At 43.4% G+C, this 212510-nt stretch overlaps 8 protein-coding genes and 1 long non-coding RNA gene across 15 annotated transcripts in view; 4 read left to right on the top strand and 5 right to left on the bottom strand.

Moving 5' to 3' along the window:
* LOC105453252 (fumarylacetoacetate hydrolase domain-containing protein 2) overlaps window positions 1–437 on the bottom strand; it is a 6609-nt gene extending 6172 nt beyond the window's left edge. The window contains exon 1 of the mRNA XM_011695043.1: window positions 137–437. Within this exon, the coding sequence (XP_011693345.1) occupies window positions 137–280 (144 nt within the window). The 5' untranslated portion in view covers window positions 281–437. The remainder of the gene's footprint in view (window positions 1–136) is intronic.
* A 729-nt stretch (window positions 438–1166) lies between these two features.
* Window positions 1167–2792, bottom strand: LOC105453217 (39S ribosomal protein L35, mitochondrial). The gene is made up of 4 exons (XM_011694978.1): window positions 2727–2792; window positions 1817–1973; window positions 1576–1716; window positions 1167–1468 (listed from the first exon to the last, which is right to left on the bottom strand). The coding sequence occupies exons 1-4, from the start codon at window positions 2755–2757 to the stop codon at window positions 1237–1239; spliced, it is 561 nt and encodes a 186-aa protein (XP_011693280.1). The 5' UTR covers window positions 2758–2792; the 3' UTR covers window positions 1167–1236.
* Window positions 2793–2836: 44 nt separating this feature from the next.
* LOC105453218 (MICOS complex subunit Mic60) lies at window positions 2837–38034 on the top strand. The gene is made up of 15 exons (XM_011694979.1): window positions 2837–2918; window positions 3369–3454; window positions 3835–3903; window positions 4176–4391; window positions 4468–4541; window positions 4712–4819; window positions 4903–5113; window positions 5195–5606; window positions 5767–5901; window positions 13185–13413; window positions 27888–28046; window positions 30740–30843; window positions 31249–31436; window positions 36113–36308; window positions 36862–38034. Exons 1-15 carry the CDS (start codon window positions 2874–2876, stop codon window positions 36865–36867), a joined length of 2238 nt encoding a protein of 745 aa, XP_011693281.1. The 5' UTR covers window positions 2837–2873; the 3' UTR covers window positions 36868–38034.
* An 11058-nt stretch (window positions 38035–49092) lies between these two features.
* On the bottom strand, window positions 49093–116828 carry LOC105453216 (lymphocyte antigen 6D). Its single transcript, XM_011694977.1, has 4 exons — window positions 116120–116828; window positions 80470–80597; window positions 54843–54900; window positions 49093–53607 (listed from the first exon to the last, which is right to left on the bottom strand). Exons 1-4 carry the CDS (start codon window positions 116178–116180, stop codon window positions 53468–53470), a joined length of 387 nt encoding a protein of 128 aa, XP_011693279.1. The 5' UTR covers window positions 116181–116828; the 3' UTR covers window positions 49093–53467.
* A 4829-nt stretch (window positions 116829–121657) lies between these two features.
* LOC105453215 (sorting nexin-27) lies at window positions 121658–133291 on the top strand. The gene is made up of 7 exons (XM_011694976.1): window positions 121658–122015; window positions 127603–127740; window positions 128000–128224; window positions 128443–128753; window positions 128848–129086; window positions 129183–129464; window positions 129559–133291. The coding sequence occupies exons 1-7, from the start codon at window positions 121666–121668 to the stop codon at window positions 129625–129627; spliced, it is 1614 nt and encodes a 537-aa protein (XP_011693278.1). The 5' UTR covers window positions 121658–121665; the 3' UTR covers window positions 129628–133291.
* A 698-nt stretch (window positions 133292–133989) lies between these two features.
* LOC105453214 (uncharacterized family 31 glucosidase KIAA1161) lies at window positions 133990–147868 on the top strand. 5 transcript variants are annotated; one of them, XM_011694970.1, is made up of 10 exons: window positions 133990–134274; window positions 136500–136777; window positions 137143–137676; window positions 137992–138080; window positions 140059–140264; window positions 142510–142646; window positions 144065–144283; window positions 144426–144536; window positions 144993–145988; window positions 146136–147868. In XM_011694970.1, the coding sequence occupies exons 1-10, from the start codon at window positions 134230–134232 to the stop codon at window positions 147040–147042; spliced, it is 3522 nt and encodes a 1173-aa protein (XP_011693272.1). In that variant the 5' UTR covers window positions 133990–134229; the 3' UTR covers window positions 147043–147868. The 5 variants fall into 5 exon arrangements, with proteins under 5 accessions (XP_011693272.1, XP_011693274.1, XP_011693277.1 ...); XM_011694972.1 differs by lacking the exons at window positions 133990–134274; window positions 136500–136777; window positions 137143–137676 and having other exon boundaries at window positions 138001–138076; window positions 146136–147813; XM_011694975.1 differs by lacking the exons at window positions 133990–134274; window positions 136500–136777; window positions 137143–137676; window positions 137992–138080; window positions 140059–140264 and adding an exon at window positions 140275–140955 and having other exon boundaries at window positions 146136–147813.
* LOC105453213 (nucleoside diphosphate kinase homolog 5-like) lies at window positions 137925–143309 on the bottom strand. Of its 2 annotated transcripts, XM_011694969.1 has the most exons (6): window positions 143113–143309; window positions 139274–139829; window positions 138791–139177; window positions 138559–138697; window positions 138382–138470; window positions 137925–138265 (listed from the first exon to the last, which is right to left on the bottom strand). In XM_011694969.1, exons 2-6 carry the CDS (start codon window positions 139538–139540, stop codon window positions 138155–138157), a joined length of 993 nt encoding a protein of 330 aa, XP_011693271.1. In that variant the 5' UTR covers window positions 139541–139829; window positions 143113–143309; the 3' UTR covers window positions 137925–138154. The 2 variants fall into 2 exon arrangements, with proteins under 2 accessions (XP_011693271.1, XP_011693270.1); XM_011694968.1 differs by lacking the exon at window positions 143113–143309 and having other exon boundaries at window positions 139274–140064.
* A 1379-nt stretch (window positions 147869–149247) lies between the features above and the next one.
* On the bottom strand, window positions 149248–192802 carry LOC105453212 (microtubule-associated protein futsch). Of its 2 annotated transcripts, none has more exons than XM_011694966.1 (7): window positions 192523–192802; window positions 168755–168853; window positions 168475–168647; window positions 168200–168357; window positions 167613–168027; window positions 154593–167493; window positions 149248–154120 (listed from the first exon to the last, which is right to left on the bottom strand). In XM_011694966.1, the coding sequence occupies exons 1-7, from the start codon at window positions 192800–192802 to the stop codon at window positions 153951–153953; spliced, it is 14196 nt and encodes a 4731-aa protein (XP_011693268.1). In that variant the 3' UTR covers window positions 149248–153950. The 2 variants fall into 2 exon arrangements, with proteins under 2 accessions (XP_011693268.1, XP_011693269.1); XM_011694967.1 differs by lacking the exon at window positions 192523–192802 and adding an exon at window positions 177686–177936.
* On the top strand, window positions 168623–170234 carry LOC105453211. Its single transcript, XR_974838.1, has 5 exons — window positions 168623–168704; window positions 168816–169007; window positions 169102–169208; window positions 169371–169517; window positions 169992–170234. It is a non-coding gene; the product is annotated as an uncharacterized LOC105453211 (long non-coding RNA).
* Window positions 192803–212510: the final 19708 nt, after the last annotated feature.

The raw sequence follows: 212510 nt of genomic DNA, 5'->3' as shown, positions 1-212510 counted from the left end.
ATCATGAGATCGAAACAATTTCTGGGGCGCCGGAATCGCGACGGAATTACACGACGTTCGAAGGCTCTCGTCGATCAGCCGAAACGCAAGAGATGCCCGCCGTGTGCTACAGCCCTGGGTTATAGGTATATGCTCACCTCATATCGAGCGTGTGGCTCACAGAGAAGTTTCTGCTGCCGGCAATGCTGGCGACGGCGAAACACGGATTGCCCTCGGTCTTTCCGTTACTGAACGCGAGGCACACTCTGCCGAGCAGTCGTAATTTACCGCGATACGGCATATTTATTTTTATACGTTATCGCCGGCAGGGAGAGAGGGAGATACGCGAGCAGGGAGCGAGACAGAGAGAATGATGAGAAGTCGATGTCGATGGGGAGACACGAACGCCGTGAAAGACGAGACGCAACTGAGGCCACGCTCTCTCGAGCCGCTCGGCACGTAGGGTATCCGACCACGTGATCGCTTGACAGATAAAAAAGCGAAGAGGCCGATCAAATTGCAATTTTGGAGAAATCGATGGAAAAGGGAGAAAAGGATAAAACGAGCGAAATCGCTGAATGCAATGAGATGTTCGCAAAACGTGATTTTGCACAATGTTATCTTATCGTTTTGAAGCAATATCGATCGTGCCAATAAATAACGCTGACATCTGCGACAAGAAACACGAATCGCATAACTATTACTGTAATAAGTAGAGATTTGCAAAGAGATTTTTTTGTTCCAGTAATAATCAATATTTGTTTATATATGTATATATAATGTTACACAATACTATCAATAGCGATAAATGCTATTTAATAGTTGACTGTTTACTAGAACCTCGATAAAGATATGAAGATATTCATCTTCATATCTTTATCATATAAATATATGAATATAAATATCATATAAATCTAAATTTCGAAAGCATGTATCTGTATGGACACTTAATAAGATTGTATGAACACAGAATATGTTGACACACCATGAAAGATAGACAGTATCATTATAAAACGTTCGATTACGTCGAAAAAAGATAATAAGAGTATAAGATAAGCATTGCGCAATATCGCGTTTCTTGAGCATTTCGTTGCAATCGGCGATTTCTCGCGCTTTTCCTTTTCTCCCTCTTCCATCGATTTCTTCAAAATAAATATAATTTAATACTTAGATAAAAGACAATGAGGTCCACTCGATAGCATCCTTTAATATTCCTTCAATCGAAAGCTCACAAATGTCTAGCAATTAACAATTAGATTAAGGTAACGGTTTCTTCCGGGTGATTAGAAACTCTTCGCGGTCGTGATACGGTTCGTACGGATCGTCGACGTAGTAGTGCCGTCTCTTCCAGTACTTGGACACCATCTTGTCCAGCAGCGTCGACTGCGTGGCATTGCAGAACACGTGTCGCCGCAATCTCTTCTTCCTACTTGACGATTTTGTCCACAGCTTGTTGTGCCGACCTGACCTCGTTCTGATCCAGACACCCCTGTAACACGTTGTTATTGTTCGAAGTTCAATTTCTATTACAGGAGTATTTCAATGCGATCTATAACTTTCGAGATTGCTTTATGATAAATCCTTGAAATATTTTACCAGTCGAGTCGGTAGAAACGTGTCAGGACTGTCTTCACGGTTTTCCGCTTTCCTTTTGACATAGAGAACTTGATTAGCGTTCTCACTGGCACATTAACAGGTTCTGCTGGCAGAGCTAGACGATTTTCCGTCGCCGCATGGCTGAAAGCATAACATTACTTTTACGTAGCGACTTGATGTCTTATTATTTACATAATATATTATGTTCCACAAAACATCACTTCTGCACATTCTACATTACTTTAATATCTTATGTTGCACAGGTCCTGTGGCTGCCCATTTCTGGACGGCGATTGACAGTGCTCCAAAACCTCTGTGTTGAATGCAGCTCAAGACGGGATTGCATCTTGAAGCAACACAATTTGTCACAGTCGTACTCGTCGCTTTCGCTGCGACCCCTGCAAGAATACGTAAGTTCAGTATGTGTGTTTGCGAGATAAAAAAATTACAAACTCGGGGAAGAATGTTTTATGTCTTGAATATATGTATGCAATCAGATAATCACGTATGAGTATCTCGAATATGTACATATAAATACATACATATTTATATATTAATAAGTAAATTAATAATAATTATTCTTTAATTTATATTAAATATGTACATATATATATATGTATATATGTATATATATATATATATATATATATATATATTTATATGTACATACAATCGCGCAAGCGGAATGTCGAACTTTCTTTATGGACCGCTCTCACGCTCGATTTTTTTCGAGTTGAAACGAGCATTCGGGAAACTATTGCTCATTGATCTACGTAGAATTTAATTAGGCAAATCATTAATTAAACGTGATTAATTAAACGTGATTAATTAAACGCTCCTGTGGATTGGAAATCCACAATCGAGAAGACCGTGAATCTCGACGTCCGTTCGAGGACGAGAAGTCTTCCAAGTGCACGTTGAAACGTGCGCGCCCGCGTTCCGATTCCGCGACGTTCCCCGCGCCAGTCCACGCGTCACGGCGAGGCGAACCTAACCTCCCTCGTCGTCGCCGTCGCGCATTCCGTCGTCCGCGACGCGACGATACGCGAGCTCGCCGGTGTATCATGGTGCGACGCACGGTCGACGCGTGACAGTACCTCGCGACCACCGATCGCCCCACGGTTCGGCTGTGGAACACGCGCAACACCCACCTCGCAGCGCCGCGCTCACGGCACGCAGCATTCTTCTTTTCGCGCAGTTCCGTCCAGTTCCGCGCCCGACCAGCTGTTTTCCAATTTCCCCGTGCCGTCGTTCCCCCTTTCCCGGCGCTGGCTGTCCTGACCGGCCCCGCTCGAAAGATGTTCCGAATTGGATTAAAATTTCCGTGCAACGGTCTGAATCGGGTACGTAGCCCCGCGCGCGCGAGAGGGCCGCGGCCGGGCGGCGCGCGATCGTCCGGGCGGGATCGTCCGCGTGCGGAATGTCCGCGGGGGGTGATCGTCTCGCGAGCGGAGCGACCGCATGACGACAGCGATCGCGCACCGTGACGTCCGTGTGTCCTCGCGACAGTGCCGCGCGACGATCCCGACGTCGACCGACTCCACCGCCGTCGTCGGCTTGTTGCACGTCGCCGACGACACGAGCCCCGTGGAGTCGCGATGAGTCGCGACGACGACGATCCCCTCCCCCCGTTCCCCTAAGGGGGGAAGACATCCCCCGGACGAGTGCCCGACCGCGGGACGATGTTTCCCGGCCCGCGCGCGCTTCACGCGCGTGACAAAGATGGCATGTTTTCCGCGAGGGCTTACATAACTCCGGAATCTCTCTGATCCCGTCGTCGTTTGTCCTTTCAGGTCAAAAAACACGGCTGCTCCAGATTACATCTGACTGCCAGATACTACGAGACACGGGCGCGCGTCAAGTACGAGCCGGATGGAAGGTGAGTCCGTCGACCGAAGTCCGGGTCTCGACAAGCCTCGCCGCCTGTCGAACGTGGTTCGTTGTCCGCCGGAGATCGTCCTCGCGGCTTGTCAGTCCCAAGACCCGGGTGACACTATGTTTTACGCTGTTTACGAGCGATTTTGTGCGGCACGCGGTGAGGTTATGTTCGTGCATGTGTTCTCCTAAAATAAGGATGAGCAATTTTATGAATGGCACCTGCCACGTTCGTGATTTTACCAACGCTGTACTTCACGGGTTTGTCACGAGTAGTCATTGATAGCGAGAGTTGTCATGTTTTGATGAGCGATATAATTTAATTTTTTTTTGGTATGTGCATCTTATATATCTATATGTGAAAATATAATGTATTTTTTTTAGACAATGCAGGGACGTCAGACTTATATCCAGGATTACTGGGCCCAAGTATTCGACCGCACCGCCAAAAAGGTACATGAAACTTGAGAATCTTTAGCGCGTTATTTGTGAAATTAATGCGTTTTACCAGCGCTGTATTTCATGGGTTTGTCGAGTAGTATATTGATAGCGAGTGTTGTCAACTTTTGATGAGCGATAGAATTTAATTTATCATTTTTCTGATGATTTACATGATATGACTATTCGTGTCGGTTTGGCTGTGTACCCATGCCACGAGAAAAAGAAAAAGAAAGCCACTTTGTTTTAAATAGATTTATTTTAATTGCTTGCTTTTCTCATAACAGTGACAACAGTGGGGGATCGGGAACGCTGATAACTCTAGGCGCTGTCACGATAGGTGGTACCTTAGGAATACTAACGTACGTGAAGCATGACCCAGAGCTTCGGGCTACCCTCGAAGGATGGATTCCCGGCACGGACAAAGCTATCCGAGTTATCTTCCAAGAAGACTCCAACTACCTCGACTTTGTACTTACGCTCTTGGAAACATTGAAGCAGACGTAAGATAATAAAAATTATTTATAATGTTAATCACGACAATTATTTATTTCACTGAAACATGAATTTTCTTTACAGAATATTGGGCATGTTCAACAAGGAAACACCAGGTCAGGCAAGAATACAGTACACAAAAGTTTTAGAATACATACGTGAGTCCCAATCCATGCCTAATTCCTTACCTCCTGTCCGTGCCTTTTTTTTTCGTACTTTTTTTTTATATATAGTTCCTTTTCTCGATCTTTTTTAGGATTAGATATATTGCATATTTAATAAATAATACCCCCCACTAACTTTTAACAATCGCATGTGTGTACTGTAGCGCCCAAGTCAGCTTTTAAACCGCTGGTCGAGCAGAAAGAAGCGCCTATTAACAAGAATTACACCGAAATTCGTGTTAGTAAAGAGAAGGGCGAGAAAGTAGATGTTGGTACGTTTGCATCCTTTCTTGTAATCGTTTTGCACGAAGCTTTTGGTGGAAGGTAATTGAATAATTTATATTTCTCTTTATAGTGGTTGAGAAGCCAGCGCCGCCTGCTAAAACTGTGCACGATGAATTGATACCGCAAAATCTCGTCGAGTTAGAAACGTACTGTGGCGAAGCTGCCGCTAAAGCTATCGCGGCCTACCACAAGGCATCGTCCGCGCTTCAGGCATACAATCAGGATGTAATCAAGGTGGTTGAAAATGTCGGCGTTACGACAAACGGAGTCGTCTGGCAAAGGTAACCGTCGTTATGCTTGCGTAATCGTTTTACACTTCGCTTACGTATCTGATTATGTAATCAGATTTGTCACGTTCACAGGTTAAAGGATGCGACGGAAAAGAGGAAACAGGCCGTACAGCAGGCAGACGAACATGCGAAAGATGCGTTAGACTCGCTCAAACGCATGTACAATTTAATCGATGAACCTATGCTTGAAGCGGCCGCTCACATGAAAACAGCTGCGAGACGAAATATTAGAAAAATTATGGACGACGTGGACGAAGCCAAGAAAAAATACGCCGACGAATTACAGAACAGCAACGTCGCGGAGCGCTACTGGAAGCAGGTTCAAACGGCACGAGAGAATTTCAACGAAGAATTGCAAATTCTGTTTCCCCATATAAATATTCATGACAAGAAGCTGTCCGTCAACGAAGAAGCCTTCGATTTATTCGTCCTGCATATGTATCACAAAGTCAACAATTTGCAAAAGGAGCTGGAGAAATTAAGAGTGAGTTTGTTAGCATTATTTATTTGACTAATCTCGATAGCCTTTGCTAGATTTATATTTCCGAAACGCTTTCGTGCTATAACAAGACCCGATTTTTCGTACAAGATTGATAATGTGTCGATAATATCAGTGTCTTCAGAGAAAAATTATTTAATTACAGACAGTCAGCGAAGCTAAAGTGAAATCGGCATTGAGGACGGCGGGTGAGGACGCAACTCAAGAAAAGCTGGACGCGCTGCTCTCCCTCGCGGTTAACCAGGAGAAGATCGAGCTTGAAGATAAACACGCGAAACAGGTACGAAATTTTTTAAATATATTTTCAACTCGAAAACATGAATCGCGAGCACAGACCCTTATCTACAGAAAATTAATTTTCTCGGAATTTCTCAGAATTTCGTGCAGAATTATAAATTTGTTAATCGTAATTTACAAGCGTAACGCGACGTGTTATCCCGTTGTACATTATCATATCTCTCCGTTCGTGCATTCTGCTGCAGAGAAATGCTAATTCTATAATGCGCGTATACATGTCTCGTTATGAGAGAAGATATATATCCAAGCACGATTCAGATGGCCTCAAAGCGCCTTGTTTGGCATGCAAATCGTGCACCGGCCGATGTTGCATGCTTTTATGCGCTCCATCCCCGTTCTCTTAGTATACAAATACAAATATACGCGAGCTTTAGCGCCATTATTAATGTTGCCCCAGCGTTTAGATGGCTCCGCAGGGCCACGCGTTCGCGCGTGAAATCCAGCTCCTGTCCTTGCGGTGCGGATATATTCGCGCGAATTAAAGAGAGATCGGCGTAAAATAAGTTTCTTTCATTAAATCGTTCCGCGATGATAATCGTGCGAAGCGCAAAAAAAATTTCTGAGATTTCCGAGAAAATGTATTTCTCAGATGAAAGGGAAAAAATGACGGGGAGAACGAGGGGGGAGGGGACAGTTAAAAACCGAGCGGTGGAAATGGTGGTGCTCAGGTTGTAAAGCGGACGAATAGAGAGATCACGGTGATAAAGCGGGCCTTCATTAAAGAACGTCGGAAAATAACGGAAGAAGAAAGTGACAACGGGTCACTTTTAGTCATAGCCGCTTACATCACGCTTTACTGCATTTCAAGATCTCTCAGGCTCGAATGGCTCGTATAAAATAATATCCTCCGACCGTCGCTTTGCAAAGTTACATTTCACAAGATTCTATTCTGTGACGCGCTTTTTTTCTTTAGCTTTAATAATCCTCGATCGAATATCCTTTCTCTTTACGTTTAGTAAGAACGCGTCAACTTTGTGAGTCAGATCAAGACGGAATCTCTTTCCACGCGGTAAACCCGAGTTGTATTCAGATCGGGGCACAGGTGCATCGGCGTTTCGTTCGTATATGACGAATTTAAATTGGTGTGGCACCGTGTGTATAACGTCACATACGTCCGAGTGTGCCGCGTGAGAGGATGGCCCCGGCGGTGGCAGCGCCACAGTCCCCCCTTGGTCCTTTTATTTTTATTTCCATTTGGCCGGACGCCAATATTTCGACAGCAACGGGCGATATTATTCCCTTGGAGTACGCGGCGTTTGTATGCCGTAGCCGTAGGTGCGCCGTGAGGTATCCGCTGAGAAACCATTGTGCGACTCACTGTCCTCATAGTTGTTCGACAGCTCTTTTCCGGGAGTGCAGAGGGGTGGGGGTGCTTTCTTTATACTCTCCATTTCTCGATCTCTATTTCCCGAAGCCGCACCGTCGAATATAAATCTTGTCGAATCGATCCGCGCGGCCGGCTCGCACGACCTTTTGTTCTCGTTTCGCGGACGGGAACAGCGGTGTCCTCTAATTGCTATTTGTCTACGAGCTTCCGGTACCGCTCGTTAACGTCCGGTCGAATATTTTACCGTTAATGCATCGCGGACGGGCGGGCGTATCGCCGAACGATATCCCTGCGTCATCTATTAAATTATACACATACACACATATATATGTATATATATATGTATATATATGTATGAGAAAGAGATAGCGGAATTAATTAAATGGTAATCATTGTATAATTTGTTCATAAGTTGCCGTTAACAAACGATCGTTCGTTCCGCGACAGTCAATGCGAGCTGTCGGAGCAAATGCAACGAAAGTATGTCATCGTCGTCGCAAACTTTACATTGCGTTTGCGCCATTCCACCCTCGTCGCGCAAAGAGGAATCCTCTTTCGCGTCATTTAATTAACGTAGTTTTGCCGCGGAAAAACAACTCGCCGTCGTTTTCGTCAACGTGACTCCAAATGTTTTCGTCCTAACGCGAAGGCAGGGGCAAAGTCACGCTGCAAATCATCGCCGGCGAAATGAAACGATTATCGGAAAGAGTGATGTAGGTCAAAATTTTTTTTAAAATGAATCAGAGGAGTTAATTAGTTTTATATATTTCATGTACATATATTACATATATTCGGAATCGTATGAATATGTCGATCATTACGTTACCGTTGGAAGAACATTCTAAACGGAAATGGTATTACAACCAGAAAATGATCGATTCTTTTAGATAGAAAATATATTTTTACCAAAATATCCATTTGCACGCATCATCAAGCATCATAGACAATTTAAATAAAATATCTTTTGAATTTTATCTTCTAGAAATACATACATATCATATTCTATAATATATATATAATGACCGCGCTGTTCATCAAATATTCTATTGTTTCGTACACTCGCAACGGGTAAACAAAATTTTCCGTAAAGCCAAATAGGGATGCATCTAAGATCGTAGGGAGCTTGAAAAATTCATAGTTCCTTATCTGCCTCCGCCGTTTGGGATTTCAGTCCGTGGCCCGGTCACGGGATATCTTTATGGCGGTACACCTGAAAGTTATTTACCGCGACGGACGTGAATTATCGATGAAACTTTTTGTCGCGATTTGTTTTATCCCGCCCGTGCGCAACGGCGAAGCTTACTTTACCATCGCCTAGAAACAAAATGTGAAACTCGTCCGAACCATTTTCTAGTATAGCTTTCTAGTATAACACTCGCCAAAGTATCGTCGATAATTTTATAATAGCATCCCTGCACGAGCAAATAACCATCGCCATCGTGCGAGCGTGTGTGAAGTTTAGCACCCCAACATTAAAATTCCATATAGTTCTGATTAGAGTTCTACTTAACGACAATTTTTTAATTCATGAATTTTGATAAGAAGTTAGCACCTCATTTTTTCAATTTAAATTCAAAATTGTTTAGAACCTTTGTTATAAACTATAGGGATAGTTATAAACTCTTCGTCTCTTCAAAATGAAGCGAGAACTTCAATCAGAACTATGGAATTTTAATGTTGGGATGCTAACTTCACACAGCACCCCAGCATTAAAATTCCATAGTTCTGATTAAAGTTCTCGCTTTATTTTGAAGAGATGAAGAGTTCTCTATAATTGATAAATGAAGAGTTCTACTTGATGACAATTTTTAATTTATGAATTTTGATAAGAAGTTAGTACCTTATTTTTTCAATTTAAAAATTGTTTAGAACTCTTGTTATAAACTATAGAGAACTCTTCGTCTTTTCAAAATGAAGCGGGAACTCTAACCAGAACTATGGAATTTTATTGTTGGGGTGCTAACTTCATACACGCATCGTGCGAAGATTTTTACAGCAGTTTATAAATTCCAATAAAATAAACGAAAATCTGCGAAAATCTCATACTTTTCTTCGCATAGAACTTATATTTTAAATTCTAGAAAAACATATTGATTATCGAGCTACAAAAGTCGTTGGTTTACGTTAATTAGTTTAATTTTAATTCGAATATTCTCTCTCTCTCTCTCTTTTTCTCTGTCTTTAATGTACACGTTTATATCCTCGGGAGCTGTCTAGCCGCACTCCTCGGGCGCGAAGTGATGCACTCGTTCTCTAAAAACGATCTTTGGCGCACGTGCGCGACGTGGTGCCGATCGTATATCCGCTTTTACGACGGAAGCGCCCGCCTGTAGGAAAAATATTACTCGACGTGTATAGGACGACTAACCAGCCGCGCGCGAAAGCGAGCGTTTAAGCGTTCTTTCACGTGGGCGTCTTGTAAATCGAGAAATTCCCACGTTAACGCCAATGTGGTCGGTACGTGTTGCAGTACGATCGCGCGGTACCTTTCCCCGAATGTTTTTCCCTCTCGACTCAAAGATTGATTTCCTTTTCCGCTCGCGCCTCTTCGCATGAATCGCAGATAGCTCTCGTCTCTCTCTCTCTCTCTCTTCATTTTGCACCAAGATTCTGGAATAATTTAAAGACGACGTCATCGGTGTTCTGAATTTTCATTGAGTCTTTAATTGAATAATATAGAGTGTCCAGAGACGTTCTTTACTTCAACGACGAGTTCCTCGAGAGTTTTTAACTTTTTAAGGAAGATGTTGCGGTGAGATTTCATCTATTGGAAATTTTCAATTCAGCGTTAAAATCATGGTAATCAAATTACGAATTGAAATTCTGGTAAGAAGAAGTAAAGTTCGATTGAATATGGACAATGAGATTCTTTCACGTTTAATTGCATTTCACAAAAGTTTAACGAAAAGCCTTTCATTTCTGATAAGAAACTATCGATTGGAGAAACTACTACTTTCAAAATTATCGTTTGACATTTGACATTTTATTTGAAAACAAGTCGAGTGGAGAGATCTAACTCACGTTTCAAAACAGGAAGAATATTTTCATTGTGGAGCGTCGGAAACGTTGGCACAGAATCACTCTCGTAAAGTCTAATCTATTTCGTAACTCGGGAATATGCGCGAGCTAATAAATAAATTTCGCGCGAGCCTTTTCTCGTATGTATCACTTATCGTCAACGTGGAAAAAAAAAACGAAGATATGGAAGAATGAGGATGAACTGTTCCCCGGTCTAGATAGATTTTTATAGATCTTAAGGAGGGACTCGAATAAAATTCTTTCGCTTTGCCAAAGTTACATTGAGATTTACGATACGCGTAACTCCCGTAACTAAAGTTCTTTATTACCGGCAGTTTTACTTTTAAGTACGAAGAAGAGAAAAATCAATCTCGATTTCGTTAAGTATGTAAGAATAAAAAATAAGGAGCATTGCTGGTTTTTCCGCCGATCGTCAAGTGGGATGCCATTGCAGACGCGCGGACGCGAGTTGCACGGATTTCTGTCCACGATATCTCCAGAAAGGAGCTTCGAGGTTTCCCATCGGCAAACTTTCGATCGGTCGACGAAGTCGGCGAGGCGCGACTCGCGCGAGTTAATAGCCCCAAATCCGTTTTCCTTTCTTTCGGGCGGAGGATTTCGCCGCCGCATCCGTCGCCCGATCCCCAGGTAGATTGCTGTACAAATCGTCGTCATTAAATTAGTTACGCGCCGGGAAAAACCGCCGCGATTTCGTTCGTTCGAATCCGTCTTCGCGAAAGATAAAACGCGGGAACCGAGCGGAATTCGTTATCGTCAGCATTCGCGAGCGAAGGGGGGAAAAAGAGAGAGATAAATTATACACAGTGGGACACGATAAATAACTGCATTGTCTAACTGTAATGGAAGGATCCAATTTGCGATTTAAATCACTGGAGAAATATGCGAATATCATTATCATTTTCTTTTGGCGGGCGCTCGATTAAAGTAGTGCAGGTATTATAATAACGATCCCGTAACGTACCCGACTCTTTGATCCAAACAGAGAAGAATATAATTAGAGGAATAATTAGTAGTACAATAATTGCGACAAAATAAATACTGCAATCCCATAATCGACGAAACGGAGCAGAAACATCTGTATGCAGTATTTGCTGCAAGCGAAACAATTTTCGCGTGACTTCGCGTGAATATAAACGGCTCGCGTTTTTCCTCTACCGTATTTAATTAATCCGGCTTGGCGCAATTGCGGCATGCGACCGGTGTTAGTGAAGTGTTTTGGATTTGCCGAAACGGATTATAGAACGTTGCGCTGGAGCTCAGCTTAGCTCGACCGGATGGAAAAGCCTTGTCTCCCGTTATTTTTATTGTTATTTTTTTATCACGTATATAAAACGTCAATTTTATGTCGATTAATTTCTGGTCATTTACGTGGAAATGTAGGTTTACAGCTAAATGACATTTTATAATAAAATAGTAATCAGGAAAAATTATATAATTTCCACACTTTTTTAAATAAAAATTAAGGTTTATTGTCAAGCATCTTTTAACGTTCAGACTGTCACGGCAACGATAACGACGTGAAAAATGACCAGAGCTTTAAGAGCTTGCGGCTCATTTCCATTCGTCCTCGATTTGTTCCGTTGCACTTTGCGTCGCGTGAAGACAACCGTGTTACCTCGTACATTATCGGCATTGCCGACGTTGACTCTCTCAAGAACTTCGCTCCGATCTACCTGCAATCTTCGTAGAGAAACTTAAGGTGTGCTACGATGAGCGAAAAGGTCCGCGTTCCCGGTGGTATTGATAGAGATCCCTCCCGCACCCTTGACTCAAACGGGGTCGGCGAAGTTGTCGGGTCAGCCGGGCGTTAATTATTGACACGGGCTCTCGGTACACAGTGTTCCCAGGCGATGGCGAACCCCGGGTGCATGTCCGCGGACCGTCCCAGAAACACGGATCCGTAGACGTTGCCCGTGCGAAACACGACGTTGGTCAGGGAGTAAGAGAGGGTGAGCCCCAAGTGGGGCCGACGTCGTCGGCGGACAGGAGATAGAGGATGTACCAGACTTTCGAGGCTTGGGTCGCTGCCCAATGAGGGCGGTCCCGGTTGATGCCTTAAGTGCGGATAATTCATCAAAGTCTCATTAGGCTAATGCCTCGGGGCCTGTATCTTGAACGGCATTATCCCACCGAGGGTGGTGAGACGCCGCGAGATTGCAGGCGACACGAGCCAGCTCTAGGAGATACTAATTTTTTTTTTTTCACACAAAAAGGACATTCTCAGCGGTCACGCGAAGGGAGGATGTCGAGCCAGTCTTCGCTAAATTCTAACTCTTTCGATTAGAAATTTCTTTCTTACCGTACTTTACGTATTTCTTTGTACATCTTCAAGCTATTTTCAAGTAAAGAACGTCAAGTGGCGCAGGATATCTCAAGGAAATCTATTTCTTTTTTTTTTTCATTTTTCGAGAATCGGGACACCGATGTTCTCGTCTTTCTGTACCTTGCAACAACGTCGCCGAGCTGTCGAGAGACACTGTTTGTTCGAGACTTTAAAGCACTGGCATGCAACGTCTTATCTAGTTTCCTGAAACTTCGGCTTATCTCTCGCGTGACGTTCATTTTCTCTTATCCCGTGGATAAGAGATTGGAAAGGGCTGAGGAACGCGGCGTTACAAATTCGCGACGCATTTATGTTTAATAGAATGTAAAAAGTTCACGTTAAGATATAAACCGACATTAACGTTAGGGAGGATGAGAAAAAAGAAAGATTGGAGGAGGAACGTGATGTTTCTGCGATTAAAAAAAGAAGAGGATATTTTATTTCAGAGATATAAAACCATACTTGTCTTAATTATTTATGTAGTACGAAAAGAATCATAAAACGAACGAACGAAGTATGTATACATGCTGTCCATATAGTGTATTCAAGTTTACGAGTGTCGGTCCTCGTGTTTCAGCTGCTGACGGAGCAGAAGAGGTACGACGACGAGATGCGGCGACAGCTGAAATTGCAGTCGGAGATACACGCCGATCATCTTCGAGAGGCACTTTCGGTCAAAGAGCAGCAAACGCAAAGGATGCTGCAGCGTGCGCTCGACGAACAAGCCGACACCGTTTCCATGAAGCACAAGGCACAGCTCGCGGAGGTAGTTGGAAGGTCACGTGCTGTCGCAGCGGCTCTCAAAGGTAAGTATGTATCGTCTTTCTATATATCTTCCTTCTTCGAACCGGGAAGACGTCGTTTCCTTTTCCGCAGGAAGATGCAGTCGCGCGATCGCGACTTATATTGCGTTAAAAAAAAAATCGGTACCGATTGAAGATGCGAAAACGATTTGTATGTACACTGCTTAATTTAGTGAGATCGATTCTAAATTTAGTTTAATTTAGTCGATCTCGTCAATAATTCTCCCCGTATAAACTACTAAACTACCCCGATAAATCTCGTAGAAATCACCGTAGCTTTCGATAGCAGCGTCCATCTAGTCTAGTAAATAAATGTTCAATATCCGTGCCGTTCAGTGGACAAATCATCTCTCGGGGAGATGCTTTCGCCTTTGTCGTCTGCGCCATTGTGCCGTGTTCTGGCGTTTAATTACGGGGGTAAAAAAAAAACACGGGCCTGGTCTCTGTAAAAGACCGCTCGCGCTCGCGTCGGGAAAGTGTCGACGACATTTTGAGACGCTTGATCTCCTCCACTGTTTGTCTTCTACCAATCTCTTTGTCCTTTCGACGGTAATGGACCACCTCGCGTGGTCCCGATTCGGACCGAGTCGGGGTCGAGTTTCACCGTCGAACAGTGTGTACAGCGCGCGATCAGTATTGTTTGCGACTTGCACCCTCCTGTCTTTCACCGAACCGGACATGTAACTTAGCCACGGATGTTTACAAAGATAGGAAAGATACGATCCTGTAATTGTTCGCGAAAGAGAGGTTAATACCTAACAGCGTGGTCTTGAAGCTGTCAAACTGATCTAAGGTTATCACGTCTGACAAAAAGAAAAGCAATAAGAATATGTAAAAATTTAACAAAAACAGTATCTATATTTCTTATGTTGAATATATATATGTACATTTATATGCACTTATAATCAGATAAAGATAATAGATCTAGTATACGTTTTTTGTAGTGCGTTTTAAAAATTCTTGCAAAGAATATTCGAAAAAGGTGATCTGCATCTTTCTTCTAAAAATACCGTCGAAAGTTTCTGAAAATTGCAAAGGCGCCGTTGGTATGCCGGCGATGTTTATCGAATGTTGAACAATTCCTGAGTGAAGTTCAGCGAGCAGAGTTTTATCGCGTGTATACGTAGCACTTATGCTTGTTCAGACTAAAGATTAAGATTGAGATTAGATTGGAATTTAACCTATTAGAAGAAAGAAAACCAATCTCAAGTTTAGTAAACCTTCCTTCGATTGGTCAAATTCCAGTCCAATTTCAATCTCAATCTTTAGTCTGATACGGGCATTAGACCGATTATTTTGCGGTAACTTTATAATCCGCGTACGAGGCGCGCACGACATTCCGAGACGCGCACCTGACCGAAGATATCGCGGGGCGTGTTTGCCCTTTCCAGTTTTACTGGTAGCAGAGGGAGCTACCGGAGTTTAATCCGGATTAACCCTGTTCGAGTTCAACACAGCGATGGCACCTCCAACGGTCCCCTTATCACCAGCTGCTCGTACTCTCCTATACATCCGACCGGTCGAGATTAATTCCCGATTAACAAATCTCGTACACGACATACACTCATTGCGCAACGCGCCGGCCGATAACTATCTTTAATTAGTTTCCGTTCGAGTAATTTTCCGGTCACCGAACGGATTACGAACGCGATACGTTATCGATACTTCGCGCTCGCGTCCTCGTCGCAGGCGTTGCGTTATTGAAAATCGTTGAAATTCGTTGTCCACTCGTGGAGATATATTTTTTTGCGTTAATGGTCCTCCCTCTCCCCGGGAGGACCCGCGTGTTTACTATCTGAGCATTATCGATTGTTGTCCTCGTTTAATATCTCTTATATTTCTCGCGAGTAAAGTGTTTGATGTTTATTTTATCCCGCGCGGTATATTAATTGTCGTGACACAAGGAGAGAGAGAGAGAACGAGAGTGGGACTTCGAAATGAGGAAGGATTTTTAAAATATAGGCTTTTCATCCTCGTATTCGACGAATACCGTATGGAACGGACGAATTTCGTTGGAATCTATTGCGACTTCCGACAAATTTACTTGAACGCGAAAATAATGCTAGCTTCCCCGCAAATTATTGTGATATTTCCATTGGACCGTTTCTCATCGAGTTTCCCCGATTAAAACGTCCTAATTTCCCGGTGGTCTACCGGCGCTTATAATTATTGTCCTAATTGCGGATTGTCTCTCGAAGTAGTGTCACCAAATTCAGCCGACCGGGGATATTTCTGGCTGACTGAGAGAGAGACACGGTTGTTCTCGCGCGGAGACGCTTTTCGCTCGTTAATTAACTTTGCCCAACAAGCGGACGGAAGTGTAGGGTGGGGGCTTCCGGGAGGAGAAGGGCGGAGAAAGAAATACGCGTGAAATACGGTGCTCACCGCTGCATAATATCCATTATCCGGCGAGGAGTTCTGCGTTTAATTTGGTGAATTACGTCGTTTTACCGCGCTCGCTACCGGAGACTTATACCGGAGGTGGACCGTACGAACAGGAGATACACCAGAAGTTAATAAAATGCAGGTCCCTCGAAGGGTCGTATTAGGTAAGAGATGAGAGTCTCTCGAGGGGAAAAGCGCCCGTGATTTATAAGTCTTATGTTGTGAAGATGCGATGAAAATAAAGGCATTATTGACCTTTTGTAAGCATCTCACGAGCAAAAAAAAACGTGACACGGACGTCGAGAGAGAAGGACGTACAGCCACTCTCTCTTTTTTCCATTCTCTCTCTCTCCCTCTCTCTCGCCAATTGCTCCTACGATGGCGGTGGCACAGGGATGTATTTCATGAATAGAAATTAGCAATAAAAAGATGGCATGAAAAGAGATGAGGATGGAGGCGTCGAGGTGTAAACTTTTAGATTTCAGCGTGGGCGATGCAATGTTGCAACGTGGCGCGGGCGGGTGGATAACGTTCGGTATCAAATCTCGGCGAGCCGCAAGAAAAGCGGAAGAAGAGATTTCGGAGCTTTGTAAAAGTGACGACTTTCGATTACCGCGTTTTGAAAAGATAGCAATTTCACTATAAGTAGAATGATAAAGATAAACTTTGCATGGATCTGGATTTTGTCCCGTATAATACATTTTCGGCTGCAGCGAATTCTGATCATTTAGTCTATGATTATTTATCCAAAATCATTTACTCTATGATTATTTATCCAAGTAAAAATCAAAAGTTTTTATGTACACATATACACAATGAGAGGTAGCGAGATTAAGCGCATATTTTTTCGAGCAGCGCTGTAACTTGTTTTCCGGATATATAAAATCCTAGGGCGGCATGATTATCGAGCAATCTGAATAATTGCGAAATAAAAGTGCGGATTTAATATAGCGATGCTTCTTTATACAATTTAAATACGGGGACAAAGGCAGTCACGCGGAGTAGCTGGAGGGGCAATAAAACGGGACGGATGAGGGTGAAAAGCGAGCGAGATCGTAGGTCGCGGTTTTATCAGCTCGACGAACCGACTAACATACGCGATGTGTTGCCCCAATTATAACTTCCGCCATACGTCTCTCGCGGGCGCTTTTAAGGGTCAGTACACGACTACGGGCGTCGAGTGCCGGATAAAGCAAAGGGGAAAAAGCGGCGGCCCCGGCGGCTGTGTTCGCATATATCGAAAAACACAGCTGCATCTCGTATTTCCATGGGCGTTTATTGCCTTCGTGCTTGCGACGGAACTCCCTCCCCCCCCCTCTCTCTTTTTCTCAACGATGAAGAAAACAATAAGGTCGTAATTTACGGTAACGAGCGCGTAGAGACGGGCGCGAATTGTATTCACTCGAAGGGAGAAACTGCGACGACGAAGTGCCTAATTCCGAAATTTCTCCTTATACAACGGTAACGGCAACACGCCGTGGATCTCGCGAATGTGAGAGAGCGACGTCTAATCTCGCTCTTGTCGCCGAGACAAAATCGACTCCTGATTCACCGGGGAAGTCCGTAACGAGCGAGTACCGCGATATGCGGTGCATATTCATGCGCTCGGCGGGACTTAACTAATGCCACGCCGAGCTACTCGACGCGCGCGAGATGCTCGCTCGCTCGCTCGCGCGTCGGACGCGAATCCTTCGGGGAGGTAGGGATATACCCGACGTCGATGCGGTTTACGGCTCTTCTGCCGCCTTGGCAAGTTTCCACAGCCGCGAGAAGTACGCGGATAAGATCATCGCCCATCGTCGAATATTTCCGCCGCAATTACGTCGCGTTAAATTCATCCGCGTCGTCGGCTACGCGAGAGAGCTCCGCGGGAGAGGGATGGCTGCATTTGACGGTTACTATTTCTATCCGTCTCTCTCATCCGTCCTGTGGGGACAACTTCTCGACGAAATCTCGCGAACGACGACGACGACGACGACGGATTCGCCCTTATTTACGACGCAATGCGCGAGAACATTTTCAAATTCAAGATACACTTAACACAGTTGCGCAAGCCGCATTACTACAAGATTTACGATTCACGCGGCGGAGTCTCTTCCGTCGAATCCTTTTCCTTTCACGATATCCTTCGCATAAGGTTGAACCGATGTTACGAGAATTGAAATACAATCTTGAAAGAGAGAGCATCGACACGCGTCGTATAGCAGCACGTATTTTTTTTTCTTTTATTGAATAAATTATTTTCGCTGAAAGGGAGATAGATAAGAGAACAAGAGATGCATCAGTTTTTTCTCATTCAGATCAATTGGTTTGATTAGAGCCGCGCGTGCGATCGTGTGGAAGCCGAAGAATTTAAATCGAGAATAAATCTCTTAATCGGCTACGAGAAGTCATATTCCGTCGGAATTTATGGTGCATGCTTTTATTGCTGAATACTCGCGATTGTTTTGCGCGGCGAATTAATTTTTCCCGTGTACACGGCATTTTTCGGATATGACTTTTCTTCGCTTGTAACAGATTTGTGTTACAAAAGCAAATGTGAATTTAAGGATATCGAACGTGAATGTTTTATATGTCCGGTGTACCGTGCGTGTTTCCAAGGAGAGAAACGTGGTTCCGCGAATCTGTAAAAAGGCATCCAATATCCGCGCGGGTAGTCGACTTTTTTACGCCAGCGGGGCTGCGGACGTAGAAATCGGACGTTTAATCGCAAGCGCACGAGCCTTTACGATTCAATATATATTTCCTCGGTCACGCGACGAACGGCCGTACGGGAGTCGCAATTCCCTCGTAAATCAGACAGTACGTGTTCCTCGGTGCCGAACGTCTCAAAATTAATAGCGTGACAGCTGGAAGCGGGACGCATAAACGTGGAAACGCGTAAAAGCTTTGGACGCGACGCAGGATGGAGATGAAGGTGGAATACTGATGGGGAACGTGTATACATATATGTACGTATGGAGAAGAAGGAAGAGAGGAAGAGAATGTGTGTGTGCCCCAAAAACCGCCGATACATATTTTAATGAGGCTCGGCGGCTGAGTGAAAATATAATGGTGAAAAATAATATATAAAGCTATTAATGACATCAAATATGTTGAACGATTATTCGTCAAAGTTAAACTAGTGAATAATGGATAAATTTGCCTCCTTGGTTATTTTTATATATTATATAGCATACATATAGTATATATATTTTTGCTATAAATATTGATTTTTTTTCATATAAAATTGATGCCCGTCGTAAATATGTATTTGATCGAGATGCATATTGATCGCGCCAGCGCGCGCGATTTTAATTAAATTCGCGTTTAAAATGCGTTCTTTTTTTTTTATACGGCGTCGCATGCTTTATCCCGCACGATTTTCGGCCCGACGGAAAGTGGTTCGGCGAAATCGGAAGTGGGAGGGGAGTGGAGGAAAAAAAGAAGAAAATAGGTCGCCGAGCTGGTGGGTTCCCACGTCGGCCCTTTCTTCTCGCCCTTCGCCTCGTGGCTGCAACGTCTACAACCCTCGCGCGGAGAAACACCCCGCGAGGAAGAAAGGCACTCGTTTACGCGAGGCTCGAAGAACTAATACGAGTAATATCGAAGAAAAATCGTTCGCGGTCGGGAGGAAATATTACCGCCGGGCATTGACAAAGGAATCGCCCGTCGAATCTCGAAGCAGCCATCATCGTTCCGAATTATCGGATTTACGAACACATGCTGCGACACATGTAATATAATCATCTGTGATTTTAGTTTTTCTCGCTTTTTCAAAATTAAATAATTCAGGAATCTTAATAACAGAAAAATGTTTTATACAAATTAAATTATATATTTTCCTACGAGGTCAACTTTAAATGCTTTCGACGAAAAAAAAATTTCTGTGCCGAATATATTTCGCTGTAAATTTCCATCCCGCGCTACGGTGAAAATTGCAAATACCAAAAAGGTAGATCTGAAAGGCGCGCTCGTTTTCTCGACCGCGCACAATGATCGCGGGATTCTCGCTTTTCCTGGCTTCCATCCCTATGCTTTTTCTGCGCATTACTGTCGAGATACCGTGCCGTCGGAATGCGGCTTAACCGTGTTCTTACGTCGCCGTTCGAAATGCAGCGGGCAACTTTCCCCCGAGAGAGACAGAGAGGCGCGCTCCTCCCCTATTTCTCCCTCACGCCGTGTGGTTTCAACGTCAGAAGACAGAGGCAAAAAGAAAAGCCAGCCGCGCTCTCTCCCAGCCGGTACTCGAGTACCAGGACTCGTATTTCAACGGGCCGCGGTGCTCCGCTGGTGCCGGCTCGTGCCAGGAAACTGCACGACAGTAGAAATAAAGTCCTGGCGGAGTTTCTCCGTATAACGGCCACAAATAATGTCGACTGGTGGCGCGCGTCACCGGACCGGTGTTCCTTTACCCGCGATGGAAAAACAACGCTGTTAATGAGAGAAGTCTCGAGGAACAGGTACCGATTAGGTGGGCGCTTGTATTGACTGTCGCGCTGTATCGAGTCGAGTCGCGAGAGTTGCTCGAACTTCGTGAATTTTGTAGAACGCCAATACGCGCGGAAAGGACGAACGCTTCTACTGCGCTGGCACTGTGGCAATTAAAAGTTTTCTCGATTGTCCTAATTGATATAGTTGCCCTTGCGGTAAAAAAGCTGGGAAGACGACAGCGCGTAAAATTTGCAGCGAAATTAAAAATAGAATTCTATCTCTCTTTAGTAAATTCGGATCAGAATATAGTCGGGAATAATTACGCGTTATTTCCGTCCGTTTATTGGAAATTAATTACGCGATACACGTGTCGTGAATAGTTCTTTTGTTAAGAATCTATCGTCGTTTGGTGTCTATTTAATCATGCCCTCTAGGTATTTAATAATACCCAATTATCAACTCTAATTGTAAGTATAATAGAGTATAATACGTTATACATCCTAGACAGGTATACGCGATAGTGTATGTCGATTCACAAATATTAATTACTCGCGACAAAGTTTAATACCGATTTAACATCGGGGTAAAGATAATTACTTACAATTATGCTTAAAATCGCAATTGAAACTGTGACTCGCGCGGTGAGAGCTGCAACTGCCCTTTTTCGTTCCGGCATTTTTACAGACGCTTTAAATATAATCTGGCCAGCCGCGGGAGTAACGGACCGTCTGTCGACGAAACAAAATCACAAACCATCCACTGCAGTGGTGCGGTGCCAAATTGATCGTCCTCTATCGGCAGAACTTGTTTCTTTCTTTCGACGAGCGCACGAGTGCTCGGAATGACGTTTAACGCGTATGAAAGTGTTTTTCGAAAGATCCGGTATCGCGAAGTGTTGTCCTTAGAATTTCACAAAAAGGACACCGAGATGAAAAACGCATCGAGAATTATTGACAATATCACGGAATTCTGATCGCTCATTTTTTTGCTTTCGAAACCGAGATTACACGGATAAGTTTTTTTTAGATTTTTTTTCGCGTGTCGTCAGTTCTCTCGATTTGTTTACTCGACGATAAATTGTAACAACGCTGCCTTCGTCGCAATTCGCATATTACGTTTTTTGTCAAGGTATAAACGGTACATGCCGGGTGTGGCGTTCGATTTCACGACGTTTGACGTAGCGCGCTGCAACAGCGCGAATTGTGTTTCATGCAATAAAAACACTTGTGCGCACATATCCGTTTCCAGTTAGAACGAAACGAGGGAATGTCTAGATTGAGATGCATCGACAGCCTGAGATAGTTAATTGCAATCTGAAAATCGTACAAAAAAAACTATCGTAAAAAAAAAGGGTAAGTTAATCTTTAATAAGAGAACTCTGTTAAACTTTCGACATTTTCGACTTTAGAATTTCATTCTTCGCAATCTTTTACTTCTAAATTTTATCATTTTGTTGGATATCTCCATATGATCAAGCTCGCAAATTCGAATTTTATTCCTCCATTTTAATGCGTCCCCGATAGAAAGGGGCTCGTCAGTCGATAGGACTCTCGTGTGATAGATTTATTAATATTGTTTTTTTTTTGTCGGCCGCTATATTCGCTCTCTAACAACGACTGCTTTACGAACGAGACAATAAACCGTGCCGCCGGATAGCATTTGCAGCGGCGATTAATTATCCTCGTCACCGATGCGCAAATTTTTTAACCTGCTAGAGCTCTCGTTTGCCCGATCCTCGAGTTATAGATTTTTTTTGTTCGTTTTTATAGAGCTTCGAACGGAGGAGCAATCAATTATCCCGAGCGCGAGACCGCCGACGACGGGATTTTCGCGTTTCCACGTCAACGTCTGCGCCGTTCCAATTTATTCCTCCCCCCCTCCCCCCTCGCAGCATCGCAATATTCTTCGAAGTATACGTTTTTTTTTTTCATACAACTTTTCTCATGTTTCCCAGGATGTCCCATTTTTGGATTTAATTTTAAATTAATGAGCTCTAGACACAGTAAAGTTGCTTTATGTGTAAACTTGTTAGATAACATGGAAATTAGGTTTACACGTTAAGAGATTAACCCTTGGTGTAAATACATACTGGGTCAAGCCCAGGTTTTAACCGGATAGCGTTGTAAACGTAAATTTCGTACGTCTCAATTGAACAAGTCGAATCTGCGTGCATAAAGGAGAAAAAAAATTAAGACAATTTGAAGATAGATAAGCGCAAGAACTATGCGAGAATTTTAATACACGACGAAAGTCGTCCTTAGAGTCTAACGGGCCGATTAAATAGGCCGTCCGCTTTTCTACATTGACCGCACCGTTGCGGCCGGGGAATTTAATTTCGGCCGGAGTTTGCGGATGCGCTTGTACCGATATGTTTTATCGCTTTTATCTCGATGGCCGAGTTAGCGCTCTGATAGCGTCCCGGGGGGGATAGCGGCTTGGGTACGTCTTCCAACCGAAAAATAACCGCTTAAAACAATTTGCTTAACTAGCGAAATTTCCGGAGGGGTCACGCGCGAAAAGATAAGCGAGAGCAGCCAGCGGCCGCACACATCGTAAATACTTTTAAGCCGATGTCACCGTGCGTATCACGCCCGGAACTAATCGGGCTGTCCTCGTTAGAAAGTTGCTGGCCGCGGACGATCTTATTTCGCGATTAAGCTCGCGCATATCTCCGCCGCTGGCTCCGGCGGCCGGCCGGTGGTATCTCCCCCCTCCCCACCCTCTTTCCCCCCGTGGGAGGAAAAGTTGGTCGCGCGCGTTTTACGCGATGTTTTCAATCAGTGCGGCCGACGTGTGCGGGGGCGCGGCACGTCGTGACGCAATGTGTGTCGGCGGACAAGGCAAAAGCGTTTGGCGTGTCGACACGGGGGATTGTGCAATCCACCCTTTTGTCGTGCGTCGACCGCATCGTTACGCTCGTCAATCCGAGAGAGCGTTCGGAAAACAGGGTCACAGAAAGGACGGAGAGCAACAGAGAGAGAGAGAAAGAGAGAGAGAGGTGTGGGACGTACGGCTCGCGCGGTGATGAAAGCAGGGCATGGAGCAGCCCTCGAAATTCACACAGCTTTTGGAGCGTAAAATATCACGTGGCCTGATGCCGCTTAATCCCTACGAACTGATTTAACCAGTTCCTCACTTTGTGAAAAGCGAGCAGATGGGTCGGAAACGATTGAGAGCGCGAGGATAGAAAAGACCGCTCGTTTCGGATTCATCCGAATGAACCGATAAGTACTGTCCGGCCACAAATTCTCAACAATAAAATGCCAGCATTTGAGTTTTCTCCTTATCGATTAGCTGGAGATTTAAACTCATGAGAAAGGGAGAGAGAAAAAGGGAAAAAGGGAAAGAGAGAGAGAGAGAGAGAGAGAGAGAGAGGGGAAAAAAGACATAAAAGAGAGGAACAGACGGCGGCAGTGTGTGACCTGGCGCGGTGCCACCAGATAACACACGGAATTTTTTGCGACAAACGGTGGCAGGTGTATAAATGATTATTGGATTGAAAAATATGTGAAACAAAGCGCGGGGACACAGTACTTGCGGAAGGCAAGTGGCGTGGTGGTACTATGGAGTATGTAATGGCTCGAAATACACGTCGTTGAATTATAATTAAATTTAATTTCATTTCGCGTTAATCAACATTCGTATAGTAATAACATCCGCTTTTACGCCGCTCTTATGAAGTGGCATGACAATCGCAGACAAAGCTGATAACGAAGTACGAAAATTGACACACGTATATACACAGTAAGTTACAAGATAAACAAACAGTTTACTGAAATCTTTCTACATACACGATAATCAATATTTGCCGGGATGAAATTTAGAACACCCCGATACAGTCGGATCGGGCCATCACTTGTTTGATTGTTGTAACAGCAATTTATAAAACGAAACGTTTGTTCGAAAGGACACATTTATAAGCGCTTTTGGCTCATTATTATTTTCTTTACTTTCTCGCGCGGATGCGCCGGTCGATAAGCTCGGAGAAAAATGTCCGCGGTCCGGTAATTACGATCTTCACGAGCCAACCAGTGGAGACAATTAATTCGGACAGACCGCAGAGAGCGGAACTTCGTTCATCCGAGTGACGATACGAGCCGCCGCCGCCGGCGACGGCGTACGCTCGGACAAACTAGTAATTATCCGGAATAATTGGACGCGTTCATTCGGGAGTGATAATTCCCACGGATACACGGCGGATTTAGAGAGGAGCTCGGGAACTTTTCGCGACGAAATCTCCGGTTCAGCCGTCTGTCGGGCGACTTTGCCCTTCGTAATAACGCGATTTCGTCGGGCAAGGAGGGAACTGGGACGGAGGATCGACACGCGAGATGGAGTGGATCCGGCTTGAAACAGTCCCGAGCCCTTCGACCTTCTCCGTTTTCCGCGTCGATGCTCGCCGACCAGCTCGAGCGTGAGAATCGTTCGCTGAAAGTCCATTGCGCGGCAATATAAGCACCGAGGAAAAACGGAAAGAGAGAGAGAGAGAGAGAAAGCGAAGGAAAGCAGATTCCGGGATATATATCGCATGTCGGGCAATCGGTCTGTCATTTTGTCTTTACGGTCGCTTTAAGTTGCCGCTGAAGTCGATGCATTCCGCCAATGCGACTTGGGATCCGATGTTGCGTGACGGGAAAGGAAAAGCCCTTGTAAGACATTAATTTATGATCGGTCGTTTATATGCGGCAAATGTAAATAGTGTGCTGTGCTAGAACGCGATGGTCTCTAAAATACCGTGTCTTTTCGATAATTTATCTCTTACCCATTTATGGCTCTCAAGTACTTTGCATTTTAGTAGCGATAAAGTTGACGAAAATCGATCGATTATGTATGGGATGTGGTGGGCGTTGCGATCAGTTAATCGGGATTTAAGTATTACAAAATCAAATATTGAAAATGCACAACTCGTTGTTTTATTATACATTTGCATATTTATCTACGTAGTTTGTATTCCGTAGTTCTGGAAGATTCGTAAGTTAAACTGGTTTTTCTTTTTTTATGTCAGATACATGTGTCCGTATTTTGACAGGGGGACCGTGAGGGAAGAGTAGGATGGATGGGCCAATGGATGGCATTATAGCGGATTCAGCGGTATTGCCAATAAAACCGAACGATGACTGGCACAGGCGGATATAAAACCGCGAAGTTAATAACTATCCGGATGTTACCGAATAATTAGTTTCCTGGGCACGTGACGGGTGCAGTGTATACCGTCCCGCGAACGGAATTTCGCCGTGGCCCGACAAGTCGCGATACGACGACACTTCTGTTCGATTTTTCGCAAGAATTACCTATCGTCCGCTCGACTCGCTCTCGTAAAAAGGAAATAGCGACAGACGGTCGCGCGGGCTGTGAGTAATGCACCGCCAATAAAGCGGCGGAGAGCCCCGGCCGGGCAATAAAGCCGAAATAGCACGACGGATTCGGTAATTCGCCGCGGATGCGGGCCGGGACTGGTTTGCGGTTGCGAATTTGCGAGGTCGCTTGCTTATACGGCGAAATTGATAATACAGTCTATTCCCCCGACGCCGTTCTCCGAGGCGCGTCGCGTGATAAAAATGCGCCCCGCGCGAAGGATTAGCGTAAAGAGCACCGGAAATTTTATTGCCGTAGCGAGAAATGATATTGCCGCGACCACGAATCGCATATTCGGTTATTTGAGCCCGAGTAATTTAAAATGGGAGATAAACCCAGGCGGTTTGCTGACTAAGCCTTCGCAAGGATTTCACCTTTTTTTCTCCCCGCTGAACGTATTATAGATATTTTATGAAAAAGCACGGTAATGATATTTGGGCGGCACACAAAATTGCGCCCCGTAACACGCCGCGACGATAAAATTGCTGGAAAGGGGTGGAGAACCCCGGCCTCTCTCTATCGCGGGAGATTAATCACGCGCGCGTCTGTGCCCTCGAAATGTTCGTGCTTTTAGAGCGATTGTCGTTATAAAGAATGATATTGCGCTTATTACAGACCGTAATTTGCTTTCGCACTTTTCTCTAAAGCACGAGCGTGAACCGACTTGTAATTACTTCGATAATTTCGGCCGGCGACGATACCGTTAAATTAGACAAACACGTTTGCAGTTTTGAAATGAAAATTATGTCACGTGACCAAGAATTAAAACTTATCAAATTTTGTCTAAAGTCTGAATCAACGTTAATTTAGACCTATGACGCGACGTTCGTCACACAGTAAACGCAAATGTGGACCGAACCTCGAGTCTGGGAAAACAAGCCGAAACGGTAGAGAGCCGCACGGAAAATCTCTAACCGAGCAGAGTAATTTTCTCTAGACAAGAGATCGCTCCGTAAACTCCATCCGGATTGATACGCGTAATAAATCACGGACTGGTAGCACCGAGAGAGATCCAGCTGAATCCCGTTCCTCTCGCCCGCCTTGGCGGCGTTAACGGCCGTGCCGAACATCTTTCTGGCCGATTTACAGTTCATCAATCGCCGTTCGACAGGTGGATGCTCGTCATGCCGTCGATTAAATGCCGATTATGCCGGCACGATGATTTAACGATGATTCAATTAGTCTCTCGGTGAAGTTAACAAATACAAAATCCCGCAAATATCGCGCGATTATATTACCATTTAATTGACCCACCGAGTATATTTCCAAACAATATTTTCACGCTCACGCGACGCGCGACTCATATGAAAATATTTACCACGATTGTAAACAATGTAAACGAATGTATTTTCGATTCGACCATATCGACGGAAGTCCGGGCGATTATTTATTTCTCCGTTGCCAGTTCCCCGCGAATCGGCTGCCGAGCAGCTGGAAAAGCGTATTATTATCCAGCGCGAGACACAAATAAATTGCTGAATTTGATTCGGGTGCGTATCACAACATTTTAATGTTTCAACAAATGACCGTGAATTACACTTCAGCTGACGTACGTATCAAGTTTTTATCTTTGTTTACGAACGGGATAATGCGCAACGCCGATCGCACGAGCACGTATGGGAAGAGCAGCACGGGGACTCTCGACGAGGGGTTTTGTAGTTTACGTATCGGGATTTTCCCAGGTGAACGCTGTTATCGAAAAATTTCGCCACGTCACGGCAGCGCGCGAAATGTTTGTCATTGTAACACGACGGCGATACTCCCGAGGATTTCCGAACGATCGGGCAACCGGATACGTGGGCACAAATTAAATTAGACAAGCGAATTTTACGAATCGGTCTCTCATGACGATTGCGGGTCTTTCTCTCTCTTTTTTTTTTATTTTTATTTTTTTACAATTTTGCGACAGATACCGTCAAGTCGCAATTCAGTGCTGAACTTAATAACGATATATGTAAGTTTTATCGCGTTTATTAACATGTACAACACATATGACACATATATCAAATAAATTGCTAAATTACACTTTCGTATGATATTTCTGCAATATTTAAATCTCTAGCGCGTAATACCGTTTGGATATAAATCCCACTAACTATCTTTTTCGGTAATTTACGACCGTAAAAATGCAAAATTATGTTAGTGAAGAGAAACGAGAGCGCGATTTTCAGGTTTCAGCACCATATAAACTTTGGTTCCGGGCTATTAACAGGACTATTTAAATTTTTAATAGTCGAGAACGTGGCGTAAGTTTCTCTCGAGCGCGAGAAATTTTTATCAAGACGTTGAAGTCAAGTTTAAATGAGATATTTTTTTTATTTCAGCTCGCATGGATGAAGAGAAGGGTACATCGAATGTACAGATCCTTTGGGCGGCCTGTCAAGCCTTGGCCAGGACAGTGAAAATCTCGTCGCCGGGTGCACCAAAGGATAGACCAGTTAAGCCGCTGGAACCCGAAATTAAGGCCATCTCCAACGCAGCATGTAAGTATCTTGATTAAATTTGATTTTAAGAATATACTAAAAATTAAATGATTAATAAACTAATTATTTAAAAAATCAAAGAATTTAAGAGATGCCACCGAAATTTTAATTTACAAAAATTAACATAAATATAAATTTATTATGCAAATATATATGCGCCCTTTCTCGCAGATGATAATTTATTCGAAATATTTTAACATACATATATGTTAACTTACGTGCACTTGCTTTTCAAACGAAGAAATAACGCGATGGGCTTTCAAAGTAATTTTGTATTACGGTGGGCTGCGGTTTGCGCCTGACGTACAAAATACGGCGAATAACTTCTAAAGTAGCGCGAGAAACTTGGAGTGTGGAAACGCGTGCAAGACTTTGCCAGTTGTATAGCTGGGAAGTCGCCCAGCTATACAATGTTTCGCTTGTACTGCAGTCGTTCATAATTATTATGACGTGCAGTTGCATACATTATTACTATTACCGCGTGCTTTTCGCAAATGAATTTTGTTGAATTTAACACCGGACTGAGTTAATTAACTCGGCAGCGTATCGCCGTAGAATCTCATGCGCGTTACTATTATTCTAAACATTATATATATGTACACGTGCATATTTGCAGAGTATGACTAATATTTGAATGAATAAAAACTAACGCATTCTTTCTCTATACATATATCTTTCTCTCTCTCTCTATCTATACATATATAGAGCATCTCGTTTTCAATGGATAAACAATTTATCTAAATTCCCGCTTAATGTTTATTTATATATTTCCATTATTATTCTGCGCTCTGATATTGAAAAATATTATTTTTATACGGGATGTGTTATTGTTTCATCCTTCGAATTTTTTCGGCGTGTCATAGCACCATTTTCAACGCGTTGAAACACGCTTTCAACAGCATTTTGCCACACAACAATAGCGTTCGAGCATATAAATACCGAGATTCGCATATTTCATCTGATACCTCTTTTCTATTCCCAATATTTTTTCCGTAATTGGTCACTCATATACATATGTACATATATATATGTACATATGTATTATAAATAAATGTAATATACATAAATATGTGTATATTTATTTTTTTATGTTTGTATATGTGCATATAGAAAGGGAGAGGAAGGAAGAAACAAACGAAATCTTCGTATCTTGTTCACAATCTTTCGATATTTGCAAACGTCAATGCGAAATACAAGCGCCAGCTGCAGGTTTCGTGATGTTAGCTATATGAAGTTGCCTCTCCCCCCCTCTCCCACTACTGAAAATCCACTAATGACCATTACCATTTGATTGGTTATTGTTTGGTAGCATTTGGTAGTCCATTTCCGATGAATACTAGTCAAATTTTGACCAAAACGTCAATAAACAACCACCAAACAAATGCTTATAGTTATGATTACTTACGCAGTCTGGAAAGCCATATTTTGCGAAAGGGGCTAACTTCACGCGCGAATATTTTTTTTTTTATTATTTATTTACAATTCTGACTACCATTCATCGGGAATGAACTACCAAATACTATCAAACAACCACCAATCGAATGATAATAGTTAGTGGATTTTCAGTAGTAAGGGGGCCAACTTTACACAGCTTGTGACGTTGACTTTTGTCGGCATTGATCTGTTCTCCGTCAGTCAAGCCGTAATCTAATTTAAATCTGCGAACGTGAAAAAAAAAAGAGTATTGTTCTGGCTTTTGGAGTATTGTAAGCAGCTTTTCTCTCCACTCGGGAACGAGCTCTGCACGCGCTTTTAATCGCTCGGTCGCCCGCCGCCGCGTCCCAGCAATTCGCGTCCCGTTCCGGGGACCGCTTTCGTTTTACACCGAGTATGAAAGGCTGGAACAATGGAGACGACGACGGGGTCTCTCTCTCTCTCTCTCTCTCTCGAATCGGGTATGTGTGTATGTGGACCATACGATCTAGCGGATAAGAACGGAGCAAGGCAAAGCGCGTCGCGGAAGAGAGCACCGTTGAAGATTTACTGCTTAATCGGAAACGAGCGGAACCTTCATAAAGGCTGTACGGTGGGCATTTCAAAAGAGCCCCGTATAGGTCTGATGGAGCGCCGCTGCGCACGTGTTCATTAATTATGTCCCTACCGCGAACATTCGCCCTTAATTGCGCCAAGTGTCTATAAATTTTTTTCCCCCCGAGCCCTTTCACCGTTTTAATCTACCGCCACCGCGAAGTCACCTTCGTAATTTCAATTTTCGCTGAAACTCACAGTGCCGACGATGGCGCGTTCTCGCGAGGTTCAATCGATGACTGGCTCGAACCACTGGCGTAAATGTGTGATTATCCAACACATAAAAACAGCTTTTACAGTATAATAAATTTATTACTGTACACGTATATTATTCGCGATAATGAATGCGGACCGCAACCTCAAACGCGTGTCCATAGCGTGTTGTAGATGCAGCGTAAGCAATACATTCAATGCGGGGAAAAACGTAGCCAGAATGCTGCGGGTACGGTGGGCCACAAAGCAAATTGGGCTATAGCGGAAATTCGGTTATTGCGAATAACATACGTACGCTGATTAATTTTGCTCGTCGGAATTCTCGAAATGTTGGCCGAATGAACGAACGTATGAAAAATAGACGTCAATTGGTGGACTTCAATTAATTAAACAGCCGAGCCTGCCGTTACGTTCACCGTCGATTCAGTCTCCCGTCTTTCTTTTGATTCCAGCGAAGGAGGATCCCCTGGTGCGCGCCGCTATCCAGAGCATTCCCGAGGAGGCGGTCAAGAGAGGCGTGTTCACGGAGGACACCCTCCGCGACAGGTTCCTCAAGGTAATTACCGTGTTTCCCATTCTTTAGAATCGTGCTCTCACGAGACCTACCTTCGCGAGACGATCTTCGAGATCACTGGTCGCTGTAGTACACTATTTGAATCGACAAACGGATAAACGTTGCAATTTTACAATAGCGTTATTTTATCATAGTATAATAAATTATACTTTGTACTACTTATTACACTATACGTTAGTTCGCGATTTTTTGTAAATATATGTCAAGTTCCGTTAAACTTATCACGATCGTAGTACGATGTAGTAAATTATTCACGACAGCATTATCATTTTCCTAAAGTCTCCCTTTTCATTTACAAATTTGTTACGGTATCAGCTCGCGAAATTCTTTTATGTAAATGATAATATCAATTTTTGAAAATGGTTCGCTCGTTGTACGTTACCCTAGGTGGAGAGAGTGGCAAGAAGATTAGCCATGGTGCCTGAAGGCGGTGCAGCCCTGCCTATATATTTTCTTAGCTATCTTCAAAGTTTCTTGATCATCAAAACGGCCAATTCAATTCCGAAAAAGGAGCTCGAAGACGAGCCAATCGACGTGGAGTCGCTGAATACGTACGACATACTCCAGCGTGCCAGGTAAGAATTCTCGTAAATTGTCAAAGATTCCCTCATATCTCTCTAAAGACGAAGAGATCGATTGAATTTATTGTGCGCGCGAAGGAACTGCGAGATCACGTCGGACGTTGTAAACGAGCGCGAGAATACCTTTCCCAATATCTGTTTCATCGCAAATTGATTACGTGCGTCTCTTCTTAAAAATTGTTTGTGATCCTCGCGAAAGTTACGTTTGCGATACGAAAACGGAGTACGGGTTGCGAAAGTAAACAAACGACGGCGGAAAATTGTCGATGCTAGACAGCGAAAGAATTTATCGTGTCGCGGATTAAATGCACTTTTATTGTAACTCGTAACTCGAGCGGCAATTTCCACGTCACGCAGGGCCCTCCATCTCCCTTTCTCTTGTTCGCTCGTTCCCGGGTTGACCCTATAAATTATCCTTACGAGACCCTAAGGACCGGGTAGAGCGCAATATATCCGGTCGGCCATCAACGGGGCGGGAAAGACGAAAACACCTGCCGTAATACCCGCCACGTACACTTTGACAAAGAACACCGCCATTTACTACTCGTCAGGTTATCCCCGGCGAAAATCCGCTGGCGAGCCGTTTTACCGACTTATCCCTTCGTTTTTCCTCGCGTCAGCAGGACCCTTTGATCACGAGGACCCTTTGGTTTCCCTTATGAAAGATGCTCTCGATTTATTCTGGGTAACACTAAATAAAGATAAGCATATGTGCCCCGCGGGGAGGTGTGTGTTGCAGCTCGCTTGAATTTATTTTTTCACAGTAAAATATGTAATCTCATAAAAGCATTACAAACGCGTTTTATTAACGCCCTGCAGTTTAAATATTTACGCGAGAAATGGAGAGTGTGCGAAAGCGCTCGCGACCATAGATTTGTGAGAGAATTCGTCGTTAAAATTTTATTCTGACGATAGAATCCCTTGTACAGATGTGCGAGAAAACGGTTTCCGGCACGACGGTGCCGGATCAGATATTTGAACGGTCTCACGTACAAAAATCTGCGAGAGCAGCGGCTTGCGTTTTCATCCGCACGAAAAATTCATCGCTCGATCGTGTCTTAACCGCAGCGGTTGAGAATCTCAAGTGCTTGTGGGGAAAAACGTTACGCGCGGACGAGAGGGATCTTTGAAACGGCGGCGATGCCACGGATGCAATGAAGGGGCAATCGGCCAGTGTCACGTGTCGTAAAGCGACAGTTTTACATGCTGAAAAGCACTCGACTCCGCGCTCGTTGTGGCTCGCGAAATGTCGAGTGTTGACCGCGAAGGAAAATGGACTCTATATACACTCCAACTTTCTTGCCAGTTTTTGTTTCCCTTTTTCTCTTGTTTCTCTTATCCGCACGCGTCGCTGCCCCTCCCATGCCTTCCACCACGGATTAAAGCTGCATTATTCAGGATATCTCCCGAATGAATTCCGAAAGAGAGGAGGGAAAATGTCAAAGTTCATTTATCGATGCGTAAAAATATAATTTTGCGAGGCGCGCGTGCGGCGAGGAGAAATCGCAGTTTCTCGAATAGATTTTGCGATCTGCGAAATTAAATATAATTTTTTTATTTAATAGTTGAGTAATTGTTTTTTTTTTTTTTATTCAATCGTCGCCATGACGCACGCAACATTTTAGCATCCGTAATTTCGTAATTTCGCAGAGGAGGAGCTTGCTGCAGCGATACGTACGTGCTCTTTTAATCAAAGCTCTCCCGGGATGCAATTCGAGTTGTATTCTTCCCTCGCCGCTCGTATAGAAGGCGTGAGCGGTGTCCTGATGAATACTTAATTATTCTATCAAGAACACTTTGTTTTCTTCGAATGCGCGGGATCTCGTGCAAAATAAGCCGATGCAGCCGCGCGCGGCAGACATTACGAATGGCACTCAGCGACGTGAATAAATAATATTTGCTGATGCGAGAGACCGGCACACTTTATCAGCGGACTGTGTCTCGGGTCGGGCCTCTGCGGGGGTAGGTCGAAATAAGTTACGCCAATACAAGTTGCGCCTTTAGAATTGCCGATATGTCCATACATAGGTCTACGTATATAGGTAGCCCCGCGCGACACGTTCGTTCACGTCGTCCACGAAACGAGCACGTGCGGGCTGAAGCGCGGACGTGAGCCTTCTGAATTTTTAATTTCGGGAGCGTACTGCGGTATGCACATGTTCTTTCAACGCTCGCGGGTAAGACTTCCGAGCTCCCGAGGGGGAGGGATGCACCCGCGACGGGTGTACGGTCGATATATCACGGGAATATACCTCCCGTAAAAGATTTCGCGAGTTTTGATAGGAGCATTGTCTCCGGTCTCGGCTTTTGCAAATGAATATTTGAGGGATGCATTCTAAAATTTAATCCTCCAACTTTCGTTCGATTAGTTGGAAACACGCGCAGCTGTCGTTCCATTATGCGTCCGTTATATTAATTATTTTATATGATAATCTATCATTTCATTTCGAGCAATCGAAAGTCGATATCTTTTCCTCAAATCGACGAATCGGGGCGAAAGTAGGGATTTCTAAATAAGCTGTGCTTGTCAAAAGGTTTAAAATTTAAATTGTTGATTACCTGCTAATTAAAATTAAAGTTGAAACTGAAAGGTTTCTCTTTTTACCTTAAAATGAATGAATAGGATTTCCTTAAATTAATAAAAGCTTTGAATTCTCGTAGGAGAGAGAGATTTCTTTATTAAACAGAAGAAAGCGTCAGTTAGACTGAAGAATTTGTAGACAGAAGGAAGTATAAGCGGTTTCTTCGTCTTATGTGATAGTTTAATTAAAATTATTACGTGAAGTCCATATCGCGCACCACCGCAATCGGGACGATCGGTCGGCGTAAAGAAAACCGAGCTTATCCACGATCTACAGCAAAGGAGCGCACAAAAACGAAGGATTTTCTTAATCTAGAATCCGAGAACCTCGCTCGCTCGTCTTTGTGAAGGCCAAGCCCAAGCGGGAAAGTTCCCCCGGAGCGATATTGCCGAATATGAAATTCGAAAGCAGCAAGAAACTTCAGTATCCGCGATCGTTGCGCGTCCGTGCCCCGAATTAGGCCACGTGGACTACATGCGAGAGTCGATCTCAAGATACCGAAGGGACGGATATAAACGTTTCGCGCTACGCCGCGCCGAATCGCCGTCCCATTTCACGTAGCCGTTCCATAGGATCTGTCGTAATGAGAAGATAGGCAGTGTAGCTTCCGACGTACGTCGGATTGTCCGCGACGTCACTTGATCCTCGGGTTTTCTTTGAAAGCTGCAATCCCGCCAGCAGACCGGTGTATGGACGAACAAGATCCGATAATGGACAGTTAATTTTTAAAATGACGCTTACCAGCATCCAGTAGTTGATTATCAATTTAATAATGTAATACATTTTTAGAATAAAAAAAACAGCGTTTCACGACTGTATAGTAATTGATGCGTGATTCAAAAGCATAAAGGTGGGATATAAAATTTACGAAATGTATTGTCGGGCATAAAATAATTTATTTTGTGTTGCACACATATCGAAAAATATTTACACATTAAATTAGCAAATTGAATATTGAAACGTATGTTTCAATTATTCAATTATTCAATTATTTGGAACCAAGAACATAACTAGATAATTTATTTCAATTTGAAGATTAGTTAATTATCATAATCTTTTTTGTTTTTTATAAAAAAAGTAGCTGCTCTTCTAATTGTTTTTCTATGAATAATAAACAGAATATATAGCTACATTGCGACTTAGGAATAGCGATATTCGGTGTAACGAAAGAAGGTGATTTTTCAATTGTACCATCTTGCATCCGTTCGTTTAGAAATCCTCTCGCGTCGTTTTGGAAACACTGGCATTTTTTCTCTTTCTTCCTAATCTACCGGGTAAGTCGGGATGCAGCATTAATCTCACTTTACCCGTATTGGAAGCGATCCAGTGTATTCTGTGTAAAGTTCTCAGCCGATGTTCTGGTCCAGCGTGCGGTTTCCTCTTGGAGGCTCAGCGTTTCTGCGCCGCGAGAAAAGCGACATCCGCTAGGTATCACCCACTTAATCCTAAGCCGATGAATAAACGTTTCGCTCCCACTCCTCCCCCCCCCCCTCTCCCGAACAAACGATTTGTGCGGAATGCCAGTTTGAACGTTCGGTCAGGGACGAAGATTTTAACGAACCGCAGATTCTCTTCCTCCAAATCGACGCTTCCTTTTGGAAGAACGTGGCCGATGACGCGGCTTCCCGCTACCGGATGTCGCCAACTACTCCGCCGCGAGCGAGTCCCTTTCGCCTGCTAAACTAACGCGCAATCTCTCCGGTATTTCTCTTTGGAAAACGAGGGAGGAGGAGAAGAAGAGAGCGCGGGTATACACGGTCCCGTCTGTCTCGAAACTCGGGAATGAAGTGGCCAGCAACCAGTAGTTGTACTCGTGAATAACCATAGAGAAATCGGCCAACAAATCTTCCACGCTGATTGCTTCCCACAAATTGCGGGGGCCGCGGCCGCTCGTTGCAGTTTGCGAATCATTCGATTATATCAAATTGACAAATCGATTGAATTTATCCAGAGATATTATTACAATTTATTAAGCCGCGTTGATCAGAATACAAATAAAAATACAGATGGAATTGTGCTGACGGAGAGCCAGCCGTCGTTTTGAATCGCGCGGCTTTGAACACATCGCCCTTAAACTGCTTGTTTCAGATACTGGTTGGACCGCGGCGACTTCAAAATGACCCTGAGGTACATGAATCTGCTCAAGGGTGCGCCGAGAAGCATCGCCCGCGACTGGATGAACGAGGCCAAGATTCTGCTGGAGACGCAGCAGGCGATCGACACTCTGCTGGCGTACGCAGGTGCGACCGGTCTCGTATATCTCGGCGCCGGTGATCCCGCAAAGGTCAGTGCGCTAAGTTACAACCCCTTAAACAAGCAGCGCGATTAGATATACGCCCTCACGATGGTCTAGCCGCGCTGGATAAACGCGTGTGTTTCCGGTAATTGATAGCTGGCCGCGGGATATTCTCTCGATACCGATCAACGATAGCTCGGCTTATCGATACGTTTCCATGTAATACAGATTTTGCATAGCTTTTCTGATAATAGCAGTCGCAGACAAGATTAATTGTATTTGTTTATTTGTTGCCAAGAAATTTATTGTATTTATGTATAGTAATTGCAATATCACGGTGTATCTTTTTTCAGCTAAATATTTATTCTTCAGAAAGCATTTTTTGTTACATATTGATTATATATTGATGTGTATTGATTATTTTACTTGATGTTATGGCTTCTCTTGATACGTTCGACACGCTTGATACGCTTCTTGAAAAGGCATCCCGATTATCGATGTAGTGCTCTTCGGTGTACAAAAGAGCGTTTAGAGTAATTGGAGGTGGATCCGTGAGCGTCCCTTCACTTTCCTTTCGGTGTTGTCCGAATTGTTTCAGCAGAAGTAGTGCGGGCGGAGTGTAGAAAACTGTCCCGAACCACGAGACGGGGACGTCCATAGAAGACGGGGCGGGGGTGACAGGGGAGGGGGAACAGGGAGAGACGGAGTCAACCGATGACAGTGAAGAGAAAAACGAAGAAATGAAGAACCCAGAGAGATATCGCTGCCAGCCTTGTATAGTCTACAATATCTTTTTTAGCAATTAAAAAATAGGAATATTTTGTGCCGGGAGAGGCGAATACAGTGAGACGCTTTTCTTTTCCATCCTCATGACGATCGTTGTACGTAAACACACACTTCCGCGCGCATTAAGGTACCGCCTTCTGGACACGATTTAAATTTCTCTGAGGGATATATGCAATACATGCGAAAGGAGTTTTAACTTTCTCAGGTAGATTTCGAGAGTGCTGTCAAATGGAACAGTGATACGAAATTGAAAAATATTTTATTCGATAATATTTTCTTTAAATAAACATTTTACCTCTGATAAATTCGCCTCCTCTTATCACGCCGAGTTTTCTGTCCGCGAAAGGAGTTTCCAGATTTGACAACATCCCGCCAAAGTAATCGTGCACGAACGTCGATGTGTATATCAAACATTTATTTTTACTCGCCCAACGGATCAAGTAACGAATCGCGACGGAGTATAGAAAGTATACCGGACGCAATGTAAATACCGGAGACGATCTTGCTTTAAGGACGGGCGGTTTAAAAAAAAAGTGTTCACGAGCGCGCGCCCCATACTTATCGCAACGCGTACGCACGGACGTTTAAATTATTATTTGCGATTTGACACGTGCGACACGCGATTAGCTACGCGTATTGCACGCGTCTTGCGTGCCGCACGCGTCGGGATCGCCGTTTTGTCGTGCTTGCATCTTCCACGATCGCTTGATGCGCGTGTATTCCGCGAACTCCTCGTCCTGATCCATTTATCCATCCATCAATCCATCTCCATACTGTGAGTTGAATACCTTTTACTTTATAACCGGATATTACTCTCTCCCGCGCGCCATACTCTCGTCGCTCGTATCGTATCGCATCGATCGTCGCGCGCGTGCCGTTACCTCGTCTTTCGCCTCTCACTCGAAACCTCTTCGCGATTTCGTACGGGACGGGGAAGCTAGGTATCATTGTAAAAATTGGAAATAAAGTTGTTTTTCGTGACATAATATATCATGTGTGTTGATTGATCTAACGAAGACTTAATATTTTCGGATTATGAATGACGTTTCATCGTTTTGACGATCCAGACGACTTCCAGACGACCAATTATTATGCATTTGTAGAAAAATATATACGAAGTATCTTTTGAACATTTTGAAAAACATTTTATTTATTTTAGAAACATTTGTTTTCGAGATAGAGTCTTTCAGTTTTTCTTCAGTGAACCAAAGCGAGAGACGAGCATGCCGAACGTTTGATTTATAGACAATGGAGAACTTGGCGGAAAGCTCATAAATGGCCTTGAAATAACGACGGCGCCGTTTGCCAGTGCGGCAACGTCGTTGGCCGCTATTAATTAGTCGTCTGGCATTCTAAATAGGTCATCATGTACTTACGACGGTCCATGGAAATATCTTCTTGGAAATGGATCCGAAGACAATGGACAATTTGCTCTCTACAATCATCCAGTCATACTATCGAATATATTGAAAATAAATAATAAAATTTATTTCCTTTACTTTTTCAGCCATGTTACAAATCACGCATTGATTTAAAATTCTTATTTATTTATTTGTAGTAAAATTAACATGCATATATAATTTTTTTTGATTGATTGCCATGATATGTCAAAGCGTAACGTGATAATTTATTTTAATTGTTAATTTGGATTATGTGTCAGCATTGTCAATGATGATTATTTACAGGTAGGTGTATGCTTAATTTTCTTCAGGAATATTTTTAACAATTAAGTATTAATTGCCGAGAAGATAAACGTTAATTAACATCGATAAAAATATTCCGACTTCTGCATTGCGCAAAACTTCTTGTCTTCTCGAATACTAAGGCTTTCATGAGCCACGAGCCACCGCGTGTTCTTATCGCGAAGTATTCTGCGCCTTTGCCGTGTGTTGTTTTGCGCGTTAAATAATTCTGGGGAGAGATCGGCGACCGAATGAGCACGGTTAATTGCGTTAACTAACGACGCTAATGGCACACACGGAAGAACCACTCGGGGGCTCAGGGGCTTCGTTACAATGTGGCGGGGTGAAACAAGGTGGAAACTGTGATACGGGGTCAGGTATGTGAGCTGAATACAGAGCGAGCGCAAAAAAACCGTGGTAATCAGTGGAGCTAATTTGTATTTAGTGCTTATTGAAAATTGCTTTTTAATCTAGATTCAAAAAAATTAGAACAGAAATTTTCATTAATAAAAATGTTACATATGTATGTATACATATATAGTAGAAAAAATACGTATGTGTTAATAAAATTTCATACGTGTCTTCTTTTGTGCATCATGTGCAATAAAAATTTTACGCGTCTCTTTCCCTGACCCTCGCGGATGCATAAAAATCTACGGGCTCACAAACGTGATTTGCTCGTCGCGTTGGAGTGTTATACGTGAATTTAGAAGGGGACCCGGCATGCCTTTGGGTCCTCTCGTGTCTATCCCTACGGAATAATGGAGCCAGCGACGTATTTTCGTGTAAAACATCGCTTTGCGTTGTTTTGTCGCGGCAAATAAAGATCCCGAGGGGTCGGTATAAAATACTGCGGCGCGCGCAAAGACGGGCCGAGGGGTCGTGCTAATTGGCGACGTTAATGACACTCGCGGCCGGTGGTGCTCCACTTTAATCTAATAACAGGAGTCCGCTCTGTAAAGAATAATCATCCCGCTTGTCCCTCGGGCAATGCCAATCTGTCGCGGCCGTGGAAAAAGTTTATGCCCGCAATTCCCGCAAAGCGGCGCGGACCGAATGCGGACATTTCACCGCACGACAAAGCGGCTCAATTAAAGACACTACGCTGACGCTTTTGTTGCAAGAAATTCATTCGGCATACAGAATCGTTATTTACGTAGATTCGTGCGCGCGCGCGCGCGTTCAGTGAAACACCTCCGGAAACAGAAATTCTACGATTCGAAATCAATGGATATGAATAAATTTACGGATTGACAGAAGCGAATATATATAGATTATTTATTATACGAGAAAGATTTGAATGATCGATGAGAATTATTTCCACATGGCTACGCGGAATCTTTTTTTCTCTTTTTCTTTCTCGTCTTGCACTCTAGAAATTGACTCGAGACATCACAGTCGCGATATTTCGGGCGATGCTGTCAACGAGCTTGATCTCCGAGATCAAGGTGAACATCGTGCCGTCGTTGACGTGTCAACATCGATTTAAAATCAATTTGCCAGCCGCGTGCTTACGGTAACGGCGACGCCCGTAATGCACGAGCTTCGACGCGAGTTTAATCCGCGTCGGATGCTCCCGTCGTCGCGCCAAACCACCTACCCGTTGACAACAATTGCATTGACATTCATAACTGGTCGACGTTGATCCAGTCCGAATTAGGGATTCGCCCGGTGACCCGTGATACCAGCTACAACGATTGTTTCGAACCGATAGCATGCTTCGTCACGGCCGGGAAATGCCAGAACGTGCACATCGCTATTTCGTGCGAAACTTTCGAAAATGTGTATACCTTCAGCATTCGCGATTGACCTGATTGATATAATGATCATTAATGACGCGGAATTTTGAATGTAAAAAAGTATAACCTATTGAAAAAAATATATCTTCTAATTTGAACTATATTTATTTTTAGATTTGTCTAGGGGGGCGGGGGGGATTATGTTTTTTTTCTATATAGAAAGTATAACAACGCGCGTATATTTTTCTCTCAAATATCATATTGCTTTTGATCGTAACATTGCAGCTCTCTCTAAAACTATTAAACCAAGAGACATTCTTCCGTGGCAGCCGATATTCCCCGTCGGACGTATGGAATGCAACTACGACAAATCGAAATAACAACGGCGCAATTTCACGGTGGGTCGGCCGTTGTCGAGACGCGCGTCATATATCGTCCGTGGAATAATTACTGTAGCGGAAGGACCGACGTCTCTCGCTGTCGAACGGACCGTCTGGAATTCCTGGATCGAACTCTCCGAGGCGAAGCGTCCATTCTGCGGATGCCAAGGTGAACGTACACCGACGGCAGTACACCGGGGTGAGTACATGAACGCGCGCGCGCGAGCTCCCTCGCATCCCTCTCGACGACCCCTTAGGGAGAGGTGCAGTTGCGGCGGGCCGGATGCACGCGGCACCAGTCTGTAAAGTAATAAAGGAGTCGCGATATGCTGCGGTACGCTGCAGGAAATGCACACGCGCCACTGGGGCACGATCCCGGCGTATAATAGCACCGCAACGCGACAGCAAAGGCGTGAAATACACGTGGGAGCGGGCGTGGACGGTGTGGCCCGAGAATCAGAGACCGATCGAATTATCTTCCTTGAAGCTTTCCGGTTGAGATAAAACTGGAAAGTGATCGATTTTATACATTTTTTTATACAATGATTAACATTATGATCTTTGATCTGAGATATTTGGATGGAACTCAGTTTTGAACATATCATGTTATTATACGTATTATATGCTATTTTGATGTCTTTAAACGAACTCGAAAGGTAATCGTTATCAACACGACTAGATACACCGTTAATGAAAATTTATTTAAATTACCGCGTGTAATGTCTTTTTATTGTCGCAACCATGTTGTTACGATCTGGAGCTTTTTACAGGCATTATTACAACTTTTATGCGTGAAACCTTAATGGTCATGATATCTTAATAGAATCTGAAATTAATAATTTATTTTTATAAGAGCGCGATTGAAAGATCGGGTTCTAAACGAGAATCCGATAATTTTATCGCGCGACGCATTCTCCCTCCGCATCGAGAATTTCAAACAAACGGAAGTGATCTCCTCGATAAAATCTGATTCTGGCTAAACGCGCGGATTTCAATAATTCGCGAAATCGTTTTCCGCCCCTCTTTCTCACGTGTACTAAATCGTTGAACCCGCGGATAATCGGCGTTCAACCGTAACCGACATTCATCATTTAGCCGGAAGCGACCGTCATTAATTAATTAGCCGTCGAGAGACGATGGCAGCGAAGCTGCGTCGCGGTGAACTAATTTGAATATCGGTGTCGCGTGGAATATGGATGCCATGAATTATTCGACGTTCTTCGCGATTATTAATCGGCGGCGAGTTTTTCGAACGCCGCGTGCCACGAGATTAATTAATCCCTTTTTGTTTCTGATAATGCGGGGGAGGCGCGTGCAAAAAGGCCTCTCTCTCTCGCTCCCTTTCCCCTCCTCCCTCCCCTCGTGTCAAGCTGCTCGCGGAGTGAAAAAAAATAACGCTTACGGTAGTGCTGGTAGGTCGCCCGTTGTACAAAGGCACGCCGTCACTTTTCACCTCGCCGTCAGCATTTTGACATTTACCGGTGATGCGCGCGGCGTGAAACATCGGCCCGCGATGTACGTGCACAAATTTTTATTTGTTTTACGCTGAAAAAGTCAAAGCTGATTCCCGCACTTTGTCCCGGAGCGTTTACGAGATTTTTCAAGTGTCTGTTTTTGCGCGAGCAGCTTCCGCCAACGTAGCCGAAAAGTTATTCGTCTCGAAGAGAGAGAGAGGGAGAGGGAGAGAGAGAGAGAGAGAGGCGACTCAGAAAACGACAAACGCGAGAGATAATTTCACCGACGCTGACTTGAAATAACATTGTTTTACAACGCGATGACGTACCCGCATTCCGGGAAGGCACGCTCCTCGCATCCCCCCTGTTTCCCCCTTCTCGCCCCAGTGTCTTCGCAATTCTCCTTTGTTACCCGTTACACTGCAGCTGTACACGGAACGGCAACGAGGTATATACGTGCGATACCGCAGATACGGTGCCACAGTTATTTTAGCTAACGACCTCCACTTTACGTCGCCGCGATTCATGCATGGCGAATGAGGCGCGGCGCAGGGACACGCAGCGAAAATGTCAGAGGTCCCAAATAAATTATTCCCAATAAGACGTGTATACGATATTAGACGTATGTACAAGCTGAATATTCGCGAGTTCTTTCGAGATTTACCGAGGATGATAAACGGCCGAGAGGAGTACACGAGCGCGCGCGAAATCTCGGACACTCTCTTCTGCCTCCCGTGCGACAGAATGACTGCAGGATCATCCTCCGTCGCAATAAATTTTCGCGGCTTAGGATCAACGATCGTTTTACTCGAATTGGGCAGGATGCCACGGAAAGACACGTAATTTCCGCCGGTAGAGCGAAAATATTAGCATATTTATTGAACGTCAGTCGTCATCCTTGGGATTTCGGCTTTTGACGGTAACGCGGTCCTCGTCGCCGCGACGATTTTCCTTCGACAGCATGAACGCGCTCCGTGAGGGACATAATTACTTTAGCGATACTGAAGAAAAATCTCCGATTCTCTCCGCGTTGAAAGGCGATCCGTCACTTTACACCGTCTGGCCCTAATCCGACTAACGTAATTATTTTTCGGAAACAGACGTCTCTTGATCCCGACCCGTTTTGGCTACTAATAAAAAAAAAATGATTATCTTCGCAACTGCCACTTATCATGATTTTTAACACTTACAATCTCGTTTAGTCGAAAGCTGCAGAGCGCAAAAATTAATTTCTTCATTTAATCACCTGCGATTTATTACTTTTTTTCTGTATCTTGCGGCATTTAGCTTCATATTGATGACATTTTATATAGAAAAAACATAAAAGGGAAATTGCTCCTACGCCTCATAAACGATTATTATTTCTATAGGAGGGACTGGGTTTATCTCGTGAAACCTCTTGCTCGATATTCGCGTATTTCCATCGCTATACCCTCGGCTATGAAGTACCTTTGATCTATAAGCGTGCAGCTTATGTGTGCTACATTTTTAATGTATCTTTTCATCGGTAGATTTTACTGAAATTTCACAATCTCGATGTACAAAGGGATCTTTATCAAATCGCTTTAGCGATCTTATCGCCCGGGAAAAAAGTACGCGAACTCTGCGACGTTGTGTTACATCATTAATATGAGCCGCTTATTTCGAAAGTGATAAAGTTTAGTTTTGAAACTGTAAACATCGAAGAGAGAGAGAGAGAGAGAGGGGGGAGAGACGCGCGCTAATATATACAATATAGTGCATTGGTTTTAGCGAGAATTCTGAAACTTTAAAATTGAGTTTCCAACAGACTGTATGCAGATTTTCAATTTTGTTGACTTTAGGTTTTAGCGTTGAAAAATCTTTGATGTTCCATCGTACTTGACTCGTTAACAGTGCATTACGAAATTGATATGAAAAGGATCGCCGATTTGCGGCGTACACGTTTAAACTATCGTCCGTAAACATTTCCAATTTAAATGTAATCTTTAGAACGCACTTGTTAGTATGCACGTGGACTGAAGGGAAGTGCTTACTTTAAGTACGTTTTTACGAGCGGCAGTGATAAAAAATTAAAAAGTGGGATGGGAGAGAAAGAGAATGACAAGTAATCGAAAATGACATTTTTTTTATCTCTCAGCAAAGTTTTTTAATTAACAAATTTGCATTTGATCTACGACGGAAGCACTTTTTAATGAGTGTACAGCGCGATTCGCTGAATCGGAGATTCAGCTCATCGTACTCTTTTAGTATAACAGAAGTAATTTTTAATGAGCTCCACGGCGCGCGGTGGAGCTCATTGCTTAGTGACGATAATGTTGTAGTGAGAAAGATAATGCTAGGATTAGCATATTTATGAAACCATAAATCCTAGGACAACACGTATGACTAAAAGAAGTCTGAAAGATGTCATAAAGATGTTTTTTCGTTGTCTGAATTATAATTAATTAATTAACTGTCCGAAGAGGAAACGGTGATAAATATCCGCGCCACGTAATTGCTGCAATATTTACGATCTTTATTTTCTTATCCACGGTAACCAGTCCAGGTCAAAAAGCTTTCGCGAGCACCCTTCGAGGAAATGATTAATTCGTTGCGGGAAGCCGAAGGGGGGAGGTCGAGATCGGTATAGTAATACGGCGAATGGTTTATCCCCGTAGTAATTCTTAGCGTCAGAGTTAAGTGTATTTGACTAGGACGTCGATTAATCTCGGTTAAGTTGCTACTGCGTAATGGAGAGATACGCGGCGAGTTAGCATAGATACCACTTAATGAGGGTGGCGATGACAAATCCGGTTCAAAGGAGAACACGGAAATTAGATGTATTTATCACGCAAATAGGATTGTAATGAAGAAGATGGAAGTTGATCCTCTCGAGTTATTAATAATAAATTTTGCATCCAACAGCTGAATTAGAAATTGCATTTGAAGACGTTTACCTTTAATTGGAATAATTAAGATTTTAGCAGTCAGATTTCGCGATTAAGGACTTACCGAGTCAAACGATGTATTTCGTTGTCAATTGTTAACGACACTTATTAAAGAATCGGTACGCTCTGTGAAATCGCTCATGACAACAGAGCGTACAAATTCTAAAATAAATAACGTAACATTGCTCTTGAGTGAGTAAAAGTTACCGTTGTTCTGCTGGTCTCCGCTGAAAAAAAAAACATTTTATAATCACAGTTCAGCTAGGAAAAGCCAGACGAGTTCTAGTAATAATAAATTTAAGAATTTAAAAAAAATCCCTACCTTGATTCTTTTACATATTCATGATGCCCATTGAGTGCAGCTAATTTTCTGTTCATGACTGACTGCTCCAGAGATCGGCTGGAAATTTGTGAAAGAAAAGAGGAAGCGAAAATTTACAGATCATACACGCAAGAGTGTGAGTTTGAGAATCACGTTTCGTCTTTCGCTGCGCGCGGAAAGCGTAACTTTTCTCGCTACCTGACTCCCGACGTGCGTAACTCTGACGCGCGCTAGGAAACCTGTAATTGTTCAGAGCCTTCCCCCGTTCACCTCTAAATAAATCGTGTCGGCCGGTTTCACAAGTGGACGATCAATCATGTCCGCGCGACGTCGTGCTTTCGTCGAGCACTTTGCCGCGCTTGAAAAATGTAACACGACGTCGATCGTAAATAATCGTCGTTCCCGACGGAATGGGGAAATATGCCGCGGCGATACGGCAATCCGTGTTAACCCGTGGTAACGCGGGTGTTGGTGTCGAGAAAGGGAAGTCAAATGGAAATTGCATTAAGGCATCGCCTCTTGATCGCGACGCGTGACGGGGATCGATCGGGGGTGGGAAGGTACACAGATATTCGAACGAGCGTCAAATTGATTATCCCCGACTATCGCAATATATAAATTTATGCACTGCTCGCATATTTGCTGTCGCCTCCAACAGTAGTGTCGTGTCATTATTCGAGGCTAATAAAAGAGCATCGGGACACGCGCATACTCGGAGTATAGTTTTTATTATTGCTGTGTGTGTCTAATATAAATGTACAACTCGTCATACATATGATTCTGCTTACGTAACTAAATAATATAATATATATATATATATAATGTAATGCAATATGTGTGACGTAGTTTTATATAATATATCATATAATATATAACATATGTATGTATATATATACACATATATATGTATGAATATACATATGTATATATATATATGTTTATATATAACTCTAATAATTATCGCGCAAATCACTCGGCTTAACAATTATCATTAATTGTAACTTTATATAATGTACGTGTGTATAACTTTATATAAGATGCGTGTTCCATTTTATGGTATTCTCCTTCTAATACCGTCGTGCAATCAAATTGACGTATGTACCGTTCCGTATACTAAATTATATAAGTAACGATTGCAGCAATACTTTTTTTTTTATCGAGTCGATATCGATTTAAACTAGAGGAAATGTTTGGCAATGTGAACGCAATTTACTGCAGAATGTGTTTATCTGTCGTGAAAAGGTCAAGGGTTGAAGGCCGAGTGATCTGATAGCGATATTTTCTCACGATCTTTTTACCGGCAGAAGCTGATAGAACTCGCAACGATTGAAGAGTTATTATCGAGCATTCCCTTCGCGATATAGTAAAACCTTAAGTGCTAAGAAATCACCTATGAATTGTTACGGTGTGAACGTCCGAGAGATTCAGCTGTGTGAAGTTGCCCCCCTCCCCTACTATTGAAAATTTACTAACGATCATTACCACTCGATTGGTGATCGTTTGGTAGTATTTGGTAGTCCATTCCCGATAATTGGTAGTCAAAGTTATAAATAATAAGAAAAAAAGACATACGCGCGTAAAGTTAGCCCCTCCTTTCGTATGACTTTCCAGACTGCGTAAGTAATTATAACTGTAAGCATTCATTTGGTGGTTGCTTATTGACGTTTGGTAGTCCATTTCCGATGATTGGTAGTCGAAGTGTAAATAATAATATGAAAAAATACATACGCGCATAAAGTTAGTCTCTACTTTCGCAAAATATGACTTTCCAGACTGCATAAGTAATCATAACTCTAAGCATTCGTTTGGTACGTATCAGTAAACTCTTCAGTTTAATTACGCTTAAAAATTGAAAATGGAAATTTATGTAGCATTAAAATATAAAATATAATGCTTTTTATTATCAAAAAGAGGGACTTAACATACGTATCTTTTTTGTGTTATTATTATTAAATTCTATCTATCTTCGGGAATTGACTACCAAACGTTAGTAAACAATCCAAAAGAATGCTTACAGTTTTGATTATTTACACAATCTGGAGAGCCATATTTTGCGAAAGGAGGGACTAACGCGTAAGTCTTTTTTTCATATTATTTACAACTCTGACTATCAATCATAAAAAATGGACTACCAAATACTAATAAACGACCACCAATCGAGTGGTAATAATCGTTAGTGGATTTTTAGTAGTAGAGGGGTCGACTTCACACAGCTGAGAGATTCTGCGTATCCTATCAGCGCGCGTCTGTGCAACTCTTCTTTTTTTTCAGTGACATGTTTCTCTACCTCTACAGAGTTTCGGAACGAGACGAGATGAAAGATGTTCGAAAATACGAGAGCTCATTTTAAAAAAGGAAGATGCTCTGCCAATTGCCAGCTCAATTTCGGATAACCCGTAATTACTGGCACTTGTCGAAATATCTTTCGCGTAAAACAGGCTCTCGCCTCCGGGACTCCGGTTTAATTTATAAACAGTAATTAAAGAATCACGTTTCTGTATACTGATTAAACTTGGCTGCAGCTACAATAGAATAATGTATCGCTCGCTTGCAAAGTAGTTTTCGAAATGAAGCCCGTGATGTGAAAAATTTAATTCGTAGCTCGAAAAATATTGCGGGAAGAATAAGTTGAGAGGAGGGTCCGCGCGGGTGATGGTGATCGATCTCGGTGCTATTCTTAGTTTATAAAAATATATAGACGAGGCTTAAGCAAGACGTATCGGCGTTAAATAGATTCTCGATCAGCGCGGCTAATGAGTGGAATTTGGACGACTTAAAGTCCTCCGGTAGTAATCCCAGCGACGCGTTTACCTGACGTAATCCTCCCCGCCGAGGCGCCTAATCGCGCGTGGTTCGCGCGATTTCGCGATCGGAGGATTAATCGCCACCGAGAAGGGCGATTATCGATCCCTACGCCTAATTAAGTCGATGCCGGGGCCGGGGCGCGCTCCGTCAACGATTAATCTCGAACCGCAGCCGCCGACGGCTACCTCGATGCACCACTTCCAACAATAACAATCGACGCTTAGATCGGCCGACGTCGCGACGTTCGAGACGGGAAATAGATTAGCTTTAACGGTTATCCTAGAGACTCTTGTGAATCTAACTTTAGATAAATTGTCTGCCCCCTAAATTGCAAGAACAGATAGTCCGTCCCCCGTTCGCAACGCGAACGTTCGGAAGACGTCTTGCGAGAGACCGAGAGAACCGCAGTCCTGTTATTCGAATAGCGAATCGGATTATTCATTATTCGTTATATATACGCGAATAAAAATATTTAATATTCGTTTGCGCGACGAACAATGACTATATATATTCAGCGTTACCCGCTACTCGCCTCGTTAACGCGAATTTGTATTTCGGATATTCCGCGGTCGTCTCTCCGCCTGTCTCTTAATCTTTAAAGTACGACGTCTCTCGGATGTTCGTGTTGCCGGGGGTGCGATCGCTAAACCCTTCCTCCTGCAAACAGACAACAGATTATCTCGCTACTCGTGATCGCCCTCGCTGCTTATCCGCTAAGATGAATCTCGCTATTTTTTTAGGAATTTTTCTTTTTAGTTTCTTGCCTACCTGCTCGTGATTCATTACGTTGACGTATGTACCGAGTGGCACAAGAGGAACAGAACGAGGTTTTTTCCTTCTCCGTTTTCGAAACGGGAAGAACCGATCCTCGTAAGTGACGTGTTTTTTGAATATCGTTAATTTCGATGGAAGGATGTTCGAATCGAGAAAAAACGGGAATTCAATGCTCGGTCGCAAGTTACAAGCGTGTGATTCTCTGACATTGGATTAATTAAATGTTAATTGAATAACGAATTTCCGCCAATATGAAAATTGGGATAATGCCGCGTCCCTTCGCGCCACCCGGTGATAGATGTAGATTATCCGCGCTTTAATTACAATTTATAAGGCTACTTGAAGCGGTTACATAATAATCGACAACTCCGCTTGCTCGCATTCGCCTAATCGATCGTAACTACTATATATATACTCGGTGTGATGCACAGTAGTTCATAATAGTAATGGTAATTAGTAGCAATAGTAGTAATAATAATAGTAGTAATAGTAGTAATAATAACATCATTATTGTTATCCTCACTGTTCCTCTGTTTAAACATTATCTGTATGTAGGTTATCCACGTTATCCGTTTGTCCGATCCTCTTCCTTCTTTTCTCGCTCTCTCTTTCTCTCTCTCTCTCTCTCTCTCTCTCTCTCTCTCTCTCTCAATCTCTCTTTGTGTGTATCTTACGGCTAGGAAGTGCTTGCCGAGCGACAGAAGCAACCATTTTTGTTTCGCTGTCGCTGGCTCCGTTGCTGCATCAGCTCCCTTAAGTGCTCGATCTTTAGTAACGTCGATGTCGTTGACAACGATTATGGTCCAATGTATCGATACCGATTCTTTTCGCGCGGAGAACATCTCGTTTCCTTTCCGCTCGAGCTGCCGAACCGCCGGTGCTCTCTTTCGTCGCGAATCGATATAAGCGGCTAAAAAACATCCGTCTCAAGTCGTCCCCAAAGAAGCAGGATATGTCAGGACATAACTGTGTCCTCTTTGTTGTAAATTGACTCGATCGGATTGAAACTTTGATTGGGATATCTCAATTGCGTATGCAACGATCCCCCGTAATCGATCCGGTCGTAAGGACAATGGACGAAACTGACTTGTGAACTGCTCTTGTGGAAAGATGCGTTTGATGTCCGCTATAGGTATATGCAAAAGGACCATCTAACTCTTTTGAAATATCACAAACCAGTCCAAGAATGTACATACAAGGAAACGGAATTAACTTCTGATATAGATGCTCGTTTTATTGAAAGAGCTTAATGCGTTTTCTCTGTAGGCAACACACATCCAATTTCTAATTTATCGGTACTATTAATTTATTTTTTGTGTCCCGAGAGACTAGAGTCTCTCTTCCTTGTAACTTCCGTTCCGGAAATATCTTTTATGTGCATGAAACGACAAAATAACTCTCTCGCTCTCTCTCTCTCTCTCTCTCTCTCTCTCTCTCTCTCTCTCTCTCTTCGCACAGACGATGCAGACGAGCTTGAATTTCTTATTGCGTGTGCTCTCTCTCTCTCTCTCTCTCTCTCTCTCTCTCTTTCTGATGTAATAAAGTTCATCATTCAAACGATGATCGGCTTTGCTGGAATAAAGGGCAAAAAACGAAATCGCGATAGGTCAAACTCTTTTTATCGTTGTATCGAATTTTTCTTCACAATAAGAGAAACGGGGCATCATATTGATACGATCGCAGTACAATCGATAATCACTGCCACAGCGTTAAAAAAGATCATGAGGGTTTAACTGTTTTAAAAAGATGCCCACGAAAAAGCAATGTTCCCGAACGATATTGGCATTCTGACACGTTTGGGCATCAATAACTCATTAAAGCGTACCCCGGCTCCTTTCGCTACGCCATTTTTAGCTTCATTCTTTAAATATTCAAGGCTTTTTTTTTTTAAATGTACTATAAATCAGGCAAGTTATAAAACTTCGTTTTTTAGAGATATTTCAATATAAATATAATTAATCTTTTTTTTTTTAAATAGAATTACTTTTCTTTAACAAAATTATTTTTTGTCTATTTGGAAGCGTTTTAGATATGTTAAATTTTTCAAAAAATTTTTTAAATCGACTATATTTTCATCGACGTATATTTCACGTAGAATCTCAGAGTTACGCTTTAAAGGATTAATAACAACTGCGAGACGGGGAGTATTCTCGCGCGGTGCGGCTTAGAAAAGTGTTCGGGTATAATGAAAAGCGCATGACACGCCGAAATATTCATGAAACTCGAACACACATCGCGCGACGTTCGTACGAAATATTGATATATTGGCTCCTGCACTCTTCGGCCGTCGTTTTTTCGGCCCGCCAATCCGTCGGTCGTCCTGATGTTATTAAATTCGCATGTACGAGACCGGCGCAACGGCGGGACGGACGGAAGATGTGACGGAAGAAGCGTCGATAAAACGCCTGACGAAAAATGGGACGCCGAAACTTTTTGAATAAATTCAATCCGCCGTTGGAGGTCGACAGAGTGCCGTCCCACGACAGGGAGCTGACCGGAGAGAGTTCGGAGGAGAAAAAAAATCACGATACGGAGAACGATGTTAGAATGCGTCGTATCTGCTCTTTCTTTTGTTTGAATTTTTTTTCATCAGAGGATAGACTTTTTTCACAAAGAAAATATTTTTAAAATGTTGCCTTTTTCTTGGTATACTTTTTAAATTAAAATCATAAGACTCTTAAAGATAAATCCAACGTGACATCATCATTCTCTTGTCTAAGAGTTCGTTTTTTCCAAGCAAAGTTCTATAGATGATAGACCGATTAATATATGTGGTAGCTACGGAAAAGCTACTAGCTCAGTTGTACAAAAAATACAGTCTGGTAAAGCAACGGGAAAAAAAGCTGATCACGCATCGCGCCGAGGGAAGTACGTCTGCAAAGTTGGCTCGCACGAAAGCTACCGTGAAAGCGGATAAGCGCGGTACGATGATGATGGTGATGGCGACTATTTTCGGACTCTTTGTCGTCCTCGTATCGCGTGTTGCCCGAGTGTTAAATATCACTGCTATGCCGATTATTTCATTGTCCGAGAAATCGCGTGCGGAGTACGTATTTCCGGAGCTTCCGGGCATCGGACCAGAAATATTTTTTGGAAAAATTCTTGTCTTCTTTTCTTGTTGACTATCTGAATAATAAAGAAATTCGAATAACCGCGAGTTCGTCGATTGATAATGATTGATTTTGTGCGAAATGTCGCCTCACCTGCCGTGAGAGATTTGGAGCGAGACTCACCAGACGAACCTTCAATCAAATCCGATCGGAGAGAACTTTACCGTGTCGAGGGCAGTCGATCCGTAAAAGTATGCGGAAGCGTGTGAGTTTAATAGAGCGAGCGAAGTTGGCGCGATAATGCATCGGATTTAACGAGCCGATTTCTCCGCGTCACTTAACTCGGTCCGAGTTTAGCAAGTGCATTCAGCGTTCGCTGAATTGAGTCGGCCGTTGATTGTACGACGTGGACACCGTTCGCGCGAAATGGCAGGCTAACGGTACGAGTCGCTTAGACGTGACATTTAATCGGAGAATAAATGCTTGGGAATAATCGTGACACAACATTCGTTATGTGTGCGTTACTAAATTTTTTTACATTTTTCCAAACAACCGTCCGTAGGATTTACTCGACAAATTGTATTCTTTAAAAACAAAATAATTATACCCTCGACACGTTGGATTTACCTTTCGATATTATAATTTTGAATGACAAGGAAAGGAAAATTGAAAAACGAAAGCGTAAAAATGTATAACGAGCATCTCAAGGAATGATTATTTGTATTACATGAATAATAGATGTATACCTTATGAGATAACTTTTTTAAAGAAACGTTGCCTCAGCGTTTTTTACTAAATATAAATCGTCGGTTAACAGAAGTAACAAATAACGCTCATGTCAATTTCCACAGCGAATGATTACTGTTGTGCAGCTGGTTAAAGTTAGAAACTTTTTTTTTTTAAAGGATACTATGCATTGCAGCGTTCGCTGATTACGCGCGAGTTTCAACTTTATTTCGATTAAACGCTTTCGGAGTAACCGATATCAGAAAGCAGAAAGCGCGCGTCAATCGTCGCGAGGAGGAGGATATGTTCCATTATAAATGATAAAGCGGTGAACTTTTTATTCGGCTTTCCGACGGAAGGATTGAAGGACCAAAGGACGACTATCGACGTCTCTCCGTGATATCCGCCGGCGATAGACAGCCCCAATCGTTCGGCGCAGACGTCTGAGATGCAAGGTGCAACGTTTCCCTTCCCACTTCCCTCCCCGTGCAAGTTTTTTTTTGTGATCCAAGTTTTGTGAAGGATGCCGTGTGAGACGCCCGCGGCGCGCGAGTCCTTCCTCCTGCAGGACGACACGTTATTAGCCACGGAGGCTTCGGCACACCACGAGGACCGCCAGCGAGATCGCTAGGACGAAATACGTGCTGCTCGACGCTGTCAACGACGGGCCGGAATTGCAGCCATCCTGCTGGCAACAGTACGTCCTCGTGCTCCAGGCCTCTGAAACAGCCGATTCGTCATTCAGGCAATCTGATTTGACTACCAAAGACAATGTCTCTGACATTCAAATCTTGTTGGAATATCTCATTTGAATATTTATTTCGTGTCGCACGTGACTACAATCACCGAGAGAAAGACGTCTTAACTCGAGGATAAAATTCTAGAGATAACGTTTTATAATATATTTTCATAACATATTACATAACATAACGATAAGTTCCAAGGGACAATAATAATCCTTAAGAGAATGGACTTCGAATTTTCTCAGCTGGGTTTAATATCGACAAGTAAAAAGGAGGGGAAAGAAAAACAGCGAAGCATGCCGTCGGACAAAGATTAATCGCGGTGCTTCCGTTTCGCGATATGACAAAAAAAGAGGAGAGAGGAGGAGATATAGAAAGAGAGATAGAGAGAGAGAGAGAGAGAGAGAGGAGGAGAGAGAGAGAGAGAGAGAGAGAGAGAGACGCTGTCGAAGGACGGAGTGGCAGAGAAAATACGACGAGCGAGGAAAGGAAAAGTATGAGGCTTCATTCGCGCAGCGGAACAATAAAACGACGTGGTGCCCGATAACACGGCCACTCGCCGTTCGTTCATGGGACCTTTAAGAGCGCGTGCACGATTCGTCCTCCATCCTCTTGGCGGATTCTCTCATTTATCCTCTCTCGAGCAGCGGGATAGAGCGGATTGAAAAAGAACGCGCGACACGATGCGGGCCGCGGGCCACACGCCACGACGAAATCCGAAATCGATGACGCAGCTCGGTTGATTCTCGCCCGAAAGAGAGGAAGAGTGTATGTGTGTGTGTGTGTGTGTGTGTGTGTGTGTGTGTGCGAGAGATGTTCTATGTAGCTCCTATCCGGCGCCACGTCCCGGATGTCACCATCCGACGCCGTCTTTCGGATAACAAACGTCGGCCCGAGGCAACCGATAACACGCGGTTTCACAAATTTTTTTTAAGACCCGCTTTATCCACTGTAAATTTCGTCGATGGGGCCGCGGGATGCAGGCTACGAAATACCGACCGGTCGGCCATCGGGGGTCGACCGAGCGGTGCCACCGGAATTTACGAGCGGACGCGTGGATTTAGTGTCGCTGATACCGGCGCGAAAAACATGCGAAACGGCTTCGCGAAAATAGATTGTAACGTTTAACTTTATTTTACGACTACGGCGCAGAATATGTCCCGCGCGCGGTGCGCGGTATAGCGGGCACGCGCGGGAACTCGTCGCACTCACCTTTCTCGACGCACTGGGGCACGCAGTCCCGCACGATCGATCCTTCGCTGACGTATTTCTGAAACAAACGAGAGGAATCGTTAGATATGACATGAAATCCCGTTGTTGCGCGCGCCAGTAATATACGGCGAAAAGCGACGATTCATAATGATAAATGTCGTCGATTGCAATTTGCGGCTCTTTTTCTCGCGCGCGACGCGCCAGCGGAGCGACGAATATTTTATCCGCGGCGAAATGATACACGCGTCGCTCGCGCACACGGCCAATAAATCTGCGCCAGTTATCGAGTGAGAATCAGGACGAACGTTTCATCCGTCAATATTGTTTTGCGCGACTCCCCCGTAGCCGCGCGCGCGCAAAAAAAAGAAGAGGGAAGGGGAAGGAAGGAAAAAGTACAATTCGAAATTTTTTTTTCGAACGAAATATGACGTGCTCACGTCCGCACCTGTAACGAGCGACGGGTAGTACGATTGCGTGTTACACCATAAATGCGCGAAATGCATCGGCAGTGCGCTCGTTCCACGAGCGATTTCGCGCAGCGACTGATCGTCAGACCAAATTTCGAAAATTCCTACGTGTATTCCGATGTGGAATACTCTGATTTCTGCACCGCTACGAGTGGTCGCATGCGAGGCGGAGTTGCAGGGACGATCAGGAACGACAAGTACGCAGCTATGATCCTTCAGTAGGCCCTGATTGGTCAAACGGGAAGTCCCTCGAAGCGGAGTACGTCATGTAGCGCGGGATGATCGATACTCGACGATTATAACGCCCCGAGGACGTCGTACATATTAAACCCTCCAACTCTGTTCCTCCTTCCCTCTCTTTCTCTTTCTCTCTTTCTCTTTCTCTCTCTCTCACACACACACACACATATTTGCTTGCACCTCCCTTCTATAGTTAAACTCCTTTTGCAGATCAAGAATTTCGCATTGACGATACTCTACTATTGAAGTTTTCTGACGCGACCGCCAAAATAGTACGAAAATAGCATGAAAACGTTGATTGTCCGATACGCTTCTTTCCAGAATTTGGACGCGGTATTCCTTAATTATTTCTCGTTCGTTTCTCTGAACTCGCATCCGCAAAATCGATCGGCATTTATTACGTCGTTTTATTACGTCAGACGTGCTGCGAGTACACGGACGAAGCGCGAGTACGAAATTACTCACCGATTATAGCTTTACCTTGTGGAGCGATCTTTACGACCTTCCGGGGAGCGAACGCGAATACTTGTCTGCGTAAAATACGAATTTCTTTGTTAGAAAAATCTGGCGCGAATTCTTATAAACTAGAACATTAAATCCTTAATGAAGTCGTTCACTGCGAGGAACACTGCGCAGGAATTTACGAAGTCGTGCAACGACTTCGAAATAACGATGAACTTCGTATCGCAATTATCGATATTGCGACGACTATACGGACATACTCGGGAGGGGATATTTTTCAACATAAAAAAAAAAGAAAGAAATTAATATCCAACTTTGCATAATCGCGGTGGAAATACGGCTGTTATATAGGCGACATCATGAATCATAATGGCAAAATAATGAACGGTGTCTACATGTGGGTCGAACGAAGTGAGGGGGAACAGAGGATTAACGAGAGCCGCGGTAATAAATGTTAAAATCACGAAACTGTTTAATCGCGAGTGTTTAATTGCGGGAATTTTCGAGCAGGAGAGTGGGCAGAAATCGTTTCGCACGTACGTCCCGCGCCGCGAGCGTCCCGACGTGCATGGGTGGAAACGCGATCGCGTCGATCGATTCTCGTCACGCGAATTTCACTCCCGCGAGACGCGGCGAAACTGCGCTTCGTCGAATAGACCTTCGTAGTCAGCGCGTATTAGAGTTAATTTAGCCCTTAACTAGCCTGATAAGCTAGTCTCCCATAAGAAATGCATACATTATTCCCGTAGGAGGTGGATTTATCTCCTAAGCGCCTCATCTGACGCCTTGCCCTCGGCGGGGATTATCGTCGCCGAGATGTATAATTAAACGCGACATATATAATTAACGCGAAGAGTCTTTATCACAGAAAAATTATATTAATACTCTTTTTGACACGTTTAAAAATCGCGACGAGATTCGAGCAATTTTGAATTTTGGCTGGCCAAATCGGTGATAAGATGGACAAGATAACGATAAGTTTTTTTATCTTTTCCTAACTTTCAGCCAATACGCTTCTTATTTAAACAGAATTTTCTTCAGATTATAACTTGTTCGGTAACACCTACATGGCTCACCAAGCGAAATTTACGGAATAAGTTCGTCTCTACGTCGGAAGAATCTCCATTTCTCCTCTCGTGAATATTTAATCTGGAGATGCAAGCAAAGTAGGAAAAAAAAAACCGAGAAAGAGAGAGAGAAGCGAAAAAAAATGCTAAACGACGGAAGCAGGCGGCGTTAAGTCGAGACGAAATGTCGGCCTTCAGAGAAAAAATTCGCGAAGTATTTCGCAAGAGTCGTTTTTGTCGTTTTCTTTTACGCGGTTGCATAGAAGTAGATACACTCGGTGGCGAAACACAACCGGATTGACTACACAATATCAGTTTACGGTGTTTTTCTATCTTTACGCGATAAGCTTTATCGACCCACGAGTTTACAGCACAGATTGCGACTTTCCGCGGTATTATTGCGACAACGAAAAACTGCCGCAATTTCCCAAAAATAAAAATCAATCGATTTCCTCTGTTCGTCAACAATATAATAGCATATCCTATATTTGAAAGATTAGAGAGAACAGTAATATATTAAATCCATAATCCTCTTTAAAATCACTCGCTTTAAAATGTCTTTGTAAAATGCGCTTTGTAAGTTATGGATTTAATTCATCTTTACTCCGGATCCATTCCGTAGAATTATTAAGCTTGAGAACAAGAGCGAGCGAGCGAGAGAGGGAAAGAGAATGAAATATTTGAGGGTTAGTTATTCACCGGTATTGTCAGCGTTATAATTAACAAGAAAACGACTGAGCATCAGGCAAGATACGATTGCGTTGTACAGCTGACACTCTTAACTGTCCACACTTTTGTACATCGGAAAGAAGCTGTCCTCGAGCCTCGAGTAAAGACGCCTCGAGTATCGATACCCGAGAGCCCTGGGACGTTGCCTATCACTATTTCTTATCGCTTCCTACCGGCTTCAAGTCGCAGCTTTAAGTGCTTCTCAGACACTTGAAAGGCGATCGCGCCCGCTTCGCCTTCGCGTCGACGGCCGCTACTTGGAACCGGAAATTGAGAATCGGCAATCGCATCGGCAGCGGCGGCGGCGGCGGCGGCGGCGGCGGCGGCGGTGGCGGTGGCGGCGGCAACGACGGCGGCCCGCCAGAGAAACGGGGAGGGTGTAGCTGGAAAAGTTCGTCGGAGCATCCGGCGTGTGCGAAGGGAACGAGAATTGTTTTCCTGCTTATCTCGCGCTCACCTCGCGAACGAGCGCCGACCGACGTAACGCCGACACGAAGCGTCGTTTGACGAAACGAAGAAATTCAATGAGAATGGGAATCGAATTTCTCGAAAGTACTTCGCATTACAGTTCACATTGAATTTCCATTTAAGAGAAAATTGCTAGATGAGAAAGGTAGAGTTATATAGTGAATCAAGATATATAACAAATTATTCGTATATCTTTCTTTAGCAGCTTTCTTGCGAATTTTAGATACAGATGTAGAAAAGGTAAGATTCAGGAACAAAAATTATGCATAAGTAATACACTTCAAAGAAACACTTTTTATGGAGACATTTTTGAGTTTTTACATTTTGGCATTTTTAATATAATAGGTATCTACAAAGCATCTATTTATCATTAAAACTGATTCAAGAAGTTATTATATTTAAAATTGAAGTAGAAGCTTCAAAGAAAGGGGCAGCATTATATCATTTTTCTCATAAAAAATAGATGGAAAAATGGAGAAATTAAGCTTTAACTAAACTATTAAACTAAAATTACAAAATAAATACAGAACTAAGGTAAAACGAGAGCTGTGAGTCATCGTGATTAATTTTAAACGATTCTGACTAGAACGTTACTGAATGTTAAACGCGCTATTCTTGAAAAATTCATTTTCGTCGGGTTTCTTCATACATGGCTTTTACAACGTCAAAGGCGCTCGCGCTTGCCATTCCCCGTCGGTCGGAGTGAATCGACGATGCGGATATCTCTGAGGTATCCACGTAACTCCGGCGAATTTCGCTTGTCCCGAAAGTGCGGAGTAACCGAATAATGGACGAGGCTAACGACACGCGACAAGAGTGCGAGGTTGCGAGCTACTTCGCACCGGGAGGCGGGGGGAGGGGGGGAAGTGTGAGTGCCGCCGTTGGAAATTTACTTACGGGATAAGGCGATAAGTAGCGGCGCATTTGTGTCTTGGGTAACGAGCTGAGTGCTCGCTCCGCTGGCGCGAATTTATCGGCTTCATCGATCCAAGCCATCATGCATCAGGGCGACTTTCTTACCGCTATCGTCGCTGTTTACCGAAATAAACGGTAAAACAATCCTTTTTTTTTGCGACGTAATTAAATTTACATTATTTACATCGGTGTTTACTTGATGCTTTAATTAACCTCTGCATTATCGAACTGGCTTTTTTATCTTAAACACGCCGTTCGATATTTTCGTTGGCGACATTATATCAATAAACGCGTAGTACAGGTTTAATTATTCATTATTTTCGAGCGGGTATACACAATGTCTGTGGAATAACAAATCAGATTTATACAGCAAAATATTTAATCTTTCCATCTATAAGCCTATATACATCTATAAATATATACATATACGTATGTATTATTTATTTATGTATTGTATATTTGCACGTTCATATACGTATAAGCTGTTATAAATTTCAAGTACAAAATGTCCCCCTTATTATACAAAATAGCAGGATTAATTTTATATTTCGAGGATTATTTTCACAAAACACGTATTATTCGCTTTAGGCGCGTTGGCAATTAATCCATCTTCCATAATCCTATATTAAATTCTCTTCCTTGATAATATTTGCGACGACATTGTGTTTCGATGCTCGCTAATCGGTATATTAAAGCAAACAGATCGCAGATCCGTAACGCGAGATTCGACCTACTTTCAGAACTATTCGTTAGAAAATTATCGTCTAATAACGTGGCCCGTAACGACGCAACATTGTTGTGTTATATTACCGTAGATATTGCGTTCTTTCACCCGTCCGCGGGCGGGGAGGAGTTAGCGTCGGCGATTACGTGGCAAAACTCCCAAATAATAAATTATATTCAGTTACGCGCGTTATGACACTTTCGGGAGAATGATGATGCTGCCAGCCACAAACGCAGCACTTCCTTTCGCGGGCATGCCAAAGCGATAAAGGTGGTTTATCATCGCCGTTGTTATTAGTATCGTCGCCGTCACGAGGACAGCGGCATAAACGGCGAGTTACGGCGGCTGTAGGGAGTCCGAAATTACCGTGTAAACGATAGGAATTCCGTGCGTGAACGCATGCGAGTGAACGTGTGCGTGGAACAATAAGAGAAAATTAATCGAATAAAATGATGGAGTTCCAATTTATTTTCAATTTCGCACTAATGAGATCTTGGAGTCGCGCTGCATGAGATATGCAATTCCATCCAGATCATCGCAAATCGATAGAAAAATATTTTCCTTTTAACGTGTAGACGTATAATTACACACTTATGTCGTCTGTTTGACAGTTCAATGCGCGATACGGTCTAACTCCAAAGGATAACTTGTCAGAAATGCCGATTCTCGAAATAGCGAGTAACGATCGGAGACTAATGGAACACCGTGTCCCGAGCCAGATAATACAATAATTGAGGGTTGAAGGAGCCGAAATCGAGAATAGAATTATATCCGGCGTGAAAGACGTAATAGGAGTTTAAGACAGCTTGGCAGACAGCTAGACGACGGGAGTTTGTGATGTTCAATGCTTAAGCAGTTTAGTTGTGCTGAAACCTTCATATGTTATACGGCATAATACGGCATATATTCAACAAATCCCATGTACTTGTCAGTTATATGGATCAGAATCGTTGACAACGCGGTTAGGATACGTTTCGCGTGAAATTATCGAGACGAATCGATTTGACATAATTCCGTTTGAATATCCGAATACGCTCAAAGACAGAAAGGAATTGTGTGATAATGCGAGATAGAAATATTTCTATTCTCGTTTTCGCGGAAAAAAAAAGTGAAACATATTTACATCTCAGTGGGCGTCACCCCTTAGCTCTCGAATCGAAGCACTCGTTGTTTTCGGTTTTCCTAAAGAGCGTCATGGCTACGGGAGTGGAAACGCGATCGTAAAGAACGTCGAATAAACTCAGAGAGAAAAACCCGTAAGCGAGTATTCCGATGGAAAAGAGCGCCGTAAGTAAGAGGAGAAACGCCGTTTTATCTGACATGCAAAGGAGTGTGGGAGAGAAGACTTGAGAGAGAGAGAGAGAGAGAGAGAGAGAGAGAGAGAGAGAGAGAGAAGGAGATGGATAAGAGTACATAGTTTGTCGCGGACTCTGATTTTCTCCGACACGACGCCGCGAGCAAGCACATAATGTGCTTCTAATAATCAAGATGTAAGCTTGCAGAGAGAGATGTGTACATAGTCGAATTCTGGGGTCTTTCCTCGGGGCTATTATTTTTTTAATAATTAAATGTATGCGCGAATTTATTAATTTCTATAAAATTTATATTATAAATCGATGAAAATGTGCTTTGTTCAATTAGGAACGCTTCAGGAAGCTATCAGTCTCTTATAAAATTTCAATGCGGCTACCTCTCGCCTTTCGATCGATTTTGAAGGGACGAAAAAAATCGAGATGCGTTGCACATCACGCTTTTATATCTCGTAAATCGTGAATGCGTGTATCGTATTCTATCCATATTCTCCATCAGCTGCACCGTCCATCAGCCATCAACGGAGGATATCGCCTGCGAATGGGCACGCGCAGCGTTAACGATGCGAATAACTAACTGGCGAAAAAAAAGGCGGGTAAATAAAATCAATCGGCGACCTGATGGCCAGCGAGACGGCAATCGAAACCCGTTCGGCCGGCGCGATGGAAACGCGTGCGGCGACGATATCAATCTGGCGCACAAGCCAGTCGATCCTTTTTTGCGCGCGCCGTCGTCCTTTCCTCTTTTTTTTTTCCTTTTTTATTTGTTTTTTTTCACCACAACGAACGATAATGCGACCGCGTCGGAAACGCATGCGGCTCGATGAGCGTCGCTGTACCTCCGGGGATCGTTTATCTCGTTTTCGCGTGTGACACGCCATAAAGCAAGGGAGAAGTGTGCTCGACGATAAATGCCCGGCTAAACGACGGCGTTCAGCGATTCGTCATCGCGCCTCGTTTTTGACTCTCCAGCGCGCGTTCTCTTTCCCATCCGCGCGCGCGGATATGCACGCCCGAATCTCGTACGCTAAATCACACGTACGTGTAACACGAAATCGGTTTTACGACTTGAATCGATCTCATTGGTGAATTCGAGTGTCATCCCGTCGCGCGCGAGAGAGACGTAACGCCGTACGACTCCCCCGGGGGCAATTATAGCAGCGCGGATTTGTAGTACCGGGAGCAATTGCCGCAGCGAAACGATGATGTCGCGCGTCACGAGTCATCGCGAGACGTCGCGATATCGGGAGCAGACCCCGAGAAACGACAATGTCGCTGCCAAGTCGAGGTTGTATTCCAGTGACATTAAGTGATACATTAACGCATCGTCCCCCCTCGCTGGAAGCGGCATGATAAAGCGTCGTAACGCCCGACGGTGCTTCAGTTAATAACAGCCAGGCACACTTGGAGGTTTGCTGTGTTTATACACAGATAATATCGTTGCTGTACCTAATAGCAGCAAGTCGTTAACCACCTTATCCTTCTTGCTTTTCCCCGTTACTCGCCGTGTTTTCTTTCACAGGCGACAAGACGCGAGCAATTTTCGTTAAAAGGTGCGCGACGAACCGTGAAATTGCGATTCTGACGCGAAGAAAAGCGGCTATAATTGACGCGCTAACCGGCCGGGTTTATCACGTCGATAATACGATCCGTAACAAGAACGGAGTCTTCTTGCCGTATATACATCTAATTTCAAGTAGCTTATTTACAGCTTCGTAAAAGTGTCATTTTTTCTGAATCTGCTTGATGCATTTGCAATATGGTCAAACCCAGATAGCACAGAGAGTTGAAAAATAACTCAGTTGTATATCGTTAGTTCCGAGTTCATTTTCAGATGCAAAAAGAATTCTGTTTCTAAAAATTCTGAAAAAGAATTCTTTTTGCACCCGAAAATGGACTCAGATCTGATGACATGTGACTGAATATACAAATGAATTCTTTTTGAACCTTGTGTGCTATTTGAGGATAAAATAGACCCGAAGAGTTTCCTGGCAGGTAAAATTATTCATTCGATCTCTCTGTGACTATCGATTGCTGCAAGTCAAACAATAACGCAATAGAACGATATTAACGAATTTACGATATTACGTTGAGATACGGCTATCACATCGAACCGTTGACGTCCGTAACTAGCGGCTGATTTAATCGCGGGCGTTTCTACTGTTCGCCGGCTGACCCGAACTGCCGTTAAACTACTGCGCTCCGCTTCGTCGCTTCACTCTGCTCGTCCGGATCGATTCTTTTAGTTCGATTATTTTTCATACATGAAAGTTAAAACAAAAATATTTTACTTTGTACAAAATGGAACAAGGATTCTTTGAAAATTCCGTATTAAAAGGAACATTATAATTATTCTAACTATAATCAAAATCACATTAAATTTGATTGTCTAATATAATTACAAATTTATTTAACAGCATAATATTTATATTATTTATCTTTTGGAAATTGAAAGACGAATAAAATCGCGACTCACGAATGTGCCACGACATTTGACATTTCATCTCGGTGTAAAATTTACATAAATTCACAATAGTAGAATATAATATAGTTATAATGTCTTTATATTCTTTTTCACATCGTTCAGAAATACGCACAGAAACCGGCCTATTCAGCAATTTTATAGTGACTTATAGAAGAACGTATTGTGATTGTATGTATCTCAATGTATGCAAAGTGCCATCGGAAAACTCAATACGGCAAAGGGGAGGTCGCGATACGCCTGGCGTCATATGATAAGCAATTTTAAAATGGCTCGCGGAGTATTATTTCGGGAATTTACGTTTGTAATATCGATGCGTACGCACGCATAAATGCGCAGAATCGCGCCACTTTAAATATATATCTTGCAACGATCTACGCGCGAGTGCAACAAAATCTTAATAATCTTAATAAATGCACGCCTTAAAAATGCAAACAACGATGCAGCGCAATTAGCTTAAAAATCGATAGAAATATAATTTTTCTTTAATCAAAAATCGAATCAAAAGGAATATCATGCGTATATTTCTGTCCCCGTTGAAGCGAGAATAAAACTCGCGGTTTTTTTTCCTCTTGCGTTGCGAAATAACTAAACAGCATTCTGTTCTTGACAAGAACGACGAAAGTTGTATCGCCGATTCGCGAAAATGCGAATTTTTGCGATGACATTTGTTTGCCACGGCTGAAACAGTTAAGTCTTCTCTAGTTTTTCGCAAGTTTTTGGCGGATTCGCATCTTCCCACATTTCCCGCGAAGTTAACGGTAGCACTTTGTCGCCGATTTCCTCCGGGAGTTCGAGTTTTATGGACGCAATGTAAATTCCCCGCCAACACGGGGGTGCTCTATTTGGAAATGTCATTCGTAAATTGTATCGCGCAAAAATCATTCGTGTTATTGCCTGCGTTTTTCAAGTCCGGTATGCGCAGCCTATAAAATCGGTCGAGAAGTTTTCTGAAGACTGCATCAAATTAAATTTTATCAGATTGCTTTACGGCGAACTTTTCATATAGATTGCTTTCGACATAAAATTAAACAGTTAATTATGATTATTTCTGCATGTGTATATAGATGTGATATTAAAATTTTCCGTAGAAAATCATTTTTTAATGCTACGATAAAATTGGACTAAAATATTTCGATAAAGTAAATTGCTTTACGTACCTAATTCCAAAGCTTATTATTATCAACGCGTGAATTTATGACAATTTTTTTAACAGTTTATATTGAGATATTATTACATAATTATGAAATTGCTGAAAATTTGAACGATGTGTTTGCTTCCACGAATTCAATGAATCCCGACAGAATATTCAATTTTATCATACAATTACGTTTTAAAATGGACACGATTATACTGACGGGCGTTTACGAAATTATTAATTCGATGTACAATTAATTAACGAGATGTAGACGTGATTCCCGTTAAACGGACCATCACCGTGAAACGCCGGTTAGCAAACGAATTTCATTTTTGTCTGTATCCCGCTTGAAATTGGACATCCATCGGGACAGTTGCTAATGGACGTATAATTTCGTCACCGCGCCGTAGGGACGGGAGGAAAGAAAAATTGCCACTGGCAGAAGACAAAGGCGTTTAAATATTCAGGAGTCATCTTGAATACCTAGACGAATGCCATTCTGTTCCGTGACAAACGGAATTTTTTTTTTTTGAGACAAAAAAATTGCTGTCGACGTAAATGACAAGTACAATTAACGTCTCGTTCGATAGTTGTGGGAAAAATAATTTATATAAATAATTAGAGAGAGAGAGTAGGTCCTGATTAAAAGATGAATATCTTTATGCTTGACACATATGATTTTTGTCAGCCATTATTAATTTTTACAGCATAAATAATATTTATTTTTATTGCTCACACAGTTGAGTTTAACCTTTAATTTTTTATACTGCATATCAACTAGCTGACAAATTAGTTATTAATAACAAATTTTAACTGTTATGCGCAAATAATTTTTCGTAAAGTTCTGTAATAAAAATTTAAATAGTTTGTTAATAATTTTATTTAAAAAAGAATTATTTTAAATTTAAATTTAAAAAGAGATATTAATTCTCGTTTAGATCAAAAAATGGTAATTAGGATTTTTATGTATTATTATCGTAAATGTAGAGAAAAGAGCTAGCAGTCAAATTACAGTTTTTAGAACCTCCAAGCCGACAACGATCGATCTTCCGAAAAATAACTTGTCGTTAGTATGCAAAAACTAGATGGGAAGGGGATTGTCATCAAAACCGGAATGAAACTGATAACCAGCCTTCCACATTATTCTCTGCTCCAACATAATGGACTGGCATTCTCGCTCTTATTCTTATGAAACAACCGCGCCGGGATGAGAACCGGGTTTTTGCGCGAAAACGATACCCTAGTAATACTGTCTGAAACAGCTATTAATATTGTCGTGACCCTGCTAATTTCCTTTGGCCGTATCCATTTCTCACTCTACATTAACCACATTCCCTTATGATGCTTAGCAACGTAGATCTCCCTTTTAAGAGAGGGGAAAACAAGTAAGAAGAAACACGAACACCAAAAGAAGTTTGTGCGCCTTTTCGCAATCTCATGATCCCCCAAATAATCTTCGAAACGATCAAAACGATATACTTTTCTCACGATCCTCCAAATAATCGTTGAAAAGATCAAAACTATCATACTTTTCTTGATAAACGATTAACAAGAAATGCCAACTTTAATGAAACAGATTCGGTTGTAAGTAAGTGCGTCTTAAATCTGTATCACTCTTTATATATCACCTTCCTTATGTTTCAGAATAAAAAGCATTCCCGACGTTTAGCATAATGGCACACTTAACTAGCGAGCTATTAATTCTCGCAAAACCGACTCGCGCAGAGGTCACGCGATAAAATATATAGCAGGTAAAGTTTCGCCGGGACACATCTTTGACCTACGATCCTCTCGACGGCTGCGGGGTTTTCCTTCGAGCACTCACCGCGCCATTTGACTTCTTCCCCTTTTCTTCGAAGTTTTCTTTCTAAAAAGACTTCCAACATCCACTCTGTATTCAGTGACCTTTCGCCCAGCATTCGTCAGCGCTGGAAACACGAGGTACTTCGTATTTTACTTAAATGTGCTTTAAACTCGTTAGGACAACAAGCCATTGATGAGGACTCCGTCATCAAAGAGCTACGAAAACGTAGATGTTTAATTCTCTCGTTTCTTCTTAATGAATAGTGCGCTGCTCCAGGGCCGATAATAAACATTACGAAGTACGAGAAATCTGATTTCCCTCTCCCCCCTCCCGCGCAATCTCGAGGTGTCGTATTTTATTTGACTGTGCTCCCGTTTCAAATTGTGTACAATTAAATTATACATTTCCGCAAATATTTTGCATGCAATATATTGATTTCGTTCCCTACTCTCGTAAATACTTCACTGTATACAGATGAAGTTTTTCGTCTTGATTAAAGGCCGTACGATTGATTTCGTAAATTGTGATTTAATTCGTATCTTACCGTAATTGTTAGACGGCGGACGATATTAATGACTCCGACTGAACTTCGACGGAGGGAGAGCGCGATATACGGCGCGGACACGGCAAAGGAATAAAGCGCCGCAGCAAAGATCTTTTGAAATATCATTGCGAGATACCGACTCACGTTCCTTGATATTTCATCCGGATCCGGTATCCAGTAATGCATCCGCGGATCTCCGAGTATGCTTTGATATTACGTCAACCATGATGCTCATGACGGTTTGCTATTAATTGCACAATAGAATTTTTCCGTCGAATAAGCAACCATTATTTGCATAATTTCCGTTGTTATCTCGTGTCTGCGTTTTAAACACTTGACGTGTAATGAATGACGTAAAAGACAGACGAGGTTATATGACCAGTATCAGTTTAACGCTTACAATAAGTACAAAAAATATATGCAGAAATCTACATATATATATTATATATATATATATGTATAGAATATATTATCGTCCACGCGCGCGAAAAATCGCGAGCATTTTTATTCAAAGTGCAACGTTCTGATGAAAGAATCCTCCGTCTCACTGATACCGCACGTAGACGTGTTACTTAATTAATAACAGAAATGCCAGACGCGTAATGAATCGACTTAGCCGAATAATTAAAGCCGGCAGAACGTTTCGCGGGAGCCGAGTTGTCTCGATCGTAAAGCCGGCATAAATATTCAAAACTTCTCACTGGCACTGGGTGCCGGGGCGAGGCGCCTAAGCTCGTAAGGCGAGATTGCGTTTCGATAACGCTTAATGCCGCAACAGCGGCAATTATGAACGATCAATTGTCGCGGGACGCGGGGGCACTCTGCTCCCCCGGGAATCTCCGTGAGAGAGAACGTTCGTTGTTTTACAACGCGGCCTCGCCCTCGTGCCCCGTGACGCGAAGTGTTAAATAGGGCACACACCGTTTTAATCAAATGTTTGATCGGCGGATTTACAATCAAACGGGGAGCGAGGAGCGTGAGTCGAATCGAGTACATTCATTCCGTTTGCCTATCCCATCGAAATACACCGCGACACCTCTATCGGACACGTCGGGGCTGCAGGGGAACGTTACCTCTGTCGGATTAATTTACGTTAAATCGAGACTGATGGTCCCGTGCTTGGTGCGTAACGTCAAAAGAAAACGGGTGATTTAAATTATCTTGTCGATCTCTATTTCAATTTACTCCCGTTATTTAGGGGGCACTAGCGTTATGAGTTCAGTTTACTGTCGCAGTTTATTTTGTAATTTGTGACACACGAGAAAAGCACGGTTGTTAATTTTAACTTCGTCACACGTTTGTCTCGTGACTTTTTCCGAGACGTTGAAACGTTCTCGCTCCTCAAGAAAGTAATCTTGGTTTAAACCTGAAGAAGGATCTCGAAATTTCAATTCGCAGACATTTCTATTCTCATGGATCTTGTTACAATTCCCATAGGACCTCGATGATAATTAATATCAACTTAATATTCAGTCAACAATAAAATTTAAACGAATTTAATGTATGTAAGAGTTCAGTTTCTATATTTGAAATATTTTTTGGATTTTATAGAGTATATTAATTTGCTAAATAGGGATAAATTTACTGTGCGCGATGCAATTTTCGAAAAATTACATAGCCGTTAGGTAAATATATTCAAGAACGTTAATAGCTTAAGTCGATCGTTTAAAGTAGATATAAGAGAGGCGCCGTGCCCTATAAATTCTTTTATAAACACGAGACAAGAATAATAATTGAATTTTAAAGTTGCACGCCTATTCTCGTCTAAGCCGGGAGCATTCGGATATGTCGATGTATTTCCGTGTATCAATATTTTACTTCACTCAAAAGTATCGGATGGCATAAGACATATGCTTTTCGAAGACAGAATCGACGCGTTTCCTTCTCGAGATATTCTGTGCCAGTAAAAGTGCCCCTCGTATCCAATACCTTGAATTCCTACTCACGAAATGAAGGAAGCATCTGGAGTCGCGTCCCGCATTCGAACAGCAGATTGAAATGTCTTCGTTTTCTTATATTTTCGGTAGCTCAGCAAAATTACGAGAAATGCAATCTTGCTTGCTCTATTTAATAACATCTTAAGCACGATACAACTGTTTGATGACACAACTCAATGACATTGAGCTACGTGTCGTCGTGATTGATGAATGGAATTTCGCCTCAGATTACACGTTTGGTTCTCGACGCGGTGACATTGACTGGAACAGCGAATAACTGGAACAACGGTCGCTTGTAAGTTCGAAAGTCGTTCTCTTTCTCTCCCTCTCTCTGTTCGGACTTACCGTCTGTTTTTGCAACTGACAGACAAACACATTACTCAGCGAGCTACACGGACGCGTCCGCGCGTGTATGCAGACGATGCAGACCTTCCGTTTTATGATGCGGAATCGGGCGTCTGATAAAGTGCGCACAGTGCATCACTTTAGATGCACCTGCCGCGCTTTTATTAACTCTTTCGATATAAAGTTTTTATCCCTTCTCGCACCGAGAGAACATCTAGAAGATATTGATTATTCCCTCGCCAATAATTTCGTTTTCTGTTTATATATCGACCATTCCACAATAACATGATTGGAAAATCGAATCATGATTTAAAAAGTACTATACCGTACCGAAATATAAATCTTGTCTTAAAATTTGTATATCTTTTAGGATAAGATCGATGATACATATTATCTTACGTGTAAATATCATTTTACATATTTCAGTTTGGAGATCCTCTTCGTTTCGCAAGACAATGTTTCGGCGTTTTACTTTATCGTTTATTAGGGAAATCATTAAATCAATTACGGCGAGTTAGCAAAGTCGAGAACAAGTGAAGGTGCCTGATAAAATAATTTGCTCGTTTTGAGACGTCACGTCACGGCGTTCCCCGAGCGAAATTGTTTTCGTCGAAGGGCAGAGGAAGCGAGCCGCATTAAAATGTCGAAGGTGTCTCGACGTCTTCGCGGTCTCGTCGTCGCCGTGTGACGGCAGCGTATCGTTTCCGTGGCGGTTAAAATGCATCGAAGCATATCGCCGATAAGCATAGCGAGCTGGCATACTTTCAGAATGTCCACCTCACGAGGTGTTACATGTAGATATTATGCGCGGATATTATTTTGAATTGCATATAGATACGCCCGAACGCGCGTGCGTCTTTATGCACACGCAAAAGTAGACGGCAGCGCGTCCGACGCGGGATAAAGGGGATGTTTTATGTATAAGATGTCACCGGGGGGTGAAAGGCGAAACATCGCGGAAGGAAGGAAGAATGCAACAGAGAAGCCGAGAAAGCGGCATCGCGTCCGAGGAAAACGAACTCGACGGAGCGCGAAGCCGCGAAAAAGCGGAACTGCAAGTCGGATGGGATTGTCGGCGAGCTGTGCAGAATAGACGTGGACGTAGCATTTCTTTTCTAAAAGGACAACGATGTAACTGTAGCGTAGAGTACTCTTCATCAATCATACAGCCAATCGCATATTTTTTTAAATAAACTGTTCTTAATCTTTAATATCTACCTATAATTAAATATTAAATTAAAAAATGGAATTTTATTAGATGATTGATTGAAAAGAAAGAGGGAAAAAAAGATTGATTGATTCATAATTAAAAGAAACAAAGAGATAGATAGGTAGATAGAAGATTTATTATTGTTCTATAACAATTTACAAAATAGAAAAGAAGAAATAAATGGAAATAATTTATACAAAATAAAAGATGAAAGAGAGAGAGAGAGAGAGAGAGAGAGCAAACTTAAAACTTTGAAAATTTATCCATTTTACAAAACATAGTGAGACCTTTACAGTGTAAAATATTTAAAAGGTACGCTATAAAAAAAACATACTTTCAAACTGAACAGAGAGAAAGAGAAAGAGAAATGCTCTTTGATATTACTTTCAGAATCTTGAGGTTAAAATAAGACTTTTATATTTTTCTGCTCAATGTATCCTATTTTTAGTTCAGGATCCCATCGTGTTGGCTTTCAAAGAGAACCAACCACCTCCCTGTTAAGTTATTGAAAGTAGAAAAACGAATATTCTCAAGAATGTTCTAATCTATCCGTTTGAACGCAAACGCGACTGAGGATATTTTCTTTATTTTGCAAGTAGAAATTCGAGTGCAAAGTATCGAGTGCGAAAGCACTTTTACCGCCAGGATATCTGAAGGGCGCATCGATTCTACCTTCAAGAAGTATACGCCAGCAGATACTCTTGAGTGAAGTTAAAATATTGATACTCGGAAACGTATCGATATTTTTGAATTTTATTATTTTGTAACAGATATACTTATATATAACTATAATATTCAGTTATTTTTTACCATTATAGAAATATTTATAAGACACGGAATCTAATATCTACTTTAAATAATCGACAATTAACGTTCTCGAATATGTTTATCTGAAGAAGAATTATAAAACTTTGAAAATGGCAGCGCACGGTATATGTGCATACACACACGCGCACGCGCGCGATACGCATAACCAGAAAATTTATCCCTTTCCTTGTAAAATTTTACAAATTTAAAATCAGTTTCGACTTCAACCTGCGGTTTTAGCCAAAGTGCGACGCGGATAATTTATGTTCCGCGTATCGTCCCTCATATTTCATGCCGCGAACGGAGGGGCGCAAAGGATTTTTCTCCCCCTCCCCCCTCTTTCCCCCTGCCGCTCCGCCACTTTTCCTAATACCAAGCGGGTTCGCCAAACCCGCGATATTTCACGGCTGTTATGCAGCCGCGCGTCATTTCAATTTCTGTCACGGTTGTTGCCCTCGCGCGTACGTTTCGGCCCGCGAACCGGCCGAACAAACGGGCGCGCGCGCGCGCGTGTGATTTACAGCTTAATATCTCGCGGGCATCTCGTACGCAGCGAGGACTGGCGTTCATTGTCAGCCGAGAGTAATCAGGTGGCGGGCATTAAGTCCGTACATTATTATATCCGACCGCATTACATTTTGCCGTTACGAGCCAACGCGCTTTTTCACATTCAGATTGCGTACATTTTCACACGCGCGAACGATATTTATCGTGGCCAGATGTAAAATTCTTCTACGTCACGTGCGAGTTTTTGTGAGCGGCAGCTCACAATTCTGCTCAACCGGCAGGGGTGCTGTGCAAATTTTATCTCTTCGCCACGTTTACGGTGTTTGTGCAACCGCGCGCTGTGCGTTTCCCGGCTTCTTTCTACCACTGCTATTTTATTTCCCAGCAATTCCTTAGGAAACTGAATAATGAGCGCGAGCAGGTATTCAATTTAGCGAGGAATACCACCGGCAACGATGTAAGGATCTCCCGCGGCTGCCTAGATTAATGGCGTTGGGCGCGCGTACGCGGACGGAAAGGTTGCCTCTCTGCCGAAGTTCAGTTTATTCCGAACGAAATTTTATTTGTTGCTGCCCGAAGTTACGGAGGAAAAAGTTGCGGGGGAGTCTGTAAACGCCGGGCTTTCGCGAACGTCGGTTAATTTTAGCTTCAGTTCCGAAAAAACGTATACTGGAGAATTGGTTAAACTATAAGGTTGAAGCTAACCGACGTAAAACTGGCTTCCCTGATGGAACCGAAAATAAATTCCTATGCGGTGCGCATGACATCTCATAATCCGCGCGATATATTTCACCGAACGTTAAAGAAACCGTACCGCGGAATTTTGCAGGCGGTTGATTTATGTGCAATCTGAAAAAGCCTCTATAAACAAACGACCGTGTCGTACGCACATGCACAGCTGTTGGCGCACCATGTAATGTTAAATTATGGCACTTACGCCAATATGATCGGGTAACAGCTGTGATTTGGACAATGGACGCGCCGGCGTGGCCCGCCGGCGGGCGAGAATTCGATCGTTTTCACCTTACGTGAGACACTATATATCTTGCACCGTTCACCCTATACCCTACACGGTGTCGTACACGGGCGCAGAGATGCCGGGCTATCTGTTCCCTCACGACGGTGATTTTTCCGAGAGCAAACGACAATTTCGGCCGATTCGAAAATCATAAATTCCGGCCACGCCGCGCGCCGCCGCCGCCGCCGATCAAGAGCGGCCGACGAGGGGACGATATATCACGAGTCGAGGAGGGATCGATGCCACGCCGGGGTGTCTCACGTTCTTCCTCCTTCACCGTCGATTCGGCGACGTATAGCGACGACGTAGAAGAAGCATCGCCCGCCCGTTTTCGCGGTGCGAACGAGCCGGGGGTGGGGACGAAAAAACCTCGGGAGCTGCAAACTCGTCGCGGGGAAAATCAAACAAAGTGCGCGCCGGTAATGTCGACGGAGGAAAAAGCAAAGTCGAAAGCGAGAACGGTTTTAGGGAGGGTGAAAATCGAAGGTTATACGCCGCTGCGAATAACAGCGCCGGGCGTCAAAAATATCGCGTGCAAACGAGTGTCTTTCGTGTTTGCGCACGGAGGAAAAGAAGAGGCGTCCGTTCGAGACTCGCGAACAAACGCCGGGAAGACTTCCGAATCAATTCCCTTTCAAGACGTAAAATGGACAAATTAGATTTATGACTTGTAATAATATTTTCGTTTGCACGCGCGGTCCATCCGCGATAGAGCGCGGCTATCATGCCGTAGGAATACAAAAGTGCACAGAAACGCGTTGCATAGAAATTTTATGCAAACAAGTTGCTTGCACTTTTGGAGTCCTGTTTTTCTTTTTCTTTTCTGCGGATGATTTATGGTCTCTCTCTCTCTCTTTCTCTCTTCTTTTCTCTTCAAGGCAACGTATCAGTCGGTATCATCGTAGCGAGCAAAAAATTAAAATCGATCCAGTCGGGCATGGATCGCAATTAAATCGGCAGTGGTTGAATTATAGATGCGCGTGTGCGTATGGATGCGTCCGTGTGGCAATTCCGCCTGTCATCTCGCCGCGCACGCAGTCACGTTCGATGCACAGTTTAAGCGCGCAAACTGTTACATACTTCCGCGCAACGATTTATTGGCTCGAAAACGGCAGGCCGAATTGTTTCCTTTTTTTTTCACTCTTTTTTTTCGCGATAAAAACGCCAGCGCAGAGGCGCGTTATGAAAATCCGATGCGGCAAGCGCTGCGGTGGTCATCGCTCAATTATCGCAGTAAAGTTTCAACCCTTTGCGTCAGAAACGTTGGCTAAATTGGACGCCGCCTCATTACGTTATTTGTTGTAATAACAAAATCGAGAATAGCTGGAACTGCAATTTTTCATTAAACGCAAGAGTATTTTAATATAATTTAATCGTGCATAATAATAATTAACACTTTCGATTATATTTTCTCTTTCAAGAGAGAGAGAGAGAGAGAGAGAGAGAGAGAGAGAGAGAGAGAGAGAGAAAGCGAAGAAGAGAGAGGTGTGAAGCTTTTAGTCATATTTGACGTAAAGCAGGATGTAATTACGCTTGTTTAATATGTTGTAATTATTCCCAATTTGCTTCTCAAAGCTTACTTCACGTGTCGATTATATTACTCAGGGACTCGCTGGTGCACAAAATTGTGGGCAGCGAGCCATAGTGTCGAGTGAATCGCGTTTAATGAAGCGAGCAAAAAAAAACGCGAATAGGGGTACGAGGCATAAAAGCGGCAATTTAGCATTAACAGTGCAGTACGAGTCACGTTTCCGTTTATTTCTCGTCGTGACGCCACGGCGAAAATGAATTCCGAGAAAGCAACTCGCGTTTGAAGAATATAATCCGCTAACAATAAGACTCGATCGTTATACACTGTCATCTCGTTACAACTTATTTATAATATCCGAACACATTTCGATTCTCTCTGAATCCAGAAATTCCAAAGTTCATTCGGGTAAAAGTCGGCCGCGGGAGATGTGCCGATATTAACGAAAATCAGCGGCGTCCGCGATCGAGTCGAGGCCGTCGAGAGACTCGTGAGGAACGACCGCGCGAGATGATGAATCGCGGGAAGAATGTGGGCGATGTGGGGAGGAAAAACGTGCTCCATTTTCCGGCGGGGCGATCGCAGCTCAGAAAAAACCGGCCCGTGACCCGATCTCGCTCCTGCATGGAACTCCTGACCGTGCACGTCAGCTGTGCGTGCCACGTCTCGAATGTTCGCCGATTTATCATTCTGACCTTTGTCGGGATCTTTATGTAGTAAAAAGAATAGCCGAATAAACGAAAAGTGATTCGGGAAGACATTTCCGCTTAGCTTCCCCGAGACGTGATTGAACGGCGACTCGAAAAGATTGGAATAATAACTTTGAGATTCTGTTTGTTTCTGAGTCGTTTAATTCAACGCTGTTGAAAATTTTTAGATTATTACAGCTGATTATTCTTCCTCACTTTGAAGTCGATTATAAAGCAGAATCAATGGCTAATTTTGTTAACGAGACTAATATGACTTCTGCAGCGACGTACAAAATGTTAAAGTAGAAAATCCAATGATTCATTATCAAAGCTGTGAGTCTCTGCTCAACGTTGATTAAAATCCCGCGGTTTTGCAGAGTTGTTGCGCACAAAGAAACACGAGTTTCACCCTTTTCTTTCTCTTTAATTCTCTTTAATGAGAAAGCCCGATACGCAAACCGCCCGGCGAAATCCATGCACAAATAAGAGCTAATCAGAAATCAACGGTAAAGCTTTGAATGTAACTCGCTTCGCGAGTATCCTCGAACGGGGTTGCTTACTCAAGAATAACGGGGTTCGATTCTCTCTTTGCGAGGAATCGAAATCATTTTCAAACGGAAATTGCGGAAAGCCCGGCGGTCGTTTAGATCCAAGATAACATTTCGGCAATAGCATTATTCGGTGAACTTAAATGAATACTATAAGGATACAAGATTGTGTGATTCGGCACGTATGGGTATCGCTAATAGAAGAACTTTCCGAAATTGTTTGCAAAGCGTGGAAGCAATTAAAATTATTCGCAAGCAATTAAAAAGAACTGATAGAATTCGTCATTCGTAAATTTCGAGTATATCTGTAAAAAAAATTCGCGTCCGTTAGAAACGCAACACCCGCATTTAACCTGACTCTCGTATATATCGCGCCGGTACGGAAATGCGGTAATTATGAAAACGGTCACGCTTCCCGTGATAAGGAAGATTCGCGAACGACCGTGACTCTTAAGTCGGCGAGAGATCAGCCGTAAATTCGCCTTGGCACCTTTCTGCGATCTTTCCCCGCCGCTAATAATCAAGGACAATAGAGATAATGCTTTATATATATTGTCGTCGGGGATGAAAAGGCGCGCAAGCTTTCCGTTAACTTCGTACCGCTCGTTTCATTCGATCCCGCACGATTTTCGCCGGTGGACGAATATTAAAGCCTTCGCGCCCACAAAACCGAAATATATACCGCCGCCATCCAATCTCTATGCAGATGCGAGACGAGCACGTCGCGTCGGATCGTGGGCGAGGGGAGAAAAAAAAGTGTGCCATCGAACGGCAGATAAAGAGAGCAGCCATTCGATTTCGGTGGCAAAGCCAACCTGGCTGAGTGAATCCCTGTATTCCTCCTCCGTCGTTTTCGGTACCGTCAAATTTATCTGCCGGTACTTTCGTCAGCGCTCTGGGGCGTGAGTGTTTTTGAAACAGAAAATCCGAAGAAAATAGAAATATTGTTGAAGACTTTTCGGCAGGCAGAAATAGTCGCGCGATCGCGAAGATATAACGTGGAAAAACTGCTGACTGTTTTAGATTGCTCCACCAACGAAACGAGTCGAATGCGGGACGCCTATATTTTTAATCGAGAAATAGATAGGGCGATTATGTTACCGAGCGAGCTTACGACGGTACAGAAATAATTGTTATCGAGATATATCCATTCTATCATATCATAGAAACTGGCCGCGATATAAAACTGATTACAGGAATCACGATCATAACACTCAGGTATTCCCGTCGAATCAAGGCTCTTCATATAATATAAATAGTCTCATAATAGTATGTACTTCTGAAACGTGAGAAGTGTATCCGGCGTTAATAAGTAACAATCGCAGCGCAAACGCGAATGTCTTTCGTTATTTAAAAGATTATTTTTACGACGAAAATGGCATCGGCGAGCTCAGGAGAGTTAACAGGAGTTAATAACTAACGCAGCTTCTTCATCGTAAGACTGAGCAAATAGAATTTTTTAAAAATCCTCGAACAATTTTTCCTCGGCGTAATAAGACAATTTTCATTAACAAGAACGTCACAGGCTAACAAGAAATATCAATCTCAACTATTAAAACTTTCGAACAAGAACTTAAAGACACCGGAGACTATGGCGAGCCATTAAAAATCGATTCCATAGAAAATAACTCTTGCTACGAATTGTTGAACATGAATAGCTGCATTTTATGAATAGCTACAAATGCGGTCTAGACATTCTTTGTTTTTGGACAAATGTGTTGTGCAAACGAAATTCACGTTGGGAAATTTCAGAATAGAGCCTTTGTTTAATTTATTAGACAATCAGCAGGAAAGCTGTTATTTAAATATGAAATCATTCTGATGCTTCGCTTTTGCAACACTTGAATTTCAAACTTTATTCCGTGTTACTCTGGTTTTAACGCGATTCGAGATAATTACACGTCCATTGCGCGTTAATGGTACATTGGGGCGATGGCGATCGGTTTTTACCGACGTGATGGATCAAATAATTGGATCGAATTCAAAAACATTAAACGTGCCAAAAGTTTTGCACACCAGCTAATTACTGATACTGTGGATTTTCGAGAAGGATAAAACTAATCGAGAGAGAGAGAGAGAGAGAGAGAGAGAGGGCTTCTAGGAGAAAGGCGTATAGATACAAGTCTGTCACAGTCGATAACAGCAGCTAAATGTTAATTAATACGACGTAACATATGCAACTGGCATATGTTGCACTAATTTGAAGGCCAAATCGGAATGCCCAGCGATGCACTAAGGGGGAGCGACGCGGGAGCGCCCGTAATAATGCAGTGCCTGCAGTGAATGCACCTCGACGGCCCGGAGGCATCGAACTCCGCTCGGCCGCCGGGGATTGTTGGCTACCTCGAAATCGAGGAGACCTCGGAGGCTGTCGGTCGCTATCGCGTGCACAGAGAGTATTTAATTTACTGATGTTCAGTTCTCCAGTCCTGCGGAACTCTCTTGAATTCCGTTTCGCCGAGAAATAACCGGCGAAACGGAATTCAAATTACCGCGAGATCGATGGTTGTTTGTCGATCGTGATCGAAACACGATGACACGGATCAAGTCTTTTTTACGCCCTCTTTTGCTTCGTTGCTTCTTCGGGAAGAATGAGGGTTTACACAACAACAAGATCGAAAGGGAAGGGAGACTGAGATTGATATGGTTGTGACGTTTCGCGATATAATTCGAGCTTTTGATTGTGGCATGTACACACAAAGGGAATTGGCGTGCCAAAGAAAATTATATAAATATTCATTTGCAAGATAATAAACAGAGAATCAAGGTAATTAATATTTTGTGAACGTGACGTCAAATCTCATCTGCCCTGTTAGCTGACTAATGACCCTTCCATTTTCATTCTATTGAAACGGGATCGTGAATGATAACTCGAGAATCGTTACTGGATTTCTTTGAACTGCGTGTCACTCCCGTCTGCGATTCAGTGTGCGAGCTTTCATGCCCGCAACACGGAAAACGAAATAAGAAGGGAATGAACCGGGAAAGCGAAGAAAGACGGAGACAAGCCGGGAAGGAGGGATTCGTCGCGGATGAGCGCAGATCTCACTTAGCTCGACAAAGGGTTCCCTGTCGTTATGCTGATTAGATCGTACCGTTTTATTAAGACGGCGGATGTAAACTTCGAGATTCATGGAGTCGCGAGGAAACGGCTTCCGTGCCGTTTCACTCTGCGGAGTTTCCAATCGTCTCCCATTGTCGCAGACGCGGACGGACCATCGTCGACCTCTATGCCACCTCGCTTCCCGATTTCCGTTCCGTGGAAGCGAAACGTTCGGGGCAAATTCCAGGAGATTTAAGGAGATTTTATTACGCGCAGAAATCTCATTTGCGTTCTAAATCTACGTACATAGGCCATTGATCCCCTTATTCGAATCGCGAAGTAATATCGGTTGCGTTCCTCGCTCGAATAAATTCCTCGACTTCACTCCCTCGTTTCTGGCTTAGCCGATTTTACATTTCGATGTGACGCAGACGTTTTCCCACTCCCCTTACATTTACATCGTATAAATTCTCCGTATAATAAAATATTCAAGATAATGAGGACGGATGAGCATTAATTAGGCAGCGAAGCTGCGGTTGTTCTGAACAAATTACAAGGCGAAATTATATGTATCGAGTAGAGGCTTCATTTCCATCTGGCGCCGACATTGTGTTCTCTGTTGTGCGATGAGCGGGAAGGATCGAAAGATTTAATAATGCGGTTTTACGTCGTCGGGGAGGGGAGGGAAGAACTCGGCCATGCATCACCAGGAGGCAGGTAAGTTCTCGGAAATATGGAGCTTGGTTATTTCATAAATTATTTCATTGCACGCGGAGAGAAAAGCGCAAACACTCGCAATATACAGTTGATGCAGAAAATGAGAAGCGGTACATGAATCATTTACGTACCTAATGTGTATCTCACCTAGATTCGCATTAACGAATTAAAACCGTACCGCTTTAAATTAGGTAGATATTTTTTAATATGAATTCACATCGCGGACTCCGTGCGTTCGAATAAAGTAGTGTATAACTAAATTCGGTAATTGAATATTAAAAATTTTCAGTGAAACATTAAAAATGTTTGAATGTTACTAATTGATGATTTTGTATCTCGAATTTCGTGTCGTCAGTTGTATATTAAGGCAGTACAATTCTTTAGATATTTATGACCCTATCGCAAGTACTTCCCCACGCCGCGGAGAACGCGTGTTACTTTCCTTTTAGAAATTCCTACGGCAGCGTGACGCGATATATATACCGAACTTCTTCGCGGTAGCCGAGGAGAAGCCGGGAGGTTTTCTGGCGAGCGGACGTGCAAGCTTGCAGAAGACTCTCGAGCCAATTTGCGCGGACTCATCTCATAAATCCGACATCGGCGAGTCGCGCCGAGAGGTAAATAACGTCGTTATAGGCGACTCTGGAAGAGTGTCAAGTGATCGTTGGCGCCGCATCGACGCCTATTTTCGCAAAAGAAATATTTATCTTTTCACGAAATACTCGAATTTCAGCGAGTGTTTCGACTACTCTCCACAATTTTGGACCGTGGTAGGGAACTGTATGAGCATGATTTTTATTTTCTTGACAGCATTTGGCAGCGTTCACGGATAAGATTGTGTCGGCGTACGCAATCATATTCTACGGAATGTTTGGCATCGCTTCATTTGGTGAATTGAATGGAAAAATAATGTGCAAGTTGTACTTACGATGCACCATTGGTCCGGGGATGGGCACTCCATCAGCATGTGTGAGGTGTAATTAATGCACGGTGTAATGCTGCCAACTCCCTCGTTGTACTGTCCGCATTTGTAACATCTAATACCGTGCGCGACACCTGCGACACATTATATAACATTTAATTGTCAAGTAAAATCGCATATGGGAAGCGCGCCCGCGCCGCCGCAAGAATAATCCGGAATAGAGAGCTGAGCGACGTGCAATCTGCGATACAAATCGCAATATACATCGCGCGAGGCACGAAAATCTATTTTCCCGACTATCTCCATTCGCGTGGCGTATCGGGGGCGAAAATAATTTGCGACGGCTAAAACGCGCGGCAGATTCGCGATTGGCCCCTCGACGCGACACTCGCGATCCGATTCTTAATTCCGCGCGCGCACGTTATATGTAGGATTCGAAAATTGATGGGATCCATAAAACGCTTAATCGCGCCTCGTAAATGCGAAAACTCGGGCGTTCTGCCCAGCGCATATTCCGCCTCCCCTCCCCCCCCCCTCTGCGCGAGTAATAGCGGCTCGGCTCGTTTCGCGAAGTTGGTCGAGTTTCATAATGCAAGCGACGCGCGCGCGCGCGAGGGAAAGTTTTACCGTGCTTTTTCGCGCTGGACCGATCGAACTCTTTTCGCCGGCGAGTATAATGCGCGTCCGTAAAATCGGGGATTTATGAGGCGGCGCTAAGCGCCGCCGTCGATTCCAGATGAGGCGCTGGCAGGAGGTCGCGGAAGATTCGCCGCTCGCTAGATTAAACTCACTTACCTCTCATGATGAGAGAGAGAGAGAGAGAGAGAGAGAGAGAGAGAGAGAAAGAGAAAGAAAATGAACCAACGAAACAACGCTAAATTTTAAGCACATCTTATATGCATTTTGCTGAACTCTCGGATGCTTCTTATAAATTTAAAATTTACTCAGTTTTCAAGCAACTTCGAAACATTTATATACACATACATTTATTTATTATTGAAAATGATTAACGCGTATAAAACTTTGATATTGTACGCTATTAATGAAAATTTTTCAATAGCCGATAAACTCACTCGGCGAACTCGGCGGACTTGGTCCAATTATTTTTACGTTCACGAAATAAAACTTGCGGCGGTTTTCGGATTGAGCGATTTTCGTAAAAGACGGAAAAGCAAGGAGGGCATAATTAATAGGGGTAATAAAGCCTCTTTAATTTTATCCGTCACAAATTCGCGGTGGGTCCTTCACCGAACTTTAATAGTTCCTAACGCAGTCTGTGAGAAGGAGAGGGGACGTCTCTCTCTCTCTCTTTCTCTCTCTCTCTCTCTCTGTCTTGGCATACGGTCCCCTTGAGAAGTGAACCACCGTGGAACCTCGTTAGAACTTTATGAACTTGCGAGTTCATCCAGGCCGATGTTTCGCAACACTCGCTCGCCGCGAGTGTTGACTCGGTCCTCGACAAAGTATTAAGATCGTCCGTTTGCACACATTTATTTATAACGTCATCATGCATTAAATTGAAACTGTAAGATAGACGGGAAAATGTCAGGCAGTCGGGGAAAGAGATATATGACTCGCGGATAAATCTTATCTGTTCTGTATCTTATCGCAGAGATAGCGTGTTGTACCTATATACGGAATAACAGGATTTTATGTCAAACGTCCTGACTTGTAAACAGGAAGCTCCGCACAAACGTAAAAAGAAAATTGCGTTCCTTATTCTCGCGACCTTATTTCTTTATTGCGGTCCACCACGACGTCTTGTGATGATGTAAAATATATACAATATACGGGGGGAGCGTGGGTTTCGAAATCACGATCGCGCGTAAAGTAGGCCGCAAAAAATGATCCGGTAACAAGAAGTAGAATCTATAGTTCGATCTTAGCGAGATGATGCTATTATATGCGAAATCGCTCTTCAGTTCGAAATGTGAGAGCGGATGGATCAGCATTCGTCTCGCATCAAGGGACCTTTTTGCCTCTGGCAGTGTTTTCCGATCTCCAATAAAATATTTTTGCTGTATCTTGACCGAGCTTCCGCCCCGGGATCGACTCAATAAAGAGGCAACTTTTCCAATTTTCTACGAATCGAACCGTTTTCGGAATTCGATACACCAATCTAGCAAATCCTTGACTCGATTATACGCCGGCCGCGCGCTCCCCCTAATCTCCCGGAAATCGCTTCACTAGTACGCCCGTTGCATATCAATAGACAATAGACATTCAAGACATAATTCAGCAATTAATAATGCCTACGTAACTCAATTCAACGATATAATAGAGTAGACAGAATGGAACATAACTTTATGCGAAAATATACACGCTTGATCCTCTCATCGCGGACCCAAATTGTGCGGTCAACGTTAAACAGAGCAGAGAAATTACAGTGGCGATATAAACTTGAATAAACCCCGTTCCGGTGGTGTTTCACTTCTGGGAGATTGGCGGATCTCTCCTTGCAGTGCAGCGGCGGGAATACGGATAGGATTCTGAAGCGGAATCTGCTTCGCGGGCGAGGAGATTCGGGAGCTTGTGTTTCGCTCAATATTGCGGACACACGCGGCGGCGTGTGTGGCACAGAGATATATCCGCGCCCTCGGCGCGGCGGTGGCGGCGGCGTTTCCTCCCGCCTCGCGCGGCTGCCGCGAGGCGCGTGTTCGGCGGCCGGAGACGCGACACGTAAATTCGACCTCGTTTTCGGGGCGGAGGAAGAAAAATATTGGTAGTAAATTTCACCGAGACGGACGTGCCACCCTGTATCTTCCCGCTCGCTCTCTCGCGCGCGCTAGCGCGCGCGTGCGACCGCGCGCGATTCGGATGATTTATCTCGCCGCTCATTTTTTCGGCGATGCATCGCGCGCGCGCGATAGAACCCGCATTCTCGCCGGATACGGCGCGCAGTATTGATAGCGTGGCCAACGTGCCGAGAGATGTATTTCCCCTGGTTGTCATTATTTCATGAGGGGTTGAGGAGGGGGCGGAAGGGCGAGAGGGTACGCGACCGATGCGATCGGCCCAGTTACCGAAACCGCGTTCGATACTCTGGAGATTGAAACAGTCCTATGCAATTTCACGGACCTCGAAAAATTAATTGTCTTTATATAACGATATTTAAGTTTTATTGTTTTTTTTTTAAATATATATTGTCTACATATTATACCAGAGAAGGAAAGAAGGAAAAAGAGAAAGAGAGAGAAAAAAAGAAATAGCTAAGAGCTAATTAAGTAGAAAAGATGGAAGTTAATTTTATCATTTTTTTGGGGACACGAGAGACACGCTGGCAGGATATAATATGTCAATTAGTTAATGTCAAAAGTTATAACGTTGTCGCAGCGTGTGATGTCATAGCATAATTTTCATGCAATGTGTCAACTATCACGGCGTCACTTTGTCATTAACCATGGTAGAACGTCAAGGTAGTTTACACAAATTTATTCGGCTTTATTATATGCGAACTAAAGGATAGTTGATGTGCAACGATGCGATAAGATAAACCGTCCATATTCCTGTGCTCTGCAACTTTGATATTCTCCCGCAAATATTTGCCTTCGATCAGGCATAATGGAGTCTGTACTGACATATGCAAGCTTCACTTCGCTGTGTGGAATGTGTACGCAATGAACAGTTTCTACGCAAATTCGCCTGATTTCCCAAGATCTGGCCATAAATTCCCTGGGGGGGAAACATTCGAAACATCAAGGACACACATCGAATGTATTTTAATATTTCTAATATTTTGCTTAAAAAATTCGGCCGTTATTAATTGTGTGATTTACATTGGTTAAGACGCGAATGACGGTGATCAAAAACTACAAGATAAATTGTCTTATGTAAGTGGTGCATCAAATATTCGCTCCGGCAATCGCCGACAATAGAATTCGCCGCTGTTTCGAAAACAATTTAAACTTCGTCGCCCCGAGTAAGCTCAAGCGGCCATCGAGGAAGAGCCCGAATCGACGGGAGCAAAGTCCCTGAGACGAAATCCGCGAGGATTTCGTTCGCTATCGACGAACGAGTTAACCGTTGTGTCTGCTGATACGAAATAAGCACATCACATAGCTCCAAAAATGGATAGAAATTAATAGTTTTCTTCCCAACATTATCGTAATTGCTGACGAAAATTTCCTAAATTTCTGCACGATTAATTTTTCGTATGATTAATTATATTGAGATGTTAGATGAGAGAAAACTCTTTTTCATTTAGAGTTAGAATGAAATGTCAAGTTTTAATATTGAATATTAAGAAAATAGGATTTGATAATTTTTATTTTATACGAAAAAGTGATTACAATTACTTGCGGCGTGACTTCGATAAAATAGATGAACTGAAATTATTTTGCATATCCTTTGCTAGTACAAATAAAAATGTAACATGCAATAAAAACGTGCTTTCGTGGATTACTCAGATGACAACTTCAAAGAAGATCGACGGACGGGATCCTTTGCGAGAAAGGAGACTGGCGATTGGCGAAGGATCGAAACTGGTAGAGAGTAACGTCATTACGCGAGCGGAAAGATTTCGTCGTCGTCGCAAAGGTATCCGAACGGAAATGCCGATCTCGATGCCGCAATCGGCTTTGTGGCAGGCAACTTGCATTCGAACGATGCCATCACGTAAAGTACATTTGAGAGAAAAGTTAGCCTTTCTCCGGACTAGTCCGAAAGTCGCCCGGGGTATCAACGTACGGAATGAAGCCGGATTATTGCCCCGATCGAAGAATGAAAGTAATTTCAGAAGTAAGTTTCGGGACGGAACGTCCTTCGCGGGAATATTCGCGTCCATTAGAATATAGAGGCCTGTCTCTGGAAATGCAGAGAGAGAGAGAGAGAGAGAGAGAGAGAGAGAGAGAGAGAGAGAGAGAGAGAGGCGAGATCTAGTAAGCGCCCGTCAACTTGGGAAATCCTCGAGATGTGATTTTACAAGTGACTCTTCAGACTAACTTGATTCTTTAATGAAAAGTCACTGTAAGTAGACACTTATATAATTAATGACATTTAAAAGTCGACGGTGCGAGGAAAGACAATTACACGAAAATTTTCATTCGAAAGTGAACGGGCGACGGTCCGTGGCTTTAATGAAGACGAACTGCCGTTGTTTCTTCATTACAAGTCCGTCGCGCTCGCGGTTTCATATCCCCTCCGTAAGAAAGTCCAAAGAATTCCGAAACTGTTGTACTCCGAGCGAGGCATCTAAGTACTCCCGACTCTTGGAATTTCCCTTATACCGAGAGCAAAAGCCCCGCGTCTCAGACGTCTCGGCGTGGTGTGACGCTTTAGGCATCCCGCTTGCATCTCGGCACGAGATGAATTTCCTCTTTCGATCGATCGGGGATTTGTAGCATCCAATTTTCGTTGTTGATCAACGTTCTCCCTATCATAATTTTGTACTTAAACGAATTCACAATGTTCATGTATATAAATCCAAAGTGCATTCTAAAATCGCATGAGATTAAATATGACAATTAAATCAGGCGACGGAACAGCTACATAAGTAGAATTTCGTAAAAAAAAATAGATACAAGTTTATACGCGTTCCTTTTTCTGTAAAAAAATCAGTATGATTTTAAAGATAGTTCGACAAAAGTACATTCCAGGGTTATCTCCCTGATATTATTTTGAAATTCAGCGGACTAATAGACAAGGCATGGTCGGCCGTGTGAGTTATGTGGCACTGTGATTCACGGATGCGGCTGTGGGTAGCAGCATACGATTTTGAAGCCGTCGTGAGGAGGCTCCACAAAGCGGGACGTAAATGATCTGCAAGCGGAGAAACGGCGTCATTTCACGAGCAGTTGAGCCAATCGGGCATTCAGAGGCGCCCCGATTCGACGTTAGTAGTAACGAGGAGAGATATCCGCAAGATACGCTCGTCGTTGGCAGATGTATTTCCATCGATAGAAATCGTTTTGGAGTCGCGGATGATTCACGGCGTGCGGCTATCGGAAATCTATCGGAAAGATCCAAATATCTATCCTCTGTGGGTTTACATTTTAATTACAATTACGTCAGTAGGATCGGGATTACATGTCTTGGTAAAGTTCGCGTTGACGATTTTACAAATTTTATAAGATTGCACAAGTAAAGCACGACGTGCAAATATAACCGTGCAAATTGCTAAAAATCATTCGTAACCGTGCTTTTTCTCTTCTTTTTCTTTTAATTAACGTGTAAATTACTATATTAATTATTTTAAGTACCAGCATCATAATTTTAAGTATAGCATTATAATTTCGATATTCATCAAAGTTAAATCTATTTCGATATCCAAAACTAACAACCTCGCAACAGTGGCGTCATCAGCAATAGCCTTGAAGGCAGTGACCTCTCGGTCAAAACCGCCGAGACGTCGGTCGGTTGGCCCTTATACTCAAACAAGTTGATGAAGTGGTCCTTGGTGGCCGGCCGAAGCTTTTACGTGGCGACGTCTAACCTGACTCGTGTCAGGCCAATCATGTCAAGAATCGTTTCTCTTCGTTGAATTCGTCCTCCGAGAACGAAATTTCTCGCCGCGATGCTCCGCTGATTTTCGAGATGTGCCAATGTCTGGATTTACTTCCTTCATCGAGTCGGAGGAAACAGATAATTTTACAAATCACCATGGATAATTAGCTGACTAAACACTCGCCAAGAGGAATCCTCGAAGTGTCGCCACGTCGCTGAAGAACGCAGTGACGACAAGGGTTAAAGAGGAACGATAAAAGGGGAGGACGTACCCGACCGAGATAGATCCGTGACTAATCTAAATCTCTAGAACTCACCCCCGGAGCCGCATGTGAATGCGCCCAGCAGCCACTTCAATATCCCGCGGGCTTGCCGAGACGACCTCTTCCTACCCTTCTCACCAAGTGCCCCTCTCGTCGTGTCTCTCCATTTTTCCCGCATCCTAGTCTTGCGCGCCTGAATAGCCGCGGTTATTAATAACCGACCGCGATACGCCATACTCTCGAAGTATTAATGTGTTATTTGTACACGAGGATATCGCGCGGAAGGGTCACCTGGGTTTAACGAGTCGAAAAAAAAAACAGTCGACCCCGAGTTGGAAAAATATGTCAGATGATAAGCAATATTTTTTTTAAAACTCTACACGAAATTTTAACAAACTATGAAGTTCTGAATATTTAGAAAGCTTTGCATAGAGAATAGAAAAATATCGCAAAATAAACCGCGAGGGAAAAAAGAGATCTTTTCTTATGATAATTTAATTTGTTTATCAGTTGTTGAGAATATGCGGCTTCGCAGAATATAATAACGTTGAAACTCATTTATCGGGAATCTTTGTGTAAGATACAGCTTTCTCTGATATTCCCGAGAACGTATAAAACCCGTCCGCGCGTTATCTCGACAAATGCAGCGAGTAAACGGTATGTTTAAATCTGTAAATGTTAAATGCGATGCACTCGAGCGGTATCAAGTTTGCATCCAAGCGATATAAGATTAGCTGCGTCCGAGGCGCCGTAAGCTTACCAGACGTTGGGAAAGCAAGAGCACCCATGCATAAAGCAACAAGGTTTCCGGATGACGTCGCGAGAAAACTGTCGAGCAGTGGACCTTCATCCTTGCGGAAAATCTTGGAATTGTGAACTGTGTCGTTCTCCACACACAACTAGCTCTTTTCGGTTATTGATACGCGTTCATTACATATATTAGACGTCGGCTGATCAGATTCGAACGTTAATCACTTCGACACATAATTCGGGAATATTCACTAGTTTAAAAAGCGAGAGAAAATAGGAAACCGACCGTATTCCGGCCTTGTATCACTTCGCGTGTGACGATATAATCGTAACGTTGAGATAAAGTTTTTCACGTAATAATATACTGTCGCCGGGTATCTCTAGATGTTAATCCACAGCAGCACGTATTGTATTTCGCACTCGTTTACGGTAACACATACGTTTATCCGACGCCGTGATACAAATCCGCGTGCAAAACGACTCTCGGGACACGTCTTTGTCCCGTTTGCGCTTGATCGGTACCGCTCGCATAACACCGTGATACCACAATGACCACTATGCAGGGGGTGCTATGCGACCCCCTCTCCGCGTCGCCGAGGATCGGGATGCACTCGCGTGCGCGTGCAATGCGACGATGCAAGCGAACACATTCTGTCCTCTTCTCACGTGGAATTCCACGCTGGTAGTATGTTTACAGTCCCCCAGGTTATCGCTGTTATTATACAATACTTCGTGACAACGTCGCTCGCGTGTGTTGCAGCCATTTATTAACGCTTCCTTGAATACAGCTAATAATCTACTCAATCTCTTTTCTCTCGCGACCGTGTCGCAAGATGGAGCGGAACGATTCTCGTTCGCGTGCATTACGAGTGCAAAAATTATTGAAAACTGAGTAAGAGCTCCGGAAAATTCCGTTCCAATTATCGGCGTGTGTCCTTTAGTGATGACATGTGTTTACTTCGAATTTATAACTATAACTAATATCTAACTAATTCCGTATTCATGGAGTGTTATATCAAATCGCGGGTCCGCAGGGAGGACGCCTGCCATATATGGAAATTGTCGTGAAACTCGGTTGATCGAAATGACGGATAATCGTGTAGGTACTTTATAGATACGTGACACGTTGTAAAATATTCATAAGGCAAACATGTGTAAAATAACATTTGCACGGTTAAGTATCACTTGTCACCTCGTCCTCTCGAAGAATCGCAGCCTCGTGGGCGTATCATCTCGCGTTCAAACTTTGCCCCGTTCATTCTCTCGCGTTGCTTTTTTCCGAATCGCGAAAATAGGAGAGATCGACCCAAATAACATTTATCCTCGTGATATTACATTGAAATTATTCAGCCTGAATTGGCACATCCAATATCAAACCTCATCGACAGCAATTATTTCGCTCGGGCGATTAACGGAACAAGAAGAAAAAAGGGAGAGGATCGAATCGAATCAGACACGATCACGCGAAGATTCGGATTTCGGACCGGAAATCCCCGCCAAATAAAAGCATCGTTAAGATAACTAACGGGACGCGACGAATTGCTGGGTGGGTCTCCTCGCTCTCAGTCGGGAGGGGAAACGGAGAGAGAGAGAGAGAGAGAGAGAGAGAGAGAGAGAGAGAGAGAGAGAGAGAGAGAGAGTTTGACGAAGCCGAGGTGGATTTCGGGGTGGGTCGAGGCCTCGGCTGGGTTGGGCAAACCGACCTAGATAAGTGAATAGTGAATGCACTCGGCGCACCAGGCGCGCTTCTAGACTCCGTGCCGCATGTGCCCTCCGTGCCAAAATGCCCTCTCTCGCCGCCTTCTGCCATCGGCTCGCGGCGGGATAATGTAGATTTTCGGAATACGAGTCGTTGGCACGATCGCGCTCGTGTGCGCATGTGACGACGGGACGTGAAAAATTATGCACAAAAATTGCGCGTTGAAGAACGACGGATGCGAGAGAAACTCTAAATCCCCGAAATATTGACGCGAGTAATTAAAAATTTTAATTATCGCGAAGAAGTTATTGCAATAACAGATTTGTAATTGTAACACGTATAATCGAATATGTAGACCCGCACGATTTGCATTCGCGACTTCAAGCTGAACGTTCGCAAATGAACATTGCAATTTGCTTAAGAATACTCCAGAGGGAATGAAATACGACAGTTGGAAGCTTCAACTGTCGGGCGGTCTTCCTTTGCGATGAATGGAAATGGATACGTTGAAAATCGCGGCGATCGCCGACGGCCAAGATAATCTTCCCGAGATTCAGTCAGCGACGGTAAATTAAGCACACGGCTGGAAAAGATAAATGGTGCTAGGTAACTCCCGAGAGATAAACTACCGAACGGCTCGAATGGAAAAGATTTATCATGCGGAATAGAAATACAATTGAAAGCGCGTGGCGCGCGGTGATAAAAAGATGTATACGTTCGATGGAGCGCGACGGGCTCTATAATACATCTCCGAAAAACGCGTCACGCATCGTTTTCAATTACGGCAAATGGCATTGCCTTCAATCAGATTCCGAATCACGTTTTTATCAGACGATTAAACAATTCTCTCTCACTCTCTCATATACACACACACACGCGCGAGCGCGCGCGCGTTTGAATTTTCCGATGCAACAAACTCAGCCCCGACTCTCACGGAAAGAACCGTTTAACTGTTTTATGGCGATGCAACCGCTCGCCCCTACCTAACGGAATACAATTTGTACGTTTGCTCAAATTACTGGCAGCTGAGCCCATAAAAAGCTTCGTACTTTCACGGGCTTGTACGAGAATCGTCCGCGTTCCTCCTCGCTTTAAAACATTTCACTCACAGCAATTTCGATTGTACGGGTTTGGCAAGATCTCTGCTGAAGCTGCTGTGGGAGAAGCGCCCAGGGGTTGCGCCACGGCGCGACCGGTGGCGAAATCCGTTTGATCTCCGATCCCGACGAGATCCCGCCTGGGCGCATTCACAAGTGGAATCGGGGGGATCGGCGAAGTCCCGAGAAAACGTGAGCCCCCGAAACTCCGGTCCGGGTTGGCATAATCAAATCTGGTTGGCTGCATCTCGCGAACATTCGCGTCCGAGCAAGTTTCCCGAGGCTCTTCCCTCCTCCCCTTCCTTTCTCTCTCTCTCTCTCTCTCTCTCTCTCTCTCTCTCTCTCTCTCTCTCCCTCTCTCTCCGTTTCTCCCTCCTGCTCCCGGTGTCCGAAATTCAAAGTGTCAGATGGTAGGATATCATGGATACGAGGGCGCAATAAAGTACGAGAGAGGCCGGGCGCAACTTCTCCGGGCGCGAGGACCGGCGAAGAAACAAATCGCGACTTGACGTTTATCTTCCGCGTCAGCTTGTCTCGCGCGCCGTATTACACGGTATCATCTTCCACGGTAGACAGAGTCTTTAGAGAAATATACTGAATCTCCCTTGGTGTAGCTTGACCCACCTTACAATCCGAGATATTCCAAGAGGATCTATGAAAAATTTAACCCGTCCGCTGTCGGCGTACACGTACTATTATAAAAGGGACCTGACCGCGAACGGGAAAATTACATTTCCTTACGCGATTTGTCACAAGCCAGCTTACGTAGGAGAAACTATCTTCTGGTCGTCCATTTCGTAAGGTAGCGCGGCGTGAATTTTAATTCCGGCATTTATTATCCGCGTGCGCAACGTTGTCACGAACGGTACCTATATTATTGTAGAAATTGAGACGTCAGGAACTCGTTCCGAGAGCGTTAATTAGCCGAGGAATAATATACAAAGATGTATCTTGCGTATCTTGCAAAAGAACCTTTGTTCGGACACCCACGGCTAGCCGCGATTCTGCTAACTAGGAACAATTAAGAACGAAGTCGATAATTAACCGAGTAACTTCCGTCCGGGGATCTTTCACGCACGGAGAGAAGCGATGCGGCTGGGAGCAATTCCAAATTACCGCCGCTCATTAGAGCCGCCCTTCGTTGGAAATCCTTTGAGAGTGGTTCGTCTCTTCCTCGATTAACTCCCGTTTAGTTAATTAATCGCGATTCAACCGCCGAATATTACCGCACCTTCATCGACGTTATTTTACTTATAATCGACTTTGCTCCGCGACGAGGCAATATCGTCACGTACATCAGTATAAGAATTATCTAACATCGTCTAAAGCAGTCTGCGAGAAAATCTCTCTTCTTTCTATAAAAATTTCTATAAAAATCTCTCTTCTTCCCATAAAAATTTAATGCCATTTCTAATTATATAGTTTATCTTATTTATATTATATAATGTTAATTACTTACATTAGTTTAATTTAAAAAAATATATAATTACACTAAGAGTATATAAGATTTTTCTTTGCGTCGATCGCGAAGTTAAATTAGCATAAATCTGAATTAAATTTAGCATAGACTTGATGAGTTTTCAAGCTCTCACAACCACGAAATGTGACGTCTTTTGCGATCGTCGGGAATGTCGAAACTGGAAGTCCGACAATAAGCACGTGCCGACAATAAGCCGTCACGACGAAGCGGCAGGGGGAAGAATAATCAGGTTGTAGGATTAACTCGTTTTTCAGCTGGAGTCATTTGTACCGTGCATTCCAAGTATGCGGCAGACTTTCTCGTTTCCCTCCGCGCTGCAGCGCTTCGTTGCATTCTCAACGGAATTTATTAATGGCATTAGAGGGACAGCTTTGCATCATCGCGACGCGAGACGCAGGTTGAGCTTGCGTTTACGTTATTAATGAAATGTCAGCGTCTTTGCGTGAGCGGCGGTCGAGAAACGGAATGGCAGAGTGCAGAGATGCAGAAGCAGTTTTCGAAATTCGTTTCGCGCGCTCGCACTTCGTAAAAACGTTGCGTCACATTCGGAAAAATTCTGTTTGTCAGGCAATCTCGGTCGGGAATTAAAAAAAAGCCTGGCAATTTATTGTTTATTCGATGAAAATTGCAAAACGAGACCATTTCGTTCGCCTATGTTCTCCAACGTACACGTTTTTAATGTACATTTGTTTTATCTGGAATTTCACTGGGAATTAAGTGAGAAATAATAGACCTGTTGTTGATCTAAATAACGTGTGGTGTAAGAAATATGTATACATAACCGTGAGTGTTTTCAAAAATGGACTTGAAGTACTATTCAGCAGAGATATGCTACGTAAAAATAGCTAATTAGAATTACGACTACGCACTTCTGAAATGCACGAGATGCCCGTTACTGCAATGTAAAAAGCTTGGTCGGTATATACATAATTCAATGAAGCGAGTGTTCTATATGCACTTAACTACTCATTCCGTTTAAAAAAAAAAAACGGAAAAAGGTAAAAAAAAACAGCTTCTCTTGAATTAAAAAGTCAGCATCACGCAACACGGAATTCTGAATGCAGAAATAAATTATGTATTGTCGTAAGAATTAAACAGTCTGCAGTGCATATAAATTTCTGAAATAACCGAATAAATGTTAATATTAAATTAATATTAAAATTATTGTTGATAACAGAAGTTCACAGTTAAATTTTTCTACAGCTTGAACACAAGATTGAGAACTCAAGCATTGGCGAAAATTTATTAATAAAATATTCGTTGTTCTCAGATATTTAAACGCAATCGCGATTTAATGCACGACGTGTACACAAGTGAATATCGGAAATCTCCATTGCCAAGAATCGGACACGATAAGTTAATCGGATTGAAAAATTTCAAGTTCTTTATACAATACTTCCTTAGAAACTGACGGAAATCCGGAGTTTTTCCGGAAGAAGATAGTATCTCGAGAAAAACCTTCCTCTGGCGAAACTGAGGATCGTCCCGAGGAAGACGAAATTTCGAAGAAAAGAATCTTTTAGTTGGCAACGCGATTGGCGACCAACGAGAAGACGCGGTGCTGTAGGAAGTTGCCTTTTGAGGATACCAAGAAGTATTTTAAGGAAAATCAAATTCTGGAGGAAGAAAGCAGCTTCCTGCTAGTCGACGGATGCCGAGATAAGGGCTTCTCGTCACGGAAGCGATTGAATGTTTAATGCCGAAATCTGAAATTTGCTTGGACTTCATAGAAGGTAGATTCCAGTGCTACGGTCGATCTTTATTTTCACAATTTTCACGACAAAGATCGTTTATATCGCCGATATATGGCATCTAGAGCGGACGACGATTGCGCGCGTCGTAGGCATTTCCATTTCCACTTTTCAGAAGTGCGCGAAAATGGAAAAAGCGAGCCGTAGAAGCCGAAGAAGGCAGCGAGAGAGAGAGAGAGAGAGAGAGAGAAGAGAAGAGAAGAGAAGAGAATAGACAGGGATAGACAGATTAGCTCTTTACTGCGGCACGATTTAATCTCTGCTCGCCGCAGGCCTCTCAAAACCGCCCTCCGAAATCCTCCTCTACTTCGGTCCTACCATTCTCACCCCTTGGTCTCCCCCGCGGGGGGCGCGCGCGCACCTCTCCTTCTCGACCCTTTGCACAATTCCTGCGGCGGAACTACGACGTGCAAACCTCCGTTTGAAAGTTCATCTCTCATCGGGTCGTTTCTCGGGAACATTTCAGAGACCGAGCCGTTTAATGCGAACGATTCTCTTCGCCTTCTCGGGGAATGATTGATATCGAGAAGTAGACACGTGCCTTTAGATTTCGAGTGCTGCGGCACAAAAAATCCTCGGGGCGACGTGCACGATTTGTTCGAGAACGCGTTTGTCTCTCGACTGGAGAATCGACGAAAGTGATTTTTAGTTCCGCAGTTGTTTAACGTCGATTATGTATTTTATTATTTACGAAAGGATGATGCGAATGGCGGTTTGCAATATTAACAAACTGCAAACGCGCGCGTGTGAATTTCCGATCCTTCTACATTTCTCTAAAAAATGCATTTCGCGGATAACATTGAAATGCTACGAAAATATTAAACTATCTTCTTGTCTCTTTTCTCTCTTCTACATAGAAAATAATACGACTGTCCCGATATATTTGTTGTGTCGTGACACAAAATGCCATCCAAACCTCGCGTGAGAACATCACTTTTCTCTTCTACTCCAAATGATTTTTGTAAAAACGATGACTTGCTGCTATTCTTATACCTCCGCGAGTTATTAAAGTGATTCATGGTCTCTGTGCCCTGTATCTTTTTTTTATTTTTTCCTTACTCAACATTTTTCTATATCTATTTTTAATGATAGTTAAAAATTTGAAATAATCCAACCGCATAAATATATTTATATCGACAATATATATAATGCCTATATATAATTTAATACAGAATGTGTGTGTGGCACAGTGCATACAATTATAAAAGAAGAGCTATAAATAATATCCCTCTGCCAAGAAGGGTAAGATGCGTGGAGACGAGAAAGAAAAGACTTCCCCCCAGCGTGTGACGCGCGCAAAAGATAGATTGGCTTGGTCTTTGAAGGCGAGGTCGCGAAGTTGCATCGTCTGTCGCCGTAGGAGGAGCAGCGAAGCGAGCGAGATCGAAGTTGACATTGTCTGCTCGCTCAGCGAGGAATCAGGCATCACGATTGCGCTCGCATACGTCGGAAGGCAGGGTCCCGGCTAATGAAAAATGAGTCGAACGAGTCGGGGAAACGGTGTCCATTCTTCTCGCGGCCCCGTCTACGCTGCGTTCCGTTGGGTCGGGTCGGGGATATACTTCCGCGAGTATCGCGAAAAGTATCACTGGTAAACGACTGAGCGAAGATCGATGATACGGTGGTTTTTCCGACGTGCCTGTAACGTCGCGAAATAACGTCCGCGTAATCAATTACGACGTCCCGAAGTCGCGACGTAATGAAAACAGTCGTTCCGCTTCGTTACTCAAGCGTTAGTCGCCTACAGTCGCGTTCCATTGCTCGAACCGTCGTGAATAGCGCAAAACGCGAGAAATAATAAGAATGAGAATTGACAATGCGAAACGATGCAGAACTGCGCTCGCGGAGAACGAGGGTGAAAGGGGGGCGCAAAAATGTCTTGATCGATCGATCGCTTCTGTGTAACGAGAAAAGAACCGTAATCGAGTTTTGTAAAAAGGAAGTAACTCGGTCTGAAGCTTTCTCGCGATGTTTTCGACTAATTAGCGAGCCAATACGATATGTTTGCCATACTCGAAATCGATAGACGGAATCGTAGCCGGTAATATCGGTGATTCTTCTGAAGGCGTCTTCGGCACCCGGGTCACGTTTTACGGAAGAGGGACGCCGCGAGGAATGCCAAGCCTTCTGATAGATCGGCTCGAAAAATACCGGAAAAGCCTATATACCCTCCTTCCATCGCTCGAATCACGGGGAATCTCCGTTGCCGGGAGCATGAACTTGTAATTAGTCTGTTCTAAACCAAATGTGATCGATCAAGCGGACTCTGCACTGACAGCGCGAACCAAGAAGGATTGTCCGCGAATATTGGTTGCGTTACGGGAGAAGGGAGGCGGATACGTGTTTCGGGCATCGCATCGGAAGAGAAATGGCCGCGAGGCACGTGAGGATGCCAGTAAGGAGGATGATAGTCTACTTCTGTTGCAGGTATAAATCATTAATTAAATTTCTGATCGATCGTTGGCAGCAGATTGCATCGTGCACCACCACGATCCTCTCCTCCGCCGCAAAATGGTATTTTACGAGTAACTCGCCGAGAGATATTGCCGTTATAGTTCTCACAAACTCATATCTTTTATTGTATCAAGTGTCATACATCATACAAAGTACATTCTTAAAAAAATTTTTAAGAATGCAATGTACTTCCTCTTTCTCTTATATTGTACAGAGTATTAAAAAAATGAGTTCAAAATTTTAAAGATAGATAAGTTTCATAAAAAAATACTTAAATCTTAAAAAAAATCGATTCTGTCAGAGGGATCTGTTTGCATGGAAATCTCTTTCTTTCATAAATTACTCGTCTTTTTAAGAGCATCGCCGAAAAGTCAATGCTTTACGAGATATACATTTTACATTTTCTATCAGAATATATTAAAATAAAATATTTTGATTGTTTAAAGTACTTATAAATGTACACATATTAAATTTTACAAACAATAGCGATTTCCGTAATTGAGGAACTTCGAGTTAATTTTCGCCTGTGCTCGCCGAATCCGAAAGTTGAAGTCGAAACCGTCGCGTCGGGGTGTTGCGATGTCACGGCACGTCGGAGGGAAGCGTCAACACAGTCGTCGTCGGTATTGTGCCTGGTAAGTCTGCCTGCACCCACGTACCTGCGTACGAAAGTTGCCTGGTACGGCCTGGTGGGTAGGTTGCCCCAAAGTATTCCCTCCCCCCGGCAAGCCGCCAGTGTCTCGCACGAGCATTGTCGGCGGCGCGGGTAACAATGCTGAATGCACGTCGGATTCTGACACTCGGTAACTCGTCAAATGTGCCCTGTGCGGCTAATGACGACTGGCTGGAACCAAGCCCGTATTATGTGACCGATAATTTTTCCGCGTATCGACGAGATCTTCAAGATAACAATGCGGTACTTTGAGAAGAACAGATCGCATTGCGCAATCAAGATAATCAATCACAGACCTAATAAGATTGATGCAGAATCGGGAAAGAGTCACTGCTCCCCTCTCCGACGTGGATCTCGTTAAAGATACACTCCATCGAACTTGCAACTTTTAACAGGAAAGGGAGCTAGCTTAATATATACATATAAATCTTTTTACGAGCTCGGTATATGTACCGAAATGAAATGATCGATCGTTGATACCGCGTTTGATACCGCGTCGCGATACATTCATTACCTTAAAAGCCAGGAAGGCATGCCGTTCGCTTGAATAAACAGGCGGGAGTAAATACGGGAGAGAGAGAGAGAGAGAGAGAGAATCTCTCGCGCGATATCTAATGTAAGTCTTGCGGTTGACAATCGGCGAAATATTATAACCGTTTCTACTTGGAGTGTCAAAGGTGTGTGCGCGGGTGGTGCGCACACACCTTTTCATCGCGGCGACAATCTCTCCTTTCATCCCCATTCGATGTAGCGTAAAATATACCACATATCCTCCACGTACCGTCGTCATTTTCCCGCCGGCTATTTACGCTCGGCCATTGTTTGAGGCTGCCGCGGATTAATTTCCCGGGCGCGCGGCGGCGGCGGCGGAAGGAACACCGGACGAGGGAGGCGGGTCGAAGGGCACAATGGATTAATTCGAGATTGTCTTATTCGCGGACGGCCGTAACGCGGCCCTCTCTCGCGTAATGTCCGGCCCGGCTCTTATCCGCGCCTTGAATTAATTGGATTTCTTCATTTACGGCGAAAAAAACAAATGTCCGTACCGTTGTCAGACGGCGTCCGCTATACATATATATATATATTTCCCGCGTACGTGAAGATAATATTCGATAAGCAGCGCCCTTTAACACTGCCTCGTTCCAGCAAAAGTGCGATGTCTGACTGTAACACGTCTAACGTTCCCGTCTTCGCCGGCGAAGAAAGGAATGCGATTATCGAAGGAATCGTGTACTCCACTGCGGTTGACACTCCCGAGTGCTTTCCGGCGTTTCCATCGCGCAGAGGGACACACATCCGCCCCCGCGTCGCGTCCCGAATTTAGAAGACGTCGTTTGTTCCCCGCGAAGCGTAGACGTAGAAGTATCGTCGGCGGAAGGAGCTTTTGGATGTCGCGTCTCTGAGATATGCAGAATGCCGACACGCAGCTATTCAGCGTCTCGCGGAATGTACAGAGGATGGCATCGGGACACCCTATATTTGGTAGCGAGGCAAGGTTCTCCCGGTGTATCGCGTCTTGTTGCGAATACTTCCGTAATGATGTACGAGCGAGATACCGCGGGGGAGCGCGCACACCGAGACAGGCACTTAGAAAGCTATTCGCCTAACACCCACGATATACTTCTCGCGCAGCGCATTGAGAATGTTCTTCTTCGCGATAGATCCTGGCGGAGATCCTCCATTCGAAAACTGTCGCTGCGAATATTCTCGGGGCGCTCCCCTCCGTAGTTTCCCCGTACGGTATATTCACTTAAACGAAATGTGAAATACGTATAGCAAGTGCAGTGTGTGCGTGTGTGTGTGTGTGTGTGCAGTAACGAATTGAAGCGAGAGAAAAAGCGCTGAAAATTTTGTAACAAAAAATTCCTAGTTTCCGTTACAAAGGCGCGAGAGAAACACGGGCGCGGCCAAGTGTTCGCGCGTTCGCGAATATCCTGCAAATGAATACGCGTATATAATACATGTACACTTGCGATACGTGCGGCTCGAACAGGCGAAAAGAAAAAGGGAAATTACCATCGTGAGGCAATAGCATCGCGCTCCGCTTTGAATTCTACCGTGTTAATAAGGGACCGCATTGTGTGTCCGCCGCTCTAATATCTCAACTGATGTCGCGGCCAATGTCTGGATTACTGAGAGGATCCGTCCGCGCGCCTTTTCCACTTCTCTCTCTCTCTCTCTCTCTCTCTCTCTCTCTCTCTCTCTCTCGCACCTCTCTTGCGCTTCTCTCGCTCAATTCTCTCGAGACGTCACTCCGAACGCGCATTTCCGTTATCGCTGCCGTCGTCGACGGCACTCGAGGCAATAAAAGTAAGGAGAACAACCGCGACTTTCCTCGGTGACTGCGCTGGAAACGTCGGAAAATTCGGAGACACGCGCTATCTTGCCGATACCGTCGTAAAGACGGAAGAAGGGTATTGCGTTTGCGACAAAGTGGAACGTCGACACGGTGTCGACTTACATGATTACGCTCCACGCGCAGTCAAACTTATGCCAACTTCCGTCGTGAGAGAACGAAATTTAAATTTTCGACAACATCTCGGGCATTTCCTCGTTACTACTCGTTTACGTCGTTTAAGTAATAACGTACAGAATATCCCGAATTCCTCTTTTTATTCGTGTATGTAAGACACCTTCTACGTGTGGATCCTCGCCAGACTTACATTCGCCTCGACTAAAGTGACTGATACTTTCTTGAGTTACGAGTATACGCCGCCAAACATACCGTGAAATTTCACGATAAATTTCTGTAGATTTTTCTTAAGAGTCGCCTCAGCAAATTTTTGAATACATACAGGACGATTTACAGAAGCGCCAATACGTATAAAAAATGCAGCATTCCGCGAATACGTACACGTCCGATTTGCCGTGTGGGTGAATTATTGCGAAACTTTCCTGACAATTAACAAATAGCCCGCAATAATGTCGGAGAGTTTCCAAAAGGAGGGGAAAGAGATATTTAAGCTCATATATATATATATGTGTGTGTGTGTGTGTGTGTGTGTGTGTGTGTGTGTGTGTGTGTGTGTGTGTGTGTGTGTGTGTGTGTGTGTGTGTGTGTGTGTGTGTGTGTGTGTATACGTGTATATATACGAAGGCAAAAGACCATTAAAATGTCTGAGCGTTGAGCCCCGTATAAAGTCGGGGCATTTATCATGTGGCTCAAACTTCACCCAATTCTCGCGCGAAATCCCGCACGCTATATTTCGCGGGGATCGTTAAGGATAGCCCCCGGGTGCACGGATCAACTTTTAAACGCGATCGCATAAAGCCTACTGATGCACCCCCGAGATTATTAACAAGCGCCCGCGCGCGCGAGGAGGCGCATAAATAGATTAATCGGAGCAAAACTTCGCGACTATCCTTCGTACCGCACATTTATAGCGGCGCTTTACAAGCCCGGCGGCATCCGGCCGCGTGCACAAGCACGGCCGTGAATCACGGTTGCACGACGGCGACGGCGTGTCGTACAAGAAAGCACTTCATCGCACCGACCTCGTCGTTGAATCCCGCTCCTCGTCGCTTCTAATTGCGCTATAATTGCCGACTACTACGAAATCACCGTCGCGTTCAACTCCTTCGTCGCGGCGCGTAAACGACAAGGCGCGATGTTTTTTCTCCTTCTCTCTCTCTCTCTTTCCCGTCGTCGAGCTTCGACCTCGCGCGGCGGCCAAACGAGCCGCTCTAAGAGGTCGATGAGATAATTGGTTTCCAGGGTTTACAACTAAATTGCAATCGTTTATACAGTGTATAATTTGCGTATACATTGCCTGTTCTAATTACGATAGTAAGAAACGTAAAATGTTTCTCATTTTTACGTTACAACATTAATTATTTTTCGAGAGTATAACACTAAACACTTAACTACCTTCCTAATTCCGAAGATTCTCCTGTCTCGAAGTTTTCGGGAAGATATCCGCGAAATTTTGACGAGGTTTCGTACTTAACGACTATGAGCATGAGCAGGCAGATAAGTTCATTCATCGAGTGGGCTAACTTCGCTAATTTTCGGCGGACAAAGGGGGAAACTTAGGGCGAGATAGATGGAATAGCCGGGAAGTGGACCGGATTGTCGACGTTGCTCACCGGAAATTTCAGGCCGGGTTTCGTGCCTGCAGATGTCATTGCACCTGACAGCCGTGTGTGTTCGAATATAATTATGCCAATTTGATAAACCGATCCGGCGAGGTAGGAATCGAGCCGACACGTCGCGACGTCGCTTGTCTCACCGCGCGAATTTCAGAGATATTTATTAACATACAGTAACGTTTGCCGAAAAAAATTCTGTAGATATCACGCAAGATTTAATCGTTATGGCAAAAATTATATCCGAGGAAAGGATGTATATCATAATTAATTACTGGAAAAAAATTCTTATAATCAAATATCATCTAAGAATTCGTTATCTAGTTTCGTATTTCGTTTACGCGCAGCGCGACGTCTCTTCTTGCACCGCACAAGTGATACTCTTGTGAAAAATAAATTATTTAAGATTAAGATTTAGTTTTTGCTTTTTTTTTATGGGGAACACGATACGGCAGGTCGATAATTCTTTTGGGGGAACTTCACAGGATGAATATCAGGTAACGCGGAAGCCGTCAAGGGTAAAGCGGAGGAAAAACGGGGCTAGAGTGGTTGCACGGATTTTCACGTTCTACACAGAGGGAAAAGGAGACAGAGAAGGGGGGTGGTTTCACTTTACAGATTTACGCGCTTTCCTCGGAACATTTCGAGTGCTGAGGCACTCGAGTGCCGGTAGTTAGCTTGACTACGACGCCTAACTACTTGTCAGGGCTTCCTTGGAAAAGCTAAAGAACGGACTGTCGAGTAGAGCTTTCATTATCTTGCGAGATTGCTGAAAGACTTGAGTCGAAAACAACAACACGAATATACACAAATGATTTCTAGAACAAAGAGAATTGTAATTAGTGCCTGGTGAAATTTAAAAAATTACTTTAATCTCGTGAACGTTATTTATTTATTTGAATAATAGTAACGTCTATTTATTTAAAAATGTTTCATTTAATTTATTTATTAATTTTTTTGGTTCTGAACAATCCGATTGAATTTTTATTACTAAGTGGAATAAGTAGAATCCTTGTTCTTGTCGGTGCAGTAAATATACTAATAAATCTTCGGCAACTATACAGTCAGAACGAATAATAATTTAAATTGCTTTTGATTAACTTCGTCCGGGATGTACGTGCACGTCCCGCATAAAGCTTGACACGTATTTGTCGCGGCACGTAAAATCTCCATCGCAAGAACTCGTTCGCCGCGACCATCTGGGTCAGCGGATATAATTGCTTTTGTCTCTTCGAGTATTCGAGCGGCTGACGTTAATCCAGGATCGTACCCCTCGCCGTGTGTCTGTCCACGACGTAATAAGACTCCAGGCTCGACCGTGCGTCGCTTTTTCATCAGCGAGGACGGCCGTAAAAAAATTCCCGTGACATCTTCCCGCCGACGTCTGGCGGCCGCCACAAGTTCCTCAGGCACGGGCCTTGAATCCGGAATCAACTGCGCGCGCCCGCGACCTCGTTGGATTTCGAATGCGTGAAAAAATTGTCGTACGCCCCGCCTCCCCTGCAGTTCTAAATCCATATTTGCAATATCTGTAACGTGTGATGTTCCAATTTATATGCAATATCATTAGAAAGTCTCTCATCCGTCAACGTTACACTTCATATCTCACTTGGAGCTTATTGTTGGATTCAAAAGGGCATTACACGTGACGGATGTCTTATATCTTCCGCGTTCTCTCTCGACAGTAGTGAGAGGAAAGGCGCACGGAGAAGTGGTTAATTAACGGGATGAGAGAAACGGGGGAAAACACAGAATCTTTCACTGAACTAACCGAGAAGAAGTGTTGGTCGCGATGAAAAACGATGGGAAGGACGTCGGTGGGATGCAGCGCGGCATCGCCTCGAGACATTCCGGTTGTATCGGGAAATGGAATACGTGATAACTGAGGCTTTCCCGTTGACAGAGTACGAAAACGTAGAAAATGTAGCTGCGCGTACACAGCGGACGACCGATTCGTCGACGCGAGATTCGCGCCGCATCGTCGCGGGAGAGGATAATAGCGCGACTGCGACGAAATCCAGAAATTCTTACGCCGGAACTTACGCTAATCGATTATAATCGTTAGGAAACTTGCACAGATATCGAAACAGTAATAATAGTTGGGACAACAAGATATCGTGCGCCATGTGCTGTGTCAATTGAGCGAGAGATGAAAAAAGTTCTCAAGCTGCTTGTATACGGCGAGTATTTTATTGTTTAACGACAGTTGCGACGTAATTTTTGCGCGAAAGATTCCATTCTTTTTTCGGATAATAATTTTTAATACGGATTACACGAATTATATACGTGGAGGCGTATAATTCGTACAATTAACAGCATTATCTCAACGGTTTTGTGAACACTATATTTGCTTCCTGATTCGTTTAACGTTAGGACGCACGCGACGGTCATGGAATTTCTTCGGGCGAGACTTCATTAATTCACGATTCATCTTTCTTTCTATACGGTTGTCCCGGAAACTTGGAATCTGACGGAAGAAAGGACGCTCTTTCATTCGCCGTACATAAAAGACGCGATTCGCGCGAAATTAAGTTGTAACCACAGTTATGAGAAAGTTCACCGTTTCATTTGATTCAGCTGCGCGATTACGATTCTTGACACAATTAATTCATTTAACATTTTTCCTTCGTGGATCACGAATCTCGTGGAGATTCCCGACGCGCGCGCCGTTTAAGTCTCCGTCGTGATCGGACATCAATTCGATCGAAATGGCGATCGCGCGGGGCCTCCCTTTCACTCGCCAATTCAAATAAAATTTCATTTTTCTTGGAATTATCGGTGGATGTAATAACCGATTAAAAAAAAAAAAGAAAAATATAGAAATCCATACGCGCGCTATCGATTCCGTCGTCCGTGTTTGATTGTCCGTTCTTTTCAATCGCGCATGAATAAAAACTTTCTCTCCGCCCGACGGCCGGGAGAATCGCGATCGCGGAATCGACGAGAGCTCCATCGCGACGAGATACCGTTGACAGAAGGAAGTCCGTACTGCTCGGGGGATTAAAGACCGGCACCGCCGTTTAATTTCCGCTCTATCAAAACATGCAGCAGCGTGGGCCGAGAGAGAGAGAGAGAGAGAGAGAGGAGGGAGCGCGGGCGAGAGGGGCGAAGAACAGTCGGAATCGTTAATGAGGACCCTCTCGTCCCCGAATGTAACGAAAGTGCGGCTTTTGAATTGCAGATTTCTTCGCCGACCGTAGATCGTGAACGAACTGCGACGATTCTCCTCCCCTGATGGTTAAGGCCGTCAGAGAAAAATGTCACAGACCGCCGCGCGAGATTACAGACGCGGAACGATTTGTCAAACTGTTTTATATCGTTTCTCACGGCGAGAACGTTACTCCGCCGAGAGATTTTGTCGCGATTGAATATCGCGCATCGAGCCCCAGTTTCTTCTACCCTTTTGAAAAAGAAACCTATTGTATTATTCAGTAATATACGTTGTCACATTTGCAAAATATATGTATTTAAATTTATAGCTACCCGACGTGATTAATCTGCGTGAATTCAGCTACCATTAATGTCGCGTGTTTGCGACGTTATCGTGGCATCTGACGCTCATGGAAAAACACCGCAATGCCATCGACAGTGCACGGGCGCTTCTTATCCCGATCTTGCCGAGCCATAAATAGTCGCGGTGGCATCGATTAATCGATTCCATGCACTCTCCAGCTTCTCTCTGCCTCTATCGATCTATCTCTTCACCGCGATGAAGCTCCCGAGTTTCGAATTGTCGGCCGGACGGCGCGACTTCGCGCACTTTTCGTCGTCGTCCAGTCGAGGTCGCGAAGATGTCAAGGTTCACCTTCGTCAAAGCGTTAATGTTACACGATGGCCGCGTCGCTTTCACGCGTGAGGCCTCGCGGGAGCTTCAGCGGGATCGTCGACGAGGGGAGACCACGAAAGAAAATGCTCGCGCGCGGTCACACAAAGGACATTACATTGACGGCGTGTTCGTAAGCTCTCGCTGGAAATTGCGACAGAGACGCGGGATACCGAGGAGACTTGTCCTCTCTCGTCCTTACGCGTAGGCACTTGGAAGCATCTGCATGAACAATATCGATGACCGATATCGATGAGCGCGCGGTTTCTCGAACGGTTTTCATCGCCGGAGAATAGTGTCGATGAGAATAGCGCAGCGAGAGTTGATGGAAAATGTTAGGAATTTAATTCAGCTTACATATACGAATATCCATTTTGTTCGGCAAATCTAAAAAAAAAAAAGAAGGAAAAAGAAAGAGGCGATACCGGACATGTGAAGCGCCCGGCACCTATCTCGTCTACACGTGCACCACACACGTATCGTATTTGTTTAACTTTAGTATTCATTGAAATTTCAACCGTTGGAACGCGCGGTTCTCACGGCGCGGCGCGCATCGTGGATTTATGAGCAAGCGGGTCAAACCCCAACACACAACGCTCCAGATGATGCTAGGGTGAGAAAAGGGCTGGAAGAAACCACCGGCCACAAAGATGTTATTAATACGGGCTCGCAAGCGCAGCCATGTGATCCAACTGGAAATTACTCTTGGAACCTCCTTTCCCGTCCTACTCTTCCCCCCCCCCCCCGGCTCATCCTATTCCGCATAGCACCTTCCGAATGAGTGTCCAAAATCCAATGTCTTACGACGAAATAAAAATAAACAGCAAAATTTATTATCTCGCATGTCAAACTATAATAATAATAATAATAATAATTAACGGTCCTACACTTTATATGTCGAACATTACGAAAAGCAAATAAAAAATTAAGAGTGCGTTAAAATTTAATGTCCTTATGAAATATACATCGATTTCGCGCTATCGGTAGAATGCAGGATGATGAGAATTCGAGCAAGGTACACGGTACGATGTTTACTATTTCAATTTATAATTTACTTCTGTTTCGGTTTGTGTATTCATTTATTTGCCTGATCAGCCAGCGATCTACGCTGAAAGATTAAACGAGCGAGCATCAAACGTATTGACATTCTAGCGAGGTTCACGAGCTGACATTTTAATTAATTACCGTAGAGCAATCGCGGTAGAGGAGGAGGGCTCTCGGAATCAAAGATCTCTCAGTGGTTCGCAAAGGCCACGAGCGAGGCGGCTCGATTGCCTGGTCGCGATTGCCTGCAGGCGCATTTTTATCTGGAGAATGACGGGGTAATCTGCGCTGACATTTCGTGAAAGCGCTTTATGAGAATTCTCAGCGCCGTTTCTGACAAGTCATTCCGCGGTGGCCACCTTTACCCGCCCCTCCCTCCCCCTCCCCCTCCCTCCCCCTCCCCCTCCCTCCCGCGCATTCGCGTCTCGCGCGCACGGAACAAAGTCATTCAGATAAAATACCGCCCGACGTCTAAGCGCCTTCAGCCACGTCAAATAAATCAGGCGAAATAATCTTTTGCATTTTATCTAATTCCCTTCCTGTTCGTGCGACAGGTATATCCGCGGGCGCGGCGCGCTCGTTCCCTCGAGGAGGAAATTTTCGTAGATTCCCCCCGTTAGGTTCGATTTACGGTAAAAATGTCGTAAGCGAGACTTCGAAGATTCGAGACACGATTTACGGAGAAGACGCGGCCGCTTCTATCAATATTTATCCTGAGGCTTCCTGCATGCATCGGCGGTTGCCCCAGATAAATCTGAAAGAAGTAAAGCGACCGCAGGAGCGCGGCGTGCAAGCAACCTTCCATTGAGGATCTCTTCCGCGAAATCGCGTCGCATCATCCGCATCTCGCGACCGCGTGAATTTAAGGGTTCGTTCGCATATCGTACGCGCCCGCAACGCTCACTCGTATTCCTCGCGCCAACCGGAGGGAAGCGCCCCTTTTTTTCTTCCCTCCGTCGCGACGCGGAGTTCGAACACGTGAGAAATCAAATGTAACCGACGTCCGGGACGACGATCGTTAACATTCACGAGCGAACGCGACCCGTAAATCATTTTGACAAATGTCCCGGGTTCGCCGGCGCGATAAATCGCGGGCGAATTTTTAATCCGCGAAACGAGCGGAAGAAGGGATTAGGCGAGGCGGACAGGAATGCACGGGCGGAAGGAAGGAGCGAAGAAAATGGAGTTCCCTCGAAGTGGGAATAGCCCCCGGCCGAAAATAAGTTCTCTCAGCGCAGCGTGATGCGCGAGGAGGATAGAATGAGTCATATGATTATATTTGCCGCATCGTATTTTTTCGCCGCCGTTCATATACCTCTCGCTTCCGTTTTTTGTTGAATAAAAGATTCAGAGAGAAAATAACCATTCATACGTGAAATATATATACCTTAATATTTTAATTATCTGTATTATGTATATATAAGTCGCACATTTTAATTTACGGATAAATCACAAATTGCGCATAAAATTACATGAAATATATATTATGCAAATTTCCTCCGCTAAATTATTCTCGTGCCGCGGCCCACGCGAATTCGATCCCGGGGACGGAAAAAAAAAGAAAGCTATACTCATCAGAATCCACTTATATACGTGCAGGAAACGCCGGAATGAATCAGGTGAAATTAATTCTGCGAATGAATCTCGGCGGGATTGATAAATAAATGTTAAACGTTCGCACAGAGCCGCGTGCAGCCGAGGGCTGCGAATGTAACCGAAGCTAACGAAGCCGCTTTGATCGAATAATTGCGTGAGTCGCGCAACGTGAGTCGCGCGCGTACGCTCCGCGCAAGACAGAAAACCAATATAAAATAAACGCGTCAAACGTAGACGGGGGTTGACGGTGGCGCGGGTAGAAATTAACTTACAGGAATTTGCGGCACGAAAGCGACGAGGAACGTCGTAACTTATCGCCCCCGCGGGCTCTAAATTAAGACCTTTACCTTCAACGAAGTGCACGTATATACGCTTTCGCGAAGCTTGTTCACCTATAACGCCAGTAAACATGCTGGCGCACGTTGTTCTCACTCAACACCGGCATCACGAAAATATCAAATTCTTCATGAAACATGACATGTGCTAACGCCCACGTAATTAAAGAGAAATCGTTGCACTAAGTAGTACGAGCGTCCCGATTACCGCCAGAAGCGGCGTTCTACGTGCGGAAAGAAGTTCGTGAAAGTATTTCTTTCGATTTTCACGAAGTTCCGTCAACAAGGTTCAATCGGAATTTAATGTAATAAGTGTACATCGGTGACTCTCGATCTTACATCTTAATACTTTTTGAAGAAAGTTTTTGCATTTTGACAATTCCTAAAAATGTACGTACTTGAGCTTCTCATTGAAAAAGTTGGATGTAATAGAAACTATCAATTAGCATCCGTTGTTTATATACAGTCTAGCGATAGGTATCCTGATTGTCAGGAATTAACAAACCGTAAAACGAGAAATCCCGGCCCCATTGAGAGGGACTCGGTGACTTTAATCTGATAATCTGTTGTGCGACATTGGAGGCCATTATTTTCCAATTTTATGCCGCTTCGACGTGCAAAACAGCGTCTTACGGTGTTGACAAGTAGGACGGCGCGTTGTTGCGGGGAAAAATGGCTGCCCCGGGAGAAGACGCGACAACAAAAAGATCGCGCCGTGTGGTACCGCGACGCGACGGCGAGGAGAGAAGTATCTGAAATTCTCGCCCGGAAGTTTTATCAAGTTTTCGACCTGCTGAAAGTGGGTTCTCTCGCGCGGGCGAGAGGGGGAGGAGGGGAGGGAGACGACGGGCGAGGGCGGCGATGTGATCGAGGTTGAGAAGGGTCGCCACGAGAATGCAGCTCTTTCATTGCGACCCACCCCTCGAACGCGCATCGTGGCTCCGCCATGCCTTCGTTACGTGCGCTGCGAGCGACGCGATGAATTATTGTCGTCCACCTTGCGCGCGACCCCGGATCTCCTATCGCTAAGGGGTCACGTCTCGGGATATCTCTGCAATAATTTCACGGGGGAGGGTCTCAAGATATTACGTGTCATTGTAAATAGCTTTTGCATTTGAGATAAAAGAGAGAGAGAGAGAGAGAGAGAGAGAGAGAGAGAGAGACGAATGAAAACCGAATGCCAAGAGATGTTAGATTTATCTTAAAATTTAAATCTCACGAGTCACGGTGATACACTTCGCTCATTAGTCATTACGCTCCTCGTAAATATCTAATCTTCCTGTCATTTAAGCCACGAAAGCAATGCTGAATTCTTAACATCTAATTTCCGTAATGTATCTCTCTTGGTTTATTACGCTTTGTATCTTAAATATCTAATCTCGCTTTGCTTTTGATAGTATTTTAATTACCATTATATTATCGCGGCCTATTCGTGCGATTGAAGGAACGGCGAGCTACGCTATAGTTATGGTTTTACAAAATCGATATCACGAAGCTGCTCTAACGTTCTCAATAAGCCTTGCCTATAATCAATCAAATCAGGTGTCTTCAACACTCTCGCAATCGCTACCTGTGAGACATTGGCAAAATACGGCTCATTATCCAAGCATTACTAGATTTAGCTGCGCGATATTAAAGACTCATTAAGCGGCATATGGCCACCAAGAGGACAGCTCGAGAGAGATTGGAAGAGAAAGAGAGAGAGAGAGAGAGGGGGGGGAGGAAGGGAGGAGGGGGATAAAGGGTGCGAAAATGGCAAACGCGGAGGTCGAAAGCTTTCGTACGCATACCGGAGAATCTCGGAGCTGGTGAGCTCCAAAATTAAACGGAAATTACTTTAAGCTAATAGGTCAGTATCGAGCTACCGTCGTGACGTAAAGCCGAAACTACGTGCCCGATTTTCCAGTTTCATCTATCCAGTCGTTCCGCTTGCGGGGAGACGTCTTTAAATCGTTCCCGAAAGTTGGGAGAAATTTAATCGCGCGCTCGTTCCGGCGTAGATCGCGCTCCTAATGTAAGTTATTTCATCAACAGCTGTGCTTGGTTTGGTTAAGAGGATTTTAAAGAACACCATTTCGAGAGAGGTAAATGCAAAACAAGTGAGAAAAGTTCGCCTCTCCGGATATTTCGTATATCCGTACGAGCGGGTGTACGCTCGATACGTTTGGCATTACTCTAAAAGATATACTTGAAAAATTCACAACCTGGAGTGGTCCGCATGTGAAGAGTGGTATTGTGAGGAACACTGTATGACAGCGGTCTACATTTGAACTAGGTCGCGGGCGTTCCAGGCGGAATTGAACTCTTCGTCTCGATGCATTACTTCCGGCTTGCCGTGAAGTTTTAAGCCGTGTATATACGATTTGTCGATACGTCAGCGGGGGCTATACTTTTTAACGCGCGGTTGATCTTTCATACACGAAATACTTGCGGCCGCAGCGCTTCGAGGATTAATAAGGTTAAAAGTTTCATGTAACAACTGTCGCGAGAGATGCATTTTTCTAAATTTAATATAGCAATTTTTAATTACCTATTAGATAATTAAACCACCTATTAGAGCAATTAAACCAATTAGAATAATTAAACCACCTATTAAGCATCTATTAGATAATTAAAGATTTTTAACATTTAGATATATGAAAGTAATAATTTATATAGAGTAGTAATTTATACATATGAGATGGTGTTCTCTTTTTATATATTTATTTTTTACATTAATAGATATATTGTGAGATCGCCGTTAAATTAGCCGATTATTATTAGATTCGTTGTGTTGCGGCTATATACAGATACATGTTCTTACGTCATCGGGAGCTGACGGCGTCATCGACAGGATTACAATAGCAAACACGTATGATGATAGAATGCATATATAACCTGCACGATCGAACCTGTTATTCTACGCGAGCCAACAAAGTGTCACGAAAATAGATGTCGATATATGAATATCGAGGGCTCGACAAACTCATGATTATGGAAAACCTTTGGGAAACGCGCTGGGCCCTTCGTACCCCGCCAAACAGTCAGGCTAAATTTATACTCGCCCAACGTGGATGCAGCTCATCTAAATGCTTCCCTAAAAGCCGTCGCGTTTTCGCTCTCTGTGTACGAGAAAATGATTGCGTTTCTAACTCGTGAATAGGAGGACTAAAGGGACATTCAATCACGCTCGCGAACGGTCGTTTTCTGCATCCGCTCATTCAAGCGTTCGCTCGGCTTCCGACGATCTTCGATTCGATTCGAGATCGGATCCATCGTCTCGCGTTGTACCATCCACGTCGCATCGGCGACGGCGATGCATTTGTAAACAAAGCCCGGTTTCGCGATTTATTTATTCCTTCTATTAACAAGAGTATTCCCGAGAGAGATTGACTTCCGCTTCTTTTGAGCCGCGCTTGAAGAGAAGTAGAAGAAGAATTTCCCGGATAAACGTGGCAGTGATCGTTACAAGCGAGCGAGCGTTTTGTTTGACGGACGGAAGTGAATGTGATTCATTTGATGCTCGAAACTAAACGAAGGGGGATGCCGGGAGGTATCTTCCCTCTAAGTAAATTCCATATATCTCAGTAGTCAGATCCAAATTTCTCCCACTTCGGCTGTTAACATTCACGAATAGATAACCGGGTAAATTATGAGGTAACTTCGAGGCCCGCGGTGATGATAAGTCATGTCGTCGGCCGGCCGATAGCCAGCCGTGGGGATTGTAGCTAATGCATGGCGATGATGTTCTAATTTCACCGAACAGTGGTCCGATTTCCCTTGTCGACAACGAGGCTGATATTCGTGAATTCCGTCCGCCCAAGGATTAACGGCCGTCACAAGGCCGGTGAGACATCGGTGCATGGGGGACGATCGTCCAATTGTTGATCTTCTTCCTCGAAGAAATCGAGGGATTCCGTCGGTTAGAACTTGACGAGTCGTAAAACGCAAATAGCTTGTAGGGATGAGGGGAGACCAGTGGCGCGCTCGCCAGTTAAAATCAAACTTGCACGGTAACGCGGACACGTCGAGAGGAAAGAGTGGTTGCCCGCGTCGGGAAAACATCGTAAAAGGTAAGAAAGTAGAATCTGCGTTTATTCCAGTTTCATCGGACGTCGATCTTCTTTCCTATTTTTCCAACGTCAATACCTACGAATGAGTGGCTGTAAAGTCGACGCTCTTAAAAATAAAACCGGTATAAAGCGGTGAATATAAGGAAATTATAAAAATTATAAGAGGGAGGGGGAGAGAGAGAGAGAGAGAGAGAGAGAAGGGCAGACGCGCTCACGTAACAATATTATCAGGGGAATGTCTTCAAGAAGACAGCTGCTTCTTCTCCTTTGTCTTGGCTTTCGCTGCGTCTAAAGGCCCGACAAGGTGGTATTAGCGAACGCCTCGCAAACGGCATTAACGTTTACAACAGGAAACAACGTTTCATTCCAGCCACCCACGTTATGAATCAAGAGTTTAATAAACGCGAATACAATACGAGCCGATATTCATTATTCGCGTCGAGTGAAGAGTATTTCTTCAATGATGTAGCTCCAACGATGTAACTCTGATAAATTTTCGATTCTATCGGTTTTTGAAATAATGCATAAAACACACACACACACACACACACTTGATTGAAAAATATCATTTCCCCGGCCATAATTGAAATTTCAACGATAATTGCGAAATCGTCAAGGCTGACCTTGGGATCATTATCGAACGGATGCGAATGGCGCGGAGGATGCGTGGACCACGACGAGCGAGATATGTAACGGCAATGAGTCAGAGATTATGCAGCTGCTTACCGGGTGGACCTGATAAGGGTAATGTATGGCGTGATGGAACGGCGTTAACGTGAATCACTATAAATTATAATTTCATGACTTCCGCGATTAATTCCCGACGAGGGAGCTGTGAGACGTCGGAGATATCGAAGCGCGCGCGTGCTGCGGGGGTGGACGGTCCAGAAATTTCGGCCCAAAGTCAAGGACTCATTACAGCTGTGTTATCTTGGACGAATTGGGGTCATCGTCGATTCGGTCTTTCCTCTTTCTTTTCTCGTTTGCTATTTTTTTTTTCTCTTTCGTCTCATTCCGCACCGACCTTCGGCCGCGCATCGTTAACACACCTTCTCGTCGGGATTAAGCAGCGTCGAACCGCGCGGTACAAAGGAAACGGGTCGCGGCAATTCGGTCAAATGTACTTTCCCCGACCTATTTTTTTTTTTTTCGAGGCTCCGTGTTTTGGACTTCGAGATATACGGGGATATGTCCGCGTGGACATATTTCGATTGCTTGGCAACGATGCGCGATACCGAAGGGACGAAGTTTCCAAAGGCGCGTAATAGTAAACATCGCGCACGAGTGAAATCCCAGCCCACATCGATATTTTTATCAGATACAAACGTATCCCCGTAGTTTTGCGCGCGGATCTATATGTGCACCGTCTCTTTCTGGGATTCGAAAAAGTTACGCTTGAACGGGCGTGTATTCGAGATCGCATCGACGGTCGTGTAATAACACTGAAAGATCCGAGCGTCAAGGATGAAAAATAGCTGCACTGGATATTCAACCGCTTCGCTCTCCGAAGTGAGGAAGAAAAGTGCGCGGGTATGAATATTATCCTATCTAAATAGCGAACCCGGCGGAAATAAACAATCGCGCGGGCGGAAATAAACAATCGTGCCGTCCGAGGACGGCGATTGCCGAGCGAGCGCGCCGGCGAGGATTAGGATCAGGATTTACCCGCGCGGGTCCTCTTTTGTAATCCCTCAACGCGGACGCGCTCGAAGTAATAAAGCGACGGTTGCGCACCTTGTTGATTCTTACGACGCCATATCGCTTTACTGCGTCCCAATGAATAGAGGGACTCCGCGTCGGTGACACCACGTTCGGATTACCAGCTTCCGCGGGACGGGAGATTCTCTCTCGCGCGCGCGAGGGAGTGCAGCATTCTCTCCATATTCATCGCTCTATTAAATGATATGTCCGCGCAAAAACGGACCTCCATTACGTGATTGCCCTCCAATAGGGAAGTAGAGCCTCGATACAGCCAGACCGTGATTAGCTTGCCTATTCTATGCAATCGGCCACATTTGTTTGTTTGGTTGTATAATCCCAAAGTACAATTCAAAATTAATTAAAAAGAGGTTCCAATTTGTCGGGCAATTAGAATGATTATTTAAACCTTAGTCAACATGTTAATTTCGCGATAATAATCTTAACGTTACAGGTGTCGTCAGGTGGATCTATAAAATCCGGCGTCGGAAAATTTCAGTGAAGAAATTTAACTACGCGGCGCATTTTGTACAATTTCCGAAGATCCGACTTTTCTCACCGAGCAGCGTAATTATGTTGACCTTCGAGATAGATTTCACCGTTAGATTTCATATGCCATAAGCAGATGTAATAGTTGGGAAAAGTCAGTTCATCAGCAAGATTACACTATTACTACGGAATTGGGCCGCTAGTTACCGGATATGTATATATAACGTGGAACGTCCTTCCCGAAATCCCAATTTCATTGGGGGGGGGGGAAAGAGGGGAGAGGGGGGGAGGGGGCTATAATCCGCCGTGCGCAAAACGCCCATCGATATGCATGTAACTGTGTGCGCATAATCGTCCGGTACGAGACGAATCGACGATGGGGAAAACGCGAGGATACGTGTCCGCGAATATATCTATGTTGAGGAGGGTTAAGCCCATTTCGAAATAATACTTCGATTACTGCAACAGTTCGAAAGATTTATTGCAAAAATCATTATGAGCATGGGTCAGTAATTATCTTATCATGTCACCTATGATTTTGCGTTGCGACAGCTTCACAGATTTCTCACGATTATTCGAGCTGAGAAGCGAATTTCGTGGTCGACGAAAAACTTCTTACTTATACATATGTAATAACCATATGTTTCTATATGATAATCTGGCTACCGCGATTCCGTTTGCAAATAGTTCACCCGGCCATAATTCGTTCTCCATCCACGGCACGCCGCTTACGCAATCGAAAATTTAATTAATCGCGATCTCTGGCCGTGCGTTGATTTCGTTGAAGCACAAATACCTAATAGGATAATATCGCCTGCAAGCTCAGATGCCGATAAGTGACAATTCCGTTTTTTTTGGATTCACCCCTTCTTAACGAACCGTCGCCATTTTTCTCGTTAAAATATCGTGTAACGAGAAACTACGTAACGCCTTAATTTAAAATTATTCAGCGGGCAAAACGTTCAACGAAACAGTATCTATTGTAAATGGAAATGTTTGTAATAAATGTGTTTCGCTTTGTGACGTTAATTAAAACAATCTTCCATTATTAATTAGAAAGAAAAGAAGAGAACGCTCTTCTCAGCTGAGTTGGCGGCAACTGAATTTATTCGCGAGTGAGAGTCCTCGTAACGTTTTTTTATATCTTTCGTGACAATAAATGGTCCTCGAAAGAGTTACCAATTTCTCGATTGTACGAGCACGTATTGCATCCATATATAAAAAAACCTATAGTGGTAGTTTCATTAAATGGTATGTAATTAAATGTGCCACGTCGAGCGTAAAAATTTCCGGTGAACGAAATGCGCGCATGTAAAGTGCGATGCGTAAAAATCGCGTTAACTGTATGTATGTACACTTGTCAGCACTTAATTAAGCAATCTTAATGGTTCTGCAAAATGACGCCTACGACCAGTTGCTATTAACATGAGGCATAATTTTTTTATTGAGTAGTTAAAATGTTTTAACAAGAGGTATAAACCGAAAACTCAAAACGTTATTCTTGAGAATATTTTCATTTTCACTGCTCATAATTTCCACGAAAGTGGTTGGTACCAATTGGAAAACCATTGAATATTTTAAGATATCCAATGACTCATGTGTCAACAATCCAAGGATAAAACTGAACCTTCGTGACATGTTCCGCTGCGTGTATTTAAGTACGTCCTCGTATACATCACGATTCCTGAAGAGATTCACAGTACGCAGTTTCGGGCGAACTTTCGGGCACCGCCTCCCTCCAAACTTCGCAAACGCAGCTATCACGCCCTAACACGTTTTCAAACTCGCAAAATCAAACCGCGCATTGTTTTGATGTATAACGCAAATTCGCTTCGGGGATCTTCGTCAATATCGATTTTTTCCCCGCGGAAGATCTCACTTCTTTGAAAATGAGAACAACTTTGACTCTGAACAGCAACACTCACCGATGCAGACGACGAGCGCCACGGCGAGAATCGGCGGGAAAGCCCTCGCGGACGAAAGCATGCTGGCGGCTGGGGTCTCTCAGCGAGAATGGGACGAGGGATAAACACCCACGGCAGAGACGAAGAATCACTCGGCCACTTTGGAGCGTCCACGCGGGGCCACGAGGGTCGAACTGACCGTGCCAATCGGTAGGGGTGGGACTGAAAAGATGGTGAGACGGTGGCCCGCGCCGAAAAAACGGAGAACGAAAGGAAAAAGGCACTGCGGGCACCGCAATTATCCTCTCTTGCGCGACCCGCTCGTTCGTCACTGGTAACCCCGCGATTATACGTGGTCCACACCCTCGACTAACACCGAGGATCAATCTCGATCCCCCACTGGATACGGATCTGGGTCGCGCGAATAATCTTCCTCTTCTTCCTTTAAAAATATTCCTCAATGATGTTGCCTCCGCGTGCGTTCGGCGCGTCACATCCGCGCCTTACTTTACTTTTCCTCTTTGCCTCTTGCCCCCCCTCTCTTGTGCATATATACCACCGCGCGATTAATCGACAGAGAGCGTTCGCGGGTGGTACCCCGATTCTCGATGGGTGAGGCAATCGGGGGCAGGAGGAGGGTGGCTTTTTACGGGGGAGGCGCGTTCTCTACCTAACCGTACGTCTGTTGCGGCGCCAACGTCGGACTGACTTTCTCTCTACGTTACGGCCGCTCTGCAGCAGTGGCGGCGCGCCGTTCCGCGCCGGACCGCGTCGTCGCGCGGGTACATCCCGCGTCACGTGTGCGCCCGTGGGCGTGCTCCGGATGCAGCGGCCCGCCGTCGCCGTGTCGTGGTGCGAAGGGAACCGGAGAACGCGCCCGCGGGCCCCCGACGAAGTGAATGACGCTCTCTCAGATCGGGGAAGTCAGCCCGACGCGTGTCGCACCATCCGTTTTTACCATATTTTCAGAAATTTATTACGACGGAGCAACGTAATGCTGCCTTCTTATCAACACCTTCCATTTGACTCCTAAACCTAATTCGGATCAGTGTCGACTCGGATGCGAGTATCCCTCTCGTAGCATCGATTCGCGATTTGGAACTGTCCAAACGTAAAAGCCCAATTTGCAGCGGTTTATAGTGCTGAAGGGATGAAGTTTAATCAAGTCGTTTTATTTTTTCAGTAATCAGTGAGCGTGGTTCTTACCGAAAAAAATCCGGCTTAAATCCGACGAAAGTCAACTTTTCCGGAAAAACGTCATTTAAAATTTAACGCGTTTAAATTTAATAATGTTGTAAATGTATTGGTCGGACTTTAATTCAAGAAACTGACAATACCAAATGCGCATTTCAATTCGATTTGACTTTGAATTTGTATAATAAATTTAAAGCTTAATTTTCTTTTTTTATTTTATTTCCTCAAAACAAGTGGAGAAACTAAATGAGAAAAACAATATGATATAAAAGAGATAAAAGAAAATGTAATATAAAATCCCTTTCTTTAAAACTCGACTTGTACCTCAACTTTAAAAATAACGACCTCAAACCGGTTTCAGTGAAAAATATAAATGGTTTGTACACATTAGAACTGTCAAAACGTAAAAGCTCAAAAATTTATAAGTCAGGTCAGAGAATATTTATCTTCCAACAAAGATATTCATGTACAAATAAAACGATGGAAGTTGAACATTGCATCGATCAATATTCTGTCGCAATTTATCGAGATAGCGATCACCATTGCTCACCATTACTTGCCTCTGGACAAAAATTATTCGTTTCAATGAAATAATTTTTCGTTACTTTTATCGCGGCAATAGCGAACCAATACGTAATTAGGGAGCTTACTTATTGAAGATAGAAATTTTTGTATAGGATTAAGAAAAACGCTCCTTCCGAAAAACACTCAACATCCATTCCGTTTTCAAAAGAAGTCTCTTCCGAGAAATTTTTGCCCGAACGAAATTACACGTCGCCAATAAATACAACGCTACGGCGCGAGGTAAAAGAAGGTCGACGGGGAAAAACCTAGGAAACGACTTCCTAGGTGAATTACATTCTTCCGTGCGAGATGATACATTTCACCCGCTGTCCTTCGACGAAGCTGTAAACGCGTTTCGTGCTCCCCATCACGCACTGCAGCGCGTACGCCGGTTTACATATCGAGTTATTGCAGTATGTATTCCCGCGCCCGTAGTTATCGGGGAGTGTATACAATGTGTGCGCGTGCATATAATGCGGCAGCAACATAGTGCCATGTGGCATCAATCATAGGATTTCCTGCAGGTGAAAGGCCAGTCAGTTCCCTCTGCGCGAATTCGCACCCCTTTCTCTCCCCCCTCCCACTCACTCTCCTCTATCTCTCGCCCGTTGTTTTTCAGATTTGACTATCCCTATTAAAATTCGGCAGGTTTTGGGTCTTGGAAAAAAAAAACCGGAAATAGAGAATGGCAAGTATAACGGAAATAACAAGAAAGAGAGATCGAATTTTTATTCAGATATATTTGTGGAAAGAATAAAAAATTTTGGAATAAAAGAATTTTTATGAAAAATAATGGAATGTACATATAAATAAAATGTTGCGCCAATAAAATGCTAATCTATTAAGTTTTATTATTAGTTTTGAAGAGAGGTGGTAACTTTCTAAGCTGCGAAAAGGATATTTAAACAATAGACGCATATAACTTTTTTTTATCGCATTGTGCATCATTTATATAAGCGGAAAATAAAATGCGAACAAAGTGCAAACGTTCGTATATCGACTCTGCGCAGGATATAACGTTACTTCAATTGCACGCGATGGAACGTATAATATTCCATCGTAAAAAATATTATATTGCAGTGTCATTAATATTGTTTTGACTATTCTATTAGAAGTTTTCCAAGTTTTAGATTTCTACGAGCGATAGCATATCTCCCTATATACTAGAATACTGAAACAGCAGTGAAAGCCAGTTCTCCCTTAATTACTATCCAATTAATATTAACAAGAGATGATGGGCGAGATCACAATGTACTGCGCGTCTGTGGATAAAATATGAAATAATCGATGAACAAGAATATACGCTTGCGAACTGAAAAGTATAACAAAAAAATGGGCAGTTTTTATTTTTAAGCAAGTAATGCAACAAAGCGACTCTAACCAGAATCGAGTACCAAATATTGCATTCATTTTTTTATCAAGATATAAATTATAATAATAGTAATTAACGCTGATGATGACTCCGAAGAGAGTCGAAAGGTTCGTTTGTTCTTAATGTATTTAATTTTGTAATATGAATATTCATTGTTGTTAATATACACATATATGGGCACTAACAACTGCTTTATATTCTCATTAGCTTTTATTTAATTTGTATTTATTATTTAATATAAAAATGCAAATTATAATTTTACAGAGTTGCCAGAGTAGAAAAAAGCCAAAATCCCTTTAAACAGAATGCTTTAAAATACTTTTCATAATTTTTTAATGTGTCGCATATGTATATTAAGTATTGAAAATAAAGATACGTCATCCTTAAAGCGGAGAGCGCCAAAAGCGCGGAGCAAATTCTCTTGCGTGATTTTGTAACGCGCTCATACATCAGGTAATTATATATACGAACGGCTGAGAATAAAAAGATAACGTTTATACGTATGACCGCAGAGTTAAATCCTTTATTTATAATAACTCGTTTGTGTACACATCCGTAATGGGAATTAAATTTTGTGCATATATGCGTACGATCGAAATTACGGCACACCTTTCACCGTGAGCTTCACATTGTTTTGTGGAATATTTACGTTGTCGAAACATACGAGGTGAAATCGTTGATATATAATTTAATTCGTAAATGGGATATTTGATGCAATCAAAAAAATGCATTGCAACCGTCGTCCACTTACTCATACCCTATAGGATAACAATAATAAGATTAACTCTAGAAAACAGAAAACAGGATCTCTAGTATCTCTATACTTTAGGATAAAATTGGCTTCTATTTTTCATACTAATTTACATACTGAACATTATCTGTTTGTCCTATAAAACGTCTACAACTAGACTTAAGGCCAATCATAATCGATTAACCATACATAATCGATTATTCTTCTCACGTAAGATGAATAATCGACTATAACTGATCAATATTTTCTTAAATTTTAAGTCTTAAGTCTCATTGTAAACATAAAAAGGAGAATTCTCGAATATAAACCAGTCTCTTGAGATCTTGTAAACCATCACTTTCTTAATATATAGTAAGAAGAAATACTGTATCAAAACTGAAATAAATTTATTTTTTTAAATGAAATTATAATATTCGCAAATCTTACAGTATAAAAGATCTCATCATGTCCGTTCAAAAGAGCAAAATTTGCTTTTAACTTGTAGGTCATGTGATGCAACTTTATCTCAGGCCTCTAATATAGAAACGGTGAAGAATGATCTCTTGATCAATGAAAGAGAGTCAATATAATATAATATAATTCGTCAATGATTCGATAACGAGCCATTGTTGGATCTACTATTCATAACATCTACATTCATATACATCTACTATTCACAACATTTTATATCAAGAAAGAAAATTAATTAAATTCCAATCAAGAAAATATCTTACGATTGTAGAAGTATTGTATTTTCAATGGTGCGTGCACATCTTTTAAATTTAAAAAAATATAAAAAATGACAATCACCATTCATATTTTGTTGGCACTTCCTGCTGTTTTCAAATATGATAGAGTGTCGAAGATAAAAAAATGAATTAAATCGCGTGTCATTAATCGCGTCTGACGGATTATTAGCAAGAGACCTGAGTGAAGCTGATGGCAGCACGTTCTTGATCTTTAGCGACCAGCCGATTACTGCCGCAGCAAACCAGTCAGACCAGACTGGACCAGACCGACTCCCTCTGTCGGTTTCAGCTACGCTACCGACAGAGGCGGCAAAGATCAATGACTGCAAAAGATGAAAGGCGGCACGCCGGCGTTTGCAGGTCTCGCAACGGCTCTGTATAAGTGACGACACCTAGGCTCACCTGCTCAGGGTCGTTGCAATACTATCGAGAAAATTGGAAAAATTCAAGGAATTTTTTTCCATTGAAGAACATAAGAGAATTCCCATCAAATTATTGGAAAACTATAATTTTGATTTCCATCGCATTTTTCATTAGAAGCACAGTTATTTCTGTTTCTTTTTAAATACTAAGACCTCGTTATTTTAGCAGACTTATCTCATTAAGACCGCGTTACTTTAAAAAAATCAAAGTTTACGTCCATTTTTTTAATGACATTTTAAGAAAATTAAATAATTATTATTACATTCTCTCAATTGATTATAATTTTTTTTATTATTATAAGTAAGTATAAAATATCTCGAAGAATCGATAGTCAAACATCGATTCGAACATTTCGCTTGCGATTTGAATATCGTTCACCAGGAGTTCCGCTTTATCATCGATAACGGCTTCGACGCATCGCCGCAACAACATCGATACCGTTTCCACTTCGACTATCATCCCTAGGTAGAAGTGACAACGGGAATAGTGATAGCGTATGGTAGCAGCCGCCGTGAATGGGCGGCCAGAGTGCAACATGGCGGACTGCGAGTCGGAGGTGCACCGCTTGCCAGCCGTGAACCAGGACGGCAGTGCGAGGAACGTGACGGCGGCCGTGACAATGGTGAACAACAACGCGCGCGTACCGCAGCATCCGCCGGCCGCCGGACCGGACAAGGACCCGGTCGGCCAGGGGCCGCGGTGCGTAACGATCTACAAGACGGAGACGGGCTTCGGGTTCAACGTACGCGGCCAGGTCAGCGAGGGTGGACAACTGCGGAGCATCAACGGCGAGTTGTACGCGCCGCTGCAGCACGTCAGCGCGGTGCTACCGCGAGGCGCCGCCGAGAAGGCCGGCGTCCGCAAGGGCGATCGTATCCTGGAAGTGTGAGTAGAAGGATCGTGTGATCCCTTCCGCCCGCGTTCCCGATCCGCGCCTCGCCGCCTCTCGGTGAACCATCTGCAGGAGAACGCTCGACTCCCGACGAAAAGTCGCCCTGACGAAAACGCGAGGTGCGCTCCGACGCGACACCGACGCGGCTCCGATTACGAGAACGCTCTACGTCAAATTGCGCTGGAGTTCAAACTGGAGTAACTCATAACTGCAGCCCGAAGAGAATTAGACGCGCGAGACGCCGCGTTGCTCTTGGCGCGTTTTTAAGTAAAGACCCGATGTTGTGGATGTATTTTCACGCGAGTACTAAGAATATATTTGACGAATTCTGAGGTGCTGTTAAATGAAAGATTTGCAAAAGGGATGACGTAGGAAACAAGGATATATATTATATATCATAGATAGATCAACACGTTTCGATGCTCGAAAATAAAGTCAAAGTTTAATTTTTGTACTCCATCAGGAGTTATTACAAATTACTGAAGATTCAACTATTATTTTTATACTCTCAATATTTATAAAATTCGTTTTTGCTTTCTGTATAACATGTGCTGCATTTAGTCTTATTATCACATACAGTGGTGATAATAAGAAAGATATGCATGTAAGAAACGTAGCACACTTTTTTCACAAGGAGAATAATATAATCTCTCGAGGCTATTAAGCGAAAGATTTGCAAAAGGGATGACGCAGGAAACAAGGATGTATAGATCAATGCGCTTCGATACTCCAAAATAAAGTCAAAGTTTAATTTTTGTAGTCCATCACGGATTATTATAAATTACTGAAGATTCAACTATTATTTTTGATACTCTCAATATTTATGAAATTCGTTTTTTCTTTCTGTACAGCGTGTATTTGTACTTGTTATCACGTATAGTGATAATAAGAAGGATACGCGTATCAAGAAACGTAGCACATTTTTCTTCAGGAAAATAATCATCTTTGAGACACAATTTTTTTTACATTGAACATAAATATTTCCATAAATTCAGCGATAAAAATGACAGCTTCAACTTCTAGATACTATTTGACACTGTTTTTAAAAATCATTTATCATTTTTATAGCACATAACATTTATTTTCCTTGTCAAGAAAAATTTACATTAATTTTATTTATTAGTAATTAATTGTGGAAAAGAAAAAGAAAAAGAAATGTATAAATGTATTAAATGAAATTCAATAGACCTTAATGATTCTGAAAAATAATTATAACTTGTGTGTTCTCTTAAGTCGAGGAAATCGTTTTACTTTATGTAAAGTTTAAATATGAAAAAAAAACTCGAAATTTACAAACAACAATTTGCAAATAACTGTTGTTATTATGCCGTTTAAACATTTTCATCTCGAAAAATCTCAGTAAATGCGTCTGCGACCCCACGCATTGTTCTTTTAAGGATATCTAAATGTCCTTCGACTTGTGAAATGCGATTACAAATGGATCTGAATCTTTACATTCGCTTGACAATCGGAATTTCGCGTTTCGCTTACGCGATCAATTATTAATACGCTACGTACGTTCAAAGTACGTATTAACGTTTATTTAAGGTACTCCATGAGGACACATTAATCGCTCGCCATCTGTATGCATATTCATCGAGGATCAGTTGCTTATATAGCCGCGCTTGGCAACCGAGTCCCGCTCGGTAGCGTGTATGTGACTCCTCAAGGATTACAGCTCTAGCCATCGCACACAGACGTAAAAGGGCAGATTTAGATAATCTTCCAATGCACTCTGATCCCCGGTGCGCTCAGAAATCTTTTAAGATATTAACGATCTTTTAGAGAGCGTTTTAACGTAAATTATCTTCTTTATCTCTTTCTAGAAACAGGACTATAGCCTGACTCAACTGACGTCGAGAATTTTATCGCGTTCTGCGTCAGGAATATATCGACTAGTCGAAATTTTCGCTTTATCGTGGGGCTTATCAGAAAATACAGGGGCGTCGCCTCGGGCGTCGCAAAGATACAAATTACACATTGCGCGTATAAACTTTTGGACGGGATAATCGTCGGAGAGGACTATCACAACGCTAACTGACGTCGGCGAGATAGAGTACTCCGAGAGAACGGTGCACACATACACGTGAGCGTGTATCCGCTTTGCAAATTCTGATGTAAGAACGATAAAAACAAACGTGCACGATGCGTGACGAACGATATACGTTCAGTTCTGTTTGACGTTCTCGTTTGCGAAGCTTAACAAACGCGACAGTTGCAAAATTTATCGTGGTCGCAAGCTTCAGACCGATTCCCAATCGTATATATAGACTGGTCAATTTCAACGAATTTCTCGCTATTTGTTAACCGATTAGCTGTCACCAGGACGAATCAATGTCTTATACGGGAAGAGAATGTACCAGAGATACCTTCGAATCTTATCTCGCCAGTAGTTTCATTTATCTCTATTTTTTAATCCGACATATATAATAAATAGATACACGCGCCTCAGAGTTATTTCCCTCGACTCACGTTAACGTTGAAAAGATCGCGATACCTAATTATGATAAACGCGACGCGCGCGAACATCTTTATCCCCGTGAATTAACTGTTACTTACCTAGCCAAACTGTCTGAACTCGCCCGGTGCATTTACAATTTTCGTCAGCGCGGGGTCGTTAGCGCCGTTGGATTTGCATACCCGATCATTAGCCACGTACCCTGTGCGCTCGGTGGCGGAACCTCTCCCCCCGTCTCCCCGTGTTCCGTTTAATTAAAAGCTAATTTGCTTAAAACATTACCGCCTCCGTCCCGGTCGAACTTATTTGCATAGAGTTTTATTTGATGATGTACACTGCATACACCCCGTGCGACGCGCGCGGCTCATCCTTGATAAATTCGATTTGCTACGACGACGTTATACAGGCGGTAACGCGCGGAGATAAAGTCGCGCACGTAGGAATTGAAAGCCGATGACACATCGCATCGATCTCGTGGAAATTTTTCCGCTTTTTCCGCGACGCTTGTTTTAGATAGGTATGACGCAAATGTGACATCCAGTAGGATTAAATAAAGGGCCACGCGCGCGCGCGCGCCGCGCGATATCTTTATTTCGATAGCAACGGAGTCGACTTACGATTAAGAGAAGCCGTGTGCACAAGGAAGGAAAGTGTGGCGATATCCGATACTATCGGTGTATCGCACTTAACCAGTCTTGACGAGATTAAGCAAATCCTGACCGTTTGTCACGGCGTATCCGCACGTCGGCGATTGGTGTGCTGTGACAGAGTCTGATATGTTTACGGCCCTCGCATGCAGGTCCAAGGTTCCTGTAAATTCCGCGCGGTTCAAGGACGCGGGTCTTTCGAGGGATCCATCGATTTCAGCAACGTCGTTTTGCGCAGTTTCTCATCTCCCGCGAAAAATCGAAAGGGAACCTTCTCCCTCCTCTTTTGCCTCCCCACGGCTCTCACCGGCAACCCAACGACGCCTGAAGGAGGTCTCGCCGAGATTCTCGCTTCGTCACGTCCTCCTCGCGTATACCCTCTTCCCATTAATCTCGGCGTATATCATCGCGCGAACACCGATCGAACACACTCTTGCTTTCACTCGTCCAATTTTGCGGTTTCTACCGTCTACACTCCGGCTTCTGCAGCCTACTACCGCTCGCAGCGTAATCTGATTTCATTGTTAGAGGATTTTTAAAATTGAATAATACGTTTTAAAACTTCTGCCGATGTTCTTTTTATCTTTATATATCAGTAATTTTTTTCCAGCGATAACTGTCGTTTATGTAAGAGTTTTAACGATAATCGAGCGAGCTATGCGCTTCCTGTTTATCTATTCATATTCTATATGACTTCTTTTCTTACGTTCTCATGTTAATGTCCTTAAGAGGCTTGCTCGTCGTATGGTTTCCACAAAAGTTGTTTTACGCGCGCATTACGTAGCCTCGCCGCGCTGAAACGTGTTTTCGGATCATCGAGGAAATTCAATACTTGGCCAATAAAAACAACTATCTCGATCGAAAGTCAAGTTGAATTAAACAATGGACCATCATCGCGGCGTTAGCTCGAGATCGCCGGTTCGACGGTGGCTCTCGTTTTAACGAGCGACGATAAGTGAATATTACACAAAAGGATGCCGCTCTCGCCGCGTGCATCCGATAAAACGAACAGTCATTCGTTCGGAATTGCGTTCGATCATTAAGCCCCATTAGACCATTAACTTAGGCGCGAATCATTACGCCTCGCTATACGCCTTATTGTCTCGATCGCCGCGCGATTAGCGGGTCCCGGACGTGCCTCGCGAATGAGTTTCGGACGGCAGACACGGTCACGGCGTAATCCGCTCACGATCACGAAGAAAGGAAGCGCCGCGTGTGTATCGTCGACAACAACACGCACTCGAATGCTTATAAATATCATGCGTCTGTGTGCCCGCGACGAGTGCCCACACACTCTCGCTCGAAGCGCATTATCTTGTAGCAGATTAGCATACATGTAGTGTGCCGTTATTGACCGATCGCCCGGTCTAATTTCGTAAGCGGACGAAAAGTATTTTTCGACACCATATATTCAGCGCCTTAATACGTGCGCTTTAATCACGCGCCGAAAAAGAAAAGAATCTATATTTAGCGAGTGCAATGCCGGCATTCGCGCTTGACGCTGTGCTCGAATCGAATTAATGCTTCGCGCAATTCTGACTTCAGCGCTTAGTGCAATGCTCCCGTGTGCGCTGCGGTCAAATTCAAAGCCCCTCTTCAAATCCGGTATTTAATATATATACTGTGTATAGCAATTAAATTGTATATTACGTATATAAAATTTGTTACGTCAATATGTTTACGTTTTAAAATTTCATTACAATCGTGTAAGATGTGCGATAAGCGGGGCAATCGGCGATCTCGAGAGCCCGAGAGGTCCAGACGATAGATAACAGCCAGTTCCCACCCGGTACGCATTTCGAGATAGCAAAATGTTATAAAGTGCGCGACGCGCCTTTCCTTGAATGCAGACGTGGAAATCCGTGGCGGGTCGACATTCGTCGACCTCCGGGGAGAGCCGTGCCTCCGCGTGTGAACCAATCGCGTCGGGCCTTTCACCGGTTGGAATTCGAAACTCGTGCTAAAAAAGGCCGATTACCGGTATCCTATTCCCTTTCGACTGGCTACAACTGGCGGTCGAGAGCCGCCGACAACGACGTGTCGCGCGAAAGCGAGATTGGCCGGACCTCGTCGCGACCTCGTCGAAGGCCTGCCTGTTGCTCCTTTCGTCGGCGGAGAGTCACCGCCGAAGGAACCGGATGTGCGTCGCGCGCAGATCGTCGTTCACCCGCGAATCTCTCGCGATCGCGCGATCGCCCCGTGAATAAAAGTTACGCGCACGTCGCGGTTCAGCTTGTGATTAGCGCGCTATACGGCGCGATAAGAACGTGAAATATGTTGACGTGTTACATGACTGCGCTGCAATGCGAGTGGATCGAGAATCGCAGGCGGTGGAATTCCGCCGGTGCGCCGCAATCGCAATTGAGGTCGGTCGAAGTTGCGAATCGCGTGTATTATACGACAAGTGTATCGGCGACGCGAGGGGAACGTGTACGTATCACGCGAGTGGTAATAACGACGTCTTTCTATTTGCAGGAACAACGTCAATGTCGAAGGCGCCACTCACAAGCAGGTGGTAGATCTGATCAAATCGGGCGGCGATGTCCTCACCCTGACCGTTATTTCCGTGACGCCGCAGGAAGCGGAGAGGCTGGAGCCATGCGAGGATCTGAGGTAAAGGAGACAATATACTCTTGGAAGTCTCGCGCTATTTCGACGCGAGAACTTGAAACTTGATACGTTTGATGCTCTCGATATCGTCGAAATATTTCACGATTATCTCGCCGATAAGACATTTGAAATAACAGCAACTCTGATAGTAAGTGGCAATCGTGCAATCTATCTAGATTGATCGATTAAAGCACACATACGCGCGCGCGCGCGCGCGAGTACATTCACATCAGCGTTATGAGTGCGTTATATTTTTGTTTAGCTACGCGTCGGTGGACTACAGCGAGAAGCGATCTCTGCCCATCAGCGTGCCGGATTATCACGTCCGCGAGAGGAAGCACGAGCGTTACGTGGTCTTCAACGTCCACATGGCCGGCAGGCACTTGTGCTCGCGCCGGTACAGGGAATTCGCGGCGTTGCATATGGCGCTGAAGAAGGAGTTCATAGGCTTCAATTTCCCGAAGCTACCGGGAAAATGGCCATTCCAGTAATGCCCTCACGCTTAATTTCGCACGCCGACGCGCGGATCGACGTCGCGTCGCGGAATGAATGGGTTCCATTCATTATCGCGGCGCGTCTCACAATCATTGCTTCACTGCGATCCTCGCGTTTTGCATGTTTCTTCTTGCGCAAAAAAAAAAACTCCGATATACATCTCTTACGCATGTATCTCGGAGAATAAGAATTTCTTGTTCGCGGTTGTAGATTGAGCGAGCAGCAGCTTGACGCGAGAAGACGCGGTCTGGAGCAGTATTTGGAGAAGGTGTGCGCGGTGCGCGTGATAGCGGAGAGCGACGCAATGCAGGAATTTCTGACGGATCGGCTGGAGGAGGACGGCGACCAGGGCCCGGCGGTGGATCTCAAGGTTCTGCTGCCCGATCGCGAAGTCGTCACCGTCACCGTGCCCAAGGCGGCGTCGGTGAAGGATGTCTACGACGCGGTTTGCTGCCGAGTCGGCTTGGACGCGGAAACCGCGAAGTACTTTTACCTGTTCGAGATCGTCGAGTACAATTTCGGTATGTGCCAAAATGTGTCTGTTTTATCCCTCATAAATTCCGAATAAATTTACTGCGAACTTATCTGCGACTTAACGCGACTATTGTGTTGCAGAGAGGAAGTTGCAACCTCACGAACATCCGCATACTTTATACATTCAGAATTATTCGACTGCCAGCGCAACGTGTTTGGCGATAAGGAGGTGGCTCTTCAATGTAAATAGGCCTCTAAGCGAGCAGGCGTTGACTTGGATATTTTGGCAAACAATCGACGAGGTGAACAGGGGTCACATCACCGCGGGAGAGCGGTTGTATCAGTTGAAGGCTCTGCAGGACGCGTCGAGAAAGCACGAGGTTCGTACCTCCGAATGAAGAAAATTGACTCATAAATCTCAGATCACACAATGGTAAATGTTGCGTTTTACATTGAGATCTTACGTTTGTGTGCAGTATTTGAAATTAGCGAGGGAACTTAGTGGGTACGGCGACATCGTGTTTCCGCATTGCGCGTGCGACTCGAGGAAGGAGGGCCATGTGATACCGGCGGTGGGCATGGCGGCCTTCAAGTTGCACGCCGCGAAGGAGGACGGCACCCTGGAGTCGCAGGTGGTCGAGTTCCAATGGAGCACCATCGCCCGGTGGGAAGTGGACGAGGACGGGATGGCGTTCTGCTTCCAATACACGCGCCAGGACAATCGTCCGCCCCGCTGGCTCAAGGTCTTCACTCCTTACGTGAGTAACCCGGCCGATCCTTTCGCGAACCGCGAAACTTCACGCAGGCTCGCCTTCACTCGGTTCATTTACCCTGGTGATGTTGTGCTTGCAGTATACGTTCCTCTCGGATTGCTTCGATCGAATAGCCGAGGAAGCGAAGTGGGACGACCCAGGGGAATGACGTAACGTACGACGCTAAGAGGTATCCGGTGTTAATAAACGTTGCAGAGGGTCCTCTTTCACTGGATATCTCGCACCCGTCTCTTGGTAGTCGAAAACTTTTTCTTACTAGGATTAGGGCAGTTCTTTAGAAACGGTACCGATTTAGCGTAGTACCTTTAGCATATCAAATTTTCCATCAGTTGGCTTCGCCGAACATTACCAATGCTGTGCACCGAGAGAGCGTTTGCCCACCGGTTATCGTCGGAAGAGTCAAACGCATATACGATGTGTAGATACGTACATCCCAGTGAAACAAATGCTGCTACGAGAGAGACAAAATTCGATTGGATTACCGCGACGCTCGCAAGTGAGAACGGAATGTGATTGTATAAATTTAAACCTGGATTTTCGTTGTACGCCACGCTCGTCCATGACCTGGTGAGGGAGTCTTGGCGTAGCTAGAATTAGCGCGCAAGAAAAAAATAAATCTGGTTTTTATCGATATACGTACAGCTGGGACTTTTGTTTCGTCGATAAAACAACGTGCCGTTTTTCCCCTTCGTTACGACGAGCATGAAAATTGCGCACGTGATGGCATATAAGAGAATTACGTTAGTGTACAGATACGTATAATCTAAAATTATACTACGGGGATACGGTCGTGTCCGCCTAGAAACTACCTATCCTTCTGGCCTATGAATTATTATGTATACAGCACGCAACTCGTTTTCCGGCGAGAGAATCGATCGTCTTACGTAAAACGTTCCTCCTTGTTCGCCTAACGAACCCGAAACTCACTTTCGTTGGATCTACACGTTTAAAGGGCAGAAATGATTGCATTTTCTAATGTGCAATATTTTATAAATCAATAATCATTCGTCAATTTCGTTACGCAGGATATTTAAAAAAAAACGAGAGGCACCGCTTTCGCACGTTTGTAAAGGGATCTCAATTAGTAGTCGACAGCGCGCGTCCAATTTTATCGCTGTGGTAGATTTCACTCCATATATTCCTCGCGATTAAGAGCTTGTAAAATGAGACGCCAGAAAGTCTGGGACGTCCGAGAGAAAAGAAGAAATAGATACATATCACATTCATCGACGACTTTATCGTAAGCAGGATCGGCTATATTCTTACTTCCTCTTTCTTCTTTTTAAACTATCCTGTGTAACAAACGCGATTCCTATTAACGCACGCGTGGCTACGGCAGGTAACCACGTGTCCCGTAATCGATATGTAACGTATCGATCAGTCCTTTACACATTTTGTTAATTCATTAGTATGTATAGAGCATTAGCGTTGATACAAAGTAGAACAAAAAAAAAAGCTGTACATATTAACGTTACAAATATATACTTTTTTGAGAAGAAACTCATTATTGTCAGTTGTGTATAACATGTGTGTATGCGTGCGTGCGTTTTGATAAGATCGAGACAACGGCTCGATCGCAAGATGTGTAATAGCTGGGTGTTCGCGTATAGTAACTAAAAGTGATCGATTATCACGCGAACGATTGTGCGCGTGAATCGCAAGTGAATCGGATAAGTAAGAGTCGAGGACTATTTTTGAACCGACGTTCTCGATTGAGAAACTTTATCTCTCGGGCTACTCTCTTCCCCTCCCCCTCCCCCCTCTTTAGTGAATTTATAAAGATACTGTACAATAGAAAATGCGGCATTAGTGCTCATCTCTCGATTACGTAAGCGGGATTCAGCAAGGGAGGAGGAGACGTGAAAGAAACTCGGAACAATAATGTAATAAGGTCGCGTGGTTTCCTCTATTACCTTATACGAAGGCAGAATAATACTCACTAATAATGTTAAAAGAGATAATAACAAGCAAGTAAGAAATATATAAGGGTAACGTTGGCACATACTCTGCGCGTCGCGGGATTTTGCGAAAGGCCGCAAAAGGACGCGTTTGGCATTAGATATCCACAGTAGAAAGCGAATATTTGGAGCGAGTTCTCTCATGCACGTTAAGCTCATTATTTGGTATACGTTCGTTTTTTCTCTCTCTTCTTTTCTTTTTTTCTTTTCCTTATATAATGTATGCATCCTGCTTTCTCGCAGCGCTTAAATCCACTCGTTCTAAACATGTCGCTTACTTAACTGCGAGCAGTTCTCAGCAGATAATAAATAGACAGATAGATATATTATTACCGTTAACGTTTTTAAACTTTATTCATGGAGTGTCGAGCGCGTGCGACGAATGTACGGGAAATGTATGTGGCAATGTAAAATCCGAATGTAGTGAGAGAGAGAGAGAGAAAAAAATATATATATATGCTTGCGACAGAGCATAGTTATAATACTGTTAATGATAATAGAAATATAGAGCATAATATAGCGTAATTATAATCGAAGCGCGCGAATATCCGAGTGAACACACACATATAAGACGATCGATATACGATGTGATATATTCGCGCGTGCACCTATAGATATTCGATCGAGCGGACAAGACAGTTACAATAATGGTTTCTATTGTTTTGTCGATAGAGAAATAGAGAGAGAGAGAGAGAGAGAGAGAGGAGAGAGAAAGAGGCAGGTTTTGCGAGGGAATTGTGCAAAGTGATCTGAATTGTAGTTAGCAATACGTACGTTTGGAAACTGTGTTACTGGTGATAAAGTAAACCGAGTGAGAATCTTCGGGTGAGATCCACCCAACGTTTATATATAATTTAGGATCTATACAAATGAGGGAATTAGCGAATGGCAGCTCTATTGCAGTAATGCGTCTAATAATACTTCCGCACTATCTGATCTATTTGATCATGCAGGCGATATATCGAGAAACTCGAAGGTCTCATCGGTTATTATATTACCGGCGGCAAAAAGATTCTCTCGAAATACGCGTCGAGACTTTTCCGTGATTTTTTTTTTTCGATCGGTAAAGTAATCGAACGAATAATTTTCGGATCGGAAGAGAGAGTCTGTGGCGAAATAGGAGAAGCCACAGTGTGTTTAAAGAATGGCAATAATATGTATTTATAATGAATCTGCGTGTGTGTTAATTGGTAGAGTTAATTGGTAGCGGGTATTTTTCGAGAAAATGCGCGCGGGAAAGGGGGAGGAGAGCGGAGATGATGATCGCAGAGATACGTCCAAGTTGAATTGGTGACTTCTGATGCGAAAGATCTGAAAATAGTCGGATGATATTTTGTACAGTTTTTAAAAATTATCTTTATCTTGCAGTATTTTTATTGCGATTCGATCAACGCCTTATGACAGTTTTAGCGTCGTAAGTTGAACGAATGCGTCGAAAATTGTCTTTCATTTCTGAAGCTGTTCGATAAAAAAATTTTGCTTCTTTTTATTGTTTTTTTTTTTCTTGCGAGATCTCTCACTATATAGGAAATCAAGCAATTGTTTTGTTATCTCGTTAATTAGCGTGCTAACGAGTCTGTCAGACGCAGAATGGCGAATTAGATAGTTTAATTTAATTATTGTTATTACAAGACCATATCATTACGGTTAACTCTCTTTAGGCGTTAATTAAAATATTCTGTATAATCATAGTACGTAATAACAAATGCTCCAATTTACCGTATGAACATCAGTTTGCGAAAGCTGTACGTTTGCTGTAAAACTAGTGTTTCGACTTAGCGCGAGAGAGGTATTATTCGATTTCTTTATGAGCCATCTTGAGAAGCGTATAATAAAAACAGAAGAACTATAGAACTCTTTGTTTCCTGTGCCTCTTTTAATGGAGCCATCCTGCCTACTATTATTATAATTGCGCGTATCATAGACGAAATAACGCGACAGATAGAATCTATGCGCGATACAATTGTTATTACGCAACGCGAGTATAATCTGAAATGTATCTTATGACGCAAAGCGCACTCGCACACCATCACACACGAGCAAACGATTTCGAGATGAAATAACCGCGGCTGCTTTCTCAGCGCGCCGCGTATATTTGTTCTACGAAAAAGAAGAATCCAGATAGAATCTTGAAAATTTTCATCGCAAAATAGAGAATTATCAATGAGATCGCCGTGTCGTCTTTTTCCATTAACTCGCCGCGTTCCCAGACGTGGAATCAAACAATCTTGATTCGCGAGCAAATTGACAATAGGCTTATACATGTAAGCGCCAGTTTCACGAATGCCACGGGCCGGGGGAATTAAAACTCGCGTTGGAAATATTCCAGCGGAATGCGGCCGCGTTGCCCAAAGAAGAGGATAACGCGCGACATTCCCCATTATAATTACTGCAACACTATCTCAGATTAAAGTCCCCCCCGGTCGTAAACTATGTAAGCACAAACATACTCGTGGCGGATTGTATATTCGCGGCTACGCAAGATTACCGTATTCGCTAGTGTACGCAAAGTAAGATGTACGTACACTGATTCTATACGTAATATACTTTTGTACGTGGATGAGGCACACTCTCGCGTGTGCACGCGACCTCATATACGCGATACCGATACATGCAACGCGGTCTGAGAAGATATCGCTAAGTGGCCGTCGATATACGGAACGACAGATCAGTTTAAGACCACCTGCCCCGCAAGGTGGAACTCCTTTGTAGAGAAATTGTTTATCGGTGATCGCGAATTTAGTTCAATCACTGGCTTGGCGCTGAGAGGATTGTTGTAGCTTGAAAAAAAAATGGATCGTGTTAAAAGAAAGAAAAAGAAGACGGGTGGTGAAAAGGTAGTCGATTCAGTCGTATTTTATGTGCGAATGGGATTCCTTAAAACCTTGAAAATTAATATTTTAAAATATTAAAATTTAAATTATTCTTTTATACTTTATAATTTAGGAAATTTGAAAACGTTTTTATCTTTTTTTTTCTACGCTACTATAATAATCCATGTAATTATATTTTGCATTGTTGGTAGCAATCTTTATTGTATATTTAAAAAAACTTGAATATCTTATTATACAATTTTTATAACTCTTTCGCGATAAATCTTCTCTCAAAAATAATTAACCGCAAGAAATTTATAAAATTTTTATAAAATTATAATAAGATAAAGCAAATGTTATACAGTATTTGCGTTGGCCGTTATCTTGGTAAACGCAGGATGCTTACAAAAGATTAAAATCTTTTTTGATTTAGAAATATCCATCGTCTTATCGATGACGTTTGTCAAGATAACAGCTGAAGAAAATTGACAATCGCAATATTAAATTGGTGCATTACAATTGATATATTCTAGCTAATGTTAGGTTGCAAATTTAATTATTACAATTTAAAAAGGAGTTTAATAAAGCAATATAACCCGTTTGATTATAAGTCTAAATAAATGAATTAATTGTTTTATAACTATGTTTGACTTTCCACATCTATATAACTAACGTAATTCGTCTCGTTTGATTTACATTTATTTCATTATAATTTTTATTTAATATCTTGTTATAGAAAAAAAACAATTGTAGTAATAGAAACTTTTGACTAAATTTCTTTATTAGTGCTGATTATTCGATTTAAGCATTATTCAATTTAATGTAAACTTAAATTCCTTTTTTCATTCAAGGATCTTTTTTTATGTTTGCTCAAAGTCTAAAGATTTATTGCTTTCTTGTCAGTAAATGAGATATAGAACAAAAATAATTTGATAAATGATTCATTAATATACTTGATAATAACTTCGTCGTTTGCGAAACGCAACACTATTATCTGATCACACGCTGACCTAAATCCTTAAGAAATTTCGCAATTCTTTGACACAATTCCAGTAATTTACTGAGATCATCAACGCAGTTTAATCGTCGTTCTGATATGCTGAAGTAAAACAAGGAAAAATCAAGTATCTTCACAAGGCAAAATCACGTGCTTAAAAACTTCAATAATTGAGGAAAATGTATTACGTATTGTGAAATATTATACAATATTATTCTCATATATGCATTGAGACAGTATTAGTTTTAACTGTGACTTTATATGTTTGCTTCGAAGAAACAATAGTTTTACGCATGGAACTCGAAGCGAATTATGATAATTCGAATGTGTATGAATTTGCGTTAAAGTAGATCGACGCTGCAAAGACTTTTCTGTTCCGTAACTCTCTGACGGATAATATTTCATGCCTTAGCCAACTCTTCTTGTTAGTCGTGACATAACATTCACATAAACAATCACTCGTTATGGATTTACGTGCTATTACGTAAAGGAGCTAGCAGAAACAAGTCGCAAGACTGTCAAACCGTTCCACGTGATTCATCTATCTAGTCTGTTTGGCAAATCGGTAAATGCTGATGACTAAAGGCGTTAAACTTGTTTTATGAGTTAAAATTATATTCCCAATGAATGATTCACGTTCAATAGCAAAAAGGCCAATGCGTTATTACAGTATTATTGCTAGGATGAGCACGTGCGAGGATGAGCACGTGCCGTCCAGTGATTCGAAAATACGGACGTTAAAAATGATACACGATCCATCGATTCGCTCGAGTGAGTCTGTTGTAAGCTATTATCAGTGAGGAATATATTATATCGGAAAAATATATTTATATTCGGAAAAATTCTCACACGCACAATACGTGCACAAATTCGCAGTAAGACTTTTTATCTTGCTATGTTTCTACCGCTGTTTAAATCGCTGAAATTCCAATTAATTAATAACTCCGCAGAAGAATCGAAATCTTTTTTTCCCCGCGGAAAAGATCGCTCGGGGAAATTTTCAAATTTCTCACGTCTACGTGTCTTTCCCACGAGTGAGCTTTTATAATTGGGAGTCAGCCTCGTCCCGATCGGAATCAGACGCAAGGAGAGAGAGGGAGAAGGAGAGCGCGTCCACCGCGGATAACTTTAACGAGACTTAACGAGTCCACTCATACAGACGGCTCCAGCGATCGTCATTCTCGCGTACCGTCCCTCCCACACTGCCTAGATCTCTCCGTGATCATCATCCCGTCTCTGTTCTACGACGCAGAAAGTGCTGCTATCCATCGTCAATCCTTGGGACGTGAAGGTGGCCAGTGTTGATCCGATCGGACTGGCCGAACGACGGGGCGTCTCCCTGTCCGTCTTACCCTCTAATCAGGACGAGGGTGCCAGCCAGGAGTGGTCGCCCCTAGGCAGGTCCCTTAAGATACCGTCACCCTGGTACAAACCTGGTACCGGCTCCTCCGATCACGTCAACTCCGTCAAGTCCAAGGAATCGACGTTGATCGATCCCATCTGGTTGAATCCTTGGTACACGCCGCAAAGGTATCTTCAATTTCCCATCGATACGCTATAAATAAACTTTGCAATATAAAATTGATTTGCAATTTAAAATATAAATAAATTATCATTCGCTTGATGCAAATAAAATTTCGTAACGCGAAAACTCTGGTGAACAAGATAATTTTTTTCTTTTTCTTTTGCTCTTTGAATCTCGTATTATAATTTTAAATCAATTTGTATAATTACATTCTTAATTACATATTAATATTAATTAAGCAAAGTTCTCAAAATGATCGCAAACGCGTGATAAAAATATAATGTATCAATAATTAACTAACGTAGATTGAAATCACCGTTGAAATTACACATATTGATTTATTAACGATGCTGCTCATTGCATTTCGAAGGTCGCCCGTCAACAGAACTCACGATTCCCCGTCGCCGAGTCCGTTCAAGGAAAGATTACGAGGTAACAGACAGAGAACCGGCGAGACAAGGCACGACGACGAGCCGGGCGAGGTCGACAATGGATTAATCAAGGCTCCGCAGGAAATTAGCCGCGACGGTTTCGATGATGTGGACGGTACAGCGGCGGTGCGTGTGCGTTTCGAGATCGACGGAGCAGAGCCGAAGCGGAATGGAGTGCGATGTGAGAACGGACGGGATGTCGACGGTGCGCCGCGAGTGTTGACGAAAGATCAGAGCGCGAATAACGATAGTTCGAAAGCCGAACGACGCGAACGGCGACCGATCGCGAAACAGAATCGCACGGGCGAAGTGAATGCGGTGAAGAGGCAGGAGAGTTCTCCGCGGCGAACGGATCGTGGTGCGGAAGTCGGTAAGGACGAGAAAAATGCGAATGACGAACGGGACTATCCTCGGATTGTAATCGAAGAGAAGCCAGCGATTATCAACGTCGTTCAGTGCCTGGTGGAGTCCAGGTAATTATATACGGGAAATAACGTTGCGCAAATATATATACTACACTTTAGTGCCACGTCTTCAATCTCTCTGACTGAACTGATCTGTTCTGACTGAATAATTGAGGTATTTGAGATAAAATAAATTTTAAAAAACAAACAGAAGAATTTCCACTATATTCGAAATTACGGAATAGTAAATATCTTTCACGAATATTTAATAGCCTTTTAAATCTAATTATAAGCGAAAGACAAGAAAAAAATGAGAGCTCAGTAACGCAAGTTTTATTTTACACGGCGGAACTTAGCAATATCCTTTTTTTTATGTTTCATGAGGTACAATTCACCAACCGCGGCGGAGAGGAGATCAAAAAGGATGCCATCATGTCGTCGTCAAGAGACTTCGAAGGAAATAGATCTAGTGGGTAAGACGGCGGGGTGTGCGTGTTCTCTGTTAAAGTGTAGAACAGGTCGACGGTACGAGATGATTCGGAGAGAATTATGTCGGAATTAAAGCGAGATCTTCCGGTAGTTTAGGCTTATTAGGGTTGTTCAGGATCAGCCAGTGCGCCAACCACAGTACAGGATCGGCTGGTCTGTGCTTGCAACACTGTAGAGAGAGAGAGAGAGAGAGAGAGATTTGTTTAGTTAATCGAAGGATATATCAAGCTGAAAAAATTGTTCACAAAATATATCATGAATTTTTATCGGCAAAAATTACTTTACCAATGTCAGACCTTCGACGAGAACCGGATTAATAGTCTCCCACAAATAATCTTCAGTCATCTCGTCTCTTAGCAAGGGTTCAATTGTGACTGACAAAAAATAAAAAGAGATTTCTAATTCGATATTGGAATAATGCACCTGAATATTGATTAAGTAAAACGAAAAGTAATTTTCTACAATTGGGGAAGAAAAAATGGATCTCCTTCTCGGCTTGTTCGCGATCGCAACTGCCATGGACAGCGTTTTTTAAGTTGTCTCCCTTGCGACCGTATCTCGCTCGGATGCTGTCAGGAAAATACAAACGCGCTTCTGTCACCTAAAACGATTCCTAAAATAAGTCTTAATCCCCCCCAAAAAATCAGATTCTAAAATATTTGAGAATTCTAATAATATGCAATGCATATAGCACCGTGGTCGGTCCTATGAGTCTCTTCCATTCTTCAACGGCGTTCTGCTTTCCTAATACGAACACTATGATGGATCCCGAGGACATGTATGCCACCAGATGAGGAAAACTCAGTTCGCCGAAGCGATTGTTGTAGAACTCCGCAACCTGTTCGGGTGTCAGCTGCAGCCAACGGGTCTGACATATCTCGAATCCTTCCGCACGTATTCGACGCTCGATCTCCTTTCTGTAGACCACCGCTTCCGGTTTTATTATGGCCAACGTGTACTCGACGTCCGGTTCCTCCTCAACGGTCTCCTTAATTCTGTCGGTCTGAAGACTGACCGCCAACAATTTAAAGCCCTTTTCCTCGACAGAATACTCGCATTCCGTAGGATAAACGAATTCATACTGCAAATCACGTAATTATTTGTTTGCGTCGAATAATCTCCACGCGTGATTTTATTGCGCTTTATTTATCGAAAATATCCCTAATCGATGATCTACCGTCCTGCTCAATTCACTAGAGGATGCACTTGATTCCGTCGACGGAGTCGATGCTATCGACGAAGTTTTCGCAGAATCGGATGTCGTATCGCTGCTACTGGATCGCACGGAATCGCTCGGCATCCGATCGGACCCAATGGAAATTGTATGCTCGAGCATGTCTTTTCCAGGACGATACAGTGTAGAACACTTTGAGAAAAGAGTTACAGTTTCCGGACCGATTTTCCCAGCAGTCTTGTCGTCTCGCTTTTGCGAACAGTCACACATTTCTATTGCCGCACACAGGGACTAAATGCTTTTTTAAGATTATTTTTATTGTTATTCTATTGATTTCGTTTTTGTGTTCAAGAAAGATTTGATTGTCACACAATCAATCTAATTTTTCTATTTCTGTCATTTATGTTTGCAAACATTATGAAAGGTTATAGCTCTTTGACATTTATTTGTTCTGCTTTTGTAGGAACATTTTTTTTTTTTAATTACTCCAGTGATCTTCTTGATCTCCGATCGGCGCCGCCGCTTCAATTATCGCGATGTTTTCTTACGAGAGTTTGCTCTGCGATAAGTTAGCATATAGAAGCATACCACTTGCGTAGGTGCATTCGTTTTTAACGCTAATGTCATGCGAATATTTATACAACGATAACGACTTTGTATTATGTAAATTTAGAGATTATGCTATTGCCGATTGTTATTTCCGCAAAATTAATTGTCACGACAGGCATTAAGGTGTGCTTAAGTATTTGTAATTTTTATCCAATTATTTCCTCTCGATTGGCTTTCAGACTTTTCAGGCAAATCGAGCGATAATGCCAACGTTGTTGTTAAAGCAACCATGCAGGAGAGTAATCAAGGAATCGCCAACGAGACGACGACGGTGAAAGCATTGCCGGAAGTGCCGGCACTACGTGCCCCGAATATAAGAAAGACCAGCATATCGATGCCGAGCAAACTCAACGAGATGGACGATCTTCGGATAGATAGACAAAATGTAAGTTAAATTTATATTAACGTATAACTGGCAATATAATTACTGTATAATTATAACGCATTATAACATATGGACTAACGCAGTAATCTCCATACGCGATAGTCCGTATGTTATAACTCGGTGTCATAAATCCGAGAGATCTGTCGTTAAAATAGATACATCGAGAAGTTTTTGACACTAGGTTATAAGTTTTTATGTAAATATTACAAGAGGATGACGCAGAATATACTGACGACAACGGAAATATTTTTCGGGTGTCGAAAGACAGAAGAGTTATACACGCTCATCCGAAAGTCAAGAAGGTCTCGAAAGTCAAACAATAACACATTCCGCGTATTTCTCATCCACTGAATAATCAATGTCAGTCTCTCTAATGACAAGAATAACGTCATATCGTATCTCTTCGACTTCGCGCGTTTGTGAAAAGAAGCTCCATTGTGATCAACTTATTTAATTGATTTCGTCGTTGATTAATACGTCAGTATAGGTTTTTCATTAAGAAAGTAATTTGATCCGTTCAGTGTGTCTCCGAGTTATATGTTCGGAAGCTTCCATTTTAATCAGTAATCATTACATTACAAATTTCATGTTAACTTCGTCGGGTTAAGCGGTTTTACGTTCCACCGCGTTATACGTTCCACGAAAGAAGCGGAGAAGCGCGAAAGCGGCGAAGAAGTAACCGATGATATAGGTATGGACCGGTACGAATGGCACGAGGTAGATGTCAAGGATCACAGACACAATTTGATGTATTTCTTGGAGAATGCTTTGGCTGGCGCTAAAAAATGCAAGCTGAATGTTATTCGGGAGGTGCGGTTAAAAGCAATTTGCAAAACGAATTAAGTTGTGTGATAGATTCCTCAAAGTATTCCGAAAATTCTAATAATTTAATAAATATCGCCAAATTAAGTACAAATTGAAAGGAAAGATTTCATATAAAAATTTTACATAAATTATGTAGGTTAAAAACAATAAAAATATAATCTTTCTTGTAACTTTTAATTTTTGGAAAACCGAACAAATCCAACGTTTCTTTTTATTAATTGTCTAAAGCAATCGGCGTTTATTCATCATTCCTTTTTATTAATCATTATTACGATATTTTATATGCTCATGTGTTACTTTAGTAGAAAAAAAACAATATTTTTCAGTAATGTGTTACGTAATTTATCATTTGCAAATTCATTATTCTGCAATATTCTTTGCAAAAAACAGACGATTTATTCAAACGATACCACACTGTCTCACGCTATGTTATTTTAGATTCGACTTTTTAACTTTATTTTTTATAATTTTCTCATTTTAACATTCTCTTTCTCTCCTTTTTTATTTTTCAAGCTCTGTAATTTATTTTTTTTTTTTTAGATACGCAAGATTTAAATAGACATAAATAAAAAGGAAATATCTCTCGTATTCGTGTTTTTAGTAATTTAGTGTCAGATATTCGATAAGTATAAACTTTCGGTGAGAATGAGATCAATAATCACGCGAGGTATTGTATTAGTTACTAATGCATCAGCAATTTTTAATCGTAACTGCGTAACGTATGAATACTGTATTCAAGGAACATTGCCGTACGATGTAATTAGCGTAACGCTAACGTTTTTAGAACGAAGATCGAGAAACATGCTCGAGTGACGTTTTACTACAGGAGAACGGTGATACTGCCTAAAATATTCCGTTTCATGTTTGCTAAATTTTCCACTTGATATACGATATGCAATAAACGTTGTTGATAAGGAGTGCATTTCTGAATACGGTCGTTGTACTTGATGGTTGATCGATCAGCGTCGCAATTCGTTATACGCTTAGCAATATTGTTTCGAATATTTTACATATTTTCGTTTACAACCTTTCAGTATTTATTTCAGAAAAGGGTTTTTAAAGGCGCGTGAATCTTGAAAAATGTAAACTCCAATGAAAAATGTAAAATATTAACAGTAAAATATTGACAGTAGCGATGTGTTTTATCGATGCCGCATGATATATTTGTTTCGATCGCGCGCATATCGAATATTAATAAAAAAAAAAAAAACTTGAACGCGCAAATCGAGCGTGTCAAAGCGTAACATTGCTCTCGATACATTAGTGATCCATGTAAACAGGACGCAGATGAGCCTTGTTAGGTGATCGACAAAGATAATGTGCAGCCTTGATCGACGATATGATTTGTTTCATTGCACAGGTGTCGGCGCGGATCAGACACGCTTATTTACACCTGAATTCCGGATTGTGATATTTTCAGGGTACCGCCTCGAAGTTTACGAGAGAGGAGAGCGAGACCAGCAGCAGCGTGACTTTCAGTAACAGCGGCTCGACACCGAATGGAAGTCCTCTGGGATCCGAAACTGAGGAGGAAGCGAATGATGAAGAGTTAGCTAAGTGAGTGTCTAATTTAGTGATTCATTACGATTAAAAGACGAATCGGAGAAAAGGGGAAGAGTTAAAAGGCGTGAATCTGCATGTCTTAATGTGCGATTTATAAATTTGTACAAACGGAAAATAATATACCATATATATGATTAATTTGATAGCAGAGTTCTATTTTGTGTGTGTTTTTTTTAATGACGATTAAAGTTTTGTTAGTAATTAGTTGGTCTCAGCAAATTTTTCGCAAATGCATGTGAGATATAATCCAAATAATTTTTTTCCTATAAACTTTCACGACAAGTCTTGACTCGACGAATGATAATAGCATAGCCCAACATATTACATGCTGCCACATTTGCCATTCCAATATTGATCTGGTTCGCACCTGCGTTAACCCGTTTCAACTGCTTAAATCTATATAAATGCCCGATACGATCGAGCCTGAGACGAGGAGGAAAGCCAGCTCCGCGTAACTTACTCGCAAGAGGACGGATACCTCGCCTGCAATTTTCTCTCGGCCGATATGCGCTCTAAATGCGCAATTTGCATTGTAACACCCCACTAGACGCGTACACGAGGTACTGTTTATCGTTCTCACTTGCGCGGTCGCGTTCCGACTGAGCAGATGAAACAAGCGTACCTATCTGACCGTGTTCACGGTCATCGTAAGCATCGCCATCGTCGGGACCGACCTTCCTTCATATCGCTTCAGGGTTATCGCGCTATAAGAGTTGGTCTCCCGGTAATCGCCAGTTTCGGCCAACAGTCGTCGCTCGATCGCAATTACGGCTTCCTCGCTTTTTCGTACACGTATAATTGCTTAAAACTTTTCTATCACTCTTCGGACTTTTCTGCGTCAAATATATGAGTGCACGTTAAGATTACATGCTTGTGATTTTGGTTTCCGTAAATCAAAAAATGTTGATGTTGTTCAAAGAATAAAATACAGATATAAAATCAATTACAGCATTAACTAAAATAACAGTTTACCATTTTACAAAAATATCAGTTTATTAGTTTATCAATTAAAATATCAGTATCTTTAATTGCTCAGACGACAAAATGATCCCCAGATACGATATCGGTAGCGCCGTATCGTTGCAAAGGTACAATGACATATATCGGCATCTTCTTTAAAACAGAGTAACTAACTGTTTATTTATTTAAGTCCACTTTAGATTATCTACAACTTTATTGTGTTAGATTTCATGATAGAATTCTATTTATAATTTTAAGACATAACACGCCGTGTTGTGTCTTAATATACGCGTATTTTAATATATATTTACATATTTTTATGTACATATATTTTAATTCTTCAATATTTCGTATCGTATTATGTAGCAAAATTATAAATGGAATTCTGAATATAGAAATTCGGTTGTCTAAGGTGAGCTTTATACGTACTTAATCATCTCGAAATTTTTTAGAGTGCCGCTGCAAGCTCCACCACGAAGGAAAGGCAGAATCGTATCATCCTCGGTCAATGAAAAAATGGGGAACGACACCACGGAACTTTCGGCCGTGCAAAGCGCGACTTCCACGATAACCAGCGTGAACAGCATTAGCAGTCTTCTGAAGGAGAAATTGCAGTTATCGTTACCGCAGGCGTTGCGTAGCAGTGCAAGACGTCAGAATGCTGATTATAGGTAAAACGACCGAAAAAATGAAAATCTTACAGAATTTAAATATTAAATATTTTTCAATATCTAATAGGAATTAATCGCTTGTATTACAGTGATTGTTTGAGTTGAGGTATCCAATTTTTTTTAAGAAATCAATTTTCTACAGGCTTAAAGCATTTGTTGGTATCCTGTTCCTCTGTATCGTCTTCCTCGTGGGATTCGCCCACATTTATTACACTCAGCATGTCCTACAACGAGCTTACTTTGAGAAATTTAGGTGAGTACTTAGCCACATTGCGATCGATAAAATGTTACACATTAAAATTGTTTCGCGTATGTACTGGCGCACTACTCAAGGACTGATATTTCGATAGTCGGCGACATCGCTTGCCGTCTACTCTGAAATAACTTTCGGTCGTTTGCCTCTGCCAGGAAGCGCCTAATGGAATACATTAAGGCTCGTTTATCGTGCTGATCTCGTGCCAGTCTCAAAATGCGTATTCAATTGGTAACCCAACATGCACGCTTAGCTTTTCAGGGGCTGCATTATCTTAGAATCGTGGGAGGGAGATCTCGGGTACCGATTATCCAATATTTTACGCAACAAATTTTTTTCATCACCGTACATATAGTTAAGCTTGACAAATGTTTCCTTTAATTTTCACTTTATTACTTCTCGCAAAGATCACGAAAGTTCCTCCTCTAACAATTATTTATCGCGTTTTCTTTTCAGATTCAATAAAAACGAAAGAGTGATGAGAGTCTACAGCAGCAGCGGGGCGGAGATCGTCGCCGCTCGGCTCGGCGAGGGAATCCCACCGAACACGGGGGTGTACCCTTGCCTTCCTCATCATCAGCGACAGGACTCGGTCTGCCTCGAGTGGCTGCAACAGACGCGGCTTTACCTCGCGCACACGAAGCGCGAGGGTATGCACTGCTACCACGTCACCTGGCAGAGTCTGAGCCCGTACTACAATCCCAAGGACTGCTTCGACTGGTCCTCGAAGAGGGGCCACTGGTACGGCGCCGGTCAGATCCAGAACATGGTGTATCCCCTGGAACGCGGTCGTCTGGAGTTGAGCCCTTTCATCACGGGCGACGTGAGGAAGCATCCCTTCGGCAACGTGCTCAAGAGATACTTCCTCAATTCGAAGGGCGCCACAATCCTGGTGGATCCCGAGACGCCGCTTTACGTCTCCATCAACGCCAATCGTACCAACGACTTTTGCCTGCAGGCGAAACACGACGCCTTCGCTTACATCAATCACTTGACGCCGCTACCTCAGCTCAACTACACCATCTGCGCGACCGACAACATGAAGAGTCTGCATTCCTCGATGGCGGAGAAGTCTCTGTGGGACGGTCTGAAGCCCGATGAACTGCACGCCGTTCATTCTCTGCTGTCCGAACCAGTTTGGCAGATCTCGCCCATCAATGAAGCGGCTATTTATAATTACACAGAAGATGTGATCGCGCTGGGATTCCTTCGTCAAGGACACGTCCTGCTGAGCGAGGAATGGCAGCCCAGTTCGGGTGATTTCGTCCTAGACGAAGAACGATTCCCCTCTATGGAGGAAACTATCAATATCATTCATCGCAGAGGATTTAGAATAGTTTTCACCATCCAGCCGTTTATCTCTACGGAATCCATCAATTTCAAAGATGCTGTCGCTAATAGATTACTGATCTCCGAGAGAGGAAGCGATCCTAGGATTCCGGCGTTAACAAGGTTGTCGATAAAGAATTTAAATAAAATTAAATTAAATTACTAGTAAAAATTGCTATTTGAATTTTCTTAGCACGTTATATTTTCAAATATACACAATATTATAATCTAATGAGAGATATTTTAAGAAGGATTTATATTTAATTTCAGGTACAAGCAAAGTAACAGCGCCGGCGTACTCGACATTACGAATAACAAGACCTTACCGTGGCTGCAAACGAAGCTCGAGAGTCTGGTCATGAAGTACCACGTGGACTCGTTCTACCTCGATCTGGGCACTGCCCAGGATATGCCGCATTACTACAAGTGCGAGCAGCCTCTGACCAATCCCGACCATTACAAGACCATCTTCACGCGTTCGATACTAAGCACCATACCCGTGATCGGCGTCTCGAGCGCCATTTCCAGGCCACGGGCGCCGGTCTTCGTATCCCTGCCGCCCTTTCCATCGTCCTGGAAGGCCATCAAGACCGTCATTCCTACCGTCCTCAGCTACGGCATGATCGGCTACCCGTTTATTATGCCGGGAGCGGTGGGCGGCGATGTAGCGCTTCCGATGTCGGATAACAATCCAGATAATGACTACGAAGTAGATCTGCCAGACAAGGAACTTTACATCCGCTGGCTGCAGCTCTCCACCTTTCTGCCCGTGATCCGCTTCACTCACTTGCCGAGTAAATATTCAGATGAGTCAGTCCTGGAGATCGCCAAGAGGCTGACCACTTTGCGGCAGAAAACGGTTACACCGTTACTGAAAAAGTACGCGAACGAGACTCTGGACACCGGCCTGCCTATTATCAGGCCACTGTGGATGCTGGATCCGGCCGATCCGGCATGCCACGTGGTGGTTGACGAATTTTCCGTGGGCGAGGAGTTGATCGTGGCGCCGGTGCTCTATTCCGGTAGCAGGCAGAGGGAGGTCTACCTGCCGGCTGGAGTTTGGAGGGATGGTATCGACGGGAGCTTGAGAAAGGGTTCGAGATGGATTCATAATTACAGAGTGGCCGAGGACAAGGTCGCGTATTTCGTCAAGATGCCGGACAACACGAGATTCTGAGGGATACGATGCCGCTTCGCCGTTTTGCGTCACGATGGGAGGGATGCGCCGCAGTGTCGTCGAAGAATGTCAAGGTCGATAAATCGAAATGGTGATCATTCAGATATGATCCCGCTGCGATAACACGGTTTCTTCGGTATGCCAAATAAATCATAACGACGAACGTGTTGTGTAATCGATTCGTCAATAAGACGAATACCGACTACTTATCTTTATGTATTATCGACCATGAATTTTTATAGACATACATCTTGATTCTTTATTAAAATGCAAGATGAACTTGTTCCTCGGTAAATCTCGAAAGTGCAGAAAAATGATTGTGCATTAGAAAATACACATATCATTGTGCTTGAAATGACGAAAACTTTAAAAAATGCGATATTTAATGTATTAAATAATTAAATGAATGGATCTAAAAATCGAGATTACAATAATTGATCCAACATCGTGATCTTCGACAGAAAGAGTGCAGCAGGATTGTTATGTAGGGATAAATACTTAACGGCATGTAAATGAGAGATTTACACGTACACGTTAGTCGAAAGTGCTATTCAATATTCAATGAATATATCAATATTCAACGAAAAGATTTGATTACAATAAAAGTATCCAATGTTACTGTATTCTACGGATATGAGATTATTGTACCATCAGTACAGTATCAGTACTATATTACAATGCATATCATAGACCAAATATTGATACATACTGAAAGAACAGGAATCAATTGTAGATTTAATTTAAGCTGTCAATTATATTTATTTTATCTAACACAATGTGATTTTACATCTCTATCAATCCTTTAATATAATCTATTAGTGGAACTGATTTATGTTGTTTTTTTAAATATATTTTTTAATAATATGAAAAAAAAAATAAAAAAATAAATACAGTTGACGAGAATGCATCTGAACGCAGTTTTATAGGGCGCACGGGGCTATTTATTTCTTCCTTCTTTTTTTTTCATTACAAACTTACACGACATGTAAAACAAAACATGTGAGCATGCAGAAGCGGGATGCGAAACCGGTGCGTTTCCCGATTGATTTAACTTACGACGCTGCAGCCACGAAAAGATGTGTCTGAACGTAGTGATTCTCGCGTGTCGAGCTCTCGCAACGCAGCCGGGGATCACGCCGCGCCGGTCTCTTGATCCTTGTGCAAAAACATCTCGAACAGGCGGCTGATCTACGGTCGATCGACGAGGAGAAAATCAAGACGCGTGAGGCACACAGGCGACAAATTCTCTAAGGTATAGTGTATATTTATTATATTATCATTTTTATCATATAGCGTAACATCGTTATTTCTATAATAATAATAATAATAATAATCATAGCACCATGAACACTCCACAGTAAATTTTTTTTCATTTTTTTTTCTTTTAATTCGTTATTCGAAAAGAATGCGACGCGCCGATGCGCCGCGACGGGTGAGAACCGCGATCGTGTAATCGTATAAGGAACTCGAACAGCACCGAAATATTAGAGAGCATCTCCGAGCGACGTCCACGATGGCATCCCCAGCATCCCCGGAACGTTCCTTGGACGTCCCTCCGAGATCTTTGTCGATCTCGCGCTATACGTAAACGCGAAGTCTCGCAATACTCATTGCGCAACGACATTCTCGACCGGATGTATCTGGATGATTCTTCCCTTTTATTTTCTTGCGACCGGAAACGTTTCTGACTAGAGCGTCTCGTAAAATATCCGAGAAAATTTCACGGCGGAGGAAGGATGCAGCTTTTGATTTTGTACGGAGAAGCGATCGAGGGGGAAAAAGCGCGAGCGAATCGAGAAACATCGAGAACGGAAGATCGCACACTTTCCTCCACTTCCGAAACGACCGACAATTTTTCTCTTCTAATTAATAATATTATTATTGATTGTTCTTTAGGAAAAATCACCGATATCACCGTTCTCGCACCCGTCGGGCACCGCGATTTTAGGGGTTCGTACAGGTGTTGAGGCTCACGTTTTTCATATCTCTCTCTCTCTCTCTCTCTCTCTCTCTCTCTCCTGCTTTCTCTCTTTCTCTTTCTCACGCTCTCTTTTACACTTCCTCTCTTACGTGTACTTTGTTCATATATTATATAGATATCTATATATATAATATATATTTTTTCTTCCCTCATATTTCCCTAATCTGTTTCGGTGAAAGCTCGTTCCTAATCATTTATTTGTTCTTTTTTTATTATTTTTATACTTTTTATTTAAATTACTCCAATAAATTGTTTATTTTAATCTATCCTGCGCGCATCATCATCGATCGACAATAGCTTTTCATTTAATAGTTCATTAATTTATTTTGTTTTTTCGTTAAATTGAATTTCATAATTTTAACATCCTACCTAGATAACTGGTCATTATATTACTTGTCAATAAATAATACGTAAATACATAGGTACATATATTTCATCGTCATCATCCCTCTCCCTCCCTGTCTCTCTTTCTCTCTCTCTCTTTCTCTCTCTCTTTTCCTTCTCTCTTTCTACTTCTCTCTTAAATACTTTTCTCTTGCACGTCCACTCGCTATCATACGTATGAAGGTATCGATAAATATAAAAACTCTCTATTCATGTACATGATAGAAAGAGAACGATGATGATGATGATAATGACCCTCTCTCATGAACATAATCGTAATATCAATAATATTAATAGTAGTCGCAGTAATAATAATAGCAGCACAATAATATTAATCGCAATGATAACAAGCACAATAGTCGTTAAAAATAATTAGTATGATAGTAATTGTATTTATAACAATATCGATCGTTCTCATCTCTCTTTTTCTTGATGTCCCTTACGCCATTTTTACTCTTCTCTCTCTTTCTCTCTCTCTCTCTCTCTCTCTCTCTCACGTTTTTTCCTATTACAAAATTCTCTCCCTCGTTCGTCTTCTCTTTCGCCGATCGGCGAAGTAAAATCTTGATCGCGCTTAACTCTGCCGGAAACGGCATTGTTAGTCTTTCGCTTCCTTGACGACTGATTTCCGAATGAACGCGTCTTCGCGTTCGATGAATGCGATTAAAAAAAAATGATCATGAACGCAAACGAAGAATGAACAATAAATAATCGGACGAAATGACAGATGAGTACGTGGGCGATATGATATATGTACGTGTATGCGTGCGGGGAAAGTAAATCTCTCGCGATCGGAACAGAAAATCGTGTGTAACTTACAGGCGGTAAAAAACTTACGCACTAATCTATAGAAACCGGGGCCCGAGGGCCGTTCTATCGCTTCTCGTTTTGCAGCGACAAGACAAATCGCTTTCATCGCCGTCTCTCCTCCCTCGATATATATCACCGGTACCTCAATATCGTCATCAACGATCGGTCTAATCGAGCACCATCGTTTTCGTGTAGGCACGAATGTGTCTCGTATAGAGGAGAGCTTTTTCCGACTTTCATTCGGCGAAATCCGTTTGTAGTTCATTAGGATCATGCTTCAACCGACCAACACAACGTGCGAATGACGTCCCAATCTTTTAGGCGTTCTCATTTTTTAAACTTAGAATTCTCTTTAGTCTCTCGTAAAATCATATGTAGGATGTCTATTGTTAGACATGATGGTCTACCATCTTTGTGATAATTTAATTTTCGTCAATAATAATTCAATTTAATTTCGTCAAATTATTGACTTGCGTCTATGGATCTCGCGAGAATGGTGAGTAAAGGTATCCTCTATAAGTTACAGTTTCGATATTGCGCTTAATCGCACTTGTCTCTCTGTTACCTCTTGTATATCGCGATTCTCCTTCCGGCCTGTATGTTCTCTCGTAATTCCGGATAATGATCAACTTCTACGTACGCATTCTCGGTACGCGTCCTTAAATCGCAGCTGCGGCATTTCATTCTCGCATCGAGTCGAAACCGACACGATTTTGATTTCAATTCAAATTTAATTAATTCAAGGTGAATATACATCGACTCGCATGACATTGTCGGCATGCGTCAATTGCGATCTAGGGGTACGCACGCAGGGTCGGCACTAGATGGGTTTGTTTTTAAGGTACAATTATATAAGAATATTAAGAGTCAAGATATTTGGTACGACCCGGTCTCTCTTTCGGAATCTCCTACAAAAGATGGGATACCCTCTCCGACAGCATATGTAAGTGTCTAAAATCGTAAAAAACATCCGAAAGAACTTGGTTCTCCGGAAGTCCTTTACGTACGTTCTGTACATACATTTTGCACCTTTGTGCTGTTTGAGCACAAAGGAAACTTAACTGCCTTCAGCTTCCTCACGAAGACTCGCTGATAAACGCGTATCAGCGGAAGTCACGGCAAACAGTTTTTCCACGCTCCCATCGAAAGATAAAAATGAATGGGAGGCCTGTCGGCCCGCCCATCGACTTGCTAAATAATAACCATGTCTCAAATAGAATCTCAAACAAGCGCGATGTTCGGCATACATTTCCTCTCCGTGTTATCAGATCGTTGTCCGTCGTTGTAGTCATCATCGTCTTGTCAGTTTGTCACGCTTCGGCTTAAAACACCTCAGCTCTAAGAAAAAGTTAAGTACAAAAAGTTTCATTGATCTTTAATCATTCCGCCTAGAATGTATTCTCGCTGATACTTCAGAGAACAGCGATCGGCCAGACGTTTCTCACGCCGCTGAGATTCGACTAGGCGCGTCAGATAGAACTTTGTCCGATCTGTCATTACGCGGGAACAATGACGTGACTTCTTGCAGCGGAGATCATGTTTTAATCTGTTTTTCTTTCGACGCTCTCGCTTTTTTGATCTATTCTTTTGACGCCACGTCACGGTTTAAGCGCGTCCGGCTTTAAGCGAGCTCCTCCTTCACGCCATCGGTCAGCCGAGTTTTCTCTGTCATCATAGTTCTTCTTTTGAAGAATTGTTTTCGACAGATAATTTTTCTACTCGTTAGTTCCTCCTTTGTCCTGGGAGTTTTTAAATGTTCTCAGGCATTTCCTCGAATCGCATCTCGAGGAAACTCTCCTGAAACATCTGACCATAGAATGCACGAGCTGCAAAATTGTTTGTGCGACACTACAGTTATTCGATCATTGCAAGATAGCTCGGATTATCGCATCCAATATTTGTTTTCGTCGGAATAGCGATACGACACGTGGCCAAGCAAACAGAACGATTTATTCCTCTCATGAAGAGATAACGTCATTGTCCACGCAAATTTCGCACGTATAATATCGATGTTTTGTAAAAAATGCTCAACGAATTCTGCTACGATCGCTGTTTTCCGAAATACCGTTCGCGTGTCGCAGCTTTAGAAAAAAAAGGCCCCCGTAATCGAAGGCGATTTATAAAGAAATGATCGAAGACGAATTGTTCGTCCGTCGAATGGACGTTTTGAGACATGTCATCGCCCTGCACTCCCCTCACGGCAACGAAACGCTTTACGGATCTATTCCGGCATCATCCTCGTCGGACTCTTTGGCTATAGCTTGGACCACGTCGCAGGGACGACGCAGCGACGGAATCTGTCAACCGACCATACCACACCTCCGCGCATCTCTGTTCTCTCTCTACGATATATTGTAGAAACACGACATACAGATAATTCCTACCCTAGTACTTCTCGATGGAATTTTAGCTCCGTTTTTTTTTTTTTACCTATGCACGAATAGACATTTATGACGAGAAAGGGGACCGTTAGTCACGTAACAACGAAGGATATTGTTTCCGCAGGTGAAACGTGGATCGTTCTCCTCGCGTCTCACGTCCTCACGTGTCCCATTGAAGAGGACAATATGCGATCCATCGACACGGACGATGAATCCCTTCCGACAACGCGCGCGTCCTGCGCGTCCGTCGAACGCGCTCGCGCGTTCCATCTCTTTCACAATGAACGCCTCTCCGCGTAAATTGAACTGCGGTACTTTTCTTCCCTCATTTTTTTTTTCTTTTTTTCTTTTAACTGATACACTAAATACTCTACGCGGTGCTCTTGAAGCGGCAGCTGTGTCAGAGATATTAAAAGTTTTACTTTGATCTGCTGATCGAGGAGAGAATGCGGGCGAGGAGGTCTCGCGTCGACTGTTCGATCTACGTTCGGTGGATCGAAAATTGGAATATCCTAAAATCAATTTGTAAATTTTTGGTAGCTAGAGCACACAGATTGTCACAGGACCGCGGCGCTTACGGACCGTCGTCGACGGAGCAATCGATCGTCGCTCATGCAACGTCAATTGTCCCTTTAGCTTTAGCTTCGCAGCGCGAAATTTTCGCAAAAAACTTCCTCGACTTGAGCATCTTAATCGTTAAGATATTGCAGGCGGTATCAGCGCGCTACGGACTGCGAACGGTGCAGAGTGTGGAAATATAAACGTCCGTCGATAAGCGCCGTTATTATCAGCGCAACGTGAATCTTAATCGAATTGTACAATTCTCCCTCTCAATAATCCATTTCTTAGAAGTAAATAATTAATTTATACCTTGTATTCCCGTGCAAGAGAAGAAACCCTCGCGATCTCTCTTTCTCTTTCTCTCTCCTGTTTCGTTTTTCTCGTCGCCCGCACCGTCTCCTCGCGAAGAAAGAAGGAGAACGTCCTAAATTAGATTAAACAATCCCAATTTTGAGACCTGAGCGAGATCGACCTGAAAGTCGATCTCGCTTCCTCAGGACTGCCTCTACAGGAGGTTCGACAGGATTTCTACGATCCTGCTAGGCCGCGGAGCTACGACCGCGAGGGACTCTCGAAAATTTGAAATGCTGTTTGTCTTCGGGTCTCCTAGAAGGGGGGTCAGGAATCACCTGACGGGACGGTAGGTCGGCCTGAGCGCTCGACTCTTTCTTTTTCTCTTCTTTTTTTTCTTTTTTCTCCCCTGCAGAAGTGGGTTCGAAGGCGCGGAATAGATGACGCGTTCCGGACGCCGCTCAGAACTCGACTATTACGGCTGAGCAGGCTGCCAATCCCTAGAACTCGAGCCTGTAGGCACTGCAACTAGTCTCGTGATCCTGGAGATTGATAGTGCACCTGGACGCGGACGGCGACAGATCTATGTGGTTCGCCGCGAGCGCTTCCTCGTTATCGGCAACCCAGTAGCCCAAAGTATCGGTGTCGTAAGTCGGAATCATGGTTACCTCTGTGAAAAAAAGAACATGGGAATTATATCACAATACGCTCGGAACGTGATGCATAATTAACATAGATATTTTTATTAATTTGCGCACTTCTTACTGCGCATAACTTCCATAGCCTTCTCTTTGTTAGGTATTGTAATTTTCATTGAGAGTTCTAATAAACTTTATATATTTATAGATATTTTTTATTCGCATTTGAATATTGGTATTGTCACGCTTTGATGACAATATTAATATTCATATTTTATGACAAAGTTTTAATAAAATAAAGAAAAATAATGATAAGAGAAAAAATAAAAATATTAATCAATATTGTTTGGGATTACAAATTAAACTATCGGCCATAAAAAAATATAAATAACTAATAGTATCTCAATTATAGAGTTTGTGTTACATAATTTATTCTTTAATTTAAAATATGTAGAAATTATGTAGATATTATGTATGAACGTAAGAATATCTTAATAAACTTACCGAGATCCTTATCTTCCCAAGTCTTTTTAGCTTCCAGTAGAGCGTCGTAGACTTCCCGGCTGGGCTCGGTGCCGCTGAAGACGTAATATCTCGCTCGCACTCTCTTGAAGAATTCTAAGGAAGTGTAGTACGAATTTCCGTGATGGGGCACGTACGCCAAGTCCATGTAAACTGGTTGGATCTTATTTTTCGAATCCTTCATCTTCTTTTCGTTCTTACCAGGGCTTTCCGAGCGTTTTTTATTCTTAATATTCTCTGACTGTACCTTCTTCGCTTGCTTCCGCTCTTTTTTCGGCGTACTAGGTGCACCCTTGTTCGATACTTCGTTGGTCACCGGTGCAGGAGAGGGTAACCTAAGAGGTTCTCCCCAATTTTTTATAACATCGAAATTTAGAGTATCGGACGTCGTCTCGGTTGAGCACGATGGAGATTGAGCAGGGTTCTTCAGGTTAAATTTTCTGGGCGGTTTAGGAGACGGCAGACCGAGAGGGGTTCCCCATCCCTCTAAAGGATCTTTTTTCGAATCACCTTTCGAATCATCCTTAGCGTCGTCCCGGAACGAAGACGACGGATGATCTTTCTCGTCGGTTGGTTCGTGTCGAACATTACCGTTCGTGTATCTGGGCGATATTCCGCTGCTGAAAGCGCCTCCGGCCTCCTTCATCTCCTTGTCCATCAGAGCCTTATCGAAATCAAGGTCAGCCTCGTCGACGTATTTCTTCGCGTCCGGCTTCTCGCCGTAATCGCCGACGGGCTCCTTTTCAACTGTAAATCTGTGAACAGAAATGGGATCGCTGTCCTTCTGCATACCAGTTTCGCCGTGGAAGGTCTTCATAGCGGAGATCTCCGGCGGCACCGCCGGCAGCTCGCCGTAGAAGCTGCTGCTCATCGCTGCCGCCGAAAATTCCATCTGTTCCTCTTGCTTGTCGGAAGCTGACTCGTAGCGACGCGTCGCTTGCGGCGAATATCCGACTTGCGAGGTCGAGGAGAGTGGCGAGCTGGGTGGCTCATCGTCAGAATAGGTGTGCCTCTCCTCGCTGCTACCCCACGGCTGTGTCACGACCTTGCTACTGTGCTCACTCGATGGATTGGGTGGACCGCGATCTTTTTCGCTGATTATATCGGATCCTGAGCTGCCGCTGCGCTGCAACTCCGAGGACTTGATACTGCCGATAATGCTGCTGATTGCGCTTTCCGCGGCATCTTTGCTTGGTAGACGTTCATCCACCTTCACGTCGGTCTTCTCCGCCAGCACGACTGTCTCGCCCTTCTCATTTGTCGTCTCTGTAACTTCCCTGGTGGTCGTCACTATTTCACCTTCGTCGGATACCGTCTTCGTTGTTGTGACAATAGTTCTGATCATCTCGCCCGATCTGAATCCTTCCGGTGTGGCCGTCGACGATCGACCATCGGATTTTCTATCGGGCGTCGATCTGCCCGACACGTGAGGCTGAACCACGGCGCCGTCTCTGATCAACGGCGACATAGGAATATCCGGCGTAGACTTGCCGCTGAAGACGATGTCTTTGGGCAGCGATATATCCGGCGAAGACTTGCCCGAATAACTCTTGTCATCAGATATAAGTTCTCGTATCAAAGGCGATACCGGATGTTCGAATTTGTCTGCATCTAAGCGTTCCTTTATTGTAGACTCGAGTTTAGTCTCCTGTTTGAGATCAGGTGTCGATTTACCGGAATCGTAGAAGGCTTTTACGTCGGGCGTTGCAGTGCCCGATGTCACGGTTGTGATCGTTTCCTTGATGATCTTTTCCGCAGATGTGGTTTCCGTTAATTTTTCCAATAATTCCTCGCTGGCCAAAGTGTCCGTGCTCTCCTTGACGTCTTTCTTCGTGATAACTTTGCCGTCCGGACCGGTGATCGTGGTCACCGTTGTCACGATTCGCTTCACGTCAGCACTGGTCGTTGCGTCAGACGCATCTTCGTCACTCACAACCTTGTAGATTGTATCTGAGGGGTCTGTGTAAATTTTCAAAGGATCTGTTTGCGTTAATTCGGTATCCGGTAATTCCTCTGTCACGATCGTTCGCGTCGTAATCGTCTTTACATATTCACCGGAATCCTCCTTCGAATCGTCCGTTTCTTCGTCAGGAACGACGATCTCGCGTCTGATCACCTTTGTAATAATTTCAGGCTCGTCTTGCTCGATAATTTCGCGTTTGACGACCTTAGTGATCACTTCCGGTTCATCGTGTTCCACGATTTCCCGCGTGATAATCTTAGTGATCGCCTCAGGCTCATCTTGCTGAGTACTCAATCGCTTAACTTCTTTGACTATTTCTTGTGGTTCGACTTCTTCGATTATTTTCATGACTTCAATTGTTTTTCCAGATTTCTCATCGGATGTAATTGTCGCCGAAATCCCCGCAGTCTCTTCGGGTTTGTCGATAGTTTCCGCGATTTTGCTTTCTCTCAATATTGTAATAGTTTGCGCGGGTTGTGCAGTCTTTGTGTCTTCCACGTCCGTTTTCGTTATGTGAGTCGTGGTTAGCGTAGATTCCGGTATTTTTCCAAGCGCTTTGCCGGCTACGGAAGTCGCGTCGTGCGTAAATTCTGGAGTGGATTTTCCAGACAGCGTGGTTATATGCGTCGTCCTCATCTCTGTCATACCACCGACGAAGGCCTTGTGGAACTGGCTCTCATAATCCGTCGGATAGTCGGACTTATCCATCTGTCGCTCACTCGATTCCGGATACATGCCTATTTTGTACTCGACCGAAGATTTTCTAGCGTCGTGCGGCAGCTCGTAATCTACGTCCGCCCCTTCTTCGTAGCGATACATCGCCTCGTCCGGTTCCTCCTCTGGATAAATTTCCACATCGATCACAGATTCTCTCGGGATCTTTCTCTTCATCACGATCTCCTCCACGATCTCTAAGATAATGTATCTGGGTAGAGACGTCTTGACAATTATCTCCTCGAGTACCACCTCCGTGATTTTCTTTCCTTTCTTTATATATTCCTCCTCCAAAAGCTTTTCGATTTCCATTCGTTTTTCCTCCGATAGCAGGATCTCCTCGTCTATGTGCGGCTCTGATCGAGGACTATCCTGAGTTGATTTGTCAGAAGGAATTTCCGGGCTCAAGCTGCGGCTAGCAGAAAGCGCCGCTTTTGAATCTCTGTCATATCGATCGCTTCCCACAGGAGATATCTTGCCGTCCGGACCTTCACCTCTCGTGGTGTCGCCTGGTTTTCCGTGAATGTACTCCTGAGTAACATCAACTCTTCCGAAATCCATGCCAGTTGACACAAAAGGCTTCTCTTCTTTTTCGTATTGAGGCTCGAACGAGGCTTCGTCGTCTACGAAATCGAAGACCGCGCTCCTGGGTATGTTTTGCCGGTTGATAATGTCTTCTATTATCTCCATTACTATAAACTGAGGCACCGAATACATCATAACCAATCTCTCGATCATTGTCAAACTGATCTTTCTGTTCCTCATGATAAACTCATCTAAAATGTATTTCTCGATCTCCATTTTCTTCTCAGTTGTAATTGAAGATGTCACTTTAACGACGTCTTCTTCTTCGTCATCTGATTTCTCTATTTTGCTCGGCTGTCCGACGTCCGGCTCTTTAAAATCGGCAAATCGTTTCTCGCGGATCTTCTGCATCTTTTTCTCGATTGTCTCGGGCGAGGTTGTAGGACTTTTGCTGCCTTTCTTACATTCATCCTTCTCGTCAAATGGTTTATCCATATCGAGATGCGAGATAGAAGCATCTTTTTCCTCTTGAGGAAGCAGCTTCTCTGACAACTTATCCTCGAATAAACTGGCCGTTCTAGATCTGCTGGTCGGTGTTTTCTCGCCAACATCGAAGACGCTTTGCGAACGTGATCTATCCTTCGGAGTTTTGTCCACCGGCGAACTGGCTCGCGACGATTTAGCAGATTCGTCTTTTGCGGTCTTTCCAGTGTCCAAACTCGGCGAAGTTGATCGTTCGCCCTTCGCTTCCGGTATTTTAATGTCATCAGGCCTCTCGCTGGCAACACTGGATGATCTAGACTTATCTTTTTGATCTTTGTCATCGATTGAACTGAGTGATTTTGAGACATCGGATTTCGGTTCCGTCTTATCGCTGATAATGCTTAACGATCTTGTCTTATCGACAAAATCCAGATCGCCGATTGTACCGGTTTTTAATCTGTCATCGTCTATTTTCTCCGTTGGTTGGGGACTCGGAGATTTATCACTTTTATCATGATCTTTAACGCTACCCTTATCATCGGATTTATCGCTAGCAACGCTGGAAGATCTGCTTCGATCAACAGGTGGTTCTAATTTATCAGTAGGCAATGTTGACTTTCCAAATAATTCCGCTCTCTCACTCGCGACACTAGATGACCTGGATTTATCGGCTGGTGTTTCCATCACGTCTTTAAGATCTGGTTTTTCCTCCGTAACGCTGGTCGCTCTCGAGCCATCGGCCGATTTTTTTCCGTCGGATTTTTCACTTGCCATACTTGGAGATTTGCTCCTGTCGGGTTCTCCCTTTTTATCCGGAATCGGCGATTTTGCTTTTTCCGCTGATTCCTTGTGATCAGACGTAATACTCGCGATACTAGGCGATTTAGATTTATCCAACGATTGTTCTGTGATATCTGTGAGATCAGCACTGCTAGGCGATTTCGATCGATCTTCGAGTCCCTTCAGATCACTTATCGCGATAGGTGATTTTGATTTTTCATCGGATCGTTCCATGACATCCTTTAAATCCGGTTTCTCTTCAGCAATACTCGGAGATTTAGAACGATCAAACTCCTTTTGTTCTCCTGTGATACTAGAAGATCTCGATTTCTCAGCGGTGACATCCTTTAAATCTGGCTTTTCTCCAGTTACACTTGGCGATTTCGAGCGATCCGCAATTTCCGCAACATCTTTTATATCCGGTTTTTCACCAGCGATGCTAGGTGATTTTGAACGATCTGGTTCTTTAGGTTCGCTAATACCGCTCGTCACACTAGGCGATCGTGATTTGTCCGATTGCATTATATCTTTCAGATCTGATTTATCTTTATCAGACTTCGGAGATTTTGGTACTTCGGGTGATTTCGCTGCTGGAGACTGTTCTAGTTTATCGTCCTTAACACTTGTGGCGCTAGGCGATCGGGTTTTCTCGATTGGCAAGTCCACATCTTTGATATCTATTTTTTCTACAGTAACGCTTGGTGATCTAGAACGGTCACTTACTTTCTTGCTATCTGATTTATCACTAGCTACACTGGGAGATCTATCTTTATCATGTGATTCTTCAGTCTTATCAATAGCTTTAGGCGAATCTGGCCTATCAAAAATAGGGGATTTTGGTTTCTCTAAATAACGCTCCGTCACATCTTGAAGATCCGGCTTATCCGCGGCTATGCTCGGTGACTTTGAACGTTTGGCTTCCTTCCTTTCGTCGGATTTATCGCTGATCGCGCTTGGAGATCTAGCTTCGTCAATTGGTCCCTTTTTATCATAATGTTCACTCTCGAAAATAGGCAACTTCTCACTTATCGTTTCTTTCTCAATGATACTAGGCGATTTCGGCTTATCAGTTTCTCTTTCATCAACTTTATCACTTAGAACACTAGGAGACTTATCGAGAGATTTAATATCTTGCTCGGATTTCTCTAAGGATAGCGGTAATTCTTTGTCTACGGCCGGTTTAATTTCTTTAATAGATTCAGATAATTTTTTAATGACTTCTTCGTCAGCAACGTCTTCTTCGGTAATAGGTGCCTTCGAAAAATACATTTCAGGTTTATCTGTGGGTGATTTCGAGAAAATCGTATCGGCTGGTGAAATGTCCTCTGAATGGAGTGATTCGGGTGTCTTCGGAACACCAATCGTTCCTTCTTTCTTAGGTTCTGGAAGCACCTTCTCAACTGGAAGTTTTGGTTTCTCGACTGATTCTATTGGAGATTTCTGTGTTGTCATATCAAGAGGTGATGGAGTTCGTGATTTCTCAATTTTTTCAATAGGAGAACCAGGTTTCTCGAGCTTTTCCTCAGGCGGAGATTTTACTTTCTCAATTTTTCCTGCGTCTCCCTTATCGGGAGATTTCAGTTCCTCTCGTTCCTCTTTAGGCGACTTCGATATATCTTTCTCGGCAATTTTATCCTTCAAGTCATCTTTCTCCACGGGAGATTTCGGCTTTGTAATATCCTTCAATTTTTCTGGCATCTGTGGCTTACGCGACTCCGATTTTTCCAAACTGTCTTCAAGATCCTGCGAATCACGAGGACCAACGGGTGATTTTTCCAAGCTATCGTCCGGACTAATCTTATCCTTACCTTCTGGCGCAGATTTTTCGGAAATGCTATCCTTCTCGGGAGTACTCATGCCCGAGTGCGAGTCCTTATCTAAAATTAAAGAATCTTTATCTGGTGTGGATTTAACGGACGCATCCTTAAGAGAATCATCTGGAGTGACGGTCTTCATGAAAGTTATACTGCCGGTTGGACAAATCTCAGTTTCTTCTCTGCCATCCTCGCTACATGATGTGACAAGCATCCTTTTGACAGTTCCATCGTCAATTTTTGCTGATATTTCTTGAGGGCTTTTCTCTTCTTTAGTTACTGGAGTTTCTTTAATTTCTACGGTCTCTAATAGTTTAGATTTCTTATCGTCTTCAAGTAGTTCTACTTTCGGCTCTTGTGTAAAGCCTGTTGCATCTGTAAGTTTTGTTTTCGGCTTCGCTCCTTCGGCAACTTTTTCAGGAACTTTTTCAATAGAATGCACAGTATCTTTTAATATTTCGTCTTTAATTGGACTTGTCGGTTTTGATTTATCCTCTTTTGCTTTAAGCTGTGGTTCCTCGACTTTTTCTTTAACCGCGGGCTCAATTTCTTTTATTCCAAGCTTCTCGTCAATTACCTCCGGGCTTGGTGTAATTGATTTAGAAATATCTGGTATGTCAATTGAGGGTCCCTTATCGGAGAAGTCCGTTTTTTCCTTAGCCTCGTCCAAATATTTTTCGGCAATATCCGATGTCTCGGATGCTTCTCGTTCTTTTCGTTTTCCATCAGCTGGTTTAATATCCTTTGTAATCTGAGGCTCCTCTTCTCCCACCTTTCCTTTAGTTTCTTGCACGAATTTCTCATCCGCCTCGATCACTTCACTCGTGGTATCTTCCACCGATTCTTCAACGTCTTCCTTTTCTTTCATTTCGTCCGCTTTATCGGGAGATGTGACTGGTACATCACGTACTTTATATTCTTGCTCGACAGCTTCGAAGTCGTCAATTACGTCTTTCTCGTGCTCCTTCGTAACCGCAGGCGAAATATCTGAGATTGCTTTCTTCTTTGCGTCAGTCGCATCGGAAATTCTTCTAGGTATACTAACAAATCCATCCACTTCCTCCTCGACGTCCTCCTCTTCAGACAGGGCCGATAATTCCTCGTCAGTGCTCGTTTCTCGCTCATCCTCCTTTTTGTCTTTTTTCAATTCAATCGGAATTTTTATCTCTTCGGAGCTGGGCACTTCAGCGATCGATTTCTCAGCCAATATTTGAGGTTCTGGAATCGCTACCTCCTCGATAATGCGCGATAATTCTTCTGCGGTTATACTAAGTACTGCATGCCTCGGCATTTTCCTTTTAATAATAATTTCTTCAATAATCTCGATAATGATTCTTTTAGGCACCTTCTTCTTACCACAGATTTCTTCAAGTTTTTTAACATTAATGTTATCTCCTTTGGTAACATATTCGTTAACAATAAATTCCTCAACCTCCGCTCTTTTTTGCGAAGTTATCGATTCTGTTTTCGGAATTTCAGCGACTAAATTTTCTTTCTCGTCCTCAGGTGTCTTTTCAGATAGTGTTAATAACTTTCCCTCGGTAACATCAAGTAACGTGTTCCTGGGAATCTTTTTTTTAATAACAATCTCTTCAATAATTTCGATGAGGATTCGCTTGGGTACGATCTTCTGAGCAGAAATTTCGTCGATTGTTGATGCGGTAATCTTTTTCCCTTTAATAACATACTCATTGACGATAAATTCCTCAACCTCTGCTCGTTTCTGAGCACTAGGAACTTCAGCAACGGATTCTCGTTTCGCAGTTATGTCTATTTTCGGTGTTATCTGCTCCTCTGCCGATTGTTCTGGAGATTCTTCCGGCGATTTCTCTTTAACTATTTCCGATAATACTTCTTCAGGAACATCTAGTATCATATGTCTGGCAATCTTTCTCTTAACAATGATCTCTTCGATAATTTCGACGACAAACTTCGTAGGCACAACTTTTTTAATTGAAATTTCCTGTATGACTTCTATAGTAATTCGCTTTCCTTTGACGATGTATTCGTTAACGATATATTCCTCGATTTCCATTCTCTTCTCAGGCGTGATAGATTCCTTCAAGCTCAGAATTTTGGGATCGTCTACCACGCTCTCTCTGGGAAGTCCCTTCTTTATGATAATCTCTTCGATAATGTAAATCACGCGTTCCCTCGGGATGCGCCTCATTACGGTAATATATTCGATCACTTCGATAGTAATCTTTTTCTTTTTCGTGATAATCAATTCCTCGATTGTTTCTTCAATAGGCGCTTCCCTGCTAAGAATTTGCTTGATATCCTCCGGCAACTTGGGAGGCTCTCGAAAACCGATTTCCAATCCTTCACCGTATATCTTGTCCACGACGAATTTCGGCGAAGTCGGTGTAGAACCGGGAGTCACCATCACTATCTCCGCCTTCGCTGGCGAGACCTTTTGCTCGAAGCCGATCACGGGCTCCTCTATCTCCTCATCCTCCAGCCTCTCTTCAAAAGACGGCCGTTTCGCCACTTTCTTCACGCATACGTCCTCGATACCAGCCTGCATCACATCCATACGAGACGTATCATCGTCCGCCGATTTTTTATGCTGATCGCAAACATGTTGATCGTCCTTTAATATCTCTGCACAAATTTTTTGCGCATCCTGCTTATCCTTTGTTGTATCCTTCACAGGCGATGTCACTATATCATCCTTTTCCCTCACAACTTTTATGAAAGGTTCTTCCTTTACCTCGATAGCGCCAGGTTTTTCGTACGGCGTCACAAGTTTATCGAGCTTCTCAATAAATTCCTCGTGCGCTTCATGAACCGGAACATGTGGTACCGAAGTTTGAGCGTGAGCAAGTTTGCTATACCAAATTTCCTCCTCTTCTAATTTAGCGACCTTCTCTGGAGATTTTTCACCTGATACGGAAGGCTTTCTTTCTGCCGAAATTGGAGCGATTTCTTCTTTCGACGGTTTTCTGTCCGTCGAAATCGGCGAGGTCTCTTCTTTCTTAGGTTCTTGATCGAACAGCGTTTTGTCAGAAAGAAAATCGTCTTCTCTGAGAACCTCGGCGACTTTCTTCACGATCATCTCAACATCCTTAGGTTTCTCTTCAAGCTCGATGCCGGCAACACCAGCAAGGACTTCTCCGACATCCCTAACTGCTTCTTTCATGTCTCTGTAAGGCCCCTCTATTTCCTCTTCATATTCTTCTTCAAATTCTTCGTCCTTTGGTATAGCAAATTTGACTTTCTCCGGTTCTTTTATGTCGGGCAAGTGACTCTCGATATGTGGCTTAATCTCTTCCAACTTCTCAGCCACCCCTGCCAAAGTATCTTTTACTGCATCCTTCAAGGCGGCTGGGGTTTCATGTACCTCTGCTATCTCCTCTTTAATTTTATCTTCCAAAGATTCCAACGAATCTCTTAAACTATCTTTCACAGTTTTGAATTTTTTCGAGGCTTCTTCCAAAAGTGCCTTTACCTCTTCTACATCTTCTCCGACGTCTTCTTCCTTCAAAAGTTCAATCTCTTTTGCAATTTCCTTATCGTCAATTAATTTCGCCGGCGAAATAGCTTCTACTATTTTAATCTCATCCAACTTGTCAGCTGGAAGTTTCTCTTCGATATCCGGCACACTTCGTCTTTGCGCGTCCATTATTTCTTCCTGTATAAACGTCGCGGTTTCCTTGATAGCAGCCACTTTCACGTCAGCAATCGTAGGTTTCACTTCTTCAAATGTTTCAGGTTTGTCAGTAGGCTTGCCGACTTTAGGGAACATTTTTTCCATATCGACCTCCTCCAAGAATACTTTCTCTTGCACTTTCGGCTCTTTCGGAGAACTCGATTTCGAGGAAGATTTTTCGTCGGAATCCTTCTCGGAATCCTTTTTCTTTTTTGTCAATTTATCAATACCTTTTTCAAATTTATCCGCCACCTTGCCAAAGAAGCTGAAGACACCCTTTTGCTCTTTCCCGGTTGGAGTGGGCGGTTCTTTACTTTCCTGCGCAGTCGGTGATGGCTTTTCCTCTTTTCTTTTCTCGAAATCGTCCATTCTGTAAAGTTTAGGATCGACTTCTTCATGAACTGGGAGATCGGCAACCTCATCGGGTGTTTTAACGATGTCTCTTTGCAAATTCTGCGTTGCCTGGCGAACATCAAAAACTTTAACTTCCGGCTTAGCGGCCGCGAAAACAGTTTCCGGAACGACCTCCTTCTTCAATTTTGCAGGAGCGTCCTTCTCCTTTACCTCTTCAATAACATGTTTCTCGTCAATATCCTCTTTTATTTCATCCAACGGTATTCGCTCGTCTTCAGGTAAAGTCGGAGCGGTTGTAGTGGCCCCCGATTCTATTGTCGAAATTCGTTCCTGAGACTCCTCCATCTTTTCAAGAATATTCTCCTTCTGATCGGCATCCGGCTTCATGTCCGTATCGGTCGTTTTTTTCTCCGATGAATCTAATTTATCCGGACTTAAACTGGATGGCTCTTTCGTGATTTCCTCGCTGTCCTTCTTACCGGACTCGTCCTTTTCTTCGGCTTTCTGTACGATTTCGGCTGCGGATGCTATTATCTCTTTTACTTCTTCCTGTAATTGTTCTTTATGTTCCGACGATAATCCAGCGATTTCTTTTTCTTTTTTATCCACGATCTTTTCTGCTTTCTTTTCTGGACTGTCGTCTTTTCCTTTCTCCTCAGGTTCCTCTTTCTCACCCTTTTCTTTCATTGCCTCTACGTCTTTCAGTATTTTTGCCTTTTCTGACTGGGCTTCGTCGAGAACGTGCTTTTGTTCGCCCTCGCCGCTCTGAGCAGAATCCTCGGTGTAAACCTCTTCCTTCTCTACGATAAGATATTCATCTTCCTCAGTCAATTCCTGACTTTCTTTTCTAGAACTTTCCTTCTTGGGCACGTCTTCGATCTCTGCTGTGACATCCTCCTCCGTGATATCCTCCTCCTTCTTATCGGCTTCAGCAGTAATTTCATCATCACCCTCGAAACGATCGTCCTTTTTGTCTTCAATTCTTTCCGCCTTCTGTAAAACAGCTTCAATTTCTTCGACTACCTCCCGCTCTTCCTTGAGGTCCGCCAGCACTTTACTTTCAATAGAATCTAGTGACATATCTTCAGATTGCTCGACTAAGCTCTTATCGATCGGTTTTACGGCTTCTGGTTCTATGCCAGACGGAGTGGAGACCGTGGACGAGTCGGTGGTGCCTTTGTCGCCCTTCACTTTACGAATAACACCGTCTTTATCCGATTTTACAGAAGCGGTCGGAGTACTGCGAGTAGATTTCGCCGGGCTGCCCGGTAGACGAGCTTTATTGGGACTGATCGGTTTCGCGCGACGGACGATCGGCTTCCTGTCCATCGGCTTAGGTTTCGCGGAGACCTTGACAATGGGCGCCGCAGTATCCTTCACGGCGGACTTCTCGACCTCGGACTTCTTTTGTTCCACCACTTTCCTGTTGTTGGCCTCCTTGGCGCTTTTGGCTGGAAGACTTGGAGCGACCTTGGCCGCCGGTTTCGCCTTCGGCACAGCTTTCGATAACTCCGTCTTCGTTGCAGCACCGTTCAGAGTCTTCTTCGGGGTAGTCGGGGAAGACTTTACGGCGTCTCTCTTTTCCGCCCCGGAAGGTTTGGCTTTTTTTTCAATCGGCTTTGGCTTCGGAGTTACTTCGCTCTTCTTCAATTCGACTTTTACCTTGCTTTCTTTTGGTTCTTTCTTTTTTGGCTCAGGCTTAGGTTTTGGCTCCTTGGTCTTCTCGGGCTCCGATTTGATTAAATCAATTTTTTTCACATCATCCTCTCGTTTTTCGGGCTTCTCCACTTTAATCGGCTCTTTCTTCGGCTCCTTCTTTATCTCTTTCAATTCCTTTTCAATTTTCTTACTCTCCTTCGCCTCGATTTCGAGCTTCTTGTTCTCCACAACTTTTTTCGTCTTTATCGGCTCGGTCTTGAGTTTACTCGTAGATATAATCGGCGTCGATTGAGGGATACTCTTGGATACAGTCTCGTCCGCGGCCTTAATGGACTTGGGTTCCGACGGTTCTCTCTTCTCTTTCTTCGGCTCCGAAATTTTCTTGGGCTCCTTCTCGATAAGACTGAATTTCTGCTTGGCTGGCTTGAGCGTCGTCAAGGACACTGACGGTGACAATGTCTTCGCTGAACATACCGGATGCTTCAAGAAGTCCAGACGTTTCAATCGTTCAAAACCTTCGAAGATCTTGTGCTGCGGCGTACTGCCGGGAAACAGAATCCTCGTGATATTGTCCTCGGGATTGGCCGGCTGCCAGACCAGAAGCGCGCATATCGAGACAAGATTCTGGATCGGGAATGTGAGAGTGTTCGAATCCTTCTTGTGAGAACCTGCGAACAGCTTCGAGTCCGACGTGTGCCACTTTGCCAGGAACTCGCGCACCTCGCGACTATCCTTGCTCGGACTGAGCACGTACATATCCAGCGTGCCGTGGCCCACCTTGTGATAGAGGTTGATAGGATTGGGATCTCTGTAGCAAGGATGAGCGCGAAGGTTAACGTGTCGAAGGTTCATCACCATCTCTTGACCAATGTCGGTGAGATTGAGAACGAGCGGATCGATGTCCTTATCGCCGTCGGGTGAATTTGATTGTCTTCTTTCCTGCATTATGTATATTTTTGTTGAGAAAATGTTATAACAAAATGTTTTTTAAGAAGGATTTTAATTATTATTGTAAAAGATATTTCTTTAAAAAAAAAAGTCTTAAAATAACTACTTACAACTAAGTTACAGAAGAAATGGCCGATCTGAGGGTAGACGTGCATCTCTTTCTTTTTGTGAAGAACACTAAACATGCCGCCGATGTTACTATTATTTATCCTAGTGACTAGAACAGCATCCAATCGGTCGAGATGCCTGGTGAAGTCCCAGAAGCATGCTTTCCTGGCGAAACCGCCGTCGACGAGCATGTTGAAGCCGTTTATACCAAAAAGCGCGGCGTCACCTTGCCCACCGGGGAAGACGTATAAGGTCGGATGGCTAAATCTAATGTTTCCAACGACGTCGGACGGTTCCATGAGCTGGTCTAGTGTTTGCGGCACGAGATACTGTCCGATGTAATTCGTAAAACTCATGATGGCCGGTACGCCGGCTGTGAGAACATCGTCGGGGTTCACTCTGACAGATCTGCAAGATCTGTTAATACGAAGGACGTAAAATATTCAAGAAAGAAATACAATATATTATCTATATTTTTTATTTTAATTTTTCGCGTGTAGCGTCCTATTTTCGTTACGCATGAAACAGTTTCTATTGTGCGACGCAAATCGGAATTGTTGATATGAAAAAATGCGCGAGAGATACTCACCTGCAACATGCCTCCTTCGATAATCGACTTGTCGTCCAATCGCCGACACCCGCGCAATGTATATCTACGGTAACGCTATTCTCGTAGGCACGAAGGACTCTTTGCACTTCATGTTCACTGAACGCATCCAGAAAGTCTGCGAGACTGAAGGTTCCATCCTAAATAACAGTTCGTCGATTTGTAATTTAAGACGGTTAATTCTCCGCTAGTATTTCCCGCGACTAATTAACGTCTTCACAGTCATTGACAGACGAATTCATACAAGGTATAAGTACCTGCAATATCCAGGAACCATTGCCACCGAATGTATATCCAGCGTGTATGATGTGCCGATGTTTCGTGAAGCTCGCAAGGAGATTGCGAATACATTGTAATAATGTATTCGTCTGCGGGTGAATGAGAACCTCTGTCACGAGGTTCTCGGTGGCATATTGGATCAATCTTTCGCCTGAAATTTTCATTTCATCACTCACTAATCACATAACATAAATATAACTAATTAAATGTAATACAATGTAAAACAAATCAAATCAATACGTTTGTGACGATAATTACCGTTTCTGGCTTCCTCGCCTTCGGGGGCTTGCGCTACTAAGGCCGATAATTCCTTTTCCAGATCTACGTGACAACTGTCCTTGTCCCATGATAGAAAACCTGCAACCATCGAAGAAAAAGACGGCGATCTCTAAGTATAGCTGAACTTTTAAATCTTCTTCATACATGTTAACACAGACACCGATATCGAAAAACTTATGGATTGGAATCTGCATATAAATCTGTTCATCTTCAAGATTGAGTGTAACTTTAGGTATTCCGGCGACATGCTCTCTCATGAACTTGGCCAGGCTTTTCCGAGCCTGGCCCTGATATTTTGAATGGAAAGTAGGTTGTTCTCGTTTTAGATCATCGCTGTATATGCGCGGACACATTGAACTAGAGAAGTCGGCTCACCGAAATTCGCTGTAGGCGGATATCTACATCTCGAAAATATATGGACAACAGGGAAAAAGTACGTAATCTGGGAATTGCGAATGTCATTCAGTTTTATAAGATATAGTTTCTCCTAAAGAAAATTTTTTTAAACGTTGCTTAAGAAAGATATTTTAAATATTGCTTTATAAAGTCTTTTTAAACACCACTCGAGTGTAAGACGTTTATAGGTGAATGGTAGTAGGTCATAACTGCGTATAAATGTGCAAGACTGCAGCGATTTGGCTTCATAGAATAAGGGTAGTTCAGCCACCAATCGAGTGACGTAAGGTTAAGGTTAAGATGTCAGAGGCTGTCAAAACCAGTTACAAGTTGATTGATGAGAAAAGTAAATTAGATATCACATTATAAGCATAGCGCAATTTCCTTTGTTGTATATCAATAAACGCGTGATGCAGATTGAAATAAATATAAAAAATATAAATATACATCTTTATTTAATTACTTAAAACGTTTGCGCTAATTTCCAATTGCAATTATAATTAGATGGTTTCATTCAATATTACGTTTAAAATTAAATGAATGTCATTTGTGTTAAAATTAATGAATTATTTTTACTTCAAGCAGTTCAAAGAGAAAAAATTATATTACGTATAAAGATATAATTAACACATTAATGGACGAGGATTGTACAATTGTCTATTTATAATTATTATTATATTAAAATATTAATAAATGTTTTGCTTAGAATTTTCCGAATTATTTTACGAATGTGAAAGTGTTAATTACAAATTGCATCACGCACAGTTAATGCAAGAAAAGAAAAGAGAAAGTGCATCTCAAAACTTAATTGAATAATTAGGATGAATGAATCAGCAGTCGCAGTTTGTCATGAGGGTTGCTTGGGGCGGTCGTTTTATGACGTCACCGACACCGCACCCCGTCACGTGGTTCCTTACCAGCTGGCAATCGATCGTCGCACATCCTGTACCCACCCTCTATTGCCAACTTTAACGCAGAGATACTTCACTTGACATTGTACAAAAAAAAAGTGTCCGATGCTCTTAATCATGCCCTTTTAAATAAAATTTAAAATAATTATAAATGCGTGTGGAAACGACAAGAAAAAATTTTTAAAAATCGGAAATAAAAGGAATTATTCTTAACATGACTAGTATATTATTATGTTTTGTAAAAAATATATACTGAATGCGTCATATATGTACATTGAATTTCAAGGTTTTGGTAGCAACATTTATATTTCAATTCTCTGCAATTTCGGTAAATTGATTTTATCGTTTCAATATTTCATAATTCAATTCAAGTGCAAGGCTTTTCTTAGACCTCCTTCCATAGTCGGAAGTGTTGAAAAAAATTCCACCTGGCATCTTGTATGGAATTAAAAGATTGATGATACAGCACAATGGAACGTAACTCGTTGCCAAGGGAGAGTTCGGACTCGCTCTCTCGTAATTCTATACTGGCGTGTATGTACACAGACAAGTCTGGTTCGAGACGTTGCCTGGCAACGTCGTAGTATCAATCAATGCCGAGGATAGAGAGGAGCCGGAGAAAATTAACGAAAAAGAAAGAAAAAAGGGGGAAGGAACGAGCAGAAGGCGTTAGAGCAACGAATTCCGCGCGGCTTCCTCGCTGCCTCCAATTTTATCCCGCAATAAGTAAATACGTGTTGCATACTTTTCAGTAAACGTGGACGCTATTATTAGCCACTCGAGTACTCGACTGACGAAACATATATCGCATTTTCGCGAAATTACATTCGAAACCGCGAAGTACGCAAAATATGAATTATCCGAACGCATATAAATTGTCAAAACAAATTCGTTAAATTGAATTGATTGATCAGTTACGTTCCATTAAGCTTTTTGTGTAATTTTTACTATTACAGCTTTTGAACAATAAAATATTCGATCAATTTAGCAGATTAATGTTAAAAGAAAAAAATTATTTAGGCAATATATTGAAAAGACTGCATGTCAATTATATCGAGTCTTATCTGACAGCGAAAAGTCACATTGTCAGAGCCGGAACACATCGAGCGTGCTTGACGTGCTCAAACTGATCTGAAGCCCCAAAGCTGATACGAGAGAAGCCGTTTCTTAATGCTCACAGCTGGGTGGCGTTACTTAATTCTCACTGACCCCCACGGGTTTTGACTACAATATCAGTATCAGAAACATCGCGACTGAGCCCGAAAATTTGCATAGGACAAGTCTCCTTGAACGAAACGTTCAGTCGCGCGCATCCGATTCGATTTTTTTAAGATATAAAACGCATCAATCAAGGCTCGAGAACAGTTTTTTATAATATAGATTTTGATGAACATGCAAAAATAATTTTCGTATTCATTAGGAAAAATAAGTCCATCAAAATTAAGATTTTAATTCATGATTGATGATTCATAGGGCACGGCTTATTATGAATTCTTATCAATTGATATCGACAGATTAATGAATTAAAACTTAAATGAAATTTTCTAAAGTGTTTCATGTTTTATTTACACATATAGCTCGTCCGAATGAATTAAAACTTAAATGAAATTTTCTAAAGTGTTTCATGTTTTATTTACACATACAGCTCGTCCGAATGAGCTTCCAAATAGATAATGTTCTTGCGTAATAGGTAAGTTTCTCTCTGCTTATTATCGCAATGAAGCCTCTAATTGATATCAATATATGCTCTGCGACATGTTAGATTATCGCATTGGCTACTTATTTACTATTTTAATAAATTCGATCATTCAAAACGGATAGTGTTGGCCCATCGATGATTATCATGTCTGGTCGTGGTTATCATTTAGCCAATTAGCAGAATCAAAATACCGTTAATTAAGCCGCGCGGCTTTCATGAGAGCATCGACTCGTACAATTGCTCGATAATTCGCAAAGTACCGATTAACAAAAATAGAACTAACTAGCAACAGAAAAGAGAAGACAAACACCGAACAAATCAATACTCCAGCATTCCAGGTTTTAGAAACGTTTCTCTCAATTTTCCAGACTCGCTAAACGTTCACAAAACGATCGCTTTTGTAGATCAGTAATTTATTTTATTAATGGCCATGCACACCAAGAATAAATTCGGGTTGCAATTGCAGTTAAAGGCAGCCTGGCCCGTTAATTAAAACAGATGTTTTAATTAAACTGTCCACGAGCTTTGTATAACGCTTCGCGAATTTCCGTTCGACGGGATGAATCATCCGCGCGAATCCGAAGAAACCGCGCGGAATCCGAAGCACGGAGTCAAGTAAATCGCTCGTGAAAAAGGAAAACCGCGAAAAAATTCAGCCGCGAGCTTTCGATAAATGGAGCGGAAAAACGTTGCGACGTTAAAGTGTCGCTCGAATAAAATGATACCTGCCGTCGAGTGGACGAGAAATGGCGCTGGATAATCCGTCAGTGATTTATCTTGCAAATACTAAAGGGCGCGTTTATTCTACCGAAAAAATCCCCGGCTTTAATCGCGAGAACGATATATATTTCGTTATCCGCGCCATGTAATACGCGGAGTACATGCGAACAGCACATACAACGCGGCGCACACATTTTCACCAGAACAGGCCGCGGACGTATCCCAGCGTATTCCGCGGTTTCCTGCTTTAGAGCGTGACGTTCTGACACGTCGCTTGTATCATACGTACAATGGGGATGTATGTATCTAAATAGGCGATCGCGTCGTGTGAAAAGTGTAGGAGGATTGTCCGTGCGATCGACCGCGGTAATATATATATATATATATATATATGGCGCGCGTCACAATATATTACATTTACAAAAAGGGGAAAAAATCCAAGGCCAGCTTTGTCTAACAAGGTTTCCTCTCCGGTACGAGAGCTAACTTGCTCGCGTCCTCCCTGACCTATAATATTTCTGCACCAAGCGATATTGTATTTTTTTTCTCTTTCGAACCGGCGTCGCAAAAATAAAAATGTGTCAACGTCATTAGACGTAATTCGATGTAATCATCGCTCGAGAGGATTTCCATCGGCTCCTGTCTTCCCTCCCCGTAAGTCTCACGTGGAAGAAATATTTGACACTCGATGTCCCTATGGATTAGCAGCTTAAGCTAAGTATAGACAAAACTGCTGCGTGCGGTTTCCTCGCGGTAGCTCCCGCTTCGCGCATCCCTTAGGAACAACTCGTGTTTCTCGATTTGCACATTTGACTTTCCCCTCTTTTTTCTCTCTCTCTCTCTCTCTCTCTCTCTCTCTCTCTCTCTCTCTCTGGCCGACGACGGATGCCGGGAATGCTGGGTTTGTCCCGACTATGTTTAGAAATGGTTTCTCGTTGTCCTGCCTGCAACGCGCCTACATGTCACGTTGCGCGTAGTAAGTACACGTGCGACATAAAGTATTGCTTTAGCAGCCGGAAAAAAGAGCGCATAACCGTACACGTATTGTATCGATCGATCGAAATTTCTTCTGTAAAATTGTATTATGAGAATTCGAGATTAGGTAAAAGAGCAATGCATGTTCGACCGCAGTGTAATAAAAATTGTAAATGGAATATCGTATACATCCACTGTAAATGTAAACGTGCTCCGGTATTCCAATATCTTAAGAATATATCGCGAATATCGGCTAAACTGAAATATAAGCGGACGTAAAGCCTTTGTAATGTAAGAGGGTCAAAATGTTTTCAAGCAAATCACTGACATCGTTCCCGATTAATCTCTCGGGAAGAAATGTCAAAGAGAAGGTCGATCATGACCCGTTATTTCGGCTCGTGTTTCGACATAGATAATTCATAAGCGTTCCATTGTGCAGATATTACATGCAAAATTTCGCAAACAAATAACTGCTTCGAAAATAATAAAGATAAAAAATTATTAATCTTTTCTCGCGGTAATTTTATTTTTATGTATAACGTAATACTTTTTTTGTATTTAATATAATAATGCGACATAATTACGTGGTACGTGTCAATACCTATGTGAGAGCGTGTAAGTTCCGTGTGCTATAAGGATATTTGATCGAGTAGAGAGTTTGACAGGCCGAAAGTAGATCCGGGAGGAGGGAGAGAAGGAGGAGGCAGAGAGAGGAAAATAGTAGCGGATATTCAGAAATGCAGTGTACGACCTCGGCAGAGGGAGCATAGAGATCGACCTAGCTCACACACTCGTTGCTATTTATATTTCCAAGACAAGGGCGAAGACCTGGATCAAGGATTGAGAGTGGAAGTGACAGGGGCGGCTTCTTTTTGCTCCGAAAGGTCGTCGTAAAAGAGGAAACGTAATGGAGGCGACATTTTATCGAGAGAGATTATATTCGTACAGAATTATAAAGTATCGTACAATTTTTAAAAAAATCGAACATCTCACTTTTGTTACATACTCTCCTATTTTCTTCATTTTATCCCATCTTTTATTTTCTCGCGCGTCATCGTTGTGAAATGTTAGGAATGTAAATTACAATAATTTATGACATTTTTTCGCGATATCCCGCGTGTATATTTCGAATGTGGCACAGATGAGGACAAAGCAGTCGGTAGAATTGAAATAACAAACGAGCTAAATGTAGCAGGGATATGACGGGAGCGCGGCATGAAAAATCGCGGTATCACTATTCTCCATCTCGGTCAATATTTTACGCAATACCGTGTACGCACGCAATATTTAAAAATCGTACTTGACAACTCAGACAGAAACATATTTTCATTCTGTTGATTTTTTTATACCGCAGCTTCGTGCTAACCATAAATATTTTCTATTTTCCGGAATACGAGTTATACAAACGAAAATTTTAATTAACAGATCGTACGGGAGAGAAGACCAAAGACAAAATCAAAAATATCAAAATCATTTGCGCAAAATAATAATATTCACGTGAGGAAATATCTACTTGTGGAACACAAAATCGGACACCTGAACAACTCGAGACTCGCTCATTCCATTTAATAACTTCAAATTATAGTGATTGCGCCGCATTTGCGATGTGACACCGATTTATCCCGCGTTACATTATTCAGTAGGAATTGCCATCCATTGGGATAAACGGACGAGGCGCACGAATGCGCCGGTACGGCCAATTGGACCGGCGCATAAACCCAACTGATCAAGAAGCGTGTACTTTGTGTCGACGATTTAACGGGCGCGCCGATTACATCGCGCGCCGCCAGCATGCATCGGCCTCCACTTCTTCGCCGGCCGGCGCGGCGTGTCTTCGAAATTGAATGCGATGACTCACGGGCGGGGTCAAAGCACGTAGATTTTCATAATTGCGTCGAGCACGGCGTGGCAAGCGAGGGCAAGTTCGCTTGTCTAGACACGCGCGACGGGATGTGTGTATAGAGATGCGACGACTCGCCCACCGTTTGGATTATGCGTTCTCTCATTGCGGAACTCGCCCGCGAATGCCACTCCGTTCCCTCTTTTTTTTTTTCTCGCACCCTATACCTTTCAGATATATACCTACTTAGCAGCGGACTCGAGAGACGCACGAAAAATCCCGGTCCCGCCGCGCCGGGATGATTAATGAAGGAAGCGGAAGCGAGCTAGGCGCGTTGGCGTTGGCGTTGGCATTTTCCTACAGCGAGTGCGGTGGAGGAACGACGGGGAACGTGTGCATTTATTACGGCCGATAGGAACGGCCGGAAACGTGTCTGCACCGCGGCGAGCGCGAGAACGCAGTGTCATTCTGCGGGAATAGAGGACCTCCCCTTAGTCGTTCCGCGCGAGTTTTATAGGTACAACGATGGCACTTCTTTTTTTTTATGACGTTGTCATATCCCTCGAAAAATGGTAGTTAGGTACGATACCAGAATCAGATAAGACGAATTTTTACGTTGGAAACATTCTCACGACGCGTCGAATCCATTGAGTTTGGCCGGAGTCTGAACGGATACAGGCAACCATATAACGGAGGTGTCTTGGCCGCGAAGCACGAGCAAAGTATATACTTCCCCGCCGCGACATCGCCTTCGGATTTGCTCGCTGATGTATATGCCGAGTTCATTTCGCGCGAAGTCAAAGCTGTCGGAGAGCCGGGGTGGCAACGGCGGGAGGGAGGGAGGGAGGGCGAAAGAGATGAATGTGCGATGAACCGTGATTCCCAGGTAACGTGACCCGTTTGTAGTTCAAGCGTGTCTGAATTGCTTTGGCTTCACGAGACCTGCACTTGTCCGCACTTAGGGCACAACCACGTCGTATGGATCGCTTACGTACGCACGTACGCACTGTTGCTCGCGATTAAACTTTACGGCCTCGTCGGCAATCAGGGATTAGAGCTTCAATAGCACGTAATTTCGCTGCGATTTCAACGTTTCGTTGCTGTACGAAAAGTGCGTTTTAATAATGCGATGATATATAAATATAACGAGGATATTTTTTTTTTAATATCTCTGCCGTCTCTGTCGATACGAATAATCATTGTCTAGTTTAAAGTTTCAATCAGATAATCGAATTAGTGTCTAATGAATGCTTTGCGCGTTTCTAGAGCACATTAGGAGCATGCTCTCTCAGGAGCACTTGTGTGTTGGCTTTAGAACGTCCAAATATCCCGAGGAATATAGATATTGAAGTTTGCATACGCTCTCGTAATTTGGGAATTTGAAGGAGAGTTTCATCAGTTAAATGAAAAGCTTAGAGATAAATTGCTAAAACAATAATGAATCGACGTCCAAGAAGATTTATGAAAACCATTTATTAATAGATAATTTAAAGAAGAACGCGAATATTCTTAATAAAATAAGAAAAAAAAGAAATTTAATACCAAAAGTGAAGAAAGAAGAAAAAAATTTAAGAAAGTCATTTCAATAAAAGAATAATTTCCATATTTATTTAATTAACCTTATAAAAAAAAACTAAGCAGCGTCGGAACTTGCAACTGGAAATTGTCCTGTTACAATTAAGAGCTCGTAAATCAATCGAGAGCGTTTCCCTTGCTATCTTTCCGGCATTTATTGACACCGCGCTGCATGCGTATTGGTCTCGGGGTCAGGTTCAAGAACGAGGTAGTCGGTAGGCGAAGTCTCGCGGCTGACTCGTGGGGCGCGATAGCGAGAGAGCGAACTGCCGTGGCGAATGCCACGATAAAATTAGATACACTATATTCAGTTACACGTATACGCACGCCGAAAGTGTAAAACGGTCGTTGCCGGCCAAATGTGCCTCGCTCTTATCTCGCGAAGTAACGACCGGGCGCGTGCTCGTCGAAATGACACGCGAAATAAAAATCGGAAAAACGAGAAATGTGAATCTCCCCGAGAGAGCGCGCGAGTTTCAGGCCAGATGGAATAACGAAATTTAATTTCGCTCCGAACCGCGCGCGTGCCGACTGATTGGCGATTTTAATGAACGTCGTATAGAGGTTCGTAATTTATAACGTGTATATTTATACCTTTAATGTAATTTCGAATTTACAGTAATTTATGAATATGCGAAACAGAGGTGTAATGTACCGTGGGTAATAATTTTGTCTGTGGGCGCATTAGATTATGTCACACGGCAGTTTTCCGACATACGCCTCCCTGTCTCGTTTCTCCATAAACGTTAATTAACGCGGTCATGTATTAGGGTCGCGAATAATTATCATCGTACATGTCACTTCGTAAATTATGCAGCCGTGATGCATCCGGGCTCTCAATTCTTCGAGTAGATAGAAAACCTCATTTGCGTTCTCGCTTTATGAGCAGTGGTGCACCATTAAATGCCAGTCCTCTTCTCCTCTTAACCCCATTTATCGTACCTATATCATAAATTTCGGTAAATTTCATGTCTGGTTTTACATTAACGTAATATTTACAGTATCGATTTTTGCGGCCGGTTAATAAAAAAATTTTTTTATAATTGTTGATTACTTTTCGTTTATTATAAAATTTTTTTATTAAAGATACAGATTATTTTATTTTTTTTGTTAATAAAAATTCTAACTAAAGCAACGATGAATTTCAATTGAATTCTGAAAAAAATAATTTCAGTCGAGCAGAATTAAACGTTATTTTAAGCGGCGTAAATCGAAGTACAAAACATATACTCTAGCTTATTTAACAAAATTGTTTTAAACGAAATATTCGCAGTCGCTAGAAAATAAAAAAAATCCGTCAAACCCTACTTGAAAAATTTTAATCAAAGCAAATATTTCGCACGATTTTCATTTCCTTCGCTTAAAAAAAATCAAAGCAACGAAGAAATTATAAATAAATTGTTTCACGATATTGACAGGCAGAAATTATCTCCAACGCTTAAATTCCAGTAAATCATGTATCGCATTTTTTATTTAAATATAATTTCAACCATCGCTTTGATATTGACAAAACGCGGGATACAAATCGTCCTATCGAGGTATTCGCGTAACGAGAAAACACGTTAAAGAGACCGCACGCGCGATTGAAAATTCGTTTGTAACACGAGGAATGGAATGTTCAGCGAATATTCATCTCGGAATACGTTAAATGTTTTACGGTGTAAATCTTTCAACAAAGCCGGCTGGGGTACGGCCTTGGTGTTTGTTGTGTCGCCCGGTACGCGTACCGGCGTACGCAAGGTCGCGCCGTATTGTCATTCACGCGGTGAGACTCGAGGTGATATAGGCGGCGACGTATGAACCGCTCCGTGCGTTACCCTTCTCACTTCTCAAGACGTTCTTTACGAATAATCAGCAATTATTACCAATCCGGATGAAGTCTTCATCTCCCCACAAGAGAACCCAAACTTTATGATTATCTGTCGAAACAGATATTTCGCGCGATTTAACATATAAAATAGAAATCGGAGCGCGCTGGAAAATTCTAAATCATCGCTTTTTGATACTTTTATTCACTTTATTGACGTTCGAATACGTTTCTCGTTTTGAATTTCTTCCCTTTACGATTTTCTCGAAAGGGTGGAATAATGCACGAATTCGCCGAGGGTGGATGAATGCACGTACGGATCGGGGGAATTCGCGTAATGAAAAGTTGCGATCTGCCAATAGTTTATAAAATATCCCGAGTGTTCCGCGGGATTTACTGTACGCGCGTATTTGAAGTACACGTATTGCGCGTGATTTTAATTAGCCGCTTACCGAATACCGGAGCAGAGAGTAAGCATGTATCTGAACGGACTGAACGGAGTGAAGCTTGCCATACTCGAATCAGTCGAATCTTTCGTTCGCCCACCAGCGTCGCGTCGCGAGCAGGGAGAGCGGGTCGTGTCATCGCGTCGCGCGACTCGCGCGTTAGGTGGCGTTGCGACGCGTCTCTAATTAGCAGGGTACAATCGTGATTTACCTCGTATCGTAACACTTGTCAATTGCGCATAACGAATATTCGCTCGCATGTCGGTACAGCCTGTGGTAAACACGTATTACATATCGCGGGATTCACACTCGGTCATGAAAATCCATCGCGTGTAAGTACGGTCGGCGAAGCGACTCGGAGAGTCGAGATATCGCGCTTCGCGGGTATCTCCATCTTCGATCTTAACCGGCATGTTTATGTTCACACACGCCACGATACGAGATGGCGATCGCTCCAAAACGCGAGCGCATCCGGCCGTTTCTTGTACTCGAGGCGCGGAAAGCGGGCAAAGATATTAAGGTTAGAATGAGAGATTAATCGCCCAGGCGGATGAAGTTGACCGCGCGTCCTCCGCGCGATTTCCCGTCGACGTCAGTCGACGTGAAGTTGGCTGCGCGTCCTTCCGATTTCGGCGACTTCCCGTAGGGCCGCGTCGGCGTCGTTCGTCCATTTGCGCGACCGCCGTAATTACATAGGACGAGATATCGTCGCTGAATGCTGACACAGTTTCCGCATTGTTGTCCTTTCGTCTCGGTGTAATAAAGTGCGCGTCGCGTGTGCGATTAACGTCTGGAGTGCCCGTGCAAAATGCCGGGCGACCGTCGCACTCGGTTAATTAGTGCTGGCGCGCGATCGTAATTACCCGTGGGCCGTGTGTCGCGGCGAGTGTGCATTGTGCGAGTGCCAGAAAGGAGCGGACGGAATTAAAGGGACAGCGAGAAAGGAGCGAGAGAGGAGGAGCAGGCCTAGGAGGCGTCGGGCGACAGCGGAGCAACCACCAGGGTGAGAATCTTACCGTTTATTTTTATTTGATTTATTTAAATTTGAATTGTTTGTACGAAAATAATTGGAGATCCCTATGCTTGGAAAGTTCTTGAGAGAAAAAGAAAATTATATGATTATTTTATTAAATATCCACCTGAGAGAGAGACAAATGACAAATTACATGTGTTCGATAATTATTTTTGCCGCCGCTCTAATTCGTACGTAACTGTGTTTTTCAGGTCGCGACGTTTGCACCGCAACTCCTGCATCGTACCGAGTGAGTGAGATATGAATTACCTTTCATTTCAATATTCCGAATACGATACATAAAATGCGCAATTTGCAAAAATCTCCAAAATCAGTCCGCCCGAGAGACGTGGTATCGTGTAACTCCAACTTTCTCGACGCGACTCCCCCTGCACGTTCTCGATCACGATTCATGTGCGGCACGACGCTATGCCATCTTGCCTATACGCGCGTTATACATAATACGCGCATGTACGCATGAATACGTACATATGTATCTATTACCCCGTGTCGGAACACATAAAACGTTCATACTCCGATCGGATCGCGCTGCCGCCGTGCTCACGCGTGTGTGCGTTCGCATGTGGGCGTATTTTCGCACACTCTCCCACACGCGGCGACGTCCCCACCTATATACGTGTGCGCTCGCATATTTCCTCTGGGCCGCATTTAATAAAAGCGAAAAGTGCACCTTTGCGACATGGGGATACGATTCGCGCGGGTTATCGATTCGGGCATCGCGCTCCGCTCTCTCTCTCGTCCGATGGCGGCGGGCGCCGAAAGAGGAAACGACACGGGTCCGCGCGCTCACAGGAAAACTCTGATTTATTCGCGCGAATATTATGTCACTTATCCCGCGCATACATACATACACCACGCGCTCGCAATCGATGGGACAGCGTAAAGTGTGCGCGTTAACCCTTATTCGCCATCCCGAGCGTGCACATGTTTAACCGTGTAGAATCGAGAGAGGTACGGTCGATCGACGCTCTCCTCGCGATGTAATTATGTTTACGTTAGCTTACGTGGAAATCAACATCACGACTGATTTTCGTCGGTCGGTATTTAATTAATATTTTATGCAAATTACAAGCGTAAATTCCGCTCCATTCAAAAGCTTTTCTCGAGTCTTTGATAAACATATATACATGTGCGTGTCTGTAACAACTGTTATGTATTAATTCCACGTTATAACATTTTGTAATATCTTTCCATAACATTGTTTATCGAAAAGAAATAGAATTGAGCGAGAAATATGATTTTAAAATATGTAGGTAAAATCGAGACGCCGCGGGTTTGAATAATTTTATTGTCGCGAGACGAAGTAGAAACGGGCATGTCCGACGGGTCCGATCAGACGATTCCTTCGGTTTCGCTACTTATTTACAAATGAGAGAGACAGAGAGAGAGAGGAAGCAGAAGGGCATCGTCGAGGTGATGCAAAAGTGAGCTGCCGAGCTCGAAATAAACGCATGAATGAATTTGCGTCTCGCCTTCTTTCCGCTTGACCAAACCCTAGCCGATGTGGGTGAGTCTACCGGCCGGTCGGTCAGTCGGCACGTTCGCATTGTGCTCGCAGCATAACAAGCGACTTACACACGCGTAATAAACAAACAAACACTGACGAACGTATACGTGGGAGGGGCGAAACGTAGCCGTCAATGCACACGCGGAAATCTCCGACGGGGGATCCCCGCACGTGCGGGAACGGTCGGTCGTTAAGCCCGCGCCCACGCATCCCGAAATCGAATTACGGACAGTTGTCATCCCATCGTGCCGCTCGGGCCGGCGGAGGTAGACGTATCTATCTGTTGATGACGTTGATCGAACTCGCGTGCCGGCGGAATTTAGAATCGCGCCGAATCGAAAGTTGAATACTACTCGTGTTGTCGCGATATTAAATACATTTATTCATCGTTCATTCATGCAACTCAGAGCGGCGAGTCGTCCTCTCTCTCTCTCTCTCTCTCTCTCTCTCTCTCTCTCTCTCTCTCTCTCTCCCCCTCTCCCCTCTCTTCCTCTCTCCCTCTTACTGTCTGTACAAAGTCGCGCTTAACGCCGGAAGACGTGCATCGCGAACGCGCTCGTGCGAGACGTATCTCTCGTACAGCGAAACACGATCGTCGAGTATTACATTGCCATTGTTGCCTCCTTCTATTCCCGTGTAGCGCGATATTCACCTCGAGATAAAATCACGCGGAGCACTGTATTGCGAGGGTGAGAGGGAAGAGTGAGAAACTCCGGCGCGGTACATACCGCTCGCGTGTCGTAAAGTGTGAACAAAGTGGAGAGCGATTATGATAGAATCTTGGTAGAAACGCCAACGACGAGTCTACTCTATAGAGATTCTTCGTTAACTCGTTGCGTTTAGACAAAACGTCAGCCGAGACTTCGTCTCACAATCAGATCAAGCAAAGTTACAATAACATTATAAAGAACACGAATTATGTTACATGAAATTTCAATAGTATGGCAATTTCTCTCTTTCTTTCTTTCTTTCTAGCATAGTTTAGATATTATTAGTACGATAGAAAATATAGAAATATAGGCGACATTGCTCGTCTAAAGCAGCTGATATTGCACGCTTGCTCATTTTCGATTGCGTAGGAGATTAGCGTGGCGTTTTCATCTAAATCTCTCGCAAACGATATCGGGAAAAAACGATACATTCAATACCACTATGTCATTTGATATCACGTGAAATCAATATCAACAAGAAGAACATTTTCGAAATGTTTTCTTCCTCTATACAAGCTCGAAACTGAGAGTACCGACTTTGCAAGTGAATATATTCATTTATATCAATATTTCGAAATTCCGTGACGGCGAGGACAAATTGAATATGAAACAGATTTTCCCTCTTTTTTTTGTATTCTCCATCCCTCCTGGATGCTCGCCGTGCCATGAGAATTGCCCGTTGACGTGAGTGCATTCGCGTTATAAATCTAATTGAATGAACAGGGAGCAGGATTTTATCCTCCGTATTTATTTTGTGAAACCATATGAACGTAAACACATAATGCATCATGTGCGTGGATGCGTAATGTAAGGCGTATAACGTCTGGTACGGTGTTATACATAGTATTAGATAATATCAAATAAATAACAGCGTTATATGGTATTAAATAATATTAGAGACGCGGTATATAATGTAATGTACATGATGCAGCGTTGAGAATTTTTTTCTATAACGATAGCCTTGTCGATATACACTAAAAATATACCTCGTAATGACATTATAACGGGTGTTCTTAACGGAGTAACAAGCTCAATCAAAGCCTTATCTCGGCACATTTTTCTTATTTAAGACTTCATCATCAAGAATATCCTTTTAAAACAAAAGCGGTGTCGAAATTTTCGCTAAAAGATACTTCGTACATTTTGATAAAACGAATTTCCATCCCCTGAGCACGATTCTAATAAAGATATCTAATAAAAGGTAACTGCATGTGACAACCGACAGTGGCAATTCTTAGCGACGATGATTCTATTAACGCCTCGCCGAATTATGCCGACGAAATTTAGGTCAGTAATATAATCGCCCATTGACCCGTGAAAGACAACCTTGTCGACCATATTTCCCGGATATCACGTCTTCGCGAATTCTCGTAAAGATTTCGTCATCCGGTGACGCATTTTGTTCTGTGAATTTACCGCGAAGCCGTCGAAGGGGCCAATAAAGGAATCTCTGTCGAGCGCAATTTGTTCGAACAATATTAAATCGTCGCTAAAAGGATTAGACATTTCTCTCGTCGTTTCGCGAAAGTTCACAGCTTCGGTACAGTTTGCTCAGCGCGGGCGAGCGTGACGCGTTTCTCCCCCGCAGGATGCGAAATTAAAACTTTTAATCCTCATTAGGAACTCGAGACAGGATACACACCCTCTCACTCTAATTATCCCTTGACCCATGAACGACGACCTTGCTGCTGCCGCTCCTCATTGAATACACGATGCTTTTATCTCATCTCATCTTATCTCACCGTGTTCTCCGGCGACTCTAAGAGTGTGCCAGTAAATTATACACTCTGCATGCGTATTACAGTACAATTTTCCATTTCGAGTCTTCCGATAATTCAGCGGAGGCCATCGCAAAGTGAAATTTGCAAGTTTCTCGTGCTGAAAGTTGCAATAATGATACTTCTCGTATTACTCTTCCCCCCGTTAAAAATTTAAAGTCGCCTTATATTTTCAGATGTAACTCAGGAACTTCATTCTTTAATTGTAACTTTGTCGCGTGCGCGCGATCCATTTTGCCGATTCGCCGGTCTTTCGTCATTATTCTTTTTTCCCCCGCGCTCACCCCGGCGTTTCTCTTCTGTTCCTTCATTTCTCAAGTTTTCCTGTGCGCCCCACGCAATGCACTTTTCTTCCCTTTCCTTCCCTCCCTCTCTCTTTTCGCGCTTTTAATTCGCGGACGCTCGGTTTCGATCGCGCGTGGCGACAAAGATGAAATGACATCGTTATTTCGGCTTAGCGACAGTTTTCACTCAGAACCGGAGTGGATGGATTATTGATCGTAGTTCTGGGACTGCGGGGATGTGGCCGTAGGCAGGTACCAACATGCGCATGCCGCATCAACCTACAGCTACACTCTCGCTCTCTCCCGTTCACCCTCTCACCGTCGTCGGGTTGCCCCATTCCTTTTTGCACAACCTTCTTACCCCCTCGTCCTTTCACCGGCTCACGTCCCTTTCCTGCTCCCCCCTTCCTCCTCTCACGTGTCCCTCTCGTTTTTCCCTTCGCAATCTTTCGCTCCAATCATTATACTGGCTTTTGTCCCAGCTCTCTTTCCCTTCCGTTTATTACCCTCTCCCTTTTTTTTTCCTTTTTCCTTCCAAACACTATTTACCTTCTTACCGCTTCTCTCATTTCAGCTTCTGTATCCTCTTATTATTGTAAACCTATTTTTTCTTCTGCCTTCCTTTCTGTGACTTCTTGATCATCTCTCCACGTATTTTCATTATATCTTTATATAGGTATATGTACGGCGCGACAGTAATTATATCATTGCCACAATGGCGCGTTTATTTCAAACAAAAAAAGTCGTTCGATCCACATCGCTCTTTTATATCTATCCCTTTCTCAGCTGCTTCTCTGTTCTTTCTTCCTTCGTGTCTCTTCTCTTTCTCCATTGTTCACTTTTTCTCCGACCTCGCATCATCATATTTCTTGGTTTCCCCCCACATACGGCGCTGCATTGTGCCTTTTCATACCCTCCATTTTTACGCTAAACTTTAATAGCGTCGTGTATTCCTTCGAGTGCGCGCGCGAGAATAAAATGTCACATTTTACTGTACCTATCGAGATTGCTTCATTAATGACAGATATAAATTTCATTCTGTTACAACCCACGAGCCTTTCTTTATAAATACCTATGTGACAGACGTGGAGCGTAAAAATAAGTTTGTATTTAATGAAATGCCGACTGCGCAGTGCGCTGTTCCGCGTTATTTCGCTAATTGCACGCTGTTACCCATTAACAGCGCGCAAACTTCACGAGAAATCCTATTGATGTTGAAATTTATCTGGCACGGTTTATTCTGCGAATATCGATGATACGGCAAATAGTTAGTTTCTCTAGTTAAGCCGTTAATTCTTCGCTTTAATACTGCAAATGTTGCTTGGAAAATAACGCGGATAAATTGCGTTGAAAATAATCTCTTTAACGAAGAGACTCTATATGCGCCGTTTATGAACGTCGTTAAAAATTCTTTTAATTTCGCTAACACTCAGTTTGTCGTTACGATATGACAGTGCAGCTCACGAGCAAATTTATGTTCGATTACGTTGATTAGTATACATGATTCATTACGTTTATGGCACAAAAGCTATGCATCGATTTTTCTACGGTATTTTTTATTGTTGGGAATAAAAATTGTATTTAAAAATTTACGGAAATATTTCCGAAGCAAAAAATAAAAATGAACAATACCTGCAGTAATTGTAGAATATTACAGTGGGCAAGTTTTCCGATTTAATTAGACGTGTTTAATTTCAAAATAAATACGTTTTCGTAATTGTATAACAAAATCACGGCCTCTCTTCTGTATTGCAATTTTAGCAATTTATTGTTTTATTGAGTTTACTTTGTAATTCCGTAGGTGCTAGGAAAATTCATTAATTTTACCAAATGGAATAACAATATGCAACTTATTTATACATTACGCAATGCTTGAGCGCAGAAATTATTATTATTACAGAAACTACTTGCAGAATGTTTGACCGAGCTATTTAGCTGAGAACAGTACACAACGCGAAATTAATTTCGCATTGTGCCATATCTAATATCTCTCGAGTTCCACAGATCGATATTTTCTTTACGGATGTGATTTCCAGATAAACTGTAAAATGTTTATATTTACGCAGAACTGTACGAGTCTAAAACGAGACAAATTCAATGATTTGCGATTTGGGATATTCGTTAAGAGATATTTACCGAACCACAGTGGCGAACAGAGTAATCGCGATGCGCCGTGGAGTTTGACCGATCTATTTCGAAAAGCCGATAATCCAAACATTATCGAGCACTATGCAGTACACATGGGAGTAGCGCGGGTACTTGTTTGCGTGTACACACTTATTGTATGCGTGTACCCGTCCGTCGCCATGCACGCGATTATTCGGCGTGCAAACTTTCGACATGCAGATGTTACCGATAATTATCGGTGGATACTTCGAGGCGACGACTCGAATCTACATATATCTATGACAAAAATACGCGGTGATTGATCGGGCATACGTGCAAAAAGGGCGTGCTCCGTATATTCACCCCGGCTCTAAATCGGTATCGCTGATCGAAACTGCCTTCCGTGAACTCAATTCCGAAACGTTCAATTTCGAAAAAAAAAAAAACTCACGTATCGCGGTGTTCGTATACGTGTGAATATCTGTACCACTGAAATTTTATCAATTTTCCCTCGTTCCGAGAAGATTATGACCGTATTATTTATGGCGACCTATCACCATGCATTCACTTGACATTCATAATAGATACTATTCCCTAATAAAATATGCAGCTCAGTGTGGCGCAAGGTGCGTCGCGCACGCGATAGAGAGGAGTTCGTGCGTGCGTGCGAAGTTTCGCATGACACAATCGGATGAGTTCCACGAAATACGATTCGGACCCCTCAATTCGCATTGCTGTCGTCATAAATAACGAATCGCCATCGATTGGCGGAATTATAATTGAATTCAGCGCGCGCTTGGCCGACGAAGGATAACTTTTGCGACGAGGAAGAATAGCGTTTTAATACGGAAGTATATTTATGTTAGAAAATGTATAAGAGACAAAGAATAATGTATGTATTGTGAGAGTCTCGCTCTTTGTCTTTTATATAGAAAATTTGTAATCTTTTATTAAGACGAGATGCTTATATAAGAAAATTTATTATTAATTTACATAATCATCACGGCTGCTTTGTTATAACAGATATATTTTTTGTGATTGATGTTTCCCAGGTTAATGCGGTTATATATAAAACTATATATCAATAGCCAGAAAAAAAACCATCGCTAAAAGAAATTGCGTTCATAGCGCCTTCAACGATATGGTGAATGGCTCCGAGGACACGTTCTTATTCATTTTCAGTGTCAACAAATTCAAGGCAATCTATATTTAGATCACGATTAGCGATAATAATCACTAATACATACATTGTTCACTAAATATTATATCTATATGATTAAATTTTGTCGAAATAATTTATAAAATTTAGTAAAGTTGCGCGTAAGCGTAGGATGACTTCTGATGTCAAAAAACGTATGGATATATTTGTGTGGTTTCCTTTTCAACAATTTTTCGAAAAATATTAGTATTGTATAAGAAAAGTACATTAATTACTGAATCCGTCTCAATAAGGAAAATAAAAGTGCGGTTCTCATCACTTTATTTTGAGCACAGCCTGATATCTATTTCTGCTGTCCGCCATGACTAATGCCGATCTGAGGAGCGATAAGAAAGAATATAAGGGAACGCCGTGGCGTCTTTTGATTTGTTCATAGAACGGATTCCTACTCGCGAAGAAAGAGACTGACTAAGAGGCAGCGCGACATCAGGGGGCGCATATCGTCCTCGAAGATCGGCGAAAGTACTGGTTCCCCGAAATGCATGTCGTAGCTCTATAAATACAAACAGACATTTAAGGCCTGTAACCCCCCATCCGTCGAGCAGAGAATAGACGTACAACGCGAGGTGGTGTGCACACGTGTGCACATTTTTACGCGCTCGTATGAACAAGGATCGATGGAGAAAATCCTGCGAATGTAATACTTTAAGAGAGACACAGATATTTTGTTCACGTATATATATGATTCAACATACGTATAAAAAATTGCGATCATCTCTCGTTTAATCACATAGAATGTCTCTCTCGGAATTAAATGAAATCAACAAATTGAAAAATCCTTTGAGAGAGATGATATGCTGGTATCGTATGTCGCAATGCTAACTTTTATTAGGCTAGAGGAGCAGCTACGTTTTTAAAAATATTCTTTTTGTTTAAGAAAAATTTGTTTTATCATGAAAATGTATAGTTTTAAACAAAATTTGACTAAATATTATATCAAATGCGGTGACAGCTTTTAAGTCACAACAATGTGCTAGGGTAAGATTATTGTAGATATACTTGTCAGAATCTATCGATACGTTTCCAATAGATAGCTCCGTAAACATGGCCATTTATCAACTATAAATAGAACGAGTGTGTAGCATCACGCTATCAACAAAGTAAAAATATCAGGTGCACATGCAGCAGATCTATACACGCGCAGATACAGCGCAAACATGTTACATTTAACCCCTGACAATCGCTGCAGTCGAAGAGATATTTAATAGAATTTAATTAACGGAGAACGATATGGAAAGGAGAATGTAGTATTTGCATAGAACATGTTGCTTCTTCCTATTCACATTCATAAAACTTTTTATACGAGCACACCGGGATCATCGGACGAGCCCTTTCAGAAAGGCGAACCGTTTGTCCGTTGAAAATAAATTGCTATTATTATTTCCGCATGCACAGCACGTGGACGTAGGGATTCCGCGCTCAATGGCGGCCAGGACTAAATGGAATATGCATCGCGCAAAGGATAATACCGGGCCGGAAAATATCCCTTTCAAAAAGCCACGCCGTTCCCCTCCGCGAGCTCTAATATCGTACGTACTACGTATTCGGCGATATATGCCTGCGATCCGCGAACTTTGTGCAGAGCGCGCAAAAGCGATTGCAATTTACCTTTGAAAGGCTCGCCGGCGGGGCGTACGAAATTTCTTCTTCGAAAGTGAAGAGGATCCTCAGGGGAACCTTCGGCCTTTGCGAAGAAACGGAGCAACCCATCAGGATGTCGTTAAAGCGCTAGCGATTGCGAAAGCCCCGTTTTTACGGTGTGTTACTCCGAGTTGTTAGCTTCGTTTCGGCAAGCGGTACAAATCCGTAAAGATAAAAGTTCGATCTTGCGTAAATTCGTATTTGCCTTCGCGTTTGAAAAGCTCCTTGACGTGCAATTAGAATTTCGCTCTGGAGAGCGAGAAAACAGGTAATGGATAAGCGTAGGTAGTAAGAAAAACAAATTAGAAATATGCTCGCGTGACGAGGGCTCAACGAGCTCAAACCGAAGGATTCGTAAAAGCGTGCACGCGCGCGCGCGCGCGTTTTTGAGTGTATTTAAGGACTCGGCGAAGCCGCGAGCAACCGCAACATGCGGCAAATGGCGCGGCAAATGTCTCGCAGGCTCGAAATCTACCGCTAAATTTACGCGAAGGAAGGAGAGGAGGTCCACGCGGAGAGAAACGAAACCGAGAAAAGCTGCTGCACTTCTTGCACGAAGAAAAGAGCAAGCCGTGCTCCCGAAGCTCGAAGTGCGGTGAACGTTTTTGCGCGGCTATTTTCCGGTGTAAGTCTTCTGAAGTAAAGCGAATCTTGATGATTGTCCGCGACTGCACAAGAGTAATCCTGAAGATCTGTGTGCCGACTTTTTCGAAACATGAAGAAATTGGAAAAATGTGGGGAAGAAAAGAACGGCGGTAGATGTTTCTAAATGTGGGAGGGGAGTCACCCATGTGTGACGATCATGATCGTTATCACAGGAATAATTTAAGAATTTTATAATTTTATAATTAATTTTAAAAAAATAGATTGAATAAGTCTGGTTATAATGCGAGTCTCGAAAATGAAATTCCAACAGTTTTTGCGCTCGTTATATTTACGGAGTAACGGTATAAGCGCGCGCGCGCGCGCACTTTAACGTTCACATAATGGAAACACTTCAATACATAATCGGAGTATGTAATATTTAATCGCAGGATAAATTCCATGTACGCTGCATGAATATGGTTCGCTAATAACGGCAAAGCTACGGCGCACACGTACGTGTGTACGCACACGACGGTGCTATTATCGGGCGGCATTTCGCGAAATCATCGTCGCAAATGCAAACGACCGGCGGTGAGGCAGAGCCATAGAATTTGCGCGCAAAAGGATTGAAAAATCGTCAGATAAACGTTAAACGAGAAGTCAACGAGCGCGCGCCATTAAAAATCGTCGCTGGCGCAATGCGGAAAACACGGACTTCGTGCGTCGGCCCTTCCCCTCCCTCCCTCTCTCTCTCTCTTTCCCCTTCCTTTTAAAAAAACACATGTTGATATATTAATTTTGTCTTCACTCCGCAGAAGCAATATATTACGGAACTCCGTTATCTCAGCCGCGGAGAACGTGTGTTATGTCAGCGCATTAAAAACGTGCATAAGTAGAAATACAAATGGAATATTCCGAAGAACTAAAGAAAATTAACAAATTAACGGTATGTGATAAAAGACTTAGGTATACTATATGTCGACATGAATCATTTATTAATCGATCCTTCGATCAATTTGAAATGTCTCTATATTTTCATTGAAATTCCGGGACGTCCTACGCTCATCTTCATAGAAAGAACATGGCATATATAGATATATTTCTTTTTATTGATCCTTTTATGCTACCTTTTTATTGCTTCTAATTAAATATGTGGCTCACGTTCGCGCTCGCTAAATATGAATCCCAAGCACATATTCGTATATGTATATAGCTATTGTAACGACAATTTCGTGACGATAATGATAATAGTGAAGCGATATAAATTGCATAGTTTATTCCTTCTCTATTTCCGATACTCTTAAAAAATTGTTACTGTAAAATTTACATTATAATTTTTGCTTTAGATTTAGCGATATATTAATTTAAGGACATTTTTTTAAGTAAACGTTTTTTTCTCAAGATTACGTAGATTATTTATACGCATTTTTATAAGAATGCATGACGTAAAATATATCCGGTTCGTGCGTTTTGTGCGAGTGTAAGGAAACGAAATTCCACCGTATATCGATCGTGCATTGTTGCCATATGATTACGGTAATTCGCAAGCGAATGTCCGCCATAAAAGCCAATTAATATCACAGTGCCACTTACAGGCGCGTTCCTTTCTTGCGCGATTGAGAGAAGCTTTACCGGCGCCGCCAGCTCTCATTCATGCATTTTCACCGCGCCTGCGGTGAAAAACGTACGTATGAACGCGGAGGAATCATCGCGACTCGATATCGAGCATTTAATGGGTTGACGATTAGGTATAAATGAGTTGCGCACGACATCGATTTTCTTCTAATGGGAAAGAGAAAGAGAGATAGAGAAAGAGAGAGAGAGAAAATAGAAGCATAAAGAAAATAAGAGAGAAAGAGAGAGAATACGTGTGTGTGTTCATTTTACCATCCGCCTAGCAACCGTCCGTCCGTTGAGCCTGTCCGATAACTCGGAAGGAATATAATCCGGAGGAGGACGAGAGACCGTTAGACAGACATAGTCGTACACACGCGTCCAGGAAGCAAGCAATGCGACGGATACGCGCGATCTTAATCCGGAAATGCGACGACGTCGCGATACGGATCGCCGAAACGGAAGAAGATTACGACCGCGAACCGCTGCGGCAATCGCAAAGTGCACTCTCAACCAAGCTCAGCATGCCATTCGTGTCGGTAATACGAACGATTTTCTATTCGATACGTGGTTAAATCCCCCGATATTCTCACAGGGATACAATAATTACGGCAATAAACACGTGTATCAGCTGTAGTCGTACGCATATACTCGTATGTGTATTAATGCGTGCCGTTGGACTGATAACGCGTAGCCCGAAGGTGAAACTCTCGCCGCCTTTTGCACGCAGAAAGATAAGGGGGTCTTTTCCATTGTTTGTCCCCGCATATTTTAATTTATATATGTGCAACTCATGTCTTTTTCTGTTAGAAAACACGAACGATCGTGGCACAAAGCGTATTAAGGTTGCGAAACTCTGTCGAATTACGATCGCACGAAACCAAGCGACATAAGCTCTCACCTTTCGCAAGGCGGTTTAGGATGAGGTCCTTGTGTTGTGCGGTATGAGGCTCAGGAAGCACCACGAGGAGGTAGCAGCCGCTTAGAGGCGACGGCGGCGGATGTTGCTGCGGTTGCTGTTGCTGTTGCTGTTGAGCGGCCGGCTGCGCCGGCACGGCGGTGCCGATGCCGGTGATCGGCGTGCTCGGGGATGCGGTCTGCTCGACGTTTGTCGTCGAGGCGCTCTCCCCTCCTCCTCCTCCCCCTCCTCCACCCTCCCCGGTAGGGTCCGTGGTACTCATTGCTGTAAATTATATCGCATTCATAAGAGATCCTCGGGAAATCATCCTTTTTCTGTATTAATTCTCTGCGTGCTATTTGTTAAACATATCTCTTAAATATACACCTCTGATGGCCAGTGATTAATTTTTTAAAACTTAATTTTTTAATCAGACTAATCATCTGATTCAGGTATGACAATTTCGATTGAACCGGTGAACATTCGATAAGGGTAATAATATTCGGTTATCGACTATCTGCTGATCGCCTGATTAATAAGCGAGAAGTTATTCCGCCGTTTATAGACTGTCGTTACTTTCTCATTTAAATCTATATAATCGGTCTTTTAAGCGCCGTTACTCAATCTTCTTTTCACGACGCCGGTCCATCAAGCCTTCAATCACTGACGCGATATACTCGGCTTTTAAATTTTAAATAGCCAAGATCATAACGTAAGCGAAAAGGAAATTACGTTATCACGATGAGTTCCGCATGTTAAAGAAAATACAAACTAGAAAGAGATTCGAATATCTTCGTGAGAGTGATTTTTCATATTCCGTTAAGGCGAAGCGTTAAGCCGGCTTAACGTTATCGTGGCCGCCACTACTCTTTATTAGTGCAAGTAATACACTGCATGCATAGTGCTAATTGCAATTAACGCATCCAACCCGGTCAGCCAAGACAAAGAAACGAAAGCTCCAGCCGGACGATTCACGTTCCACTATCGCTCGGATTATTCGTTAAATCTATCTGCGCCGCGCCGTTCTGCCCAACGAACGGAGCTCATATACGGATGCCTCCATCTGCAGCGCGTACGAAAGATGAGAGACGAAACGGAAACTCGGGGCCGAAATAGAAGTGGCAAGGGTCTCGTGGAGAAGCGTAACGACGGGGTTGGCGGTACACAAAGCGCCGCTCTGCCCTCCCGCCTCGCGCTTCTGCTCCTTACGTCGAAATACGCGGCCGTAATTCCTTCTCCGTACGAGACGGCAGTAGTCTCGACATTACCCCCCTTTTAATACTCCGCTTTATGGTCGGCGAGCGTATGCACCGGGGGGAACTTTATGACGGACGATCAATCGTTGAAAACTCTCGGCGGAACTTCTGCCGAGCGAAAGTCGCGACGAGACAATGGGAAATTCATTTGCGTGCGATCCCATTCGTTTTAAATAAACCTGCGCGAAATACAAATTCGAGAAGAAGACACCGATTCCACTTAAGTCAATCCCGAGGAATTCAGACGATGCTTATTATTGTTAATGAAAACTTTTGAAAACAATTCCCGACGAGAATAGTTCTCAACGGAGTTTATTTCTCAACGAGATTCGAGAATAGTCGATTCTTCTGTAATATCTGCATAACAATTCTCGTAGCAATGTATGTCGGGCCGTTCGGATTCGGGGAAATATCTATACGTACGAGAATTCGAGTGGAATTCGAGTGCTACTAGCCGGTCGCTGAAAGATCGAAGATCTCAAGGCGAAGGCTGCACACCGGCGGCCCTGCGCACTTTTCTGCAGCTAACTAAGCCGAACGTCGATGAGATTCCGGCCTCGAAACCCTACGTGAGACCAAGCTTTTTCCGTCGAAAGGGAAAACAATTTTCCGAGAAGGGGGAAGTCTGAGAAGCCTCACGAGTCCACTTGCTCCGGACGGGTGTCCATTCGCGGAATTTCCAACGTTTTGCGATCGCGACGGGATCGTCGGGGAGCGATCCCGGCGAGGAGATTGCTGGCCTCCTCGACGAGTCGGCGCCGTGATCGCACCGCACGCACGCACGTCGGCGAAGCCGGCATTGCGCAGGATTTACACGAGCCCTCCGTACGGCGCTACTACATCCTGCCGGGCGCAATGCGCAGGACGGCCACGATGCCGGGTGCCCCGCATAGACCTTAGATCATTGATCCAAATTCGACTGGAGTCAACGAGGGGATCAGCCGAAAATCTAACGCAACCGTGTCGCCGATCGATCCGCGCGAAACGTCCGGTCACGAGGGGATGACACCGGTGTCCATTGTTACGACACTATAGTGGATAGCACTCTCGACAAGGTCTCCATCTCTCTGTTTGCTTGTCTCTAAACGAAACGCTCGGGAAGCTCGAGTTACGATACTCCAGTACCGGAGGTAACGAAAACGACCGGTGAAGGAGATTTTACGATATCCCAGTAAAACTTTCGGGACGGGACCACCCCACCACGTACCGTGCACTGCAGTGCAACCCCTTAGTAACAGCTAGATCGCCCCCTCTCGCGAGGCGCCCGGCGGTGCAGGCGACGACGGCGGCGGCGGCAGTGGCGGCGGGCGGTGTGCCGACCGATAAAATCCATACGGTCATATGGCAAGCGTGGAAATCGTTAGCACAAATTTCATCAGCGTTTATACATACAGGGCTATCGTTCGTTCGTCCGTACGTCCGTCTGTCCATCCATTCGTCCGTTCGTCCGTCCGTCCGTCCGTCTGTCCGTCGTCGCCGCCGTGACCCGGTTAAACGGTGGGTCGCCGACACGTAGCGGATTTCGATCGGTCCGAGAGTCCCTCGAGCCTTCGACCAAGTTTCCAGTAGTAGTAGCGCACTCACCTGGTTACTCGTTATACTCCTCCCCAGCAATATTCCTGGGTACCACGAACCGAGGTAGCCTCGATGCCCGGGGTTCCAGGTTCCGCAAGTATCCTGGATGGCCGTTACCGCCGCGATAATGGTCGAACGATGACGTCGCCCGTGACTAACGGGATGTCCCTCGGAGGAAAGGGGAGCCGCGCGTACGTCGGAGACTGTCCGTCTCCAGGTTTCTTGTCCCTTCGTCCGCTTTCTCGAGACCCCGACGATGGAGATGGAGCGGGGCACACCTCTCTTGCTCCCTTCGCGTACCGCGAAAAGTACTGTACCAGACGCAGAGATCGGAGCGATTGAGAACGGGTGAGATTAAAGCGAGCGGGGGGGGAGGAAGGGAGGGCAAAAACGTAGAGAAAAAGTAGGATAAAAATGGGAAAGGGAAAGAGACAATCACAGGTAAAGAGCAGAGGAATGATAGAACTCGTGTGAAGCACAGTGACGTACGTTTAACGTTATACGTGTCTCTGTGTATCGAGCACGGCGGTGCTACAACACCGGGGCCACCGGGGCGTCCCGGAGACGACGGGGGTTGCGAGCGGACGGGCGAGCGAGAGACCGAGCGAGCGAGAGGAGGGGACCGGGAGATAGAGAACTACGCGGAGACCGGCGTAGAGAGATCGACGGACGGCCTCCGACCGGCGAACGACGTTACGTTGTCCGATGCCGAAGCCTCTCCGTCGAAGTGCACGTCGAATGGAACGTACGGACGCGAAATTCTCCTCTCCTCTCCTCTCCTCGACGGGGGGGATAGGGGGCTCCGCTCCCTGCTGTCGTCGACGGCGGCGAGAGCGAGAGCGACGGCGACGATTCTCACAGTGCTTGTTGCGGCCTCTCGGATTATCGAAGCTCGGCAGCAACACTCGCGTTGCGGGCTGCCGGCTCTCTGACGGGAGAACTCGCGGCGCTGCGGCCCCCTGCGTCGGCGGCGGCGGTGACGGCGGTGGTGGCGGTGGCGAACCCTCTCACCCCCCGCCGTCGCGACGCACCTACCGGCATCCCCACTAGTCGTGCGGCGCGATTGGTCGTCCGCGCAGCCGGGCCTACTACCGCCGCCGTCGCCGCCGCCGTCGCGCCGGTCTATACACCGTCAGGGACGATCACCACGTATAGAACGCTTCTGGGTATATATATTGTACGTGACCGGAGAGTCTGTCTGGGTGTCGCGCGAACCGAGTGGCGAGGGGGAGGCTGTCGCGGGGGAGACCCGGGAGGAAAGGCATATACGACTCTGTCAGACTCGCCGGGTAGGAACCGGCGAAAGGACGACCAAACGTAACGGAAATGATGTAACGACCGTCAGATCGAAGAATTCCCGAAGCGATCGTATAAGGGCTGGGGGCTACCCTCCTCCTTCGGTGTAGACCGTTGCCAAGAAGGGCAGAGATAATGAGGATCGGGACCTACGTGTGCGTTTTGTATACCCGCGCACGGAATCGGTCGACTCGCAGCGTTGGGGACGACGGCGAGGATCAATCGACGTGCGGGCGTGCCCGGGATTGTAATACTCGCGGATATTGTAACGCCCCTTAGAAGTTGGCTTATTGTTAGAGCGTAATGCTAATGAAGTTAGAAGCAAATGATAGATAGGAGCAATTAGCGTGCGTCGTTTTGTTTCCATTCTTATGATTTGGAGACTACTCCGCGATTATCACTCACAGATTCCGCGAGAGGAGATTCGGATAAAACTGAATTACTGCGTCTAATACCTGCACGATATTTATATTCCTGAATGCGATTCTATTGATTGATAACTTGCGAATTAGCTGAAATGATCTCGTTAAATGGCCGAACCGAGCCATTCATTGTATGTCTATGAAGAGAACGGACGCAATTAATGACAGGTGAAGACTGCGTGATGCATTACTCGGATAGATTACCGAACAAAAACAGCTTTTTGCTTTTTGGCCCTTTTATTTCCGTAAGACTAGTAATTTATCAATCAACGTGGCACCTTTTGCAAGCTGTACAACAAGGGGAACATGAAGTACGACTAAATGCAACGTACAATAATGGGAAATGTAAACGCCTGTTATAAAGGATAAAATATACGTTAAACGATCTATTCTCAAAATCTACTTGAATATTTTATAATTTTGCTATTTTATGCGGTCATCGAGATATATTATTTTATTTGACAAATAATTATATATATCTAAAGTAAACAATCATATTGATAAATCGATATTTTTGATTACTATTTTTTAATGAAAATCTTGACTAATAAATTTCTTTCAAAATTTTATCGCAACATCAATGATTCAGGACGTCAACAATTTTATAAGACATTTCCGACTCTATAAATGACTTATTTTTACTCGTCCACCCACTCCATGTTGGTCAGATGTCACGAATTTATCGGTTTTAAAAGAAATATCTCTCCCCGCAGGGATAACTGATCCGCACAGTCATTTTGGCTTACCGAACCCACAGCCCCGAGCTCAATACACTGCGGTCACATTTTTCTATTTATTTACACATATTTTTGTAAACGACTCTATTTTACATTTTAGATAAAATGGAACCAACAATCTAAAAATTAAAAACAAAAATCTCATATCGTATTTTACAATATATAGAAGCAGAACAACGCGCGCGAAAATTAGAATTTGTTTATATTCATATATTCTTTTTAAAAAAAATCTCTTCTCTTTCTTTCTCTCAAACAGAAACGTGGTAGAAAGTCAATATTCTTTGTGTTATATGTGCCGGGTGACAAGATGGTGACTGTCGGTATGCAGGAATAGTAGAGGAACGGCTAAAGGGGGGTTGCCATTCTCGTATCCGAAGAATTTCCTTCCGACTTGATTCCGTGCGACAGCCAGAATAATGTATCTGGAAGGTGCTGTCGCACGGGCGAAACTTCGAAAAGCGAATTCGCGAGAGTTCCGCTTTTCACGAGCGAGATTCACGCCCATCCCAAAGCCGGACGTCGATAGGTCGAGAGGTCGCGCGAGGAAGAAAGGCGTCGCCTCTCAAAACTTCGTCCGTTTCTCTCACCTTCTTCACGTTATAATATTAAATTTAAAAATTATTGCGTTCACGTTCACGCCTCTCGTTCCCTGATCTCCTTTCATCCGACGAGTGCCGCGTGTCCCGAATTCTAGATTTTCAGCTAGACATCGCCTCTCTGCGATAAGCACCGTGCAGGTAGCACACGTCGTCGTAGGTGTGCATCGATACAAAGTCGAAGCGGGTAGTCGACGTAGATGAACGATGAGTAAAACTGACTCGTAACGTGCGATAATTAATTACACCTTCGCGTTAGTTGACTAATGAAAGATTTCGCGGTACACGGCCGAGTTCGCTAAATAGCAATATCGAAGGTGGTAACATCGACATCAGCAGATCCATGATGTCATCCACGTGACGGTATCGATTTCGGAAGGAGGCAAGTTACTCGTCTGATGCAAGTTTAATGCCCCGGCCCTAATGGCGCCGCACGGTTGTTTATGCGAGCAGCTCGGCGATCATGGGTGCGCAGGAAACGCGGTGGCAGTTAAATATCAAGAGACGGTTCGATAACGGTACGAGAACGTACGCGAGATATTATAAGTCTGTTATAAGAAGCGATTTATCGCAGTCATGCTCATTTGTCGCATTGCAGTGAGGAACGTACACACATTGTGCGAGATCCCCTCGAGACTCGTCGGGCTCTCGCACCGAAGGCATCCTGACGGAATCTCTTAATGAACGGTCATGCACGTCAACTTGAGCGCATTGAAAAGCGCTCGAGTAATGCGATGAAACAAAGACTTCGCCTATTGCTGTTTGTAAAAAAATGTATTACCGCAATAGAGTGCCCGTAATAACACGTTAGCGACTAAACAAGAAGAATACGAGTAATTTTACATGCAGACAGCCTTTCTCTCTTTTTCTGTTTAATTGATGTTTCATGTCATCAAAAATTACGCCAGTTAATTTAAGTTTCTCAAATAGTTTCTAACTAATATCAACTGTTCCCTCGGTGTTTTCATAATACATTTCCAATTTTATGCAATTCTCTCGTAAAAGTGGTGCCTTTTGTTTGATCTTATACGCTCGCAAGCGCGAGATAACTTATAATTTACTAACTGAAAATTTTTTTTCGACGTGATGTGCGAGCAAAACTGAATGTCTAAGTGCCTCGCCGGAAACTTTCGAGCAGTTTCGCAGGGACGAAAACGTGACTACGTTACCAATGCTATATCTATTCATTCAGGAACGTTGGAACGTTCATAATACTTTCCGACGCCACCGAAATATCGTTTTTCGCACGGTTCGCCAAAGGCATTCTAACACGTTAACGACAGCATCCGAACGAGATTGTAACGAAGCCACCGTGTATAATTGACTCTAACAGCTCTTCAATCAGCTGCAGCGTTACGTTCTACCTCAACGCGCGAGTCTCGTGAAATGTAACTGTAGTGACGTTTAATTTAAAGTTGCACGGTATCGTGACTGTACGAGATTATGTAACAGCGGAAATTAAAAATGAAAGATACGCAAGATGCAAATAAAGCAAAGTATATATTGCAGCGCAATTGAAAAATATATAAAGACGTTAAATGAGGTATAAGATTTTCGTCTATTTACACTCTATTTACAAGAAGAAGAAAAGCCAATTATTCTCAGCTCGAGTATCCTGTAATTATTGCATACGCATGTATGTGTGTCGCACGACCTGACAACTTTTTATTAAAAAAGAAGGATGTGTTATTACGGACCGACTTTTTACTATAAAAAAAAATTAAAAAAAAGGACGTGTTATTACAGACCGACGGTCGGCGGAAAATTTATGCGCGAAAGGAAATAACAGAGACAATCGTATCTTCCGGCACGTCGCCGCCCGCGCTTATTGGAAAACTCGTTTGCGCCGCCTCCTACTTAAAACGCAAAGACAAAGTTGAATTTACGCTTTCCAAGAATGGCCGACCTTAAAGCCGTCCATTAAACTCCTCTTTAGCATTTAAGTTTCAAGTGATACGCGCGAGGCTCGTAGCTGCTTGAGCACGTGTCTCGCTTTTAAAGGCGGATTGATACATTTTTTATCGGGTCGTACGATCGGTACGAGCTTTTACTCTATGCTATAGATAGAACTACGACCAGATATGCTTTTAATCTCTTTCCCAGAAATACGATTTGGGTGAGTCGTGCGTTATGCGCGCGGGATCGAGTGCGCGAATTAGACCGGGAACGCGAGTCATCTTCAATTTGGAGATGCGCTATGCGCTAATTATACTTTAATAAGGCCCGTTTCGAGTGGTGATGAGTTTACACAATCTATGCACGCATTGCGGAAAGTTTACGTAGCTCTTCGAAGTTTGACGAACTAAAATAATTGGAGAGACGGGCGGAGAGTCGAGACTTTCCTGAACAGAGAATCTGCAACGTAATGCTTGTTATATTTTCACAATTTTATAATTTATTCGTTCATGTAATTTCTCAAAATCTCATTCTCTTGTTTAAACAAAAAAAAATCACGAATTAAATATGATGAATATCAATTGAATATCTATCAATTTTTTTTTGATAATCCATCAAGACTCGATGTGAACGATATATTTGGACCGAGAGACGATAAACGAGCGACGGTGGTCACGTATGCGCAATCTATGCGCTACTAATTGCGTCTGTGCTACCCGGTTAACCGTACTTTCGGGCGGTACCAGAACACACGGTGCTCGCGATAGCGGGGTTTTGCAAGAGATTGCAATTCTGCAACCATAGGGACGAGAGAAGATCTCCGGAACGAATGCAGTTTGCATCTGCTTTTCTGCTATCTCTCTCCCCCTCTCTGTCTCTCGTCCTCCGATTCCGCTACGCTCTCGTCCACCGAGAGAGTCCCCCAACGCGATACATTTACATACATCGTGCTGGGTCTGACACTGATGTGATGCGACTCACGATTAAGAGGTTCCCCGCGACGTGCGATCGCGGTCGGGTATTTATCGATCTGTCGAATAGTTTCGATTGCCGCAGTTCAGTCTCACGATTCCCAATGCCGTAATGTCGAGATTGCAAAAGCTCAATGCAAATCAAGTGACATTTCAACCGTAGACTTTGCAGAAATTCGTTTGCTCTGGGGACATCTGTCATTTGCAGAAAATGTATTCGTTTCAAAGTAGATTCTCTAATAAATCTCACTTTTTCAGTCAATTTTTTCAGTCATTTTTTAAAATTATCTGTTAATAGAAACGAGCAAATGATATGTTTTATAGTACGCTAATTCACACTTAAGAGTATATCAATGCAAACGTACGGTATATTTCATTCTTTCATATTATTTTACGGTATATATAACTCGTAAAGCTTGTACAAAAAGAATTTTGAAATAATCATTGTAACAATTGTGATATATTCATATACATATGTTTCATTGATTTATATAGATTTCAAACATATTTTTGAAATATTTTTTATATCGTTCATCAAGAAAGAAATGCAGAAATTCGCATCTTTTTTCCCGAATTTTCTTTCCAAGCATATTTCAAGCAATCTCACTTTGTAGATGAGATACCCGGGCTTAAGTATACCTCCTGCGATATCATACTTCTTGAGAATTTTCGCAGTAATGGTCGCTTGCAAGATGAAGTAGTAGTCAGGGGGCGTGGGGCGCGCTTTTTACAGCCCTGGTTATACTGCGCGGTGCTAGTATTGACCGGCGCCCCTTACTAACCGTGTTGAGAACATCAGAAACCGAAGTATAGCAAACCCCCTTTACGCTTTTCTCCTCTTCCTTGCGGAAGCTTGATCTTCCTTCGCGCCGCATCCCCCTAACTCTTACGTCCGATACTCGCATCTACGCATCTGCGTTCTCCAACTGCAATCCGGTGCTTCTCTTTAACAGAATATCTTATGGCTAGTCGATATTGAACGCCAGATAGCGTCGGACCCCCTTCTCTTAAATCGATACATTTATGCTAAAAATTGAGATTATTTTTGCTTAATGAAAATATCGAGGCATTCGAAAAAAAATACAAGTATATAGTCGTACTTTGAATCGTAATCGTCCTCGAGAAAAAGAGAATTCTAAAGTTCTTCTCATCGGAAGTAATGAAGTTGCGAGTGATCGTCTGGCATGGCTTTAATTGAATTTTAATTCAAGATTGAATTATCTCGATAATTCAGTGATGAAAATTAAAAAATTGCGAGAACGAAGATAGCGCCCGCGACAAAAAAATCTCTGGCTCGAGAAAAAGGTATTTCGGGTTCTCCGCCGGGACTAGAGAGACAACGGTCTGTATTATTAATTGTAGCCATTGCCGTTGGTCGCACCTGCATGTCACATGCAGGGAATATTATTGCAGCGAGGCCACTGCATCCGTGACGCATCCGCAAAATTGATTGCAGTTGGTCGCGCGGAAAGAACGGACTTGTCTCCCCGATTCGACAAAGTAACGACGGCGCTTCCTTCCCCCCTAACGACATCGATTTTATGAGATAATCAGAGCAGATGATTTTAATTAATACGGCGATAATGAACGAAATCCCTCCCACGGGATATCTGCACATTAGCCTTCCGTCTTACGCGCGGGGGGAGGGGAGGGGTTGGAGGAAGCGGGAAGTGAATCGGCGCGCTCGTTGTGAAATTTATCGCGTGATTATAGGGCGGTCCAGGGCGTTAATTGCGTACACCGAATATCCCGTAATTTCCAGTTCACCGACGATGAAGGAGTGGTGTTACGTCAGGCGTTACGTGAAAAAAAAAAGAATCAATCCGATTCTTCGGGGAAGGAGGAGGAGGGAAAATGAAATCGATTCGCGCACATCGGGCGCAACGTTTTCGCGTGCTCGAGATATCGCGGTTTACTTCTTCTCGTGTCACTTTTTTTCTCGCCGCTTTCTCGTGCGATTGCAGAGTCCCTTATAATAATTTCCTATACGCTCGCATCGATACTTCTCCGTGATTCCGGTCGCGCGGCAATTCAATGATCATGTCTGTGAAATTAGCACATTTTGTTAATTTTAAAAAACAATGATAGTTCCAGTAGCACTTTCCTTTTCGTTCTACCGCTTCTGATAAATATAAAAAAATGTTTCACATTTTTAATACCAAAAATATAAAAAATATAATGAGAAATGACGTGCTAACTTCACGTTTCAACACGGCACATTTCCGTCTAAAGTATTATATGTCCGTCAAATATTACGACATCTGTCAAGTGTTCCCGTTACAATTCTAAGTTAATTTCACAATTATATAGCGTTTTAAGACAAAATTGCAACAATAATTAATCACTTTTACATAGTTTTGAGTGAGATCCGAGCGGGATACGGCGCACCAGGATTGATGCAGGACAACGACGCAGATCGCATCGCGCTTATATCACGCGCGACTTCTGGGCGAATTAATTCGCGGATTAGTGTAACCGCCCGAGCGAGTCCACTCAATAATTATCGCTTACACCTGGCGGCAACACCATTACCAATTTACCAGTTTTCAGCGTGTATCCTCTCTGGGGTAGATTCATTTTCTGCCCACATGCAATCTCCCGCACAATCTCGTTGCTCTTACTATTAAGCAGATTTACTCGCAGCGCTTCGGCCACTCGAATATGGAATTTCGCCGATAATCCACGAGGGTCTCGCACGGCCATTGAAGTTCGACGTCAGATTTGATGCGGATTTGAGTAATTGACTTAAAGCGAAACACGTTTAGCAATTATGGTCCGCATTGCGATCGTGTATATCCTTGAAACCGAAATCGTTGGGAAAATCACGGGACACTCGTTTCGATCGTAGTTTTGATCCTGCGACTTCCTTCTATATCAGCGACGTTTAATAAATTGCAACACAGCGCGGAGTAAATGTTGGGGAAGATAATCTCTAGGAGAGTTATCGCTCCCGAAAGAGCCAGGTGTCGCGTCGCCTCGCTAATCTCGGCGCTAATTGTAACACGATCGCGGCACTGCGATGACCGCTGTCAGGGGGCAGTAGGGCGGGCTCGGTCGTGAGACAAAAGCCGCATTAAGCCGCCGCGGTAGGCCGTGCGCTGCTTTCGTGCGATACGGGTGCTGCGTATAGGTATTATCAAGTTGAAACTTGGAAAATAGGCCACTTCCGCGGCAATAATTAATTGCCGCTGATACGCTTATGCGCGACACCGCGATTCGAGAATGCACCTGGCGCACGCAATTTAACATCTAACGACATTATTTAGACGTGTCGCTCTCAGGAATTCCGCGACGGGAGAATCAATATAATCCCTGGGTGCAATCAGAGTTTCGCGCTTCGAGACTTCCTTCTCTTCACGCGCGCGCACGTGCAGGATTAACTCGAGGCACTCGAGTATAGGTACCGGAACAGAAAGAGCGAGAGACGCAATTAAAAATCCCAATTAAAGGAGTCCGACGGACGGGCCCGCCTGGCGAGGCGTGGCGAGACACGAGAACAGAGCGTCACCGTTCGGCAGTTCGCCGTTCGGTAATACACATGCTGTATACGCTTATATTGAGAGCGCGACGGAGAGGTATTATATTTGCATAGCGAGGTCATTATCGCGCGAAGGAGCTTGAATCGCTCCTCCGCTTCACGTCTCACGTCGCCGGATACCACGGAGTCACCGGGCGACGCGATACCTCCATTACCTCCGCGACTCACCCTTCCTTCCTTCCTTCCTTTTCTCCTTCGCTTCCACCTCATGCGCTTCCTCGACTCTGTATTTAACTCGCTTTCGCGATAAGGCGCAGGTGTGCGCTGTGCACAAGCCGATTATTCCACGAACAATTCGCGATCGGCTCGCAATCGAATGCAAAGCCACCGCGTTTACTTCGCATTCGTATACATTCAAGATATATATTTCCGGCATACGTACGTTATTTAGTCATATCAGGAGAAATTTATCGATATTGCAAACAGTTTAAGAAAATGTATATGAATATCAGGATTTCTCTATGTATATATATTAATACCAGGATGGGTTTAACCAATACCAATCTGAGAATCCCAGAGCAAATATTAGGGTACAGCGGGGTAATTTGAATAGTGGAATAATTTGGATAACAGTAAGCATTTGCAAGAATTTTGGAAAACAAAGAGATTTTAAGATACATTTTATTAGATCAGACATTGATCTAATGAAATGTATCTTAAAATCTCTTATTTTTCTGAAATTCTTGCAAATGCATATACTGTTATCCAAATTACCCCACTGTTACCGTATGGCCTATACTGAAATATCAAAGTTAGAGTCTTTCAGAAAAGATACCGTATTTAAATATACAATTATTAACTATTTAGTTGGCAAATTGCATTCAAATGTTTCTCGCTTTTATGTTATTTTCCGTTCCTCCAGGTTCTCCTGTGATAATTGACTTACAAACTTCCGCAGCTGCTAATCTAATATTCTCAGCTGGAAAATAGAAATGTTCCATTTTGCTGATTAAAATGTATGTACGGCAGCGTACAAAATTGTCGGTCTGCGTCGTGCGTTTAATGTTAAATTAACTATCGGCTATTCATCCGAGTTTCAATCTCACCCGTGTTACATAGGTACGTATATTCGGCGCTAATATAGATTCGCGAGTGAAAACTCGCGCGGGATCAAAACGGAGCGTTTAAAGCGCGAGACGTGAATCGACTACCGACCCGCGCGATTTATAGTAAATAAGGTAGAGAATCGAAAATTCACGTATCCCACGCAGGATATAAAATATTCAGACAACGTTGACAAGGCCGGCCAATAAAAATATTGCTCGGCGTTAAATTACAATGCCGGCCTGACAAAAATGCGCGTCGGGGCATGAAAATAAAAAAAAATAACGGGTTGGTAGAGGAAAATAAAAAATTACTGAACCTTTCATAACGTAACGAATGCCATAAATTTCTCACAGATATTTTAACTCTCGCGTTACATAAATAATGTCATGTGGTAAATCATGATATGCAACGTATAGATCTCCGTGGACTCGGAAAATATTTTTCTATCGATCACCGCACGAGATCGACGAAGAATTAATTGCGAGAGGATTGGAATGAGGGCAATGAGTCGGGAGAAATATCGCGTGGGCACGAGACAACTGCCAGGAACAAAACGGGCGCATGGACGAGGATTTACCGAAGAGGGCAGAGGCTGGGCGTTTACGAGGCGCCACGACGACGGCGGCTCATCGATCTGACCAGCCGAATACCGCAGCCACTTACGATATACACCGACCGTGTGCCACCGTCACAGAGGATCTACATATCCGCAGAGAGTACGAGAGGGAGAGAGGAGGAACTGCCAGTCATCGCTGTAAAAAAAGCATATCGCACACATCACGAAATCCCTGCGACGCGTACGTTTTGATATCCACGCGCGGTTAAATCCTTTAAGTCCAGAGAGAGGTCGGTCTGTCAATGGTTAAATGGCGAGGACAAGCGGATTTCGCCGCACTGGCTTGTATATCGTTTTTCCTGTTAATTACTAAAATGTTCAGGCAAATCCTTCAAATACTCTTTACTTTTGAAATCGAGATATAAAACACGATTACACACATCGCGTGACGAGGTAGAAATGGCGTTACACAACGTATCTTCAAACTGTCAACGCTATTAATTAAGTGTATTATCTCGTTAAATTGTATTATTTATTAAACTTTCTTTGTGCGCGTTAGTAATCCTGTATACCCCGGCCGCGCCTGTCTGTCAAGATAAAAGGATGTCATTTTTGAACATGAAAACTGACACGCGGTATCGGTTAAACTGATATATCGATCGCACTTCGTCCGGCGAGCCGAAATGCATTGAGAGAGTGCCACATGCAGTTGCATTCGCGTGCTTCGTTGGAACGCTCGATGAAAAATGGCAGAACAGCCGGCATTCGCGTGATTCGCATAATATTACGAAAAAAAAATCCGGCCGCGATAAGCATATTATAATGAGATTCAGGAATTGCGACACAAAAACCCGGGATAAAATACATTTTCCAGAGAAATTGCCGGATCCCGGTGGTTAAAATTAAACTGCTCCTGATATGAATAATAATTATATTTACATTGGTTACCTGAAAATGGAGCATAAATTTATTTTCTATTTCTTCATTTCTTACAAAATAATATCCTCTTACGTATTTTTTAATATCAATGATTATTATAAATATAATAATTGTTACGAATACAAATTATAGAATTTTCGACAAAGTTATTTTATAACAGTGAACAAGTAACGTTCAGGTTTACATTTATACGCGACTTTCCAACGTCGCGAAAGTGCCCGCATGGTATGAGAACCGCGGCCTGAGCTCAGACGTTTGAAGGCGATCCACCAACGCCCGTTTACGTTCTCCTGGTAGATTGCTTTACTTGATGGAAACTTGGGCACTCTCTCCATGATCCCCCGCCGAGGAAACCGCCGCGCTTCCTCTTTGTCCCGCGCGCTCCTTATAACGAGATTTAATTGCGAGATCCGCCAACCGGGCCACCCGGACCGGTTCGGCGTGTGCCAAATGACTCAGAGCGCCGCGTATGGATCACTTTATCCCCGCTGGAATTTTGTCCCCCCGCCGCGTTCCCCAAAGCGCAGTGGTTGGCATACGATCCGAAAGTTTCGAGCCAATTTTTCCTCTTCTTTTTTCCCCCCCTTTGTTATCGCGGTATCACGGCGATAACGATGTTACACGTCCGCTCTTATCGCGGCGATCTTGACACAAGATCTAGTAATAACGCTTATCTAATCGCCAGATCGTGCGTATCCGATAATCGCAAAGTCAAACACCCAGCTGTGTTGAAGCCAGGATTTCGCGAAAAATTTACATGATGATTTAATTAACCTGTTCATTTTCACGCGTAATTATAATTTATAATTATAACGTTTAAAACTGTTAAGTCTAGAGAAAATAATGCGTTTCACTCGCGTCACGCAATGCGCCATTGCGTTCTGTGTCTCGATATTTTTTCCAGTCATAAATATATTTGCAAGGTATATATATACACCTATATATAAAGGCGACTACGAATGCGCTATTGCGGCTATTCTGCAAAGTGGTATGTGTGCGTTAGATAGCGCGATTCATGTCGACGTCCAGATCTGTCACTGGCGTGGAACGCCAACGTAATCGGGGAACCACTGCCGCGGTAACGAGTGGAATCAGACGCACGCCAACTCGTTCTTCTGACCGCCGGGTGCCGAGCAAGCTGATATTGCTCAACAGGTTATTCCCTACGTGGCTTTCTAAACGCGTCGTGTCGTTGACGTCACTTATCTAGTTACCGCGACGGTTCTCAAGCTGTAACACTCGTCGCGATATCACCCGCACAGACAGGGGCAATTCGATTCGCAGTAATCTATAATATTATCTTCCCGAACGTCAGTTCCTCTCGAGTCACGTCTGGTATTGTTCTCCTCGTTCTCGCGTTGCCTTCCCCTTCGTTGCCTCTCAACAGACCCTGAAAATTTCCGCTAATCCGCAAAGACGAGGCGTATGAGAGGTACTGGTACGGTGCCAGTGAAGTGACCACGTTTATGCTCGCCTAATAATATCTCGGCGTTGTCGAACATTGCGCACATCCCTCAGATTCATCCGCGCGCGCATATCACGTTGAAACTCCTCGCTTTAGGCGCGCGCCTGACCGTATTCTTTCCGAATCTACTGCACTGCGACTATCAGAGCCTCCAGGCAGCGCGACCGGAACGCAGCCGAAAGTTTCGTAACGAGAAATCAATTGTGCCAATAAATATAGCTGTCGAAAGGATGAAACTGTTTAATCAACCCTGTCCCTGTCGCGCGTAAAACTCGGAAAACGGATTAGATAATTCAGCAAATTTGACATTAGGATCTACATGAGCCTTAGGAAATTCAAGCGAACTATTCTCCCCGTTTCTCGGAGCATTCCCAGACATCAGTCCGATCAACCAATCAACCGTAAACCGTGAATTAGCCGTGAGCGAGTAATCCATAGACGGATCGCGTACAACAGGAGAAGAAGATCCCGCGTGATAACGTCTCCGCGTCGGAAGTTCGATCGGCATGATTCGAATCTAAATCGACGAACGTGATTTCGGCGTGCGGTATTCCACCGATATTCGGCATGCGGCGCGTGTAGTACATACGGGCGTGAGTGTATATACGAGCTAACGGTTGCGCCGGCGCGCGTCCCGCGCGGTAAGACGACGTTCAAGCACGTATCGCGAATTTGCGAATCACTTCCTCGCCGGAGATGCTGCCTTGCTACGCGGTTCGCCAATTCGAAGGCCTGACGGTATTCCCGAGCCCTTCCTTCGCACGTCGTCCGCGTGCGTGCGCGCCGCGCCAATACTTTATATTGCGAGACGATGACGACGGGAGGGGGGGGGGGAGACGGTCGCGCGACCACCGATTAAGGGGTAAAAATTGATCTCGCGTGATCTTGCACGATGTGCAAAAATAAGACAACGAGAAAGTGAGAAGCGTCCTGTGGACTTACGTCGATCGACCGTTCAGACACGACCAAGAATTTTCTCCGCGCGAGACGTACGGTTCGCACATACGTGCCGTGCTTTCACCTCGTTATTACTCGGCGTATACTCGGTATGTACTCGGCATCGTAAAGGAGCATTTTTTTTTACTGCTTAGTTGACCTTTGCGAATTTTCTTCCGAGTTTAAATCCCACTTTTCGTTATCAACTAAAAGTAATAATTTTACATAACGATATATGGAAACGCGTTGACTGTATATAAGGATTTTTAGCGAAGGACAGAAAGGGACATGTTCAGTGTACTCGATAAATGTTATTCCCGCCTTCGATCTCCACGGGAGTGGATCTGCGGAGACGTCGTATCGATTAAACGAACGAAAGACGCATTAAGGCCGGCTATACACGCGGGCGCGCGTGTGGGCGAAGAACGGACGTGCACCACGTCGCATCGTGTCGCATCGCGGTAAGGAGACGATGCGATAATGCGAATTTGCGAATCACTTCCTTGCCGAAGATGCTGCCTTGCTACGCGGTTCGCCAATTCGAAGGCCTGACGGTATTCCCGTGCCCTTCTTTCGCACGCCGTTCCGCCGTACATACGCGCAAATGTCGCGCGTGACGTTGACGTCACCGCGCCGCGCCCGCGTCGCGCCGATATCTCAACGGGCGAGGACGACGACGTGGACGGTCGCGCGTTCGGAGGATAGAAATGATTATGGCCACTCGCGGGTATATGCGCGATGATGTGCGAGAATAACGTGCGAAAAAGCGAAAAGCGTATAGGGTACGCCTCGGTCGACCCGATCGGACATGACCAAGAACTTCCTCCGCGCGCGGCGAGACGTACGCGGTTCGCACGTCTGGCGCCTCCATCTCATTATAATACACGTATAGTCGGCGTAAGAATAGAACAGTTTTTACCGCTTGGGTGACCTTTACGAGTTTACCTCCGCGTCGTAAATTCTCCGTCTTTCGTTATCAGCTAAAAGTAATTTCTAGATAACAGATATAGAAACGTCGAATAGGTAGAAGATTTCTGTTTTTAGCGAGAAAGAGAGAGAAGGAGCAGGAGGGGCGGAGGGGGAGGGGCATATTTAATGCGCTCTATGGATGTTATTACGTGATTTTGATCACTACGGGAATGGATCTGTGGAGAGATGTTATTGATTTTATTGAACGAGAAGAGCTTTAATGTCGACCGTACGCGAGGCGCGCGCGAGACGCCGAGTTCAAGCTGCGCGGGACTAATTAAGCGACCGTGCGTCGTTAATGACGACGTGAGACGTGTGTGGATGCAGCGCGTCAGTTGCGAGCGTGGTGTCACGCGACGCGCACAGTAAGTTTGCTCACCAGGAGAGCAGATTCGTGCGGAGGACTTGGAGGCGGCGGGTACCCTTATCGTTCACTCTCTCTCTTTCTCTCTTTTCCCTCCTTCTCTCCCTTTCAATGTTAGATAACCGCAATGGCGTAATAATGGCGCATTCCCTCTTGCGAACCATCACTATTTAGGGAAACAATATAAAGGAGTCTGCACCCGCGCGTATAAAAGAAATGATACAAATGAGAAGAACGAAATTTATGAAAATAAGACATAATAATTTCGTAAGAAAGTAACTGCACGCGAATATTTTGAATATTCAGATATGGATATTAATGTTTCTTATCTTGTACGCTATTCCTTGGTTCTCTTTGAACGTATCGTTGCATTAATATGTTCGCGCGTTTATTCGTTGTTCGACGTGATTACTCTTTTAGCAACAAAGACGCGCATTTTATATGTGATGTCATTCTACATTTCCAAAGAATGCAAATATTCTATAGGTAATAATTTAATTTTTATCATTTTTATACTAACACCCATTAAATTATATTGCTAAATGCGATGAAGAGATGCTGCTGCTATTTCGGCATTTTAAGGGATAGCGAAGTAGCCGGGGCGATGCGTTGCGAGAGGCCGCGGCGCGAAAAATTCCATCTCGCCATCTGCACCATCGCGCTTCGGTCGACTAGACAATCGTCGGAGACTCTCCCAGGTGTACAAAGGTGTACTTTTTATTAACCGATCTCTGGCCCTGTTTTCGTAATGCAACGACTTCTCGGTAAATCTGATCTCCTAGTGACGTCGACTGGGTAACTTCAGTCAAGTGTGACCATCTTGTATAACGCGCCGGGCTTAGAACGCGCCCGGCGCGGATCATCGAAAGCGTAAGCCGTCGTTTCTTACGCCATTTCGCGAATCTCGAAGCGACTTACATCGAATGAAGCTGCTAAGTTACGCGACATCGAGTGCGACATTCACGACAGCTGCAATTTGCCAAATGCATTTGCCGAGGGCAATCGTCGCTCGTAACTCCCCGGGCATTTATCTTGCAAAGCGACGTCTTCACTGCATTTCCCTGTGTAATTAACGCACAAGACTCGATGTAAAATGTGTAAAAATATAGAATATGTCATAACGTACCTGGATGTACCGCAAAGAGCAGCAGGTCGATTATTTAATTTTCTGCATGTAGTCTAATATATTTAATAAATATAATGTAACAAATAAATAAATATATATATATATGTACACACATATATATATATATATATATATATATATATATATATATATATGTAAGCGCCTAATTAAAGATCATGTAGGTCGCACCACCTATGAAAAATGGGCCATATTAATTAGACTAGTTGATCGACAGATTGAGCTGCGATCGCTGGGGGTCGAGCGTTGCGGGGTTCGAATATTGGAGCAGTGAGATTACGTTG

The sequence above is a fragment of the Wasmannia auropunctata genome, unplaced genomic scaffold (genome assembly GCF_000956235.1).
Source record: "Wasmannia auropunctata unplaced genomic scaffold, wasmannia.A_1.0 LD336001.1, whole genome shotgun sequence".
Lineage (NCBI taxonomy): Eukaryota > Metazoa > Arthropoda > Insecta > Hymenoptera > Formicidae > Wasmannia > Wasmannia auropunctata.
Note: the sequence above shows the minus strand (reverse complement) of the source record. Positions and strands in the feature narration are given on the sequence as shown.

Excerpts from the sequence above, each read along its gene's own strand:
- LOC105453217 (XM_011694978.1), bottom strand. The coding sequence starts at position 2,757 with ATGCTGCGTGCCGTGAGCGCGGCGCTGCGAG. Across the intron at positions 1,974-2,726 it reads CGTGAGCGCGGCGCTGCGAG|GGGTCGCAGCGAAAGCGACG; the intron begins GTGGGTGTTGCG and ends GTATTCTTGCAG. Across the intron at positions 1,469-1,575 it reads CGTTTCTACCGACTCGACTG|GGGTGTCTGGATCAGAACGA; the intron begins GTAAAATATTTC and ends AACGTGTTACAG.
- LOC105453218 (XM_011694979.1), top strand. The coding sequence starts at position 2,874 with ATGTTCCGAATTGGATTAAAATTTCCGTGCAACGGTCTGAATCGG. Across the intron at positions 3,455-3,834 it reads AAGTACGAGCCGGATGGAAG|ACAATGCAGGGACGTCAGAC; the intron begins GTGAGTCCGTCG and ends TATTTTTTTTAG. Across the intron at positions 5,607-5,766 it reads AGGAGCTGGAGAAATTAAGA|ACAGTCAGCGAAGCTAAAGT; the intron begins GTGAGTTTGTTA and ends ATTTAATTACAG.
- LOC105453216 (XM_011694977.1), bottom strand. The coding sequence starts at position 116,180 with ATGCTTTCGTCCGCGAGGGCTTTCCCGCCGATTCTCGCCGTGGCGCTC. Across the intron at positions 80,598-116,119 it reads GGCGCTCGTCGTCTGCATCG|GTGTCGCGCACGGTATTAGA; the intron begins GTGAGTGTTGCT and ends AATGTGTCGCAG. Across the intron at positions 53,608-54,842 it reads GCCCCAGTGCGTCGAGAAAG|AGGCCTGGAGCACGAGGACG; the intron begins GTGAGTGCGACG and ends CGGCTGTTTCAG.
- LOC105453215 (XM_011694976.1), top strand. The coding sequence starts at position 121,666 with ATGGCGGACTGCGAGTCGGAGGTGCACCGCTTGCCAGCCGTGAACCAG. Across the intron at positions 128,225-128,442 it reads CCGGGAAAATGGCCATTCCA|ATTGAGCGAGCAGCAGCTTG; the intron begins GTAATGCCCTCA and ends TCGCGGTTGTAG. Across the intron at positions 128,754-128,847 it reads GATCGTCGAGTACAATTTCG|AGAGGAAGTTGCAACCTCAC; the intron begins GTATGTGCCAAA and ends ATTGTGTTGCAG.
- LOC105453214 (XM_011694970.1), top strand. The coding sequence starts at position 134,230 with ATGGATCGTGTTAAAAGAAAGAAAAAGAAGACGGGTGGTGAAAAG. Across the intron at positions 142,647-144,064 it reads AATGATGAAGAGTTAGCTAA|AGTGCCGCTGCAAGCTCCAC; the intron begins GTGAGTGTCTAA and ends GAAATTTTTTAG. Across the intron at positions 144,284-144,425 it reads CGTCAGAATGCTGATTATAG|GCTTAAAGCATTTGTTGGTA; the intron begins GTAAAACGACCG and ends AATTTTCTACAG.
- LOC105453213 (XM_011694969.1), bottom strand. The coding sequence starts at position 139,540 with ATGTGTGACTGTTCGCAAAAGCGAGACGACAAGACTGCTGGGAAAATC. Across the intron at positions 138,471-138,558 it reads CCATTTTTTCTTCCCCAATT|TCACAATTGAACCCTTGCTA; the intron begins GTAGAAAATTAC and ends ATTTTTTGTCAG. Across the intron at positions 138,266-138,381 it reads TCGTCGAAGGTCTGACATTG|TGTTGCAAGCACAGACCAGC; the intron begins GTAAAGTAATTT and ends CTCTCTCTACAG.
- LOC105453212 (XM_011694966.1), bottom strand. The coding sequence starts at position 192,802 with ATGAGTACCACGGACCCTACCGGGGAGGGTGGAGGAGGGGGAGGAGGA. Across the intron at positions 168,854-192,522 it reads CCTAAACCGCCTTGCGAAAG|GTTTTCTATCATGGGACAAG; the intron begins GTGAGAGCTTAT and ends CGATGGTTGCAG. Across the intron at positions 168,648-168,754 it reads AGGCGAGGAAGCCAGAAACG|GCGAAAGATTGATCCAATAT; the intron begins GTAATTATCGTC and ends TGAAAATTTCAG.